The sequence below is a fragment of the Drosophila montana genome, unplaced genomic scaffold (genome assembly GCF_035044405.1).
Source record: "Drosophila montana isolate Dmon_TW-CO22-7 unplaced genomic scaffold, ASM3504440v1 contig_1624_1, whole genome shotgun sequence".
In the NCBI taxonomy this organism is placed as follows: domain Eukaryota; kingdom Metazoa; phylum Arthropoda; class Insecta; order Diptera; family Drosophilidae; genus Drosophila; species Drosophila montana.
In genome coordinates, this window is record NW_026996559.1 from 1,580,314 (window position 1) to 1,866,476 (window position 286,163).

Genomic DNA, 286,163 nt, shown 5'->3' on the forward strand with positions numbered 1-286,163 from the left:
AAAGGCCATTATGTTAACATAATTAATAAGTGTAAAATAATTTGGTTTATTTTTTAAGCTATCTGTTATAAATATACACAAAGCAAATGCTTAAGAAAAATAATAAAATAAATTGGATTTAATAATCTTTGTATGACTAGGCGACATGAAAATGTGAACCTTTTTTATTTTCTCATTACTCACACTGATGTTGATAATGAGTATAATAGAAAACATTTAATTTTAATTGTTTAGTTGAAAAAGTTGTAAAATTAATGAAAGAGAATATAAAAAACTTTTATGAGTTATATTCTTTGCAAAAGGGTGAAAGCAACTTGTTCGTGGTTTTTCATAATAAATTTTTTCGCAATTCTGAGAACAATTTTCACTGCATATTTTTCATTCGCATAATGCTTAATCTTAATTCAGTTGGTTTGCTTTTCGCGTCCCGTGTTTCAGGCGAAAATTTCACTCAGGACATTCGAGTGGGCGGCCGCTGCGAAAGCGCTCAGAGTAAAATGGCAAAATAACTCATACGCCGTGTCGGCCGACGTTGGATACGTGTTCGGGTTTCAGTTCGTTGATTCTTTGGCTGTGGCGATACGGCTACGGGGCACTTGGATTGTGATTTGAATTGTAGAAAGCGCGCAGTTCGCATGCGAATGTCCTGACCGACGGTTGTGTAGCCGGCCCAGCATCCGAGCAACCGCATCATTTAAAAAACTCTTCGAAAACTGTTTTTGAAAATGTAAAGTAGCCACGAGTACTGGAAATAATATAATATAATATTCCTAAATACATACTTGTATCGTGAATGTTTTTCTTAACTATTTTTTTCTGTGCTGTAAAAAACGATCAACAAAAAACGGCGACAAAATCCAAAGTGTAGAAAGAAAGAAAAGAAAATTACAATAAATGTTATTAAATTTTATTAAATAATCTTGAGCGTGACAAATTGCTTGCGTCTAGTAGCTGTCACATCAGGGGCTGATTTTGGGCTCTGCGTATATATTCAAATCTAAACAGGTGAGTGCACCGCATAATTACCGCAAATTTCATTTTGGGGTGAGGCGTCGACTTTGCAAACGGTAATTGCATTACCTCGCCAACCGCGCTACCGCTTCTCAGCCCGAAAATATAAACAAGTAATAAAAAATGTTGCAGTCAGAAACTCATTACTTCCATTTACAGGTGGGAAGAAAAGGCTGATTAAAAAACAGAGTCTGCTTTAAAAAAAAAAACAACTCAACAATTTATAAAAAAGTTTGGAGTTTCGATTTTGAAAAGTGTCCATGCACAAAAATAATATTCATCTCTTTTTACTTTGATTACACAGCGAAATAATACCCTTCGAGTTCTCACATTACATTCATTCGTCGTTAGTTCGATTCAAATTAAATTTTGCGGTTACCCCAATCAGAGGCGATTTGTAACCAACTCAAAAGGTTGAGGAATGTTTTATTTGTTTTTTTTTTGTCAACCTAATTCAATTAGGTGCCCACCAATTTGTACCGCTTACATTTTACTTAGGGGCAAGGGAGCTGCCAGACCTCTCTCGGGACGGAAAGCTTCACGCCGTGGGTGTAGACAATATCTAAGACAGGAGCAGAGCTATTTAAATTCGCAGACGGAATTAAGCTCATTAGCATATTGTCGCCGGTCGGTCATCAAGTTCACGGGCAGATGTTCCAATTTCCCATTTTCCAGTTGCTAAGTTTTCCACTTGATTGATGAGTCCAGTTACAACCCAAAACTGCCGCCTCATACTCGGCGACAAGTCTCCAAATTTACCTGCTTCCGCTGCAGAGCTAGAGAAATGAAACGCATTTAACAAGTAGATGAGTTTGCCGTTTGTCCAGCGCCAATCAACATCCGCTTAAATCTTATGTACTATATTTCCTTTGTTCCTTCTATTTCGGTTCTCAGAGCATTCTAAAGCAAAACATTTGTGACTAAATACAAATTTGTAATGTATTTATTGTGAGGAAGACTTAGCCTTAGAAGATCCAACTAGAATTTGTAGATGTCAATACTGGGTAGAGATTAAAAATTTAGCCAGCAACTTCTACATGAAAATATGAACGCATTTTCACTTAAATCGTCAAATTAAAATAAAAAGTTGAATTGTATGATTAAAATATTAAATATATAAGACAAGCCAAGGCTTAAGCCAAAACCAGGGTTGAACAATGTGTATAGCTGGGATAATGAAACGAACCTTAAGGCTGGGAGCTGGTTCGAACCATAAACCAAATCCGTTTATTTGGGGCTACAGACCTGTTAAATAATGTGAAACTGGATCAAAAATTTTTGTCCCAACTGACTGATTGCTGATCAAAAGTCAGTAAATACACTTAAGTTTTTGAAATTTGTTAACAATTATACCTTGCGATTTTTATTATGAATATATCAAAAGTCTACGTTTTGCCGATAACTTACGGCCCACTTTAACGTCTCGCCAAAAACTTATTTTGTTTTCAATTATTTCTTTAAAATGTTGAGCATATGTATTTCAAATTTCCGACTGATACCGCATCCAGTTCAAAAGTTACCGATTTTTGCCAGAAACTTTAGCCAATCGAATCACTGTGCATAGCTGGACAGCTTCTTTGTGGCAAAGTCTTTGCCTCATGTGGTGTTAGAAAGGATTTTTGATATGTTCCAACCGCAAGTGCGGAAAATGATGGAAAAAGGTTCCAGCATCGGGCTCATCGGACTCATTTTCAATGGGGATCAAAGTAGTAAATTAAAGTTTTTCCTCGGGCGGAAAATTGATTGCAATGTGATGGGAACTGGCAAATACTCGCTAGCATAATAAACTTCGTAAAATTATAATTTATGATTTCACGGCTTATAAGAATAGATTAATTTTTGTGAAATGCTTGAAAATCAACCTGACGTCGGCTTGATTATACAGGTAAGCTTGTGAATTTGAAAACTAGAACACCAAAGTAGTTATCCAAGGTTTCGTTTCAAAGCAAGCTAAAGAAATTTCAGAGAATATGAACTCGAGTTAAACTGATTCTTGGAAAAAACTTGAAGCATTCTCCCTTTCTTATTCACTTAGCGTACAACTAGCGTACACTTAGCGTAACAACGTAAAATATTTCAGTAGTTATTATAAAATATGAGTAAGCGACTTGTTTCTACGCATTTTGCAATCTTTGAAACTAAATACATTAATAATGTATAAAATGTGCATAATAAATATCCATTTTTATTATTATTATCTCATTCTTATGAGATAATTTTGTGCAATCAGTATTTTTTTTCGAAGGAATCCGATCTTATAATATGCATTGTTTCTTTTGTTTCAGTTGAATTCGTTTATTATTTAATTTCAATATGCACCTGTTAACGAGCTTTAAGTTTTGGGAACGTGTCGCAGGTACTTAAGTGAATTTTAATTGGGTGAGGCTTGTTTATGGGAGGGGAGGGGTTAGGGGGATAGGGTAAATCAACCTTGAATATTTTTTGAACAAATTTCTCACTTACTCCTTTGACACGCGATTTCGTTTCATATAATGAAGAAAAGCTGAGAAGCATGTGATATGCATTTAATTTGAATTCCTAATTAATTTGCATTTAATGTGAGGACTTTTCGTCGAAATTTAATTGGCCTAATTAGGTACGACATGGCCGTAAATGTAACGTGAACATTCACGCATTAAGTGATTAAATGAAGACTTTGACCCATAGAGCGAAGCAAGTGAAACGAACTGAAGTGAAGTGAAACAAATGCGAGATATGAGAATTGCGCATTGAGTTAATGAGGCAAATGTCAAATTTGAATGGGTTAAAAAATGTCTTACAAGCGCGACAACAAAGGGAAAGTTGCTGCAAGGGAGCAGGGGGTATCCTGAATAAAGATACTCTTACTGGTTAAATGATTGAGCTGGCCGCAGTCTTTAAAGTTCATTCGAACGCTATGGAAGAATGAAATTTTTATAAACTTTTCCATAATGTCTTAACAAGAATTTAACGCTTCAGGCAAGGAAAAGCCAGCATACCCCCATCAAAAAAAACCCAAAAAAAACACAACCAACCTTCTACACTAAGGCAAACAGACCAAGATAAGGCATTAAAAACGAACAGCATTGGGTTGTTCGGCCTGCTGATGCCCTGTAGCTTGGCATGCCGAAATATTTCTTATGACTGTGGGCGTGACTCAAGTCTCATGCCGTTTCATAGCTAATACACCTGTCTTTGGCAGCCATATAGGGTATGCGTATGAAAAAGCGTCGCAAAGCGTTGACTTCTCTTGAGTCTTGCATCACTTTGGAAATAGGAACAGAACCGTAAAAATGCCATAACGCACAGTCAAAGCCAGCTGGAGCATGGGCACAGGTGGGCGTGGCATGAGGCTGACCGAAAAAAAAAACACACACACACTCGGCTCATCTGCTGGCTGCCGAGCAAGCCACAACCCGTTCCCACCCATTGTCTATCTCTTCCGCCTCGGCCTTCCTGTGAGCCCAGGCATTCACAATGTTTTGCTTATTGTCCTGCTGTTAGTTGGCATCGCAAGTGGTGTCCTCCCAGCAATTGCAGTTAGATAAGCGTATCCAGGCCCTCCACCCTTCCCCATCACCCTTCTCTACACCCTGCGACCCCTTTGTGGGATTTTTGTTCTCAGCTAAGCAGCTCAGCCAAGAAGATGCTGCATACACTGTGGCGCCAGTTAAAACAAATTTATATGTACGATATATATCTCAAATGTACGAGCACAAAGAATTCCTGCGATTGCACTGAAACTTTGCACTGACATGTGGCTTGGTCAAGAATCTGCAGCATGGCAATTTAAGGAAAAAAAAAAGGTATCTTAATTTTGGTGCATAATAAGCTACATGTTTTATGTCCTCGAAGTAGTTCAGACTTCGTACAAAAGTTTCCTTTTGCCTTCACTTTGAGCTGCGATGCTAAGAATTTTTTCACAAATGAAAAAGTTATATCTTTACAGTTTCTTTGAGGTCAACAAGTTCGCAAGCATCTTAGCCAATAATCAGTTTTTAAATTATCCTCATTGACCAGTTTGCAACAAATTTAAGTTGACTAAAGACTATAAAGAGACTATTTAATCCGATATCAAAGAAAACATAGTTGAATTCGAATTTTCCTTGAATATGTAAATATCATAAATTGTCTAGACGTTATATATATTTTGTTGTAAAGGCTTCCATATCCTAAAATCTTTTTAACAACAAGAATATAATATAAAGAAAAGAAGGCACAGGAATTAGGCCAAGAAATCGAATAGCGGTAATACGGGGGCGTAATAAAAGCATACATAGTATATACAAAATTATACTAACCAGATTTGATCACGCAAGACATGTTACGTAACGTGGCATAAATTGAAGAGCATAAAAGGAAACTAAATATTATATTGAAATGACAACATTATTTATTTAAAGCTCTCTCTTGCATTTAAGATTCTTTGCGTTTATAGACACAGATGAAAATAGTAAAAGTCACATAACGTCATGTAACGTGTAACTATTTGCTTGCAAATATCTTGGAGCCAAACTCTGTTAAAACAAAATAACTTAATATTTGAATTTTCTTTTGTGTTTTCCATGAACACCAGACGTACGATTCCAGCATGCATAGTCCAGAAAATACTTAGATATATTATTAAAACCCAGATAAAGTGTTTTATTTTTTAATGAATAAAACAAAAATGTTATTTTGTGGCAAACAGAATCCAAACATCAACTGGCAAAAAATATGTCAAGATTATGTACAGGCTTTCGATCTCTAAACTTCGTGTTCAGTAGATCGATCTATAATAAGTGATAACAAGTGATGCCATAAAAATTATTGTCCTTTGCTGACTGCTCAGATAAAAATCAACTGCAGCATATTTTATGCAGGCTGTGTCCAGTGCAAGTGAGAACGTCGCGTCTTACTGACTTCCTGATACTCTGCTCACAATGTAAAAGAGTTCGAATAGAGTCTGTTTAGTTGTCCAACCAAGAGAGTGTTTCTTGACCTGTGACTGTAGAAAGACTTAAGGCGTGGCAAATAATATTATTAATATTATTATATTTATCATTATATAGGATATACTTAGCTACCAACTGTCAACCTGATTTCTTTGACAAGCACTGGCCACAATAGCTTTCGTCCATTTAAGTTTCAAATCTTTAGCTGCAAAATCATTTATTGGAACAGACGGACATTGCCCAAAGCAAATATGCCTATTTCCCTTTTTAACCAGAGTATATATGTACATTTGTATAAAATAACATGAAATAAAAAACACAAGGTAAACACGTTTAAAATTTGTATGCGCTACCCTCGCACCAACACACACACACACACCTAGTCAAAGCTTATGCATATCATGAAAAATTTATAACATTTTGCCAGCGGGCGGTTTTCAGGCCTGCTGTGACTCTAATGTGTGTGTGTGTGTGTGTAAATATAATTGATTGACATTATTTAAGCGTAAAGACAAAAAATTTGCTAGTAAAAAAAGGATATGTAAATTGTTTTTGCACACACAGCGTGCCTGACATGTGTTCCCAAAAACAAAAACTCCAAATTGTTTTTGCCTGGAAGCGGCTCAGTTTCGATATTTGACATACCAAATTGTGACTTTTATTGAAATTCGTAGCGGTTTCTAACAAACATGTCATTCAAATGCATTCATAAAATATTCGCCAATTATATTATACATTTTATACAAATTTATGAACTTTATATATCAGGAGCCGGCTGAAATAAATTCTAGCTGCATATTACCTTAAGGTCAAAGTATTTTATTTTTTAATGACTTTAAATAAAGCAAGAATAGTGTCAAATAATCGAACCAAATGGTTTTGTACTAAGTATATTAAGAAGATTCTCGCACTCGCGAAATTGTTAAGAATCGGCCGCTGGGACTGGCATACGTTTATGTTGATGTTCATTTCAATTGTTCAAGCGCTTATTGCTGTTGTTATGGTTGTTCTTTATGGGTAAATTAAATATGAATTGTCCTTTTTGCAGCCTACAGAACGCCTCTGCTCTCGCTTGCCTCACAATTAGTTAATTGACTTAAAATTGTTCATTTCGTTGTTGTTGCCGGTGGTGTTGCTGCTGCTTGTCGAGATGAAAGTAAAGTTCCATTCCTCAGAAGCAACACGCACAAACAGATAAACAAGCAAAGAGACGTCTCGAGAGAGAGAGAGGGAAAGAGAGAGAGGCAGAGAATAGTGAGAGAGGTAGAGACAGAGAGTGTATGAGAAACAAATGTGGTGCAAAGTCACTTTGAAGTTCCCCTCACCCGCTCCAACCACAAGTCGTTGTGAGGTATGGCGGAGTGGTGGGGCAGCGGGTGACGAGCTGGGTACTGGGGGCACGTTGGGGTTTCCCTGCCTGTGGCAATTGCTGCTGCATGCTAATCGAGTCAAAATGTGCCCAGGAGCTGCTTCCGTCTACATTACAAGATGTGCGGTTGTTCTTTTCGTCGTGGCTTTTGTGAATAACTTACGAAGAAATTAAACTGTTTTTGGTTTTAATATCACACACACACACACACACACACACACTAAAGCTGACTGTGTTAATTATTTGCTGTGCTGTAAAAAATGGCGATGAACTAGTTAATTGAGGCGCAAATGTAACAAAAATTTGCTGCTGCTCTGAGGCTAACTCACTTTGGCCCTTAGCCATTTGTAAAATGTCAAAAATGAAAACTGTTTGTGGCTAAACACGCACACTTATACCAGCACACCCAGTCACACGCCCCCCCCCCCCCCCTCCCACCCCACACACACACACAGACAGACAGCGCTAAGCAGAGTTATGAGCAAAATTGTATTGCCTGCGACTCGGAGGACAGTCAAAAGTCCGCTCAGGCATGTTCCAAATTTGTCTTGGCTCATGAGGGCGACTCAAAGCGCACTGTTGGTCGTAAAGGGGGCAAGTGGTAGGAAGGATAGGGGGGGGGGGGGGGCTGGGTGTGTGGCTGCAAATAACAAGGGAGGTCGACCACAGCTTGTTGCTTTCGACTGGGGCCCATCAAGGCCAAAACGGTTTGTCCGCCAGAATAGTTTGCTCTGCATTTTAGCCTCACGAAATTGCGCACATTCATTTCCCTTCCAGGAACACGGATACAGTCAAATGAACAACGCTTCTCCAGCATAGCCCCTGCTGCGTAAGACCCACTGGGCCTGGTCTTAAGAGAGTAGGTTAATTGCGAATTTATCAGCTGTTGGGGGTTTTTTCTGGCCTTGTTTTAAGTCCTCAATATATCTTCGTTGCAAGCCACTAATTCTTTCTAAAATTAAACGGTGCTTGCATGTCTTTTCACATATGTATATATAGATATATATATTCTTGAAGTAAATCCTATGTGAGAAATCTGGCTGGTGTTACCCGGCGTTGCCAAGTGTGTCTCTAAATGTAGCTTTTTTTTAAATTTAATTAAATAAGTGCCAAAAAGAATTTATTAATGGGTTCAGAATGTTTTATAACGCGCATAGCAGCTATGTTATGTATCGCCAGGCTTGTAGAGTAATTTGTAAATTTGGGACAAACAGTATTATTTTCACTTTTACAACTGGTCGGAAGTATATTTAAGCTATCCAGTTATTTCACCCTTTCTATAATTTAAGGTGAGTTTTAAGTCAATCGATTAAAAGGGTAAAAATTACAACCAACAGTTTCCGCTCGTTTTATAATAAAGAATATTGCAAAATAAGTTGAAAGCCGTTCGAACGATAATTAAAACTTCGCCCATGTAACCTTTGTCCTAAGTTTTTCACCGGAGGACGGTGCCCTTTCCGAAAAGAACAAAGAATGGTCTTTCGAATTAAAAAAAAATCTCTGAAAATGAGCTCAAATCGTATCGAATAAAGTTAAAAAAAAAACACAATTTTCCACACTTACGGCATTAATTTTTCACAACTTTGTCTTTATATGTCCCCACATTTGAGTAAACAAAGTAAACAATTACTACAATATGAACTGGATCGCAGCATAAATACAAAGGTTCCGAGTATATAAAAGAAAATAAATGTATTCAAGAATAAAAGAGAGGCAGCAATGGAAAAGTATTGATTGCAACCAGATTTTCCATATAGATTTATCTTCACTTTTAGAATTTATTGATGCCAATTGAATAATTAAATGAACTGGTTCAGTGAGCTCTCTAGCTGCCTCAAACACTGGTTCTTATAGCCACATATTAAGATATTGAGAAAACGTTTGGGAATTTTTTATTAAGGGAAGCTACTGCAATTTTTCTTTGATTTTGTTAGAATCTAGATCATGCGATTGTGAATCAGTTCAGCTATGTATTCTTCAGACACTAAATTTTAGACAGAAGTTCAATATTATGTCGTTCAACTCTCGTTTAACCTTAAAAACAGCTTCGCAAACTAGTTTAAAACTTAGATTAAGTTGTCGCTAGCATGGGCCAAAGCAACAATTGTCATAGATTCGCCAGGATTTGCGCCCAAGTCATCTCGTCTCACACGATTAAGCCTAATTCAAGCTCAACATCAACGTGCGACTCGTTTGCTTATTAAAATTTATGATTTCCTTCTCTGCGCCCGTGTGTGGGTGCCTTTGTTTGGGCTTGGGGCGGAGCGTTGTATGATGTGTTGGAAAAGTTTTACAACTTTTACCAAATTGTAAAGTACGCCCCTCAAGTACTAAAACTTTTACGCCTCCAAAAAGTATGCAATGTGCATGTTACAGTCGTCAATTGTACTCATGATCTGCATGTGTGCGTGTGCGTGTGTGTGTGTGTGTGTGTGTGTGTGTGTGTGTGTGTGCGTGCATGTGTGTGCGTCAAGTCAAATGTCACAAAGGAGCATGCTGCTCAAGCAACGGGAGCAGCATAAAAAATTCAACAAAAGAAATGTGAAAATATGTCAGCGGGTTAAGCAGCAGCTGAAAAACAACGTGCTGGCGCATGCCGTTTGCCCATGGAGCAAGGGGCGTGGTCGTGGCATTAAATTATGAACTCTACAGTGAATGTGCCATGTGGCAGACGAGGGAATTCTGGGGCAAGGCAGGGCGTTCAGAGTTTAGGGGCGTGGACAGACACAGAGCACATATAGTTGCAGTGCGACAAGCAACGAAACGTGAAAGTCACAAGTTGGCAAATCTCTTTTACAATTCGCAACAATTTCACCAACTATTCGCCAACTATATAACTCAGCTTAAACTCGACAAAAGCTGGGTAAATAAATTTCGCGATTCAATGTTGTCGTTTATGTTCTTAAAGCAAACTTCAGTTTTTGGACTATTTTGGAAACACTTTTGCGTGTTGAAGCGCTGTTGCATGTTCATGTTTAGTCTAGAACATAACTTGTGCTTAAATGCTGAGTAGTTCCATACACCCGCACATGCATACACACAGACACACACACACACACACGTACACGCATACACAGTCACCCTGAGGGAACAGCCAAAGGCTAATTTGATTTTATTAATGAAATCATTAGTAGAAATGACAAAACGTAGCCCCGAAGGTAAGGCTGAAGTCAGGACACGGCTGCAACCCGGTCAGCAGTCGACCTGACGAAATGAATTTAATGTAGCATGTGAGTGGTCGTAACCGCTATTCCTTTTTTTATACCCTGTACTCATCAAATGCACTGAGTGGGGTATCATACCATTTTGAATCCTATCCATCTAATATGAAAAGTATTATATTAAATGTGATTCACAATTGTAGCGATTTAATAATATACTGTAAATTCGACTTATATCATAATGAGTTAGATAGTTAGTGATTGTTTAAATGTTCTTCGATATTTGCCTATTCCCAGTATATAGATTTTTATTATTATTATTAATAAATGTATAGGATATACTTGTAAATATCAAGCTAACATTTCAAACAATAAACGGTCTACTAGAGGCTTGGGGTAAGACAAATACCGTATTCAAACAATAGCCCGGAATTCGAGCCCGCATCCACGTTGTTCATTTGACGAAAATTCTGGGTCACTTAAACAATTCATTTGCCGTGAAATACATTGTCAATGCGACTAAATGTTTGTAAAAAAAGTCAATCTCCTAATACAAAGCATCCTGGATTAATTGCCATTAAATTTGATAGATATTTATCGAAAAAGGGAAGTAATTCCGGGCAGAGCACCATTGTCTGGCATATTCTTCCTTCTATCTATGCAGAGGGTATTTTAGTTTTGTGACAAAAAGTGTAATGCATTGAGGGAAATATCTTGGACTTGAAGTATATATATTCTTGATCAGTATGCTAACTTCAAACTTTGTTCTCCAAAGAGAATTTATTATGTATCTACTATTGAGTTGATTCGGAATATTAAATATCTATACATCATATGACGACCAAATGTTCTATCGGTCGAAAGTTGAGTTATTGTATTACAAACCATATTTGCTTCTCAATATATCGTAATAACAGTTAAAGGTTGCGTGTTTTAGCATGCGAACGACTGAGATGAAAACTCCCGTCTACATGGAAGTACTATATATATCAAATAGCTCCTATAGAAGTAGTTGGTCTCAATAATTGGTTTCACAGCGGACGGGTATATAGGAACAAGTCGTACATCGGATATTTGTCTGCCAGGGTATATCAACTTCGAAGCTCCGAAGAGAACTGTACTTGTTCCCATCTTTTTTTGTTTGTGGACATTGTCATTGCTTTGTCCTGTAGCAGGACTCCTGGTGCGACTCTTTGTCATGTCAGTGGCTCATTTCATGCGTACCCTTTGTGGGCAAACTCCCACCCATCAGGCACGGAGCGGTGTATGCCGTTGAAAGCTGAATGGTAAATACGTAGTGCGATATAACGGTAACGGATGTGGTCATTCACACAAATTAAATATTTGCTTTTCGCTATTGTAAGCGGAACGTCATGGTCCGATGCGGGAAATTTTATGCATTTCCCAACGCCATGTTAAATTAATTGAGGCAAATTTTCATGGTAGACCAAAAAACATGAGCTCCTGGCAACCGGGTAAAACAGCTGTAAATACAAAATACGAAATACCAATTTACGCATTTCATTTGCGCGCTTTGTTCATTTTTTGGATCGTCGCAAGGTTTCGGCGTTCAACAAAGTTGAACAACAGAAGCTTTAAAACTCGCCACTGTTGAACACTTTACTGGCACTTTTATAGTAGTTAAGTCTTTTAAACTGATTGCAATGCAGGAAAACGAAATTTTCTGCTTAAATCAACTCGCTTTAAGTTGCTTTATAACTTTCTGATTGCTCTATAGCATTATAAGTACTTGGAGCTAAAAGATAAGTGCTATCTCTATATATAAAACTGTTTGTCCTGACTGACTGACTGACTGACTGACTGACTGACTGACTGACTGACTGACTGTCTGACTGACTGACTGTCTGACTGACTGACTGATTGGTGATCAACGCACAACCCAAACCGTAATAGCTAGGAAGCTGAAATTTTCACTGTAGTTACCTTCTGTGATGTAGGTGCACGTTAAGACGGGGAAATTTCGGGAAATTCTTTGTTGTTTGTAACTTGTTTGTTTACCATCCGATCGGCACCAAACTTATTTTCAAAGATCTTTGTTCAAATTCATTTGAGGGGTGTTTCGCACTTTTCGGAAAACCCATTCCTCCTTTGTGAAAATGGGGGTCAAAGATTTGGTGGGTGACGTTTCGCGCTCAAATTCATTTCCAGTGATCTATATGAAAAATCATTTGAGACGTGTTTCTCACTTTTCGCAGAATTCAAACTTCTTCGGGGGGAATGCGATTTAAAGTTTTTTTGGGCGGCGTTTTAAGTTGTGTCCGATTTGCTTCAAACTTATTTTAGAAGCTCTTCATAAGAACTTAATAAGTACGTATTTCAGCGATTGGGAAAATTCCACCCGCAACAGTTTTAAATTGGCGGAAAACGGTTGTATGAAAGTTTTTTGTTTACCATCCGATCGGCCCCAAACTCATTTTCAAAGATCTATGTTCAAATTCATTTGAGGGGTGTTTCACACTTTTTGAAAAATCCATCCCTCCTTGGTGCACCGAAGATTTGGTGGATGACGTTTTTTGTTCAAATTTATTTGCAAAGATCTATAAGAAAAACCATTAGAGACGTGTTTCACATTTCTCGCAAAATCTAAACTCCTTCGGGGAAAAATGCATTTTTAAGATTTTTTGGTGAATTTTAAGAGTTTTCCGATTTGCATAAAAGTTGTTTGATTACCGTCCGATCAGTTTCAAAATCATTTTCAAAGCTTTTTTGATTTTATAACATACGTGCCACGGGCAAGGCCGGGTTATTCCCGCTAGTCTATAATAAACTAGTTTTGTACAATCCAAGTCTTTCCATACTTACATACTTTAAAAGCAATGCGAAAGTAAATTGGAGATAATCAACTGTACTACTAGATATAGTAAGCACAATCTGATTAAGTCATACATACATACAATATTTATTATTGTATGTTTTTTCACTTCTTTTGATATTAAAAAAAACTAGTTATACAAGTGTTTGATAGTTGGGGCTATTTAAAAAAAAAAATATGCACAATTATCTGAACTAGCTTTTTAAATTAACACTTCATAAATTCCAGCAGTTTGGGTTGGGATCTTAATTAAAGCATTTCGAAGCAAGGCTGCAAAGTGTTTTTTGATCGAACCGGCTTGCACCCAGATTTCCAATTTTTAAAAGCCAGTCAAACCTTAACCAGAACTGAACTACTTATATTTTGTGAAAAGGTGGTTTGGCTGAGAACAATTATTTTGTTTAAATAATTGAAAATTTGTTTATTTCTCAGTTCTGTGCATAAGAAAAATGACCACGCAAATTTGATTTATATTAAATTTAATTGTTCTACTAAAACTTGTACAAAGTTGTACTTTGTAAAAAACGGTATCACATGCTCGTTAAACATGATTAAATTGAGTCGAGCAACGACGGGTTCTTTGCTGCATGAAATGAAAGAGAGTACTTGGAACTGTTCAAAAATATTACCATTGCATCATAACATCGTATATCTGAACCTTTCTCTGCTGATATTTTTGGTTATATATTTATTAAATTGAACTCTGTTTTCACACTTTTCACATTTGTTACGCTTTCACAGATGATTGTTCAAAGGTTTTAAACAGACCCTGCAAATGTGCTATATAATTTTTAATGTTCGACTCTTTGTGCATTTTCAAGGCTTTTGTTCCTTCGATTTAACTTTGGTTGAAGCCAAGTTTCCTTGAATGGAATGGCTAACAATAAGCCACTTGCATTCGCCTGGATCTATTCAAATGGATTTCCTAGAAGTGCCGCCAGACTAGAGACTATTTCCTTTTTCGCATTATTATTTGCATCTTGGTATGCTGGACATTGTCAGATGAACAGCTTTAATAATCATCTCACACACAGCAACAATCAAAGTCCCGCCCATTGAGATGCTAATGTGGCCCTGTGCGTGCCTCTAGGCTTAGCACTTGCCGTTATGTCTACCCTACACCTACTTACATATGCATATACACATTCTGGCTACTCAGCTAGTCAATTTGTATATCCTTGTAGGGGGTGTTATAATTATGTCACAAAGTGTGTAACGCACAGAAGGAGAAGTATCCGACCACAAACACTATATAAATACATATTCTTGATGATGTAGCCGTATCTTTTATCTGTTTTAAAGTTAACTTGGTTTTTTATTGAATTGGCATTCTCGAGCTTAATTGTGAGTTTAAAGCTCAGCAATTTCCAGCTCCACTATTTTATTTAACATATCCGCCAAAAAAAATGGGAAAAAATGGTAAAAAAATAAAGCTTATTTATAAAAGCTTTACTCAGTCGTAGTATTCAAGTGTATTTAAGATTCGGCGTCTCGTTCTTGTATGTTTTTCTGTTTCGTTTTTGACAGACATTTTCTTTTATCCTATACTTCACCAAGATGTGGGTGTATTCAGTTGGTCAATATGTTATTAAAAACTATCTACTTGGGTCTTATGATACTCTTCCTATCACTGAAACATTATTAAAATGATGAATTTTAATTGATATGAGTCTTATAAGTATATGCAGTCGAAACTAGAAGGTACAATAATATATACATTCTAGATTCTATTATATTTATAGATTTCTGTTATTAACAAAGATTGGATAGTGCCAGAAAAGTTTTATTAAAAGAGATTCATAATTATTTGGTTTTTCCGACCTAGATGGTTGTTTATTTAATAACTGTTATATGAATAGTATTATAAATTAACTCAATTTCTGCATTAGATGGCAGATATATATATATGTATATGCTTATATGCATAAAACAACGTAACCAAATTTCTATATTACAATAAGTATTCGCTGCATTCAACTGGTTAAATTATTTTCTATTGAAATTTTCCATTATTTATTTTATTTCAATCAACCTTATGATTGCTTGAGCAGCTTGGTGGTTAAGGGATTTAACCCTTGCGATGACGACTTGAGTCTTAAGTTACAAAGTGTTCGCTAAAGATACTAATATACGCAAGCACAAAAATTTTCCATACTTGAGGTAACCGAAAAAGGAATCTAGAAAATACAGTTTTCAATACGAGGATAATATTTCTTTTAATGTTTCTTAGCTGATTCCGTTTTACTCTCTTCACAGATATACTATGTATAATGATATGTAAAATTACCTTAAGTCTTACTCAGCATTGCTTAATACTGTACCTAAAATTGATTCCCTTTTGTTAGTATGGGAGATTTCACAGTCAGGCATTTCTTATAGTCTTAGTTATTTTTTAAGATGTTAAGACGAAAAATGGATTATAGAGCATGTTTGTGTAAGAACGTCTGCCAGTGACACTGGCTCCTGGCTCAGACTGCGACTTAGTACAACGGTAGCATGTGTACACACACACACACACACACACACACACACACATACACACACACGCGCACACACACACCATAGGTAAGCATGCATATCTATGTGGACGTGCCCCATTGAAGCGCACCTAAGCACAACAAACAAATCAAATGTGGCAAGGATGCGTTGCGTATACGCACTGAGGCGCTAAACGTGCTGGCTAAATGTTTGAGTTGGCTAGATAAAGACTAGAACGTACCGGCAGCATCAGCGGCAACGGTAGCGATAAACGGGTCGTTCTCTTATCGGGTCTGCACTGCGCCCAGCCACGCCCCGTTTGGAGTACGAGTGCCTTCGACACGGCCACATCGCTTCCGCTAAGACAATAACCGATGCTAATGTATTATACGTGTCAATTTTGAATCCCGTTTGACTGATATGTGTGCTCACATCACTGAGTCACACTGCCTGCCTGTGCGTGTGTCCGTGTGGGCGTCATAATACTTTGCCAGCCTGTGCCACGCCCAGACGCCCACTGTTATGCCCACAGAGTCTGCCTCTCTAGTCTAGGCAGCGGGTAGTCGTGGTCTCTTGATAGAAATGTCGCTGTCAATTTGTGACAAATACCTTTATCACACAATGCAATTGATAAGCCAACAAGTTGTGCGGCCAGCCGAGAGCAGAGGCAGGGGAAGTGGAAGGGGAAGGGGAAGGCTGTCGATTGATAACCGATAACACAGCATTGTGGAAAAGCTATCGATCATAAGAAACTAGGCAGCAGGATTAAATGTTAAATAGATTTTTGCGCAAATGTTATTTATGAAAATTGTGAAGGCAATGGAAATCTGGTTAAACCTTAAGCCGCACAAATCTGTGCTAATCAGTAACTATATATATATATTCGTGGTCAGCATTGCCAACCGACTCGATCTTGGGAGCACGTTTTCACAAAATCGATTGTTAACCTAAGGTTCCTTAAGGTACCTTAAGGTAGCTGTTAGCAGTGGTTAAAATATAAAAACTTATCCTTTTTTTTTTGGAAAAATATTAGCCTATGGCTTTTTGTTCATATCTGTGAGATAATAAGCAAACGATCTTTTTGTATTGTACATACGGACCATGCATTTCTTACTTTTAAGATAACTCTTCCCGTTCCCCGCAAAATTAAAGAGCAACTTATTTTAACAGGTCAAACGCTGAATATTTTCCATAGATCTGACTACATATAAACATCGAGGGCATTCAAGAATGCAGTTCACATACCGTGGGCAGCCCGAAGTTGTGCATAGGGTATTTGCTGGTCGAACACTCTCCACAATGATATCTAATATGTTTTGAATTCAATTGCCATTGTTAGAATGCATGTACTATTACCTAAATCACAGATTAAATAGGTTGGTGGAGCAGTGCTGCGGTATTTGGCGCTGTCGAGCGGTTCGCTACGCGACGGCCTCAAATTCTGACTGAGAGCTGTGGTTTTATACTCTATACGAACAGAATATAGATCTGTGGCTTCGACCTTAATACGAACTGCCACATATCTCCTAGATTTTATGGTCGTAGAACAATCATCGGCACAGCACACTGTGGGCCAGAAATATCGATTTTTGGCCTCTCTTCAACCAAATCAAGCACTTGTAAAATGCAAAAATTGCATTTGTGTGTTCTTTTAATAAAGAACTCTACTGTTTCAATATGAATTTGAATTGAATGAATTTCTGTTAAACTTGAAAAACTTGAACTTGCACTTGTGTGTTCTTTTAATAAAGAACTCTACTGTTTCAATATGAATTTGAATTAAATGAATTTCTGTTAAACTTGAAAAGAAGAAAAATTTGACCACTAAATTAAAAGAAAAAAAATTGAAGAAGTTATTCAGTTATAAGCATCAACTTTTACTTATTCTCAGTGCACAGCATGTAAAGATTTTTCAGTCCAAGACTTTTGCCGTCTTTCTTGAATTCTGTACATGCAGCGTATCTTCTATTCGAGCACGCTTGACTCTAGCTCTCTAGTTTGTTTGCTTTGTGAGTTTGTGTGTGAGTTTTGATGTGTTTTATGCATCAAATGAGTTAGCGTCGAGCCTATATAAGAGCTAAACACTCGTGCAAGTACACACACACAGACACACACACACACACAACCGCCCACAGATACATTTGCAGATACAGTTGGCGGCAGCTACGTGAGCTGGCAACATTTATGGGCCTACAAAGGCAAATATATGCACGTATATGTATATGCATGCTGGCTTTTACTCCCTCCGAGCTGTGTGTTTTTTTTAAGTAAGACATTTGCGTAAACTGTGAACATTTAAATTGAATCAAGTTCTGGCCAAGCCGAAAGGCTTCCGGTCTAACACTGAGAGTCGGATGCGTTGGTAATGAAACCCTTGTGGATTTTCAGCGTTTGGCCAACTTAAGTGACATTCTTTTCTTCTCTTTTATTTTTCTGCGCAACTTTTATGATGTTGGGGCAAAGTCTTGCGACAATAATTTAACTTGTCTGCTTTTTTATGCGACTTTCATACGCTGCTTGCCAACTGGGATAAAACGCAAAAAGTTTAAACAGTTTACAGCTGCCCTCAAGCGTCGCAGTCGCAGTTGCCGTCTCCGTCGCCGTCGCCGCCGTCGTCACCGTCGCCATCGCCATCGATACGCTTTCAGCGCCACGTTTTCATTCACAAATTCAAGCTTATCGGGCTGGGGAGGGGTTGAAAGCCACAAGGCGACAGTTGGGTTACAAAACGTCTGGAACTGGTTCTGTTTTCCTGTGCTACAAGCGAAAGTTTAACGCTTGGCAGCGCAGCACATTAAGCATACGCACTGTTGCATGCCCCAAGAATTGTCTGATGGCTGTCGACTGTTGCTGCGGCTGCTGCTGCGGCTCCGGCTGTTCTTGCGGGAAGTACTGTGACTGGCCAGCTAACCCTTCAGCCGCCGCCCCGGGCTTAGCAAAAATTAAACGAAGCAATAAATTATGCGTCTGCCAATGGGCGCCAGCCAGGCATAAAAAAAAAAAAAAGAAAACAAATTTTTATATACATATATACGAATTTCTATATAAAAAATGTTGTGTTTGTGTGCGTGTGTGTGTGTGCTTAAACATCCCATTTTGTATGCAGATTTGCCTAATCTTAGGGTTTTACTCTGTGTATGTGTGTGTGTGTGTGTGTGTGTGTGTGTGTGTGTGCGTGTGCGTGTGCGTGCAACTGGCAGCAGTTTAGCGACTATTACAAACCGGAAATTTTACCCAACACAGCTTCGTATTCCGGTCTTTGGATCTTTTTGGGGCGCCCCAGCATATGACAGTGACAAGGCCGAAATACCATCTTAAATTCATGAATGCTTCATTTGTGATTTTTAAAGATTTCTTGCCAATTCGCTCAGTTACATGAAAATGCGCGGTCGGGCTTGCAACCTGTTGGGCTAACAGATTTATCGACTGCGTGGCAATAAACCATATTATTTGGTTATTATTTATTTATGGGCTTAGCGTTATTATATTTTTTTGTAGACTTTATACCCAGCTTTGCCCTTCTAACAACTTTTATTTCATTCGTCTTATTCTGTTCCCTTGCATGTGCAGAATCGAACACTTTTAAATGATCTGGGCGTGTCTCCAGTCTGTGCCAACCCATGCCAACCATCTAGCCTCTGAGCTGACCAGCAAAGTGCGCCGACGAATATTGAATCATCTAGATTCTAGCAACACCTGGGGTTTTGAGAGGCAAGCTTTGGCGCGTCTTATCAATATCCCATAGTTCGGGTTCGATTCATCAAGACGAAAACTAAACACTTAATGTAATTACTATTTTGTAAAAAGATTAAGTTCTATATAGAATGATTGACAATATATGCACAACAAGCCACACAGATGAGCAAGTGTCTGTGTGTACGAGAGTCTACATAACAAATTCATTGTCTCTAGCTCTTATAAGCTGTGAAACAGGTTCAAAAACAATTTTTAGATATCGATTCGTATCGGTTTTGAACTGATCAGGCGCGTGGCCAGATCGACTCGGCAGTTCATACTGACCAACTCATTTGACACATTCCTATACTAATGAGCAAATCATAATAATGCATACTTAATCTAATAATAAATAGGGTAGTCGTTGGTGAATTAAGTCCAACTTTAAGCCATGAATTGGTTAAAAAAAGTTTGCCAAAATGTTTTTCAATTTCTGTGGCAAACTCTGGCGAGCCCTTTCAACTCAAACTGCGCCCCTCCCAATTCCCTTCAGTGACTCAATTGCAGAAAACTTATCTAATCGCCCAGAGATTACATGGAAAAAAGGCTGCAAAATGTCGTGCGTAAATCTTTTGACAGATTTCCATAAATTCATATATACAGACAATTTTTGTAAAAATATATGTTAATATATGCGTACATTCGTGTCTATTTCTAAAAGGGCTGTGTCATTAGCTGGGTCTAATAGGAACGCCCTAAGCCTCAAGGGCTCACAGGAGGTGGGTTGGTGAAGAGAGAGAGAGAGAGAGAGAGAGAGAGAGAGAGAGTGAGAGAAAGAGAGGGGGGGGGGGCTGGTTTGGTGGGCGGAAAAGCTTGTATATTTTGCGAGCTTGTCTATCTGTTGTGGGCTAATGTCTTCATTACGCACAGCGCTGCCACGCCCCCAAGTGTACGCCTACCGTAAACTGTATTTAATGCGCATATTTATTTTATTTAAATATTTATGTATTTTTTGCCCTGCCTTCGGATTCTGTTTTTGAGTCACATTTTATTTGGTTGTGAATTAAGTTAATTAATGCGTCGCATAAGCTGCCGCTTAGGCATTAGCAGACGTTCTCGTCCTTGTTGTCCTTCATCAAGTCAATCACAACAGCGGCAAGAACAACAAAAATAACAACAACAACAACAACAATAGCCTGTTATAACATTTCAAATGTTGCTTTGGCAGGTTTTTGTTTAGTCGCATTTTTAATTAATTTTGCAGAGGATTTTTGCGGCTTATGAACTTTAAATATTCCCAACCCCCTACGCCCAACCCACGCGCCCTACTTGCCCAAAGCAAACATAAATTGACAATTCAGGGACATATATACATATACATATACATGTGTATATACGTATATATCTATATATATAGGTACAACACGTATGAAACAAACAAAAAAAACATCGACCTAAATTAAGCGACACGCCTACATTAGGTGTGCCTGTGTGTGTGTGCTTGATATTTATTTATGTAGTTGCTGTTGTGTTTGACATGTCACACACAAAAACACACACACACACACACACACACACACACACACATACACACACTAACAGCAACAACCACTGACGACGCAGGGCACGTAACTCATACGCCATGCAGTACGCGCGTCCACTGGCCAACAATATTTGGTATGGTATGGAATAGTAGAAATCGTATACGGCTTAACTTATGCTGATTCTTATCCGATTTGCATTTATATATCACAGACATATCTTAAAATGAAATTAAATCGAGCCGGCTAAGGCTCAGCCCAATCGGTTGGCAAGAGACTAATACGCATACTAAATACTCATATGTATTAATATAATTTTTACCTCTACAAACTCAGGTTTTGATTCGACACTTTAGTTCGTCACGCATTTTTGCATACTTTTAATGGAACAACATAATTTTATTTAAATTCATTAAAGTAAATACACATACGTATATTTATCTGTTAAAATTAGTTAAGTTTTCGTATTTGGAATACTGAAACCTTCGTTGGCACAATACCAGAAACTCGGTTAAGGTTCAGCTATATTTTACCCAAAGTGGAATTTCGGATTCAAGCCGGTTCGGTCCAAGACCGGAGTATATCCGCGTCGTTTATACATCGAACTAAGATTTTTTGACTACGCTCCCGCAAATTGCAAATTTAATATCTAACAAAGTTTTAAAGTCACATTTTAGAAGTACTTTCGTAGGTAAATAGTTTTTGAGTCACTTAATGTAAATCGATATTAAAAGAAGCTATCAAAAAAAGATAAACAGCTTTTACATAATACAAATGAGATGTTCAAAAAAAAGAACGGACGGATCTACCAAATGAGGTCAAAGATTTGAAACAGGGTATAAAAAACTGGTTGAGCTATCGAACTATAGACAGGCTCCCTTGTTGTATGGTTTTTATTACTCGCTAATATATGTTTGTGAAAATAGGGAAAGATTTGGCCACTTTCAGTTTTGCCGCACAAATAAAAGGCAATTAAATGCAAACTGGTGTTAATCGACTATAAGAATATATGTAAATAAATATGTGTAATTTATAATATTTTTAGATTTAGTGTATTTTGAATTTGACCTCTCCAGTATTTGTTGAGGTCAAGCGTATCAATTACAGCTACCCGAATGAACGAGAACCAAGCAGGTTCGGTACAAGGTGTCTTCTTGGATGTGAGGTGCCTAGACAAAGGTCTAGGGCAAACCAAACCAAACGCCAACGCATGTAAAAGATTAATATTAAAGGCCCGGCCAAGTGCCCGGCGGAGATGCCCACGCAGCAATGTCTTTCATGGCATCCTCTTCGAATGCCTGCCCTACTCCTCCCGCTGATTCTTTCTCTCCTGGCAGTCTGTCGGCTGCAATGTGTACTCGTACTTTGTTATTTATGATGGCAAACTCTCTGTGTGAGTACATCATACTGGCACACGCATACACACACACACACACACACACACACAGACGTATACACATGTATGCTGAGTCTGTCCAGAGAGCAACAACAAACAAGTCTAATGCGACAACACATGGCAGGCGCGAGAGCTTCAATAAAAATGCATAAATTATTGTTTATACGTATTGAATTAGGCGACGCAAACACTAACACGCCCAAAAAATTACGCGTGCCACGCCCCCCACACACACGCACTAGCACACACACACGCAGAAATTTGAAATGCATGCAAAAAATGTTTCGCCTCTGTCAATAAAATAGAATTTTTCTATCCACGCCCACAAAATGCCAGGCGCAGGCATTATAAACAATGAGGCTGTGGCAGTCGACAATATTTGTTATTTATTGAGATTTGTTTACATTATATTGTATGCGGAATTTGAAATGCCAGCCCCAGAGTGCCACGCCCAAGTCCCCATTCCACCTTCACGGCCAGACCATGCTCCGATATCCTGTGCCGGCCACCGGAAGCCGTTTTCCTCTGCCCTCAACATTGTTGCTCTACATATTTCCCACTCTTCCACTTCCTCCTTCAGCTGAGTGGAGGCATTTTAATATATGTTCACTTCACAGCCTGTGTCTCAGTGTGTGGGCGTGGCATGTCAACAGGGAAATTCGAAACTGGAAAAGCTAAGCGAGTTGTTGGACGTGGACGCGCTATGTTTCCCGGCTATACTTGAGCAGATGTAGTTGATGTCCATTATAATCTTGGCGTAAAACTTAAAGTAATATATATACTTATAAAAATAATAGCAATAAATTCAAATAAATAAATAATATTCAACAGAAATAATCGATATTAATATAATAGAGAGATGCCGTGATGCCCCTATTTCCATTGAGTGCAACTAATTTAGTTTGTGTTTAATTTGTTATTTCCTGCACATACCTAATTAATGTTATCTCAAATAGAAATCTTTAGTATATGCGGCGATGAAAATATGAGTCTTTTATTTCTGTACAATATAATTGTTTTGTATATTGTACTAACAGGAACTATTTTGGTTTTATATATATATATATATATATACTAAATGTAAATGAAGAAAATGGGTTTTTGAATGGTACACTTCTTGCCGAATATTTTACGCACGTACATCGTTAATTGTATGTAGATTGAGTTGAATATTAATAAGTACTATCAAATATATGGAAATCTATTCTTCTTCCTTTAGTTCCATGACACCAAATGTACACTCACTGTGCCAATCAAACAATTTGAATGATATTTGATCTTATAAGACATATAAACAGACATTTGAATACCAAGCATAAGTCAGCAGAATTCATGAGCCATAAAATCTTAATATTCATTTAAATTGCTTCAGTTGCCATGGAAATGCGGGCTAAATAACCCAAAAATGTACATGTAGGTATATATATTTGTATATAGTATATAGTCTGTGTATATAGTCACTTGAGGGATTGTCAAGTTTACAACTTGTGATTGGGCTGGGGTGAATCTTTCCTATAGATCTGAGCAACTTAATCAAAGCCGCAACTGCCATAAAATTAGAAAGCATGCGATGAGGTCGACCAAGCGATGACAATAGGGGTCACGGTCAGCCTAAGACTTGAGGCTAGGGGCAGGACGAGCCGGCACGTAAATCCTTCAGGCTTGCAGGCGTCGTACAGTTGATTAATTCGTCGATTTTATTTGGCGTTTTTATGAGCAACTGCAGCCGTGAATCGTGTGGCCCCTCGTATGTCAGTTCGGAGTCAGGGCTGTTGGCAACTTTTGTTTGCCTGACATCGCCTTCGAGTTACGCGAAACTTGGCCAAAAATAACTGCGCCTGTGGAGCCACGTGGCTATCAAATTTCCATTTCCAAGGCCAAGCAGCACAAGTAACTCACATGGCCCCAAAACGAAACCACATCGAAAACCGAACCTAACCGAATCAGAAGCCGGAACCGATCCGAAACCAAACATTGTTGAACCAAGCCTGTGCTGGTGCGTCAAAGCGTCAAATCGGCCCAACATGGAGAAAAGGCGATACTTTATTTTACCATTAATCGTAAAAATTACTCATTTTATAGCTTTCAAAGTGTTTTCTGGGTGCCAGTCGCTGAGAAAGTTTGCATGTGCCACCGCGTGGCATAAGGACTCAGACTCTGTGAGTGTCATCGAGTTGCGAAGCGCTCCGGCGTGAAGACAAGCGATGCGTGAAGCAGTCGAGAAAAAAAAAACCAACAAAGCCTGACACCAAATGCCACACAGCGACCAGGTGGCCTCCAACAATGCCTCAAATATCGATGTTAAGCGTTATGCATAAATCAGCGTATTGTCTTAGATATGTCTTCTTTTCGTCCTGCGGGATGTGACGGCAGAGAGGACATGTGTAACTGCTCAAACGCATGTCGGAAGGGTGTGTGTACATACAGGTGCGCAAGGTATTCGATTAATATTGAGGGAGCTTAGGATTGATATCCTTAGAATCGTTCTAATTATAAGGAAATCTATTATATTCGTTGATCCGAAAATAATTAATTTAGCTACTGCTGCAGCATATCGATTATGAGCTGCTTGTGCCTCTAAAGTACTCAATTAATTGACATACTTAAGAATTTAGATGTGTAATAATTCAGTTTAAGCAATATTTCTAAATGGATTTTTCCCATTAAAACAAGAGTCTTCTTTATGATTTTCATTTATCAAAAACCAAACCTTACACCGCATTAATTGGATAGAGAATCCAATCCGAAACAAATGTTTTAGAAAAATTTATATATTTATAGCATTTGAAAACATTTGTTTATATATTTATAGCATTTGAAAACATTTGATCCCTGAATTTGAAAACTTATTTTTTTGAATAAATTAAAATGTTTCTATTGAAAAATGACAAACAAATATCGTGTCAAAGTTCACACCAAGACAGTGGAAAACTAGGTTCACGAACCGAACTTTTGGCGAAGAATTAATTCGAACCACCAAAAATTTGTATTGGGTTTGCAGACGTAATTTTCACTATAACAAAACATTAAATATCTTTAGATCTGGGATCGAACATATCAAATGCTAGTCTCAAATACGCTTGTCTATTAAACGTTGTATTCAACATTGAAGGCTTGCCCTGACCAAAAGGCTTGGCTAACATTCTTATTGGTTATTTATAATTGAATCAATATAAGGGCATTGTCTTTGGATTGAAGCAAAATATTTAAAAATTGGACACCTTTATCTAGGAGATATAACATGTGCCTCTTATGGAGAAGCGCAATATTTGCACTGCTGAAAAGCACAAACAGCTGCAGAATTTTTATTATATACATATTAATAATTTTTTATGAATATGTTTTTGTTATTTTGTGTTTCTTTGATTTTATTGAAGGGGCACTTAAAAAGAAACAACTTCGAAAATAAAAAGGCGACTCAACCTAAACAAATTTCGCGTTGTGTCCTTCCATGGAACTGAGCATCCAGTCGACGTTCATCCGCCTTCAATTTGCCTGCTCCTACGCCCGCACCCATGCCCAGCCGCAGTTATTACTCATTTACAGACATTTACTTAAAGCAGGGTCTGGGTAGAGCAGGAAAGAGGGTTGGGGACTAGCGGGGCACCTTCTGTTATTTGCATTGGACAACAAAATGAGCAGCGCCGAAAAAGTTTCAAATCTTTTGAATGAATTTAATATTCACAAAGTATGAAAAATACTCGCAAGCAAACTTTGCACAGAGCAGCGAGAGTTAGGCTGGGGTGGGACATCATCCTCCAAAGTTCAAACTCCTTACTCTATTCCCATAATTACCATCGCCATCATCATCCACGTCATCATCAACATCATCCTTACCCTGGTTAGTATCATCAGCATCGTCAGTATCATGTGCTCGTATATGATTTGTCGATTTGGTTTTTGAATATGTTTCATGCAAGATTTTATCCCCATCCCTTGCAACCAGCCAGGCAGCCACTTGCTTGCAAAAGGTTTAGCTTGGCTGGCCATGAATGCCATCTGGCAGGTGGCGGGTGGCGGGTGGCGCTTGGCAAGTGGCAAGTACTGGTGGCAGGTAAAAGTGACAAGTATATCGACATCCGGACAGTTGCAATTTGTGCTACGTTCTACCGAAATGCTTGGCTGGCTTTTCTTACATAACGTTTTAATTGCCCCTGCAGTAGAAAAAATAAACCAAAAGAGAAGAATTGAATTTTTTGCTATTAGTCATCATAAGGACCTCAAGCCAGTGCGAAAAAGTTTAGATGAATTCTGAATGCAGCCGAGTGTGGAGCAGATTACGAGAAAATTAACGACTTTTTAATTGTTTGTTAGGGTTTGTTTTGCGTTATATTTTGGTTGTTTTTATCCTTGATGCTAATTGGATTGCCAATTTCTAAGTTGCATTCGCCTTATGTCAAGTTTGGGCATAAATTGTTAATTTCGAAATAAAACGTAAAATACTTTATTTCTAATTTAATTTAAAAGTCCTAAGCCATATTAAGGCAGTTAGAGGTTGTTCCTCAATAAATTAAACGCCACGAAGGCGCTGCTCATCAAATCAGTTTCTTCAGCAGCCGCTACGCTGACAGTCTGCTACGGCACTCGAAAGCGGGTCAGGGTCCAGGGTCCTGGATACACCCCCGCGATCTACCAACAAGGCGAATTCTCTTTTATTTTAATTTAATATCTTATCAGTGTACAAAACCTTGTCATTGTATAAAACCTATAAGCTACACAGCCTAGAAACTACAATCTACACTCTGAGTCTTTCGCTTGGTAGAGATTAAAATGTTCTGATCGATTCCAGCTTACAATAAAAGTTAAGCTATAATATTTTTTGGATTATCATATTGAAACAACGCGTGTGCTAAGTTCCCAATCAAAAGTGATGCCATTTCGATCTTGACTTAGTTTTGAAAGCAAGACATAGACAAGTTAGAGTTAAATATTACTACTGGCGGGTATTTCCCGGCCTTGCCCGTGGCAAGTTTTGGGTTTCAAATTTAAGATTTAACTCAGCCAATTCGCGGCCGTAGATAATTTAAATCTGTACGTACTATCTTGAACGCCACGTCTAAAGTTATATTTAACATATAAAGTATCTTTGATATAAGCTTTAAATCCATCGAATTAATAAGTAAAAGCCCATGTTTGTTATGTGTTTTGCGAAAAGTATGAAACACGTATCAGATGAATTTCCACAAAGATATTTGAAAATTATTTTGAAGCTGGCCGGATGGTATACAATAAACTTTCGCACAGCCGTCTTCCGGCAATTTACCACAGGTGCGGGTGGAATTTCTAAAATCGCTTCAGCACGTATTCATTAAGTTCTTATGTAGAACATTAAAAATAAGTTTGTAGCCAATGAGACGAAATTTTAAACTTCTCCCCAAAAATCTGTTAATCGCATTTTCGCTGAGGAATCTTGGATTTTACGTAACATGAGGGAAACGTCCCAAATGAATTTTCATAAAGATCCTAGTATATGAATTTGAGCCCGTAACAAGAACGCCCACCGAATCTTTAGCAGCCATTTCCACCGCCATTTCAGTCAGTAAGGATAAAAAGTTTTATATATAGAGGTAACTATATACGTGTAGTTACGTACTTACCTGTAAATTCACACGCAAAATTACTTTATCGTCATCTATCAGTGGGCGAGGAACGAAACTTAACAGATCACTGAAAGAACAGAAAAGCAGAGATAAGGTTTTTTAGCTTAAAGGCGCAGCTTACTTGCTGAACCTTGCTTGAACTAGTGAGAATAGAGCAGAAGAGCAATATTAATGTATACGTTTCTTGTCAATTTTCAGCTCAGCTTAGCATACATTCATATTTATTATAAATTCATGCATACATGTATGTATTGAAATACATACAAACCAACATGCATACATACGATTGTTATAGTTGTTATTTTTATTTTAAATATAATAAGACAGAGTTATGTTTATAAAACGTACCAGATTTTTCAATTGACACTGCCACTTTATTGTTCAGGCCACCGTTGTTCCTGCTTAACTGAAACTGCCGCCACCTCCATAGTTGAAGCCGCCTTCTCTAATATTAAAGCCGCTTCCTCCAATATTAAAGCCGCCGTCTCCTCCATAGTGAAATCCGTCTTCTCCTTTGCTCAAGCTGCCGTCTCCTCCATAGTAGAGGCCGCCTCCTCCTCCAATATAAAAGAGGAGGCCTTCTTCACTTTAAGTGAAGTCTATGAGACTTACTTGAATTCTTGGGAATCGCTTAGTAGATAGAATAGAATATGTTTTTTTTTAATTTACAGCGCAGCTAAAGGTAAACTTGGTCATGCATATAAACATACAAAGTATATTAACAAGCATACAAACATTAAAAAATTTTTATATAGCTTCATACCAACATATACACATACTCGCATTCATACATAATACACACACAAATACACACACAAATGCATACCCACATGCATACATATATACAAATACATATGCATACTCACATACCCAAACACACATACATGCATACATACGTAGATATATACATACAAACATATACATACACATATTCTTACATACATTCATACATACATACATACATTCTTACATACATTCATACATACATTCATACATACATACATACATACATACACACATACATACATACATACACACACACATAAATACATGCATGCATACATACATACGTACGTACATACGCATACATACATACATACATACATACTTAATGAAGCCACTCATACGAATATGAATAATGATCTTTGAAAATTAGTTGTAAGCCGATCGGATGGTAAACAAAATAGATTCATACAAACGTTTTTTGCGATTGTTTCACACTTGCGGGTGGAATATCCCAAAAACCCATAAGGTTTGGACTGAGCATTGATCACCAATTAGTCAGTCAGGAGAAACAGTTTTATATAAAGAGTTGAAATGAGTGTAATTTGCAATTTCACTATTTTACTTAGGCTTCTTATACGCCACTTAAAAATAGATTTGTTAAACCTCAAAAACGCAAAAATTGTGCACGTTTTCTCATTGCAAGTCTAACGTTCTACGTAACATGCTGTGGCACTTCATGGCATTTTCTTATGTAATTGTCATTGAATTCGCTTTGCATAATTTACATAACACTTCATCTGTTGTTGTCTAATGGATTTGTTGCCTTGCAAAAAGAAAATTCACAGATGAAAATATGGCAGCCTGCTGCAGTTTGTAAACAAAAAAAGCAACTGACTGCTGTTAAATAAGAATTTTCTATGCAAACAATAAAATGAATTTCAATAAAGTAAAAATGTATTTTTATCAATAAATTTCCAACTTATATCTATCCCTTTGTGTAATTGTATACACTATATTTCTCTGCAATATTGATGAATAAAAGGGATTATATAATTTTTAAGCTCTTGACAACAGTCATAAATGACAATAGTACATTACAGACTAGCTTGATGAAGAACTTTCACCCTGAATAGTAATAGAAAATAACAAAATTAGAACTCCGTTTGATTCCAATTGTAAATGTGCTAACATTTGCTCTGTAAATATACATATGTTAACTACTTAAAAGACGACTAACATTTGCATGTTGCAATTATGGCAATTATATGATTATCAACTGAAATAATTAAACAACAAGTTTAAATTCCACTTGATTCCACTTAAAATTGTCCACAAGTTTGTTTTTGATCATGAAGAGCTGTAAATATATAAGTTAATCAGTTAACAGACGGTTAACAGCATGTTAAAGTGGTTAAATCAAACCACTTAACCTTTTAACATACGAATAACATTATGTTCAAGGTTAATTTAAAGATCTACTTCGTTTGATCAGCTCAAAGAGAAGCTAAAAGCGTAAGCCCAAGCCCAATCTAAAAAGCCACTTGCAAAATGGTTTGCCAGGAACGTTGACAGTTCATCTGACCATGATGCGCAGTCCGGGCCGTCCGGACAGTGAAAATCACTTTGAAGCCAACTCATAGGGAATTCGCACGCACAGGATCAAATAGTGCAGTGTGCGGCAAGTGTTTGAGCGACGAGCGCTGAGCGTTGAGTAATGGCTTTAATGATGGCCCAAGCACATCATCGACTGTTTAACGGGACTTTAGCCTTTGAACCGACACGCACACAGTGAACGAGCAGCGGGGGCATTAAAAGAGCATTAAAGCATATCAGGATGCGAAACGCATCCGCTCGATCTTATTGCCAAACATATATGTACATGCATATATATACATTTATATATGCATATATATATATGTATATAAATGTGTGTGTGTGCGCTGGTAAATGCGAAAATGTGAAATGGCAAATTCAATGAAATATTTATTAACCTTTAATCAGCGAACACAGGCAGACAGCAGACAACAGACAGTTGGCCAATAGACAGAGCAGAGCGTCGCTCTAAGCATATTTTATTACACATTTCATTGGACAACGCTGCGTATGTGTGATGCGATTCGTTGTGATGTGATATATTTGCTTGATTTATTTCTGCTGCTGCAATAATCAGAATTATTTGGTACCAGGTCAGTGTCTGAATGTTAATTGCCATGCCAGACTAGGCCAGCTAAAGTGGAATGAGATTATGGTCGGAAATTGCTAGGGTATATTTGGGGTATAATGTGACTTCTGGCAGGAAGCATAAAAATTGTGAGAGAAATTGCATTGGCTTTGTTGCTTTTTGTGATTTTATGGCTTTGCATATTTGAGCGACCCTTAATTCGATTTGTTCAGCCAGCATGAAAATCTGATTAAATACACAATTTGATCAATTTTGATTGTTATTGTGAGCAAACCAAGGGAATTGTAATTAAGTTATGCAGAGCATAAAATAACTAGAACGATTGCTTACCCAATTTAATACAAAGCGTTTCCACATATCCTTTCATGAAATTTAATCTCCAAGCGCTTTCCTTCAGTTCATTGTGTGCTGGCCATTTTGGGCCTTAGGTCAACTATTGGATCAATTTCTTGAACCGCACCGCCATTTGACATTGTGTGTGAATGTCTCATGTTTCAGCTGCGCAGCGATGTCCAGCACAATAGTTGTCAGCTGCACAATGCTAGAGCAATGGCCTGGGCTTCCACGCTGGCCAGACAATAAAGCCTCAAATCTATGCTGCCATACATACTATAGGGATTTAAATAAAGTACTTGAATATGCCGACCGTTTTCGTTAGCAAGAGAACTCTAGGGAATAGGTCTACAAGTCGAACCGGTTTGAACGAAGCCGAGCCTTAAACCAAACCATGTGTTGGGCTTAAAAAAAAGAATTAAACACAGCCCCAAAGTACAAAAAACTTGAGCCAAAACCATTAAATGTCATCTCAGCTTGAACATTGCATACAGTATGTAGATCGGGCAGTAAAGAAAAATATGTATGTATGCGTAGGGGATGAAATTTAATAATACATGTTTCATTATTAGAATAAACGACAACTGCCTAAATAACTTATTGACAAGGCCAAGGCCAAACAAATGATCAGAATAAATAAATAAATAAGTTGGGAATCAGTTTTGTGCTAGGAGCTGATTTTCCTAGTCTGGCTTGCATTACTTCAATTCAGTTTTTCGCTTTGATTTCAGACAACTCAGTTGTCTAAGTTTTCCATTCATTTGTGTTAGGTTTTCAGCATGACATTAGATACCTTAAATAGATTATAGTTATATTTAGTATAAAAAGAATTTGCTCCTAACACAATAAAAAGATTATCTTATGTTTACGTTCCGATGATTCTATCAGCTTATCCTCAAAACAGCTAAGCCCAATTATCAGCATAATTTGCCAGATTTTGGAGCCGCACTTAAAAACAGATTTCGAAAAGTATTGAGAATTTGTGAAAGCATTCAAGGAATTAATCGGAACGTTTGCCTATTGACTCCCTCTCTCTCTCTCTCTCTCTCTCTCTCTCTCTCTGTCTGGATTTAGTGTTTTCTTTTGCGAGCAAAGAGGATTCAGCAGAGGATGGATGGGGGGGTGTCTGTGTTAGTTCATCTTATGCTGCTCTTTGAATTTTTCGTGTTTTTCCAAGTAGCTTTCATTTGGGGGGGAGGGTTGAACTTGGCCAAGACAAAACGCGTGGCGTGCCAAAGCTTCAGCTACAGCTCGATGCTGTTGTTGTTGTTGTTGTTGTCATTGTCGTTGTTGTTATTGTTGTTGTCAGCCTAATGTGCTTGTATTTACTTAAACGCACAAAACGGCACAATTCATTGGCGTTGGGGGCCAAAGGCATTGTCCTGGTCCTGGTCCTGGTCCCGGCTCTGTGCACCACATTAGCGCCCACTTTACTTTTGCTCAACCACTGATGAGCAGCAAATTGAATTTTATTGACTTGATTTGCGCCCCGTTGGCCGCATTTCATTTTGTTTGTTGTTGCTTTATTTATTTGCCTGACATTTCTGACCATTTGGCTGGCCTTAGACATCGAAGCATCCTAGCCAGCTCCTGTGTACACAATAAATTGATTTCTGATTATCATTGCATAATAAAATGACTAAATCCGCTCGCGCGTCCGCTGCCTAACAGACACACTGAAGGCCAGGCAACCCCAACAGAAGTTTTAATGAAGCGTATTAAAATTTAATTAAATAACAATTTGCACAAATGTAAATAAACACGACGCTGCTTATGCAAAGCGTGAAAGAGCAGGACTACGAGAAGGCTCCAGGAGGACGCTAGAGGCTGGAGGCTTGAGGCTGGATGCTGGCGATTGAACACGGGGGCGTATCCCGGCTGCCATGCCAACGCTCAGTGCCGCGAACTTTGGTCATTAAATTAAGTGCACAAGACGAGCACGACGACGACGAGAACGCGGACCACGATGTGACGAACAAAAGACGAAGATGATGTTGGCGCCGACTTCGACGGCGACTCAAACGATTGTTGTGGTCCCTGTGGCTACGAGCAGCCCACATAGGCCACGAGCGGGCGTCTATCAAATTTAAATCACACGAACGCTGACATAAAGCCGCGTTTTATATATCCACGCCCCAGCCTGGCATTTGAAAAACATCTTATTTTTAAACACTTTTATGCTCTGCAACAATTTAAATAATAGGCAGAAGATGGCATCTTCAAGTCTATAAAAAATATACATTGAATATATAATAATTTTAAAACTGCCAAAATTGTTAAATTTTAAATTTAAAAACATTTTTTTCGGTTTGAATCACGTCTTTTTATACCCTTGCAGAGGGTATTATAATTTGTAGTGAAATGTGTAACGCATAGAAGGAGACATGTCCGTATATACATTCTTGATCAGTATCAACAGCCGAGTCGATATAGCCATGTCGCCTGTCCGTCTGTCTGTTTCTATGCGAACTAGTCCCTCAATTTAAAAGCTTTCTTTATGAAACTTTGCAGAAGTGCCTCTTTCTATTTCACGCAGTACATATGTCGGAGCCAGCTGGATCGGACCACTATATCATACAACTGCCATAGAAACGATCGGTTGAAAATTAAATGTTGTGGAATTTTTTTTTGTTTTTCAAGATATATTGACCAAACTCAGCATTTATTAGTTTTACTATGTTCTCTCCATTTATGCAAGATCTTATTTACATCGGACCACTATATATTGTTGTATGGAAAACTTCTTTGTTTAATCTTGTTAACATCACAAAAGGTAATAATCAATCAGTAAGCCAGCCGATCAGTCCGTCTGTCAGTCAGTTAGTCGGAACAAACAATTATATATAGATACAAACTAGTATGGCCCGTGCTCAATATGCCAATGCTTGGTCATCTTCGCTACTTAATCGAATGATTGGGACCTGTCTGAAAAGTACATAGGACATCAATTTACTTGACAAAACAATTATAGCTCCCATTCATTACTCAATTTTTGAAAAAAATTGACAATTGCTGCTGGAGATGAGACAGCGAGCTCTCGCTTGCTAGTTCGATGCTTAGACACTTCATCTATACAAGCTTATGACGTCACGCTTAGGGTCGAATTTTCCAAAATCCAGACTTAGTGTCTAAACTTCAGCTTCATAGCCCGCAAGAGGCATTCAGGACAAGCTCTTTTATATATAAAGTTAAATGCCATGCCAATAAATTGCGCAACTATTAAACCTCGCAATAATTTATTTATTCTCGTATTGATTTCTCCTCTCAGCATATTTTATATCGATCAATTCTTACAGCTGTAATAACTAAACTTGGCCTAGCCTCTAGCAGTTAATGTGATTTTTAATTTTCTATACAATTCTATTCTATACACACACAGACTCAGATTCATCAGCATACACGCGATTTGAGTTTATTATTTTCATTTTTGGAGGTGGTCTGTGTCTAAAGGGTCGTGTCTTCGGGCTGTGCTGACTTTTATGAGCGCATCGCTCATACGCCGCGTGGGCGGTGGCGCGGCAATTTCTCGCGTGTGGCAGGTAAAGTCTTAATTGAATTTGCTTTCCGAGCGTTGGCTGGGAAACACGAGTCGCTCCCAGCTCCCAGCATTCATAAATGTATATGAATATGCATAAATATATATATTACACATACGTCACGTATTTCTAAATGAAATTGTGTACATTTTTATTAAATTTTTGAGCGAATATTTACAAAAGGGCAGCCACTTTAAGGGGCGGCAAGAAATGAGGGAAGTTAAAAGCCAGAGCATAATTTTCATTTATTGATAGCTGGAAAAATATGACATTTTGGCGTACCTGGCGTGGGACTTAAGTCCGCCCACTTTGAGCAGCAAACTGTCCACTCAGCTATAAACAAGATTTGCTATGAATGGGAAAGCTCAACGCATCGTAAATGTCAGAAAAAGGTATCGTGTCCAGCACCAGAATAGAAGAGCACCTAAGCGGCTTGAGTTTGCCTTCTATATTGCCAACGAATTGGTCATCTTTTGGAGATGGTGGCTCCCTTCCTATCAGCATCTAGTTGTGTCGCATCTATAGGGACATTGTATTTGCATTTTAGAATTGTCTCAGCGATTTTCAGTTTATGACTCAAGGCAATAAAAAAGCTACCATTCATTTTCATCCTTATTTGACAAGAGCACATTGCGTGCTTTCCGGCAATTCATCATATCGCTGTGGGCTCTAAGCTGCGTGCTCAACGTTCGCCTGGGTTTTGTCAGTTGTCTCAAAATTAACTCTAATAAACTATATATATGCAATTTTTTCACAGCCCAACCGTCACTCAGTGTGTGCTTTGATTAATAGTTTGGGCCATGTTTTAGCATGTCAAAATGTAAAAGTTATGCTGGGTTTTCACCGAAAAAGTTGCGGTTGAACTACAAGAGAAATATTAATACGCATATATAAATATATATACACATATACCCTGTAACTAGCAAAAAGAAAGCATCTCCGACCCCATTAAGTTTAAATATTTTCTCTCTGTCTGTCTGCCTGTAAGAATGTTTAGATCTCAGAGCCCATTTTTTTTCCATCACTTATGAGTATGATAATAATACTATATACAAGATTTTGTGTTAGAATGTGTATAAACAAATAGTAAAAATAATATTAATGTAGTTAAATACAATAACATAATATGTGTTTATATTTTTATTGTCATATATAATTTTCTATTAGTTTTTATTATGTCACCCTCGACGCTCCCTACAAAATAGGTCATCAAATGAAGCAAAAAGTTTAATAATTCAGTAGTCATACCAAATTAAAATGTTCATTTTTACAACTTAATTTAATTACGATTTCATTTGCTTGTTTATTGTTGTCGTTGTTGTTCTTGTTGTTTTTGTGTTGTTGGCCAACTTGCTGTGCACACATACTTGCTTGTTTGTTTTTCTTTTGGCTCTTTCAGCCAATTTAATGCCAAGTTAATTTTTCAATTTACACGCAAAGTGTCAGAGCAGTTTTTCGAGAAGAAGGAGGGGCTGGCCACTAGGGGCAGGCTAGGAGCAACAGCAACACGCATACAAGAATCATATGAAATTGCAAAGTGGAGTTGGAAGGAAAAACTTTGCCCGATTATAGCAAAAATAAAATAAATAATAATAATAAATATAAAATTATTAAAAAGTGAAAAAAGAATATACATATTAAAAAACAACAACAACAATGGGGCAATTATGCCAATTAAGCTCTAGCTGCTGCATTATTTGTTAACAAAAAACCAGAGCAACAGAAAGTTGAAGATTTTGCGGCAAATAGGAGCACGACCGACAAAAAATAAAAAAAATATGAAATAAAAATGCAAATTTATTTTAATTTATCCCAACCGCCGCCGACGGCGCCGACGACGCTGCACGTTGAAAGTAAGTGGGGGGCTGTCTGCGTGTTCGCTATTTGCATTTATTTGAAATGCATTTTGTGTAGGGCCAACAAGTTGACTACAACTTTGCTGCCACTTGCCACTTGCCACCTGCCACCTGCCATGCTGCGCCGTAACGCGTCGTTGCCCAAACGCACGCAAAACTTTGGCTCGTCTACGTCTTGGACTTTGTCTGCGACTCCTCTTGTTCTTGCAACTTGTAGGGCTAGTTTAGGTCCTTAGCGGCACTGCGCCTGGCGCTGGCAGGACCTCCTATCCACTCGAATCAGCACAAAATTGCGCTCACTTAAATAAATTTATGAAAATATGCAAGCACGCACCGAGCTCGAGTTAAGTGCAACCAATTGTCGGTACAAGATTTAGGTCTGTGGCAGGACTCGGTCTGCAGTTCGGTGGTGGCTTCAAGCCACATTGAATTAAAGTAGGACGGATAGGAAAAAGGATCAGGGGCTAGAGTTCGAGTAGCAGAGAAAGAGCATGATAATGAGCAAAAAAGGAGCTACGTTGAAAGAGACAGAGGGAGAGGGAGCGAGAATGTGAGAAGGCAAGAGTTATTAGAGTGGGTCTATAAGAAGCGGCAAAGTTTATTGGATTTCCGAAACAACTTGCTTATATCAAGTCTGCGAACCGGGTTTGAACCGAACCGGTATGAGTTCGAGTTTGTCTTGCTTACATTAACGAATAAGCGTACCTTGTCCAAATTAATGGTTATACACACACACACATTCATCACACTAGATAGTACGAGTACGGTATTGATCTTCACTTCTGACATCTGTAGTCCTTTTTATACCCTGAACCCATTAAAAATGGGTAAAAGGGGTATAATGTATCTGTGCAAATGTACGTATGTAACAGGCAGAAGGAAGTATCTCCGACCCCATATAGTATATATATTCTTTATCAGCCATGTTCGTCTGTCTGTAAGTCTGTCCGTCTGTCCGTCCGTATGTAGGAACATATCATAGGTAAATACATAAATATGCACATATATACATGGATGTTTTTCTGCAATCGAAGAAACATGCCTTAAATAAGTTTTCAATTTCCAAATATTTTTAGAAATGAGTATGAAGTCGGTCGGACGTTCCAAAATGAAAAGCTGACTTTTCCATAAGTTTCCCACACTTGGGGGTTGAATTTTCGAAACCCCAGTCTTAGTGTGTATTCTTATTACATAGGGTAATTATGGTAAGGTATTCACCTTCCTAAATACTACTTTTTGGATTTTGCGTTGATCATCAATCAATCAGTCAGACAGTCAGTTATATATAAGTATAAATACACATATGTATGTATCTATATAACGTTAAACGCTAGCTCCTTAGAAATAAATTAGCTTCTGCTCTGCATACTATTTTCCGGTGTATATCTTTATTGCATTAGTTCGTTTACTTTTGCAGCCCATTACCTATCCCCCCATCGTTGACACCAAACCCAACTATTATTTAGCATCTAGTTGGAACGTCAAAACGTTTTGCAATGCAAATTCTACTGTCAACAGTCGGAGGCTGAAACGCAAACAGTTTCACTTATAAACCTGCACTTTACTGGATGTTGCTTGCATATTATTTTAATTAGCAACTGTCGCTCAAAGAAAATACCAAAAGCAACAACAACTTATGACGACAGCAGCGGCAGCAACAACAACAACAACAACAAAACAGCTGGAAAAAAGTGCCGTCTGCTTGTCTAGCCTTTGGGGAGGGGTTTGGGGTAGGGTATGGGGCAGCCCTCTCGTTAGTTGAGAGCAACAGCAGCTGCTGCTGCTGTTGGCATGCATTAAAACTTGTGCTGGACAAGTATCTCGCACCAGCCCTGCCAGATACACACACACACACACACACACACACACGCAAGCACTCAGGGCATGACTCGCGAAATGAGCGCTTAACGGGAAGCAACGTTTTTACTTATAATATCCTACTCCCAAAGGAAAATGGGGTATGCTGATTTCTGTTGACGCTAGACGCACCAAAGTCTACAATATATATTTGTGTATACTCGCTTCCGTATTGGGTTTGTTGGCTTATTGATGATCTGTTAAAGATCAAGTAAACCAAGCATTTTTGGGGACAATTACCGGGTGAATACAAACTTCGATATCTCTTACAGTTTGTTGTAAAGAATATAAGAAAACATCTACGACCCCACTAAATATGTTTATTCCTTATGGATGAGGTTGAGTCGATCTACAAACTCTTCGATCTCGGAAACTACAAAAGCTAGAGACTTGACATTTAAAATAACAAATGTATATCTCGTATATCATACGCATACGTGGTTTCCTCATTTAGTATACATATTCAAAGAATCACTTTGAGATACATCCATATTATAATTTAAAAAAAACTTATTTTAAAAGGTTAAAATTTGTCTCAAATTTTTATAAAACTCGTACTGTGTACAGGGTATCTTCTAGTCTAGGGCATCCCCCACTACTTGCTTTATACGCTCTTGCTTTTACCTATCGCCTCATTTGGCTTGGTGTTTTTGCATGTCACTTAAACAGCACTACGCACATTTCCCCGTCGCACACCCTCGCTTATCCCCCTGCCACTACGCCGCTCTCTTGATAGAAAGGCATGTCGAGGCATTGCGTGTTGTGGGAGCAGCGTGAATCCGGTCCTTAATTTAATTTACGAAAAAAACAACTCGCTTCCAAATACGAAATTGGTGTTTAAGATTAAACGCTTAATACATACTTTCGACAGTAAATTAAAGAAACTGAAGCGATTTTGATTGCATATAATTATTTTAAAGTGTTTGACTAGAAGCTACCCTGTTCACTGGGAATTGGCAGCAACTGAACGTGTCTTAGCTGCGCATAAAAGAAGGTTGTTGAAATTGTGCCTAAACTCTTAAGTTTTCTTATTCAAATATATAATTTTACATCATAGCTCAATGTCATTTAACATGTTTGCAAAGATTCGAAATTTATGTTATGAGAATTATAGTTCGGAACTTTCCGCTGGTTCTAAAGTCTATTATTGGGAGGCATGTGGATATCGCTCCTGATATTGAGATATTTAAGACGTCTTTATTGCTATCCAAATTACATTATTATACAACCGACATACTAAATAGCTATGACTATTACTATTATTATTATTATTATTCATTGATAAAGTAGTAAGCAAGCTGTCTATAATTTAAACCAACAGTGATCAACTTTTGTTTAGCAAGACTACAAATTTGAAAAAAAAATTATGTTCATTATTATATGCAAGCCTAGACAGACAATTGCATACGGAAAACATAAGCACTAACCTGAAGATTCAGACTTTTGCCAACAACAAACTACAAAAGCAAGACAGACCCATGCAAAGCGTCTTGACGGAAGCCTTAAATCTGAGGGACTAGTTTGCAAAGAAACAGACAAGGCTGTTCATAATGATCAAGAACACATATTTTATAGGAGATGTCTCTTTCCTTATCGCTTTAAACATTTAATGACAAAACTATTGTACACTCAAGGGTATAAAGAAGTTGAATAGTAAATCGAAGGACTTTGACGGAGCCTTGAGGCGAGGCATTGGTTTGAAGCGGGTTTGAAAACCTGATTATAATATCTGAGAAAATTTCCAGCCTCTCCGTCATCTAATTGGCCAAAAAACTACACTGGCACCATGTTGGACATCTGGTTGATCTCTAACCTGGGCATAGGCTAAGCCTAAAAAAAGGCGCTTGTAACAAAATTACAGAGGAAACAGAAAAAAAAAACAATAGAATTTAAGAGGGGGATTCGCTTTTATAATACTTAACACTGACCCAAGACGGGTTCATGTTGGCCTTGCCACATTAATTGGTAAACTTTGCCCAAGATCTAAACAACTCTTAAGGCTAGGCAATTATTGGTAAAATGCCCAGTGCGGACAGTTTTGGGATTGGACTGTGGCATTGCAGATTGTGGGGTATCATTTTGTATGGCTGCCAAATTTAGCTAACAATTTGTGGGCCAGGGTCGGCCACAAGGCAAATTGGCCACACACCGGTGTTAACCAAGTATGATTAGATTTTGCTTTTAAGCGTTTTAGAAGCAGCTGTTGGGCTTGCGGGCCAGGCAACGGTGCTCTGTCATGGAGAATCCAATCAGGTGGCTGTTGACAAATGGCTTATGGCACGTGCCTATGCCGCTGCTGTCACGCACCCCCCCCCCCCCCCCCCCCCCCCAGCAGCCCCTTACCGTAACAATAGGTGAGTGAAAACTGGAGTTTGCGAAACCATTTGCCACTTAAGCAAAAGTTTCAAATACAATTTTAACTAGAACAACAAGAGACAGCGCGCACGAAACTTTCCGCGGGCCAAATGCAAAAAGTAAGCTGAGCTCATGGAATGGGTGGCGGGAACGGAGGGAGGTGCCTTCAAGCTAGCGCTGGAGTTGGAGAGGCAGCCGCGGAAAACAAATGAAAAATGTGCAACAAAAACAAAGAAAATATGAGTTTCTGTGTATGCGAAGAGTATAAATTAAGTTGATAAAGTTCACTTGACCCAAGTAACGATCCCAAGACAGGCCCGAGACCTCCTGCTAGCCCTGGAGTCCACAACGTCTTTAATTTTTTTTTTTGCTAAAAAAGCAGCAACAATAAACAATACATTGTACAATGTAATTTTTCGCAAGGCCAGAACAAAGCCAAATGAATAAAATAAATAAGAAAACTGTCAGGTGCCAAGGCAGCGTTCAAGGTGGGCGTACCCACAGCGCCCCACTGCCACAGCTGAGCTGAATTAAAAGTTTTTAACACATATTTACGAGCAAGTGACAACAAAAAAACAAAAATACAAAAAACGAGAAAACAAAACAACGAGCCAAATGCCACTAAAACTCTGAAAAACAAAAAACGTCGCGACGTCTAGTCAAATTGCAAATGATTTGGCTGAAACCCAATCAGCGGGTGGCCAGTCGAGCAGCGCACGGATGGGGGCTAGCTGGGTGTGTGGGTTGTCAGTGTTAGTCTGACTCTGATGGGGGCCATTGACACATGCCACGTGCCATGACACCGCTTGCCACCAACACGACTAAAAGGATCATTCGCTTTTTACACTTTTGGGAATCTGTGCCGTATTGAAGTAGTTCCCAAACGCTTAGTTTTAAAATAGAAGTATCAGAACGAGTTAAGTGAACAGCTTTCAATTCGTTAATCAAGAACGATGCTTCGCAAACACAGAACATGCCGCAGGGATTAGCACACAAGAGTAGGCTTTGGTTTTGTTAGCTTTGCCGCCTTTTTACTGCTTATAATTCTCAAATGGTTTCAGCATCGAGCTGAGTAAAAGTCCTTGCAAATCTAGAGTTAATAGCAAAGTCTGCTGAGGATAGAACAGGGAGGTTTTAAAAATAGTTATACAGATAACCTACTCAATCTTGTTGTTGGTTATTATGATTAACATTGACCTCGAGCCGGTCGGCTAAAGACTTGACAAATGGAAAACATTGTAAATAAATAACTGGGCTGCTCACGGTCCCTAAATTAGCACATTAACTACTTAGAATGTCAAGATAACATTTATTTAATAAGAAAACGTATAATTAAAAAAGAACACGTATTTTTCAATATTCTTCCCAGAGTAAAGGAGAGTATATATTATGTATATATGACGGCAAGTACGTCTTTATGTCCTTCGGACACTTGTTATATAGATAAAAACCTGGTAGAAATCTATATCATATACAACTTTTATGTATCAGTCACGGCCTGCAATTCAAGTGTAACGTTCAAGAAGGCTTTGTATACCTTTGCAGAGGGTATTATAACTCTGTTACAATCAGTATTACGCAGAAATGGATAAGTCTGCGATTGCAAAAGTATATATAGGGATATATATAAATTGTTGACCAGTTTCAAGAGCCGAGTCGTTGTAGCCATGCCTGTTTGTCTGTTTCTATGTAGGCATTCAATCATAAAATGTTTATCAGGATATCTTCACCAAATTTAGCATTAACTAGATCAACCATGCTACTCACATGCAAGAAACATCTTATTAACATCGGGTTGCTCAATAGAAAGAGTCAGTCGAAAAACGGAATATTGGAAACATTTTTGATTTTGCAGATATGTTAACCACAACAGCATATCTGCAATCCGTTTCCGTTTCAAATCGGGCTTCTTTATCATTTTACCTAAGGGTTTGGGTATTTTATGTCATATGAGTATAAAAGTTACTATTATTATTAAGTTATTATAATTATTATTACATTTTTTATAAATATTATGATTAGTATTATTCTGATTATTATTAGTAATTTTTTTATTATTATTATAAGCATAGGAGTACAGCAAATAAACTATAATCCTCCGGAAAGGACAAAACTATATACATAGACTGGCCTGACATGCGAACCAAGAACATCGTTGCACAGTATATACCGTATTATTCGGCAATATACAGTTGAAATTACTTTGTGGAACACGTTTTCAGAACGCACCCAGAAACTATTTGCTGATGTCCGGTGCTTGGCAACACGGCTAGTTTTACATTCGACGAGTGGTCGGCTTTTGTTAGTGAAAGTCATCCTGTGCGCGGTGGCGTATGCGTAATGCGTTTAGAGTTAATTAAATTTGGTAATGTTTGCGTGTGTGTGGTATTGGTGGAGAGGCATGCGAGTGAGAATGGGAACGGGAGGTTGGCAAGTGTCCAAGCGGAAAGCCAATTCATCATGGCACGCAGCTAAAGTCGTAATCTACTTTAACAACTAATTGCCATTACTAAAATTATCATGATTATGATTAAGATTATGATTATTAAGTATGGACATCCTTTTGAGCTGGCAAAAACTTTTGGCTAATGACCTGCCTCAGTGTAAACTTATTCCTGTTGCCATTTCGCTGAGGCCTAGATTTTGGCTTTCGCTTTCGCTTTGGCAAACCAAAGCACTTTCCCTACAATATTTTACAACTAATTAGGGATAATTACCAGCCATTACACAAAAGGCTTCGCAGGACGGTGGCAAGTTGAAAGTTGAAGACAACTGACTGACTGACTGACTGGCTGACACATTTTTGGGGCGTGGCTGTGTCTTTCGTTCAGCCTCTGTAATTTGGGCCACCTTAGTTATTATTACTGAGCCGTTGGCACACAAGGCGTCAAACGTCCCCCAAAAAGCCTTTGACTAACTCCATTGAGAGGCGTTAAGACATTGAGTACTTCTCATTTGTCTGTTGATACAGGAGCAAATGTCAGAAAGTGTCAGCCATCACGTCCTGTTCAAAAATAGTTAGTTGGAAACAAGCATCAAGGGTTGTCATTTATTTATGTCTGCATTTCCTTATTATACTCAAAAGGTCGAATAGATATCATACTTCAGTTTATATATGAAAATCTCAAAAGTTTGCGACTTGAATTTCTTAATTTTAGGTTAAAAAATTGTATTAAACTTTTAAAATACAATTTGTAACCATACTCTGTGCCCAAGAGAAACAGAGTATATTGCTTGTAGGCAACGTCCATCTTGGAGGCCAGTTATCTCTCCGTCTAATTATGTGAACAACTTTTATAAATAAAGACGATTGCATACTGCGAAGTTAGGAAGCAGGGAATCTGTTTGTCGAACACTCCCAAGCTAGAAGCGATCACCCTGACTTTCTAAATAGCACTAGCCATCTTCTGGTAAGACAATGCCACATCCTTTCATTAATCAGGCATGCGAGCTCACATTAGCTAACAAGAAGACTATGTCTTTCTAATAAGATACAATTTTTTCGCTATAACTACATATACCATCAGACTAGATAAAGTGTTGCAGCATTATGTGATTTTCACACAAAGGATTATGGCATGTCGCATGTCCTTCTCGGGAGGTGATCAAATCCGATTTACAGTGACACAAAAAGCTGCAATATCTAAGCAAAATAACAATAGCAATAATAATAGTACATGTGCATTGGCGCACTCGCAGCTTGGAGCTCGGAACTTGACTGTCCTAAAGCGGTGAAATGCACTTCCCTTCAGTTTTTCGCATGCTCAGACACTAAGACGCAAATAAGTTAGTGTGTGGGCGTGTCAGTGTGTATGTGTGTGTAGCTGCCATGTTTTTAATCCACTTGAAGGCACTTATGTAAGCTTTTCTACAGAGCTGCTTGGTGTGTGGGCTTGTGCCTGTTTGCGTGTGTACCAAGTGATTTCAGCTTGCTTAAAATTCATAGTGCTTATGGGTAAATACAAGAGTGCTCGAATAGAAGATACTCTGTACTTAACTGCAGCCCTCTGTATAGAATAACTTCTGAGGGCTTGCTTTTTAAATTTTATGCTTCAATTAAGAAGGGAATATATTTCGCTCACCACAAATCTAGTTTTCATACCCTTGTGTAGGGTATTACAACTTTCCATGAAATGTGTGACGCTTGGAAGAAGACATCTCCGAACACAAAGTATATAAATTCGTGATTATTATCGACAGTCGATATACCTGTGTTTGAGTGTCCGTCTGCCTATCTGTTTATGTGCAAACTAGCCTTGGAAACAATCAGTGAAAATTAAGTTATTGAACCACCTTTTTTTCATTTTTAGATAACGTAACGAAATCAAATTTTTTTTCTGTGCTTTTATAGGTAAGCTATATCTTATAGTAACTATTTGATAGCGCTATGGAAACGATCGGTGGAAATAAGAATTTTTATGTGGAATAAATAGCTTAGCCAAACTCATCATATCAGCATAACCGTAATCCAAAATTCTACAAGGCTGTTTGACTGTCATTCTTTGGACATATGATCCCCCTGTCTATACACAATATTTAAAACTGTTTGTGTTGACTGAAAGCTAAATTTAAAACACTAGTTGTCTTTCTGATTCAATTTAAGATAGGGAAATAAGAAAGGCATTTTGTGAAATGAGAGTGGATATACTTGCTACTTCATATATTAATTGAAATTGTTTGACATGTTTTACTGTTTTTTGATTATCCACTCCTTTATATCTAAGGTTGTGGCTGTTGTGCTTTCCGGCTAATTCACTGCAAACTAATTTAGAAGCGGTCTTGAGGAAACATTTCATATTCTTCTTTCTTCTTTCTTTTCCAGACAGAACATATTTATGTTGAAAACGGTCAAATCGAATCACTATATTGTATAGCCGCCATCCGAGTAAAATCAAACTCATTTGAGTTGTACGAAGAACACAGTAGACACCTCTGCATTAACCTGTTGATGGAATGTGAGATTTAGCCAGATTGTGAAAAAAAAGTGCTTGGTATGTAAGAAATTGAATTATATTTGGAAATTTGTATATGTTATCAAAATCTGACCGAATCGATTCATTTATTTATTGCAACGCAAGAGTACAGAAAATAAAGAAGAGATTGTAAGAAAAATAATTATAATATAATTGAAAGTAATAAGTTGTTTTTTGGTCTAAGCGGGAAAATGCCCTTTTCATCTCACACTGCCAATAATAATAATACAAAAATAATAATTATGATAATAATAATAATAATAATCATAATAATAATAATAATAATTATAATAATAGTAATAATAATAATTAATTAATGTCTTTTATATAATAATAATATAACAAGTCTTCATATGACCATAATACTTTACTCCTATAGCTATAATATGATAAAATTTATATATTGTATTGTTGAAACTGTTACTCTCATAATAATTAATGGAATATGAGAAATGATCCAATTTAATTATAAATAACATCTGAATTTTAACAATTATATAATAATCACAAACTTTTTGCAAATGTTAAACTTTTTGCTTACCTTATGTGGTTTTATTATTATTAAATTAGGTTAACTCAGAAAGCGTGCGGGCTTCAACCCTTCGCATTTAAGAATCTGTTTTGCAGTTGTTGGGAAGAAGTTCAGAAACTTTTGTTAACATTCACACTTGATGGAAATCATTCACGCCTTCAACTTGGTTCGCTTGCATGCCCAAGGAAAATCTTTTGAATACATTTTAGTCGTAAGTGCGTGTGCGAAAACTATAACAACAATAATAACAACAATGAGTTCGCATCTTCTTCATTACAACCCGCCATCCCCTGCAATGCCCTGCAGCAACGTACATTGCATAGATTAGGCAGGCAGCCAATTGCTGACTAAGCGAAAAACTTCTAACAGCGACACACGTCTAAGATTACACACTCATCCGTCATACACACACACACACCCACACACACAAACACACACACCCACACACACACACACACACACACACACACACACACACACACATACGCACATACATACCATTTGGCAGCTGCTGTTTCGATCAGAACGTGTAATTCTATTGGGCAGGGGGTGTGCCCGGCTAGGGTATGGTACGGAGATGGAAGCCAAAAGGAAAATGGCGGCGCACGTTTGACGCTTCACTTAATTAAGCGCCTTTTTGTCTGCTGTAAGTTGATAATTGAGCTTTTTGCCGGTTTCCAGTAAAAGTTCATGCCCCTAGAACCCAAATGGGAAAAGTGGCACAACAAAGGCGCCCACGGCTATGCTGCGGTCCCGATTGGGGCGAGGTGAAGTCGGGCAATGCCGAATTAAAAGGTTCCTCAACCCAAATGCAAAAAAAATAAAGAAAACAACTTAGAATTCTCTAATCGGAAGTGCCCGACTAGGAGATACCCTGAACCCCGTGACCAGCTACCTTTACAAACATTCTTGCATGTAAACACACGAGCATGGAGATCGTAAGGCTTTATCCAAATATTAATTTAGTTATAGTTTTAAGGAATGGAAAAGATATCCCAGTGGTGAAATCTTTAAAATGCTTCACCAATAATTTTTGAGTTATGCTTAAAAAATCATGTCTCAAAATCGATTTTTAAAGATATTTTGAAAAAAAAGTGACAACAATTTGTCTAGTATAGCAGAATAAAAGTACAAGTCGTTGATTTTGTAGTCTCCGAAATTGACGGGCTCACAGAAACAGACGGCCAAATGGACCGACATGGCTAGTTCGACTCAGTTCGTTGTGCTGATCGCGAATATATAAGTTTGGCGGGTTCGGAGATGCTTTCTTCAGCCTGTTATTATACCTTTTCGCCCCTTTTTAATTGGTTTAGGGTATGAAAAAATACCCCAACTTAGTCAAAAGTCGAAATACTCTAGCACAAAAACAAGTAAGAGGCTCTAGTCGGGAGTTATCGACTAGAGAATACCCTGAACCCCTTTCAACCAAAACCAAATGGAGCTCGCGCTACGCGCTCGCTTGCTTTAACAGTAATAAAAATAAATTAAAAAAAAAACAGTTCCCTCAATAGGACTCGGACTCGTCACATACCACACTACTCTTCACCGTTTATACACAACAGCCATATCAACCATTTAAAGCTTATAGCTATAAAATGAAAGATACTTGATATATACATACTATTCAAGAAGCTACATGTCAAGTTTGGTGACTCTTGCTCTAAAAACAAGAGATATGCTCAAAACCTGGATTTCGATAATGATTTTTATTGATTGCTCGGAAACGGGGCAAGTTATCGATTATCGGAAACAAACTGTGCAGACACTAGGAGAACCTACATTCAAAATTTAAAGTCTCTAGCTCTTATAGGTTCTGAGATCCTTGCGTTCATACATAAGGACGGACGGACGGACGGACGGACGGACAGACAGACGGACATGGCTAGATCGACTCGGCTGTTGATGCCGATCATAAATATATATACTTCCTTCTGCCTGTTACATACATTTACATAACATACATGCACCAATACATTTTACCCTTTTACCCATTTTAATGGGTTCAGGGTATAATAACAGACAAGCTGTAATTAGAATTTTGATGCATTTACTGATGGTTGTTTGGATATTCTGAAACCTGTGAGATATTGTACTGCATTAATTTATATAGATTTTAATTGAACCAGTTCCACAATTTTCCAGCCCTTTAAAATTAACTTTTTAGATCATGTAGATGTTTAGCATCAAGGAAAACGGGAAAAGTTCTCAGTAATTTAAAAGCAACTTGATTTGCGTTTGCTACAGAAGAAGCTATGGTCAAAAGGTGGCTGAAAGTGCAATCAAAAATCCATATTTCTAATTGCAAATGGAAGAGAATTATATAGGATATAAGATCAACTGAATCTTCGAATAGTATTTAAGGATCTACTTATAGCCTCTGGGAACAATCTACATTTTCAGACAACCGGAGGCATATGGTTCCACTTTAGATGCTGATCAATAATAAATATGCTTTGTACGGTCAAACTTACGAAACACATTTGCAACAAATAAAAAGGCCCCTTTGATTAATTTTTAATAGGTACAAAGTATCAAAAACTGAAAAAGTTGCGGCAAGCATGGATTTGAATAAAGAAAGAGAAACACTTTTAAGCTAACGGCGTAAACGAAACAAAGAATTTCAATGAGAGATAAAGTCAAATGGCAATAAATGAGCTTGAGGGAATCAGATTTGGAAGATGCACAATGAGGAATACCACTTGCCATAGAATATTTTATATGAATTTATCTATTCATATTCATATATCTAGATTTTCTATAGCTTGTGCCAATGCTGGATGCTATGTTTTATTTAAATTATTTACGCAAATGCGAAGTGTAATCAGCTTTTTTAAAATACTTCACATTCCCCCGTCAACTCATCAAGAACTTAAAGATGTGGAAAATTGTTATGTAAACTCTACTCAAATGGGCGAAATGAGGATTAAATAGTGAAAAATTTATTTAGAATGTATTTTATTTTGAATGCAGTACCAAATATCATACGCATCAAATTGATACATCAAAAACATATGTTTTTGTTTCAATATTATTTTCAGTTTATTTTTAAAATGACGGACTCAATCATATCGCTGACTAACAAAATCCGAGGTAGACTGATGCGATTCCCTCACAGATGGCTTAACTTTGTCTGAAATATTAAAAGCTACGTTTTGCCAGAAAATGTGCGAGCAAATCAGTGAAAGTTGGCAGTGGTGCAATTTATTTTCGTCGAGCCACATAAACCCATTGCACAAATTAAACCACATCAACTGTGATTTCTGAAGAAATTGACCGAAAATATTAATATCAAATTTAAACAAGCTGTCCATGCTATGTTAAAGCTTGTCAAATTTCATTACGATATATGTTTGGTGAATACTGTGCTCTTCTGTTCCAGTAATTTGGGTGTACAACCTACAATCTCTTTTTTTTTAATATTATCCAGTTCGATAGTCATTTGAATCAGTCAACATATTTACCTTTAGCCTTTTACCAGCATCAGGCAAGCAGCCTGTATCAACTTTGGTGGTCATGGAAATCCATTTTTATTATCGTTATAGATAAAAGGAAGTTAACCAAAACGGTAAATATATTTATTCTCAGTCGAATTTGATGCAGAATGTGCATATGTATTTTATTTATGGGATCGAAGATGTTTTCTTTTGCCAACACTTTCTTAACAATTATTTTTTGCTCCCAACCTATTGAAAATGGGTAAAATGTGCATAACATTTTGGTGGAAATGTATAATTAAGTATTTATTTATAATTATTTTTCTTAATCATGTCGGCGAGCTGTCGAACTGTCGATAACTAAGAGCTAGAGACTTGGAAATGAAGTTTTGAAAAAATAACTCTATTTTTTAGTAAGGGCCTTGCGATTTGATATATACACAAAATTTATAAAGGTTCGGACTATGAACTCCAAGCAAAAGCATTTCTCATACGCGGTGTGGACAACGTGAAGCCGAAGCAAAAGTGCTATCGTGTATATTTATAGGATGCTAGCTTAGGGTATCTCTTAGTTGAACACTCCCTGCAAGAGCAATCTTACAAAGAGCTGCATTTCGGGCATGCCTGGGGTTGAAATATTAAAAGCATGTCTGACATTATTATCATATTGCAGTTAAACTATCAGCTGCTGGCCAATTTGGGCTAACGGGAATTTTGTTGGCTAACCAGTTGGCTGGACGCGTTCATAAATAAGGCTTGGTAAAGAAGCAACAAAATGGTTTCATTGTAAGGTCGGCGGAGAATTAAGCACAAAAAAAACTGATTTAAGTCTCGGGCTAAGCTGAACCGACGCGGTCAGCAAATGCCGGGTAACTACTTATATGCGGATACATATGTATTTAGAATTCGCTGTTTACGAAGACCAAGCGACTCTATTGCTGTGGCAGGCGCCATAAAAACATAATCCACATAAAGCTTTTAACACACACTCACACACCCATACACTCGCAGTGGGAATTGCTGTGTGTTTTTTTATGGTATCAAAATTGCTGGCTCTTAAGCTGCCGTATCATTGCGTATCCGCCGAGTTGCCCACTGACCGACAGTAGCCGCAGCAGCAGCCTTTGACCTGGTCAACTGTTTGAGCATTGTTTGCCCGGCAGCCAGTGGCTTATGCAATTTTAACAAGCTTTAACGACCTGTCTTAAGCATTCACTGCAAATGAAATCTATAAAAACAAGGTTTCAAATAAAATAAAGTGGAAACTTAAGACTGAAACTTTGTGGCGTCGGAACCAGACAAAATAGCTTCCTCTTCGGTGTTCGTGTTTTCTAAGCCGCAACCAACAACATACCTATATTTTCCTAATTCTAAATGATTAAATGCTGATTACATACGCAATTAGTTTGTATAACAAAAAATAATTAATTTAACTCAAATATTGACCCAATGTTCGAATGGTCACTGCATGAATGTGTATATAAATACTATTTGGCCAGATCCGGCATACAGCATTTGTACCTGATAACCTTGCAGCAATAACGCGCTTGGTCAGGATTAGAAACCTTGGAATACATTCTTGCATCAAAAATCACTCCTGAAATCTCTAGTTTCCTTATGGAATTCATTGTTGTGCGTTTATTCCAAAATAAAACCACAAGATAACTAAATATACATGCTGGAATACTTTAAGTTAAATTGGATCTGAATTTTAATATGCATACTTTGATTTACTGTCATCAGCTTTGAAAGTATCTCAGGCGTAATAAATGCTCCGATTTTCAATTTATAAAATATTTACATAGTAGAACATAAGAGAAGGCCATGCCATGTATTACCTTAACTATTTGTAAGAGAAATAAAATGAGAGAAGACAGGGAATTGCCAACACAGCTCACTTTTAAACAAAGCATGAACACCTGCCGGACTCACTTGATTTCTTGAGAATCGCAGAGTAGGGCGTTTTAGGTTTTGTTTAATTTGCAGCGCAACGGGTAGAGTAATTAAGTTCAAGCTATAAATTAAACTTATTTTTCGGTTGGCATAAGAGAACACACACATATACATACATACATACATACATATGTACATACATACATACAAATAAAAAGTGAAGCACAATTTGTCTTTCAGTTAAGTTAAAAAGCCCCCATTAAAAAAATCCTATTTCCCTTCTATATTGAGACCATCGCTGTTGATTTCAGCAATTGGAAATATTTAACATAGATGTTTGGAGATGTTTTTTAAAGTCTATTGGTAGAAAATCATATTTGCAATCAACAGTTGTGCAGTAATTTTTCGCTTATAAGGGCATTTTAAAATCTTCGTTATATGTATAAATAACGACCTAAAGTGAATTTTGGTGAATTTTCGCGCAATTCAGCTAGAAGCTAATCAGAGAATAGGGCAACAAGTTTCAAGAACAAATTTGCGATTGATTTTTTAATGGTTTCGGTAGTGCGTTTATCACCAATCAGTCAATCAATCAGCCAAGACAAACAGATGATTATTGAGAAAAAAACTAATTCTTAATTGGATCGAAGTTGTCTCACTAGTAACTTACCTAAACCTTAAGCTCTTGTTTACTATATCTGGCTTTAATCACTGAAAATATCAGAAAAATCATGTAGTTTCCGAGAGACTCAATTGTCCAATCCCCAATAACGAAAAAAAAAAATGAAAAACAAAAACTCGAAACTTTGAGTTCAATTTATTTTTAATCCAATAAAAATCAGCAAAGTGCGAGGCGTGTTGGAGCGAGAAGGTTTCGCATGGGCGAATTTGGGTTGTGGGCTGAATGGCAGCATGCAGGGAGAGGGTGAGGAATCGTTGGGCAAGCCAGAACAGGGCAGACAGATTACTGGGCGCCGGAGGCTTTGATTGAGCTACATGTATATGGGATGCCAGCTGGCAAGCTGGAAAGGTGTTTGGCGTCCACTCTTCGGCATTGTATGTTGTGCGTCAATGATAAAATGCGCAATTTTTCGAAACAAATATTTGCAAGACACTTTAATTTACCACACACCTAGCCGATACATACTCACACATGCGCGTGCCCACACATGAGTGTTAAAAAATGTGCCTTGAAACTGTTGACAACTAAATAATTTTTTGGTTCAACTTGGGTTTTATTTTTGCTAGCCATGGTCTGAAGTATAGCATGAGCTTTTCATGCTTCGTGCGCCGTGAAACGAGATACGAAAACACACACACACACACACACACACACACACACACACACACACACACAAATAAGCATGTACACACACTTGTGTGTTACCCATGCCAAACATGTGGAAAATGAAAAACTTAGATGCGGAAGAGTGGGAAGGTGAGGGCAAAGACGACGCATCGATGCCAAAGTTACTACTCGGATAACACAAAACAAAACTGTCATTAAATATGCGAGACCTACATTCAACACAAACCAGAGAACCTGACACGGGACACACACCCACACAGAACACACTCACGCTGAGGCACCTTGTTGATTGTAAGAACCGCAAATATCACTCATGTGTGTCCACACAATACGAGCTAACACCCTGTGCAGGGACAGGGCTGTGGGCATTTAGTGTGTTGGCATACGATTTGTAAATGCTGTTTTTATTCCCTAACGCCCCCCTCCCCATCCCACATACAATCACACCAACATTTCTCCTCTCTCCCCGCGTTCACTTAGTTTTGTTCCTACGATTTCACGAAGCGACAGTTTTTCTTTTGATTTGCCCGCGGTTGCTCTGCCGTCGAGCAATGAACATATATGAATATATATATATATATATATATATATATGTGCATATGGCATTGTCTGTTTTCTGCCTTGGTTTTAAATTGAGTTTATGGTGAACTTCATGCGTTCAATAAATAATGAAAAAGACTTCGTATTTTTAACGACAATCGCCAATTGACATTCATTGAATGCGAAAAAAGCTTTTAAAATATTGCACACACACCCTTCGACTGTCTTAGGGTGGCAGCTTTAACCCTGCACTCACCCGTTTTGGCATAGCAATAGTCCGCCGAGTGAATTTAAGTGACATCTGTCTGTGTAGCAAAAGTGGCAAGTGCCCGGGTCCTAGCTGTCGCGAAGGCTTTACACGGCAGCCAGGTAACTAGTCAGGTGTCTTTGGCTTCCGGATGCCGTGTGCCTTTTGCTTTTTGCCTTGTGCCATTTGCCGCACGCAGTACGTCCTTGGTGTGCTTGCTCCTGTGCAGGGTTCTGGCGCGTGTGCAAGTCAAATTATGTGGAAATAAATTATGGCCCGCACGCTGCGATGAAAATGGGAGCAAAGCAAGAGAAAAGGCATGAAGCGAAACCCTTCGCCAGGCAAGGCAACAGGCAGCGCACAGCAGGACTCGCAGAGGACCCTCGCACTTTCACTCATTAGCTGGCATCAGCTAAAAACAAAAGCCAAATGCGGCACATTATTAATATTTTTGCGCATTTCGCTTTCGCCTTTCCCGCCAATTTGTTATGGATTAGCTTTAAATAACTTTTCCCTCACACACACCCACATACCCACACCCATACACGCACACACAAGCACACACATAATGTGCAGTATATACTTCATCCGCCATTTTGAAGCCCATTCACATTGTGTATACGCCGTGTGGCACTGTGATTTATATGCTCAATTAACAGCTCGATTTGCAGGCGGTTAAATGGCCAAATAATTTTGATGGCCCACCCCTTAAAACGTATCAAATTAAGCGCCTTCACAATCAGGCTAGTTTTGGGTTTCACAAGCAATTCGCATGCACAACCAATGCAAAATTTCAGAACTTCATGTTCATGCATGCACAAATTGAAAATTATTTAGATTTTTTTGCAGTTTTTTGTGCAATTTTGCTGTTAACCTGCCACTAACAAACTTAGTATTGGGGAGAGAGGCAAGAGGAGAGCAAGAGAGAGAAATGCCAACTTGTTGGCCAAAACTACATATTCGCATAAGTTCTTCGAAGCATCGATTTATGGATGCTCTTACATACACCGATGTGTCTTACAAATAAGGAATAAAAGGAAAGCTCTATTATATTTAATCTTTCATCCTAAGCCCCAAGCTTTGTGAAATGCATTCATCAATAACTGCATAGTAAACAATCCTAATTTTATGAAATTTGTAGGGCTTGAACGTGGCACCGAAATGTGTGTATATACCAATGCTCAAGGCTATGCATTTCAAATTTCGGGAATGAGGGAGGTATCAAAAGTGGAAAATATCCTTAAGAATACTCAACGAGAGCCTACGTTCCGAGTTTGGTGTGCCTAGGCCTTGTAAGATATGCTTAAGCACACAATATTTCAATATCGATATTTATCAATATAATGATAGAGAGCATATGTATTATAAATTTCATCAAGTCCCTAGCATTCGTTGTTTCCGAGATCAACGCGATCATACAGACAGACAGATAAACAGACGGTCGGTCAGGCACTCGGACATGGCAAGATTGGGCTCTATGGGGTCTGAGCTGCTTTCTTTTGCCTTCATAAAACCATTTTACCCTTTTTAACCATTATCAATGGGTTCAGGGTATAAATAATTCGAAATGAGCTGAAAACTTTTTTGTGCTTAGTGAAATGGGAGAAAAATTCTGGTTGGTAATAAATTGTACAAAGTACGCGTGCAGAACCTTTCTATTGTTTTCACTGAAGTCATTTAAAATGGGGGAAATAAAGTCATAATAAAGTAGTGCAAATGTTTGTAAGCGTTCGTTTTTGTGTTGGTAAGATTTTAATAAATATATATTATACCATTGTATATATCAATATTATTGTATCCGCCGGGCGAAATGAGGTCCTATCTGCCAGACGTGAGCAAGATTTCCTTATTTGCTTATTACGAGCAATTGAAAAAATAAATTGATAACTCATGCAATATAATTCACATTTAACTTGATAATACATATTTGATTGTCAATAATAATAAATGCATTTGGGCAATTTATGTATGTACTTTATTTTTTACTATGAACTAAACCATAACCTCGCTTAACTATGTTTATTTTTTCACTAATGATTTGGTTCCAAATTAAAAAAATGTTGGTGGAGATCCAGCTGCACAGTTCAGATAGATTTGGCCATAACAAAAGTATTTTGGTTAGATTATATAAAGACCAAATTCAGCCCATATTTCTATGAAAATGTCTACGGCTTGCAATGTTTTTAGTACATAGTCGATTATAAATTGAGTTTTTTTTTATATATTTATGCATATTATGACAATCATAGGTTGGAATCAAGCTTTTGTTCAGGGGGCTTGTAGGATTTTAGCTTAACGAACCGAACGGCTGAGATTTGGCTTGAACCGTGATTCGTTCAACCGACAATACAGCTATTTAATTTATCATCTTCAACTATATGCTCAGGTAGCTATTAATTAGTTTCCTAACTGTGAATAAGAGCATGGTCCTATTATATTAAGAACACTGCTTAGGACGGGCTTGACTCTTACCTTACAGCTACTTAGAGACCGATTAAAGTGTTTTTATTACACTTGATTGCTAACTTAGTTACTTTTGCCTTTAGCTCAGACTTTGCCATTCTTTTCTCTGTTTCTTTTCCTGTTGCTTTGCATTAAGCCTGTGTTCTGTAATGCAGAAAAGATAGAAAGCATTAGGTACTTTTGCCATTCATGGTATCATTTGGTTCTTGTTGCGCTATGCATGAAGCTTGTATAAATCTCATAGCCCAATTTCAAAACTTTTCTTTTACATGCCGTCGAATCTCGATTCACTCCATTGCCGCTGCCGATAGAACAAGTTAAACCAATAGCAGCGAATACCAAAACGAATACGATATGAGATACGAGTGTATGCATACAAATGTTCCATGCCTGATTTTGTAGCGAACACTCAGTAAAATATACAGTTCCTTTTTATACCCTGAACCCATTAAAAATGGGTAAAAAGGGAATGATGTATTTGTGCAAATGTATGTAACAGGCAGAAGGAAGCATCTCCGACCCCATAAAATATATATATTTTCTTGATCAGCAAGAGTAACCAAACTTGACATGTAGCCTCTTGAATAGTATATATATATATCAAATATCTTTTATTTTATAGCTATTGCCTACACACCATAGCTACATATCAAATAACTTAACCAGTTTGAACTTCCCACCTATTTAGGTCACACATTTAATACAATTGTCTTTTTGATATACCAATATTCTATAGCATAATAAGATATACTGTTGAAAATTTCACCAAGATCGGTTTAGAGACGCAAAAGTTATTAAAGTTTTGGCTGCCCACGTGCTTGCAGCATCTACTGAATCAAGAATTTCTGTATACATGCAAACACACTCATTCACGCGCGTCTTTATTGAATTCTATCAACAGCATTGCAATTGCGATCTGAGCTGCGTGAATGTGTTGCTATTTTAATTCGTTTTTTTCTCACTAAGACTTAATTGTTGGTATGGCTGCTGAGTAGAGGCGGTGGTAAGTAGTGCGGTCTGTTACGGGTTCTTGTCTTATTAAGGGAACTATTTTTTTTTCTCCTGGCGTGAGCTGCATTTGATGTTGGTAGAAGAGGGGTCAGGTTACCGCCTAGTCAGGAACTCCCGACTAGAGCTTTTTCCTTTTTTTTAAAATATTTTTTAAACAATCTCGGCTTAAGCGCTTGAAAATAATAAAAGTCAAAGGAAAGTGCTCTAGTTGAAAGTGCTCGACTGTATGATATCCCTTGAACACTAAAACAATGATATGAATACGTAAAAGAAAACATTCATCGATCGAACACAGTAAAGTTTATAAAATCTGTTTGTGTAGATAATCTGTCTACGAAGGTCCCGTAAGTATTGAAATAACTTAAACACATCAGATATATACTTTTTCTGTCCCAACTACTTTTGGGTCGCTTCGCCAGAAAACAAATGGAGGGCTGGGAGAGAGAGACAGCTCAGAAAACTCAAAGAATCCCGTTGCTAATATATCCAATCTACTCAGCTTTACAAACATTTGCACACTTTATATTTATGTGTATTATAAGTACGTTAATCTGGCTATGGAGAACTTGGATAGCACGCGAACGTATCCAAGATGTCATTTACAGCCCAATATACACTTCTTTTTTTTATCGATTGCATGTAACATATTTTAAACAAACTTGATTTGCGCAGGCAATGGGAAGAGCTACGTTCAAAATGTTCGTAGCTTTTATATGAACTGTGATCGACGCGACGTACATACATAGTTAATGGACATGGCTAGATCGGCTCTGTTGAAATAATACTCATGAATATGTGCCGCTTATAGGATCGGAGATGCTTCCTTCATCCTGTTACATGCATTTGCACAGAACCACTTTACCCTCTTTACAAATTCTGAATGGGTAAGGGTATAAAAATGAAACGAATGCGCTGCGCAAACACAGATTCGGATAAGAATACGACTACAGATGCCGAATACGAAATGCACCCGCACACTCACACCCGCACAAACACTCGCAAATGCACTGCTGATGGCCGCCATTACTGTTAAATGATTTCTGCAGCTGCCGCAGCAGCCATCGTCTTTGTCGTCGTGGCAGAGTCAAAATAGCTGCATTTCCGAGTATATGTTTAAGTATATGTTTGCTTCAAGACAAGAATATATAAAAAGGCTATAGAAGTGGGGCTAACAGCGGAAATGACAACCTTACCGCTAAAGCTGTCAGCCGATTGATGCGCGGAAAAAAAATTCATGACCTGAAAGCTTACAGCAAGGTATAAATAAGTAGCCGCCATCAGGCATAATTGAAATCAGCCCTGGAACAAACACAAATGCCAAAAAAAAACAAGTTTAAGTACTTTATTACAAATATTGGTGGTATTTAGCTATTGAAGCTTAGCAAAGCAAAACATATAACCATTTCTACCCTTTTAAATGGCTACAGAGTTTAAAATCAGAAAAAAAAAACAAAGGTAAACAAAAAATGTTGCAACAAAAGATTAAAAAGATGATAAAAGCCGAATGACCTGCACACTAAGCGATTATGCATTTGCATTGCATTGTTGTAAGTACTCAGCATAAGGTGTGGCAGCCAAATGACACCTGAATCCACCTCAACGCGATGACGATGACAATGTTGATGATCTGGTTGCGTGTTGTTGAATGGCGCACATTCGCCAACTACCATTTACGGGAATAACTAAAAAAAAACATACAAATTAATGCTGTCATATTTCAGCTATTAGAAGAAATCATTTTGAGTGCTCTAGTTGTGAAAACTCTGTAAACAAAATATTTGGGATATAAATGTGATGGATTCTTGTACCTAATACTCAACTTCAGGGTTTCTTCAATAATGGTTTTAAATAGTTTTTAGTCCGAGCCTCTGCTAGCAGAGAAAAAGATCAAAAAGTCAGTCGATGCCAAAATCTCGTAGGCTACGCACGCATAGGTTACTCATCAAAGTTTCACATTCAATTTACACATAAACTACATCTAGCATTATTTACTACATCTACAATTATCCAAATAATATAAATAAACTGTAAGATATTAATACAACGTCGTCTCAGAGTTATTTTAGTCACTACGAAATACTGGAGACCACATATATTCAGGCATAGAAGCAATATAATTTAATGGTCCCAATTTAATAACATTTTGCAGCTGTGCAAAGACAATTTTAAATATGCCAAAATACGTTCTTTTCTAAAAATCCATGACTGGTCGAAAACTAAATTCCTGTATGAAGAATCCTTTTTGCTTTGCAAGTTATGTTGAACAAACTTTGCACTTAGGTTTAAGCAAAGTTTCTATCCTATTCGAAGTCTTTCATGAATAGAATTTCTATTGGGTGCGTATATTACTGCTGAGTCAACTACAGGGTGTCTTCGCGTTGGGTACCCTCGGCGAAAGTACTCTTACATTCTTTAAGTATAAATAAATATATATGTGGAAAAAAGTTTATAAATCATTGGATTAAAATGAGAGAGGGGAACAAGCATTTATTGGCATTAACCCAAGTTTGTCGACTTCGTCGCCGTTGAAGCCGCTGCTCGTTAATCTTAGTTAGCCATTGCCTGGCTACACAAAGAAGTCCTCCAAGTGGCGGCCAAGTGCCACCCATACTAACTGCCATCCCCCCGACCGTTGATTCAACATCACTTGAGATTTTTGCAACTTCTACAATTTTAATTCGTTTTAATTTATAGCGAAGCTCGTTGTTCCTTTTAGTTAGCTGCAAGATCCGTTTGTCATATATATATAATAGCGGGCATAGCCCGGACTCTCTGGGCACAGTTTTTTCTTCAAATTTTGAACATTGTTTCTACAGTTTTATTGATAGGGGAAAATTTATATTTTTCCCTTCTACTCCAAAATCCAATTTCCCGCAGACGGTGAGTCACGTTTTAAATCCATTTAGATAAATGTTTGAGAATGAGTTTAAAGTCCGTCGGAACTAAAAGTTGCAATCACTAACAAAAATACAGCATTTTCAATCAGATTGAAATTTAATGAGAATGCATTACAGTGAAAACGTTCTTTCTATTAGAAGGAGCATTCTCTTGGGCGGACAATTTCTCTCAGACCAATATAAATCAGACACTTTTTCCCCCTTAATAAAGCAAACAAAAATTAGACGAAGGTCGCTGTTCACCGAAGAGAGTGAGAGTATGCGCAGTGGTAAGGTTTATTAGATTGTTAAAAGAACGTGTAATCATAGCACCTATAATAAAAAAAAGAGAACGTGCAAGTCTTGTTTCAATTCATGTGAATCGAATAGTAGGGCGTTTTGAAAGATACTTTCGTTTGTAAAAATGCAGCGCAGCGAAAAATAAACTGCTTCTCCGTTTGGTGTAAAACAGCATTTATGCAAAAACATTCATGTTTTGACCACCAATCAGTCAGTGATGCAGTTTCATAGGTATACTAGTTGGTATTTCCCGGCCTTGCTTGGTTCAATTTTTTTGCTTTAAGTTTTAGACATTATTTTTCACCCATTTCCGTCTAAGGCTATATTTCACATACTGATTTCAAAGTAAATTTGAATTTCATCTAATTAAAAAAAATTTGGAATCAACGTTTTCGCCCATTTAAGTCTCATCGCGAGAAGCTTTTTATCTTATAATAAACTTTAGTTCTTACAACCTTTGCACCGCATTTTCAATCCAAGGGGTGTGGATTTTGCGAGAAATGTAAAACACAAATCAAATAAATTTTCACAAAGAGCTTTTGAAATGAGTTTTAGGTAAACGGAAGGTCAACTTAAAAGTTTCACAAAACCGATTTTTCCACATTTGGAGGTGGAATTTCTCATCCAAAAGAACAAATTTCGCCATCCTAGCTCTTATCTATTGAATTACATTTGTAAAACTTTAATTACAGTAGTATCTTAATTTAAATACATATTTTATTATTTTTGCAATATTCGTGAAGAGCTTACGATTAGTTTAAATGTCACGATGAAGGCCAAATATTTTATAGGATTTTTATATCACAAATACACATGTATTTGCAGACTCGTATGTATCTTTTTCATTTGCTACGCTTTGAATTCACCTACTATGCTGAGTACTGCATTGAGCTTTGATTTTGTTATTTATGCATTTCATTTAATGGATTTCTTTGAATTTCCATGTAGCTCAATGCATTTATACCACTCACTGCCCTAGCCCCTCACCTCTCGAAAACCCAAATGTTCGTTTTGGTTTCCTTTTCGGTTTCGGTTTCGGGACAAGATTTATGTGCAGTCAACTCAAAGCAGCCCCAACCAAAAGATACAATGAACAAGCTGATGGCCAGTCACAATTTGTATCTGTATCTATAGTTTTTTTTTTCTGTGTGTGGGTGTGCGGCGACATATTTGTAAGCGTCAGCATATTTAATTTAATCGCTATTCCGCTAGAGAGTTGGAAAGTTGTTGCCCCATCTTTCCAGCAGTTTTCTTTAGCCTGGCCCATGGGCGTAATGTGGTTGGAAGAGGAATTAGATTCAGTTATATTTCTAAATCTAGTTCCAGTTCAAATTCCAGTCGCAGGCGTTGCCCTATTATGGTGACCAGCAATGTTATTGTTTGTTTTATCATTGAATTGCCTTTGGCACAAATATTATGATTGCTGGAACGAGTTTGGGCCCATTAGCTGGGGCCACGGGTCAGCTGAAACATTTGGCGTGTCCTATATTGTTTACGGTCTGCTTGAATCATTTAGTTATTGTAATGGATGTGGACTCAATTTCAACTCAGTGGTGTTTGTGCTCTTGACAGGCAGTTGCAAGTGGCAGTGGGAACAGCGTCTCGCAAGTGATTGAATAGCTCCACTGCTCCAGGCCTTTGAAATTGGCTACTTGCCACATTGGTCACATTCTGCTTACCACTTACCGCCCAGTGTTGAGCCTGTTGGCTTTTGTTTAGCTTTTAGAAACATCAATTGATTAGTTTCTCACTCGCATTTGATTGATGACACCTTCCGCCAAACACGTGGCAAGCACAAGCAATTATTTCAACTCTCCCTCTCTCGCATTCATGTGAAGCTGTTGATTGGTACTTGTACTCGAGTCAAAGAACTTACATAACTTACACGCACTGGAAAGCATTTTCAGGCATCAGTTTAAACCAGCAAGCACTTTAATTAAGTTTACAATGGACAATCTCATGCTATCTATCTCTCAAGCTGTCAATCCTTATTACATGAAAACATTCTGTCAACCAACTGTGACCTTTTTTTTTGAATACACATGAACATCTCCCAATGAGCACCATCCGTTGGCCTTCTTATAACAGCTGAAGGATAAAAAACTCTCTTCTTCTGCGTTATTTATTAGAGCTGTTTACATGACAGGATTAGCATTTTATAGAATTAATTCAAGATACCCAATTGCTTAGTTTAACATTTAAGCTTCAAACCCTTGTACTCCAGCTTTCTTGCATTAACAAAAATTCTAACAAAATATCTCACTAAAAAAAAACTCCTATGGCAATAAGGTCAAAAATATTTATAAACATTTTTTTTAATTTGGGTTTTTTTTTCTTGCTTGTCTTTTAAGTGAGAAACTCAATTTAAATTGATAAATGGCTATGAATTTTTTGTATATTTATATTTTACTTGTATATTTATATTTTACTGGCGGGTACAACCCGGCCTTGCCCGTGGCACGTATGTTAAAAAATAAATGTACTCAAAAAGCTTTGAAAATGATTTATTTTGTTTTTTTTTTTCCTTTTTATTGTATTGGATCAAAAATAGCATACATTTTTATTACAACACAGTTGGCTTAGTTAATGTTTCGCCAAGCCTGTTTGAGTCCTCAGGCTTTATCGTGGACCAACGTCGAAATCAGCTTTTTTGAATAAGGCTACATCGTCACTTGGGTAGTCGGTGGACTCTGGGGCGTCTCCTGTGTCGTGGTCGCCCTCCCCTGAACCCAAATTGGTGATCAGGAAGGATGGCCATGTGATCTATAAGTCTTGCAAGTCGGGCGACATTCAGTCTTTCCCAGACCTTCGACAAGGAAGGCAGGAGACTGATCGGCCGATATGACTTAGGGTCATATTCCGGCTTGCCCGACTTATGGATCATATGGATTCTCGCTAACTTCCACTGGGCAGGGAAGTGTTGCGTTGAAAACCAACGTTATAAAAAGGAGCGCGCGCATTGGCAGGGCCTTCAGGGCGGTGTGGCCCGGAGCTTTAGTTCTAGGAAGAACTATGACGGCGTTGATTACCTCTTCCACGCGGATGGGACCGATAAGTGGTGACATCTGAATCGGAGTCTCCGACGCTCGGGTAGTCTCATCGAGCTCTTCTGGAGAGGCCGAGTTGAATGTTGAAACCCGTTCCTTTAGGTGGCTGGCGAAAGTGTCAGCTTGTTTTTTAGTTGTATTTTCTGACAGCAGAATTATTCCGATGGCGTGTTTTTGTACTAGGGCCTCCAGCTCTAGTACTTTTCCCGAAATGCCCTTGGCATTCCAGATTAGCACCTTCAGTGGTGTGTTCATTTTGATAACAACGACGGTAAAAGGGTAAGGATTTGCTGTTGCATACCCAAAACCTGCTGTTGCATTTCTGCCACCCTCTCGATAGCTCGGCTCATGTCATTGATGGCCGAGGAGAGTCCTTCCCCGTTTCCAGATGTCTGCTGTTGCTGTTGTTGCGCAGTCAGCCTCTCCTGTTGCTGTTCTTTCAGCAGTCTATGTAGCCTAGCTTGCGCTGGTCCTTCTCGCTGGCTAGAGCCCGGGTCGTTGTTCTCTGTGCTGAATGCAGCTAGTCCTCTTCTGGCGGCAGCGGCGTATGAAAGCCCTTTTACTTGTTCAGTGGGTGCTGTGTAGGGGAAGTCAACAGGTTTAGGCCCATGAACTTTGTTGCTGCGGCTTCGGTTAACTTGAGTCGGTGGGAGATTTTTCATTTTGGCGGGCTTTGGGGCTCCCGCATTTGTGTTGTTTTCTACAGTATGTGGCCGTATGCCCGTACTCCTGGCATCTATGGCATTGCACCACATCCTGGCTTCTTCGAGCAGTCTCAACCTTGACCACCTGCTTGCACAGCTTCCTGATGGTAAGAGCCTCCTTGTTGTTGGCCGCCGGCTGCAAGTTGATGAAGTGGAAGTTCATGGGCTCCTTGGTAGCTTTGCTGCTCGGATTGTGCACGTGGACAACGGTGTGGCCCTGGGTCCGCAGGTCGTCGATGAGTTCTCGGTTGAGTGTTGAGTGGTGGAGGCCTTTGATTACTATGCGGTAGGGCTTCTCCTCCTGCAGCTGGTATGAGTAGAACTCAATTTTGTGTTCAACCAGTATCTGTATGATGGTCCTGTATTTGGGCACATCATTGGCTAGGAGTCGCATAGTCCTACCTAGGTTGGATTTGATGGTCAAGTTATCCGCTACTTCGGATAGTAGGAGCCACACGTCGTTGATGGCTTCTTTCCTCCAGTGGGAGCATTGTTGTTGGCCCTTTTTTCGGGCACGGAGGAGCTGGTGCTGGCATGGGCGTCAGCGTTTGGCTGGGTGCCGCCCCCAACCTGAGGAGTCGCTGAGGCAGGCTAGTTCTCTTCTTGGACTGGGTTTATCTGCTCGGCCTCAGATTCGTCAGTATCCATGTCTTCCACTTTATCGGGTGGGGCCAAGAGTGCATATCTGTTGGAAGCATGAGTGCCAACTGGACTGGTGTCAGTCTTGTTCTGTTTTCGCCGCGCGGCAGGTGGTGACCTGCTGTCTAAGACTTTGCGCTTATCATTTTTATTTCTCGCCTGTGATTGGATCATTCGAGCCGCGGCTGCGGCGTGCGAATTGGGTTTGACGATATCTATTATACGCACTAGGGCGTCAACGGGGTCTCTATTTGCACTAGCACCAGCATGTGGGCTGCTGCCGGGGTCTTCGGATTCCATTAAAGGGTAAGAAGGAGAAACTGAAGTACTTCTTAAAGACATCAGCGCGGAGAATTTGTTGGCAGCTGTTGCTAAGCGGCTGTTAAGCATTGAGGTGGTCGGCGGCGTAGCGGCGTCAGCATTTAGTTGGCCTACCTCTTTAGTTCTAGACGACCCCTTTTTACTCATTGTGAGTATGTTGCTGTTCTCAGCACTTACTGGTTTGGTGGCTCTATTTGCATTGCCACTGACTGAGTGCGTGTCAGCACGGCGGTGCGGACGAATTCCTCAATTTTTTTTGACCACCCTATTTTTCGATTTGGTTCTATTTCACTTAAAACAAACTGCTTTTTCAGCAAGAAGTTTTGTTTTTATTTTTGCCGTTTTCGTGTTTTCCAATATTTTATGCCTTGCAATCTTTGTGCGGGATTGCAAAAGCCACGTTTGGCCGTTTGGGCGTGCACTCGAATTTTGATTTTCAATTTTATTCCGCGAGCACGTCCATTCACTTCGAACACCAAAAAGTGTCTCTGAAAATGATTTTGAAACTGATAGGACGGTTAACAAGCAACTTTCATACAACCGTGTCCCGCCAATTTACCACTGTTGCGGGTGGAATTTCCCAAGTTGCTGAAATACGTATTTATTAAGTTCTTATGTAGAGCTTTGAAAATAAGTTTGAAGCAAATCGGACACAACTAAAACTTCGCCCAAAAAATCTTTAAATCGCATTCCCCTCGAAGAAGTTTGAATTCTGCGAAAAGTGTGAAACACGTCTCAAATGATTTTTCTTATAGATCTCTGGAAATGAATTTGAGTGCGAAACGTCACCCACCAAATCTTTGACCTCCATTTTCACCAAGGAGGAATGGATTTTCCTAAAAGTGTGAGGCACCCCTCAAATGAATTTAAACAAAGATCTTTGAAAACAAGTTTGATGCCGATCGGATGGTAAACAAAAAAGTTACATACAAACGGTTTTCGCGATTTTTCCACACTTGCGGGTGGAATTTCCCGAAACCCCGTCTTAACGTGCGCCTACATCACATAAGGTAACTAAAGTGTAAATTTCAGCTTCCTAGCTCTTACGGTTTGGGCTGTGTGTTGATCACCAATCAGTCAGTCAGTCAGTCAGGACAAACAGTTTTATATATAGAGATTGATTGATCGAAGAGTTTTCGACGAATCTATAATATATAAATTTTGTTTGCCAATTATTTAATGCCAAAATATGCTCTCAATTCAGTAATTCCCATTGCTTCTTATAATAAGCAGCACTCAAAATAAACGGTTGTGTTTTTTTTATATAACTCAATTAATAATTGTTTTAATTTATATTTTGGCTACGTGCAAAGCTTTTGGAAGTTAAGCATTGCAGAAATATTGAAAACTTTAAAAATGTATTTTAAAAAAATCTAATAAACCTATCCGCAATAATGCTTTTATCAAAATCGGTAACAAAAAATGTTCTTATGTTGCAGAGTGTAACTATGCTTTTGAATGCATACTATTTGGTTGTATCCTGTCTTCACCATGTGATTGTCTTCAAATGTTAGCTTTCAGCATAAATTACTGTGCAGGCTCTTGAAAATAGGTGGATCAAAAGAAAATTGAACTTTCAGCCTTGGACACAAATTCTGTAAAGCATATCAGAAGTAAACTTTTATCAAATTCGGTGACAACAAGCTAAAAGATGAATAAGATGTTGCACACTATTCACTACTTTTAAATAATTTGGATGCTATTTATTATTTAAAGCCCTTCGTAGTCAGATAACAATTCAAGGAATATTGCAGAGCACAGATTAGTTTTCAATGATGAAATGATTCCAGATTCGATAACTAAATATGTAGCTGTATTATGAAGCACATTATTTAATTATTCTTATTGGAAGCTCAGTTAATGTAGAGTGAATGCTTTTTTTTATATTTAGCATTTTCAAGAATTTGGGGTTTTCTCTTGTTAAAGATTGCGCATACGCCACGTGGCACACGTCAGGCGCTTTTCACAAGACAATCCCCTGCAAAGCTGGCCATTAAATGTGGCGTTGAATGGTATCAGCAAACTGTTTCTCCCAGCAGCCCTGGCTATTTATTTGCTTATTTATTGTTGTTACCAATTTGGCATAGCTTAGAGCGAAACCGCAGTGTGCAGGACTTATCAGGGATAAGCATCGGCGTCTGCAGAATTGTCCTGGCTGCCAGTTGCAGCTTTTGTAATTACTTGTAAAGAACATCTTCGCATCCTTATCGTCGCTCCCATCCAGGATCAGTTTGAGTCCATGTGTGCGAGTGTTGAGGCCTTGCTGAGTTTATTAATCATAGCTGAAAATCTAAAATACGTTTTTTGGGATTCAATTCAGGGTTCAAGCCAATGCCACGACTAATGGTTCGGTATAGCAACTGTCTTCAAATCAAAACTTTTTTCGGATTCTAATTCCTATTTCTGTCTCTTTACATGCAGATTTGAAGATTTTGTGAGATATGCCGTTGATCAGGCTATTTTATAGTATAGTAATCTTGTAGTTTTGACGCTACATTGATGAAACATGGATTATCTTTATATCAAGTCGGATAATCTTGAATAGAGCATTTTATTATATTTTATTAATCTCAGTATAAATTTTTAATTCTCAAGATATATTAAACTATCTCAGAATTTAGTGACCCTTATTTTCTTTTAAGAATCTGCCAAATCTTCTCAACATCGGATTAGAATATGTACCACGTAAAACTTTAAATTCAGCAACTAAGAGCTTCCATATGTTCCTCCTAAATCATATAACTTCCATAGAGGCTTATTGGCTGTAAATATGAGTTTTTCTTAAAAATATTACGTATTTTACCACACGGCATATCTGCTGTATGTTTGGAATGGTATTGGTTCGCCATTGTTGATATTTCTGCTTGTATTTTGTCGCCTTTAATTTTAGTTGACGAATTTTTTATTGTTTTTCTGGTATTTTATGGCATTGGGACACTCATGGAGAACCGAAGAGATTAGCTTCACTCGGGGCGATTTACATTTGATTTGCGCTAAAATCAGAGCCCTTTGCTTGTAGATTTGTCGTCTTGCGTATTGGGAGGCAGCTGTTAATCCGACAGTGAAATTATATTCAATTGAAGAAGCCATTGGCTTTGGCGTTCATCGATTGGTTTGGTGATTGGGTTTGAGTTTGAGTTTGGGTTTGGGTTTGCTTTGGCGTTGGCGTTGGCGTTCCGATTGGGATTACTCATTTACGGCTGTGGCAACATCAAACGGATTTTCGCACTATCATCAGCAGTGTCACCAGCATCCACATCTATATCTACGAGGAGCAGCTCATTTATTCTCACCCGGACGCCAGTCTGGGCTGCTCAACAGTGCCCTTGAATATATGAGGAGGTTGAGTGCATGTGAAGTGGCAGCTTTCTGTGTGGATGCCACTCGACAGAGACACATGTGTCCGCCCTCTCGCATTATGTTACAATTTTGGCCATTTTGCTGACTGCTGCTGGTTCAGTGCTTGCCTCATCAATGGATATGTTAGAGTTGTTCCTATTATTTGGTTATTCAAATAAATTTGCTGCTGCGCCATTCGAATACACTCGACTCACACTCAATACACCCACACACTACTCTTATGTCTGATGAGAATGTGTGCACATAAAAGATAATGAAAGTGTTGGCCTGCCCCATGGGACCATTGCTGGATCGCTGCGCGCTCGTGCAAGTATGCAATGAAATTTTGTTGCGTGGACAGGTAGATTGCGCTCGTGTGTATGTGGGTGTATGTGCGTGTGTGTGAGTGTGTGTGGCAAGAGCACTCTAATACATGAAGTGGCTTTCACTTCCAACCGGAGGCTAATCTGCCTACATTGACTCACAATCTAGCTGCAGCAAATTAATTCACTTCACCGAAAGTGTATAAGAATATACTACATTTTATGCCTTCCTCGTGAGGACCTCCTTTGTCCGTTCATTCTATTTTAGTTGCAACCTTTAAGAAAATCTATCCCAACAATTGTGAATACTAAACTTATTTTTCAATTCTTTGATATTTCTATTCGCAATCTCTTTTTAAACAAAAATCATCTCTCTTAACTTGAAAACCTGTTCGTTTAAGAGGGCATTTTTGTATACAAGACATATACATATATTTAAACATAGCTGTAATTAAACAGAAGAACAAAATCTTCTCATTTTAAATGCATTTAATTTGATCTCTGATAATACATTAAATTCTTTTAAAATATAATCTAAAACCTTTTACAAAATTTAAACTGTCAGTTTAAGAAAAAAAAAAAACAAATCAAAATCTAAACAACTAACCCTTCTAGCCATATTTTAAAATCAATTGCGCCGGACTGGAGGAGTTTTGATGCGTGAAAAAAACTGAGTTAAATGGGAAGACTTAGATCTTTCAGTTGGAGCCCGAGTATACTGCCTGGTTGGGGAAGGTGATGGTATCCGGGTCCGCCTTATCGGGCTTGTAGTTACCGTTTGTGTGCAATGACTGGTACAGGAAGTGCTCTGTAGAGAGGTCGAGTAGGTAGATGCCTCCTTATAGGATTTCTTTGGAGTGCTCCCGAATGAATACGATTTTTTAACATTGAACTTCGACGAACTCGGCTTACTTAACATATCATTGAATAGGCTATCATATTGCTCGAGATTCTTCTGTAAAGTTCTGGCTGCAAGTAAATTGTCCATGCTCTCTTCGAAGCGTTTCTGATTTAGTTCCTGTTCAAGTAGTATATCGACGCGAAGCTTCTGTAAATTTCCAACTGCTTACATCAATGGACCTTAGCTGTAGCTGGGTAACTACTTACATTCTGGTAACGCTTTATCATTTGTAGGGCAAACATGATTGAGAACGTTAAAATAGTGAGTAAAAGCCACAAAAACTGATGATCATCCAGTCCCACAGCCCGACAACCACCAATCGCCTTTACAAGAAACCAGCACGAAGTCGGCCAGCCCCGACAAGTGGGCGACATCTTAATGGCTGTCTCGGTGCTTATAACCTCCTTGTAAGTCCACATTGTGGCAAATTTCAAACAGTTACAAATTTTTAAAAGTTATGAAAATTTATTCTGAGGAATAAGCAGAAATTTAAAAAAGGATATGTTATCCTATTTCTGGAAATATTAAACAACACATTTGTAATAAAAAAAAAATGCAGGATTATTTGATAGGTAAGCACACAGATATTAAATTTAATTTCAAGGCCTACTGAGAACTGAAATCGTACGAAATATTTACAAAGCTGTGGTTTGTTTATTTGTATTCTCATCGCTGGTTTCGACATAGATTTACTTATCTATTTGTTTATTTATTTAATTTGAAATTTTATTTACATAATGTTTGTTTATGTGAATAACTTATTAATTTGATTACATGGCAATTCTTTCTTAGCTTTAAGCCGACACAAAGTTCTACTTATGATGCGTTGTCTGGTTTTATACCCAAAATTAAGATTTGCATGCTTCCTTCTATACATTACTTATCAGGTTTAAGAATCATTTCGATAAGTTAATATGTATACTTTAAGTAACTTTTTTGATTCATCTTTTTTATAATTAATCGAGTTTTTGCATGTTCTGTATTAAACTGTTAAAAGGCAGAGATAATCATTGGCAATCTCAATACAGCCATCTACTTACTTTGTCTTCCCAGTGAAAGTACACAAAAACATTTTCTGGGTTCTTTGCTCACAGTGCGTCATTTATTGCACAAGTATTTTCCGGCTATTTTTCAAACCAAGCTTTCAATTCCGTCTACTGCTGCTGCATTCGCCCTCTCACTCCCACACTCTATGTGCGTCTTTGTCGTAGACTGCTCAGTTGCAATTCCATTTTGGCGACTTTGGACTGCTCTGATAGCTTTTGCAAGGCAAGGCAAACGCGAATATTTTACTAAATAAATTGAACGCTGCGTGAAAAATTTGTTTTTGCCGCTTGCCACAGGGTAATGGGAGGGGGCAAAGGGGCTGTACTGAGGGGCTGATGAAAGTAGCGCGACAGCCATGAGAAAAATGGCAAAAAACTTTCATTTTAGCAAACAAAGCTGCAATTCTAATAAAGTCATGCTGTGTGACATGCAACGAGCCAAACTATGTTGTTGTCAAGCTAACTGTGAATATGCATATGCCCGATGATATCTAGGTGTGTGTGTGTGTGTGTGTGTGTGTGCGAGCGCGTGTGTGTTCCGCATATTGTGACCATATTTGAAACATCTCTTATCCTGCTGCTGGACTCAGCTTTTTTATTGTACTGTACCGTCCGTACGTGCGCTCATATTTCACAGCTGCCACAGATTCGCCATTTCATTCTCATAACAAGACAACGAAAGAGGCATCATAACATGACTCCAAGTGGCAGCCACTATGAGCCACTTCCTGCCACATTTTTCTATTAGGCCCACTTCCATTGTGGCCACAAACAAGTTTCCGCCATTGTGTGCGGCGCATAAATACTTTTGGAGTGCCACATGAATTTTGTAGGTGCCGTTTGCCAAAATTGAACCAGCTGCCACGCCTACCAAGGCATATTCGGGCCATAAATGCGATTTCATTTGCATCTGACAAATGGCATATTGCGGTTGCACTTACAACTTCTCAATAATCTGCACAAACCTTGTCATATGAACACACAGACACATACGAAGAAGTGAGCTTTGCCCTTACCAGTCCCTTTAACCGAAAACCACAAGGTCGGTAATTTTGCCTTTTACGGCTAGCTTGAAAGTATGCAAAGGTATTCCAACCAAAGGCTTGGCGATTTTTCCAATTTGCCACGCCTCCAGGAAAGGCAAAATGTTATTTAATTGGATAGGAGTTGTAAGAACAGGGGGCGGCGCTCATCAGTCGATGCTCTAAGGCTGTACAGGCAAGAGGTTTTCTCGACTGTCTACGGCTCCATAGTAACTATTTGCTGGTAATACGTATTGCTGATGATTATCATTAAATTAATGTTGCGCCAGGCAAACGAATACGCTGGAATTGCTGATGTACAAATAAATAAAATACCAAGAAATGCACTGACCTGAACGCACGGCATGGTAAATTAATTGAAACTGAAAACCATAGGACACAGCGTATACACTGCATAATTCAAATTCCACTTAGAATACTTAAAAGCTAATGTGGATTTCTACACCCACTTTCAAATATAGCGAGTAAACAATACAATTCTGTACATTCGTGTACTCCGAATCAAACTAAAATATGGAATTTGCATTTACGGCCCACTTTGCAAATTTGGGGAATTCAAAAAACTCAATTTGCTGGGGCCTATTAAAACATAGATTATGCAATGAAAATCATTTTGGCTCAGACAATTATCTATGTTCATTATTAAGCGGTAAGTGGGCAGCTGTTAAGTATATTTATTAATACGGGCGTAATTGATCGATATGCAATATAGACTTTTATTGCAAATATAATGAGAATCCGTGGTATTCAAAATATTTATTGACAATCGGTGTAAGGTATTTTTGATACATTTAGTACTTTTGCTAATACCAGTCGAGGGTGTACAAATAATGCGGATTTGTAAAAAGTTACAGTCCCAAAAAGTCACAAAAAATTTATGCTCAATTATAGACGCATTTGCTCATTTCAATCGTAACGACGGTAATTAAAGGCTATGGGCAGCGCGGCGTATGCGTGATATTTGTCATGCTCTTTTGCTCAATTCATAAAACCGCTAACATTTTTAATTTGGCCATTCAATTTCTGGCTTAAATGATGCTGGTCACGTACACACATATATATATATATATATATATACACATGTATGCATATCTAACATATGCAAGCTTATACATGCAACATGGTGTACTTGCTCGTAAATTTACTGTTCTGTTGCCCCCGTCTCATTAATCATTGAGTTTGCCGTAATTCAGCATAGGACATCATCAATAACAGCTGTAAAAACAATTAAGCCATGGGCAATGCTCGACAAAATGCAATTAAATGCCAAATTCCGAATCATGAAATCCCGAGAGTTTTATAACTAAATTCGATTCGTAAAAGTCTACCCCACAAAGCGCGAAAATGTTTGGGAAAACTATAGCTAGATATATATTTAAATTGATTTAAAACTTAATTAACTCTATATTTTTGCATTTTTTCTTGCAGCTGTCTACTTTGATACTTAACAACTTGTGGGATTAAGGTAAGATCAACAAAAAATTAGTATTTTGTATGAATTGTGTACACGCCTCCTTAGATGATTTGGCCTCTCTGTACACAGGCTTGAACCCATGTCCTGAATCATGACAACTAGTTTGAACTACAGTAAAATATTAAGGATCCCCTGTTATTAGACTTCCAACAATTGCAGACTAGTTTCGATCCTACCCATATACCTTATTAAATATACTAGATAGGAGGTCGGAGGTCCAGACATTCTTTACTTTCTAACAAGGTGAATTCAAATACTCGATATTGGTAGATCGGTCAGTAGTTTCTTCAATTGCGTGGCACTTTTACTCATCGAAAGCTTAAGTCTGTCTAATATATACGAACTCAGATTAGGGCCAGAATCTGTTGCCTTTTGCAACTCCAAACTTCTTTTATCTTTAACAGCTGGATGAGACGCAACGCCTGCGACTTTAATGAAGGTAGATAATTTAAATATGGCCAACTTATCGTGCTGATAATTTAATGCGATATGATATAATACGGTATATACGGTATGATATAATACGATATAAAATATACATATAATCCGATATGCACGCCGTCTGCACACAGTTCATAAACAATTTTGTTGAAATCAGAGCGGCAAAGTAGGCACACGTGTCTTGATTTCACGCGGAATGAGATTAAAACCCGTGTGTTCTCGTCGCCGGTTTGATTTCAAGTGAACGCTTGACGATCGAGTTCGCTTCAGAGGTAGATTTGTTTTCTACGATACGTAATCTGTTAACCATTGCCGATCAAACTAAGGCTTAGGTCTCTGGGGCAGCTTTTCAGCGCTGAAATGAATTCTTGGGATTCCGAGTAATATGGGGCTTGTGCCGCAGATGGCATGCGCCGAGTCTTAATATTCAGCTAAAGATTGTTGACACCAAATCTCATACAGTGGGCGATTGAAATATAGCTTAAGTTTTTGAGACGGATCCCGTGTCCCAATTTAAGATCTTGGTATGAGCCATGTGTTGAAAGCTGAGCATCAAAAGGAGCACGCACAATCGATTCCCTGATCGGCGATACCAAAGCCCAAGCTGGTCCCTGTTTTCCAGCCGATGCTCCTTGTGCCAGCAGTTAATGTTTATATATTTTATTTCCTGATTTCGAAGTCGACGGTGTCTTCCAGGAACTCTGCCATGTCGAAAGACCTATTTAGTATTTGGATAAAAATTAATTATAAATAGACAATCAAAAGTACAATTGTTATAAAGCCTTGATATACATGATGACAGCAGCAAGAGAGTCGATTTGTTACCTTAATGCGAGTTGCCTCGACTACATATTGTCTCTCACGACTGGCGAAAGTTATCGGACGAGAGTTTAGAGATCCTAAAACGATATCATGCTAACAACGATCGACAAATTTTCCAAACTAGCTTCTACTTTTATTACTTTCATGCGACTCCAATTACACCAGAAGGCAGGAAATAAGCGAACCGCATCATTTCCGGGCTTACAGCTCTGGTTTCCTACCTACTTCCTAGGCTCTCTATAGATTGGTTTGTAGGTAGTTCGGTTGGCTTTTGACACTCCGACTATGTATTGAGTTTAGCATTTCGTTCGTGCTTAAGTAGATGGCTTATGAGTTTTTACTTAATAAACGGATTCTCTGTTGACCTACATACTGCAAGCTCCAGTCCCATGCAGCGTGCAAAGATTAGACGGATTCCACTGCTGGTGATGCACTGCAAGTCATTAATTGAAGCGCTTCTGTGTGCTGACTGTTGGCGCTCGGTGTGTGCACGCGGTTAGATTGAGAGATTGTCAGACCAGTCAATGCGACTGCCTTAACGCAAAGTGCCAATCAAAGAACGCTGCATCGCATACAGAGTCGCCTGTACAGGCACACGCATTCAACGGCATGGAGGTACGTACTATCCAGGGTCGAGCGTGTAAGGAGGAGGAAGAGGAGAAGGGGCGGGCTTACCTGTCACTCCAACTCAATCCAGCTCAATCACCTGGGGCCCTCCGACTCGGCATATTGCAATTTTCACTGCCACTTCAGCTCATTTAACGCCAACGACGTCGACGCTGCCTTCTCTGATTGACAGAGCATTGAGGACAAAGCCAGCCAGTGACGGTGTTTGCAAGAAAAGGGGGTAGGGCGTGGCGGGTGGGTGGGCGAAGCTGTGGCATGGTTGCACACAAAGCCTGTGGCATTTCCTTCACAACAGCCCGCAAGCCCTGCTGAAAAGCGTAAAACAAAACTTTCAACATGAAATGACATGCCGATTAAATTAATGCATTGCCTACCGCTATAACGGAGGGTCATGGCGGGTGGGACAGGGGGCTAATAAAGCGCTGATGCCGCTGCCGTTACCAGCATTGGCATCATAAAAACTTTAAGATCGAATCGCTTGAGCCCCACGCTCGTAAGTATCGCAAAATCGGTTGGGCCGACATCGACACCTGCGACCGAAAGCAGCAAACAAATTGGCCCCCGCACGTGGGTAGACCAACAAAGGCATCAACTGTCAGCACCATGTGCACGTAATCATAATAAATGACATTGGATCCCGTAAGCGGATACTTTTATTTAATTATGCACCCATGGTATTGACCCCACACAACGCACACACCAAACAGCCAACCGCCCGCAATCCGGCCAACTCCAACTCCAACTCCAAAATCAAACTCAAATTCATGTTGGGGTCAAGGCCAAATGTGTTAACCAGTGCCCCCAGCACTTAATTTAATCAGAGCCGAAAGCCGTTCATACAACAGCCCCATTGCAAATAACAATTTGCTATTATAAAAGAAAAATTGACGCACAAACAGTTATTATCCGTTAAAAGATTATTGTAAAAATTCGACTTGATTAAATTTCTAGGAACGCACGGACTATCGACCGAAGTGTCTCCTCTTAATTGTACGTCAAGCGCATGGTAAATATACAATGCAGGTTAAATTTACAATGTATGGAATTAATGCGAATGTGAGACCTGATTTATTTAAATGATTTAAGTTAAAGTTTTAGTTAATTCAGTTTAATTTAACAATGCATGTTAAATGTATAGTATTCAACTTGACTGCTTTAAACTGTTAGCTAACAAATAATCTTAAATGAACAAAATGAAGCAAACAGATGTCAACACCTTACATTGTAAATAAACAATATGATAACCCTACAATGCACATTTACCATGCTGCTCATTAACAATGTATATACACTTTGTCCTACTAACTCTCCAGATGGTTTGGAATGACTTTTTGGTCATGGTTTGTCGAAAAAGCATCTACTTTATGAAAATTAAAGTTTTCAGTATTAGGGGATGATCCGCCTAACTTAAAGCCCCAAACACAATTGGAAATTTTATACATATTAGTATTTGTTACAATTTCAAAAGTTTCAAGATCATTGTTAAATCTTAGCATTGGTCCCCTTTTAAATTATCACACTCTTTCAAGAGTGAAACCCAAATAATTTCCATTCGAATGGCCACACACATCGTTGCTAACCCTATGAATTTGTCAAATATTGTCAAACTGGACTAGTAAGCTATTCTTTGACTGTCTAGAAACTGTATCATGAAATAAACTATTTAAGCTCCATAACCCCTTTTTGTTATTATGTGTCATGTGAATGTGTTGTACAATGATTCGGTCGTTTATTTCTGTTCTATAATCTGAGACAGGCACTCTGTCTGGCATGGACTTGGTCTCAGCTCTGGGCCTGAGCCTGGGATTCAATGGAGTTTGCAAGGTGAAAGTTCTCAATGTACAATGTGCTCTTAATGCTTACTTCCCAACTGTTTGTTGTTGTCAACTTAAAGGCTGAGCTTTGTTTGTGTATATTTCTTTATTCGACAGTGCTTGCCAATGTGTGTGGGTGTGTGTAGTTCGAAAAGTTTGTAATTTATTTTTAATACTCTTGGAATTTGTGTTTCTTGCTTTTTGTTATAGTAAACAATCCCCATTTGCACTAGTCTCTCGGCTAGCGATTTTTAATTACACTCATAACAAAAACATTTCCATAGAAATTTCTAACTTTCGACTGCCTTAAGGGCCTCAGCAGAACCAGCAACAGGAACAGCAAACAAAACAAATACAACAAAGCACTTATTTTCACAAATTTATAATTGAAAGTTGCTCCCTGGTTTTTAAATAGTTATGAGTATCTTAAAATTATTCAATGTGCCCAGAAGCTAGCTCAAGAATTACTCAAGTAATTTTGATATTTTTGTGCCCAGCAATGCCAAGTTTCTAAATCCCGCAAATTTAACGCTTTTATTGGGCCTAAATAATTGGTTTAGCACTGACATATCTAAACATTAAATACATGGTTGTTCGAATCTAATGTACCTAGAGACACTTTTAATTTCTTCTTGATATTAAGTTGTCTTGAGAGTACCTCTAGTTGTTTTCCATTTGGGACAAGAACTTAACTATCAGTGCGCTCACAATTGTGATTTAATTTCAGATAAAAAATAATATAAATTGCTTGTAATATATAACGTATGTAAGCGAGCTGATGTCCGTGTAGCGTCAAACGGAGCACGCGCTGGTCCCGGCTCTATGACGTCAGCTGGGGTGGGTTAACTAAAGTAACGCTGTGCTACCTACTCGCAGACGACTATTTCTCTAGGAAAGATCGACAGAGTTAATGAAATGAGACTTGGTTGATATGGGGACAGTAGCTGGTGTTGTTGTTGCTATGCTGGGCTGGGGTCACTGCGACAACTGTTGCCCACCCTACCATGATCACCATGGTCGATGATCCCTTAAACAACACGAAAACAAGGCAAATCAGCACATGATTAAAATCAATTTACAAGTACTTGTATTTGCGAAGAACTTCATAAGGAATTGAGGAATTAAGTTGAATTTTAAGCTAGGCATAATAAAGTCTTAATACTATGAAGAAAACAATGTAGTTTTCTGAAAATTATAAGATATATACATGGATCAAGAAATTTTAAATACTTAATTCTCAATTAAGTCATGACAAAATGACATTCTTTTATTTTTTTTTCTAATCGGTAGACATTAATTAAATCTGGCAAAAATGAGTATTGCAATATTTCTAAAAACAAAAGCAAAAGCATTAGAGCTTAATTGTGCTAGATTGGTCACTTATTCGTTTTCTCTTTAGATAATTTATTTTATTAGGCGATTCTCTTTATATCATAAATTTAAAGTGCGCCAAAAAAATTTAAGAGTCATACTTGACATTCAGTCCATCTTCGAAAGCTCTTCCTGCGATGTAAGGTGCGCTGATCTGCTGTAATCAAAATTGAAACGAGAAAGAAGGGCTATCTTCGGCACGCCGAAAATTGAACACCCTTGCAGACCGAACGTTTTCATAAATAGAAAATAGTAAATGACACTAATAAATGCCGAGTTTGGCCAAAATATCTTAATAAACCACAAAGCTTTTCATACAACAATTTAATTTTCAAGCGATCTTTCCTAAATTAAATATAATAAGATTGTGCATAGATGCAGGGAGCATAGGTGAAACTTTTAAATGCCAAGTTTAGTCAAGATATATTAAACAAGAACCTACATACAAGAACCTACTTTTCGGCTGATTGTTCCTATGGTAGCTATATGATATAGTGCTCCGGTCCAGCCATCATATGTACTGCGTACAACAGAAAGAGGGACGTTTGCAAAGTTTCATAAAGAAAGCTATAAAATTGAGAGACTAGTTCGCATAGAAACAGACAGACGGACAGTCGGACATGGCTATATTGACTCGGATGTTGATACTGATCAAAAATATATATACTTTATGTGGTCGGAAATGTCTCCAACCCTCTGCAAGGGTATAAAAAGAAGACACTGGAAAACTTTTTTTTAACTTTATGTGACTTGCATTCTTTCTCTTTTTTCGTTGCTTTTGGCGATTCGAAGTTCGGAGCATGGAAGGATAATAAAGAAAATAGGCCAATAAAACGAATATGTAGGGCAAAAAAAATATAACGGAGTTAAAGAAAAACTGAGGGAATTCAAATTTGACCATGCGTTTTCTTTCGCCGAGCAAAAAACAAAACTAGCACATAACTACAAGAATATTTAAATTATAAGGTTAAGGCGACTAAACTATTTTTTTGGCTAGAAAAGCTAACTATTAATTTCTTCAGTGATATATAAAATCTAAGAAAATAAAAAAATAAAAATGGACTCTGCTGATTTAGGTACTTGTTTCAAGGCGAATTTGTGATCCACTTAATCCAATTTGTGTCTTTAGTAATCACTCTTCATAAAATTCACTTCAGATCACAAAATAATTTTCAAGTGTAACCAAGGGCCTATTTCAGCCAAAAATAAGATAAAATGCTTTTGAGTTTTGATACCTAATACTATATAATATCTTTAGAGTGTAACCAATGGCTTTCGATAAATGATAATTGCAAAAATTTCATTACTAGATGTTTATTTTGAACTGCAAGTTGATCATCAATTAGTCAGCACTTAAACCAAAGATTTCGACTCGACAATAGGTAATATATTTATCTTTTATCCCAAACATGAAAAAAAGGTGCTGAAGCTTAAAATATACGTAAAGACCTTTTTCAAGCTTTTAATAAGCTAACAAAAATAAAAAAATGTTATAACAAATTTAATTTTTATAATAAGAAACAAAGACTGCCAAATAATTATTAAAGTGCAACTTATATTTTAAAATTCATAACAGATTCTGAAATCTATTCAAAGTTCAGAGTTCAAATCAAATCTTTATCAAACTATTTAAACGAAAGTTGAGAGCTGCGAAGTTGTATGCTCACACATTATACAATTTATTTGTATTAAAATTATTATTATATTTAATAGAAAAGTACAAATTTGATAAGAGTATCATAGAGAAAAAGAGTTATTTATTTATTAAAACTATAGTATATATTTTTCGCTATCCGAGTTTCTTTCTAGTTATTTTTTAAAAATTACCAATTTTTGGTTTAACAAAGAGTTTTCCCCCGTTTATTTTGCTTAGTGAACTATTCTAAAAACTAGCACAAAAACTGTGCGCGTTGCTTTGAATTTCAGTTGTGCTTAATTAAAAACACAATTTGTGGGTGAATGTCTAAATTGGAGTGTCTGTCTGTGTGTGTATGTGTGTGTGTGTGTGTGTATATGTGAATTTTTGTGTGCGAAAATTCCCAGCGCAAAGCAAAGGCTCTCCGTGGATTTCTGATGAAAGAATTTTAGTCCAGCTGCTGTTAACCTAAATCAACATGGTCAGCTTAGTTCCAGTGGGAGATGTGGCTCAGACCACAGGATACAGATACAAGTGCGGATGGATGTAGAGACGTAGGCGCTGAATGGAAGCGCGCAGCAGCTGTTGCAATTTGTGTGTGTGCGCGTGGGTGCATGTGTGTGCGTGTGTTCGTACTTCTTTTAGTCCCGAGTCCTATCCGACGTGCCATTATTTAATGAGAGTGCATAAAAAATTAAATCAAAATGCTCTGCACGTGATATGGGGGTGAGGAGTGTGTAAAGCGGGCAGGGATGCAAAATAAAAGCCATTAGCAGCTGCGGACATGGACATGCAAAAAGAGTTGTGGACACACGCACGCACACACAGTCACAGGCACATGCACAAAGCACAGGACACAGGAACGTGAAGAAGACAGCGTTTAGTGCTTGAGCAAATATTTAGTGCCATCTTGCCACGCCCCTTACCCATTCGCATTTTAAATATGCAAATGGATGCTCGAAACTATTTTATTATTCACACGGGCAAAAGGCAACACGCCCCCCCCACACACACACACACACACACACACACGCACCCAAACACACACACGCATCCTCAAAGTGCCCTGGCCAGAGATCTCACCCAGAGTCCTTGTTGTGTGCCCACATTTGGGTTCTCTGCAAGTAAGCAACAAATTTTCAGCCAGATGCGCTCAGTCCTATGCCACGCCCCTAAAAGGCCCCCCAAAACAAAGCTCTTTAGTATTATGTGCTGTTTACGATGCCATAAAAAAAGCAAAAGCTTCAACAAGAAACAAACAACAAAAGCATTAAAAATTGCACGAGCAACAGATTGCCCAACTAGCAGATACCCTGTAACAAACACAACTTCATTTTAAGTTAATTTATATTTGACTTAACATGATAAATTAAAAAAAAAATATGACGAAAATGGAAAATGGGAATGAGTGCAAAATAAAATGGAGGATTGGTTCTACAATTCTGAGACTTCGAGGGTTGCCCCCATTAATGCTATATATAATTATATCTATCGTAATCGTTCTAATCTACATACGCGGATTCTTTTAAAATGATCAATATTTGAACAGGAATGTTCAATGCTGTCATTATCTATTTCATCATTTCAGACATTGGAAAAGCGCCTGTTGATCCATTCAAATAGTAAAGGGTATGGTAACTGGGCACAATACAAGACCAGTAAACGAAAAACATACCAATGTCTATATATTCATATGAACAAATACAAGATTACGTGTTGGCAGAAGAGTAAATGCTCTACCGAAGCTAAAGCAATGAAAATAATGTTTTTATTTGCGAAATAAGCCTTTTAAGTGTTAATTAAGAGCTTTTCCATTTTATTTGCATAATTTCAGGCTTGCGAACATAATTATTTTTGCTGTGGGCTTGAGTAAAACAAAAAATTCCAAATGCCTTTAAATTAAATTGGTATTGGAATAGTTTTAGAACCTTCTTTAAATATGCATTCGCATTATTAAATACATAAATGTCTAGAGATTAGAACATTTAGCTTTCGATAATTGATCAAGTTGAGTCAGACTTATTGCGTTGTATGATTCTATAACTTTGTTAATTCAGGAATATGTAGATTAGTTGAAATACTTGTTATTGATTTAGGTACTTTAAAGTTTTAAGTTCTTAACTAAATTCCTAACTCAACGGAATTCACCACCTTTTCCGGAACAGCGTAAGCTGTCAAAGAATGCAATAGGCACACGATTCTGAATGAGATTTTCCGTTTTCGGAACGAAAGAGACATTTTTTATTGGACAAGGGGCTAGGCACGTGCGGCGACTTAGTCACAAATGTTCTGGCAGTGTTCAAGATGGGGAGGCGGGGCAGATGACCTCTTAATAGGGGCCTACGCACACAGCGGGCACTACTCAGTAACTGGAAAGTTAGTTTCTATTTACCAGAGCACAAATGTCTGACCAATAAGCCGCCTAGGCGCACACCAGGCACCCACACAAACAGCGAAAGGGAGACAGGCACCGGCACCGGCACCGGCAATGGCACCGACAATGGCAACGGCAACGGCAATGGCAGCAGGCGAGAGACGGGGTCACGACCCGGCTCAAATCATGTCAACTGAGGCACGACCTATGCGGCTTTGGCATTTCGAGAGCGTTGCAACTCTTTGGTCCTTTTTATGGCGCATATTTGCACAGGAAACGGAAAACGGAAGCTGTCTGTAAATGTGACCAGACTTTCGGGGTGCGGGATGGGCAGTGTCTGGATATACGGGAATTCGACTCTATGTATTTTGCGCTGTGTCGCTTTCAAATCGGAAATTATTGCTCTCTTATTTCGTTATTTGCTGGCCAAAGGTCGCGCATTTGGCATTCAATTTTACTTGCCGAAGGTTTCTTTTCAATCCCCCCTCAGTTTTATTTTTATCGTCTGCTTCTCCGTCGCTTTATGTGTATTTTATATATTTTCTTATCTGACATTTTCCTCATTTATAATTTACAATACTCGCTTTTTTAGCAGCTGTTTGGGTAATTGGAAAAAATGTTTGCACACTGATTTATTTGAATACATTTTCAAGCTGCTTGAGAGATATTCAAAGGACATCTCACACAGTTCTCCCCTGTTGCAGTTGCAATAAAAGCTTTGATTTGATTGATGACTAATCAGCAAAAAGGATACTTAAAGGCACTCCCTTGAGGCTTACTGAGCGATATTCCTGTTTACCTTTGAACTAACGCACACATACAAACGCAATTTAGAAGCGAGGCTTGATCTCTGCATTTACAAAGCAAAAATTGTCTTTTTATACATCCATATAATAGGGCTTAATTTTTTGTTACCAACATAAGAATACCCTATCTTTATCCTATTACAAAGTGTACACATTATGCGCTATGTATACAAACAAATGTGGCGGGCAACTATTTGTTTTATAATTCCAAGATCGTGTCCTCGAACTGAGCCTAGCTATGATTATAGAACATTTTAAAAACATTAGCTGACCTCTCTCGGCATAGATTGGAATTTTGAGAGCATCTGAACTGGACTACACTACGAGTAAAACGTAGCACACGTATACAAAACAATCGCCATAAAATTGGAGAAAAACGAACACTAAAATTATTTCCATGAATACAGAACATAATTGCGCTCGGCGCTTGCCGCCACGTTGCATGGCAAATATGTCTGCACTTGTTTTAATAATATATGTGAATATCCATGTTTCCATATTTGTAAACATTTTGTTTTGGGCTCCAATAACTAAAGAGATAAACTTAAATATAGAAGTTGATATTGAACGAATCGAAATGGAGAAGTTATTGAAATAAACTCGATCTGCGAGAAAAATCTACTTGAAAAAATGATACAGTCAGGTAGGTGGATGTTGAAGATGCGTAAACAAGATGGGTATACAGGGTATACAAAAATGTTAATGATATGTAGGTGTTAACCTACATAAAATAAGTATATTGTTATTGATCTCTGTGAATCATAATTGTTTATTATTCATGAATATTTTAAAAACTATTACGATATACTATTACATAAGCAAAGATTGTGCTTATTTGTAGATCTTTTAAATGATTTTCTTAAAGTTCTATATTTGTATTTAGATTTTTACTGTAGCATGGGATGCGGTTACAAGCTAGCAATCTATATTATATACTAAATAGTAATGGCTATCATGTCCATCGGCTAAGGCAATACTGTATGCATTAGCTAAATATGAGTGGCAATCCAACCCAGAACCTCGCTTAACACGCACATATGCATCAGAAGACCCAACCGAGCAGTTGTTATATTAGGAAGAAAATTTGGTTAATATCTCTTTAAAATGTTTTCATTCAAAAAACAAAATAAAATATTGTGGTAAAATTCTTTAGACCTATTTGCATATGAACATAAACTCCAAAAAAAAGTTTATATGAACCTACCAGGACTCAGTTCATTAATCAAATGTTCCAAGCATAAATCAAACTGATAACATCCCTCGCCCATTATATTTTTAAATAAGAGCTTCGGGTATATAGAGCGTAGGTTCTAGGGAATCGCGTCTGCATTTTTGTTATTGTGTACAGGGTATCTTCCAGTCGGGCAGATGTACTTGAAACAGTATTGCAGTTTCTTTGATTTTTATTATGCCTGTCCAAAATGACTCTGGCAAGAAGGAAACGACAGAGAAAATACTGCAAATAAACGGCGCCTATGATTGCTTATGTGTGAGTTCACGTCCTGCCTATTGCCCCGCAGCCCACCCAACAAATGCTCAGTTTGTTATTTTTATTGATGGCACAAATGGGTCGTTCTCTTCATGCGCCCCTCGTGCCGTATTATCTATGTGCGGCCGTGACACGCCCCATGACAGTGGCACCATGATAACACGAACTCACACATGTCCATCCTGGCATCGACACAAAAAAATTCAAGTGTAGTATAAAAAGTAGATGTTGGTAAAACCCCAGAAAAAATATAAGAGACACAAATCCAATTGATTTATAAACGGCAGCCATGTTGAGATTCTCGTCCACCAACAAAGCACACACTTTGGCGGCCACAATTTCGGTCGCTTATTAAAACGCTTTCAACGTGGTCGAAAACAAAGGACCGCCTGGCACGGGGCGCAAGGACGACAAACGCGCGGTGCCTCCGCAATTTCCCAATGAAAGTAAGTGAGAAATTGTGCCATTTTTCATCAGTATACTGTATTGTATATATATATATATATATATATATATATATATATAGTCTTTAGGTACGTGTAGTTGGTTGGTCGCGGTCATTGGCTTTGGCTGTTGCTACTTGAATCTGAGAGTCGTCGCTAGGACGTAATTGTAAAATTGAAATTGTTAAAAAAAAATGCCACGCGGCCACGAACAGTGGGAACAATCGACGGAACTGCTATCTAAAAATTCATTTTCGCAAACAACAACAAACTCATCGACAAGAGGGTTAACTAAAATATATTTTAATCTGTTTCATCGATGGCAATAAGTTTATAAGTTATCCAGGCCTATTATGATAAATTGTGTATTAATATTGATTGACTGACTGACCAATGATTGGTGATCAATGCACAGCCCAAAACGTAAAAGCTGGCAAATTATAATTTTAATTTTAGTTACCTTATGTCAGTAAGCGCAAGACGAGACTTATAAATTCCATTCACAACATTCAAAATGATTTTAGAATATTCAGTTTATATTCTTTATATTTTATACAAGTTCTAATGTGGAATAATTTTTTTGTTTTTTGTGGCGTCGACTGTGATGTCCAGCAGAAACCCATTGCTACTAGTTAGTTTAAAGGTTACCCAGACGTTATATCGATATTTGCTAAATTCATGATACTTATATTTTGACAAACTAATATTTAACTCTAGATTTAATGCCATATTCCAAAAATGTGTGGTAAGGTATCGTAACATATACTTTGTCCATGCTACACACTTTATAAATTCAGAAAACGCCGCTAATGCAGCACTAGAAGATTATCAAATGCTTGCAATCTCTTAAAATAGAATACTATACATAAATAGTACACAACTTTCGTTAATAATTTATTATTGAATACAAATTTTTCTTGGAACAAATAAGAACTGGGCCAACTGTGCGGCAGCAACACGCACATTGATTAGCCAACAGACAAATGACAAGGGCCCAGAGGGGCGCCGGCAAGTAGAGCAGGGAAAACACTTCGTTGCCAGTTGCTAAGAAAATGGCGCTCTCGGCAATGTTTTGACTTGTCCTTTTACAGCTGATCTTTGTGTGTGAGTGTGACTGTGTATGTGTAACTGTGTGTGTGTGTGAGTGCCTGTGTGTGTGCAACCGAGTGTGTACCTCTCTAACCCAAACCTGTGTGTGCACGCGCTGGAAAATTTATGTGCGTTGACAAGTTGTGAACGACACACATACATACATACGTACACACACACACAAATAGCGAGTCAAAAGCTGCCATTGCCTAGGCGAGGACTCCGAGGTGAGCTTTTTTAGAGGAAGCTAGTTGCCTTTCTGTCTGACTGCCGTCTGATTTTTCGATGTGCCGCGCCTAATCATGACAACAAAAATGACACACCCCGGCAAAAGCGACAACAACTGCAACATGGAATGGCAACCGCAAGGACAACAACAAATTCAAACGGAAGTTTCCCGACAAATAGTTTCCCCTACATATATCAAGTAAAGCATGTATCAGTGCTCTAGTGAGGAGTGACCGACTAGAAGGCATCCTCTACCCAGCCACTTCCTTTCATTAGAAATACTGTCTCCCAAGCTATGTGAGATTCATTACTTCGCGAATCGATGATTTTTTTTTTGTTTGTTTGTTTGTTTATTGTATTGAATCAAAAATAGCATACATTTTTATTACAACACAGTTGGCTTAGATGATATTACGCCAAGCCTGGTTGGGTCCTCAGGCTTTTATCGATGATTTAAAAAATGGAGGTATACAAATAATCTCCAGTATTCCAGATCTAAGAATACTATACGACAAGCTTTATCCCTAATTGAATGTTTCTAACTCTGAGATATGCTCTAGAAAGCTTGCTTCAATTATTTGATCGTTATTATGATAATGAAGCTTACTTTTGGGATATAAATATAAACTCTTGCTGCGTGCGCAATAAGAGAATATCATTTTAATTTAAGGTTTGTAGATTTTATAGTTTTGATTCTACCTGTTACATATTTTTCCAAAATAACTATTATTCAATATATCGACGGCTAAATGGAAAAATGTTTAGCATAATATATTCTAACTGGAATACAGTTTACCAGTCTTCGGCACTAGTTGCATATCTTAAATACATACATACATGAGAGATATTCTCTAACCAAATAGCATTTCAAATATTCTAACGTGAAATACAACAGAGGTATTTCATAGGTCTAATACTTTTAAATTTCTAAAAATGTGCGACAAGTTTAAGTTATTCGCTTTGTGCAACGAGCCTTGTGTCAGACATTTATCAATAGTTGAACTTTAAAGGTATTCTTTTAATGCCGCACATTTGAAGTATTCGTCGGTTCTATAAAAGCCAACTATTCGATAGGTCTAGTCACATTTCCATCTCTATAGATCTATATATTATTAGTAAATACAAATTGAGCAAATTATGCGCGAATTAACAACAGGTATGCAACTAAGAAAATTTGTATAATTTGCAAAAAGAGGTTTCCGCCATCCATATTGCGCGGATTAAAGCAGCCGCGGGCTTTATGCTATGTGCGTATTAACTATATGAACCTTCAACAGGTCAACAGCCAAGCCGCTTGGAGTCGGTGTCGTATACGTAATGCTAATGCGATGACTTTCTATCATTTCAATTGAGCTTTGTTCTGCTCGCTCAACCTCATCGTTGTCCCCATCCATGACGCACAAGTGACTGCAGAGCAAACAATGTTCATCAGCTCAGTCGGGATTGGAGCTCGAGGCAAAAGTTTTGTCAGTTATGTGACATCATTGCGGCCACATTGCGTGGCGCCGCAGGCCAACAGCTGCAACTGCAATCGGTGGCAGGGTGTGATTGGGGTGATAGGGTGAGCTGCACGCTTGTTATTTCCGTTAGCCACTTACACGGATATTACAGTTACAGTACTTGCCATACTGGGCCACAGTCTGGAGGGTTAACTGCCTGCAACTGATGGCTGCGCCCAAGTATTCTAGCCAGTTCCTATTGGTGTCCTGTTTGTCATGTTGCCGCTCTGCTGGTCCTTGTGGGCAGTTGCACATGGTGCTGCTCGTTTAGTTGCCATTTGACTTGCAACAAAACGCACAAGTGGCTCACAAACTTTTCCAATATAAACGCACATTGCTTTGCCCACAGTAAATACTCCACCTGCGGCCCCCACGTCCAATTTTTTACTGGCCCAACAGGGCTTGTTGAGCAAGCTGCAGAGCCAGGTAAACGTGGTTAATGTTAAATGTTTTCACACACACACATACACACACAAATTGTTGCAATGTTGTGGTCTTTTTTTCTTTTTCCATAAACTTACGTTCAACAATTTAAGCCACAAATTGTCATTGACCGCAGTTACATTTGATTGACTAAAGTCAAATGGCTTGAGCTCAAATAGGACTGCCTTCTTTGCCCTTCTGTATTTACATAGAAGTTTGCTGCCCGTTTATTGTGAAAGGAAACGTCGTCAAAAATCAATTTGCTGACAATTGCGGCCTGAGTCTCAGTTGGCTTACATACAACATCATTGCTTAAACTCCTAAATGGCCAATTTCGATGGCATTTTAATAGCATTTATCATACATTTCGAACGCAAACTCATTAAAATTAACTGCTTCGTAAGCGAGTTTATAGTACGTATATGTTGTACTTTTAACAATAAAACTTGTTGGCAAAAAACACCTGAATCAGAATCCATTTTTAAAAATTCAAATTAAAAACTTTTAAGTAGGACACAACCAATGTTGGATAGAGATTAAATTTGGCCCGCAACTTCATATGAAAATATGTTCAGTAGAACGGGCAATAATAAATAAAATGATTAAAATATTGAAAAAAAAAATGACCAGCATTGAAACCTAAGACATGGACATGGATGTGTACAACTAGCTATAAGTTGCCTTGAACCGTGAGCTGAGTCAGCGACAATCTTTGTTGGACTTTGTAGAACTATTTACCTCCTCGTTGACAAAATTACTTATTATTTGCGTAATATGATTAATTTCCAGTAAAATATAGTTTTAGTTATACATAAACTTTAAATTAAGTGGCTTATTAAAGAATTCGTTATGCTATATTAAAAGCACGTTTCATGGCAGAGCTAAAATTGTTTTAGTTTAATCTGAGGGTGTCATATGGAGTCAACAAGCAATTAACTGATTACGACAACTGATCAGAGACAAGTGATACGTTATAATATAATTACCAGATTCCATTACCGTCAACACTCGCAATACTCTCGAATTAAGCTTGCTTAATTTGCAATTAGCTATAATAAAAGTTGATGAATTATGAAATGCCAGCGCTTTTAGCTGTCAGTGGTTGAATGACTAATTGACGTTCCATCCATTAGATATGGAACACACCAGAAGTGGACATTGCAACATTGCAACATTGCAACATTGTTAAGCAATTAAATATGCCAATTGGATTTCAGTTGCAGTTGCAATTCCATTCCTGAATGCCTGTCAGAAACAGAAAACTGAAAGAAATCCCTGTGGCAGCTGATGTATGATGGAATCGCAATGAAACGAAACTTTAAATGCATTGCAATGAAAGGACACACATGCACAGACACACACCCTTACACACACACGCACACACGCACACACACAACGAGAAAAACAGAAAGACAAAGAAACAGGCACCCCAGCCTGTCAGACGCCATAAAAATAGTTCTCGGTTATCGGTTTTGTTGCCACGAGTTTTCATACCAAAAGTTTTCTTAAGGGGCGTTGCGACGGGGCTGCGTGTGTGCCAACAACTATTTAACAGCTCTGAAAGATGATTTTTAATAGCTTGTCATTTAAGTTTACAAACACACCCAAAATCCCAGCAAAAGTTTTTCCCTTAAATTGTAAATTGACAACAGCAACCGGGAAATAGAACTACATATTTGCATACCCTTGTCGAGGATATTATAATATTGTCATGAAATGTGAAACTCGTAAAAAGGGAATATATCCGAGCTCATTAAGTAAATATATTAAGTATCAAGTGAAGAATCTATGCGAAGACTTATTTCTCTTTAGTCTATTTCTTGCATATAGGATCGGTCCCAATAATGTTTTTTTTTTTATAAGATCTCGACTAAACTCGCCATTTACTACACTTCACTATGCTTCTTACATATCGGAATAATCTGTCGAAGAATGAGGGTATGAGGGCAAATTTTGTTATTCGAACAACAAATGTGTAAGCCATATGCTTAGAAGGTTAGTTAACCTCCACATTCGGAAAGGTTGTTAATTCCCTGACCAAATTTGACAACTTTATTTCCAATTCTAATCCCAATCCTGTATTCATTTTAACCGACAATAAAAACCAATTTGAACTATTGTCCATGTACATGGATAATTTGTGGACAAGAAACTTTTGCAGCTGCGTCTTTGACAATAGATGATAATTGGTTCAAAGTTGATTTGCTTTGCATTCTCGATGCTCGCATTTAATTTCCAATTGCAAGTCGCTTTTGTTCAGGCATTAGGTAACAGGTTCCATTAAAATCGTATTTTATAATCAAAACACTATGCACGTCCGCTTTTGGTCACATGATTCATGGCACACTGCCAGACGAAATCTCTCATCGAATTCTCATTGTTTGGCTAACAAAAAAAGTCAAAGGCTTAATTAAAATGCATGCCAAATATGAGCTGCATGTGCGGACATGCCAGGGAACACGCTGACCAAGGCGGGCAACTGATTCACAGGTGTGAATTCAGTGTCAAGCACGAGCACGGGGCATGAGGGCAAAAGGTTGAGGAAATGAACACATACATAAATACCGCAGAGCTCGAAATCAAACATGTTTTTCTTTTGCATACAGAAAATGCGACATTCAATAGCCAAAGGTAGTTCATTAGATGTGGTTCAAGTATTTCGGCCTAACCTAAACGATTTTAATGTTTCGGATTCAAAAAAAAAATTGTTTAAATCGCATTTAGCTGAGTTTGGTATTTACCTTCAAATATTTAAATATATTACTCTTCCGTCTTGAATTAAGTAGATAACATATGTGAACTATTTTATTTTTTTTCTTACAATATATTAAAAATAATCACACTTTAATTTACTTCGAACCTATACATTGCATTCAACTGACTAAATAGGACACAATTATTTTAAAGTCTTTTGCTTATTCCATCAAATATCTAGGTATTCAAAAAAAGAATATAGTAAAAAATGAGCATAGTTTTTTTTCGAACTTACTTGTGTATGGAAGTTGCCATGAATGAAATATTATCCAATTCCATTAAAATGGTGTGCATCGATTTGTTTTGTTTGTTCGAGCAATTAGGGAGACCCTACAGATATAAGTATATACTTCAATTTACTTGGATACCAGTGTAAAATAGTACCCAAATATATCAAAACTGTCGGCCTCGGACTAAGCACTCCGGCTTAATTCTTCCGTCTGTTAGATGTTTTCGATTTCGGATTCTTAAAATTGACCACAGTCAAAATCAGTTTTGATCGACCTGTGTTAATGCGATTTGATTTGTTCGGAAAAATCGTAAGACGCGCATGCTTAAATTAACTTCGAATTACCTATATATTGGGGATACCATGAGTTAAATAAAACTCAATCATAAAAAATGTAATTGTTCCACAGACTCTAAGCAACAAAGTAAACAAAATCTACATGAATCAACCAGTCATATAATCCAATAAAATAATCCATAAATCGCCTAAGTAACAACAATATAGTGAAACGCACATAGTTCGTTTTCCTTTGTACTTACCAATTGAAGATACCATGGGTTAAATAGTATCCAATTATATTAATGCCTTGTGATTACTGGCAACGTAGTTAACGAGCTTGTATTAAAAAGATATCGGATAAAATCTACCTGTAAACATGTCATTTGATTTGATAATCAAACGTCTGACGGTTGGAAAAACAATATTGTAAAAGGCGCATACCTCGAACCTAAATAGTAGACAATTGTAATGTAATTGAGGGACAATTTGTATTACTGTCGAAATAAAGATAATCAACGTCTATTATAAATGCTTCAGATAAAGTACAAGACATATGTTGATGTTTGCTCCATCGATCGCCCAAAAAGTGAAAAGTGTGAAAATGGGTATACTTTAATGAACCTTACTTTAACCTGAATTAATTGTATGGCACAAACTAACGAAAGCCGAAACCTGTAATTATAAATCGTGTAATTACAAAGTCCATTAAAATATGTTCGCACAAATAATTAATAGTAAAATGCGCATACTTTCATTTACTGCGTAACTATATATTGGAGATAATATTTAATAAGCGTTTTGATCTGTTTGTTTCATCAATAATCCAAGTATTTACTTTCAACTTACCTATGTCTTGGATTTATCATGCTGGCAATATAAGAAACTAGCTTGTGTTCAAACCGAAATCCAGTAAAACCAAATGAATAATAAATAAAAATAAATCATGTTAAAGTTCATTAAAACGCATGGTTTGACTTGCTGCATTAATCTAAAGTTGCTATGAAACGCGCGAATTTACTTCGAACTTACTTATATATTGGAGAATCAACAAGTTTAACAGAACACAATAAGTAATCGTATAATAGTCTGTTCCATTAATCGTCTAAGTAAAAAATAAAAAAATATGGTAAAAATGTGCAAACTTTAAGTATCTTTGAACTTACCTGTAAGGTGGAAATAACATCACTTAAATAGTACCCAATGAAATGAGAAGCGTCCGACACGAACCATTAGCCATATAATAAACTAGCTTGTGCTAAAACCGAAACCTGTTAAAATAAATAATTTAGAAGACCAATGCTTACACCTAATTTACCCACGAAACTTACTTATATAGTGAAACATTACATAAATCGTAAAAAATCTCATTAAATATGTGATTTGATCTGTTTGTTCCATCAACCGTCTGAGTATCGTAATAGCAATATGGTAAAAATGAGCATTAAATGAATTTCCAACTAACCTGTACATTTGAGATACAACGACTTAAGTAGTACTCAATTGCAAGTGTACAACTGCTGAATATATAATCAACGAGCTTATACTGTAACCCAAACCTAAACTAATAAATCCTGTAAAAGTACATTGGTAATTGTCTATTGGCATTACGTCTTTACTGCTTCTTCTTCCGCCTGTTGGACACGCGAGGAGTTCGATTTCCAGTTTTAGACAGTAAGCCCCTTAACGCTTCTTTATGAATTCCACGTCTGTATCTCTTTTTTTCTTCGGGGATGTGATAACTCTTCAGGGTCTTGTAGAAAACTAGAAGCATCATGACTAGCTTGAATAAAGCCAGCGATTGCCGCCTCATAAAGACGACAATCGTTGGAAACTTGTAATAGATGGTGTAAACAAATCGCGTCGAAAAGACCCAGTGCATTATATTTTCGATTCTAAACCATATCGGATCCCACATGAAGAACACTACGACTTGGCTGAATAGATAGTAGACCGCCACAGCGATCGGAAAAATCCACCGTCGATTGAAAATGCGCAAATAGATGCGGAACTTGTCCAGCATCAAAACTATCCATGCCAAGAACAAGACGCCAGCTAGATCCGACTGGGAATCACCCTCGAATATATTAAAGCCGACGATGAACAAGGTCAAGCAGATCAAAACAGATATTAAAGAAGTTTTAGGTACAGCCATTGTAAAATCACAATTTTTGATAACTAATTTTTAAATTTTTTGGTTGAATGACTTGACTCGACTTGTGAATGTGCGTATACTGAGTTAGTGAGTACGTATAAGTCAAAGGAAAACTAGGTTTTTCTACAAAAATGCAAGTGGCTACTACGTTATATACAAAATCATACTTCCGTGTTGAGGCTGCGTTGATGAAACTTTATACAGATCTTTCTTTCAGCTGCTATCCATAAATATACCCAGCCAGCAGGATCGGACTTATCCAGCTTAGGCCCCAAAAAAATAAACATAAATATCTTACAAGTATCTTAACAAAAGCTGCAAGCATACCAAAAACATCGAATGGTTCGAATCACGGTTCGAACCAATTCCTCGCCTTGAGCTCGGTTCGTAAGCCCTGGTTTCAAGAACCCAATTTCGGACACACAATTTAACCAATTGTCAATATCACAATCTTGTTTGTTATAAACTAGCGGGTATTCCGGCATTGCCCGTTGCAAGTTGTAGCTTCCAATTGTAGATTTATCTTTTTCACCCAATTACCGCCGTAGATAAATTAAATCTACCCGAATTATCTCAAACTACATGTCTAAAGTAATATTTAAAAGAGAACCAGAAGTTGGATATAATATATATCGGAAGTAAAAAAATAATTTTTAACCGTATTTCGCCAATTTACTACAGTTACGGGTGGAATTTTCGAAATCGCTGATAATCGTTTTCATTAAATTCCAATGAAGGGTTTTTTATATATTTATATATAATATTTATAATGTATTTGTGCAAACAGGCAGAAGGAAGTATCTCCGACCCCATAAAGTATATAGAGTTTTGATCAGCATCAATAGCCGTGTCGATCTAGCCATGTCCGTCTGTCTGTCAGTCCGTACGTCCGTCCGTCCGTCTGTCCGTCCGTCCGTATCTATGAACGCAAGGATCTCATAACCTATAGGAGCTAGTGCCCACGCAGAACGAGTTTGTTTCCATTATTCGATAACTTTTCGATTCCAAGTAATCGATAAAAATCGATATCGAAATTATGTTTTTGAGCAATTATGGTAAATAATAAGAGCTAAAGTCACCAAACTTGACATGTAGCTTCTAAAATAGTATATATATATATTTCAAGTATCTTTCCTTTTTTAGCTATCACCACCATTCCGCTACTACCTCATAGATATAAATCAAGTAAAAACACCAATTTATGCTGCCCACCAATATAAGCCACAATTTAAATGCAATTGACTTTTTGATAATATACGAATATTCTGTAGTACAATAAGATGTAGATACTGTTGAAAATTTCATTAAGAGCGGTTAAGAAACACTAATGTTATAAAAGAAAATGTGTTTTGAATGACCTTGCGTTTGCGGCAGCAAGTGCAAATTGCAAGAATTTCTGTATACATGTACACACACACATTCATGCGCGTCTGCTTTGAACTATATCAACAGCATTCCAATTGCGGTTGTATGGTTTTCTGCGCTGCTATTTTAATTCGTTTTTTTCTCATTATGACTGAATTATTGGTATGGATGTTGAGTAGAGGCGGCAACAAGTAATACGGTCTGTTGCAAGTTCGAAGCCTACTAAGGAAACAATTTTTTTTTAAATTAATTTTTATTACTACTAAAGCAATCGAGCGCGTAGCGCTAGCTGCATTTTGTGTCGAAAGAAGAGGGTTCAGGGTATCCCCTATATATATTTATGTATTTTTTTATTAATGGTCGACAAGACGAGTGTCTTCCTAATTATTCAATACATTATACATACATATGAAAATTAAATGCTAAAAGCCTAGTTAGAATACAAAATTTTCTAATAGCATCGCCGACCGACGGAGGTGTTTTATTTGCCCGTCCGGCAAGCTATGCCCACTACCCGAGGCTAGTTTTATGCTTAAAATTATAACTTTCTCATCCAGTTCCCGCCCTTGGCAAAATTAAATCAACGAAATTCCTAGCTCTTACGGTTTGGGCTGTGCGTGGATAATCAACCTCTCAGTTCAGTTCAAACCCCGGTTTGTCTCTACAAGATTTCAGGCTAGCCAGGCTAGCTGGCGCTGCTCGGCGTGAATGTAATAAAAGTCACTCTTAGCAAATGCATAAAAGTCAAATGCACTTTGAATGTGCTGAGGAGACGTGTGAAGGAGAAGTATAAAAGAAATCTCATGGCTGGTCAATCAATATGAGAACGGAAATCATGACCCCGGGCACCGAGCACCGCGCTGAATTACGACTGGCTGGGCAGCATCAGCGACAAAGCGCTGTCTCGGTCAGCTGCACAGCATCATCAGCTGTTCACTTGCACTTTACACACGCGCGCACACTTTCAGGCACACACAAAGGCATGCATCCGACGCACGACTTAGCACACACGCAAACTAGTCTAGCCACACACACACACCCCCTCAAGCCGCTCTTCTTAGCCCTCCCTTCTTAGCCACTTATACAGCAAAAAGGCAACTTGCCGCGCACGTAGCCGACCAACTTTGATTTCTGGGCACCATGTCGAACCCCCGGGTGACCTGGCCGCTGCCTTTGCTGGCCCCGAAATTGACGATAAAGTTATGGCCGCCGTCGTTGGGGCTAAAACTTTTGACTGTTTGCTGGCTAAAATGACTTAGTGGCAACGTTGCGACGTTTTTGGATGCGTTTTTGTGGGTGAGAATCCCGAAAATCTCGCAAATAGTTGCCAACGTCAAATCCTCTCACAATCAATTTAAAAAAAAAAAAGCAAATATTTATGCTCCAATCTAAAAATATTGAAAAAAAATTTATCCAAGCGAATATGTCTGCCGTTTAAATAGCAGCAAATAAAATTGGCAGGTCGGAAACTAGATAACCTCTAAGTGTGCTTTTAAATACAATTTTCTTCAAACTTTGTTTAAACTTAAATTAAAACACATTCATTTTGTATAATATATTTTTTCACTCCATGATGTTCGTTAAACTCCTAAAGATGTCTTAAACAATTCATATTTTTATAGACAGCCCCGGAATTTTTTTACTTTTACTCCGAACCTATCCGAACCATTGGAAACATACTTATGCAAAACATATATTTTCGAAATACCATATTAATTATATCCAAAAATAATTGAAAGAACAAGTGCATCGGCTTTCCAAACGGAAAGAGCTATAGTTTTTAAATAAAAGAAGTCAGCATCGATCGTCTAAACGTTAAAATTTAAAACTCGTAATTCACAACAAATACAAAGATAAAAAAATAGTTTTCATATTTTTTCCAACTCTTCCGAATAAACAGAAAAAATGTCCGCCCAAACAAATTTTTATTTTATTGAAAATAGGGTTAACTGACAAAGATTTAAATTGAGAAATTAATAGTAAATGTAACTTGTATCTGTTGAACGGAGTCTTGTTAGCATACATAATCAATTTAATTTGAAACGGAATGGACAAGCAGCAATTTGAGCTTTAAAGTGCTAACGTCAAATATCACTCAAGACACTTGCCCTTCTCTTGAGCTTGCTAATTAAAAACAACTTGTGCATTCGCACTTCAACTTCAATGCCAAGCAATAAAATAGATTAAACAAAATAGTTAAGTTTATCATGTTGAGGGCATAACAGGTCGGACAACGCTCAAGTATTACGAAATACACTTAATAATCTCGCAAAGCAGAAGTAGCTATCAAGCCGCTCATCTCCAAGCTCCGACTCCAACTTCCAACTCCAGCTCCAACTTACGCTCCAGCGCACCAGCTTTGACATTGCATGCGGGGTAAGTTAAGAGCTTTAACTTTAACGCTTTACTCGTAACGCCACAATTAGCAAAAGTGTTTCGCAAATTTCGTGCACTTTTATTAGATTATCGCCCACAGTGCTCATAAGGCCTTCATTATTGAGCACTCAAACCATTCCGCAGTGTGTGTGGGTGCGTGTGTGTGTACGTGTGTATGTGTGTGTGTGTTTATGCGTGTGTGTGCGTGTCTTTGAGCATTGCTTGAACCAATTAGGAAATTAATTGAGTAAAGTGCTTCATGTATACAGCACAAATATAAATAAAAACTTTTTGCCTTTGTCCTAAAAACTCACACAAAAGCAAATCCAGCTTAAAGTTTAAACAACTGTGCTGCGATCAGTTGCCATGCCGGCCTCTTGCTACGATAGCCCCCACGCCTGACCCGTAAATTAAATGAAAACTACTTTTAACTTTTTCTGCATATACCTCTTAAAGCAAAATGAAAAACAAAAACTTTTGTTTTGGAACAGCTTTATTGTACCCTGCACCCATTGCGAATGATAAAAATAAAAAAGTATTCTCCCAAAAGTATGTAACTGGCAGGACGAAGCATCTGCAACCCATTTACTTATATATATTCTTGTTCTTTTCGTCTGTGTTTACGCACCGAGGACTAAAAAACTTAATTTGGACTTTTTTTTTCAATTTTTATTTATAAACGTTTATTGTATTGGATCAAGAATAGCATACATTTTTATTACAACACAGTTGGCTAAGGTGATGTTTCGCCAGGCCTGGTTGGATCCTCAGGCTTTATTGTGGACAACGGGAGACTCTGGGGCGTCTCCTCTGTCGTAGTAGGAGGCGGTCCTTAAAAGATCTTCTCTTGAGCCTCCTGACTACACATCTCCCAACGAGGTCTTAATTTGGACTTAGTTTTAAACCGAGCCGGTTCCAGCCCGGAATTATCAATCAATCCAGCTGTCCAATAAACCAAACCCCGATTCTATTCAAAATGGTTTGGTCCAAATTAGTATCGTTTAAGGGTGGGCTAGCACAAATAAACGGGCAATTAGAAATTAAAATTAATTTGTTTTATTAAAATATTTAAAAAAATGACAATGCAGGACTTGAACCAAAACTTTGATTCATTTATGTGGAAAACCAAGTTAAGCAAGCGATTGCAGACAGTTGGCTCGCTCTGTAAGCCGAGCCGTCATTTATGTTGGGCCCGGATCTAGCAAAAGTTAAAAGAAAATTAGTAAAAATATTAATAGTTAATAGTAAAAGAGCTTAACATCTAATCAATATTTGCCATACATAATAAAATCTAGAGGAGCCAAATTTACGCCATCTTCCACGGAATATATGTTTAAGCCGGGTTACACATGGGCCGACCACTTAAGGCAAAGGCCTGCAAAACATTGTTAATATCTTTCGCCAAACTGTAATAAAAAGTAAATTTGTATTAATTTCTGCCTGGCGCCCTTAAAGCGATTTCACACCGAGCACATTGGCCCGGTTTTGGGGCTTTGTTAAGATTTTAATCAAATATGTGTCAACGCGGATTTATGAAACTAATTGACTTTAACGCTAGCGCCTACTACCCCCGCCCCCCCCCCCCACCCCCACCCCATCCCACGCAAAGTTCTTAACTCTATACCTCCTCTAGGGCTCCGTAAAAAGTAGTCCAGTCTCAGTTCGGTTTCAGTGCCGCTTCAGAAGGAATTAATTAAAAACTTAATCTGCTTTGGCAGCCCAGCTGTATCGGGAATGTCAGTTTGCGGGGGCTGGCGGCGGGTTTAGTGGCTTGCTGGTTTGGTGGCTTGGTGGTTTGGTGGCTTGCTTGTTTGATGCCTTTTCTAGGTGCCTGGCAGTTTTCAATCCGCTTGCTGACAGCGATTTACCTAAGGTGTACTTAGTATACTGGAATCCTATTAAATGTTTGCCACATTTGACTGAACGGGGGACAACATCAACAAGCAAACAGCTCAACAATGTTTGTTAATCCCAAACTTTAATAGAGGTAAAATAATTAACTTATAATATAGCAATTTTATCGCACGCCTTAGATAGGCCCAAGCTGGAATACATGCATGCGTGGATAAATATACATGCACATGATTTATCAATAATTTAAATACTTTCCCTTATAACTGAACGCCTTTGAATGCTCGCTAAAATAACTGGATTAATTGAGAGAAATTTCTGAATTTTGATACCATTTACCTAATTACAAATGAAATTAGCTCTTTTCCGGATTGAAACCGATTCGGGTTAAAGCCTGAATTTAAACAAAACCATATTAACTTATCCCGCTCATTACACTGAAATGCAAAATCAATATCAGTTAAAGCTATATATTTTGATATATATAGAATGGAATCCTAAACACAGATTTATTTGGGGCACTTTTTCAATTAATTAAGTGTATACAAATAAATTACAAATTGAATTGTCTTTTTAAGTTTTAAGCTTAGCTATTTCTGCTAGCGCTCAAACCAGCTATTTTTCTGTTTGGTATTTTAACTATGAACAATATAATATAAATTGTTTCACTGATTTGCAATTTACACTTCATATTTTATTGAAATGTTTCAACAAATAAATCGCTACCTTTTGGGACGTTTTGATTGAAATGCGATTTATTTGCCTTGTGTTTGTTCAGCACCTTTTTGTGTTGTCCTTTCAAATCCTTCCTTTTCCATTTGTATCCCTCTTCATAATTTGCTGCTGGTCTCTGGTGATTCGTTTGCTCAGTGAATACTTTTTGACCATTTCGGACACAATCTGATGTTCGTTTGACAGGTGAAAAATTGTCGAAATTAAATGAAGCTTACGACAGGTTGCCCACAATAGACTAGCCAACATATTAATTTATTCACAACCACGCACAAACAAAATATTTCCAGCAAAGTTTCATTCTTTGGCATATCAAAATAATTTATTATTATTTTAACTTGTTTATTGTTATTATTTTATGTACCTTTCCTTTGCTTCACATGCCGATCCTGTTCTTGAAAGAAGGAACTAATATAAGTGATTGGCATCTAAGCAATATCAATTTAGAGGGAAAATCTGATTCGATTGAACTCCTTGGGCAGATTGAGGGAGCAGACGCTTTTAACTCAGTTATTGCATGTATTTTCAAGCTAATTAATTATTTATAATTAATGAACAACAGATGTTATTGTTTTTTGGCGTTGCTGCTGCTGTTTATAGCCAGCTCCTCGGATGGCTTGCCTCTCAGCCACTTGCCTGATTTTATAGCGTGGCCATAAAAACGCCAATTAGATTGAACGCGAAGCTCATAAAAGCCGCATGAGCGGCTACACCCATCAAGTCAATTACCTCTCTCTCTCTCTCTCTCCCTCTCTCTCTCTCTCCGCACTCTCTCACTCTGTCTCCGCGCTCTCTCTTAATGTTGACTCCCCGCTTCCTAGCACCAACTGCAGTCCGCACTAATTGAAATAATTGAAATAATTTGCACAGCTTGAATGTGGGCGTGGCACACGTGATTGACTCCCGGCCATGGGCAGCCGGCTTATGCGCCCACACCCAATGCTGCAGATGCACCATTTGTGTTATTACAGCTGTTGTTGTTGTTGATGTTGTTTTTGTTGTTGTTTCTGCAGCCCGTCAGTCGAAGCAATTAAAGAGCCGCTCAGAGTGGCTTAGAATATAAAAGCCCAGTTGCCCACATTATATGTTGCGTATGCGTATTTTACCCGTCTGTTTGCATGAATGGACGCTTGAGCAGCCGAGCTGCTAATGTCCAATGCTGGTTGACTGGTTAGGCTATGGCCCCCATCAATGCCCAACAATGATTGACTTGCTCTAACCAACTCAATTCCAGGAACTTCTTTTCTCGAAATTACTCATACAGTTTTGGAATTCTCATCGATGTTACAGACAATGCAAACAGTCTAAGAGCGTTACGGCTGGGGGCAATCGACTGCACAATGCCCTGTACAAAGTACTATTACAGATAAAGTCAGTCGAAAATGAAGGACATATGCGGATGACATGCTTCATTATCCTTGATCTGAGTGCTGATCACTAGTAGTCTACCTGCCTGCTGACTAAAGCTGTAAAACTATCGTAGGTGTAGGTTTTCCAGTTTTGCCGGACTGACAGACATTGCTTTAAGCCAATATACTCTTTCTCACATTTTGAGCAGAGCATCATAACGTTGTTGCTGAATCGATAACAAATCAGTAGAAACAAATACTATGCAGTTTTTATTCATACACTACATACATACCTTGCTCGCTATATTTGTTAAGCATGGGCAAGGCCATTTTCATAAGAGTTGTATTAATGTTTCAAGTGGGAATTTGCAAACATAAAAGCAGACTGCACAGACTTAATTTTCATCAATTATATAATTCAAACACATTTTTAAAAGTTGATTTCGAAGATTTATGCAATAGGAAGTTTTTTGAAACTTTGATACATTTCAACTCGTTTCTATTGTGATGGTCGTGATTCCGATTGAGTAAGAATGGATTTCGAATAGCTTTCCTTCCATAGCAATTGGTAGCTGTATGCTTTTTCATCAACTTATTGCTTAAAATGCCAAAGGCAATAATTTTTTTGTATTGGCCTAACGCAGCCTTAATTGGGAACAAGGTTGCGCTTTGTTTTTTCAAGCAATTTTTAAATAATAATTTTTCAAAAAAGAAATACTCAGCTAAATAAATAAAAGTTCATCTGTGAAAATTGCAATTGCTTTTCAACAGAAAGAATGAAATGGAATGAACAAATGAAATAACAATTAATTTGCAGACGAGGCAAGACAAAACATATTTTAGTTTATTCTGCAATTTACTTTTCATTCCGACAACTCGCAGGCAAAACTTTTTTTTCAAAATCTAGAACAGCCCCGATAGATATAGAAGTAGTAGATTCTGTCGATTGTAGAACATTTAGCATTGTAGAACAAAAGCTGGTACAAATGAATGGAAACACAATTGCTGGTATATTCCACAGAGAACATCATAAATACTACTTATAATATATTTATAATAATAAAGCCAATAGCACCTTATATCAATACTATTGTCGAGCGTTACTTGGAAATCCGGCCCTGGATATAATAACCATATAAGCAAAAATGTTCAATGCTTTTATAATAAATTCAGAAATGTATACCATGAATAAATTATAAACAAGCAGTTTACAGCTTCATCTTCATAATTGTTGACTAGGAACGCAGTCTTATGGCTGCTATCTAAATCGATTGAGAACGACTGAATGAATGAATGTTGAATACTGAATAGTCGATTTGTGTTGAGCATTTTAAGCTATTTTGATTTATAGCTTCTTGGCCAATTGCTTTGTGGGAAAACTGTTTATGGATTGGCCGGCAAATAAAGGAGCTGTTGCTATGCGACAGGGAACCCAAGATTTAAGCGCAGTGATTGTGGGGCAAGCGTCCATGAAATTGAATTTTCTTTAAATTGTTGGCCATTAGCCAGAGCCAACGCGACGACTTTGCCATCAATCAATTGTACGCCAAACAAGCATTTATACAATCTTTTTACATTAAGCCCTTCCAGCAACAGTTGCCTAGCATTCATATCAGTCGGTGGAATGCATCGGATAACATTAGGCACCACCGTTCAGTCCCTAAATCAGCACTGACTGATGCGCTCCAATTTAGACACTCTCTTCTTGACCAATTACCAGTTATATTATCGATAACACTGATCATGTCTGTATATATAGGCAGCACCGATGTTGGGAGCCGCCCTGACGTCTGTCAAAACATCAAGCGTCGTCCGAACTGAACTATTTTTTCCGATATCTACAACAAATCGTTTCCCTGTGGCTCTCTCATAAATATTTGGGTTGCCTTGCTCCGCCATAAGTTCCATCCTCACAAGTTAGATAACGGCGGAATTGAATATTTGGTTGCCTTTGCCGACTTAACCTGCTTTTACAGCGAAGTTTAGCCAGTACAGCAATTTGATGACCTATTCGATCAGAACAATCTAAAGCACTCCGATGCAACAAATCCATTTAAACTATCCATTGTAAAGGCCGCAATTTATAATGTGCTTCCACTAGCACAAACCAAATCTCCAAATGGACCTTTTTTAAAATTTTATAGTCTTGATTAAAAATTTGTTGTCGACATGATGAGTTTGGTTAAACTCGTCTAAATTATCATTCTGGTCCCTCCAGATTGGGGAATCGGCTGCCTCGGTGTTGCCGTGAAAATAACGTGCAAGTGAAAGCAGGTGTTTGGGTTTGAAAGCCAATCGCGGTGCAAAAAATAAAAAAACATAGTACTTTTTTAATAATATTAATTAATGAACAATTTAAAAAAACAAACGAACCTCACATTTAATATACATACATACGTACTTTAAAGAAGCTTATTCTGATGCTTTCTTTTTTTGGAGCTCAATTTAGAATAAATACATATTAAAATGCCCTTTTCTATAAGGCAATCATAATCGAAAAGTCAAAAGAAACTTTAATGCGCTGCCATACTACAAAGATAAAGAATCCAACTGCTGTTCTTCCCAAGATTCGGAATAAATTTCCATTACTGGAACTCAATAAAAGCAGTCGAACATGGCATATAATCAAAATACTCTCTGCACTTTGTGAATGAGTATAAAAATGATTGTATCTTTTGCAAAAACTCTCACAATATCACAATATCAAAAATGTATTTATAATAAATTTATATAAGAGCTATTGACACGTGTACAGGAAATTATTATTATTGAGAAATCGATTTCCAGAATATTGTGAAACTGGCAGCCAATGAATGTTTCCGCAGAATTTAGTCGTTCTCAATTACGTACGGACGTTGTCGTCGTTTCTCATTGGCCTCTGTCGCATTCCCACTCATGACTCGTGCTTTTTCCCTTAATGCGTCTAGGCCTTATATTATTTAACAGTTAAAGCCAACTGTCAACATATTATGCCTGTCATATGGCATGGCACATACATCCTACTTCACCCGGCTTTGCCAGGCCAAAATCTTATGCCTTAATTTTCCAGCAATTTTCTGAATCGATTAAATATTCATTCGATATTTTTTATAAAAGTACCTTGAAATTTAGGCCGATTGGACCAAAATTAAACTTTTCCCCAAATAAACTTAGACCCCTATTTTTCATATTGGTCATGGGCTTAAAGAAATAATATCTTGACAGATTTTCGATTACCAATGTTTATCTGTATTCATTTTTAAATTTCAAACCCAAATCTCCTTTATGTACTCCGGTTGTTCCAAACTTACTTTCCAGATAAGAGAAATAACTTTAGGGGAATAACTGATGTGGCTAAAAGCGAAGGATAACAGCTTTTTTGACAGACTTGGTTCGTTTGCTTGAATTGAGCATGAGCCTAAACTTATTCGGAGCTTCAAAAATCCATCTCCTTCTCTTCCATGATAGCTTCAAAAACTTATATTTGCACCTTAACAAATATTTTGGCCGTATACAATAAAACAGATTGCAAAAAAACTCTGGCAAGGTTCTCATTTACTTTTAATTTAAATTGTGCGGCTGTAATTTCATTATGTGTGTGGATGTATGTACCATGTCGCAGATTCTTAATTTGCTTTCGTGGCATATTGCATTTTACTGCTCGTAGAATTATTTTCAAGATGGAAAGCCAAAGCCCCATACGCCGCAAATGGAACTGGCACCCATACAAATGCTGGAGACTTGAAATTTAAAGTAAATTGTTTTATATACCACCCGTAGAATAAGATCATGGTATCAATAAATATCGAATTATCGACAAGAGACAGATATACATAATTTTCTATGTAGATTCTCGTACAATATTCACAGATTCGAAATATTTCACTTTTTTAATTCAAAGTCAGCCGCACATGAGCTTATGAGTTATTCATAAATTCATTAATGAGTACCTGCAAAAAATCCTGGAATTCATATTGGACTATGTTTCATGACAAATCCAAAGCGTGTTGCTCCAAAATATTTTATTGAGTGAGGCATACAGAGAATATTGTAGTCGATCAAAGTCAACTACAGCGTTCTCACTTCTTTCGAATATCACTACTTATTACAAAAAACCAGAGTCACAGTTTAGCCACACATGATTTTGGGCTTTGAATACGTCTATCTTTTTGTGATTTACGCAATTTTAATTGTATTAGCTTCTTAATTTCATCCGAAAGTTCATGATATATTTCTTTGTGTCTTTGAGTCTGTGCGAATATCATATAATAAATTGCAAATAACTCATTAAAATTTATTTTATATATTTTTTGTTGATTTTCGCAAAAGGGTGAAACCAGTCACAGGGATCTGTGCAAATCAGTTTGCAGGTCGGAGGAAACGTATGAAGGGTACGTCAATCTGTCAATCAGTCAATCAGACAACTGACCAGTATAATCTAGTTATTTATAGTTAAATGTATTATTATTATTATACCAGAGAACACACACATTTAGATTGGAAGTATATGCATATATAATTACAGCCATTAAAATAAAAATTATGAAACATTCAGTTGATTGCATTTTATTCCGCGAAAACGCGGTCAAGCAGTTTAGCGATGGGCGTGGTTCAGGACGAGTTTTATTCATATGCATACCTAATAAAAATACATCAGCCAATGCTGAATTCATTGAATAACTGAGGCATTAGCATTATGCGTACGGCGCGGGTCACATATTAATTAGCAGTGGAAGGACACACAAATTATAAAATTATTCCCCCATTCATTAAAAAAGAAAGGTGTATCCTGAATGGAGCCAGTTTTTTAGAGAAATATACAAGTTCGATTCACGGTTTGAGCCACATCTATTAAACAGAATTTGATATATATAATACTGTATATGGTGTATATATAAAAATTGGTATAGTTAAATATATTTGTATCTGTGTACCACATATTAAAAATTGCTAACCAAATGCTCTTTAATAACTTTTGCAGGCTATTATTCACGGTCAGCACGCAGACACATACCCAACTTGCCTCCTTGACGGGCCCCATTTGCATTCCGGAACCACTTCAATGCAAATTACACTGCTCATATAAAAGGCGTGGCAGGGCGGGCGTGCTGAAAATGTAAAATCAACACGTACACATAGAAAGTTTTGATCAGAATTGTATGGAAAACAAAGCCAAGCTGCAACAACAATAGCTGTGAGAGCAACGATAACAGCTTGGAGGTAATTAAGAAGTACTTGCGAGCGGTTATAAAAAAGGGCATGGCAATGGGCCTGAGCAGCCATCGGCTGGCAATTGCGCTGGCTCTGACAGTGCTAATTAGCTTTTGGCCGACTGGCAGTCATGGGGCAGCAGCCGTTGAATGTGCCGATTGGGTCAGTCCCAGTGAATGCAGCAATAGCACCGGTAACAACAACAACAACAACAACAACAAAATTAGCAACAATAGCAGCAACGATGCGGCTGGCAGCACCGCGTTGGACCGTTTAAATAGTTCGATGCGGCCAGACAATCTGCTGGAAATGGATTTGGAACAGGACGAAGACAATTGGCCATTGGAGCGTATTGTGTCCATCATTGTGCCGGTATTTTTTGGCATTATTGGCTTCGCCGGACTCCTGGGCAATGCGCTCGTCATATTGGGTAAGTCTCTTTCCCACTTAACTGCCTTCGTTCCGTAATTGCAGCTGCCTAAGTCTGAACCATCCATCGTCCTCATCTTTTTATGGCCCAGAGCCAATAAAACCCTCAGAGGTCGTTACATTAGCCAGCCCCGGTTGATAGCCGAATGGCCGTTGACTTTTGCCAAATTATGCGTAATAATTGCAAATATGTATTGTTGGCAAGCCGTTCATTTCCCGGCCTTAATATGCCATCCATAAACGTGCCACGCACAGCTCCAGAAAGCCAGCCACCGAGCTAATTGATTTTTTATATGCCCCAAATGTGTGTGCAACAGCAAAAGTTGGGGCCGAGGCCAGCGCATTGCAACTTTACGTTCACCACATTCAGTTTGTTGCATTAACAACGTTTATACAACAGATTTTGTTGCACTCTCCGGTTTACGGCCGCATTTTGAGTGCCATTTGATGAGCGAATATGCAAAAGCTTCAGAGACTATGAATTATGCCTTTTGGGAGGCCGATTCCGTGGGCCAACGGCTGTAACAGGCAGTAGGAGCCATCGACAAGCTATACATTTATGTGTGTATAAAATTGATACGGAGTATCTCCTGGTCGGGCACTCTCAACTAAGTCTAGTCGTTATGAAGAGTCCATCTGTCTTTTAAGGATGTTAAAAAATGCATTTTAGTACCATGGAAACGGGTGTCGGTTGGGTTGTGGAATATCATATTGCCTGGGAGATAGTACATAGACTATAGTGTTAAGAATTTGTAAGGGAATAACCACAACACGAAGGAAGACAAACTAATACTTTTTGTCTACCCAGTTCACAACGTGCAAAGGTTAATATTGATTTTAAGCAAGTCCATCTGTTGAACCCAACTTTACAACTTACTGATTTTGTCTAATATAATCATAGTTTAGAAAGCATACAATTTATTATTACTTTATGTATTTTACATTATGAATGTAATATTAACATTAACCGATAATTTAACCGTCAACAGTTGAAACTACACACAACTACTCAACTACAAAGTCAAGGCATGAAATAAAACCTGGATATGGATAATGAATGTGGAAAACCAGGTTCACAAACAGAATTCGAATTGTCAACCGTAGCAACAATTTTTTCTTTACTTGCAGCCTTGTTTTGATTTAGTTAAATATTTGTTAAACAAATTTATGATTTATAAGCATTTAAAGATCGATCGAAATTATTTTTTAGATTCAAGCAGCTGCACATATTTTTACTGTTAAAGCGGGCCTCGATTATTGTATATCAAGCAGCTCCAACATACCCTTCCTATATACTTTACTGGGTATTAAAAAATATAAATAAAAAAAACCATGGGCAAAGCTAAACGGATTTCGTATCCTGGCTGTTGTGCAGTTGGCTATGCCTCAAGCCACGGAAAGGATTATGCCCGTATTGGCCAACAGGCAGCAGAGCAACTGGCAACTGGCAACTGGCAACTGGCAAGTGGGAACCTGAAATCTGAAAACTCTGACCACGTCTATGAGCACGCTTGAGTGGCCAATTACAAAATTTATAACACGATTTTCCATGCGCCAGTTACAAATTTGTTGCTGCCCCACAGCTGTTTCTGGCCAACATCATTTGTGACATGTCTCCATCCCTGTGGTGCTGTGTGTCACAAAGGATGCCAACTTTATCCGACAAAGCCAAATGCAAATTGAAGTGGCAATGAGTCAATGCAGATGTCTCTTTGTTTTTTTTTTTCTGTCTGTTTTTCTTTTTTCAACCCAAAAATGAAACATATATTACAAATAAGCCACAAATATTGCTATGTTTGTTTCTATCCATCATTTTGTTAGCTGCCTTTCGCTTTTCGTGGCTAAAATTTCTTCTTTTTTTTTCTGGCCCAATATTGGTGTTGACAGATGTCAGAATTTAGTGGTTTGCTGTTGGAGATGTCATCCAAGATGTCCCTTTTGGCACATAGATGCTGACGTAAAGTGTACGCTCAGCCAAGAAACTGTTTATTTAAATGGATTACATTGATATTTTATGTATTATTATTCATGTTATTCTATTGCTTTTCTTCAATATAACAATTATTAAAATGACATTAAAACCTCGCTTGTACTCGTTAGCTTTTATAAATTGCCTGTCACATTGCCCACTTCGAACAGTATTTATTAAAATGTTGCATTTTCTGACTGACAGTACGAGTGGCTCGGCAAATGTCACAATATCACATAAGTCCGTTGATTATTATCAACACAAGTTTGTAGCTTTGGTTCAATTTCAGGCATATTTAATATGAAATATATTATGCGATTGTAGAACTTGACGCGTTTCCTTATAATCACATCAAGTATAATGTTATTTAACTTAAGGTTAACTGCAATAAAAAGTTAAGCCAATTGATTTGAAACTTTTGCAGCTGCCACGAAGAAGATTACAAACCATAACTTGTGAGCTTAAATTATTATGAAAGATTTAACTTTCACGCAGACTCGCCTTTTACATATATTTGCATAACTTCAGCTCACTAATACGCTAACACCGATAGACACTGCCTGGAGGCAGCACATTAGAGTCTGTTAATTTGCCATAAAATGCAGAGCACAGACATCCATTTAAGGCTTGAAGATACGAGTCAAAGGCAGACACTGAGGTTGATACTGATGCAGCTGCTTGCTTGGCTGGCACTTTGACAAATTATCTTTCCATAAGCCATAAATACACTTGCACTCACATCCCAACCAGCCAAATCTCTTTCGTTTAAACACCCACCCAATGGCGATTACGTTGCCCAGGGATGAAGAGCGGCAAGAGTGGGCGGAGGCGGTTCTGGCAAGCGAGTCTAATTTTGCTCATAATTTGCAATAAAACTCACACGTTCATTTACAAATCATTTATCAAAATAACGCCCAGTCCTGACAAAGTGGCATTTACCCGAGAGAGCAAGCAGAGAGAAGTTCGCAGTGGGGATGGAAACGGTTAGGTAACAGGTGCCTGGCAACAGAAAAGCTCGCATGCATTTGAATATAACTTTTAACTTTGAAGCCTACAGTAAGAAAAGCTAAAATAAAATTCAAAAAAAGAAACTGCTCTAGTCATGAATCCTCGAAAGGTCGAAACTCTGTGGGCAGGTCGAAGGTAACCTAATAGATCTTCATACGCACATACATTGAAACGTGGATATCACCTCTTGAAATACACGCTTACTGATGACGTCTTTGATTGCCATGCCATGGGAATATCTGTCGCGCTTAGTTACATGTCATCTGATAGACCACGTTAAGGACATGACATGCACAGCGTCTTTTGCTCTATATTCGAATGTTTGTAAGAACAGCTTGGCGCTGGGTACATAGTGTCTCCTAGTCGGGCATGCCGGAACGGGGAATGTTTCTTATTGCACCGCGCTAAGTGCAAATGAAAGCATTTTGACGACTCAATATACCCATCTTACGACTATTCTTTATACGGTTTTTATAATATTAGAATTTCAGAGTCAACTTATTCGTTAATAATGAATCCTTTCAACGGGGCTCAACAGAATTCGAATCTACCAAACTACTATCTCTTACTACTACTTTAGAATCGGTTTAGAAATGGAAATGGAGTGGCAAGGTACTCGATATCTCTGATATATAGGTTTTGTTAGTGTTAAGTGTTAGTTAAATATATATAAGTATTATTTATAGAAGAGTAATCAGTAACCTAACAAACTTGACGATTTAAGCAATTTAATTCTAATTTGAGAATATAGGGTCGATCAAATTGGGTTTCTATTGCTCATACTATCTGTAATGTTAAAAATCAGCGTAAAGTAAACAAGGCAATGATCATAAACGTATTGTATTAAAAAACAGATTATAAAACGTATTCTAAATGGGTGAATCGAGATGAAATACATACGTAAATATAGAATCGCAAGCGTCCAAAAGTGAAATTTATTCAATTTTTAATAGGAATTCGTTTTAATTGTTGTTGACCTCGGCGACAGTCCCTTTTTTTTCAATCTTTCCCATCAATATAAGCAAGATTATAGCATATTTATGCCACAGAAAGTATACATTTTCCCCATAGTGCTGTGGCATGATTATTTTTTTTTATTATCAGCTGCTGCCTTTAACTGGATGGCATTTATTTTTAGCTTCTGTTACTTTTGCTGTTATTTCACTGAAAACAACAATGCAACAGCAGCGCAGCATGTGACACCTTGACGCAATCAACCACACACACACACGCACATTTATGCAGGTGTGGCTGCAAAGGTGGCGACTTGAGCCAAGGTTGCAAAAATTGCATGGAGAACGACTTTGCTGTTGAGATTTTCTCTGCTTGTCCACGATAGAGCAGCTAAGGCACACACACGCATGCACAAGTGTGCACATGCACACACACACACACACACACACACACACACACACCAACACACACGCACCCCTGCTGTGGAATGCCATGGCGTTCAAGTGTCACCTTGCATCAGGTCGCTTTCAGGCCCAGTTGCTGGGCATCCATTGGTTTTTGGGGCGAGCTAAAAACAGTCTTTATAAAAGTTGTTCTTATTGTTCTTGTTTGTGTGTGTGTGCGTGTGTACAGCAGACACCCCACATTTAACTAAGCATCATTGAGTACCATCGATAGTTGTTGGTTTATATGTCGCCACATGCAACTTGAACGAACAGCAAAACGTTTCCCTATTTTTGGGGCAATATTGAGCCTTTTGGGCCACATTTTTAATTTAAAATATAGTTAAGTTGCAATTTTGCTGTTCACAATAAATCAAAAATCAAGATATTTACTCTACTCAAACTGTCTAGACAAAAATCAAAATGATTTTGCCTGCGCAAAAATCCCATGCATGTAAATATACATTGCACTACACAATATAATAAAAAATATCGAGGAATCATCGACTAGTAGCTTCTAACAAAATAGTTTCTTGTCTTTTATCTCTAAGCAGAAAAAATAAATATTTGTGGGCTCGCTTCACAGAGTAAGCCAAATTTTGTTCTCTCTGAAAATCAGACCCAAAAATCGATGATTCCTTGGGTTACAATCGGAAAGTGATTGCTGTATGGTTTCAGATTTAGAGTCAAGCAGCCAGTAATCAAGATGGGTCTTATTAACTAACTTATAATTATAATTATACCCTGTGCAATACACTCGCACAGTCAGATATAGTCGACTACAGCGCTCTCATCTCTTTTAATTTGATGACATGGGAGTATTAAACTTTTAAGATGCCATTTCGTTGCTAAAATTATTTATCGCGGAAGATAAAAATGTCCCCCTTTTAATTACGGCTTTCATTAGCGTAATAGCTTTCTTATCTGTTATCAAAGGGAAATGACTCTTTTCTTGCGACACTTCGGGGGGATAGGAAAGAAGATGAGTAGGAGCCGCTTAGATGTTTTAATTTAATACCACAAGTCGTTTGAAAGAAAGGTACAAATGACTCCTCAAAAAAACTTTTAATTCTCTTCGTATTATTGTTGGATATAAAGAGAAGAATTGGAAACAATTGAGGATAATTACATTGGCAGACATTTAGCAATCATTCTGTATTTATAATACTTAACATTTCCTCCTGTTTGGTTCGAATACAAAAATTAAAGGCTCGACCGATATTTCCTATGTCAGCTATATGATATAGTTATCCAACTCGATACGAGCCTATGCCCGGGACTTAAGAGAGGTTACAGACAATTTTATAGTTTTAATATAAAACAGAAATAATTCTTATACGCCACAATAAATAGATGTATTTTGCAATACACAATGAAAACAATTTGAACTGATTTCAATTTCAAAAAAAATAAAATCGCTTTTTTTTTCCCAACAAGTATTTCTGAGCTTTCCATTCCATATAGAAAATATAGTATATTATCACGGCTGTCAAAAATAGAAAAATGAGTATAGTTCTTGTAATATGTTTATCCAGATTGTTGAGTTGAGTGAGCAATTTATCTCTGGGTTTCATAGTGTTCAGATGCCTCACCATCAGAACGTGTATTATGGTATCCGGGTGGAACTCGCCTCTGGCGCTCAGAAATGTATACAGATGTAGCATGTCCACAATGCATGGTTGAGCAGTCAGATCAATTTCCATACGTCGACCGAGCATAGGCTCAAAGAAATGGGCACTTGAAACCGTTGGAATATATATAGGAATCTCAACTGACCGTCTCCAATCAGTTTGCATTTTCATACAGCTTCCATATTGCCTCTTGGCAGACTTGAGTAACTCTCTTAAATCAAACATTTTCTCAAAGTCGAATGTTCTGCCCGAATCAAATATTGTATAAAGGTTAAGCATATATGACGTCTTAGATACATCTTCTGGCTGATATATTTTATCTGAGTAAAAAACTTCTTTTGTTTCGCATATTTTCACTGGGGTTGATTTTTCTTTCGAGTCATTCTCTTCTCCTGAGCCATATGCTTCTTTTGGTTCATGTTCTTCTGAGCCATATACTCCTTTACGTTCATACTCATAAGAATATGTTTCTTCTGAGTCATAACTTTCATCAGAATCACAGATTTCTTTTAAAGTTAGTGGTAATGTCGACTCGGGCGGATCGCACAGCACAGTTCGGCTAGACATTGTGGTCTTACTGCTCTCACTGCCCTTTCCGCGAGGCAGTCCCCAATATATTGGTCGATCACTTTCTAGTTCATACTCAATCTCCTCTCTGTTTTTAATATACACAACATAATTGTCTTCATCATCAAATCCATCAGTAAGCTCATTATTCTCTTCTTCTTTACCCCACATATCAGACCTATCATTGTCATCAGACCTATCATTGTCATCAGACTTATCATTGTCATCGGACTTGTCATACTTATCAAACCTTTTATGCCCATCAGACTTGTCATCATACTCATCAGACTTAACATACTCATCAGACTTATCATACTTATTCGTCCTATCATACTCATAAGACTTATTATACTCATTAGACCTATCATACGCAACAGACCTATTATACTCATCAGACCTATCATACTTATCAGACTGATGCTTAGACGTAAACTCATCGCACTCAGACGTGTTCTCATTTGCATTACTTCTACGTTGCTCTATATTGTTAGCAAACGTTTTATATGTCGCATAGTCCATATGCTCATTTTTCTTACAGAACTCTATGTATCCAGAATAATCATATTTTATACTATTGCTGGTAAGCCCCCTCTTCTTGCAATACTCTCTGTAATGATTATAGTCACCAAGATGATATCCTACCTTGTATTGTGTTCTATACACATCACCACCATGCTCATTATACTCTTTTCTGTCACTATACTGACCGTAGCTATTCTCAATATTGCCTATATTCTCAATTGTTACACTGCACGAGCTCCTTTTTGTTTTCACAGTACGCAGGGCATTAAAAGGATAATCTGGATCGTAGAGCACAATTTGATAGTCTTTTGACTCGCCAGTGTACTCACTATTCGCTATTTCCTCAATAGATAATGGCTCTATTGGATTGAAGAGGTCAGCTTGACTGTATACACTACTCTCACTGCACTCTCTCACCCAATATATTATATGTCCATCTCTACAGAGATACTCAACTTTCTGGCCTTCTCTAGTGTACACAATGTGTTCGCCATTCTCATTGAATTGAGTTCTGTTGCCATAGTCACTTAGCGTACCATATTCTGTTCTTGTATGAAACTTACTGTTCTTACCATTCTCGCTATTTCCCACACTGCACTTACTGCTTCGACTGCACTCACTTCCCGCACTAATTTCACTTACCTCACTGAATAAAATGCACTCACTATTTTCACTTCCTGCGCTATATTCACATCGCTCACTATATTCAGTAGACCCACTTCTCGCACTGCTATCACTCATCTCGCTGCTCTTACTCTTAGCGCTTCCTCCACTATTCTCACTTTTCTTAATACAGTCAGTTCCCATTTCGCTATTCTTATAATCCTCACTATTTTTAGTATGCTGATATATCTCGCTGTTCTCATTCATTTCACCATACCTACTATAGAAGCTGATATCACTAAACTTACTTCTCAAATGTCTCTTACGCCTTTCACTTTCCTTACTGCTCTCACTGCTGTCGGTAATTCCTCTACTACTTTTCTCACTGCTCTCACTTCCTTCGCTGCCGTCGTTCTCCATTATCGTGCTCAGCCGGTAAACGTAAACTTCCCGCAATTGACGTTGGAATATTATCTGATTCTGGCAGTCTGTATACTCGACCGTCACATCCTTGCCATTTACTTCCATCTGTTTCATCTCTTTCACGGCCATAAAATATTCATGAGGATTCATATATTTCCGTACCATCCCGACCAAATTGGATGTTATGCTTATGACACTGTTCTGCGACAGTACATTCCCTTGCTGGTTATAAACAGCGACATCTTTAGATAGTGTTGCAGACATTTTTAAGCGAATTTACAAAAATATATTTGAATCAATGAAAAATATATAACTTTTGGAAAAGATTTGTGTGCAAGCTAAGCTCAGACTTGAAATACACAGAAATCAGGGCATAGTTCGTTTCTCCGATTTTTTTCATGTTTCCTTATCAGCTTATTCGGTCGAAACAATTTGGAATTTATTGAAAGATATTTGTTTTACATTTTTTCGCAATTTGTTTAATGTATGAGCCCATATATAAAATCGAAAATAAATTATATTAATTTATTAAGAAAAACAGCAGGAAGCAGTTCTGAATTGCTTTAACTTATTTATACTTTTTTATATATTACTATATATATTTAGAATAACAAAGTAGTTAGAATGTGTGGATTACAAAGACCGAGGAATCAAATAAGAGGGAACGGATTAAAAAACAAATAATGTTTTTTGAATTGACAAAGCATCTAATTGAATTCATGAGAATCGCTTAGTAAGCCAATATTTTTAAACAAAATTATATAAATTTCCATTAACATTGCAGCGGGGATAGATCTTATAAAAACTTATGTAAACATGCATACATATCTACATACACTCATACAAACAGATATAACTGCATACATACAAACATACACACATGAAATGGATTATGTGAAGCATGTCTTGAATTCATTTAAGATCTTTGAAGGACAGCTTGAAACAGATCGAATGCAAAACAAAATAGTTTCATACAACAGTTTTTCCGATCATTTACGACCTGCAGTTGTATTTTCCAATATGGTTACAGCACGTATTTATTAATAAAAATAAAAAAAAACATTTCTGAAGTTAACTTGCATCAAGTAAGAAGCCTAAAATGCGCCATTAAGCTAGATGATTCAACATTCAATTGACATTTGAGAACCTGCCGCCTCACTTGTCGATTGATGTAAGCTGCAATCGCACACGCAGACGCACGCACACTCGCACGTGTACACACATGCAGTCGTGCTGAAAAGAATAAATATGCAGAGGCGCAAAAAAGTGTGCTATGAAAAATATTTAAGCAGCATATGGCATTTGTTTATGGGGGTATATGTGTTGTGGGCATGTGTGCATATATGTTGTATTGGCTGGCGTTGTGCAAATTTACACAAATCCACAAGGCGGTACACAAATTTATTTTACTGCGTTGCTAGTGATAAAATTTATAACCAGCAATGAGCACAGCGCCTTAAAGCAGGCGCACACGTGTGCCAAACAATGCCCATGTGGGCACCACACTCGCAGACACACACACACACACACACACAGACGCGCATACGCACACATGCAGGCACACGATATGCACACAATGGTCTGGCAATCGTGCGTAAGCGTGTCCTCCAGCTGCCCCCCCAGCGTCCACCTTACGTCTTTCTCTTTACATTCGTCATATTTATGCTTTTTTATGGGCCATGTACAATTTTATTGTTTTACTTTTCAATGCATTGTCTGTCTGATGGCTGACGACACACCACAACACACGCACACACACACACAAGCATGCCTTGATAACCATAGTGGCAGTGAATATCAGTGCTTCATCCAGTTGCAAAACAGAGTTGAGAGCTCTAAAAGAGCTAAACAATACGAATAACTGATAAGGGAATTGTCCTGCGTTCGCCTGTGTTCCCAAAAAGGCTTTACACCTTTCTCATCAACTCGTTCAGTATTGAGCCCTAAACTAAATACAATGTTGGATGAAGTTCATAATGGTTCATAAAATTGTTTGCTTAATTTTTACCTTATCTTTATCCTAGGACAATAAAACTGTAAATATAACTATATAGACTGAAAACGATCGATCGTTTTGATAGTTGTAAACGATATCTGAAAGTAGCTTGTATGAGGTTAATATACATATTTGTTAGGCTTAGATTGTTTAAGCGATTGTGTTTTGAAAATGTATTCCCAGAGCTTTAATTTGGCAAATTAAAAGCGAATATATTTTTCAGACTCACATTTGCGGATTGTTTTACTTGCTGGCTCCTTGTGCGCTTTGGTAGCCGAACGTATACAGAAGCACATTTTACTCACAAAGATACATATGTATCTTCTAGCCATGCATGTGCCACGACCGTACGCCCTTCGGCGCAGCTTTTGAGAACATATGAGCCCTGATGGTCATATGGCTACCAATGTGCCATTGTGTCAGCTGTAGCTAGGTGTTGGATGGTCTTGCCTTGCCCAAGGCCACGTCCACAGCTGCGCCGGTCCGGTCAAAGCTGATCCATCAGCAATCCAGCAGTGCCTTCCACAAAATTTGCTGGGCAACAGCAATAACTTATGTTCGGCAAAATTCATCTAAACAGTACTTTACGACTGTGCCGAAGGCAAGACTAAAAACTGAGTTTGAATTGGGTCGAACCCAGAATACGAAATTATATATTTCCAAAATCCACCCATTTACACAAACAACGACCCACCCGAAACCCGAACCAGACCACATTTTTCTGTAAAAATGGGAACGCACAGCTCTAAACTACAAAGTTAACTTCGTTATTGAAGGTGGTAAGCTGTAAGCTGTAAGCCAGCTATGAGTTGGAAGCCGATCGGATGGTAAATAAAAAAGTTGCATACAGTAATTTTCCACTATTTTCCCAAGATATTTTGCTTTACTACCCAAAAATGAGTTTCAAGTCCATTAATCTAAAAACCAAATATTGGAGGTAATGCATTCCGCCCACTTTAGTCCTATGGTATGAATCTTTAGTCCACAAAAATAAACCTTGGATCAAACAATCTGTGACCCCCATTTTCCACCCAGGAGGGATAAATTTCCCGAAAACTGTGAAACAACTCTCAACTTAATTTGAACGAAGATCTTTGAAATTGAGTTTAAGCTAGCTACAGTAAAATTTCCTTACGGCTTGAGCTGTGCGCTAATCACCAATCGGTCAGTCAGTCAGGACAAATAAGTAGTCTTATAATTAAGCGATGTAAAAAAAATAAGTTGATCCGTTCCATAAGTTGAACTATCGACAATTTCATACAAAATTCTTTTATTTTGGGTTTGCAGCCCTAGTTTAGAAATTCTTTGCTTTATTTGGTTTTATTCAATTGTTGTATTTATTAATAGCGGATATTTAATATTACCTTTCCACTAAGTAAACGCCCGTGGAAAATTAAAATCTACCCGTACCATCTTGATCTCTCAGAGGTTTCCGTCTTGTGGTAAGAATTTTGAGGAAGAATAATATTCTAGCGTTTAAAGACCCGCATTTTCGATCCAAAAGCGGTGAACTTTGTGAAGGCGTGTCAAATAAAATCTGATAAAGATCTTTGAAAATGAGTTTGAAACCGATAATAAACCAAAAAGTTAAGATAAGTTTTTTTCGCCAAATTTCCACAGTTGCGGGTGGAATTTTCAAATGCGCTGAAACACGTATTCATTATGTTTTAATGTAGAAAATGTAGAAAATAGGTTTGATGCAAATCGAACAAAACTTAAAACTTCGCCCAAAAAATCTTTGATAAGCTTGGATTCTGCGTAAGTCGTGACACACGTCTCAAATGATTATTCTTATAGATCTTTGGAAATAAATTTGAACTCGAAAAGTCAACCACCAAATCTTTGAACACAATTTCCACCAAGAAGGAATGATTTTTTCGAAAAGTATGAAACACTCTTTGAAAATAAGTTTTAGGCCGGTCGGTTGGTAAACAAAAAAGTTTCATACAAACGTTTTTTGCGATTTTTCCACACTTGGGAGCGGAATTTCCTGACACCCCGCCCTAACGTGCACCTTCATAACATAAGGTATCTAAAGTGTAAATTTCAGCTTCCTAGCTCTTACGGTATGGGCTGTGCGCTGATCACCAATCGGTCAGTCAGTCAGTCAGTCAGTGAGGACAAACAGTTTTATATATAGAGATATTCTTTCCTATTTCCTTGTGCTGGGAATGCCTCAGGGAATTCGGCAAATTCTAAAGTCTTATTGATTGATTGAAATTGTATGTTTGCTGATGGTGGCGATTATGTGAATGTAAACATGTGTATAATAGTAATGATCATGATAATATGTAAGTTGGATACGGATGTAGGAATCAAAGATAAAAGTGCCACTATTTGGGCCTTTGTTGCGGGTGAAGCACAGAAAGGTATCCCAAGCAGACAAAGAGAAAGCTTGCATAAAAAATGTTTATTTTATTTTTTCTAATTCAAGTGTCAGCCCAATAGTTTATAAAATTAACATACTTTTTATACCCTTGCAGAGGGTATTATAATTTTTTCGTGAAATGTGTAACGCATAGAAGGAGATATCTCCGACCCCATTAAGTATATATATTCTTGATTAGAATCAACAGCAGAGTCGATATAGCCATGTCCGTCAGTCCGTTTGTCCGTCTGTCTGTTTCTATGCGAAATAGTCTCTCAGTTTTGAAGCTATCTTTATGAAACTTTGCAGAAGTCCCTCTTTCTGTTGCACGCAGTACATATGTCGGAACCAGCTGGATCGGACCACTATATCATATAGCTGCCATAGGAACGATCGGTCGAATATTAGGTTCTTATATGAAAAACGTTTTTTCTATCAAGATATCTTGACCAAGCTCAGCATTTATTAGTTTTACTATGCTCCTCATCTATATGCGAAATCCTAACAGCATCGGACCACTATATCATATAGCTTCCATAGGAGCGAACGGTCCAAAATTAAGTTGTATGAAAAACTTTTTGTTTTTTAAGATATCATAGTCGGCATTACCTATTTTCCCTGTGCTTCTTTGATACGGGCAAAGCAAAATGAGCATTATGAATAGGTTGGGTCTGCAAGGGTATTAAATCTTCGGCGTGCCGAAGATAGCCCTTCTTTCTCGTTTTTGTTATTTTTCTGCACTTGTAGGCTTGTGTAGCAAAACAAATACCTGTGAAGAAATGACAAATAAAAAACGTCAAGTGTAATTCACATAAAGTACAATCAAGCAACACAAACAAAGTTTTAAAAAAAAAAACCTTTATGCAGATTTGAGTTTATTATAGCTTGATTGATGCGTGGGCGAGTATCCAGCAACTTATTTAAATCTTTTACTGCCCCCTCAATCGGACCTACCCATCTGATGTTTATTTGCTTAGGTTGTGTTGTGTGACAGCCGGCGGCAGATACTGACCAGATATTCAACGGGACCGTTCGATATTGCCCCATTGTAGCTGACAACAACTCAGGCAGATATCTATTAAATCGAGCAGTCGGCCGAGTGGGAAGCAAAACTTGTGTTTCGTCTTTGGTTGGGCTGTTTGCATATCCGTCGTATTATGTGCAACCGGATGTCCATGTAGCATAGACACACACACACACACACATGCATAGGGCAGGATGTGGTCGCTCATCAGAAACATGCACAAAATTTGCGAAAATTTAAATTAATCGTCCTGAGTTTGCTGAGCAGAGGGTCCAGTACATATGTGTCCGGCATTGTTTGGCTGTCAAACAAAAGGTCCTTGCTATTATCTACCAGCGTTTATACATGCTATATGGACATGTATCTGTTACTATAGCTATGTAGTTGTGCGTATGTGTGTGCGTGTGACTGCGCCTTGAGCTTCCAGCGTAATTATTTATGCATTTGGAAGACATGGCTTAGCCTTGTTCTGGCAGCACACTTCAATTGCCTCATAAAGCAATGCCAGGGACAGCTGTTAACAACAATTAGACAGCTCTGTCTCAATGCCATAGTTAAATTTAAATTGAATTTAATTTATGTCTCATTTAAATGTGCCGTTCCGAATGAATGCAGAGCTAGTCTTTATGTGCTGCCCATCAAAATATATTTGAAGCTCATTTTCTCTCTGATTTCAGAACATGACTTAATTGCCCGAGTCTTCATGATAGTAAAAACTCAATGACATAGGCTGAAAATAAAACTGCAAGAAGTATATCGAAATGATGTAAAGCAAATTGTCCGTTGCGACCAATTATTGGCTTTTAAACTATGTTTAAGCTGATTTTAATTACTAATTATATTAAAGCTCGCATAAAGTATTATTTTATGATACTTAAAACCGTAACCGATCTTATTAATTAACTATACATAATTTTTTCTCGAAGTCGGCTACAGTTATAGTCACGAAATGTTGCAAGTAGACTACTGATGTCATTTCCAAAAGATCGAGCAAATAAAATGCGGTCCACCCAGCTGTTCCCAAGTCACAGTTAATAATTAACTACTTTTGACTGTTAGATATAACAGACCAATAAGAAAGAAAACTCTTGTCATTTATCTACAGCTGTTATTCATTATGAAGAGTATTTCGCAGTCGATTGCATCCAAATGTAACATCAGACTTGTTGTTACCCAATTTATTATGGCAGTTAAGGTCCCAAAGCTTTACAGATTTTAATTATGGAACAGAATTTCGGGCAAGAGGAAATTGCAAATTGCAGTCAGTTGAGTAAGCTTCTAGCTCTTTAAACTGTCTGTAATATTTATGAACGCCTTAAAACCCGCATGAAGCTGACTTTTATGAGTCTTGATAGCTTTACAGATTCCACAGCTAGGATCCCATTGAAACTGGGTAATGTAGGGTATCATGTTTTTCGGCAAATGTATGTAACTAGCAGAAGTAAGCATCTCCGACCCTTTAAGTTATATATATAAATTATATATGTATTTGGTCAGACGATAAGCTTTGTCTATCTAGCTATGTCAGTCTGTCCGTCTGCAAATGCATCTGGCAGATATTAGAATTTTAGAGGTAGTGCCTTGCTCCTTGGTATATAGATAATCTTCTATATCATAAGTTATAAGTTAATCAAGAATGCATTTATCATAATATCGAGGTAAGCCAAGAAGAAGCATAGCAGTAATCCATTCCTGTGTGGGTGTTTATGTGTACGTTTGTATAGAGAAGGCAGCTGAAATGTTTGTGGTGGCGGCTTGGAGCTGCACGGACAGTATCTCCTAGTCGAGCACTCCCGACTAGAGCATTCCATGTTGTTTTTAAAGTTGTTCATAGATAAATTCAAGGATTAAAGGATTGGTGCGAATATGTGGATATAGCTTTATATAGCTCTCTCGTTTCAGTTTTACAATTGTTGATGCAGATCGAAACGAAAGCAACAAAACAACAACGACAACATTTAAGGGTCGCACGCACTTGAAATGCATCAATATTTTGCCTAATGTATGACATTAAAGTAACATAAAAGAAAATTTATATGGCAAGCTGTAAATATGGCCCTGCCGACATCCGTTGTGCGCGTGTGTATACAACAAAGACACACTCACACACATACATGCTTGAGCGACGCCTGATTATTTGTTTATTTGATCCTAGTTTGCTTCAGTGTGTGTGTGTGTGTGTGTAACGTGGCATTAAATAACAGCGTTTTTTGCGCTTGAAGAACTTTTTTAGCTTTGCTTTTTTCCCCTATTCTATTTCTATTATATAAGTATATTTTTTTCAGCCGCCGGCGCCATAAATTATGCTACACTTTATTATTTTGTAAAGCAAGCAACATAAAACTTTACCTTCAGCTCAGCGTCAGTTAATGGTCCAGCATACTCATAGATACTTTTAACCTGACCCTTTTTTTACACCACAAAATATCAGTCATAATGGCTTACTTGTTATCGGCAACAGTAGCAGTGTGTGCGAGTGTGTGTGAGTGTGTGTTTGTGTGGGTATACGTATTAATTGGTACTGCCTGCAAATGACTGACAGCTAGCCAGAAGCGGAACTCAACAGAAAAAAAATGAAAACTTTTTGTGACCAGCGGGAACTATTATGAATTTATCACTGTATTTATTACGAAATGTGCAACACAGCTCGGATTCGGAAAATTGTATGGCATACATAACCATGGTAATTGATATAGTCATGTCCTGATGCCCGTCTCTCTATCTGTTTCTATTCAATATGTGTATCCCCTTTTAAAATTTATATGAAATCTCTATGGTATGGACAATTTTTCTTGCTGCAGGCGACATGCTTAATTTCCATGGGAACAATCGGTGGAAAAAGGTGTTTTATTTTTCTATGTTTTATATAATAAGACAAGTGATATGCTACGTAATGTTGGCAGCTTAAACTAGTTATATTAATAATATATATGTATATTGAAAGGGGTATTATAGTGCTGTGGCACAGCAGTCTGGGATAACATTTGAGCGTGCATTATATTTAAACAAACAAAAACATCGCGAATGTTTTATATCATAAAGGAATCCTCATGGGGATATTCCTAGAAGCATAAGAGATTTAACTGATTCTCTCGTGCTGCGCACCTCATATTTAACCATATGTTGCTCAGTAGACATTTCTATATGCTTGTTGCGACTAAGAACACAATAATTTGTTAATTATGTGCACTAGTTCAAGCTACTATCTTCCGCGTCACTTCTGTCACAGCAAGATTTCAAATCTTGGCTAGAGAGTATGGATGTTGAGTTTAGGTATATGTATATGCATATGCATAAGTAAAAGGTTTGGTTAACAGTTTAAATTGACTACCTGCCACTAGGTTTTGGTTCAGGAACCAAGATTTCCAACTTCTTGAACTCCGATCTTGGCTTAAACCATATATATTCAAGATTTTAATAAAACGGTTCAATATATAATTTACAATTGTGTGTTCTATTAAAATTATTGCGAGCATTACATATTCGGAGCTTCTAAGGATTTAACTTTTCCAAGTTCAGTTTCCGAAACAGCATTTAAATACATATTTAATACGAGCTCACTGGAGAATTAAAGCATGTGCAGGTTCCAACATTGAATTTTCATTCCTTGATCAATTCAATAAAACAACATCTTTATGGTCAGATTATTTTGAAGGCTTTTGGTAACCAATAGTTAACTAGAGTTTTTGTAAAATACAATATTATTAAGTAAACTAAAATGAAAAGCTTAAAACGGAAATTGCAGAATGCTCACAAAATCCACATAGTTTACATTCCATTCATTGGCTTTATATAATCAATTTTCTTCGGGGGTGTTTTTGACCAAATCTCTTGACAAAATACTTGAGGTCTGAAACCAACAAAAAAAATTGCTGTCACAGAGAATTGGACTTGGGTTGGAAGAGATTTCAGTGTCACCCCTGGATATAACGATAAAAAAATATAAGAGCATGCTTTTCACTGGACATGCCACCTGTTTTGGTATAAGAAACTGTCTACACAACATTCTGATTATATATTATCTTGTTATGCTAATCCAAGCCAATTTGGCTGCTTACCAGACAATGATATTATTAAATGATGTCCTTTATAGGTTGATTAATCTTTTGAAATGTATTTTGTACTCTGGGAAACATATTCCGAACAGCACAATCATTTTTCAGCTACCTTGATTGATATCACGCTACCAAATTAGAGAAGCCTCTTTCTGCAATAAGCATATAAGAAAAATTGAAAAAAACAGCACCTGCAAAGTGGCAAGCATTCAAAATGAGTACTGCATATGCTCACCCACACAATAATAACCAATAGTAATAAAAGAAAAAAATAGCGCATGTGGCACACTTGGCCCCAAGACAAACCGAGGCAACTTATATTTATTGTTCAAATTTTGTGACTTCTCTGTTGCTGTTATTGCCACTTTTTGTTGTTTGCTGTTGCTGTTGCTGTCATTTTTTATTTATTTTTCCCCTACTCCCACCACCTGCCGCTCGACATCCTGGGCTAAATATGTTTCAAAGGAAATTGATTTGCGGCAACAGCAACAAAAGCAGCAGCAACACGAACAACAGCAGAAAACAACAAACAACAAGTCAAACATCAGCAACAAATACGTATAACAAGTAAATGTTCTCGCTGCGAGAGTGCACGACTTGGAGTTACCTTGTAGTAAATGTGTTTTTTTTTTATTTTTTGAATTTCTTCCGTTTATTTTGCGCTGGAATCGATCAGTGCCTTCTGATCTCTACCAAGCGAATAATTAATACTGGTTTATAGTTACTATAATGTAACTTATGTAATAGTAAATGGTAGACTGCGGCTATATTAGATTTGTTATAAATTATTTATGTTATGGTGTTTTATTTGTTCTATCTCTTGAATTACATACTGTGAATGATATAATTTGTATTCAATTAAAAAATTGTTATTTAAATTTAAACTAACCGGATGAAATTTTAAAAATGAAATATGAAAATGGTGTCCGATAGTTGAATAGTAAGAGAATTAAGTTTCATGCTAATCTTATGCTTAACTGCAAAGCGCTTAATTAGTTCTATAATGTCGCCTTCGTCACATTCGTCACCCTGATGAATCACGAATTTCATGATAGAATTCAATCAGATAGGAATTCCAGATCGGAACAATTGATTGATTGAAATAAACCAAGTTTAGAAGATGGGCGCAATAACTAGAGTTATGACTTCTTCTCTGCCTTAAGAGAACGCTGTACTACCTTCAGATCCATTTTCAAGGTTCAGTCTAAAGTAAGTCCAAGGTAAGTGTGACGCATTTTAAAGAGCTGCCATAGTAAGCAAATTCATCATTTTTGGCTCTTCCACACTCTGAGGCAGCTGCACGTAATTATAGAGCATTATAGTACTGCAAACCAACTATAACTACCGATAGCAACGATGATGCGTTTTTCTATTTTCAACCTTTTTTGCCAATTCTGACATTTTTAGACCTACTTTCACACATCTTAGCCCACTTTGAGCGATAAATTTTTTTTCACCGTTCCATGACATATATCTTATAAGCCATCTGAAGCCAACGCCTCTTGAAACTATCGATAGAAAAGCTGTGCCATAATATCGCCTATTCACTGCGACCACTAGTACAAAAAAGTACAGGGTATAAGCCGCTTCATTTTCTATATGTATAAAGCTCCGCGTGGCGAAAATTTCCTTTTACCAAAAATTTCTTGCCGCGCTGCACTTTTAGTGACCTACAGTCCCTTCACACACACACACAGAGGCACACACACACACATAGACACACACCATCGTTTGCTATTTTGTTGGCAGCGTGCCCCATCAATCCATTGAAGCGTTCACATCATGCATGTGCCCCCACACTTGCACGCGACTAGAGGCGACTTTTGTTACAGTGACAATACAACGCAACCGCCACCAACCCACCATCGCACAACATCACCCCCCCCCCCCCACCACCCTCCACTGAACGCTCTATAGAATTCACCCGCTGCGCTACTTTTGAACAGAGAAACATAAATTGTTTGGCTAATTGCAAGTGGCTTTCGTCTGTCGCCGCTGCCGCTCAAGCAAATTGTGGAGCAACAACAGCAACAAAGAAGCATCGAGAAGCAAAGGAAGAGCAACAACAAAGAAGTTAACAAGGACCTGCTTGGAAACAATGCGGGAGCCTGCTCCAGCTCTGGGTCCAGCTACAGTCGCTTTGAGTTTCATCTTTCCGCGCGTAATTGGCAGGAAAACTTGGGCGTTGGGCGGCGAGGATACAGTTCTTTCAGCCAAGAAAGTTGTCTGGGGTCACAGATCAGCTCAGAATTGGCTTGTGTCGCTGCAGAGAGTGTTGCCCTGTGTACAGCTATTAAAAGTAAAGTTAAAATAGTTGTGAGTTATTTAATATTATGTCGTTTAAAGTTGGAGCTGAGATAAGAAAGTTCAAGAGGTACAGTTGCTGAACGGCCCATAAAATAGAAGACACATTATCCCATTCAAATAATCCACAAGCCCATACTCAGATCTGTTTGTGTTATCTAACTGATTAAGATTATCTAGCATTAAGTGCAGCAAAACTATCGAATATTTGATTAGTTAAGTGTTGAGGCAATGCAAAGGATCCACATCGACAGCGATAACGATAACAATATCGATTTTTTTTTAGGTGCTATAACGTGATAATTTAGTAGTCTAATCTGATACGGTTTCCAAATATGTTAGCTTCGTTAAGATATCTTAAAAAACAGAAAAGTTTTCCAAACAATACGAGATAGTAATCCGATGATGATAAGATTTTGCTAATAGTAAAACTGGTAAATGACATTTCATATAAGAACTTGTTTTTTGTCCAATCCTTCCCTTGACAGCTATTTGATATAAGCGTCCGATTCGACATATGTACTGCTTGCAACAGAAGGACGCAACTATGAATAGTTTTCAAAGAGGGAGAAATTTTCAAAGTAACAAATAGACGGGCAGACGAACCTGATACTCTCTGCCATAGTTGTAAAAATACTTTAAAAATTTATTGAGATTCAAATATTAATGTTTGAAAATATAAAAGAGCATTTGCATCGTCATTTTTATCTGTCAAGTTTTTCATGAAATATAATATCCAAATGACTTTTTTTATGCACACATTTAATAGTCCAGTCAATAATTAAATTCTGTGTGTTTTGCCTTCGGATATTTGGATATGATTTGAGGCTTCGATTCACTGTTTTTCACACAATTTCCAAATTTGAACAGCATATTTGTAAGCTTTGTTACATTTTTCTTCATTTTCATATTAATATTTTATTGCAAAAGCGAAATATTTGCACACGTGTTTAATAACTGAGCATATAGTTAATTTGCCTTACTAAGTGAGCATATAGTTGATTTGCCGTACTAAGCACCTGCTGTTCGTAGCTGACATTTATCGAAAGACGCAAATTCACCTTTTTGAATCGCAGCAAAACTTATATTTATTACGAAACTTTCTAAGCCAGCTTAGCATTGAAATTGATTTGATTTTTATCCACAGACAAAGAGTAAACTTTTATTAAACCTATAGCCACACAGCACGATGGAAATTCCTTGGTGATATGACGTAGAGCTTAGGAATTTCTCAACTTGTGAGCAAGAGAATTTTCTGGCTTGGTCTATTGGGAATTTGAAGTTTAATGCAAATATAATTAAAGGCTCAGCGTTCATGGGTATGCAAACAAAGGAGGTGCTAATTGCTAAACACATATTAATGTATAACAACCCAGAGTATTATAATAATAGCAAATAAAGGAAGCCAATCAGGGCTGAAGCAAACTAACCTAATATCATAATGAAAGGCTTACGGGCTATGCAAACAAAGAACCTGATGCTATTATGTAACAAGGCCGTCAACTCTAATGTGCTGGACGTGAAAAACCCTTTAGAACATCCGCGCATAGTAGCTTGATGATAAAGTTAAACTCAATCAAACAGTTTAGAGCAGTGCGAGGGATTGCCTTCTAAATATTTATTTTGCCTCGGAGGCAAGCAGATATCAGATGTGGGGGTTATTTCTATGTTCTATATTTTCTAATCATAACAAATATAAAACTGTAATTAACCAAAAAATCAAATTAAATTAAGTTTATTTATAACTTTCAAACTGAGAGCCCATATATATAAATATACGAGTGGCTTCTGGTCAAAATGAATCAGAGTCCAAAATACCCCGCTTAATATACGTAAATCCTCAGCTAGGGTATCATTATATTATCGAAGTAATAATTAATCCTATACATATTGGAACATGGAAATACCGAATATCAAACTAATGAACTTTTCACCTCAATCCCTTACCTTACCCTTACCCCCCACACCCACCCAATCTTGTTTCATTGTTTCTATATTTCCCTCTGCATACATTTCCTTACATGTCGTTTAGTGGTGGTCGTTAACCAACAAATGCGCTCAACCACAAACCTATTGATTATAAACCTGGCCGTCTCGGACATACTCTTCGTCATCTTCTGCGTGCCGTTCACAGCTACCGACTATGTGCTGCCGGAGTGGCCATTTGGCAATGTGTGGTGCAAATTTGTGCAGTACATGATTGTGGTCACATGCCACTGCAGGTGAGTTGGCTGAAAGCGTAATATGGCCAGTGTAACATTGTGCTGCGTTACAGTGTCTACACCCTCGTCCTGATGTCCTTCGATCGCTTCCTGGCCGTCGTGCATCCCGTCACAAGTATGTCCCTCCGCACCGAGCGCAACGCCACTCTGTAAGTAACAACATACTACACTTGCTCTGATAGTGCCTGTAATTACGTCAATTAGTTTGTGTTTGGCCAATGGCTTAGTTAGGCCCCAGAGTTGGCCCGAGTTGCTTTGGGTGGTATTCGGCTTAGCACACGGCCGTAGTTTAATATGGCGTAGTTTAATAAATCTTAATATCGACACAGGGACTCGACTCAACTTAATCCAAAAAAAACACACATTTGAATGTATTTGAAAGATATATGAGCGTCAACTTAAGCAACTATACTTAAACTACGAAGCATATTCAAAGTTTGGATTAAATTTTTATTTTAAATTGATTGTAGCTTGAAATCAATTTATCTCTTTTTGCAATGCATTTTTAGTTCTTTGGTCAAATTTAAACACTCTTTTTAATATCTTTAACAAATAGACTTTAAATAAATAATAATAAATTATTATTATAATTATTATTATTATTATTAATTATTATTATCCTTACTAATTTTATATATTTTTTTATATTTTAATATTTTGTATTATTACGTTTATTTTTTTATTCAACGAGCCAAGGCTAATAAATTTCGTGTTTAACTATAAATTAGTGCTGTCTGCCATAAGTATTATATTTTCATGTACAATAGATTAACCGCCAGGTTAATAAACAGCTTCGTTTAACATGACAGAATAAAATCGAATTTATTAACATTTAATTGAAGTAAAAAATAAAAATTAAAGTGACAGGAACGTGCAAATAAAAAACAAACGTTTAAATGGCTGCCAATTATCTAACCCATTTTATTTTTTCTTTTTTTCTGCTGTTTTTTGTTTTTTTTTTTTTTGCACGCAGCGCTATTATGTGCGCCTGGATAACAATTGTGACGACTGCTATACCCGTAGCCCTGGCCCACTCTGTACGGATCTATCAGTATCATGGACGTGCGGGCACCGCCTGCGTTTTCTCCACCGAGGAGGAGGTCTGGAGCCTGGTTGGCTTTCAGGTAAGTCAAGCAATTGATTGCACGCTTTGTGGCCTCTAATCTGGGTGCGGCTCCCACTACGTCGCGCTTACACCCCTCCTCCACTCCTCCACTCTTTGATTAATGTGTGAGCATTATTCATGCCTCGCCGCCAAATTTGTCACTAGCTCGCGGCTCTACACACGGAAATTGCGTGAAATTGCAGAATGGCGACATAAGTGACGTCTACTCCAAAAGCAGACACAATTTCCATACAATACATCGTGTATACATGCATATATATTGCTTATTGTTGGCGTAAACTCATATTTTCCAGTGCTTGAAAGTAGCTTGCAATATATTTGCTACTAACCACACTCACTGCACACACAAGCACATACGCACACACACAGTACGCAGCCCGGAGTGACAAACACGACAAGGACAACGACGTCGCGCTGACAGCGTTCCGCCAGGATTGGAGCCATGTCAGAGTCACAGAAGCATGTAACCAACCCGCTGCACTGTGCAACTGGCATTCTTAATCAGCCGCATTTCATCTGATGACATTAGCCCAAATGCTAAATTATTTTATTAAAAGTATAGACTTAAAGTTTTAAGCAATAATAATAACTTACTTTAATAGCAGTAGGTAATATGGCCTTTAGGTAAGACAGTACTACATACAGACACTAGCCTGGACTTGGAATCCGGATCCTCGTTGGGCGATTGTCACAGCTCAGTCCAACTTGTGCTTTACCTGTACTGTGTTACTCGCTTGAGATACAAAAATGAAAATATTTGAGTGAATTTCTTTAGAAGATTGGTAGTTACCTTTATAAATGTACTCGGTTACTCGGCTCATGGTTCAAACCAGCTCCCGCCTTTCGGTTCGGTTCGTGAATCTGCTTTTCGACATTCTTGAACTTGGGTTATGACTCCAACCTTGGTTTGCCATCATAGGCTTATCTTAAGTTCTGCCTAATCGCATTAACCAAATATGGTTAGATTCAAATAATAGTTAAAACAAAACCTAGAATTCCGGTTTTAAGCCGGTTTGCGGTTTAAATATTAGAATGTGATATTTAAAAGCGTTTCTATCTAAAAAAAAAAAAAAAACTAACTGCAATTCCTAAGCAGATATCAAATTTCAGCATTTGTGACAATTTTGTGAAATGCTTTGATTGAAACTCGAGCCACTGTGCAAACACAGCCAAGAACACATTGTTGTTGTTTAGCAACAGACACTCAGACAGCCAGACCAGACAGCCGTCCCAGTCCTTATACATACATTCAGTATGAGCTAGCAGCTGGCATCCAAAGCCGGCGCTAGAGACAGACAATGGCGTCGAAGCCAATGTACAACTTAATAATGCTGGCATTCCCTCCAAGGGAGAGCCAAATTGTAGTGTATATTTTGCAATTAAGTTGCATTTCACCAGTACCAAGGGAAAACAAACTGTGTACAAAGCAATCTTTGTGCATCAAGAGAAGCGCTTTTTCACATCGCAGGAAAGTTTCCCCAAATGATGATTTTGTTAAAGAACAATTTTCCTGCTCATCTACTAAATTTGAATGAATTTAATACGAATGGCGTTCAAGAGATCTGACGCAGACTTTTCGACACAATTGTCTGTTAATTTGATTGTAAACTAAATTAAGAAGTACTTATTTTAAACAAGTTCATGCTCCAGAAACTGACATCTATAGTCAATTGCAATGCAATTCACATAAACTTAGTATTATAATGTGTCCAATAATTAAGCTCAATTCGATAAGTTTGTTATTCAACTCCAGTCTGCTGTAGGTCGAAAATAAAACCCGAAATTGCCCATATACTTATGAAGATATATATTTATTATTATTATTTTATATTTTCTTCATTAGGTCAGTTCCAAAAATATGATGCGATCTATATTGTTTCTATACGATTTTAAATTCTGGTGTTCTTCTGCGTGCTTCCAAATTGTTTTCTATCCCTATTTACGTTTATAACATATTTTTATACTTTTATTTCTCATATATTTCGCATACTGCTCTAAAAGAATCAATACCCAATTTAGCTTTAAGAGCTACTTCTCCAGTTAAAATGTCTGCTTTGACAAACTACATCCATGCTTTGGAGGGCGCATTCAGGCAGGCACGGAGAGCTCTTAGCACCTTGGCCCAACAAGCAACAAGGAGTGCAAATCGTGGAGTGCGACATCTAACGTGGTCTAGAACAACAGCATGGCGTGTCAGAGCAATTTCATGCCGGAAGGATGTGGCACAGCAACCCGCACTTGTGGCCAATGTTGTCATTCAACACAAACATCATCACAACAACAATGATAACCCACTAACTGCAGTTGTTCGCCTATTTGCCTGAGTGTGCGTGTGTGTGTGTGTGTGTGTGTGCATGTGTGACCATGTGCCTATATGCGAACACCCTGTGCTAATATATGCACTTGTGGAGCTCGCGTCTAATGCTACTCATAGAGCAATTTACACAGCTCCATTCGCTGACATTGGCAAGCACAGGCACGGGCCTAGGGAAAGGAAATGGGGAGCCGGGTCGATATGTTGTGCCGTCTAGCATAGCATATAAATCACAATTACTTTGGCGACAAGTAGGATATTTTGACTATGGGATACCCTGTAAGCAGATATCGGCAAAACAGCAATCGGTTCGCCTCTTGTTGCTGAACAGGAATTTATAATGTCAAAGTTATTTCGATTTATAAATTCTTTGATCGGAAAATGTGAATGAGATACTCTGTAAGTCGACAAGCACGTTCCAAACGGGAACATGATAGCGAAATATAAAGGGTATTACAAGTGCGACTCCACATATCCGCTGTGCGCCTGATATGGCCGCCAAACTTGTGCCATGGTTGGGTCTTTTATTTGGTTTTGCTGTTTATTTGGCCTGGACCCCCAAATGTCATTGCCATGTTTCAATTCTTTGTTTTTGTTTTCTGTTGACAAACAGTTGAGCATTTCGCTGGCAAATTTGGCGTTTCAATTTATTGCTCGCCCGCACATAAAAATGGATCAAACTTTTGACGCCTAAACGCATCACAAAAAAAATAAACAAAAACAAAAAAGAATAGAAAAACACAACAAAAATATACGAGCAACATTCAACTAGCACTTCACATGTACAGAAAAACAAAAGCAAGAGTGTCCTAGTCGAGAGTGCCCGACTATGAAGTGCCCTAAAGAAAGTACCAAGCTGCGGAGTGAAATATACCCAATCTGAGTAGCCTTTATAGTAGCATACATATGTACTTATATTTATAAAATTCTTCTTTAGTCAGGAGCTGGCAATAGATATTTATAGATTCCAGGGGAGCAAGGAAAGTTCCGTGGATGTAGATCCATATCGAAAAGTACTTAAACTTTCTGAAATCAACGTATACCCTTTTTAGCTATTTTATGGGTACAGGGGAAACTGTTGTCATCGTAAATAAATAATAAAATAAAACAACAAGGCTAAAACAAAAGCAAAAACACGCCTCGAATCTGCCCCGTGTGGCATGCGGCACCACAGAGCTCGGTGGCTCTACTTTATTCCAAGTTTAGTTTATTTCAGCTCTTAAAGTTATTCGTTCTTGAAGTTGCGGTTATGTGTCGGTCAAGGCTTAAGTGCTTTTCATTTATTGCAAACACTATTTGTTACGCATTTTCCAGCACACTCAATTGAATTTAAAAGTTTGCATTTAAGAGAATTAACATAAAATAAATCCTTGAAGCTTGGTTTTAGGTGAAACAGACTCATTAACGGTCTTAAATTCTTGTAAAATAGGCAACGACAGCTTATGAAATTTTTTTTTATTTCATCTCTATTTTAAACTAAATATTCTTCCGTTGTTTCAAGTAAAGTCATAGCTTTTTTAAAACTGAAATTTGTATGTAATTTACGCTGCCCGCATAAATTAAAAGCAATATTTCTGCATTTGATGAGCTGAAAAATAAATAGAAAACTTTGCGGAAAAAGTTCTCAGCTGCCTTAGCTGGTTCGTCGATGAATCGATATGAAACTAATTGCCTGGCCAAATAATAAGCGCACATTTAAAGATGTTGCCCTACATTCCTTTTAGGAATTTATGATGCTGAACACTTCAGATGATAGACCATATAACATGCATATAGCACAATGCATATATGTACAATGCCATAACTATCTATAAAGTTTGAAACGGCATAAAACTTCGGCTCCTCCATTTTTTAGCCATAGCTACAAAAGCTACAGATACAATTGCCTCAGATAGAGATACATGCTATGAAATTTAACTACATTGTGAAATGGAATGGCCTAAGGTTTGTCCCTGTGATGGGAGTGGTTGATTGGAGGAGATATATTCCGGATGTTTCTGGCATAGACACAAGTTGACAGTAGACCAGAAAACTTGTAGGCTAAACTTTTTCTACGCGCCTTTAAACTTTATGAGCCGCCTAATAAAAAGCTATAAACTGAAGTGTATGCCATATGACATACGAGGACCAACCAGACGATGTAGGGGGAGTGTGCAGGGTGTGCAGGGTGTGCAGAGTGTGTGGCATTGGGGACCGGACCGACTCGTTAATATTTGGCGTGCTCAAATTGCGCCTGGGATTTAGCCATATAGCAACACCATAGAAACTGTCGCGCCTGCTGTCACTCAGCCAAATTAATCAACTTGAGTTCGCGATCCCCTCACGCACATTATTCGCCCAGTTTTTCCGGGACACGCATTCCACATTGACATTAAAGCTCTAATAGTTTTCTCATATTTGGCTGAAGTTTATGAGAGAGTAAAGTCTTTATAGCAAGAACTACGGGTGCTAAACCTTAACAGAGCTGAGTAAGGTCTCATGAAAATATTACTATATTTTCGATATTTATCGGTTGCGAAGCTTGGTTTTCGCCTATTGCTGAATTTATATATTGCGATCTTGATTAAGTCACTATCACTATAAAAATTAAGAAATAAAATGGTACATTATAATTCTGTATTTACAAACATTTGGAATTGTCAGCAGGAAGCAATTCCGACATTTTGAATGTTAATATATTCCTTATTGCTACCTATTCAGCCAATTTATATCCATGCGTCCTTCCGTCTGATAGTCCTACTGTATGAAAGTCTAGACATTAAAGACCTAGAAAGCTGAATTTGGAAAATTTAGAATATAAGTACTCGTATATCTTACAAAAGTAAGATTGATTAAGAGTTGTCGATACCAACCCCGTTTCCCGGAAATCGTTCCCCATTGATATCCATCTCTCAATTAAGGTTTAGCATACGCATAATAAGAATATTTTACACTTTAGAAACCTTTCCCTGCTGGGCATATAGCATTACTCTTTGGTATATGCACAAATCGAGTTTAATAATAATAATAATAAAGACTTGGAAATTCAGTAATGATCGGCACTGAATTGTGTATTAATATAAAGCAAATGAGAGCTGCGAACAGGGTATCTCTTGGTGGCAATAGCGTACTCTTTTCTCTTTTAAGCCGTACTTAATTATATTTCATCAATAATTTAAGTCGACACTTTATTTTGATATCAAAAAAGTAATTTAGGGTAATTTTGATGCATAACAAATATTGAATCTAATATTTTATATTATACTAGCGGGTATAGCCCGGCCTTCCCGTGGCAAATAAATGTAAAAAGTAAAAATTAAATGTTCTCAAAAAGCTTTGAAAATGATTTTGAAACTGATCGGATGGTCAACAAACAACTTTCATACAAACTATTTCCGCCAATTTACCACTGCTGCGGGTGGAATTTTCCAAATCGCTGAAATACGTATTCATTAAATTCTTATGCAGAGCTTTGAAAATAAGTTTGAAGCAAATCGGACACAATTTAAAACTTCATCCCCATTTCCAGCAAGAAGGGGTGGATTTTCCAAAATGTGCGAAACACCTATCAGATGAATTTTGACAAAGATCTTTAAAAATGTTTTTGTTTCATACCAACATTTTCGCGATTTTTCCACACTTGGGAGCGGAATTTCCCGAAACCCCGCCTTACGTGCACCTTCATCACATAAGGTAACTAAGTGAAAATTTCAACTTCCTAGATCTTACGGTTTGGGCTGTGCGTTGATCACCAATCAATCAGTCAGTCAGTCAGTCAGTGAGGACAAACAATTTTATATATAGAGATTTTGATTAAAAACTGCAAATTTGATCAGTCTTTTGTTGCTCTTAACGACATTTTCACCCACTTTCGCCTCAAACTAGCTTTTGTTGCTTCTTTTTCTCAAACGCTGGCAATACTGCTCCCCTATAATATAAAATCCTTTGCTAAATGTACAACTCCAGTTTAATATTGTGTAAGAGGGGAAAGATCAAATAACGAGTTATACAACGTGTCACGGGTTCGGATATGTGATACGTGTTATTCAATGTGTCAATATTTTCTAAACAACAAATTAAAAACAGCAAATTTAATCAGGCTTTTTTCGCTCTTTCACCTGGAACCAGCTTTTGTTGCTTCTTTTTCTCAAACGCTGGCAATACTGCTCCCCTATAATATAAAATCCTTTGCTAAATGTACAACTCCAGTTTAATATTGTGTAAGAAGGGGAAGATCAAATAACGAGTTATACAACGTGTCACGGGTTCGGATATGTGATACGTGTTATTCATTGTGTGCGCAATAGGTCGTAAATAACATCATTTGGCTACTATCATTAACTTGGTCATCATTGTCATCGTTATCGTAATCGTCATCGGGCCGTCTGACATTGCCCTTGCAAATAATGTCCTTTGCAATTTATTCTTTAATTAATACGTCAGGAATGCAAAACAATCGCAATATTCGCAACATTTTGCTCATTTTCTTTCCTCACAATAACTCTGTTAGATCGACGGCGTGGCGCTCGGGGTCGCGGATGGGTTGGCACCCGCTTCATATCAGCATCATATCAACCTGGCTGCTCCTTACAGGCGCAAATGTCAGTGCAGATTACGTCGACGACGACGACTGTCGCCGTTAGCGCGGGACATGTTCATTGGCCATGGCGCGTAATACAACCAAAGTGATTTCAATTCCGGCGCTGTCGGCCATTTTGCCATATGAATGAATGGGATGGTCCCCCACCGCCACCCCCATCCACAGAAGCGGGCTGCCTTGTGGGTTGTTGGTTGGGTCGTGTCTGCGATTATTAACAATTGTGCCATGCGCGATTTCCTTTAGCCTCGTTTCATCTGGTTTTTCCGTTTTCCGTTTCATTACATTTGCCCACCTTTGTGCATTTTTGTATTGGTTAAGCATTTCATTGAGATTTACAATTTGCCGCCTACGCGAATCAAGCTCCAGTCCCGGATCCGCACCCACACCCGCCCCGGACCCTTAACCAAAACCAAAAGTAGAACGTAGTTTCTCCAACCTTCTCTTCAGTGTGTTTTATTGTTTTCCATATAACCGACCACGGCCCCTCCACCCTTTTAATCATTTACACTTGGCTAGCGGCTTTATGGAAGCCTCGAAGCCACTTGAAACTTATCGCGCCTCAAATGAGTTATATTATGCCCGATTCAACGATTGCCGGCCACCAGCGAAGACCTGCCACAGTTTGGCCATGGCTTACCACATGCAACAACACATGTACGCTGAATGCAGCAATGGTTATAGTTCTGAGGTTGCAAAGCAGTTCAATCAAGAATATTTATCAATACCGAATCCGTGCAATATCGGTTATCTATATGTATGCATAGCTGATTGTTATTTTCTGTGCAGATGTTTGGATATTTTGATTTCACTGTAGTTGAATATTGCCAGATGATTCTTACATATTTATTATATTTATTTATAAGTAAATGGGCTTAAGATAATTCTTGTTGTTTTATTCCCTTATAGAACTCTATTGTATTAAGAAAACACATATGTGGCTGTGCTTCTTCTTCCCGCATTCCCACTTTAAGCATCGGAAATTTCTTCATAATTAACTTCGGCGTTAATAGTTCGAACCTTATGAAATCCTTTTGAATTCAGGACTTAAATGTGGCATACAATAGTATGCATTAGTAACGCTATACCCCTAAAAAACAACTAGTTCCTTTTCATTTTTGTAGGAAAGAGCGAACAAATTTAAATATTCAAGATCTGTATATACCCAAAGAGAACGTACATAAGCTCCAAGATATTGTCAATACACCTTAAGCGAAATGGAAAATGATGTGACCTACCGATAATCTGGAATTATCTTATAATACCTGAGATCGACTCGGCTGTTGATACAAATCAAAAGAAATACAGAGTATTTATATATATATATAAAATATATATATATATATATATATATATATATATAAAGAAGTCTTCATCTATGCATTACACATTTCGGCACAATATTATATGACCCTCTTATATAGATAGATACAGTGACAGCCTTCACATATTGGACAGCAAGTACAAACGTATAAATTTCGTAATCTTAATTTCTTCCATAATGCATACAAAATGCATTCCCATAGCCGGATGCTCCAAAATTGAACACTAATATTGAAAAATTGTAATCAAAGCCTCTCACATAAGCGGAAAGATGATATGAATTGTATTAAATCTAAAGTGTATATGTGTTGATGCGAATGAAATTGTCTTTTAAATTAATTAATAACATACAAGACAAGCTGCCTCCAAGCAATAAAATGGCACCAAGAAAATATGGTTTATCTATTAAAGAAAAATATGAGATAATTTATTTGCGTTGAAAAAGAGAAATTGTCGGTGCGTGAAATTGCGAAGAGTTGAAGTTGGTTTTCCTTTAATAAATTCCATTGGCTATAATTTTTTTATTTTTGTTAAGTTATATATTGCATTGAAACAAAAAATCAGTTGCCTTAATGGCAACTCATCTACCGGAAAATAATCAATATTGGGAAATCATTGGCTGCAGAATTAAATTAAGAAAAATAGATTTTTTCTATATGTTAAGCTCAAATGGAGAACTAAATCTCTCATAACCGGATTTATCCCATAACCGGACAAAAACACAACCACAATGAGCGTCCGGCTATGGGAACTTTCACTCCAAATGTGTAATTTTAGTATTTGCTTTTACTAAATAAATTGTTGTAAAATACTCTTGAATTAACAGAATTTGCTTAATAGAATAATTTAATGCCATTTGCACAGGTTGAGCCGACATCTTGTCAAACTAATATCTAGAACTCATTTGTATTACAAAATACAACCCATTTTTCGGTTTATCCTCTATGTAATTCTACTTATTGCAAATGATTTGAGGGCCATATAAAGCACGAATTTGAAAACAGCTGAAGTAGGAACAGAATATTTTGAGCGATATTAGTGTCGACTGGGATTAGAATGAAATGTCAGCAGCTAGAGGGGACCATGTTGGGCCCAGTCGCAAGCATTCACAGCGTGGTGTCTGGCATCCGGTATATACTAGTATCTGGCCAGCATTACGGGTCAGTGCTTTTGGCAATTTCCAATGCAAAAACAAAAGCCGCTGACATGGCAGCAGATGGCACAGCACTTGAGGACAACAGCAGGATGCACGGATGGGGAGGAGCATTTGAGGTTGAGCGTCGCCGTTGCTTGTGTCCAACTGTCGCCAGCTGCTTATTCTCGGAATTGTCCATTTAAATTTATTATATTAAGCTATTATTCGAGTGATTCCCCGTTGAAAATTAACATTCGAAGGAGTGTTTATTTTGTTTTCGGCAAGACGCACACACAAAGAGGAAAGGAAGCAGCAAATGAAAACAACGAAGTGCTCGACTCGGACGATACTCTGTACCCTGCAAGCTGCAGCATCTATGCTTCTCCGTTTCTATTCACTGTGGAAAATTTACTTATAAAGAGCTTTTTAAGAACAAATGGCATTTAAATGCTTTTGTGTTTTAACTCTGAATTGCAACTTTTGTGGGAAAAAGTTAAAAACAAGGACTCACTGCCTTAAATTTCTATTGCCTAGTTGGTGTTATCGATATCTACGACTTCTGGGAAAATGGGGAATTTTATCGAGAAAGGATAAACTTGTTTTGCGTGAAAATTAGAGCAGCCACAGTCTAAATTTAATGTATATATCCTTTAATGGTCCTTTTGGACAGAGACAGACTACACGAACGAGTTAACGCGCGTCTTATTTGAAATGTATAATATGATATGATTCAGAGTGCACATTTATAGTTTAGGTAGATAAAGTAAATTTACAATATTTCGTAAAATAAATATTATGTGCTCCTTACTCGAGCAACCATAGCACTCATATGCATGCATGTATATAGGATTCGAAAATAAAACCAGGAGTTGTCGTATTTGTACTCAGTTAAAATAAGCTGACGAGTATAATGTAGCCACTCGTTTGGTAATAATATACTCATTTATCACAAATGTGACCCTACTTTGGATAATTAACCCACGACATGTTGATAGAACACACAAGAGAAGAAGATTCGAGTGTGAACTGGAAGGTCAGTGTGGAATATGTGTATTCACTGCTGCTTGGTGCATTCATTAATTTCATTAAATAAACTATTTATACAAAAACAATGCAAGTGCTTATTGCAGCCTTCGCTTGGCCGTCCCTACATGTTCATATGCCAGCGTTGTAGTTGAATTTTTTCGCACAAATCTTGAACCTATTTTGTGCCCATTTTGTAGTTTGCCAACACAATTTGTTAACGTAATGTGTATATTCACACATTTGTGTATATTATAATCGTAAGATTTGCATAATAGGGCGATATTTAAGAATCAATTTTATTCAACTGGCATCTGCGTTTAGTATGAGAGAACACATATGCATACATACACACATACATATATACATGCATGCATATATGCAGACATACCTGCATATATACATGCAAACATGAATTAATTAATGCATGCATATATAAATGCATATATACAATCCTACATACATGCATACATACATGCATATATGCATACATACATACATACATACATGCGTACTTATACATAGAAGCATACATACATGCATAGCACATGCATACATGCATACTTACATGCATTCATACATGCATACATTCACAAGTAAAAACTTACAATCATAAAAAAATTAATTATGTATTTTGAAAGCAATATGCTCAATAAACGGTTATGCTATGACTAATGTAACAATTTTTTAAATTGCGTATAGATTACGATATCATGCATATAAAATTCATATTCATTCTTTTCCGACATTTTCCGGTCATGCCATATGTTTATATGCATCCAAATGTTTTGCACGCCGTAATTATAGACTCATTTGCAAGGCAGATGAAGAGCTTTGCAACTTTTTTTATGCTAATGTATGTAAAATGTGTAAAAAAAAAAACAGAAAACAATTTCTGTGGTAACTCATTTTTGTGGGCCAGCTTTGAACCAAACGCGTTTTTTTAAATCAAAAGAACTCAACTGGAATTCCAAGTTTTATTTAACTGTAAGCCAAAAGGCAGCCAAACTAAGTCCAAACGGACCCAATTTTCGAAGAGATATGTTTCGCTAAAAACACATCTATTGGATATTTGAACAATATATTACAACATAATTTGGTTTACGAAGAAGCGATTGCAATGTAAGCTAGGCTAACTAGCCGAATCTATGAACAGACCATTTTAACAATCTTCATAAAAATCTGAACATTAGAATAACTACCTTTAAGCAAAATTTGCACCTCAGGCATTAAAACAAGCTGCACATAAGCCTATGCATGTCCAAACATTTCTATTCTCAAAAACAATTACGCAAGTATTTCCACCTCAACTTGTTTCCAACTCCCAGGTACTTTTATTAACTATTTTACAGCCACATCAACTGCTCGCATTTGCCGTTAACGAGTAAAATACTTTGCAAATGTGTAACAGCCCCTTCCGTCGCCAGCTCTTGCTAGCCCATCCATTAAAACAGACATGAAAGAGCGTACGCTGTGTTAAACATAGTTTTAAGAGTTTTATTGAAGCATTGTTTGATTATTGTCCACTGACTCATTTCCTTTTGCTTTTCTTTACAGGTTTCATTCTTCCTGTCATCGTATGTGGCCCCATTGACACTGATTTGCTTTCTCTATATGGGCATGCTGGCACGATTGTGGAAAAGTGCGCCCGGCTGCAAGCCGTCGGCCGAGTCGCGGTGAGTTAAGATATGCATACAAATATTACGCATACGCCACGTGTCGCGGAATTGAAATAAAGAGCCTGCAGGCACGTTGTTTTGTTTGTTGTTTACTTCACACCCACATTCACGCACACGCGAAAGGAACACACGTGGCGGTGGCTGCACCTGCCCCATTCGTCATGATGAATGCTCTTGTATTACGCTTTGGCATTCCACCGAGTAGACACCGAATAGAATTTCGTGGGCGTTGCTCATGCATTTTTAAGTACTCTCCCTCTCTCTCTCTCTCTTGATTATTATATACCTTGCCAACTCTCACGCCGTGCCGTTGCCATTCACTCATGTAATTTGCCTTATACACTTGCAATTACAAATACAATGTAGTTAGACACTGTAAAAACTGTAGTTGTAAATAATTAACTTAAGCTTGAGCACCCGAATTATAAGCCTTTATTGTCTTTATTACCCTTAAAGCTTTGTGAATAGCATTTCTCACTAATTTATGAGTTTTGATCTCGCAGCGAAAAACTCTCATAAAAACCTTTTTTCAATCTCAGCGCTGGCAGATGTGCGGAGGAAAAAAAGTTTATATCAGAGCAACTTTTTGCTCGAACGTTGACACAAAAATGTCATAAAAACGCTTATTTGAAATGTTGTAGGTAAAAAGTCATATCTAAACAAGAAGCATACCCTGTAGCCACAATAAAAGGTTAAATGGGGTGTAAGTAAACTTATATCACTGAACGAAGGATAGAAACTCTACCCGTTGCTTTCTTTCGATTGTAGTATAATCAAAATACAATATGTTTCGGTAAACTCGACGTATATCGCTCATTTCGAATTATACCCTTGTCACGATATAAATCTAAGCTCTGAAACCGTAAAGTATACGAATACGTTGTCTATATTGAGGTATACTTGTTGGGCTAGAGACATAAAAAGAGTGTCCCAGCATTTCCATCTAAAATGCGACAGATACAGCAAAATCTAGATAACCATCTGCACAAGAGCACCTACTTTCTGATCATAAAAGCTTAGCATATAAAATTCGATATAGCGGATATTTCGACATACATTTATTTCATATTTTTATTATATGTAGCTTCCATTTATTTTGGACAGCCTGACTAGGGTATTGCGCCTGCCGTAACATAATGTTTACATGCTTACATACATACATAGATACACAAAAACGCGCATACACATGCACAGAGAAACACAGAAACTACAAGTTGTTCACTTAGACGGCAGCTTCTGTGCCTCTTCTTCGTCTCTGCACTGTGAAAAATTCGGTATTGCATAACTTCAGCATTTATTGTCCTATCGTTATGAAATTTTAAGGGCATAAAGATGGAATATAAATATATGCATAAACATAAAATAAGCATTGAAAACATGCGTAAGATGAGAAAAAAGGGGTAGCCAAAATGTAAAAAGTCCTTGATTTCTCATATGCTTAAAGAGATTTATCGGGTAAAGAGAAATGTGCGCACATATCGAACACAATAAAATAATAGCCAACATTTGTTTTGATTTAAATTACCCAACTAAACGCTTTTTAACATTTACTATTCATTTAGTTATCACAACTTTAACATGCCCTCATTATTTACTCATTTTTAATGGGCAGATGGCGTAATACAAACGATCCAGTGCCAATATAAGGCTAATTGGTCTAACCAAAAATGCATTTACCGCTAATGTACACAAACAGGGTTCAATTTTCAACTTACCCTCAATCAAAGAGTTATTTAACCCAAAATAATAATTGACAGCCAGGAAGTTAAAAAAGTGGCTGGCTGAAAATAAAAGGAACGATACCATTAAAAAAGAATAAACAAAATAATGGGTGTTGTGTTAACAAATATGTGGACTTTGCGAGTCGCGTTACATAAATCAAATTGCGTTTTGATATGCTGTACCCATTGAAATTGGCTAAAAGGGTATAATGGTTAAGTGCAAACGTAGGTAGCAGGCAGAAGGAGGCGTCTCCGACCCCATAAAGTGTACAAGCCCTAACCACAATTAAGTTTTTTTTTATTATAACTGTTTACCGGGCTTGCCCATGGCATATTTAATGCTTCAAATTTAAAATATTACTTTTCACCCAAAAACAAAAGTGAGAATCAACAGTTTGGTCTAGTGGTGAGAATCTTATAGCCGAAAAATAAATTTTCGTTCATGAAACCTTTCACACTCATTTCACATCCAAGAGCGGTGTAATTTGCGAAAAACATATTATATACATTTTAACAAAGATCTCTGAAAGTGTGTTTAAGGCTTATCCGATGGTAAGATAAAAAAATTGCAAGCTACCCGCTAAATTTTCGAAGTTTCAGCGACGTATTCATTTAGTTTTTATTAAGAACTTAATATAAAGGTTCGCCCTTATAAACTTACCCCCATTTATAATCCAAGAGGCGCGAATTTGGCGAAAGTGTGAAACACGTCTTTAATTAATTTTCACAAGGATATTTAAAAAATGATTTTGAAGCCGATTGGATGGTAAACAAATAACGTCTGTTTTACGCCAATTTACCTCAGATGTTGATGGAATTTTCAAAATCGCTGAAACCTTAAATAACGCCCAAAATATGTTTGGCATGCATTTTCCACTGAGAAAGCTTGGATTCTAGAAAAAGTGTGAAATACGTCTGAAATGAATTTCTTGAAATATCCTTGGATTTGACCAGGAAACTTGAGGAGGAATGGTTTTTCCCGAAAGTGTGAAACACACAAAGATCTTTGATATTGAGTTTGAGGCCGATCAGATCGTTAACAAAAAAGTTTCATACATCCGATTTTTCCACACCTGCATGTGGAATCGGCCAAAACCTTAGCGTGCACCTCAGGACAAACAGTTTGATAAGTATATGAATATATAAATAGATATATAATTTTGATCATGGTGAGAAGCAGAGTTAATCTAGTCTTGTCTGTCTCTCCACAGTCTCAACACATCGTTAACTCGCCTTTTTTCTAAGATATCTATCAAAATCGACCTTCAGATTACTTTTTTGAGTTCATTAGTAGCTATTTAGCACTAAAAACACCAAATTGTTCAAGCTTTCTCTCCTTTAGTGCACACCTTCCTTCACTGCATATATGTATATCGAGTGTTTCCTTTTACTGATTAATTTCCTTAAAATAACACTTGCATTAACAAGATTTACTTGATAGAATAATTTAATGTCACTTGTTTTATAAAGATAAAACAAAAACCAACGATGTTTGTGAATAGCTGTAAATAAGATTCTTGTATTTTAGAGACGGCATTTCAGCGCTGAGTGCGCGGCCTAGTCGGGCCCCTTCCAACAAGAGAACTCTTACTTGTTGTTTTGGCTTTCAACTTTAAAGCGTGCCACACGCTGCGTATGCGTGATGTGACACTTTGTTGCAGGCAAATCAAAAATCCAATTCCGCATTATGCCTGCATTGCTTCCACACACCCAACATTTGATTGTACATTTGTACGTGGGTGTGCGTTTCTAAATGAGTATTTGTACATACCTACTCGCACGCACACGTACACGCACACGCACACACACATACACACTCACGCGCCCAATAAATCGTATGCATATGCAAATTGCGCATACGCCGCGTGACGCGTTTGTGCATTTGGCGTTGGCAATTGACGCAAAAGGCTGGAGCTTGCAATGCCTGAGTTCATAAATCAGATTGCGTATACCAACTCAACTGCAGCAATATTTATTTTATTTAACTTATTTATTTTTTTTCAAAATGGACCTATGCGGACTTTTATATATACTTTTCTCTTTCATATCCTTACACTTGCAGCAAAGGCAAGCGCCGCGTTACACGTATGGTTGTTGTTGTGGTTTTGGCCTTTGCCATCTGTTGGCTGCCCATACACGTAAGTAACTCTATTAAACCTTTTATACCATCTGCTTCATATATGCAATCACTTTGAGTTTATCACTTAAAACGGAAAACCATTTAACAGATTGAGTTAAAATTATTTCACCAATGACACTGGCTGCAAGAAGCATTAAAGATTAGCTGAAAGCCTTACAACCGTTTTCATACAAATATTTTCAAATTTCAAGTGCACTCAACTTAAATTAATGCTTACAGCTACTACTTACTGCTTACGTTATTAAAGGACAGCTTAAAAAAAAAATCAATACTCTTGTTAAAAGCTTTAATGTGCTTAATAGCAACAGGGGAACAGCCTGAAGCTTTGGGCGAGCTTTTAAAAATATACACAACACATACATCTAATGTTGCTTAAATCTACTTGTGACCTAGAAAGCTTTTACAATTTTATATAATATACATAGTTTAAATACATTTTTTCATACATAAATATTAATCAAATATAAACTATTTACACTTTTCTTTTAAGTTAGATGCTTTTGAAACTTATAGATGCTTGATTATATAGTGTCGGGGTTTTGGCTTAATAAAGCTTTATTTAATATTTGTAATATCACATGTATTTGTTAAAAGCTTTTATATATGGAAAAGCCGGCGTTTAGCATAAAACTTAGCTTAAAAGCATTTCCTTTCAAATGTTGTATATTTCCAAATAAAAGCTTGAAGCTTCATCTGAATGTTGGTGCTTTAAAAGCTTTAATATTTCATATTCATCTATAGCTTTAATGAGTGCAAATAGCCACAAATGTGCTTGGCTGAAAAGCTCACAATCAAACGAGTAGTACATTTAGCCCAGCTTTCAACTTTAAGCTTTTGTCAGGCAAGTTTATTCTCTCAACACATAGCCGCTTTCAGAGGTTAACGTAAAGTATTAACGCGCTTCTGAAGCTACATATATTCCGTTAATGCAGCCTTCAAAAAATAAATTAATTTTATAATTAAAAGCCAGCTCAATTTACAATGCAAAATATGACAAAACAGCATAATTTGAATTACATATTTAAAATAAAAACAAGAATGACAGCAAATGTCATTGACATTTAAAGTCGCACACTTCAAAATTAAAGCTGCAGTTAATGAGGCTGTGGGACAAACAGAAATAGATGACCGGAACGAAAGACAAGAACTGAGTAAATAGTCGATACAAAATGCGAAAACTCGAACATACTCGGCGAAGTTGTAGACGTCATTAGGCAGCAAATTGACATTTCCGCTTAGTAAATGGTTGCGATTATTTGCTCGAATGTTGAATAAGCCAAGACGCAGCTGACATTTTTGTTTGCATAAAATCAATGCGCTTACAAATTGCAAATGCAATATACAAATTACAAATCACACTGAAACTGAATAAAACACACACGCACAAACGCACACGGACAGACACACACATGCACACGGGCAGAGATGGAGTCGGAAACGGAAACAGCAGCGACTGTGATTGATATGGAGAACTGAAACTAATGACATGCACATATTGCCATATGTGTAATACATTGATTGCCACAAATTGGGGCATGTTGCAGGTTATACTGGTGCTGAAGGCTCTCAACATGTACGGCGGCACACATCTAACTGTCATCATACAAATAATATCCCATGTGCTGGCCTATACGAACTCCTGCATCAATCCCATACTCTACGCTTTTTTGTCCGACAACTTTCGCAAGGCGTTCCGCAAGGTAAGGCAGCATTTTATTATATTATTGTTGCAACAATCTTGTTATTAGTATTATTTATAGTATATAGGTAAAGAGTATAAGGGTATAGTTCAAGAATTTATAATGCTGCAATCGGGTGCATTCGACTGCGCAATACTTCATTGCAGTCCAATAATCCATCAGATTTTTTAATAACTAGAAGAGATACTCAAGTCGGGAGTGCCCGACTAGGAGATACCCAGAAGCACATAATGTATGTATTCTTTGAGTCTTGATTCCTCGATTTGTATTGTCCAATCTTTACGAAATTTTCACAGTTTAAATGTGCCATACAAAAGTATATACATGTACGAAATGGGAAGGAACTACCTTAAATAAAAAATGCGATGATTTAATATGTGTACGAGAATCTACTTACCAAAATTAATGAATATAGTTTTTATAAATTTCGAGTTATGCTTAACGAAACATGTCTGAAAATCGATATATATCGATAATATGAAATTAGGAGAAGCTAACAAAGTATTGTAAAAATTTAAAATTTCGAGATTCTAGTCTTGTATTTTCCGAATTTGGTGCGTTCACAAAAAATGTACAAGCAGAGGGACAAACGGACATGGCTCGATGGAGTCAGTTTGTCGTCCTGATCAAAAACTCAGCCACACTCTCTGCAATATTCATCAGCAAAGAAATCCCCTTTATTTCGCAGCATGTAATATTATCTTAGCTGTAGGCTTTTGTTGTGAGTGCTGTTTAAATAGTTGGGTCGATAGCTTGCAACTAGGTATATTCTATGCCTGGAATAATTGTTAATTAAATAAAATCAACATTCTGTGCACATCTCCCCCCCTCACAGGTTGTCTGGTGCGGCAGCCCACCTCCAATTGTGACCAACCAGCAGATGACAAAGACCACAAGAACTGCGACCGGCAACGGCACGTCCAACATAGAAATGCTCTAAGCTGGTAAGTTAATTTTCCTAAACCTATTGACAGCTTTTCACTAATACTCTCTCTCTCTCTCTCTCTCTCTCTTTCTCAGTGTCTGCACTTGGTAATTCTGGAAAATAAATGGTTTATTTGTGCGCATTGCGACCACAGAATGCCATTAGACAGTTTTTAACTAAAATTATTGCAGTTATTTAATGCAAATATTACAAACAATGTAACTACATATGAATACATGCCCGCTATATTATTTCACACACTATTTTTTCGGTGTTGCCTAACTAGATAATAAAGCGTGTTTTTTTTTTCGAATAAGTAGTTTAATCCGCGACCCGAAAAATCTGTTGGTCGAATTCGGGATAGTGCTTGCCCCGTGCGAATGGCGTCAATTTGTTAAATATTTGTTCAGATGTATTTTTTTTAACAAATATTTACATTAAAAAAATAGGTATAGTACAGCTTATGGATGATAAGCAAGGGATATTGGAAAAAAAAAAAAAACAAAAATTGTTTTGGTGCAACAAAAAATTGTTCTATATAATCGGAATTATATTTTCACAGAAAATATGTATGCTTGATCAAAGGAAGCTTTCAACAATTTTAATTAAATTTGATTGTTTTGAGATATAAAAAACCTACTTTATCTGATTAGAGAAATGATATTTGTTATAAACAAGGTACAGGATATTTTTAGGTGGCCTGAGCTTAATGAATCCGTGTTCCTTGAAGAGGTGCATACATACGAAAATAGTTTATGTTTTGTTATATTTCGATGAGGGTTTATAAACCGCCATTAAAAGCATTAATTCCATTGATTATGTTGAAATATAATTGTTTACATTGGAGTATTAATATTATAAATTGCATATATGTCGTTGATATAGAGCCTCTGTCAGAAACGAGCAGCTCGCAAGAAGTGAACGACAGGCTAGCAACATGGTCAAAGTTTGGGTCATCTTAGACTTGGTAGAGATCAGAAGGAACTGCGATCAGTTTCCAGCGCATAATAAGACAAATTGAATCTTTTTAAAAAAATACTTAATTATACACAACTTGTTAATTATTATCGAGTTGATCAAGCCAAACCTGCGTAGAAGCAAGATTTTCTGCCAGCTTTAGCTTTTTTCCATTATCATTCTATGAATTTACCCATATTCCTTGTTTTATTTTTATTAATAAAAGAATTAAAGATATATTTACTATTATCTACAAACTCTCTGCTTCTCCCAAACGGAAGCAAAATACATTTTTTTGTTTATGGTAGACCAAGCCTAACCAATTAACATAGATTGTGCTCGGATTTCGTAATCGGTGCATTTAACAGGTTAAGTCATGTATTGCGATCAGAATTCCCGACACAGTTATAACTTATTTTGATTAGTTTATGCTGCATTCTGATTTATCTCATTTTTGTATTAATAAATATATTTTTCATTTCAAGAGAATTTCGTTCGCTTTTCGCGAGATAAAGCGTATAACGAGAAAAATGAATTACTGCGTACTCAAAGCGCAATTGAAGTTCATCAAGATGAAAATTCAATTAAAATAAATAATTTTAATATCAAGTACATTTAAATGGATATATATATATATATGTGTGTGTGTCTGTATAATGGTGAAAAGCAAGCTTATTGAAATAATTGAAATATGTCGCATTAAATTCCACAATTGAACTGTCCCAATTAAATATATACACAAAAAAGTCACAAAGGTATTTGCCAATAAAAGCAGGTAAATAAATTAAATACAAATGCGGTAAATTGGTTGACAGGTTTAAGTAATAATTGACATGCCATTCAAACGGAATTAAAATAATCAAACAATGTTAATTATTAAATTCATGAATGTCTAGAAAATAGTTTACATATATATATATATATATATCATAATATACATATATGTATATCATAAATGTATGCATATGTTTGCTTAAAATGGGGAAAGCAATGTGATTTATGAAAAGGGAAAGAAAGAGAGAGGGAGAGAGAGAGAGAGAGAGAGAGACATATAATAGAAAAGGAGCACCTGGCAAAGGATCATATTGCAGATCACGGTTACGATAAATGTTGTCAGTAATTAAAACTAAAACTAAAACTCATATTCAAAGTGTGCACAATTGTTGTAAGTTCCAATATATTTAGGTTCCTAAAAACAGAACCAAAAAAAGCTTAAACATTTCTAGCAACAGTGTGCTGGCAATAAAAGAAACAAAAGAATATATAGTCCAGCTAGTTGTAACATTAAAAAAAAAAGAAACAGTAAATGTACAAGCAGTTTGTAATTGCTAAGATCCATAATATGTTGTTAAATGCAATTACGACTCAAAATATATTATTACCAGCAAGAACAACCTGGCATTCGAATAAAGCTCCAGCTGATATTCGACACCTGAGTATTAATTCCAACACGAATTTCAATTAGTCCAATCCGCTCAACCATATACATTATAGAAATTTGATGGCACTTTATGTTAAACCCTTGCAGTTTGTTGTTACAAAAGCATGTTGTATACAAAATATATAATAAAATAAAATATATATATATATTATCGATCTATAATGCTGCTATATATTTAAAAGCAACTCTTCCGAGCCGAGCTGTTTGTCAAAAGATATTTTTGTTTCTAATTAACTGTAATTTCTGCTAGTATTATTTACATAAAAATAAAATGTCTGCTCTAAGGAGTCGCTTCTCAAAATTGGTTTAATTTCATAAATTTATATAGTTGAATTGTCCAAATTGTCCAATAATTCAAGCTACATGTATTTACCTCTGTTGTTTGCCCTTCTGGATATCAATTTTTAATAAGCTAATAATCAAAAACCTTTGAACTTTAAATATACTATATAAATATACATAGATGCTTATATATATCGGGTATCATTATATAAAAAATGCTTACACAAATTATATAATTAATGCTTTTCAAATCTGCAAGGGTATTTCATATTCGGCCGACGAAAAACATTTCATTTAACAGTTTTTTGTTAGACTTTTGAACCATAAAATAAATTCATAAATATTTTGTAAGGAAATGTGAAATTGTTTTATTAAAATTAAAACAAATATATACAGTATATATATAAATTTATAATTAATATCAAACAAATGCAGACCATTCGAATGTAAAATGAATTAATTAATATAATATAAAGATTATAATTATTATGCGTTTATTAAAACTATTTAAATTATATTTATATTGATAAGTGTTTTTTTATCTCTGAGTTTTTTGTCATTGTTTATTATTACGAATTTGTTTATTTTGCTTCGGCATTGCCGAACTAAAATGTAGCCTAAGTAAACTATAAAATGTTTAAAAAAAAAGTAGAAGAAGTAGTAAGCAACTTGTGGATTTCGTGTGTTATTTGCATATATTTTATATTTGTAAATGTTACCTACTGCATTCCTAGCACAGTTGTGGAATTGAACAATATTTGAATTGAAACTTTTGCAAACCAACAATAAACAAATACAAATTGAAATATTGTAGAGCTAAGCAAAACTTAACCAAAAACACAAAAAAACCCAAAACAACTCTAAATTATTAGCAACTAAATGATTGTAAAAATATTAAATAAATACAATTTTTTTTTAATCAGCAACTCATTTAGATGTTTGTATGTACGTATTTATAGGGTATTCAGCAGCTGCATAAATGCAAGCATGAAAAAAAAAATAATTACATAAAAAAGTTAAATAAAAAAAAATTGGCATGCAATTTTCAAAGCAAAAACAAAAACTGAATAACACAAAAAGAAGTGAATTATTGTATTTAAATATGAATGTTTGTACCATGAATTTGATTCTTGTGTTAATAAAACGTATACTATATGTACAAGTTGCGTATAAATGGACTTGAATTCGTTTCACTTGTTTGGCATTCGACAGACACTTCCTCTTTTGCATGGCCACAACCTGATTAGCTGACTGATTGACTGACTGACCGTTAGAGCTGGCAAATTATATTTACCTGGAAAATTGCTACAGCTGTCAAAAATTCTTGGAAACGAGTGCATACAATTTTGTTGTTTACTATCTGATCGTTATTTTCAAATTGAAATTCATTGGAAACTTGTTTCACACTTCTCGGTAAATCCATCAACATGGGTGCAAAAGTTTTGCCCGATCGCCCTCACAACGTGTTTTAAAAAAAAAAAAAAAATTAAACTAACTGAATACCGAAACACAGAGATTTTGAGAATCCCACGCACATGGAAAATTTGTGAAACAAGGTTGTGTAAGCTCTTTTTGTTATTTATTGTTATTTATCAAATTCGTGTACGCAAAATATATCAGAAATCATTGAAGCCCTATTCGGCACTTTTCTGGAATTTACAGAGGCCAAACTTAATTTTAAACCTCAACAAAAACATATGTGATTCGGTTTTTTTGGGAAGTTCTACCCACGGCAAAAACGGTTGACTGCGTTTGACTATTTTTTCTTGTCCAATTAAATTATTTTCATTTAAAGGCGATATCGATGCTGATTGTAAATGGAGGCTCAAGATAATATGGAAAAGTTAAGCATTTTCAATGGGCGAGAAATAGAAATGCGATATCTACGATTAAATAAAATAGCTAGGCCCGTCCAAGCACGTCTAATACCCGCCAGTTTCATTTAAATGCTTTGATATTTAGTATAGTTATAGTATTAAAAATATATATTATAACCAAAAGCACAAAACTTTCACTTATGCAATCAGTTGTCAACCCTTAAAAAGATCTTTTAGGGTATTACCCATTGTTTCCCTTCCCTTACTCTTGCTTTAACTATCTTACTCGAAAGCAATAAAGCAACAGATTATGTGCTTTAATAAAAGCTATCTCTAAGAAATTGGATTGGGATTTATCTGATATATATATATAACAATATATATCAGCGAAGGCTTTGTGTAGCTTAAATCAGACTATAAAGTCGGGTATTCAATCTTTGTCACACTTTAAACAACTACTCCATGTTATTTTGCTCAAAGCTCTAAGGAATTAGATATACGTATTTCACCTCTTCAAATTTCACTGGCACTCACACAAAACAAAAGACAAAACTCAACTGCTTGAGCGACAGATAGGCGGTGCCTCGGTATTTCAGGTGCACCATCTTGAAGAGGTCCCAATGCAGCACTGAGCCGGGACCAGCGACAATACCAATTGGCAAACAGAGCTCCACTCGACTTTCGACCTGCGCAGATTTTAGCCATGTAAATTGGCAACTCGTGTAAACAGGTACATTATTTAGTTAAGCAATTGCGTTTCTGTGGCCAGCCGCCCCACTGGACTCCACCGCAGCTGAACTGTGAACTGTGGCCCAAAAGCTATGACTATGCGAGCAAAAACTTTCCCTATATAGAACGTATAGCAAAACTGTAAGAAAGCTATGGCTTATGATTAAATAAATGCCGAGGAGTAAAATCACTTGCAGATTTGCGTTATAATTTAATATTCTATGTTTTATAGGTCCACTTCCATACAGCCTTCAATCCGTTTGCATAGAAACAGACAGACAGGCGGCGCAGCTTGTCGTCTTGATCAAGTATGTAGTATATAGTTTATGAGGTTTGAGGTGCATTCTGCAACGCGTTAAACTATTTCGCACATGTCACTCCTTTTAATAAAGTCTCCTTGGAATAAAGTCTGGAGGACCCAAACAGGCTTCAGCAGCTAAATGTTTTGTAATAAAATGTATGCTATATTTGATCCAATATAATAAACATTAAGAACTCTATTTGTATTTAGCAGAAATAATATAACTGTCAAGAGAAGATAGGAGAAAAGATTCATTCATGATCCTGAATATATATATTGTTATAGATTAAAATATGTCTCCTGATTGGTATAACAAGTATATGCATATTTAACAATCTTTTGCGACGACTTAAACTATGAGAATAATATGATAGCCGATTTCGAAAATCCAATTGGTTTTTTACTGCGTACCGAAGCTTTAATCAAAGCAAGTGTACATATAACATTCGAACATGAAACCGTACATATAACATTCGAACCGATCCATTGACTTTTCATAAATTATTAAATTTAAATATATAAAACTTTTTAGGAGCTGTCTCCCTCCAAAGCACAAACCCGCAACTTGTCTACGACTTGCAAGTATTTCAGTAGAACGGGCAGTTAAACATTTTAAATTAAATGATTCGATTAAAATGTTTAATATATATGACAAGTGGTTTGGCATGACAGCCCTGCTTATGAATTCGTAACTTTCTTAAAATGTATTAATGCATTTTATAGATCAGATATTGAGATGGTTGGATGGATAATAAGATGGATGTAGTTCAAGAACAATATATTTCATGTATCTTGTATTTCATCGCATAAGCTTTGTATTTCTTTTTTATCAAATTTACATGTACACTCTGACTTTCTTACTTACTCCGTTTTTTGTAAGGCACAACTATCGTGTATTTTTCATCGCATAAACTTTATAATTTTTAATTTGAAATTTAAGTACACTCTGACTTTCTTACTCTCTCAATGCAATAATAGTAACTGCACACTAGAGTTTTATAACGATATCGAACATAGTCATAGTTTTTATATTTTCATAAAATACAACTCCTTTAAAAAGTAACAAAATATATGAGACTTCACCATGGCTCAGGTAAGTGTGAATGGGTTTCCCTGGTAAACAAGCTTGATGTCTTCTGTGTCTCATGTGCCGTGCCAGCGACCAAAGTTCAAGGTGCCCAACTACGGCATGGGGCGCAGGTCCTCGGTTATAGCCGTACTACAAAAACTTAAACCATGCATCTATGACAAGTACGCTTCTTTTTTGGGTGACAAAAAGGACGACGAGAACTCGACGGAGGCGGAAAAGTTCACCCTAAGCGGAAACGCAGCTGAGAACCAGAAGCAGCAGCCAGAGACAAATCCCAAGCGGATGACAGCTAAGTTTGACCCAGCTAGGAGCATTTGGCAGAGTAGAGTAAAACAAGGTTCACCGCAACGTCTGCCGACTATACCCGAGGTTAAGGAGGTCCCCAAAGAGTTCAAAGAAACTTGCAACCAGGTAAATATTAACCCGACTCTCAAGGTGACAGTTAACCTCTCTCCAAGCTGCCCAAGAAAAATCGATCTATATTCACGGATGAAGAGCTGAAGCTTCTCTTACCGATAAGCCGCTATATAGACGACAAGCTGCGGCATCTTGGGGGTGCCATAAAGGCCAATGGGATTGGGGAAAATGTAATTGTTATCGAGAATCAGAACATAAGGCCACAATTTGTTGTAGCCTTGCCCGAGCCGCGGTTCGCTTGGCGCATTGAAATCGATCTGGTTACCAATCCCACGGCCATTTATCTTATAAGCTCCGGCATCTTTTGGAAGGAAACAATGCAACATGCCAATCCCAATACCGTAATGATGAGAGCCATTGAGCAGACGCTCTACCCCATGGACGACAATCTCAATGACAAGAAACTAACCAATACCTACGAAGGCATTTCAAATACCGTGACTTCCTATGTGACGGATATTCAAACGTTCTGGAAACGCGATCCGAACCAATTCATGAAAATTGTTGTAACTTATTTCGTTATACTTTGTTTAGTTGGATTTCTGTTTACCATATATATTTAGCTGAACATCCCGAAATTACCTTTATTGTTAAATACGTTAGTCAAGAAATTATTTTGTTATTATGTTATAAGTTATTAAAATTAGAATCCGAAAGAAATATATGTGCCTCATTTCAACTGCAATTTAAAACTCTCTGTATAGTCTTTGATAATATCTCTCGCAGCTAAATAATACAAAATAAAGAATCTATGCCGAACATCAAAGATTATGGAAAAAGTGAAAGAAATTGGGTGATCCATGAAAAATTCTCTCTTACAAACCCTTAAAATGATGACATTTGTAATCTGCGCAGACTGGGATGAATTCTTGTAATGGGAACTAATAAACATCAGAACGTGTTTTATGCTAGTTCCCTGCCATCGGTTGACGCAAATTTATAACTATAAAGAGAAAGATACAAACAAATATAGCTAAACATATTTCTTTCAAGTTTAGGCAGAGTAGCGTCAAGCGAGACACAGCTTCGATTCATTTCCAAACATACCAGAAATTTCTGTTGGGCTTACATTTAGCCGAAGGAAATTACTTTAAAAATAAGCTAAAAGTTCAGTCAGGTATTTTGAGTAAAAACTCGAAGGTTTGCACCACTGTGGCTGCAAAATTTATGCGAATTTGTTAATGAATATCCGTGAACGCCACGGCCGGGACAGAAGACAACAAGTGGGACTGCAGCTGGAGAGATGGAGGATACGGAGCTGAATTTTACGATGCAAACAAAAAATAATCGTAACGTGGTCAAGTTTATGCTGTTTGTTTGTTAGCAGGTAAGCAGCAGCAGCAGCAGCAGCAGCAGGTTGGAGCAGCAATTGGGGTCCAGAGTTGCGGGCAGAGCACACACAGAGCACAGGATACGGGCAGATAAACAAGGCAATAAGCGTCAGGCAGGCAGGACACTTGTTGCCATTGCTCCTCATTAGCCGGCGCCCAACTTGCATATGAGTGGGCGTCTGCTTGGCTTTTGCACCACTCTGGCTCATTAGTTCAAATATAAGGCCAAAGGGCGTTTCATTTAATTATGCAGACGCCGCCAGTTGGGCCCCACGCGGTTATATTTCAAAACCGGCCAGCGCAACCAGCAAGCCGTTCAGTCAACCAGTGTCCACCGTGTTAACCACAACCGTCGCAAGCGCAAGAGCTCCCAGCCAACCAGCCAATCAGCCAGCCAGTGAGCCAACTAGTCCCAAGAGAACACAACTCAAGCCATGAGCCAGATCGGCGGAGTTGCCGCAGGGCCACGCAACTGGACTCTGCGCGGCGCTGTTCTGCTCCTGGCCCTGCAGCTACTCCAGACACCAAATGCACTGCAGCACACCGAGGAGGGACTCGAGTTGCTCTTTCGCGAGCGGTAAGTCCTCAGATCATTTCGATAATTCACGGTTCGGTTCATGAATATGGATTTGGTTCGAACTTGCAAAATAAATTGGGTATTTACATTTATTTTTTTTTATTTATGCTTGACGGTTAAAAATTGTGCCACAATATTTTCTATTAGCAAAAAACGAATATTATTTCAAACCCACCCAATTTGTGTGTAAAATTTAGGTTAGTTTCCAACTTATCCGATAAAATGTGTTTTTCAAGTTATGCAAAGATCGCATTACATTATAAAATTGAGCTTTCAGGCTAAGAACAGCTAGGAGACTAGGAGGGTACAAACTGTTATACGGATTTAACTTTTTTTAAGGTGCCGAAAAGTATGCTATAAAATTGATTCGATTGTGCTAAACTTAATAATAGTATGAAAACAATATTATATTTGATTTATCAAATGGAGATATTATAAACTAAAACGAGAACAATAAATAGTATCTCATTTTAGCTGCAGATTAATAACATATTTTTTATGGCGTATAATATGTTTAAAAGTGTACATGCTTAGACTATAAAAACACTTTTTGTTTTTTGTCAAGCAATCAATATTATCCACCAACAATTTCTACGATTGATTATATGATTGAATGCTGCCGAATATTGTACATTTTTAAAGAAAAAAAGTAGCGAAGTGCTTTTTAAGTGGAGTTTCACAATGCATAAGAAAAAATTTTTTTAACGATTTTAAGCATCGTTTTTTTTTTTTAATACTAAAAACTATTTCAGCTAATAATACAAGATCGAGAACATAATCGCAAAGCCTAAAAAATTGACCCCAAAAATAGTCAGTTTAAAAAAAAATAATAGAACCTGCTTCCTCTGTCTGTTTCAAATATTAAAAAAAATACATTCGTTTTAGAATAGATGAGGGTTTATATCATCACATATTCAATACGAAAAAAAAATTAATAATATCTACAAAAAACACAAGATTTTTAAGTAAAGAAGAAGAAGGAAGGTGGAAATATTTGTTAATGCAAAGATTTTTTTTTAAATAATAGTAATAATCGAGTAATAAATAAAGAATGAAAAGAATCAATAAGAAAAATTAATTGTCCCAAAGCTGTTAACTTTATAAGTGAAATTAATTAATTAATTAATTAATCAAAAATTTGCACAGCTCACAATCCGATTGGGAGAACGTGTGGCATCAGGAAACGCATTCCCGATGCCGGGACAAGCTGGTCCGCCAGCTCTACTGGGCCTGCGAGAAGGACATTTACAGACTAACCCGGCGCAACCGCAAGAGGGGCGGAAGTGAGGTCTGGACCAAGACCAGCTACAATCGTGAGTAAACGTGAACTTCATATTCAATTGTGTGCACATTTGTTGTACTTTGAATAAGCATTTTTACCTCAGGTCAAGAATTTTTCTACATATTTTGGTGAAATTCTTGTACAAATCGTAATTGAAATTATTTCCCATCCTATTTTCTGCACAGCCGCTGCTGGTTCCGCTGCCTCCACCTGGCTGCATGTGAACTATGCCAACATGTTGCTGCGCAGCAGACGCTCCGATGCGCCCTCCATTACCAACGAGTGCTGCACCAAGACCGGCTGCACCTGGGAGGAGTACGCCGAGTACTGCCCCTCCAACAAGCGCCGCAATCACTACTGAGTCCCTTCAATTGCCGTGGCTGTTCTCATAAGCCCATAATATTGCCTATATAAGTATATACACGATATAACTCCATTCTTTTTTTTTTGTGTCTGTTGCGTCACGTTTGCAGTTAAATAAAATTGTAGCCACAGAAATACATTGTTTCATTTAACATTAGTCTTAAAAAAACTAAAGAAAAACAAGTTAATTAGCAGTTTTCGGGAACGCCCGACTTGAAGTTGCCCTGACCCTAACGTCAAGCTGTCACTGCGCCAAATATGGGAGTAGGTATACAAAAATGAAATATTCCCTATCTGCGTTCACCATATGAAAACCTACATACCATTTGATGGATCTAGCTCTTATAGTCTTCGAGTAATGCCTAAAAAACATTTTTTTGAATCGATATTTATCGATATTATGAAAATTGAAAAGGATATCGAAAGGAGATAGCTTTTCTGCGTATGGTATATATCATAAAGCTCTCAGATCTATCGAAAACTTTTCTGCTTCTTAACCAAGTAAGAAATAAGAAGCTACACTATTTTCATAACAACATCGTACTGCTTATCATATAGAACAAGGGGTTGGAAATACACCGAAACACTCCTAAACCATAAGTCCGAATAAGAGTATTCAATCTTCGGCGTGCCGAAGATATTATTACTTAAGTGGGGTTAACACAAGTTTTATTCAATTAAACTAAGCACACACAACAAAGGAATACATATGAACACGTTTTCACCAACTTGTCGGATACTTCTATGTATCACAGATGCATTATTAAATAATTACATAATTAAAATGGATAAGATGCAAGTAAAGCCAACTTAAATAGGTAAGTGAAAAAAACAAACAAAAAAGTCGTTGCATAAATTCAAATCTAATTTGGTTTTTACTATTTCGTTCGAAATTCGCAAACTGATGCAGAAGCGTCCAAATTAAAAGCATAAACAACTTTTTTTATAACTAAAACTTAGTAACAATTTTGTGTATAAATATATATGGGTCTACAAACAAACTAGTTATAAGATCCTGTATACTATATATAGATTATCCCATAAGTAATTACAAATTGTGTATTAACTTCAACAACTACAGCTGTGTCATATTAAACTACACTTAAAAGAGAGACAACCTACTAAAATCTGAGTGTGAATATATAGGCCAAGCCCTACAGACATATATCTATATATATATATATATATATATATATATCTATTGAAGACTCTATATGTAGATAAACTCTAGTTGATTACAAATCTATGCCTTACTGCAGATACCATATGTGGAACACACCACACCAAAGCAATAGCAGTCGCACCGAAGCGAAAGAGATGGCAACAGAGTGCAACTGTGAGATTTAGCTATATAGCATACAGGGATATCGGGGAGGGACTAATTCCGGCAATTGTTGCCGCTGCTCGCATCGCCATCCTTGCAGTCCTTACGCGCTTTGCCGCACTTGTCCGCATTTGTTGACTGATGCTGCCGCTTGGAGCCGTTGGCCTGTCCCTGATCGTAGTGCCGGTCCAGCATTTCGAGCAGCGTCTGCTGACGCTTACCGCCGGCATGGGCTGGTGAACTGGCAGCACCAGCGACTGCAGCTGCAATTGTGTTGTTGCTGTTGTTGGTAGTGGTGGTGGTGTTGGTGGTGTTGGTGTTGGTGGTGGTGGTGGAGGTGGTGCTGCTGCTGCTGCTACTACCGCCGCTCTCAAGACTTGCAGCCAGCATCATGGCATTGGCCTGCTCCTGTTCGGCATCATCATCCGGCACTAAAACGCCATTGTTTTGCGAGCAGTCCGAGTCGGCAAATAGATCTGGACTCTGCTGCGTTGTTGCGTTTGTAACTGGAGCTGGAGCTGGAGCTGGAGATGGAGATGGAGCTGGAGGTGCAGCTGGAGCTGGAGTTGGAGTTGCTGCTGCAGCTGTTTCCTTTGGTCGAGCGCCTGGCTGTTCGTGTATTCTCTTCAGCTCCTCGAGCACAAATGCATACAAGGACTTACTGCCGCCTTCTTTCTTGAAGCGACGCAGCACGGAGTAGAGCTGCTGCACAGTGGTGCCATGTGCTCGGAACAGCTGCCAGAGCACGTGCAGATCGTCGCGCAGATGGCGATTACCAAATGTGTAGTAGGCCAAGGGGCGGCAATGGTGCGCGCAGACCATCATTTGAATGAGCGCCTTGAGGTGCGGATCACCGCCAAAGGCGCCACAGCCCCAGTTGCCGGTGGCTACGCCCGGCGGCGGAGTAGACAGCCAGTGCCTAAATCCAATGGAAGCCTTGTTCAACTCACGCAACATAAGCTCCTCGCGATACTGATGTGATTGCAGCTCCTGGCCAAAACTTAGTGCATCAATGGCCACAATAGCCGTATGACGACGTCGCGAGCAGTCGTAGGGTGTGCGGTCATCGTGGTTGCCAGCCCAGACAAAGCTGCTTGCATAGCCCGTGTAGTTGCTGTAACGCTCGCTGCCTACCATCAGCAGCGCCTCCGTGGGCAGCAGACACTCCGTGAAGAGCTTTGACACCAGCAGCTCCGGGCAGATAACAAAGCGTATTTCCTCCTGTACACAGCCCTGGCCCAGGACACCACCGCCCAGAAATTTATTGGCAAAGTCGACCTGCAGCAGACCAATGCCCTGATCCTCAATGGTGCCTCCAGCATTAATATGCATGGGTATGCTGGCCAGAACCGCGCTGCTTGAATACCAGTTGACCTCATCCTCCGGCCTGCCACTGAGCCTCACAAACGTCAGGCATCCTGGGGGCACGTTGCTGGCGTCCCGTTCCGTGGGACAGACGCGACGAAAGTAATGAAAAATACATTTGAGTTTCTCCAGCACTGCCGCACCGCCCGACTGATAGAGTCTGTAAAATAAACATACGTATATATATATATTTGTGTAAATGGCAAATAGTTTGTTCTCACTGCCCAAACCTAATTCGGTTACCTATTGAAGTTAATGTCGGGAAAGTTGCTGTACTCGGATTTGCGCTTGAGAGTATTACGACGAGGATATGTGCAAAGGAATGCGTTTGCCAGCAGGCACGAGATCTGCTCCTGGCTCAGCGACAGGGCAACTGATTGGTTTTGCTTAAGCAACGGAATCGGTGCCTTGATTAGCTCCGGCAAGCGCAGGGCTAGGCGGATAATGCGCGGTAGCAGATCCTCAAAGAAGACGCGCGACTCGCTCTCGTCCAGCTCCTCGTTGAAGAGCTTGTGCAGCGCACGAAAGCTCCATTGGCCCTTGTACGTGGTGTTATACGACAGAATGGCCGCCTGCAGCTGTTTGCTATTGCTTATCGGACGCAGTAGGGCGCGCTCTATCATGCCCCAGCGCGATTCAATGTTGGATGTGCCGTCCTCCGCCTCGACTGGATATTTGCTCTCTGCGGCACAGGGGAGACGTACATGCTCGGCATCCCAACGATGTGGGGCCCGAAACGGACGCGGCGGCTCACTAGCCGGCCCGCGTATTGGATGTCGATAGAGCACCTTGTGCTGGCCGCTAGGATGCACGGCGCTCAAGTGATCTAGTTCGAACGGATGCAAGCCACGATGCACGGACTCAATAGGCAAACAGCGCCAGTGCCATTGCGGCTCCGACTCGCCGTCGCTGTCTGTGAATAAGGGCGGAAATAAAAATTAAAAAATTGGCGGACGCTCATTTGCTGAACTCACCAGCTGAGCGTTGCGACACTGGCGGCGAGACTCTTCCGGCGACTATATCCTGCCTATCCGCATCTATTTCCATGCTTTTATTGCTTTCACTGTCCATTTGATTACCACCGCTGCGCGTATTCTTGAAATCGGCAAGTTGTTTAACAAATTGAAAACGCGATAGCGTTGCCCAATGGAAACGTAGTGCTGGTAAACGTTTACTGAATTTTAACATACCCACAATGATTTTGTAGTATGTGCAATTTTTAATGCGCACACTTGTTAGTTTCAAATTGTAAATATTATGTTAATAACATCTCACAGGAAAAAGTATAAGTTCATTTTGTTTAACATATTAAGTATGTGAATAAATTATTTGTATCGATGAGGCAAACGCGCGTTCGCAGTCAACTTTAAGTGAGTCCAAAATTGCGCGCAGCCAACTTCACGTATGTTCGAATTTGCGCGCGCTCAATCTTACGTGTGTGTTTCTTTATGGCATTTGATTTAATGACACTATATAAAATTAGAAAAAGATCAGAAAAATAAAGTTTGCTTATGTATTTTGATCAAAGAAATATTATTGCATGTCGACCATGTCATAAAACTGGTCAGCGTTAATACGTAAATATACACATTTGTTTATTTGATTGAACCATGCGAATTTCACGAAAGCAATGAGACATGGATAAAGAGAGAAAGAGAACGAACTTGTTAGGTACTTATTTTTGCTACCTGCACTTAAATTTACCGTTTGTTTGTGCCTAATATTTTGCTGTTTAGCGTCTACCCGCACACATGTATACAAAAATGTTCGCGTGTATGTGCATATTAAGTACTTTCGTAGAGTTCAACACACCTTTATCGGTGCCTAATCAGCCGCACTAGGCGAGCTGCGCAGTTGCTGGATTTTATTTGGAACTCTTTTGCGTTAGCTTCGTGCGAAGCATCGCGTCGCGTCACATGGCGGTTAAATGCGTAAACAAATGAAAAAAGCAAAGGAAAGCAGCAACAAAATTATCACTGAAATTTTGTCGATCCGCTAAACTCAATTAGTTTTCTGGTGTGTGTGTGTGTGCGTGTGTTTATGTGCGTTGGGTATGTATGTTTTACTGTGTGTGTAGCCTTCAAGTCTACGCCGCAGTCGCCTTGACCATAACCTAGAAATATACATACGCGTTGTGGCGCTCTCAGAGATTGCCCACATGCATATGTATGTGTATGTGTATATACTATAAGGTGTATTTGTGTTTGCGTCAGCTGCGCAGCTGCAAACAGGTACGCAGGCAGCGGCAGTGACGGCGGCGTCCAATCAGGTGCCAAAAACAAACGACAACAGTGAAAGCAACAGCAACAAAGCGGCAGCATAAGGAGACACACAAACAGGCAATGAAAGCGCCGCCGGCCACAAATACATGTGCATGTACATATGTACATACATTTAGAGAATGCGAAATGTTACTAAACTTTTTCAAGGTCATCTCAAGTATGAACTACAAATCGCAATCACAATTAACGCCGACGTCGACGTCAGCGCAGTCAACTGCAGGCAGCGTAAGATGCGAACTGCAAATGTTGTTGTTGCTTAGTTTATGCATAAGAAAATAATTATAAATGACTGTGTCTGGAATACTCTCTTCAATGGATCACGAGACCCAAGCTTAACTCTTCGAGAAGGCAGTTATTTCTCTGCTATATAAAGTATTACAAAATCTTGCATAATAAAGAAAATTTTAAAAATACATTTTTATAAGAATTTTTTTCTGACAAACAACAAAACATTTTGGAATTTTCTCTTATCGATGCGCTTAAGTAATCATGTTTTTCATTATCTTAACATCTCGTTTACAGTACATCCATATCAATTTACTCTGATGCAAGTGACGTAATACTGTACGGTATAGTTGACATGATAAGCATAGATTTACCTAAAATCATAAACTTGTGTTATTACATTTATGTTTTGAATTCTCTTCGAGTTTTTAGCTTTCAATTGTTCAGTACAAATTTCACTTTTATTGCTTATCTCATGCAGTGCGAATGATCACCCTGTCCTTGCGGACTGGCACCCTGTAGGCAACACTCATTGCACTTTGCTCTGATGTTTTCAAAAGCGAAACACAAGCTTTTAGGTGCGCTTCTGTAAGCTTAAAAGCCAAGCCGCATTTGTTTTGATTTTCTGCTTCTTTTATTTTTGTCGTTTTCTACGGTGGCAATAACAAAAACGTTAATAAAATGCGCCAAGTCGCACGTTTGCCAATTTATTGTTGCTGCTGCTGCTGCTGCTGTCGTTCTTTTTGTTGTCAGCGCCGCGTCGCAGCAACAAACACAAAAGCCGAGTAACAAAGAGGTGCGATAATCGAAGCAATCGAATATTATTTTTGATTTGCATTGTTTGCACTTCGTGTTTCTCTCTGTTTTCGCCTTGCCAAACGGTCGATTGCGCTGCGGAGTGGGCAATCGGGTGGGTTTTTGGGGCGTGGAGCACAAAGCAGCACAATGCAATTTACACACACATAAACACACACACACACACACACACGCACGCCTGCATACATATATGCATATGTACGGGCAGACGTTGCTGCCATCTATAAATAGAAGCAAACTGGATGTGCGAGAGCTGTTAGTGGGGTGTGGGGGGCTTGCGGTGCTCTTAGTGCACGGGGCGTGGCTAACCACGTGTTGCTAGGCGGGTCGCTCAACCCAGCTGCGCTGTCCATTTCTTCTTCTTTCTGCTGCACTTGCTATCAATTTTTTTTTTTTTTTTTTTTGTTACTTAACTTTGGCACACACAGTCATACAGACACTCATGTTTGCGTGCATGTGTGTGTGTGTTCCTCTGCTAAATTTTCGCATCGCATGACCTTGAAAATTCTATAGCCATATCTAAAAACGGCTGTGCGCTGTCGACGTCGTCGTCGGCGTTGACGTTGACGTTGACGTCGACGATGACAAGTCAACAAACAGCGATAGAGACGCAGGCAAAACAAATTTTTCTTTATTCTTGTTTGTTGCCCGAAATACAAAATCACAAATTGTTACCGACACTTGCACCCATACATATATACATACATATGTATGTGCATACATACGTAGATACATTCATAAATATGTTCTGTATGTATTTACACACATTTTTTTAAGAAAAGGTTCACTAATAAACACATTGGTTCAATTGGGAAGTTTTGACCGATTTCACTGAAAAAAAAGATCATCAACTTGTCTAAAGCGGAACGATTCGAAAATATTAGGGCTACTCCCGAAAAGAAATATCTGCATTCCTTGGCTACGCACTTTACAGTCGTACGTATTAATATGAAGAAAAAGTCAAGAAAGAAAGCTATTTATATTTGACTTTTTTAATGCAGTGTAATTTGTGTAAAGCTGAAACCATAAAATACGTTTTCACTTGCATCTGCGAAAAATCGGTGAATAGCGCAAAATTTCGCAAATATGCAATTTAATTTAATATAGTATTTGGTTTTATCAAAAAACTGACTTCGTTTTTTTACTGGCTCTTCCACCAGATAGACATAATTCCAATATTATACACCTGTATTGGTGTATACAATAAATTAACCTTTAAATATCGAAGGCTCACCTAACCTAACCATAAAACAATTATATATGTGTACTAGCCCGCGGCTCGTATAAAATAAATTCTGTCAAAGATCTTTGAAAATGATTTTGAAACCGATCGGACGGTGAAAGTAAAAACTTTCATAGAACAGTTTTCCGCCAATTTACCACTGTTGCGGGTGATATTTCCCAAATCGCTGAAACACGTATTCATTAAATTCTTATGCAGATCTTTGAAAATAAGTTGGAAGCAAATCGGAAAAAAATTGAAAACTTCACCAAAAAAAACTTTGAATTGCACTTTCCACCGAAGAATTTTGGGTTTTGCAAAAAATGTGAAGCACGTCTCAATTGATTTTTTATGTAGAACCTTGGAAATGAATTTTTTGGCGAAACGTCACCCACCAAATCTTTGACCCCCATTTCCACCATTTTGACAAAGATCTTTTTAGCCGATCGGATGGTAAACAAAAAACTTTCATACAACAAAGCCAATTTACCATTTTAAGATTTTAAGATTTTTTTGGTGAATGTTAAGAGTTTTCCGATTTGCATAAAAGTTGTTTGATTCCCGTCCGATCAGTTTTAAAATCATTTTCAAAGCTTTTTTGATTTTATAACATACGTGCCACGGGCAAGGCCGGGTTATACCCGCTAGTACTTTATATATACATATATATATATATATATAAATATTGAATACTGTAGGGTATTTAAATGATTTGATAGAGGTGCGTTTGCTTAACTAATATGAAAACAAACTAAACAAATTATTTTTGACTTCATTTATGAAGATAAACATAATTTGTTCCCGGTCTTAACCACTGCAAAGCTAGATAACACAAGCTAGTCAATAAGCACTAACTGACCACATGGCTAACGCTTTAATATGCCTCTATTTACACACCCAACACTCACACAAAGGTTATAATCAGATATTCATAAAGAAAACTTAATATTTAGCAAGACAAAGTGGTACGAGCCCTTAAGCAAAAAAAAACATGCATTTATAGTTAGGTTTATTTTAATTACGTCTCCCAAAACAGAAGAAGCAGATTGGATCAGATAGAAATAGGCCGTCTTTCTCAGGGCACACAAACCGAACTCAGAAACACCTACTCGATTCCACTGTATCAAAAAACTGATCTAAATGCTTAGAATCGAAATATTCAAACATGCAGGTCTGATTAATGTATTTGCAAATCCAAACAATGTATATATATTTAAGGTTCTCGATTTTCTAAAGAAAACTCAATCGTAAAACAAAATTTTAAATATACATTTAAGCGCACAATTATAATTAATAATTCAAACAATTAATAAATAAAAACACAATTTTAAGATATATATCTTAATACATACATACACACATAACATATTATTATAAATAAAGCAAAAAGAGTATATAGTGAAAAGAATATATTTTTTGAATACTGTTAGAAGGAAAAAGGGAAAGTTTTTTTGTGATAGAAATAAGAACAAGCAGTTACAGGACTACCCCTAATGTTAATTTAAAAATAATTAATTATATAAGTACGTGGATTGCGCTCATTTATAAATAGGTGTGAACTATGTATATGACCATTTGCCAGCTTTCAAATGAAAATTATTGTAGTTTATTTTTTATTTTTATTTTATTGGTAACGGGTAAACACTTAATTATTGTTGGCTTTTATTTTTTTATTTTCTCTTTATTTTCGTTCGGAAATTGTTTAACGCCTACACGAAAATGTCATTTGGTGCAAAAGTGACAACAATAAAGACGTAGTAAAGCAAAAACAACAACAAATTATTGCAAACGAAAGAAAAAACAACAAAAGCAACAACAAAATATTTGGAAAAAGAGAAATCATTTCGCATTTCGCACGTTTTCAAAATAAAGCGCCAGCAAATACAAATGTACGTACGGGTATTTATATATATATACATATATATATATATATATAACTGAATAATATCTGCGCTTTGAGCAAATAATAATAAATATGCAAAAACAACAACATTGATGGCAAAGTCAAGAAGGCCTTAACCCCAATAAATTTGTAAAACAATTAACAAAATACACGCGGGCCGAGCTAAAAATACAAAATTTACACACACCAAAATTAAATAAAGTAAAAACAAGACGAAAAATTATGTGGATCGTACGCGTACTTCAAATTGTTTTTGTGTTTATATTCCTTGAATGTTGTGGGCGGCTTAATTTCGACTGGGGGCGTGACAGTTTCAAGCGAAAGTGTTTCCATCAAAAACAAATCAAACAGAGAACAGATGGCGCCACATACAAGGCGCTTACGATTAACTGTCCATGATGTGATATCTGATATAATCGCATCGGAAATGGGAACTTTGCTCGGTTAGCCGGAACCCTATTTTCCGGGAGCTTCTGTTAACCGAGATGCTGAAGGATTGATTTAAGATTTACCTTCATTATCCGCAAGCTTTCTCTTTAGCCTGCGGATAATCACAGTTAACAGATATATAAAATCATTCACAGAGTACCTAAGTACCTTGAAGGAATTTTTAAAATACGTGTATTCCTTGAAATACAGTTAAATATCTTTATAAATAAGATTGTTAAATAAAAATAATAAATAATCAAGGATAATCGAGGTTTAACTGTACTTAACTTGCATATTCAATTTTCCTTGCATATAGTATCCATCTAATTGCATGCTTATGAATATGGCATAGCGCCTGTAAAAGCTAGGGCCCCATTTTTTACTGCACCTTATGCCGCGGCTGAGCTTTTTCCCCTAACCACAAGGACCGGAGAGAGGTGTCTAAGGAAGGCAATTTTCATGGTATGAATATACTCTCGTATACGAGAGTTCTCTAGCACTTATAGCTCCTAGATATGCTTAGAAATAGAATGCTTATATCGATTTTGCATCGATTTCTTAGAAACGGGTCAAGTTATCGATAATTTGAAGCTAGCTCGTAATACAGAGGACCTACGTTCCAGAGTTAGGCCATAGGCGGACCCTATCGCCTACCCTCAAAACTTAAAGAAACTGTCTTACGGACAGACGAATGTCCCAATCGACTCGCTGTTGATGCTGATCATCAATATGCATATATACTTTTTGAGATTGGAAATGCTTTTTACTGCCTGTTTCATACCACAAAACAAATTTACCGTTTAACCCATTTTCAACAGGTTAGAGTTCGAAAAATACGTGGGAAACTATTGTATAAAACGTTAATACTTTTTTTTCGATCCGATTCTAACTTCTATTATCAGCTATTCTGTGGACTATACAACATTTTTCATCCGATTGACTTCAAACTAAGCAAAACGAGGTGATTTTTAAGAAATGCTATTTTAATATAATAGAGGTAGAATAGAATAGCAGAAGACACAATAAACATCCGATTACAGTAAAGAAACCGAGGTTTCTTTCAATTTCAAGGGGAACGGGGAGGCATCCATAAAGTGAAATAATCTGGGTATGTATTTGATATATAAAGTAATAACTAATTGTAATTCCCTAAAACCTCAAATTCATCAACAGTTATGTTTTGGAATTTCTCGTACCGCACCGCTTGTCAGCTGACATGAACTTTGACTGGAACTTGATAAAGCCAGCTGCCGTTTATACCAGGCACACAAATACAAACACATGTGCGTATAGCAAATATGCACATGTGCTCTCTTAATGCACTTGCCGTGTGCAAAGCCCAGAACGCAAGAGAGAGACAGACAGAGCGAAAGAGAGAGAGCTTTTAAGCGCGAGAACACAGACAGGTGCTGCCTTGCATTGTTCTTGTTGTTGCAATTGCTGCATAAAGTCATTGTACGACCTTTAAATGCCGTTGGCTAAATGCAATTTGCCAATGGCTAGATTTTGTCTGGCTGAGACGCTTGGCCCAACTCCAATCCGGGGACTTGCGTTAATCGCGTGGGCTGCAGACAGGCAAGGGTGTTGATCGCAGGGGGGGAGGGTAGCGGAGGGTTCGGTATGCTTAGCATTAGTCAGCTGTCATTGGGCTTATCAGTGTGCTAGTTGGGGACAACAACAACTAGAACATGCGAAGCGCACCTCAAGACAAACGACACAAATGCCGTTTAGTCTGTGCCAGTGCCTGGTGACTAATCTTCCCCCCCCCCCCTCACACACACACACACACACACACACACGCGCGCGCATATGTTGTTGATGATGTGTACTGTAACTAGCTCGGTCAGGGTCGTCGGCAGCGACTTTGCCGTTAGTTGAACGCATGATGAAATTCAAAGGCAAAAGCCAAATGCGATTCCAAAGGAGAACCGCAAGAAATATCAACGCGAACCATGTCAAAAAGCGATAAGCGATTATCAAGTGTAAAGGGTGTTGCGCGGAGGCGAAAGGTAAGCCGTTTGCAGGAGGTTTTGGCAAAAAGAAAAGCTGAATGATTCAAATGACGCAGACGACTCTTCAAACGAATGTGGATTAAAAACCGTATTGATATTTGGGATTCCCATATGAAAAAAATGCTTGAGAAATTGGAACTTGCTTAAATTAAACTATAGAAAAAAATAGTGCTCTATTGAATTGAGCGACTAGAGCATACCCTATATCCAGCGCCGTCACAAACATTCGAGCTTTTTTAACATCAAATTGCAAAATGAGCATACGATTTCTTATATGGATTTCTTATCGATTTTGGAAAAACATGAGTAATAAGCTCGATGCTCGTGCTAAAGAAGAACATATGTTTTAAAAATGAAATCTCTGCCTTTTAAAGTCTCTTAGAACGACCGTTCAGGAACATATTAACTATATGTAAGGAGTCAAAATTTCATAAAAATATCGTGTGTAAATCGAAATCAACTAGGATATCTCTCGACATTTACAGTTACTAGTGAAAATCCTGGGGAAAAACTTATCCAAAGCATATTTGTATTATCGCAACTATGTGGGCAAAGAAATGGAAATGAGCACGAAACACACACATTTATGAAATGTTTATTTTGTCAACAAAAAAAAAATTATGAAAAGGAAATTTGTAGGTGTCACAAGTATATTTTCAATGTCAACGCTTTAATAATTTTGCCAGTCAGAGCAAGAAAATGTTTATTGGGGGAAATGCCACAAGCGCTCCTTATATATATGTATGTATTGCCATTTTAATGACATTTTCAATTTATTTTCCCATATATCTCAATTTTTGACAAACTCAAATATGATTATTTTCAGCATTTGTTGTTGTTTTGATTTTGTTTTTGCATTTGCATTTGCGTCAGAATGAACATCAAAAAGGGCTAGAAAAATGCAAAAACAAAGGCAAATTTGTTGCACAGAATAATATTAATTGTGTAATGGGCGGCTGGGCGTAGCTGGACGTTAATTTTGCATTTTGTTAACTGTGGAACTCACACACACACCCACACACACACACACACTGCCATACGTAATAAAAATTGTTGTTTGCAGTTTATGGTCTTTTCAATTATTATACAATTTTCGGTGAGTTTTTTTATCGCTCACTTTTTTAATTTCATTTCACGCGTTGCACATTTGCTATTGCCTAGCGTTCCATCATCGTACATACATAGTCACATACATATGCAAACATCATGCTTACATACACATATACATGTGTACATCGCACATGGCGGCAACTCTGTCCATGTATTTGTGTGTTTTTGTGCCTGCCTATGTGTGTAAGTGTTTATATATATATATATATAAATATATATATATATATATGTATATGTGTATCTGACATCAGCGACAACAATAACAAAGCAACGTGCGCGTCGCGCAAAAACAAAGCAAAAAACTTAAACCAAAACCAGTAAACACGTCAGCGGCATCCAAAAGAGACCAGAAAACTAGAGAGCGAGAGAGAGAGAGAGAGCGAAGGCAGTCAGAAAAAACCGGCTGATAGTTTTCCCAAGACTGAGAAACTGACACGTGAGCTTCGTTATATGAAAGAGAGCGCGTAGAGCGTGCGTAGACAAAAACAAGTTTTGCATACCAATACTAATGAAAATGAGCATCTTTTTCGTGTTTTGTTTTGGCTGTTTAGCAGAGAGTAAGGCAACCGCTTCAGCACTTGCATTCGCATTGCCAACGACAACACACCCTGACACATATACACAAAAACAGACATACATATGCCCATATTTGTATGTGTACACCCCCACTCGCACGCATTTGTTAAGTTGTAAACAAGTTTGAACGTTTTTACGTACATTTTTGTCGCGTGATTTTTTAGGCACACAAAAACAAGGCGTTGTTCGTGTGAATGCGCTCAAAAGCAAAACACACATCTCCATCGATCATAAAAAATTTTGTTCTCTCTTCTGCTGTCTTTGTTTTTATATGTGTGGGTGTCACGCCTGGTCTATTGCCATCTCGCTTTCGCGCTTTGCTCGCCACTTTATTATTGTAGGTCATAAATGCATTCACATGACTGCATTTGTTTGTATTAAAACACCTCTGTCTGTGTGGGTGAGCAAACTCAAAAAAGAGAGGAAGAGCATGTAGCTCAGTTGGAATACATACATATTTAGTTGTGTGTGTTTGCGCCTCTGTACATAAGTTTGTATACATGTATGTATGTTTAAATTACGTGTACAATTTGAGTACGCTACTCTACAGGGCATGTGAGCGGGTTCTATTTAGTGGGCCAATATAAATGACTTATAATGCATTTTGAAAACTTAATCAGTCAAATAACCGTTAAACCTTATAAAATAAACATTTTTGTGCTTACAGCGCCCCCCACCTGCAATGAGAGATTTGCTTTATGGCTGCGGGCTCACTAAACGTCTCGTCATACACGTAGCAACCAACGGTATGTTTGACTTAAGAGGGCGTTGTGTTGGCACATAAGCAACTGAGAGCATAGACCAGTCGTCGTAACCTATCGTAGTATGCAAGGCCCAATGTTATTGTTGTTGTTAATAGTCGCTGTCTCGTGGTTATAATCAAAGCTGACGCATTGCAATTAACACACAGATACTTACACGCACATTGTACGAGCGAATGAGAGAGCTACACAACAGAGAGAGCGAGCAAATTTTAAAGAGCGCGCTATGCATGCAGTTGTTTTCCCCCATCTGTTTGCTTTATTTTCTTTGTTTGCGTTGACTTTGCATGTTTGTTATTGCTCATTTACTCATTTGCGTTTGTGTGTGTGTGCGAGTGAAGGCTCTCAGTTTCTCTCTTTGCTTTGTTTGCTGTTATTATTTTTGCTGCTGCGGTTGATGCTGCGCTTAAGAGCGCTCCAATCATTTGTATTTTCGCTTTGCGACAATAACAACAACACCAAAACAATCCGCCAACCTGACAAATAAAAAAAAAACACAAACAAAACAAAAGAAAATCACTTAAAAATTTTAAAGCGAATTTTAAGTGTGACATAAACTAAGTTATAATGTATGAATATGTCTGATTTCTCTCCACATAAATGTGCATACATATGAACATATGTACATGCATATGCGTGTATAATAACAATTTCTGCACTTATTTACACACTGACACTTGCATGTATGTATGTATGTATGGCTGTGCATACGTTGCAGACTTGGCCAGTGTGGGCTGTGTGAAGTGCCGCAAACACTTAACGTGCAACGTGACGTATGCGCATTGCAGTCGTCTTTGGCGGTACCAATAATGCAGCCTGTAGCTTTATTTTGGCTGACTTTTTGCCGATTTTGTAGGAGCAAAGTAAAACTAGTGAATGCTAATTATTATTATTATTTTTATCTTGTTTTTTATGTGTAAGCGACGTGAGAGAATATAAAAAGCTATTAGAAGACTTAGTTGCGTTTGAATTTAAAAAGTTTTTTTTTTAAGTTTTACGCTCGATCATTGCCAATGGCAATGTTTGTATGTGTGTATGTATGTATGTATGGTTTGCTGTTGTCACAGTCTGATACGATTAACAGTTTTGCTTCACTGCAATTATTGTCTATTTTGCCTATTAACGTTTCGTTCTTTTGCCTCCAGATTCAAGAGTCGCCGCGTCCGTCTCCGTCTCCTTCGCCGTCTTCGTCTCCCTCTCACTCTTCGTGTATCATTTTGCCATTTGCCAGCGAATACCGTTGCATTCAATTTGACGGAAATTGGTTCTCTATACTGTACGTAATATGTCACATAAAAATACATACATACGTATGTTTGTGTGTGTGTGTGTATGTGGATACTTTATGTATGTGTGAGTGCATGATCGTATCTAAGTTCTCATTGCTGGTGCATTCCTCAAACAAAGAGCGTTTCGAACAAAACTAGAAAATCCATTTCCTGTACACTTGGCCAACTCAACTGATAATAAATAAATACGAAACATCTACATATGTATGTATGTATATGAATGAGCACTATATATACTATACTATATATGTAAATACATATTGTGTGTATGTATTTACAATATGTATTTGAAATGTGAAATGATAATGTTAGTGTCAATGTGCTAAGGTCTAAAGAAAATCTAGGGAAAATACCAAAAATACACTTCCCAAGTGCTTAGAGATTTCTGATATAAAATATTGATGTTTCTTTTGGTATATATGCATATGGTATGCGCTAGCTGGTAATTTCCGTCTCAGACCGGTCTAAGTTTTTAGTTTCACATTTTAGACACCAAATTTCCACCCATTTTCCGCCGGTTAAATTTTCTACTATTTATCTTTAACCATTTATCTTGATTTCATTCTATCTTGACATAGATATTTGAAAATATAAAACAGTCCTCATAAGCGGACAACCACCGTTTTAGTTTTTCTGTACTGCTTCTTGAGATATCCGCTGAAAAGAAATTAAAAAAGAACTTAAGAAAACAATTGCATTACATTCTAGCAAAAGTTATGAAATATATCCTTTAAGATCTTTACTTTATGAATAACTCTCATCCCGTCTAGCTTGAGAGGATTTTTTGGTCGTCCTGTGATGACTATTCATAAAGTATTGTTAGATAATAATCTGAATAAAATATAAAATTATAATAAAATAAATATAAGTTATTAAACTAATTTCTGGTATATCATTTTCAGGGAAAATATGTATATATACCAGTTTCTTAGTTTTTGTTTTATTTCTATATCCTGAACCCATTCAGAATGGTTAAGAAAGGGTATAATATAGCTACGTAGCATAAAAAGATCAAATATGTGTGTCACGTGTTGCACAACATATATATATATATATATATATATATATATATATATATATATATATATATATACTATATCTGACATAGCTGTAATTAAAAATATCGATCGAAAACTAAACGATTAAAATATCAAGAATATTTATACTAAAAACCATGACGGCAAGAGTATTCAATGTTCGGCGCCCCAAAGCTTTGCGAACTTTGAAGAACATTTTAGCATGATGAATGGAAATATTATATTTCAAATCTCTAAATGTGCCACTTAATTAGAAGCCATAAAGGTCCATCAAGCTCCAATTAAAAGTTAATTTGTTGTGTATGTGTTGTATTTTCCAACTAATAGAACGTGCCAAATTCCAATTAGAAGTTGCCGAGTTGCTGTAAAACTTTGTCGTGTAATTTTCTACTTTTTTGCATATGCAAAACCAACTGATTGCAACAACAACAACAACAACAACTGGCAGCAACTGACCGTGAAACTTGCAACAAGAACAGCTTTGACAAGTTGCAAGCAACTCACTTCCAGTTGCAATTTCAGCTCCATTTGCCACTCGCCACTTGCGACTTGCAGCTCAAGTGCTGGCTTTTCACTTGCAAGTTGCAACACAAACGCAGCATTGACGTCTTATCAACGGCAGCAGCAGCAGCAGCGGCAACAACAACAACAATAACAGCTGCATGCAGCTCTTGTTGGCTGCTGATTATGCTTCTGCCGCTGCTACTAGCGCCCTGCCCCGTCCAACTGCGCTGATAAGTGTTTGCATTTTCCTCTTCTTCTTTTTTATAAACATGTACATGCCTAAGTCTTGAATCCACAAGGGCGAGAAGGCGGCAGAGGCGAGCAGACAGTGTATGTGATAAATGACAGTGTGTGCGCGTGGGTGTGTAAATATTGCATAGGACCGAAAGGCAAATAACAAACGCTGCAATTACAAAATACAAGCATGACTCTCAAATGCACAGAAATCACGTTTGTCGCGAATCCAGATACCCTATATTCAGAACAGCTAGACATATTATCAGACATCTACAAGAAACGGGTATATTGGTTATGTACATTTGGCCGGCTTTCTGCTACGTTCGCTCAGTTCGTTTGCACCAAGGCGAACCGGTTATGTGACGAACTGGTTCAATATCGGAACGTTAGCCTGAACTAAGCCAAATTTATCAAAAAGATGGTTTGGCTAACAAACATGTTTTTTATATTTAAAAATATACCTCCCATAACATATTTAAATTCCGAAAATAATAATCGATGTTCATGAAAGTGAAACCCCAGTTTTAGGAACCGAACCTCAACCCGAGGCATAAGTTCGAACCGTGAACCACCAACATTCGGTTTATCAGGTATCAGATAAAAGGTTAGTGTATTTTATTGCGAACATCTTTATTTGCCACATTTTGATTTACCGATGAATTTCAAATGCAACAACTCAGCTATTCTGCTATGTGTACACGCATAGCTAATATGCCCACTGTAAAAGACCTTATTCTTGTAGGGTAGCAGAGCACAGAATTTCGAAAGTGAAAAGCTTGAACAGCACAGAACGAAATACGCCTCCGCCCAGAGTGTGGTCCCTGTTTTTTTTTTAAATATTTTTTTTTGATTTTGTGCCTGCTAATTAGAGTGTCATACTTTGATTATACACAGAGGCACACACGTCTAAAGGTCTGCATGTGTGTGTGTGTGTGTGTGTGGGTGCGTGTGTGTGTGGGTGCGTGTGTGCATGGAGATTTGAGTTTGACAGGCAGCCGTGCAGGCGACGCTGTCGCATTGATAATAATGTTAGCACACGTCTCTTCAGTTGAGGCACTTCAGCTTTCCAATGACTCATGCGACATACGAAATTTAAATGGAAATGTTCCCTATTCGGAATGCCTCCGATGCTTCGTTAGATTTTTCATACTCACTGATAAACGTATCCATGCTTCTACCACGAATTCGAATATTAATTCTTATATTTTAAGTTTAAGTCGTAATTCTGTCAACACAGGTCCAGATAAGTATTTCAAAATCCGGGATCAAATACCAGGCTAATGAAAAGGTGTGGTATATTCTTAGGTCATTGCAGTTGGCGCTATTTGAAGAAGACAGGTTGATATTAGTAACTGTTTACTTTTTACTATGAATAATTAATGAATAATAAAAGTAAAAAGGATAATGAAAATAATAAATAATAATAATCATAAAATTTATATTAATTTTAATATCTCCTATTATAATGATTATTTAATAATGATATTAATAAGAAAAATAGAGATAATGATAATGATAATGATAATGATAATGATAATGATAATGATATTGATAATGATAATGATAATGATAATGATAATGATAATGATAATGATAATGATACTGACAATGATAATGATAATGATAATGATAATGATAATGATAATGATAATGATAATGATAATGATAATGATAATGATAATGATAATGATAATGATAATGATAATGATAATGATAATGATAATGATAATGATAATGATAATGATAATGATAATGATAATGACAATGATAATGATAATGATAATGATAATGATAATGATAATGATAATGATAATGATAATGATAATGATAATGATAATGATAATGATAATGATAATGACAATGACAATGACAATGACAATGACAATGATAATAAATAACAATAATGATAATGACCATGGCAATGATAATAAATAATAATAATAATAATAATAATAATCATAATAATAATAATAATAATAATAATAATAATAATAATAATAATAATAATAATAATAATAATAATAATAATAATAATAATAATAATAATAATAATAATAATAATGATAATGATAATGATAATGATAATGATAATGATAATGATAATGATAATGATAATGATAATGATAATGATAATGATAATGATAATGATAATGATAATGATAATGATAATGATAATGATAATGATAATGATAATGATAATGATAATGATAATGATAATGATAATGATAATGATAATGATAATGATAATGATAATGATAATGATAATGATAATGATAATGATAATGATAATGATAATGATAATGATAATGATAATGATAATGATAATGATAATGATAATGATAATGATAATGATAATGATAATGATAATGATAATGATAATGATAATGATAATGATAATGATAATGATAATGATAATGATAATGATAATGATAATGATAATGATAAATAATAATAATAATAATTATTATAATAATGATAATAATAATAATAATAATAACAAAAAAAAAGAAGAAGTGGAGGCGAAAAAAAAAAACAAAATAATAAATAAATCGTTCTCTAGTAAGAATCTGTTTTTTTTAAAATACCTATTAAAAAACCTATCAAATTTACACTGTGTTTTTATACTATATTCACGGCCAACACTTTGTTATGCTACAACTTTTTGTATGTATTAAATTCGAAATCCCACCAAATCTATAATAATGAGTTATTTTTAAGGTGACCAATGTCCACTTTAAAGTGCCAACAAACTTTCAAAATAAAACAAAATCTTGATTTAAATCTTGTTTGTTTGGCGATTTATGCAACTGGAATTTGGGTTATAATATTTTTAAGTTTCTGTATCGCATTTGCGATATTTTATTTCGTAAACATAACATTCAAACCGAAAAAACGTTTTTTTTTTGCCTTTTACTTAGATGCATTAAAATTTAAGCGTATTATAAATTTCGTTGCATGTTTATTGCTCCTCGAAAAACATATATACATATATTTTGTTTGTTGTTGTTGTTATTGTTGTTGTTGTTTTTGTTACCCTTGTTTAACAGCGTCATCAAAACTCGACAGCATTTTGTTTGCCATTGTCGTCATCGCCGACGCACAGTGGAGCTAAATCCAAAGAATACACTAAATTGCATATGTCCGTCAAATTCGAAAGGGTTGAATAGGGTTGAAATTGCAATAAACAAATAAATACGTAACCATCGTGATTTTTAATTAATTATCGTCTTTATATACATCTTTTATAGTAGGTAATTTTATTACTGACATCATTTTCATTGATTCGATATCCCGATAACTTTATTGATATTCTCTCCTATGTTGCCCCATATTTTAATAGGACTTATAACAAAGTATTCAACTTTCTTGAAACTCCATGGATGTATTGGAACACATTAAACGCAATATTGGAACGAATTTATAAACACACTTTCAACAACGGAATATCCTTCTTTATCCAGGCATAACCTTTTTTATCGTCGAGTCTAAAGATCTGGATTCTGATGCTCGTGCGAATTACACAATTATGTCCTGGATTTTCAAAACATTTGCCCCACTGTGCGTTGCGCCCAAAGCGTGCGATGCATTTAACACTTGAAAGCATTAACGCCCTTTCACCAAAATACCCAAAGGGCATATTTGGATAATTGAACTTCAAAATGACACACGATGGTGAGCTCTAGATGTCATATAACTAAATCATTTTATATCTAAATTTTAATTAGAAAGAAACGTTTGAATTGTGTGTTTTATGTGTATACCTCAATCGATAAGATTCTTTAAAATAATATACAAAATCAATATAAATTTGATTCTGGTTTTCAAGCCTGAAAGTGCATGCAAAGATGAAATCCCTTTTGATCCTAGCCACATACATAAAACTTTGTGCACTACATTTTAGAAAATAACAATAATGAAAACAAATTTGTGAATTTCAAGACATTTTTGTTTAAAAATATAAAACGAAAAAATTGCTCTATTTAAAATATAATTTGTTAAAATTATTCTAAAAAACTTGATCGAAAAATGATAAAATATATTGAAATTATAAAATTGATTAAATTTTCTCGATTTATGTTTTTGTGTGTAACAGAAATATAGGAGCTCTTGATATGCATATGAATATGTTGTGCTCTTCGCGGGGTATTGTGCAGTCGAGCATTATTTGTAGCTTGACCTTAAGTACTTGTAAAACTGAAAAGATATATATACAAAAATATGCATAATGTCTGTGCGAGGAGTTTTTTGTTGTTGTTGTTGTTGTTGTTGTGTCTAGCCCTATATCGGTATGAGTTATATTTTTGCTCCCTTTTCATATGCGCAAACACTCTGCTTGATTGATTTATGCATGCAAACAGTTGAGAAAACAGCACACCTACCTCCCCCTCCCCCTCCCCTTTCACTGCACCCCCCGCGCAAGCTCTGCCGTGTTCAGAATCAGCAGCTGTAGCAAAACCAAAACGAATTTCGCCCCTATGTTATGGACTTGGCACTTGATGCACTCCATGCAAGAGATGGACATGCTTTTGGGCATATGGAGCACGAAACAGGCACGATGTGCTCGGGCCTGTCCGCAAAAGCACGAAATATAAAGGCACGTTGAAGGCCGGCAAACACGTATGTCACCTATTCGACAATAAATAAATATATCGAATTGTTGCTACAAATATTTGAAAGAAATGTCTCATTTGCATTATATAAATAAAAATGCCTCGACAGATGTCGAAAAGATCCAGAAAAATAATTTCTTTTTAATTGAATTGAAATTTTTAAAAAATTATCCATGCGAGCCTGTGCTTCGTTTCAAGTCCATGATAGGTGCTCGTGCCGGGCCGGGCCTCCAATATAGAACTTGTGCCCATCTCTATTTACGTTTGCCCACGTGTTAATTACCACTATACGTCGGCTTAAGTTCCTATAATGATTAACCTGCTAATTCTTTCAGCTGTTGTCCACCTTTTGTGTTTAAAATGATGTTTCATTAGCATCTTTCAGATACTAAGTCAAGGCCCTGCTTTATTAAAATAACTTCAAATCAACTACACATATTAGGCCGTTCTATATACAAATATACATATATCAAGATATCTTAACCAAACATTGTAGCCCTAATAAAGCTCTCTAGGGATACTCGGTTTAAATTTGAGTTTTGGCTTGAAAAATTGTTATGTTTTTAGAGATATTTTGCCTAAATTTAGCAATTGCAATCTTCTCAGCTCACCTCACGTATACGCAAAATCATTAGGTATTTAATTAATTTTTTGTCTCTTCATCAAATGCAATGTCTTGTTATCATCATCTTCAACATCATTATCATAAATGGCATCATTAACATCACCAACATCATCATCATCTTTTTCAACATCTTCATCATCATTGTCCCCATCATCTGTCGTTAATGTTTCGCTAATTATTTGACTGGACTGGAAGTCTGTTGCATGCCTCTAATTGGTTATTTTGTTGCCTGAGCGAGCTCCTCCAAGCACACACCATCATCATATATATCTATGCCTGCATTTGATGGCAATCCTTTTAGAGATCCGGAGCACAAATGGTCCATTACATTTGCCGTTGGTCGTGCCTTGCGTTAATTTGAATTTATGTGTAGCCAAAGCTGAAGAGCAAGTTCTCCAGCTCAGTACGGAAAGAACTCGGAAAATTTGTCGCCTTTAATTAAGAAGTGTCTCAAGTGTCTGCTCGTATTGTGTGCATGGAATAAAGCGAATAAGAATACTGGCGTAGGCTAACGTAATATTTCAATAGAGCATTTCTTCACTCAAACAGGAGGCATCACTGCATTCGTGTATGCAGTTAACGTGCAAGTTGATGGAAGCCTTGCTTAAGCTTAAGCAAAGATAGAACTTCATACCGAAGCTTAAATACCCTTGCAATCCTATAATATAGAAGTTCCAGGCTGATGATATTTTGCTCTGTTGTTAGGTGAAAAGTAAAGCTCTTTTATTATTTATTATTATTATTTTTTGACAGATCATTTCTATATCAGCTATATGATATTGTAGTCTCATCCAGCCGGTTCCTAAATATTAACTGCCTTCACAGTTTCATGCTGATAGCTTTAAGACTTAAACACTAATTTCTATAGAAACAGAGCGAATATATCAGTCAGGAAAATAAGTATATACTTTATAGGGTCGGTATCCCACCATTTGTTATACAGTGCGTGATAAAAATATAATACCCTCTGCTAGGAAATAAAACTGAACACAGTTCTTGACATACTCGGTCGATAACTTGTCATTTCTACAGAACAGATAAGTTACATTTCGATAAATGTAAATTATAATATTATATAATCTTGGTGCAGCTTTTAACTAATAACAAAAAATACAAATCGACAGTTGGTAATCGGGCGGCATTTTTAATGTATCGCAATAGCTGTGTTGAACATTCCTTAGCTATCGATATCTATCGATAATATTTAACAACATGGCAGAGAGAATACAAATTCTGAATCTTCAATTGAGCTTTTAGTATTTTTTCTTTTAAAGATCCCTGTTATCGATAGCCTGCGATTCTTATCGATAACTTAGTAAGATTTCTTAGCATATAAACAGTTATCGGAATAACTATAACATACAAGTTTTACCTAAAAGTAAATCGTTTTTCCATTTCGCATTTCGGACAGTATTTCATCTTGCCACCGATGCCACTGCATTCTCCCCCTTCATCGTCTCCACCCACGCACCATCGGAACCCCCCTCCAGCCGCTGTCTATGGCGCGTGCTGATTGCATTTATGTCAACGTACGTTTTCAATGTTAAAAAATGTTGGGTCTCCCAGGGGGAATAGATGGAATTGAAGGAAAAGCGAAATGCAACGCATTATGCATGAAAAGAGGCACAAAAATCGACTACATATGTGTGCATCTGTGTGTATGTATATTCATATATAAGTATGTACATGCACATAAGCAACAAACATGCCCAAACACATACTCAGATACACACTGGCACAGGCACAGACTCAGATACAAATGCGGATACAGATACGAATATAGAGGCCGTGTGTGTGTGTGTTTGTGTGTGTGTATGTGTAATTGCAATTGCAATGCAAATGCAGTCGAAAATGGAAAACGCAACAATGGAAATGTTTACCCCACGTATCGCGCCTCTATCTGCATTCATATCACTAACCAGGGCCCCGCATAAATTCCAACACCAACAACAACAACAGCAACCTATAATCAAAGACCAGAGTCAGGGACTCGGCGCATTGCAATCAGTTGGTCAGTCAGTCTGTCAATTGTAATACCCTGTTCATTCGTTAAATATGCAAAAGGGTATAATGAGCCTGGGAAAGCGTCCTGAGTCCATATAGACATGCCCGTCTATCAGTTTGTCTTTGTCAGGATGATGGGAACTTAAAAACAAACGATCAAAAAACTCTACCCAAATTACCATAGAAACATATATTGAATCTTAAAATACAAAATTTGGTATATAGAAAAGCTTTATGCGATACTAAAACAGCTTAAGAATTTTATTTTTTTTTTCTTACGACCTACCCGAATTTCCCATGAAATTGAGAATTCTTCGGAGAGTTATATCCTTCATTTTTGGAATGTACACACATCTGAATGCTATATTTATGCCCTACAAATTGTATGCCAATCGATCAACAAGTACAAGAGTTATCTAAGAATGTTTTCCAACATATGTAAAGATATAGATATGTTAGGGTAATTTAGAGGATATCTTCCAGTCGGGCCCTCTCGACCAAGCTTACAGAAATATAGTATATATTAGTATATATGTACATATGTGTGCATTATACACCCATTAAGCGCGCCTCTATATATCGCACATCTAGGGAGGCTGCGGGAACTGTAGGGTGGACAAGTGCGAGCGATGACCGAGCGTTCAAGTTCAATGTAATACGGAATATGCGCATACCTTTCGAATCGGGTGCCGCAACTCAATTGTAGATGTGATGTGATATGATGGGGCGCGCTTTTAGTCTATAAATTAACAATGTTTTAAATAGGATATATACTAAAATCAGCAATTGAACTAAACAAAACTAAATAGTTTACAAATGTGAATAGAACTCTAGAAGAAAATATTTTGTTGGAAAAAAAATATAATTATTTGCATAACTCAAGGAAAACTTGCTACAAATTGAACATATTCTTTTTGGTTTTATGCTGCAATATATAGAAAACAATTTGTTGGAATAAAAGAATTATTTTCATGAAAACTTGCTTAATTTTTAACATTTTTTTTGCTTAATCAGAAAAAAATAAGATTTGGTACTCCTAGGTTTTATACAAATTGTATTTTCCATATGCAGAACATTTTCTTCTGCAAATGGAGCTTGAATCAGCTGAAAAGCGCATCATGTTAATTCTGCTTGGACTCTTAAAGCAAAGGCTTTCATAGTGTCGAATATGAAAACCTATATTTCAAATTGCTTAACGCAAATATTACTCATAACTTTAGATTAAATTCAAATTGCGGACAGGCGGACGGACAGCAAGACGGATATTGCCCAAAAATAATATACTCTTATGTATATAATAACTAAGACTTCCTGTTAAATTAAAAAATGACTACAAATTATTAATTGCTAACTCTTGTGCACAGAACACATACTCGATAAATTGACTCATAAATGACTTTCATAATAATATACTTATACATGCATATATCGATCTGAGTGACCCAATCTTTAAACCATTGAAACACTTAAGTCTTAATCCTTGGGTCAAGCATTGTCTTGGCTGCTCAAAAGCAAAGTTACATTGATGGATTCTAAATATATCCTTTTGCCATAATCATTATGCATTTCTATGGAAATCCAGCACACAATTTTTCTGAGAATTCGAGCGATTGGCCAGCGGAGGCACGAATGGGTTAAGTAACCGGTAAACGGTACACGTGAGCGATACTCCTAATAAGCCACATGCGTCTAGTCAGACATGTGGTTGATGGCACTCGTGCAACCCCCGTGCTTGTGATTCGCTTGAGTTGTGCAACCCCACAGTGTGTCTGCCACTGGCCACGTTACCGTTCCATGAGACATATGGGCAACAAAGCGCAATGCGTGCAGGCGCGCGCGTCGCACAACGTGGCGTATGAGTAACATGGCCCTGCGAAACAAAACCTGACAAATGCAGCGCAAATTGCAACAACAACAACAACGGCAACAACAACAGCATTAAACGGGTGCAAAGTTACGCCAAGTGCTTTAACTGCTGCCATTCCATGGAATTTTAATTAAAAACTTAACCAGCTCAAAAAGAAAGAAATAAATAAAAGATAAACAAAAACAATAGAATCAAGAATTTTATCTTCAGGCTGCCAAAGATGAAATACCCTGGCAGACAGGTACATTAGCTTTCCTGATTAAGCTGTTCCTAATTAAACTAATTAATTAAATGAGAAGTTCATTCAATATATATATAATCAAAAAAATATATTATATATAAATATTTTAGTTTTATGGAAATCTAGAAAACAATTTCAAAGGATTTTTATGCCAACATTTGATGCTTCATGTTTGGATGATTGATTGTTTGATAGATTGATGATAAACGTATAGCTCTATTCTTAAAAGCTAGGCTGCCATATTCATATCAGAGATCCCTGTAAAAATATATTTGGGGCAGGTTTCACTCTTTTTGGGAAAGTCCACCAATGGTTGAAAAACGGGGGTCAAAGGTTGAGCAAGTTTTATTCTGATAGACAAAATATATCGATCAAAAAAACTTAAGCTAATGAAAGAATGAATATGGATTAAACGAAATTTCGAAAATACCACTACACAACAAAAATATGAACCGAAAAATGTTGATTGCAACAACTGATTCCACGATTTGTCGTGGTTGTCCGAAATCCGCTGCGCCAAGTGAAAATGCGGACTAAAGCTATAATGGAAAAATGGTAATTGCCTACAGTCGGAAAATGGGTGAAATTGTGATATTGAAAATGAGAATAATAGTAAAAAAAAAAAAAATGACCCAGACGAGGTTGTTTAATCGCATTGTCATACCCGCCGCAACGTTGTGGGTGAACAAATGAATAGAGACAGCAATACGCAGCCAGGAGTGCTCATAGACTAGATAGACACAGGAAAGGGGCTGGAGTGGGTATGGCAATTTGAATGTGGGCACATAAAATAATTATATAACAAGACCAAGAACAATAATATCGGTCGCAATTCGACAGCTGACAGCTGTGGTAAAAATTGCTTTGGGATTGGTTGAGCACTTTTTATTAGATTCCCAGCTCAAAGGAATAAAGTTGAATGAAATAATTGAATTATCCTTTGAATAAACTTGTCCAATCATCCAAGCATTTAACTCGCCTGACATTGAACTGCCACATGGTAAAGTTGCCATTAAGAAGCTCTAGTTGGAAGTGCCATGACTAAGAAATACCCTGTACACAGCAACAAGATTGTTTGATCTTTATTTTCCAATATTCTTAATCTGTTTAATATGGCATACGGTCCACCCAATTTGTTTCTAGCTTCTAGACAGACGGCTAAAGATCGACTCGAATTATAATCAATTTTCAATACGTTTACCACTTAACTTGTTGCTTTCATTATTAGATTAAAATCTGCATTGTAGAATGGATTCTGGTATTTAACATTAGTTAACAGCAAAGTCTGCTGATGATAGAACCGGCGAGTTCTAACATATCTTAAAATACAAAAAAGCAAGATGCAGAGTTAAGCACACAAGATTAGCCGTTGGTTTTGCTATCTTGGTCGCGTTTTCGTTGCTTATAATTCTAAAGTGGTTATAGCTTCGTACTGGGGTGAAGGCTTTGCAAATCTAGATGCGATAACAAACTTTGCTGATGATATACATATATAGTAGAACCTGAGGGTTCTTGAAACAGCAATACAGACTATTTGCTCACCCTTGATGTGTTGTTGCTGGTCGTTGTGACCAACATTGACCTCAAACTGATCAGCTTATACATTAACCGTTAAATCAGATTTTCAAAAGTATAAAGTGACTGCCCAAGGTGCCAGTGTACTTGTAAAAGTAAAAGTTTCAAATTAACCTATTATCAAAATATTTAAAGATCTGAGCATTTACCTAAACGAACAAACTATTATACATATATCCTTGCTATGGCAATGCATACAACTAATCTAACAGATGAGATACCACTAAAATGTCAACTTTATTTATAATTCCAGATCCTATGAAAACTGCATAAGGATTAAGACGTACGAGAAATCACTCTAAAGGAATATTGCTCTATAAATATTATGAATAATTGTAAATTATTTGAACAATAAATTTATGATATAGAAGGTGTCTGTGCATGGTGAACGCAAAACTCTAAAATAAATCGAGATATACTCAAAAACAGATACAGGATAACGATATTTATCGATATATCGATCTCAATCAAAAAGAAGCTTTTACAACCTGCGAGATGGAAGCATTCATACAGATAGACAAATGGAAGAAAGTACTCAGTTTTCAGTTGTGATCAAGATGGGGCTCTAGATGAATCACAATTTATATCAGATAAATGAAAACCTTTTGCTAAACATAATTACCCACTATTTAAATATTTAATTATTGCATAGGTGAGAGGTTTCGAAAAGTATGTTATTGTATCGGTTTGAATCCGAAATTCCAATTTATTTTTAACCATCACCCACATCTTAAACCAAATAAATTGTACCAACAGCTAAAAATCGAACTTTATATATATATAAAAATATGTATGTTTTTTTCTAATCTAGCCCGCAGCTTCTATATAAACATCTACGACTTGCAATATTTTTAGTAGAACGGGTAAATATAATTTGAAAACTGAGTTGTTTGATTACAATTTGAATATAAATGAGAAACCGAAGCATGGACCTGGGTTCATGGATGTGAAAAACCAGGCAGGGAATTGTTTCGAGCCCCAAGCCGAGCCAGCGGCAATTTGTCGTGGGGTTTGCAGCTAGGGCCCTATATGCTTGCTGCAAGTCGAATATATGGACATACATATATAACCAAAGGTTCCTTGAGCGGAATGGCTACATTAATACATAATTCAAATGGGGGGGGGCCTGCACTTCCGGCTTTGGGCCCCGTTAATGTCAACGTCTGCGTCGCCGGGCTCGACTGCGAGTCCGGATACAGGCCTGGGCTCGAGTCCAGAAACTGGGCATGGCCTGGACATTTTATAAATAGTTAAGCGCAGGAGAGTTGCGCGCGCGAACCTGGAGCAAAAGTCTGCAGCTGGAACTGGACGACGGCAATAGCAAGTCCCCAGGATATTGCAGCCAACCGAAGGAGGCCAAAAGTCGTGTGAGCGATGGCAGCGCTGTCGACGCAGGGGCTTGCGTCATGTCTGATGGGGCGGCGCGACGTTGACAATTTGCTGCCTTCATTGCACAATTTAACAGTTATTGTTGTTGCTATTGCACCCTCTCTCTCTCTCTATATATATCTCTCTCTTTCGCTCACACCCTCTAATGGCTGGCTTTCTCGCTTATTGGTTTGGTGCGCTCTCCGAGCATGTTATGGCAACAAATTGTTGCACAGTCAGCTTCGGAGTTGACGCCAACGCAAACGCAATCGCTGACGCTGGCGTTTCGCTGTTTTCATTCACATTTAACGGCGTGGCAAATTCGTTTTCTCTCTATCTCTCCCTCAGCCTCTGTCGCTTTTACGCTGCCACGCATGTTCCTGTCTATCGCTCTCTTTCTCTCTCTCTCTCTATATACTCTTCTCTGTGTTGGCTACGCACGTTGCACGTTGTTGTTATTGTTGGCGTTTCTGTTGTGTGCTTGTTGTCGACTTCTTTAATTTGTTTTCCGGTTTTTATATTTTTCTTCAACTTTTTACTCTCTACTTGCTTCCACATGTCATTAAAGTTTAAGAGACGCTGGGACATAAAACTGTATTGGTCTTCCCACTCACTTTGCTTGGCTTTTGCCTCTCGTCCTGCCGGCCGCCATGACTTGCACTCTGCGCACCTGCGCTGTGTTTTTGCGACGCATTTTCTTGGCTGCTGCTTCACATTGTCTTTCGTCATTCTCTCTCAATTTCTTTGCTCGCTCTCTGTATTGAACGTTTGTTTTTGTTTTCGCACCATGCTCCTTACTCACCCGGTTTTCTGCAGGCTCTCGCTCTCGCTCCCCAACCCCCACTCGCGCTCTCTGAGTACACAAACATATCAACAATGAACCATTTACGCTCTCACGCCTTTTTCGTCGCGCTCTGCTGTCTGTTTGTGTTTGGGTTTGTTGTTGTTTGCCTCGTAATAAACTCCAATTAGAGCACGCGCTCCCGTTGGACTTCCTAGCCGTGCTCTCCACCGTTGCATCGGCGACGGCTGCTGCTGCGACAGCTGCTGCGGCTTCTTCTTCTTCTGCTCTCAGATCTCTGCTGGCAGAGACACAGCTTATAAGCTAGCTTTTTACCAATTGAGCACTGCTTCCGCTTCTGTTTATGGCATCTGCACTTTGAACTTTTAGCATTGGCCGCAAACTTTTTGACTGTATATTATTTCCTCACATTTACGGCTTCTCCTTTTAGATACCCTGTACCCACTGAAAGTGGGTAAAAGGAGGTATATTGCAGTTGTCAAAATGCATAAAATAGCCAAAAGAAGACATCTGCGTACACCTTCAATCAAATGTATGGTTATAATCATTCCATCTTCAGCTCAATGCTAAATCGATATTTACCTATAATTTGAAATTCATTTAATCTGCATTACGCTTACTCGTAGCGCTCTGCGCTGATCACGAATATGGAATGAGTTATGCCTTCCTATGCCTGTTGCATATACCCTTTTACCCTAGGATATAAAAAACATTCAACATTTTTACAAACATAAAAAAATATATATTAAATCGAAAATTAATCAGTCATAACTAAAACATGAACTAAACAAATAAATTGACAATCAACAATCATCATTCAAGCTCGCAATCGAGGGGTGGAGGTGCTTATCGGTCGGTCACAATACTGGGTCCATCTGCTTCTTACGGCATCAAGTAATCCTTCTGACAACAGACGCGATCAGCTCCTTGCAGAGCTGTCCTTGTTGTGGACATCCGTCACAGGGTCCATGTGTCGTAGTTGTTCTTGGTGTTGTTGGACATGGTCTTGTTGTTGTTCTCTTTCTCGTTGTCGTTGTTGGTGTAGTATTTGTTCTTGTTCTGGTTGTTGTTGTTGGGCATGGTGTCGTTGTTGTTGTTGGTGCTGTTGTTGGGCATGGTGTCGTTGTCGTTGTTGTTGTTGTTGCTGTCGGGCATGGTGTCGTAGTTTTTGTCGTGGTTGGGCATGGTGTCGTTGTTATTGTTTGCCTTGGAGTTGTTGTTGATTGACATGGTGTTGTTGTTCTCACTGTTGTTCGCTTTGTTGTAGCGGGTGGTTTTGATGCTGGTGGGCACTTGGTGGTTGTTTTAATATTCGAGCATTTTGTTGGGAGCCTTGTGAAGTGTGGGCCTTTGGGGGTGGCTATTCTAGTGGGCGTACGTTCCGTTGTTGCTTTTTTGTTGGCCGCACACTGATCGACCAGGTTTAAGAGCAGAAAGCTCGCTAAATTTATAAAATATGATCTAGTATGTGACTGACAAACCCAAAGTTCTCAATAGCAAACAGATTAGAATGGCAATGGTCAGCTTCATGATAATGCTCCCGTTAAGAACAATGCTTGGATCCCTTCACTCTTTAGAAGTGTTGAGAACTGATTATTTTAACGGCCCATCTCTCCCGTTTTATAGGGCAAGTCGTGTTATTGTCGTCGCAAGCGCAGCATAACTTTGGAATCGAGCAATTGCCTAAACAATGCATCAATAAAAATAAATGCAACTTATTTGTTGACATATGTATGTTAATAGTTGCTTAATCAGGTTTTTTACCGATATTCCAGCTTGCCGTTCAATAAATATGCAAATTATCGATCGTGTCCAAGTTCAAGGCTACAGTTAGTATTGATTATCTCATGTGCCACAAGTAACTAGATCATTGACAGCTATAAAACATAATTTTAAAATGTCAACATATGTTAAATAAACTCAGTTTGCTAAGCAGCGTGGCTCGTTGTTCAACTAAACGTGAACGTGGGAGAATCAAGAAACGCAGCTGTTCATTTTCGCTTTCCTTAAAAATAAAAAAACTGTCTGAGGTAGATCAGAACAAATGCAATTATAACTTGATGCTCAACCTTTTGAATTTATCTAACCATTTCATTTGGGAGAGATCAAATTCAGCCCGCAACTAGTCAGGAGTGCCCGACTAGGAGATACCCTGAACCCAGCAAACATTCTAGCTTCCTTCCATACATACAAACATAAAAGCACACATACACGCAGAGCCTGTGCTTCATAACTTTGCTACACAACACGGAAAATGTATTCCTGAAGAGAATCGGTGCTTACAGTCCGATCCTTATGAAATTTTCAGGGCACAAATAAATACCAAGACAGTAGCTTTAACGAAGAATTTTTTCAATTTGGTAGAGAATGGAAATAAGCTAAAAGTGAGCTATTTTTCGTCTGCATATACCAAACGAGCAGGTTAACGAGCCTACCTTAAGCCTACCAAATGACCATTTTTTCGGCCCTGGTGTATACTTTTGCAGAGAACATTATTATCCATTATTTAATCTCCAAGATATGCTCAAAAGCCTGGCTCAAGAAAACGGAACGATAACTCAAAAATTAATTTATCGATCGAAGAGTCCATTTACATGGATATTCGGACTAACGTGCATCGATTTTTTTTTTTTATTGGCGATTACTGTAAATCGATTAGTAATCGATAACATATTCACAGTACGCTTTGTGGATGTTGTAATCTTAGAAATTTGCTAAGGAATTTCATTGTCTAAGCCTTAGCTTAAAACTGGATTCCCTTTAATCCGATTTTCTTATCATCTCAGCTACAAGTCGTGACAGATACAACGCTTCAACTTAATGCAACAAAATATATTTAAAAATATATAAAAAAAAAAGTAACAATCATAAAATTTATAATCAACGAATACGAATGGCAATCCGTAGATATCATTCAAATTGTAGTCAACGGGTGGCGGTACTTATCGGTCTCAAAACTGGGTCCATCTGCTTCTTACCGCAACAACCAAACATTTTGACCACAGACGCACCTCCTAATCTTTCGTTCAATCGCGTCCAATTGAGCGATCAGCTCCATGCAGAGCTGTCCTCGTCGTGGACATCCCACACAAGGCTTACCGCCAGGTCCGCATGGCTTCCATGGACACCAAGGCTTCTCGGTTGTTGGCTTAGGTGGTGCCCTTGTTGTTGTTGTTGTTGTTCGAGTCGTGGTTGTTGGTGTCGTAGTTGTTCGTGTTGTTGTTGTTCGCGTCGTGGTTGTTGGTGTTGTGGTTGTTCTTTTCGTGGTTGGACGTGTTGTTGTTGTCGGGCAGGGTGTCGTTGTCGGTGTAGTAGTCGTTCGTGTTGTGGTTGTTCGGGTTGTTGTTGTCGTCGTTGGGCATGGTGTCGTTGTTGTTGTCGTTCTCGTTGTCGTTGTTGGTGTTGTCGTCGTTCTCGTTGTTGTTGTTGGTGTTGTCGTCGTTCTCGTTGTTGTTGTTGGTGTTGTTGTTGGGCATGGTGTTGTTGTCGTTGTTGTTGGGCATGGAGTTGTTGTCGTTGTTGTTGTTGTTGTTGGGCATGGCGTCGTTGTTGTTGTTGTGGTTGTTGTTGGGCATGGCGTCGTTGTTGTTTCGCAAGGTTCTGGTGTTGGTTCTGGTGTTGTTTCTTCACAGCCGCAATTAGCTAAACAGAGATCGGCACTGCTTAAGAGCGCGATGCTCGCTGAAATTATGAATTATGCTGCTAAGCGATTCTCAAGACCTTTTGCAATACGATTTTACCAATAAGACAGGCAACAGCTAGTTTCATTTCGATGTATTCTCTGAGAGCCCTGTTCGATCCCTTCACTCCTAGAAGTGAAAGTGGAAACTGATAATTTAACAGACCAACCTACGCCTTATATAGGGCTCATCGTTCTACTGTCGCTGTACACGTGCCATTCATTTTGGAATCGAACAATTGCGCAAATAAATGCAACTAAATTTTTAAGCAAATAATTGTTTAATCAGGTTTTTGGCAGGTTGCATGTTAAATATAGACAGAAAAATGTAAAAATTGTGGAATATTCGATGGATACGGTTACAAGATGTTAATATTTTTGTGATACGAATATCATTTGATTATTCGTAATGGAATGGGAAAGGCTTAGAAGTTATTTCGTTCAAAGTATTTCCTTTGCTATGACCTGAACCCATTGAAAATGGTTAAAAAGGGAATTCAAGTGCTCCGCAAATGTATGTGCAGGCCAAAGGAAGCATCTTGGACGCCATGAAGTCTATAAATCAATCTTGCCATGTCCGTCTATCTGCCCGTCTGTCCGTCCGTATATATAAACGCATCCAACTCCGGCAATAAAGAAGCTAGGGAATTGAATTTGTGTACGTAAGTCAGCGATAACTTGTACCGCTTCAATGTAATCGATTAGAATCGCAATTTAAAACCTGTTTTATGAGCAAATCTCTAATCTTTTAAGAACTGGAGACAACAAATTTGGCAATATATATAGCCTCTCGAATAGTATACACAGATCCAGAGTATTTCACTTTTTGGATACCTAAGTAAGCGAGGCAAGCTATCGATGAATTGATAAAAAATTGATCTACTTTAGCAATAGAAGGAGCTACATTTCAAATTTCAAGTCTCTAGCTATTTTGAGATCTAGTCTCTGAGATCGACTCAATCAGCCATTCTCTCTCTCTCTCTCTCTTACTCTTGACTAATGCAATCCTGTTTATTTTACAATGTGGCTCTCAGCCCTTTCTTAAATTACTTTTGACCAAAAATATATGGTTACTTTAAAATACTATACATATATATATTTATATATATATATATATATTCCCAGCTTATATATATATATTTTTTTTATACCCTGAACCCATTAAAAATGGGTAAAAAGGGTATAATGTTTTTGTGGAAATGTATGTAACAGGCAGAAGGAAGCATTTCCGACCCCATAAATTATATATATTCTTGATCAGCATCAATAGCCGATTCGATCTAGCCATGTCCGTCTGTCTGTCCGACCGTCCGTATGTATGATCGCAAGGATCTCAGAACCTATTAGAGCTAGAGAAATTTTAGCTGTAGGTACCCGCGCAGATCGAGTTTGTTTCCGATATTCGATAACTTGTCCCGTTTCCAAGTAATCGATAAAAATCAATATCGAAATCCTATTTTTCGAGCAATTTCGGCAAATAATATGAGGTAGAGTCACCAAACTTGACATGTAGCTTCTAGAATAGTATATTTTTCTCAAGTATCTTTCATTTTATACCTATCGCCACCTCCCCGCTACCACCACAAAGCTATAAATCAAGTTAATTATCCATCTTGCATTGCCCATCAATTTAAGCCACAATTTATATGCAATTGACTTTTTGAGAATACACAAATATTCTATATTATATTCTACAATAAGATGTACTGTCGAAAATTTCATTAAGATCGGCTAAGAAACACAAAAGTTAGCAGCAGCTAGAGCAAATTCCAAGAATTTTTATATACATGTACAGTCACACAACCATGCACGTCTGCTTTGAATTCTATCAACAGCATTGCAATTGCGATTGTATTGTTTGAGGTGCTGCAATTTTAATTGGTTGTTTTCTCATTAAAACTTAATTATTCGTGTGGCTCTTGAGTAGAGGCGGCGGCAAGTGGTGGTAAGTTGCGAGTTCGAACCCTGCCAAGGGAACAATTTTTTTTTTTAATTTTTTTTTAATTACTACTTAAGCAAACGAGCGCGTAGCTCGAGCTGCATTTAGTGTTGGTAGAAGAGGGTTCAGGGTATCCCCTAGCCGGGAGGTCCCGACTAGAACCTCTTACTTGTTTTTTTTTTGTGGTTAGCTGTGATTCTGTAACACGGTTGTATCCAACTTTTTTGTTTACCATCCGATCGCAATCAAACTCATTTCAATAGATTATTATTAACGTTTATTGTACACTTGTTTCACTCTTTTCGCAAAATCCGCCATTTTTAATGAAAGTTTTTAATTTTCATCGATCGGCTTCAAAATTATATTCTTACTAGCGGGTCTTACCCGGCCTTGCCCAAAGAGTAATACACGTCTTAAATGATTTGTTATGCAGATACATGGAAACAAATTTGAGGGCGAAACGCCAATTTACCACTGTTGCGGGTGGAATTTTTTCAAATCGATGAAACACGGTTTCATTAAGTTTTTATGTAGAGCTTTGAAAATAAGTTTGAATCAAATCGGACACAACTTAAACTTCGCCCAACAAATCTTTGAATCGCATTTCTACCGAAGAAGTTTGGATTCTGCGAAAAGTGTGAAACACTTCTTAAATGATTTATCATATAGATCTTTGGAAATAAATTTGTGCGCAAAATGTCACCCACCAAATCTTTGACCCCCATTTTCACAAAGGAGGATTGCAGTTTTTCGAAAAGTGTGAAACACTGATCACCAATCAGTCGGTCAATAAGTCATTCAGTCAGTTAGGACATACAGTTTTATATATAGAGATTAAGGAATACGTATTTCAGCTATTTTCGTAAATCCACCACCAAGTTCGGAAAATCAGCGAAAAACTGTAGTATGCAACTGTTTTGTTTTTTTATCCCATCGACTCAAACTCAGTTTCCATAATCTATGTAAAATGCTACTTGAAACGTGATGTACCGATTGCGGGGAGCTACTCAGCCAGTACTTAATAAATGTACTTAAGTACTTAAATAAATAAAATGAAAATCCAACATTCAAAATCTACTAAATCGATTATTAAGCTAATCATTTGAATGCAGTCAATATTAATTTTATTTTATTTTTTTTAATAAAAAAAGGTTTTTAAATAACTAGTCAACGAATTTAGATGGCAGTCAACAGCCATCGTTCAAGATTGTAGACATCGAGAAGGTAGCTGATGGTCTGATTACCTGTTCCATTTTGTGCTCATAGCGACAACCAAGGATCTTGGGCACAGACACACCTCCTTATCTTCCGCTTAACCGATTCCAATTGGGCCAAGAGGTCCTTGCAGAGCGGTCCTTTCGGTGGACACGCGAAACAAGGCCTACCGCCAGGTCCACATGGCTTGCATGGGCACCCTGGCTTCCGAGTTGTTGTTGGTATCGTTTTAGGTGTTGTTGTTGGTATCGTTTTTGGTGTGGTTGTTGGTATCGTTTTGGGTGTTGTTGTTGGTATCGTTTTAGGTGTTGTTGTTGGTATCGTTTTAGGTGTGGTTGTTGGTATCGTTTTAGGTGTGGTTGTTGGTATCGTTTTTGGTGTGGTTGTTGGTATCGTTTTTGGTGTGGTTGTTGGTATCGTTTTAGGTGTTGTTGTTGGTATCGTTTTTGGTGTGGTTGTTGGTATCGTTTTAGGTGTGGTTGTTGGTATCGTTTTTGGTGTGGTTGTTGGTATCGTTTTGGGTGTTGTTGTTGGTATCGTTTTAGGTGTTGTTGTTGGTATCGTTTTAGGTGTGGTTGTTGGTATCGTTTTAGGTGTGGTTGTTGGTATCGTTTTTGGTGTGGTTGTTGGTATCGTTTTTGGTGTGGTTGTTGGTATCGTTTTAGGTGTGGTTGTTGGTATCGTTTTTGGTGTGGTTGTTGGTATCGTTTTAGGTGTGGTTGTTGGTATCGTTTTTGGTGTTGTCGGTTCCGTTGTCTTTCGTGTTGTTGTTGGCTTTGTCCTTCGTGTTGTTGTTGTCTTTGTCCTTCGTGTTGTTGTTGGCTTTGTCCTTCGTGTTGTTGTTGGCTTTGTCCTTCGTGTTGTCGTTGTCTTTGTCTTTCGTGTTGTTGTTGTCTTTGTCCTTCGTGTTGTTGTTGGCTTTGTCCTTCGTGATGTTGTTGGCTTTGTCCTTCGTGTTGTCGTTGGCTTTGTCCTTCGTGTTGTTGTTGTCTTTGTCCTTCGTGTTGTTGTTGGCTTTGTCCTTCGTGTTGTTGTTGTCTTTGTCCTTCGTGTTGTTGTTGGCTTTGTCCTTCGTGTTTTCGTTGGCTTTGTCCTTCGTGTTGTCGTTGTCTTTGTCCTTCGTGTTGTCGTTGGCTTGGTTGGCTTGGTTGGCTTAATTGTTTTTGTTGAGCAACGTGGAGTTGTTACTGGAGGACAAGCGGGTGTCGTTTCAGGTGTGCATGCCTCTGTTGTAGTTGTTACTGGACTTGGTTTCGTTTCTGAGCACTCGCATTCAGCTGAACAGAGCTTTGAACTGTTTAAAAGCACGATGCTAGCTAGAGAAAGTATGTATAATTTTCGTTTGTAATCGGTTAGCCCTCATACAATTCGATATTACCAATAAGACAGCCAATAACTAGCTTCATGGCGAAGTATTCAGCAGAAACCCTGTTTGATCCCTTTACTCCTAGAAGTGAAAGTGCAAACTGACAACTTATTGGGCCAACTTACCCGTTATATAGAGCTCACCAGGCTACTCACGTTGTACACGCGCAATTAATTTTAGAATTTAACAATTGCGCAAATAATTCATTTATAAATAAATGCAACTACATTTTTAAGCAAATACCGTTGAACCTCGATTAATCGCAATGGTCGGGAACGAGCTCGGATACTCGAAAATCCCGGTTAAAAGAACTCGAATATAAATATTCAAAATTTTTAAAGTTTTCATTATATTTGACAAGAACATTCGAATATGCATCTATGAACGGTTATGAGAGATTCCTCTCATCAGCCATTTGGCATTCCGGATAATAGATGTGCCTGGATAATAGAGATGCGGATAATCGAGATGGAATTGTAGTTGTTTGAACAAACTTTAGGCAGGGTAAATGTTAAATATAGCCCATATTTGCTCAGTGTCCTTTACTATGTACATATGTATATACACATGTATGTCAAAGTGGATCAGCGAAAGTTTATTATTAGTTTAAACTATGATTTTTAGTAATCTCTTATCAACGCAAGGCAAATGAAAAAGAATTCGCATGACTAACAGGACTTGAGAACTTACATATATGCAGGTGCATGTGTACATGTAGTATATGTATTGACATGTATCCCTGTAGGGAATAAATCAAGTATGTGTTCTCGATAGGGCTCCCAGAATGTGAGGAGCTATCAGATCATATTTGAGCCTGTTTTCGTTGTGTTCTATTGAGGTTGGCTTTAGTGTGTTTTCCTGTTTTGCTGTGCACTTCACAACTTCTTTCGCCAGTTGGACGTACATACATACATACATATGTACATGCTTACATCTTTACCAATGTATGTACATATAGTATGTGCATGTACAAATTTATGTACAAACATCTCGCGCAAAGAGCATATAGGAATGTTAAACAACAATAGCCAAATAACTACGCATTTCAAATTGTACATTTTGACCCATATGATGCACACACGCACACACACACACACGCACACATATGGGTGAACGCGCGACAGAGCATAACAAAAAAAAAATCGGTAAGATGTTTAGAAGAAGCGCAACAAAGAGGCGAAGACGAGACCCAAAAAAGTACAATGAACCTTCTTAAAACTTCGCTGCGCTGAAGCTGCCCCTTCATATACATACATATGTAGTATGTACATCGATAAATACATAAATGTTTACGCATATATGTATGTATGAATGTACAAGTATATAAAGGGAAACGCACAACAAAGTAAAATGCAAGAGGAATTGTAAAAACAAACAATTTGCTGTTGCTGCTGCTGTTGTTGTTGGGGCTGCAAGTTTGCGGCCGCTGCCGCTGTCGCAGCCGCTGCAACTATTACTTGCGACGGTGGCAGCGCTGCCGCTACGACGAGCCCATGCATATCAAAACAAGTTCCGTTCCACACAAATGCCAGCACGTTTCGAAATTGCCGACGACGACGCATCACAACAATAACAAAAGCCCGGCCAACAAAACATTTTGGAAAACGAAACAGTGCATAAAAAGCGGCTGCAGCACACCAGCAACAGCAACATCAGCAACAATAACTTACAACTGTTGACGCTCCGAACGCAGCAATAATGCTGCATAAAGAAGCTGCTGCTGCAGCCGCTGCCGCTGCCGCTATCGCAGTTACAGTCAGCTTTGAAGACGTTGCGACTCAGCATAAGCGCAGGGCAATCGCAGCATCTTAGGGTGGTCCCAACACCATTTTGAGGCCTATCAAGAAAGAGCTTCTTGTAAATATATTTATGATACGAACTTATTAGAATAAAAGGAGTTTTTTAATATAAAAAAATAAAATCAACGCGCGTAACTTTGCTTGTATATTTGTATGCAATGTTGTAAAGTATCTGCCGAAAAATGTAGTCTAAAACAAAAGATACAACTGTCAGGCATGAAACGTAAGTCTTTTACAAGTGTCGTAATTGTAACCCAATTCCCAATTAGCAATAGCAACGACAGCCCCTCTGAAGCGCCCCCACTGATTATTAGCAATGCGCCTTAAAGTTCATTAAAAATAAAACATGCTCTCGAATTTCCAGTACAATCGGGCTTACAACCGTATTCGGTGCCACCCTAATGTTCTTGCCGTCGCTGCTATTTACAATTACAGAGCTCTGCCGCGACCGCTGCTGCTGCTGTTGTTGTTTTTGTTTTCTTCTTCCTGTTTCGCGCTCACACAAACACAAACAAATACACACACATTTTAACGGCACCACGTCACGTGCGCTCGCGCTCTCTGCTCTCGCGTATTGCGGCTGCACTGTGCGTTTGCTTTTGTTGTTTTTGCAAATGCTTTTGCTGTTGTTGCCGCTGCTGCTGCTGCTGTTGGCGCAACGCTTGCGACTGCGACGGCGGCTATGCCAGTCAAAGTTAAAGCCAGCCACAGCGCCAGCATTTAGTTTGCTTTTGCTTGTGTCATTGCAGTGTGTGCGGGTAGTAGCAGAAGCTGAGTAACATAAGCGAACGATCAAAAATAATTCAAAATACAAAACAAAGCAGCAGCTAGCAAAAACCTTTGTTAATTTTTGCAGTTTTATCGTTTATTTTTTTCAAGTGTATGTACATATGTATATAAGTTTGTTTCGACGCGCTAGTGTGTGTGTGTGCGTGTGTGTGTGGAAAATAACAACAAATAAAAACTGTTCATAATATCAACGGTAAATAAAAACAACAAATACATCCATATGTGCAATGTATGTACATACATGCATTTCCACATATCCACATACACATATGTGTGTATGTTTAATAACTACACGTATACATGATTATGTATGTATGTACATAAGTGCATACATACTTACATATTTATGTGTGTAAGAGCAATTTCGGTTCAAAGTGCAGGGCGCAGCAGCAGCGAAGTCGATTTTTGCTGCTACTGCGGACCAGTTCGTCAGCTTTTGGCTTTGTTTTTAGCATGTGCCCTTTTCAGTGTACAATACAAACATTCGGTTGTATATATGTACATTCATATATGTACATGCACACATACATATGTATATCAGTGTGTGAGTGTGCCAGTGTCGTTTACTTGCACGGGGTGGGGCGGGGCGCTGCCAGCATGCACAACAGACACATTTTGTACATGGCGCGCGTGCTTTTAGTTTCCTCTTATATTTGCGCTTCTCCCTGTTTCACCTACACACACGCACACACATAGAAAAAAAAACAGTACAAGCACGCGCAAGCTCCAAGCAGCACTCACTTAAGCGCTTTTGCTCTCTCACTCCCTCTCTTGCTCTCTCCCACCCCCTTTCGTTAGCTCTCTTTGGTTGGCGCTGTTGGCAGTTTGTCAACGTTGGCGTTGCCGCCTGCCGTTTTCATTATACGTTGTTTAGCCGTGCCGTGCGCGTCGTCGTCGCAGTCGCAGCAAGCAGCAGACGACGTCAGTCCGTTGCGTCAGTAATAACAAATTACTATTTTTTTCCAATTCCCGTTTGCCAACAAATGAGATAAAGAAGTAGGTGCAAAACATACAAAATACAACATCTTTTCTGAAAAAACCTAAATGTGTATTAAAGAAAATTAAATAAAAAGAAAAAAAACAACCAAATAGAGCAATTTTCGGATTCGTGGTTCAGCTTTTTTTCGCTGTTCTCACCCGTGTGTGTGTGTGTGCGTAAGCTTTTTTTCTCGAGCTCATGCCACAAAGCGCGTGCCTTGGCTCATGCAGCTGTCGTCTTTGTCGTTGTGTGTGTGTTTATTGTTTTTAATAAATTGTATAAATACAAGCATGACAAAAACTCAAAGGTGTATTTGTGTATGTTATGTATGTGGTTAACTATCGGCAACAACATTAGCAAAGCAGCGCTGCCAACGTCGCCAGAATTCTGACTTGGACTCTCTTACTCTCTCGCCCTCTCTCTGGCAATGTCCTTTATGCGACTCCTACACCCACACACACAGACGGACACGTAATAAACACAAACATCTCTCTCGCGCTACTTGCTCTTTCGACCGTCAGACAATCATTTTGCTATTTTTATATGCAGTAATAGTATCAACGGGAACAACAACTGAGAAAGCAACTGATTGCTCTCTTCTTGCACGCTGCAAACCCTTTTTTTTTTTTTTTTTTGAAATTAGCAACAATAATAAAACGACGTCAAAACGAAATGCAAAGAAAGTGCGTGGCTATGTGTGTGTAGCTCTCTTGGGCTGCCTGCTGTGTGTACGTGTGTGTTGGCTCCATCTCTGGTTCTCACGTTGACTTCGTGTCTCTTTGTGTGCGAAACTGAACCTGAAAGCATTCAGCAAGAAAACCCTCGCATCACCAGAATTTTTTTTATTTGTTTCTCTGTTTGCTTTCTTCACTTTGCGTTTTGTGCTTTTATGCTTTAGCCGCTCTTTTGTTTTTATAAGCTCTTCAATCGCTGAATGCTGTTGTTTTGAAATTCACTTTCTTCATTCCGTTTTAAGTCGCTTTACTGCTTTTAACGTCAGATTTCAATGTTTCTTATATATAAACTGATATAAAATAAAATAAAAACAATTGTGCGTAGAAAGTATCAATGCAAACACATGCATACAAATGCATGTACATATATACGTACATATGTGCATGTTTTTATTTTTGTACATAAATGTTAAAGTTTACGAATGACTTTGAAAGCAAAGAGCGACAGCAACTGGCGCCGTGGCTTGCATTTATGTATGTATGTATGTGTCACTTAACACAGAATTACTTGCAAACATACAGCCGTTCATATACATACATACTGCATACATACATACATATATACATTTTGCATCTGTTGCGATAACAAGCTTGAAACTAGAGATGGCCACGTGTCAGCATAACGTGCACGTACGATCACGCACGACTGACAATAATATTGATATGGTAAAAACAAATTTAGATTGCTCGACTAGCATATACCCAACTGGAGCCAAACATGTTACAAAACATACAGACAGTATGCAGTACATAGAAATGTCTGAGTATTTCCCATTCTTTTTGAATTTAGTGAAGTGTTGGAAAGTGAATAAACGTAATATTACTCATATGCGAGGAATTTTCTGTCACGTTTGTTGACTCTAGCTGTTTTGATCTGCGAGATCAGCGCATTTCGTTCGCTAAAATTACTAATTTTTGGAGATCGTTTAATTTACCATTTCAAAGAACAAAGATGAACATTAAGTATATATATATATTTAATACAATCGCCATGATTATACTATTTATCTTACTTCTTTTAAGGGGTAGCTTTGAAGAAACCTGTATATATTGTTCGGATTGTAAAACGGTACTTCCCCGTAAAGTAAGCATAAAGCTTTTGAAATCTTTATGGGAAAACTTCATTAGGTTTATTAAAAGCTTATGAAAAAGAGATTTTCTTTGCTGCTTCTCAGATAAATCGTGTTATGAACTGTGAATCATCATCTGTCGATTATGAGACGCATTTGCCCTTTATTCAATACACATACGCATATATGTATGTATGTGCAGGTATGCATGCACATAATTAGGGCACACTCACACAAGCGCAGTTTACTCATTTTTTGTTTGTTGCTTTATGTACTTAAAAATATTAAGTTTCAAGTGTGATATGTATCGAATGACAACATACAACGGCGATCTACAGCTTTGTTGATTAAAGCACACATACTTTGTTTATATGTATGTATATAAATATTATGTATATTTGCACATACACATACATACATTCAATAAAGTTGGTCCTTTGATTATCTTTAGTAGATATTCAGCCTCGAGGTGAATGCTGATTTTAGACAAACACATTTACATATATATTCGCATTTTCTTCTTTTGACTGTGGCTTAATCCACCACAATGTTAAATAATTTGTGTCCTATTAATTTTTCCAAAAAGCCGAATAGAGTTTTTGCCTTTTGACTTTTAGGTTCTCAGGCGCTGCAGGAATGGATCCGGTTTAAGGGATTCTTAAGTGCTTAGTGCTAGGAATAAATTTGACTGCGTTCAGAATGGCAACAACCCCTCTGCCCCCTCCTGCTAAGCTACGGGCTGTTCTCGAAAGGTTTCTTTCACACGATGCTCTCACCCGAAAAGAAAGATGGAAAGAAAGCCCGACGACGACAATGGGCCGTAAAGTATTGGGAAATATGACGAGGTGCGACACCGACCCTTGGCCCATGGGGTTGCTTGATATGCTATTGTTGTTGCCGATGTTGTAGTTCCTGGCACACAGGGTCGATTTCTGGTTAAGGTACGAAGAGAGCTGATAAGGCAGCCGTCGCGTCATCGCGTTGAGTTTAAGATTCGCTGTCGAAAGTCACGTTTCCAAATAGTGACCGCAGCACGGCCCTTGGATGCGGGTTGTGGGCGGGTGGGGAGGGCGGATAATTGCCAGCTTTGGCTTGTTCTTGTTAACTTTGGTAATTATTGCGAATTGTGTTCTATTTAAAGCGAATTGCATTTGTATATTTAATAGAATTTGGCCACTCGCAAGTTTGTCAACCTTTAACACGCACGCTGGCTCTCTTACAACTTCTTCCTCTCTTTTCTCTTACTCTCTTTTCAATTTGCAAAAAGGAAATGTCAACGTCGCACCCCGTCACAAAATAACATATGTATATGTATATGTGCATATGTATTCGTGAACATTTACAAAGGCGGCAAAGCTCTGCTCCTGTGAACCCTGAGGCGACCATCAAATTGCGTTTAATGTCAAGGCAAAGCACACGTACTACAGACCTATGGAGAGGAAGAGAGAGAGAGAGAGAGAGAGACGACTGACAACTGACTGACAACAACAGCGCCCACGCTAAATAATAAATAAAGCTCCTGCGCGCCAGAAAGCTTGCGCTCCCTGTAACAGCAGCATAAGACCCTCGCTGCTTCTCGCTCTCTCAGTTACGTTCTGTAGCGTTTTGTATGCGGCAGCCGGCTGCAATGTCCTTCTGTTGTCGCCAGGTGCCGACTGTCGAATGCCTCGACCCTTGACCTTTTTATGAATTATGAACGGGGCTACTTATGACAAAAATACAATGCAGCATTAGTTGTCAATGGTCTGACACACACACACATGCATTTAATATGAGCAGCAGCTGACGTTGCCGACATCGAATTCGCGCACGCGTCAATGTAATTTTCATTGATAGGCGACCGCTGCGTCGGTATCGGCGTCGCGGCTCTGCAACTTGTTGGGGCGGCCGCTCTTTTGTGTGTGTCTTTGCGTTTGTTGTTTGTGTTTGTGTTTTTGCCGCCACGCAGCTGGCTGTGCACAAGTACCATGAACACAACAGCTGCCCATGATCGCTGCGACGCCACTGCGCTGCTGCCTTTAGCTGCGCATACAGGCGACAAATATTTTAGTTTCGCTATCCCCAAGTACCAATAAACAGCAGAGCAGAGAATTAATATTTTTTATATTTTATTTAAATGCTTAAATCTTGCATGTGCAATAAAATACAAGTTAACGGTATAGCTATTATTGTAATTGTTTGTTATAAACAATCTACAGTTACAGTTTAAGCACTGAAATCGATTTAGATAGATTTCGATTTTAAAATATAGTATTTTCCAGTCAATAAATATATTTACTATGTGAAAAACAATTTAACAGCAATGTTTAATTTTAACATTATATACAAATATGCCAATCACTTTTAAATCGTATAAATTATTTTTGTTGGCTGTATGAGCTATTTGCTGATTAAATTTGTTCTTAGTCATACTGAATACTAATCGTAGCTTTAATTGCGATTTACTCTCATTTCAGCACACATATGTACATACATACAAACATACAAATTTAATCAAAAGTAACGGGGCCTATTGCTACTGCAATAACCACCAACAGCAACAAGAACTACAAAAAACTGCATCCTACGCCAAAAGCAAAAACAACAATAAGAAGAAGAAGAAGACGAAGCCAAACAACAACAAAACCAACCGAATTTCAACTGTAAACGTGTCGACCCAAATTTGAGTGACTCCCTTTCTCTCTCTCTTCTACGCTCGATCGCTCTCTTCGTCTGCGCTGTGTGTGTGTGTGTGCGCGAGTGTGTGTGTGTGGTGTGTGTGTGTGCGTGTGTGTGTTTGTGTGTGTAGGCGGCTGTGTGAGACGCGGCTATGTCACAGGACGGCATAACAGAGCTACTGCACGCTGCTCAATACATTGAGCAGCAGGAAAACCTCAAGCGATTACAGCTAACGGTGAGCAACGGGGACGACGTTGCCATCACTCTTGGCGGGCATTTCATCAATGGCAATGGCTACTGCAGCAAAAGCACTGCTCACAACAACAACAACAGCGCAAGCCAACTCAACAGAAACAACACGCCAACAGCAGCAGCAGCAGCAATAACAACAACACCCGCCATCGTAAACAGCCATAATGGACTGACTAACGGCACCGCTGCAGCAGCAGCGGTGGAAGCAGCAGTCGGTCTCAGCATTGGCCATAGCAGTCCACGCAGTCAATTAATTGTTACTCACGAATATGAGTACGCTGGCAGCGGCAGCAGCAACGCCGCCGTCGTCGTCAATGGCAGCAATGGGCAATTGGTGGCAACGGCAGCGGTAACGGGGCGCAGCAGCGAAGGTCGCAGCATCGTTTCGGGTGAGTGTCGAACATTTAACACTAAGCTACAAGTCTCTAACGCAAATATCATGCATCACCATGCAACATTCCAAAATCAAATAAGGTCCCAGTTTATGACTTCGATTTGCTCTCTTTCTCCCTCTGCTGTTGCATTTAAACTTGCTTTGACCTTGTTTGCGTTGTAAAAGCAGTGCACTTTGCGTGGGCGCGCACTGTTCAGCCACACTGGCAGCCAAAAAATTAAGCTGCCAGGCGCGATATCTCTTCTCTCTTCTCTCTCTCTCTCTCTCTCTCTTGCCCATACGCTGCTCTCTTGTGGCCAGATTGCAAGTGCGGCGGCAACAGCCGCAGCAGGTACTGTTATATTTTTAGCGCTTTTGCTGCTTTCTGTTTGCTCAGCTCAAGCCAGCCAAATTTGCATGTGCTAAATTTGCTGCCTACTTTAGCTGCTGTTGTTATTGTTGCTCTCATTGCCTTGGCTAATGGCTGGAAAGAGGGGTGTGTGGTGGAAGCCAAGAGGCAATAATGTTTTCATATTTCTTACATACATACGTTTTATTCGTTTGCGTAGCTTTTGCTGTACTCATTTGGGTGCCACATACAAAACAGCCTATACATACATATATGTACATATGAACGTATGCGTACGTATACAAACCCATGCACATGTACATACATACATACATGTGTATGCTATTACCATTTTGTCTTTGGCTTTTTGCACGTACGCTCGTACTTGTTGCTGTTGTTGTTTGGGGTCACGTCATGTCGCCGCTCGCTCGCTTGTTTGTGCGCTCTCTTTTTCTCTTGCCTGTCGCCAGCCAAGCGCAACCATGAAAAACAACCAGACAAATTAGTCATAGACCTACATGGCAGCATTCATACACAACACACATACATATATAGAAAGAGGCGCGCGAACGCACGCATATAAGCAGCCCCCATTGTTGTTTATGCGAGCGCTGCCAGCAGCCCCACGTGAGCGGCGCTCCAGAGAGCGTGTGAGAGAGAGAGAGAGGCGGAGCGCGTAGCTCTCTCTTTGCTTTGCTGCTGTTGTTGCTGCTTTTGTGTGTTTGTTTTTTGTCATTGCAAACACAATGTTCAAACTGCGAGAGGCGCTCTCAGCGCTCTTTTTCCCTCTTTCTCTCTCTATGTCTTTTGCACGCCGCGGCACTGTAAAGCAAAGTCAATGAACTTTGTACGCATTTTTTTTTTTTTTTGGTTTGTTGTCTTTTTTGGACAGAGCTCGTTCATATTTTTATTAGCGTCTGCCTTTCTTTTTATGTTATTTTTTTGTTTTATGTTTATTTTCTTAACACTTACAATTTGTGTTGCTGGTGTTGCTGTTGTTGCATGCCCGTTATTTGGCGCTTGTAATATTTGGACAGCTGTCTTAACTTGCCGCTGCTGCTGGTGCGCCCCCTGTTGTTTTTGTGTTTAGGTACATGTGCATGTGTGTTTGTATTAGTTTTTAGCCATCCTGCGCTCAGCTGAGCTCGGCAGAAACAACAACAAATAACAAACTGACGGAAAGCAACTGCAAATGTTATGCAACCCAGAGCAGCTTATGGGTGCAACATGCATATACACATGCATATATGTTAGTATGTGTATGTGTGTTTAAGAGTAAATGGAAGAGAGTATGGGTTGAGTGCATGAGTGGGTGGCTCTTGAATCTGCCATTACTCTTGCTGACTAGTTTCTATGGAACCATGTCATAAATGATTAAAAATCCGCGACGATATGAAATTAGTAATTGCACGTAAATTGTAAATGCAATCGCATTTGGGATGTTTCTATGTCATAATTTAAATACCGATATCAATAAATCGAAATGATAGCGATATATTAAAGGAAATGAGTAAGAATGTACACACTTACTTCTTTATGTACTTACATACATACATCGCATACGCGAGAATGTGTAATCATCAACGGTAGCTGAATCGTTACTTTTCACTCAGCCTCATATGTACTCAATGCAATTCCACTTCTGCTCTCTCACGCAATCATGAGTATGTGTGCGGAGAGGCAATGTACTAAGCGCTCTCCCACCCCTCCCCCTTTTTTCACTTGTCGCCTAAAAGCACGCAATAGAAATTGACAGCTCTTTCCTGTTGATCGATGACATATGCAATTGTTGTTATTGTTGTTGTTGTAACTGTAATATGCTAACGTATGCGTGTGTTGTTTTTGTTTCCAATTTGCATTATTATGCATTTCGTTGTCAGCTTTGGCAGCGCGCGCAGTTAGAACCACATTTGCCGTTTAGTCGCGCGCTAGGGCTGCCGGCCATTGGGCTCTACCTCTCGCAATTGGTTTATTCGTTCGGTACATGTAAACAGTAATATGTCGCAACAACAGAAACCACGGCAATTAGACATTGATTACCTGTCAGCCCAGCGCGAGCTGCTCGCAGAGTTGCTGAGCCGTCTCAGCGCACTTCAAGCCTTGCTGTTAGCGCAACAGTCGCAGTTGCAGTGGCCGTCAACGTCAGCGCTGGCTGCGGCGCCGCCCAAAAAGAAATGGATATATCGTCATTATCGTCTTGGTATGTGTGTAAAGTGTACACACGCGTGCGCGCACGAGTGTGTGAGTGCATGTGTGTGGTGTGTGTGGGAGACCACGTGATGAAAGCGCACGTGGCGATCGATTGCGCCGCAGCAGCAGCGGCATTTACTTTACTCACTCAGTTAGGAGAGAGAGCGAGAGAGAGTGAGAGTGGGAGAGCATGTGTTAGTGTGCGTGCCAAAAATGTGCAGCTTTAAAAATTGTTTCTTTATGTGTTTGCTTTTGTTTTTGGATTTTTCTTCTTTTTTTGAAAAGGGAGTAAAAAATTATGCTTGTAGGTGGACCTGTTCTGCTATCTGCTTGACTTGTATCTATGTATACACATATGTAATATTACATTCAATCATGATAGCTTGCGTGTGCTCATATACATATCTCATGTTTGTGGCTTACCTTATTTTCTTTGGAAAGACCAAACATCTGTATCTGTATAAGAATTATCGTCTGTCAGATACATTAAATTTGAGATCTTTTGGGAAGCCTGCGGAAGACAGAAAATACGATCTTTATTATTACTAACAATTTGTATACTTGATGTGATACGAAAGTTACGATTTTCGTAAATCAACTTCTGTTATTATATTGTTTGCAATCTTGTAACTTAAAATGAATACTTTTTGAGGGCCCGTCAAATCAAAAGCAATCAAAAAGTTTTCATTTTAAACCCATTTATCTCAGATAAATATTTGGCTATCGGATTTGAACAGGTGAACTTCGCTAAATAACGCTCAAAAATAATGACATTTTAAAAGAGAACTATAGATATACTATAACTAAATTGTACTATTAAGGTTTACCTACAGAAAATTGCATATTATTACTAAGGGCAAAATGTTTCAATTTTCTTCTGCTGCTGACATAGTTTCAAGTCTTTGGGGTTGCAACCTGTTCATGGGGCATACAAGTTCTATTGTTGGTTTAGAGTTGATGCTGTTTGTTAGTAAACTATACGACAATCTATGTACCAAGTTTGGTGTATAATTTCCGAGTTAAGACCCAAGTCTTAAAATCGATATTTTTCTATATTAAGCGAATGGCAAAAGATATCGAAATAATGATAAACTTGTGCCGCGTTTGATGTACGAGAGTATGTCCCTTTCAAAGTTCAAGTCTCTAGCTTTTGTAGTATCCGAGATCGATATCAACGGGTTTGGGCTATAAAAATAACAGCTTTGTATAAAAATTATATACGCACATGTCAAAGCACGTGAACAGCATAAAATATTGATTGACAAATTGTCGTTGGCTGTGGGAAAATATTTGATTGTTCGCAAAATAATTAGATTGCAACATATTCATTAAATGTATGCATGTGTGCAGTTAAATATATATGTATATATATGTACATACATATATATATGCATAGCACATAGCTAATTTGTTGATTTTGGAGTGAGATTAATCCGATTCGCTTGATTCATTAATATTCACACATAAAATTAGCATTCGCTGATTATATTATTCATTTTAACATAATTATATATTTTCAAATTCATTATAAGTTATTTATTTGCTTGTTGTTGTTGTTCTTGCTTATTATTTAACAACTTAATTTGTATTTTTGCATTGTTTTTAGCTCATAATATGCCCTGTATTCAACTGAAAAGGTTTTCAGAGCGAGTTTATTGTTTGTTTTCAATTCAACATCATTCTCAATACCCATAATATAGATAAATATCTGTTTGGAAACTAGGTATTTAAGGTTTAACTCATACAGTGTAACAGATCGAGACACTAGCTCGTATAGTATAACAGATCGAGATAGTAGCTCATAAAGTTTACACAGGCTAAGATCATTTTCCTTTTTGGGTACCATTTAAAAATTGAACAGAAAAAACTCATAATATCAGAGCCTTGTGCCTTTGTTCGAGTGCCATATTTAAGCCCAACAGCATGTACAAATATAGGACTATAAACCTCGAAGTTATTGTAGAGCGCATTCTCCCTGATATGGGGGCTAAGGGAAGATGAAGATGGGCATCATCTAGTTTGGTTGCGTTTGCATTTAACTTTGGTTTAAAAGCAGGTTACCTTTTTTTTAAGGTATTTCTTTGCACTTAAACATTTCATTTATCAGTCTATAAACAGACACACACACACACACCTACACACACACACACACACAGACACAGACGCACGTAGAATATATTATAATATCAGATTTGTTGGCCTTGAATTTCTTTGAAAGTGTTTTTCTTATACTAATTTTAGTTAGCTTTCTTTTATAATTCGCCGTTGGCCTATTGGCATATTTCTTATATTTATTTATTTTGTTTTTATTTCTTTTTATTATTTTTTTTAGAGGATGAAAATTCCTCCACAAACTTCAACTCCAAATCCAACTCCTACCCCCAACCACAACAACAACAACAAGTCGCGACAGGCAGAGCAACAACAATAACAACAGCTGCAAATGCAACAAGTGCAACAAAATTAACTGGCGCTGGCCGCTTCGATGGCTCCACCTTTGTGTTGGTGGCGTCAAGCTCGTCGCCGTTGCAGGTTCAGGTGCCGGTCACGGCCACGGCCACGGTCACGGCTACGGCTACTGCTACGACCGCGCCCCAGCTGAAGCACAAGCTGCCAGCCGGCGTTGCCAGCGCTGCCTCCGAGTTACCGTGCAAGTATTTCGTGTTGGCGGACGCCAAAGGCGCCTGTCCAACGCAAGCGTCGGCCGGACTCGTAGCCGGATCCGCAGCCACAGTTGGAGCTGGCATCTCAGCGGCCGCAACGAGCGCCAATAAAATCTCTGGCGATGGCGCATTGGCCGCCTTCCAGGCGCTGTCACGAGAAATGCCCAAATCGCAATTAACGCTTACCCCGCCCCCGGTGGCCACTCGGCGAGTGTTTGAGCCGCATGCCAGAATCCGCTCGCATTCAATGTCCTCCCATAAATTTTCAGCGCAATCCCATGGCGCACTCATCGGCTCGGAGGATGCGCACATGAGCTACGGGGGCGCAGGACGAGCCGTAAACGCCACAGCCGTCACTTCATATCGACAGATTCTCAATGCCCAGCAGCAGCAGCATCACCATCATCAGCAGCATCAGGCATCGGCCGTATCCGTCTCGAGCTCGGCGCCAGTGACGGGATCTCAGCTGACCGGTCATGGCGGTCGCAGGCGTACCATCAGCTCTAATAGCAATGGGTAAGTGAACCCAGCCCAACTAAATTATAAATTATCTATCTATCTGCGACCCAAAGACTGTCCGGAATGCTCATAGAACACATAGGTGCCAGCAAATCAAAAGCAACTGTAGATACCTATTCGTAATATTGTATGTACTCATGTGTTCTTTGAGAATATACTCATACGTAATCAATAAGTTCTCTGATTCAACTACGAATTGCGTAATAAAAAGAATGCAATCAATCGAGATCTCAGATAACTTCAATGTATAATTGAAGTAAATCTATGTCTCTATCGTTAAGTCGATACCTACGATATGATCTTCAATACATTTATGTATATTCACAACTATCGGTACATTGAATACCACGATACGTCTATCAATATCGTTGAACATTTTAAAGAACTTTATCCATACATAGTATTCCGAATTCCTTTAATTATCCAATTAAAAAACTTAGAAATCCACAAAATGACTATCGATACATTTATCAATCGATATATTGATACCCACAATACGTCTATCGATACATTAATACCTACGATACGTCTTTAGATATCGTTTAACTACAGCCTTTCAAGGCAAATTATTGTATTCTCATTTTACAGATCCTTTTCTGTATTATTTTAAAAATTCAATTAAAAAAAAATTAATATGGCCAGAATATGTCTACCGATATATTGATTCCTACAATACGTCTATCGATCATTGATACCCACAATTCGTCTATCGATATCGTTTTAAAATCCAATTAAGAACTTCTGCACATGATAACAGGGATAACCCGCAGATATTGATAGTCTTGTTGGCATTTTGTATAGAATCCTTCAACCTGAACTATGTTTTTGAAATGTTTTCTTCGTTTTTTCTTTTAAGGGCTGGAACGCGCGAGGTGCACAACAAGCTGGAGAAGAATCGGCGGGCCCATCTCAAGGGCTGTTACGAGGTGCTTAAGAACGAGCTGCCGCTCAAGGAGGAGGATCGCAAAAAGACATCCAATTTGATAATACTCGACAAGGCCCACAAATATGTCTTGGTATGTACATATAGCCGTCTCTACCTCGCGCTCTCTCTCTCTCTCTCTCTCTGTCTCACTGCATCTGCCTCTGTCTGACATGTGTGGTCTCTTGTTATAGCAACTGTCAAAATACGAACGGGATCAGGAGGTAGAGATGGAGCACTTGGCCAAACAAAAGTTTGAGCTGCAGAAACGGCTCAACAGCCTGAAACGCCCCACGGATCAGAGCATTCCACTCAGCGACAAAGGTAATGTGGAACCTTAAAATATGAAGGCGTTTGTGGAGGGGTGGGGCGAGGTGTGGCAGTGTGGGAGTGTGGAAGTGTGCACAGCCGGCTACATGGGCAGCCATGAAAACGAATGCAACTAAAAACACTTGAGACTTGCGACAAATTGTCGACATTTGCATTTGCGCTCAGCGCAAGTTACAAAAAGTAGCTCAAGTTTTGCATATCATTTGAAACCGAACACACGCCAGCCCCTGCCAAACCCGCAAACCCCCGCCACGACCTTCAGCTTATGCAATAGAAATCTTTCGATTCGCATCGAATCGAATCGAATCGGATCGGATCGCATTGATCTTCAGTTGCGTTTGCCTCGAATATCTATTCAAAATTGCCCAAATACATTTAACTAAAGCTCTCTCTCGTTTGCTGCCATTTCAGATGTCAATGAAGCCGTTTGCCTGGCAACCACATCGTCATCATCATCCTCAGCATCGTTGTCGTCGTTATCTCCATCATCAGTAGTCGGAGCAGCCCCACCCATTCTGTTTGATGGCACCACCGCGCCCGTCTGTGCCGCTGTTGTAAGTTGCATTGAAAACTATTGATGCCAAGTCTAGAACATTTCATTAAAGTTCATCAGCATGTTTGCAAAAAAGAGAAGCATGTTCACAATAAGCTTATCAAGTTGAACCAGTCTATCGAGCCAGTCTACTGAACCAGTTGTGAATGCAACAATGATCAGTTTATCTTTCACTAGTTTGCAGCACTTTCGACTCTCTGCACATTTTAGTTGTTCCAATATGTAGTTCATTTCAGTTCAGTTCATTTCTTGAAGCAGTTGTTTGTTTGGAGTTTTAAGAATTTATTTAAATTTAATTCATTTACTTCTTCGAGTGCTTTCAAAAACAATTTAGCAATTTCCTATCCAAAAATGTTAATTTCTATATAATTCATAATTGTGAACAATTAATTCAACCATAAGGAACTAGTTCGCCAGCTTACTTAACCAGTTTTGGACCTCCCGATTCGGCGCATACAAGAATCTGGGAGCAGAGCAAAGACATATGTGAATTTCCTGTGCAAAAAGTTTATTTTTTAAATTAAGATCTGAGCTGAATGCCAACTTGACGTCAATCTTTAAGTATTTTCTAAAACAATTTTTAGATTTTCCAATATAATATGTTGTATCTTTCTGTCTGAGAAGCTACACGCGGTTGCCACTTGCCACTCTTAGCAAAAATTTCCAGCAAATGAATGAAATTCCATGAAATATCACCAATATTATAATATCTCTATATATAAAACTGTTTGTCCTGACTGACTGACAGACTGACTGACTGACTGACTGATTGGTGATCAACGCACAGCCCAAACCGTAAGAGCTAGAAAGCTGAAATTTTCACTGTAGTTACCTTATGTGATGTAGGTGCACGTTAAGAAGGGGTTTCGGGAAATTCCACCCGCAAGTGTGGGAAAATCGCGAAAAACGTTTGTATGTAACTCTTTTGTTTACCATCCGATCGGCCTCAAACTTATTTTCAAAGGTCTTGTTCAAATTCATTTGAGGGGTGTTTCGCACTTTTTGGAAAATGCATCCCTCATTGGTGGAAATGGGGGTCAAAAATTTGGTGGGTGATGTTTCGCCCTCAAATTAATTTACAAGTATCTATATGAAAATTCATTTGAGACGTGTTTTTCACTTTTCGCAGAATTCAAAGATTTTTTGGGCGAAGTTTTAAGTTGTGTCCGATTTGCTTCAAACTTATTTTCAAAGCTCTACATAAGAACTTAATGGATACGTATTTCAGCGATGAAATTCCACCCGCAACAGTGGTAAATTGGCGGAAAACGGTTGTATGAAAGTTTTTTGTTTACTATCCGATCGGCCCCAAACTCATGTTCAAAGATCTATGTTCAAATTCATTTGAGGGGTGTTTCACACTTTTTGAAAAATCCATCCGTCCTTGGTGCAAATGGGGGTCGAAGATTTGGTGGATGACGTTTTGTGTTCAAATTTATTTCCAAAGATCTATAAGAAAAATCATTTGAGACGTGTTTCACATTTTTCGCAAAATCGAAACTCCTTCGGTGGAAAATGCATTTCAAAGTTTTTCTTGGTGAATTTTAAGTTTGTTGATTTTATAATATACGTGCCACGGGCAAGGCCGGGTTATACCCGCTAGTATATAAATATAAATATATATTATATGTATTTCTGCTGTACCTCTTCCCTTTGAATGCTTGCCTGAATTACTTAGGTGTTCATTGTCCGATGCTTAAGAAGTTTTCATGGAATCCAACTGGGAATAAATAACAAAGCCCAAGTGTATAGCTTCAAAAACAAAGGTTGCTTAGAATTTCGGGTAGAACCGGAAAAGGCAATAATCCGAAAAATTACATATTCTCAATCTGAACCAAACAAACAGGATATCAATATCGATTTCGATCGATTGCATTGAAACGGGGCAAGTTATCAATTGCTTGAGTCAAATGCGTACTGCTAAATTTACATTTCTCTTGTTCTTTTGGTTATCGAGATCAACGACAGACGGACCAACGGACGGACGGACAGACATGGCTCAATCGATTCGGCTGTTGATGCTAGTCAAAGAAATATGTGCTTTAAGTGGTCGCAAATGTTTCCTTTTGTCTGCATTTTTATATATTTTAAGTACACCCAATTGTGTTAAAAAACCCAAGCAAACATATAGAATATCAAGAGCGCCAAGTGTGCCATTGAAAGAATAAAGTGCCAGTTTTGATTAGATTTGTGCCACTTGTGGCACACGTGGAGAGGCATATGTGTAGGGTTTCCAGGAATGAGAGTCAGTTTAACTATTTCCATAAATCGGCCTGTCGATTGTCCATCTATCATATCTGAATGAACATTGAGAACAGTTAAACATTAAAAAATGTCATGCTAACCTCCGTCTCTTTCTCTCCCTCTTTCGCTGTCTCTCTCTCTCTTTTTCACGCTCTCTCACCATCTATGCAGTTGCAAACGGCTGTGGCAACAACGGCCATGTCACCTGTGATAAGCAAGAGCAACGCGAACAGCAGCAAACACAACAACAACAACAGCAACAGCAACAACAATGTTACCTCTGCCGCTGCAGTCAACTATGCACAGAATCCGAATCAGCATCAGAGTCCATTACTGAATCCCGAGGCCGCTGCAGCTGCTGTTGCCATGAACCTGCTCAAGCACAGCAGCAGCATTAACAACAACAACAACAACCGCTCACCAACAACAGCATTGTCCACGTCGCAGCAGAGTAGCCCGGCGGGCAGTCCAAATTTGGCTGGGGCAACGCTAACGACACGCGGTTCCCCAACGCCGTCAACGCCATCGCCGTCGCCGAGCTCCTCGTCGAGCGGCGTCTCGTCGTCGGCCTCGTTTATTGGCTCCTCTTCGTCATCGTCGTCCTCATCCTCGTCGTCATCATCGTCCTCGTCCAGCTCATCATCATCGTCGGCGGGGTCATCCTCCTCATCGGCCAGCTCCTCGCCTCCGATGCCGACGCAGACGCAGGCGACGACGCATTTGCTGAGCGCCAAGCGCCATGTCGGCGCTGGTGGCGCCACCATTGTGGCAACAACGCCCAACGCGGCCGCAGCAGCAAACGGTAAACAATACCCAAAACAAGAACCCTATTTATTTTAATATTAATGTATTTTCCGACAATTTGCAGGCCATTCCGCTGGCTTTCATCAGGCGGAAAAGGATCGCAATTACAATTTCTTGATGCGCAGCGGCACTGCGGCGCAGTAGATTGCAACAACTAACACCATGAGGCAACAACAACAATTAATAAATTTTAAAAAAATCAACTAAAACAACAACAACAACTGAATTGTGTGCAACAGCTCCCACCTTACTAAAAAAAAAACACAACAACAACAACAACAACGAACAAACGTCTCGTTCTCAACTCTCTGTTTCTTCGATTTCTGTTATACAAACAACAATCGCACACAGCAGCAGCAGCAACAACAACAACAACAAAACATAACAGTTCCGCCCAACATTTAAGCATCGATTTTGAAAATCAAAACAAAAATGAAACACAAAGAAAAATACATATTTAAACAAAAGAGAAAATTATTTTTAATAAATAATTTTATACACAACAAAAGTTATATAAAAAACAACAGCAACAACAACAACAACAAATCGCAGACAACAAAAACATTTAGTGGGCTACAACAGCAACATATACAAACACTCACACTCACACTCTCACACACACACACACACACACATTTTAAACAAACACACATTTTAAACAAACACATATTAAGTAAGATCTATTATATAAAGCAAATATTTAGCCACATACCATGTATTTATGCAAATATAGTTTATATAGCAAGCCTAGCAAAAACTAAAACAATATAAACTAAACAAAATTTGTATATTAGCCAACAACAAATCACATAGCACACACACACACGCACACACACACACACATGAACAGCAATTAATAGTAACTTTAAAAAAAAACAACAACAAAATATTGACAACAAAAAAATGCGCTGTTGTAACAGAAACCACCAAATGGGTAACGCTTTATAAAACCGCATGCATATCTATGTATATATATATTTATATATATAGATATATGTAGTATGTACACATTAAGTATGTACATATGTAAGCACATAAATATGTACATATATATAAGTGTGTATGCATGTATGTGTTTAACTAGCACTTGATGAGAAAGTTGAACAAAAAAACAAATCAAAAATAGCAAACAATTTTTTTTTTTGCAAAAATTTGATGTGTGACAAAAAACGAATCTAAGACATATTAATTACATACACTGTGCAAAATCAATTAGCAATATGTATGCACGTGTGTGCGTGCGTGTGTCCGTGCGTGAGTGCGTGTTAGTTTATAGCAGCGTATTCTATGACCAAACGAAACCATCTAATGTAAACGAAAACACCAAACAAAACTAAGAAAAACTAGAGAACATTTTTTAAGAACCCACGCAAACCGTTAGATCATATTCTAGATCTTATATATACACACACACGATAAAGAAGAACAAACTCTGCTTTTGAGTAAACACATTTTATAGAAACAGCTGCTAAAATACATATATATCTATATATATGTACATATAGCCACATGTCGATAGTTTTGACCAACTGTCACTGGCCGAACCACCAAAAAAAAAAACAAAAAACCGAATCAACTTTTACATTCTGTTGACATATATATTATAATGTGCGCATGTGTGTGCGTTTGTGTGTGTGCGTGTGTGTGTGTGTGTGTGTGTGTGTTAGAGACATACGTTTATATAGACATGATGTATTCGATGTATGGTCAATGCATATGTGTAGTTGTTGTAGTTGATGTAGTGATTACATACTCGTACATACATATATGTTGAATGTGTCGTAAAAGCGCGTAGCTGCAGAAAATGTTAAAAAAAAAAAACAAAAACAAAAGAAAATAGTGCAATAAGCAACACACAACACAAAGCAAGTAAACAATAAAAATACAAACAATAGACTTATAACACACAGTCAAGTAAAACTTCACATGGCATAGTATGAAAACTGTCATTTGTGAATAAACGAACATTTTTTGGCCAATTAAACACAATTCAGCTAAGTCTCCCAGTTCAGTTCTCTTGTTGTTATTGTTTGCCAAATAACAAACAGTTATTAAATAATTTTTGACCCTACCCAGGTCGTTTTATGTCCATGTTATAAATAAATAGCAAAAATTAAGGTTATTTTTACTCTCCATGTTCACTTTTCTTTTCGCGTTCCCTCCTTGAAGAGCGCAAGCCAGGGTCACTTTATGCGAAATAAACACCACTTAAGGGCTCTGTTGCATCCATGGTCACATTTTTGACTAGGATTTTTGTTAAATTCAAACATTTTAAGTCCACTTTTGCCTTGCATTCACTGTTTGTACACACGCAAGCGTGTGGGAGACCTCAATAGTCAGTTTTGTTTCTGTTAATATGAGCAATATCTCAATTGGGCACATCCATGGTCAATTAGTTTACAAGAGTTACCCAAAAAGTACAGAGACAATACATACATATATAACATTAACCACATTAGTCAACTATTAACTATAATGTTTTATATTCACTTTTATAATGCTTAGTTCTTTTGTTGTTGTGGCTGAAATTCATATTGCAGCATCCGATTGTGTTGTGCATACCTTTGGTAGCCAGAATCATATATATATATATATATTTTCTATATCTACTTTCAATTTATTTTCTTTAACTCTTGACTTAGTTGTAAATGTTGGAAAAATGTGTGTTGAACGGCCAAATCGACATTTTCTTTAATATTAATTGTTTTATTATATTTTTTTTTGTATAACGAGTAGAAATCTGAACAAACGCCTTAAGAGCTCTACTTTAATCACTGATCCAAAATCTAATGTAATTTTTTTAGTCACAGCTACTATATATACATATAAAAATGAAGATCTTGTATGAAATATTTATATACACAACTTTTTGAAATTTAAGCAGAAGACAAAAACTAAACTAAATATTATATTTTGGAGCATTTTTTCAATGTGTATTTGTATGTGTGTGCGCGAGTGTTAAAGAAAAAGTATTAAACATAAACAAAAACAAAAAACAAAACAAAAAAAAAAAGGATTAGGTGTATATCTTTTGAACAATAATGATTGCTAGAGAATCATAATTGATAAAGAAAATGCAAAAAACAAAAAAACAAACAAAACGAAACATTTTTATTTTTAGAATCTTTGATGCTGGGAATAAAAAAAAAAAACAAAAAAAAAAATCAAACCAAAATAAAAAAACAATCAGCTTTCAATATGCTAAAACATGCAAATATATATTTCAATTATATGTTTTTGCCATTTGTAAATACTAAATTAAAAAACTTATAAAAAAACGTATGTGTCCGGACATTTAAAAGGCAAGTTTCTATTTTTGGCACGGTTTAAAATAGTTAAAAAGGAAAAAAAAGCTTAAACAAACTTAAATCGTGTTGAGAAATAATGATAAATGTAAAATATGCTTGCTTATGGAAAACAATAAATAATTTTAGTTTCAGGCAAAGTTAAGGAGAAAAAAGTTTAGAGTTGAGAATTGAAAGCGAAATGAAAGAATGAAAAAGAAATCAAAGTTTATTTTCACACCAGAAACATTTTAAAAAGCAAATGCAACGCAGTTGGTATCTATTTTCAAAAGAATTAGAAAAACACTAAACTTAACAAAAAAAGAAAATTAAATAAAATAAAGAACAACAAGAACTTAGTGTTAGAGCATAAATGTTTGTGTAAATGTTTAAATGTAAATGTAAAATGCTTAGTTGTAAGTTCTAAAAAGAAAAAACCGAAAAACCACATAAAAATATATGTAAAAATATAATAACAAAATCTAAAAAAAATTATTTAAAATGTATTTAGTTTGTTCGTTTTGAAGATCTGCATATTTATATGTTTTGCTTATTAAGTAATTAATTTAGTATGTGTTTCTAATTTCTTTTTTTTTTGTATAATTAATTAATTACCTTTGTAAGTAGCCAAGTAATGAACATAATACTTTATTCTTATAATTACTAAACAATTTCATTTTAGAAATGCTATTATTCGATTTACTTAATTTAAAGTTGAAAACAAATCGGGAGTATTGCAAATTATAAACGTAAATTAAATAAATACAAACACGAAAAAGTTATAAAGCAATGCAGAAAGCAGTCAAAAAAACAAAACAAAAAATTAAAAACAAAATAAAAATAAATAAATACAAAAAACGAACATCTTTTAGCTGTTAATGTAATATGTAAAATTAATTTTAAAAGCATAAAAAAACCACAAAAAAAAACAAAAACAAAGCAACACAAAAAATGAGTAACAAAATATATGAGAAAAAAAAAATATAATATATATATATATATATATATATGTATATATATATTCTATAAATGTGTAAAGAAAACAAAAATGCAAGAAAAAAATAAAAAAGTGATTTCAAAGCAATGTAAATTTGTGTAATTTATCATTGAGTATCCGAGCAAATATTCTTTTTCCAGTACACAACTTCTCAGATTTATATAGCTGATTCATGTGCTCCAAACATGTTCATAATAGAGAAAATTGCCCGGCGTTGGGCCGCTTTGTGCATACATGGAGTACAATATAAACAACACGACATTGCACCCAATGACTGCCACAAATCTGGAACTTCAGTGCCGCATTTTTTCGACAGTGAAGAAAAAAAGGCTTTCAATATTAATATTTCTTAATAATTTCAGCTTTTGTGTTTGGAATTTGTAAGTACAAATAATTTTTTTTTTAATAATTAAGTATGATATTTGGCATTCACATATTCATATCCTTAGTAAATGTTTTTCTAATGTACAAGACTTTAGGACAATATCGATTTATCGATTTCGAGTTTTCTGATACATCGCAGTAGTTTTTTCAAATCGATTTTCTAATCCAAAGTAAAAAACGGCTGCTCATCGGGGATCTACGTAACAACTGCAGAGTTTCACTAGTCCTAGAGTCGAATCTTTTCTTATAATGAAATAAATGGGAATAGTTCGGGTATATAAGGAAGGATTTTGCGATGATACACCTTATTCACGTATGTACTTAATTAATTAAATATACGTATTAAAAACAATAAAACACGTTTTGTATTTGATTTCTCATAGTTTTGTTTTATTTGCAAGCTAAACATATTTTGAATCCAGTTTTACTCATAATCATTATAATAGTTCATAAAAAAAATGCTTTGCTATTGCAGCTAAAAAACTGTTTACTCTTATTTAAATTCTGATGTATATATATATAGTGTTGTATTGTATTTATAAGTATGGGACTGTGTATTGTGTTTATAGATAAGTGAGAGCAAAAAAGAAGTGTGTGCGAAAGAAGAACGCTAAAAAAATTGGTGTTCGGCTGCTTCGGATTGTCCAGTTCCCTCTAGGCCCCTTATCATAATATAATCTATATATTTATGTATACATAGCAACATTTTTCGCATTTCTGTTCTCGATTTATCATACACAAAACAAAAAAAAATTAACGAAATAATAGAAGACGAATGCTTAGCAAATTGAATAGCAAAATGCAAAGTGGAAATCAAGTAAATTGCATAACTTATATATTTAATAATAATTAGATGTAGGCATTTCCATTATAATAATAATATTTATAATCATAATAATAATCATAATAATAGCTTAAACACTAAAATACAGAATGCAGTTCACAAGAAACAAAAAAAAAAAAAAAAAAAATGTTGAAAATTTGCAATTCTTAATATTTTTAAAACAAGTTTATAATCTGCTGCAGTTCAAGCAAAAAAAAAAAAAGAAGACGATTATTAATAAACAATTTCTTGAAACAAACAGTTACAAATGTTATTTGACATTATTCGTATTTGTAATTTAACATTAAGATTTTTGTTTTGTTTTTTTTTTTTTGCATTTGTGGCTGGTTAGAAAATTACAAAAATCGCATAAAAGTTTGCTTTAATTAGAGTACTCTCATTAATTAGTTGTATTAATATCATGATTAGAGATGGAGTTGTTGAGTTTTTGTTTTGTTTTATTTTTGTTTTTTTTTTCTTTTCAACCTGCAGCTGCATTTTACAATTGTATATTTTTAACTATATTTATGTATATATATATGAATTGTGTGTATATATATTTATAAAAAGCTTTTCTGTAAGTGTGGGTGTATTTGTTTTTAATTAATTGTTTGACATTTTGCTATTACTTTATACACAACAAATAAAAACGATATTAAATCAAATTGAATATAATAAAGTGCAAATGTTTATAAATTTGCATTATTTGTTGTTGTTTTAGCTCGCTAAATTGATAACATATGTGTGTATTTATATATATATATATATATATGTGTGTGTGTGTGTGTATTTCATTTGATAGTTAAGCAAAGTAAATTGTTAAAATTATTAATTTAAAAGCTGGCGGCGGCTGTGCTTTGAAACATCTTTTCTATTTTTAAATTAATTTTATTGATGTTGTTGTTGCCTAAACAATGGATTTCGTTTTACTTTAGTTTATATATTTAGAGTTTTATTTAATTATGTATATTACATATAATTCATAATTTATTTAGTTTTTAATCATCGTTGACATGTTGCAAAAAATTTTGATACGATTTTTGTTGTTAGCTTGTTATTAAATATTATTAACACAATAACACAATTATTATTTTTCTTGTTGTTATTTCTTTTCTGATTTGTTGTTGTTGCTTGTTTCCGTTACCGTTGCTGTTGCTGTTGCTTTTGCTGTATATCAGTGTGGCCTTTGTTGTTGTTGTTTTGGTTGTTGTTGTTGTTGTCGTGTTGCTGTTGGTCTAGTCGCAGTTGAGTGTTCACAACAATTGGCAGCAAGGAGAAGGCTTCGCCGGCTCTTTTACGTCCATCTGACGTTGTTTTTTGCGTGATGAAATATCCCTGATTAGATCGAAAAATACCTAAACAATAGGAAACAATATTAATCGAATGCATTTAATTATATTGTTTTTTATGTTAATATAGGTTATTCTAGAATTACATATAATTTTGAAAGTGGCTAAAAACCGAAAGCAAAAAGTTTCATACACCATAAAACGAAATTTGAAAAAGTCAAGAAAACAAAACCAAAAAAACCAAAGATGTAATTAAATCAAATAAAATACAAACAAAAATAATAAACTTTCCAAACTAATATTGCGGCATATTTTTATTGCTTTAAATATGCCCATACGAAAATTACATATTTCTAATAAAAATCAATTGTGCTAAATTCATCCAAAATCAATAAAACTACTTAAATATGTGTGTGTGTATGTGTCGATCTGTGTGTGTATGTACATATGAATGTTGTAGTGTGTGTCTTTCTTATAATATACAATAACATAAATTATTGCCAGTGTATTTTTAAATAAGTTATATGGCTGTCGTCCAGAATGAATGTTGTTCATTTTGTACAATACGTCCGCATCTAACTGCATGTATTAATACAAAGTTTTACTGTCCGCATAAAAAACTCAACTTTAGTGTTGACAAATGTGTTTTCTAACTTGTTAGTGCAGCAAAGTGTTATAGAAGTGACTGTTAGAAATACAGATGAGAACAATTATATATTTTTCCTGCGCTGCACTTTATAATCGATATATTAAACGTCGATAGGTATCGATTATCAATCTAGTAATTTATATTTAATAGTTGAGCTTTCTGATGGCAACTAAAAAAAAAAGAGTTTGATGATATTGTGAAGTGTTTTAAGGCTGAAGATGAAAAAAATCTATGTTTATATTTTTTATCGCTATAATGAATTAATCTAACATGGTTGGCTGCTTTTCAGTTAAAATACAACAAAGTAAAGAATAGAATCAAAATTAGTTTATAAGACTTCAGTATCACTTCTTCTTTTTTATTATTCTTTGAAAAATTGAACTAGCGAAAAATATAGATTACCATCACAAGATTGATTATGAACATGCTGGACTCATTGGGCAGATCACTGAGCTTATGGTTAGTAAACATCTAAGTTAATCGATATGCAACAGGTTTTCAAGTTGTATTACTTTTTAGTGTTATTGTTGTGTGTGGTGTGTGTTTGCCAAGTTGGAACTCAAGGTTAAAAAGTTAAAGAAAAGTTAATAAACTCAAAAACAAGCGGTACTCAAATCGAAATCAAAACAAGATAAAATAAGGGGTAAAAATTGTTAAAACTAAAATCGATTTTAGTGTTGCAAAAAGCCAAAAGCGAAAGAAGGTAAGCTACGCAAGTACTTAAGGGCAATATAATAGGGGTATTTACTTTAAGCATAACTAGTGTGTGCTTTTATATAATTGTTGTTGTTGTTGTTGTTGCTGTTTGTTTACGTTTTTTTTTTGTTTTTTTTTTTTCAAATAATTTTTGTATGCACCTAATGCCTAAAGTAGGGTACACTTAAGTCTCCGCTTCTTGCATCTATCTTTAGCACGCCCGCTCGTGGCTTTCGAATCTTCGGTTTTTCGTGATCTTATTTCGCGCATCAAATCAAAAAATACCTGCAATTGTGATGGGAATAAAATATACATGTACACATAGATATATATGTATATATTATATATATGTAATATAAAGATAGAAAACGCAAATAAGTACTTTTCATACGATTGTTAAGGATAGAGCTAAAATGTGAGTGTGAAAAAGAGGTTATGTATATATGTATATGTGTGTGTGTGTATGTGTGGGTTCGTGCTATGCTTAAACACAGAGTTGCTGAATGTGAGAAATACATAGACGCGCTGGCAATACGAAAATAAAATAAAATTAAAATAAAAATATGTTAACATTCTTGCTGTTTGCGTTAACAACATCAATAAACGATGACGATAGCGATAACAGTGTTGTAAAGTATGATACGATGATCTGTGCGTGCTGTCAGGGGCGCATTGTAACGTTATCGATTTCGATGAGTTTGGGAAAAAATACCCAACTGATTACAATCAGGACAATATTTAACTGGAAATGATGTGGGACGTGATCTGTTTTTTGCCCAATTTTAGTTTTCAGACATCGCTTGGTTCTTGTTAATTTAAAGATATTCTTTATGTATGCCTTGATCTTGTTTTATATATTTAATATGAGTTGTTGGGGCATCGCTCGCAAATTGAAACACTAAGAAAGGTTTCTTGCTCTTAAAAATGTCAGTTATTGATTATATTAATTTCTATGTTGCCTATAAAACAATTACAAATTAAGGAATATGGTTAACTTTATTTTCAATTGAATTTAATTAATAACATTTGGTGAATGTTACGTATTTTTTTTTTAATATTTTCTATTCAAGAGTGCCGAAAAAAATCTGGTCAATCTTGAAACGACAACTGTACTTGTATGTGTGCTGGGATGAAAGAAATTATCGATGAATTCATTTATGCATTGGTTGACTGAAAACTTGCTTAACTTAAACACAAATAAGTCTGCATTAAGACAATGGATTTAATGGATTTGAACTAAACGTTTGCCGGACTTAAATGAAGCTACGGTTTCTTAGAAACAATAGTTTAAAGTTTTGTTTAGCTATTTGTCTGCAAAAATAATCGATTGTCACTCAGATATATTATTTTGGCTACAACAAAGACCTGCGTCCACTAATCGAATTTAAGGCAATTCACGTACTGTACATGGCATAAACGTAGTATTAAGTGAAAAAGAAAACTTAAATTCATCTAAATAAGTTTGAGCTGTACTGTGTTAGACAAAAACAGGAGTGACTATTAAATATTTGAAAAAAGATTTGCATTGGGCAGTCGCTTTGATAACAATATTGAATGTGAGTCGTGATAGAACAAATTAAGTTAGTCAACTTTTTTTTTTAGCTATTGTTGTGAGTAGTTGTATTTGTTGTGGTTGTTGTTGCTGCAGCTGATTACTGTGTGCGGTAATCACAAAATACAAAAACACACATAATCATAAATATGTATACATATATATATATACATATATTTGTTATATAGTATATATGTATATAAAAATAAAAATAAAAACTTAAAACGAAACAAAAAGTGTGTGCAATAAATTTTTGCATTTCGTTTTTCTGATATTCTGCTCATAATTGTCATAATTATGTTAATCATGATATTTGAATATTTCTTTGGGTTTTGCTTGCTTTAGCCAATTGATGAAGAGCCTTCAAAAATGTCTCTGCAAATGTTTACATTAAATTGTATATATATTTGATCTACATATATCGCGCATTCAAAGAGAGCGAGAGAGTTGGAGAAAATATTATATGTATCTTTTCCACTCCCCCAGCTAAAACTACCATTCCCCTCCCCGCACTTACCTTGTCCACATTCTCGCGCGTCTTGGCTGAGGTCTCCACATAGGGCACGGACCACTGCTGCGCCCTCACCTGGCACTCGTTGAGAGGCACCTTGCGTTTGTCATTCAGATCGCATTTGTTGCCCACCAGCAGGAACGGTATGCTCTCATCGTTTTTCACCCGCAATATTTGTTCTCTGTGGGAGGGAGTAAATGAGTTAGATGGTTAAATAATTGCCGACGCAGCCGATAAGCAGCTTATCAAATGGTGCCGTGACTCACAATCGCTGTCAACACAACCCAACACGCCAGACGCTTCAGTCCACCTGTGGGGCCTATCGACACTCTTGAGCCACACCCAGGCACACTTCACGGCTGACATATGTCAGCTACAGGCGCCATGCTCCCTCTGTTGCTGGTAGTGCTAAGCATTTGTATGCTCTCAAGGCCTATGTTTCCCCACTCCGAATGGGGTCAAAGGGGACATTAAAACCGTTAACTAACCCAAACAAGTCACGCCTAAATCATAAACATGCACGTTTATACTGTACCAACAGCAGTGAACCGGGAAAAAGAACTGACAACTATCGAGATATAATCGAAAACGACCGAGATTTTATTTTTATTAAAGAATTAATGAGGTCAAATACAACGTCACTTTACAAGTAAAATCTAAAACATCAATCGAGTTATGAGGTCAAAGGGTACATAAATGAAGCGACCTCAGTCTACAAATCACGTCTAAAACATTAACATTAATGCATACACTGCTTAAATATGGAACCGGAAAAATAGCAGAAGACTATCAAACTATTATGATTTGGGAAAAACTATCGATAATTTTATTGGCAAGTACACGTCTGAAAATAGTTTTAACAAGTAAGAGGTTCTAGTCGGGAGCTCCCGACTAGGGGATACCCTGAACCCTCTTCTTCCAACAGGCGATAGGTATAAAATGAAAGATACTTGATATATATATACTATTCTAGAAGCTACATGTCAAGTTTGGTGACTAGCTCATATTATGTGCCGAAATTGCTTAAAAAACAGGATTTCGATATCGATTTTTATAGATTACTTGAAACCGGGACAAGTTATCCAATATCGGAAACAAACTCGACCTGCGCGGGGACTAGGAGGACCTTCAGCTAAAATTTCAAGTCTCAAGCTCTTATAGGTCTGAGATTCTGGCGTTCATAATTACGGACAGACGGACGGACGGACAGACATACGGAAATGGCTAGATCGACTCGGCTATTGATGCTGATCAAGAATATATATATACTTTATGGGGTCGGAGATGCTTCCTTCTGCCTGTTACATACATTTGCACAAATACAGTTCAGGCTATAAAAATGGGACAACAAATTTTGTTTATGGCAGTTTTATGGCTACCTTCTATGAAGGCCGCATAGGTACCAAGCAAATTTTCGATGGCTCGGTTCACGGTCTGAGACAAGTTCCTGCCTTTTGACTTGGTTCGAAGAGCTGGGTTTATATCCAAATAAGTTTGGATTTTAATTCAAACCTTAGTTTGTCATATATCGAAATCCGTTCTTCTGTACAACACACGGGCTTTGATCTTAAGGTTCGATTTATAGCAAAAGCAAAAAAGCTTGGAGTTCCAATTTCGAATCTTTTCAAACGGTTCAAACCCTATTCGTAGCCTTGATTAAAACCAATTATTTTCAAAATGTTTTCCAGCAACTCGAACATATTTAGCAAATTCTGAATAGGTTATAGATTATAGCATAGATTGCGATAAAAAATATATATGTAAATGGCTGCAAGAAAGGGATGGATTGACAGTTTTTTTGATCGATACGTCTGTCCGTCCGTCCGAAGAGGGCCTAAATTGGCAACAGGCTGGCTGGCTGGCTACTCGGCTTTAGATTATATCTCAAAAAAAAGTCGGTAAGGGTTGTCTTTCCTGTGATGACATAATATAATAAGGTAACATTCTCCATACCATTTATTAAACTCTTCCAGATTTATAGTTGCCGAGCTGCACAGCTTTCGTTGCGTTCGAAATTTGATACTGATTAGGGTTTTTTTCTTTTGTAGCAAAGCATGTTGAATGCATTTGCACAACTTTGACGCTGTCGTGAGAAGCACCGCATAATTACAATAGAAATTGTTTGAGCTTTAATTTCAACAGCTTTTCTGCGGCAACAATGCGCACTTTGTCGTAAAGCCGCCAGCGGCCAACTGTGGGCGTCTAATTAGAAGGTGTTGCAGTGTCCAAATAAGCACTTGGCAAGCTAGAAGAGGAGCCTGCCGCTGGCAGATGTAGATATAGATACAGCCACAATTGCAGGGAGACAGCGTTGACGCACTTGGGGTTGACTGACGCCCACTTGACACACTCGAGGCACACGCACTCACCTGAATTCCTGGGTGGCCTGGAAGCTTTCATCGTCTGTGATTGAGAAGACACAGAGAAAACCCTCGCCGCTGCGAAAATAATTATCTCTGATGGCTGCGTAATCCTCCTGGCCGGCTGTGTCTAGTATATCTATTTGTACTTCCTCGCCATCGAGCACAACCTTTGGGGTAGAGGAGAATCGTTTCATTGTGGGACTTCGTCCTCAGCTGGAGTTTGGTATTACCTTTTTCCTATAGCTATCGGCCTTGGTGGGCTCATAGTCCTCGACGAACTCATCGTACATGAACTGCAAGGTGAGGGCCGATTTGCCAACGCCTCCGCTGCCCACCATGATGACCTTGTGGAGCGCCGGGCCGGCAGTCGGTTTCTTGCTCATTTCGATGAAACGTGTTGGGGGTCTGGCTGGGCAGGATGATGATGCACACTGCACGCTGCACACAGGTTCGCTCTTTTGCTGTAGCTCAGTAGCTCTCTCGCTCTATCTCTCTGCCCTGCACACTCCTCTCGCACACACGCTCGCGCTCTCTTTCGCTCTCTTTGAGAGTCTTTTAACTGCAAGTAAGAGAGCAAAAAATAGGGTTGAACATTTTGTTAGCTATTTTCGACTGGGCTTCCTGTTTTTGGACATGGCTAAAATAGCCGGAGACAGGCAGTTGTTGCCGTCATTGTCGTTGACTCTTAAGTCATTCAACCGTTCAACAATTGAACCATATAAGGCCAGTGCCCAGTCAGGCTATTGACTTGCCCGCTGGGTTGCACTGTGTTTCATAACTAAAAAAAAAACGAAACATATGCGTCTTATATAAGTGAGGTAACACAGTGACACCTGCCTTTAGCGGCTACAGTGCAACCAATTTCCACTGACTTCCTCTATAGCAATTCATAAACGCACTTTAGTTGTCGTTCACTCTGCCCCTTTTCGCTTCGCTGCCATTTTCAAAATACCCTAGACGGAGCTCAATTTACTTTGGCCCGAGCTTATATTTATTTAAGAGTAGCCAAACCAGTTTCCAAAAAACGGCCAAGTCGGTTCACGAGCCATACATTTTTTAAAAATGGTTTGGTTCTATATACAACACGTTTTTAGTAGAACGTGAAACCAGTTTCAAAAACCGAACCCAGGCTAGGGAGTTGAATTAGGTTTGGGTTAACTACCCTGAATTGAAACACCTGAGCACCAATTGTTAGAGCCTTTTCTTAGGCGATTGTCAGATAGTTCTATTTCTAACTCGATCAAATGTTTATAAAATAACAAAAGTATTCTGGTTCTACTAATCGCAAAGAATGACCCAATCCCCTCCATCGACTATCATAATAATAATAATATAATTTCCATGTAGAGGGTATTAAAATACTGCCATGGAATGAGTAACGCATAGGAGACGTCTACGACCCCATTAAGTATATATGTATATTCCAGATCAGCATCAGCAGCCTAGTTAATATATCCATGTCCGACTGTCCGTCCGTCCGTCCGTCCGTATTTTTGTATGCGAACTATTCTCCCAGTTTTATAGATATCGTCTTGATACTTTCTATATCATAAAGCTGCCATGGAAATACTCGGGTGAAAAGTAGATTCTTGTACGGAATACATTTTTGATTCTTAAGATATCTACACCAAACTCGTCATTTTTAAGTTTCATTATGCTCCTTCCATATATGCAAAATCCTCCAAATATCGGACCACTTTATGACATAGTTGCTCGAAAACTAGGTTATCGTATGGCAATATATTCTGATTCCAAGATATTTTCATCAAACTCGGCATTCACGAGCTTCACTACTTTTGCATATCTGCAAAACCATACGGCAAAAGCGTCTAAAAGGGTATTAAATCTTCACCTTGACTAATTGTTAAATAATTCTGTAAGCTCTAAGTAATATGATACCTCCTGTCGATGCCATATGTATATCGTGGTAGACAATCGAACGTAAATTTTTACGCCTATTTTCTATTATTTTTTCGTTTACTGTAAACAACCTAAATAGAGCTCGTACTTATAAACGCCAAAGCTTTCCTCCAATGGAAAAGGTAAATCGCACCTGCTGACAAAAAGTGTTGCACACTAAAAACAGCCTAAAATCAGCCTTCCGACAATTTGTTAACATTTGCTGGTTTTTCTCTTTACGGTCGCTTCATTCGGTTAAGTGAGTACAACTTATGTTGGCTAAAGTAAAAACTCAATGCCCAAATTAAGTCAAATATTTTTTGCACACGACTCTTAGCTGTGACTTCTTAATATTTCGACTTTTTCACACATCGATTTTATATGAAATTCCTTATCTGGCGTCTGTCCATATAAAGTTTCACTGTATTTAACTTGAAAAATAAGCTTATGCTTCTCATAAAGATCTCCACCCGACTTTTTGCTAGGGGTTTGTCATGGTACAAATATGTCTTGTGTGTAGGGTATTTGAATAGTGAATAGGCAACACACAACAAATACACTATACATACATATGTGTGTACATGCATTCATTTATTGTAAGTACTTGTTGTTGTTGCTCACTTTGTTGCTCATGCTACAGGCAATAGTTAAACGATTGTTGTTTTTTGATGTTGTTGCTGTTGCTGCTGTTGTCCGTTTTTAATGCATAAAAACTTTGCTTTTTCTTTGGCTTTCTTTGCGCAAATCGACAAATGAAGCATTAAAAATAATAAGAGTTCTCTAGTCGAGACTATAAGATACCCTATTGTCTAGCGCCGAGCTGCTGTTTTGGGGCTGTGCTTTGATTCATATATACACAATAAAACATACCGTTACACTACACTACACACTCACAGTGCTTCTTCTACTCTCAGCCCTATACTATGAGAAATTCAGACTTTAATAATTGTGGCATTTACATTCAGATCTTGTAATTAGAGAAGATGTCAGCTCTAAACCACTAACCCACATAGCAAATGTTGTCTTTCTAGTTCGTTTAGTCTTCGAGTCATGCTCAAATAGATACTCTTTTTAATTCGATATTTATCGATAAATACGATACACGATTATGAGAGAGCGAGGAGAAAGCAGCAAAAGGCGATTTCGAATCTCTAGCTCATAGATTTCAAGATTGACGCGTTGATATAGACCTGGCCTCCACAATGTGGACCTCTTACAGGGTAAAGAGGGGGCATCCGTGACTTCCGTGGGCTGTATACGCAATAAGATTGAGATATAGACGGCCAGATGAATATAGCTAGATAGCCTCAGCCCATCGACCTGGTCAGGAATAAACATTTCATCGGCTCGAAGCAGCCTCGTTCTGCCGCTCCACATACATTTGCACATAATCATCATACCCTTTCTTTTTAACCCATTTTTAATGGATACAGGGTAGAAGGAAAAAAAAAGGTTGAATGAACTTTTTACACACGACAAAACAAAACGGGCAGAAAGCATGCGAATAGCATAATGCAGAGCTGGCCAAAACAGACTCTATGGCCCGGCGAATTGTTGTTGTTGTTGTTGTTTCTGTTTGCGGCCGCCATTCGCAATTAGCCTTTTGCGACCGACGCGTCGCCGTCATCGATTGCAATAAATTAAGGCGTGAAATTACGTATGGCCAGCTGCATTGGCATGGAAGAGAAACAGCAAAAAGGTTGACACACTCACAAACACACGCACAACACAGTTAGCCAAACGGTCCGGCTGACTGACTGGCTGACTGACTGACTGGCCACGTGGCCACTTGGCTAGCTGCCCATTCAGCAATGGGCCGAGACGAGATCTCGAAGTTTGTTATAAAGCGAACGCAGAGGATGGCCAAACGAAATAATTACATCGATCTTCCAGCCGATGGCTGATGTCATACAGAGATTTTCTGATATTAAACAGATGCCAAAGGGGTTATTTACTACTAACGGTCCATTCATTCCGTTCGTATCTCAGAGATAGAAGACAAGAAATTGCTTAGTGCGTGTTTAATAATTTTGAACGGCAGAGCCGTTTGTGAAATCTAATCAGCACAATCTTAAAAATGTATACCTAAAATATCGCAGCTGCATATATAAACTAGTTTTCAAGAGAGTATAAAAAAAAATCTAAGCTCGAAAATTAGAAATTTCTGTAATGAGAACCGACCTCTTTCATCTTTATCGTTTATCTAGAGTACTAACTTTCATAAATTTGTTCTAGTTATTGAAACTTTCCCTTATAAATATCCATATTTAATAAATCTATCTTTTATCTAGAATCTCTAGTTTTCAAAATTTCTTCTCGTTTTTTTTAGTTTAAATCCCCATTTTTATAAACATATTTCATCTAGAATCCCAACCATAATAAATTTCTTTATGTTTTTGTAGTTAATATCTTTCATCTGGTATCATTCATTTAAAAATATTTTCTTGTTTTTGTTGTTTATCCTTTTGAATTGCCATTTTAATTAATCTATATGTTTCATCTAAAATCCTAACTTTTCAATATTTCTTCATATTTTTGGTGTTCCTTGTAAAACCATTTTGAAAATATAATTCTTGAGTCCTTATAAGATTGGCCTATCAACATTTTTAAGTATATAATATATATGCTTAACGCTAATAATTCTCAGCAAGTTTAAGCTTCGACATAGGGATAAGGAGTTTGCAAGCCTGGAGTCGGCATAAGATTCTGATGATATTAAAACCGGGAGGAGCTTAGAATAATTATACAGATACCCTGTTGTTTCTGTGTTCTTATTTTTAGAAAAAAACTAATAATTAATGTTATAATAGTATGTAACACTAGTCACTAGTCAGATGAAAAGTTTATTATTTTTGAGTAAAGAACTCTAATATAATTGTGTCACAGTTTCGACATACTATATGCATTATGACAGTCTGTACACAGCGTTCAACGCGGAAAGGCAACTAGAAGAAATGCTTACGAAGAAAATGATTTATGTATCCATAGGTATATGTGATATTTGGCTTGAATATTAGGCTGTCAGCTGGCGTGAATCAGTTATGAATGTTGCTCCGCACTTGGATCACAGCTAACCAAATGTGACATTTGTTTTGACCGAAAGACGAAAAACTCATTTTAAATATGAGACGCCAAGGCAGAGGCGCATTTGTATTGGTAACCGCAGTTGACCCACAAAATGAACAAATGCAATGTGCGCTGCTCAACTGAACTTGAATTGTTTGTGTTTGGTCTCGTTGCTGCTGTTGGCTAATAAGATGAGTTTCATTTTGGGTTTTCCAATGGCGACGCCTGGGAATTGAAAACAAAAGCAGCAGCTGTCAAATAAACATGCGCAACAAGTACAACAAGCAACAGCAACAGCAACAACAAACAACTCGACGAGTGCCACGCGGCGTATGAGTAATCGCTAGCAGCAAACGAGCGCCTCAATCAATAGACTTGAAACGGAAAAGCTAAAACAAAACAAAAACAAAAGAAAAAGAGAACAAAAAATCGGCAACAAAAACTCCCACGCCCAACTGAGCTGGCGGCGCTCAAGCGAGTTACCAGTCACATGGAAGAATAAAGATTCTAACACTTCATGTGAAAACTGAAATGCTCTAACCACAAAAAAAAAAAACAAAAGGCAATATTTGAATGAAGGCAACCTCTGAATGAGAAATTAAATGCTCGTCAGTTAAGCTTGTGCTCCAACACGGAATACTCGGAATATAGAAGCAACAACTAAAAAAATATCGAATTTCCCGATTTGCTAGCTAGGCAGGTTACATAGTTATGGATTGATATTTAGAAGAAGCGCTTCAGTAGTCTTCATTTTAAATTTGTTCACCAAGAAAAACATAGGTTCATTCCAAGTTTCAAGTCTCTTTGAATTAATTTAATTAATTCCTTCCCCCTCTTTCGACAAAACAACTAAACAAACTTTGTAGCCGGATCCTTGGCAAAAGCACAGCATTTATTGAACAAGGCGAAACGCTCCTCTATCCGCTCGAAGTATCGCTTAAAGGAAGCCCTTTTCTCATGATGACAGTTCGACAATGTCTATAGGGCTTGTGATATGCGAGGCCTAGTGAAGGACGCACGTTGTCATCCTTTGCGATTAACGTTTTGCAGATATGTAAGAAAAGTGAAGCCCGTTAATGCTGAGTTGGTGATGAAAATATCTTGGAAAATACAATATTTTGCCACACAGGAATATATGATATAGTTGTCCGATCCGGTCGGTTCAGACGGCTGTAGTGCCTGGATCAGAAAACCAGACCTCTGGACAGTTTCACGACGATAGCTTTAAAACTGGGAGACTATCTTGTATAGAAAGAGACGGAAGGACATGGCTTTATCAACTCGGCTGTTGATCGGTCGGAAATGTCTACTTCTATGCGTTGCATGACAAAATTATAATGTATACAAATTGCAATGTATTATATAACATCAAATCAGAAGCTAATCAAAATGATAAATTATCAACCCGATAAGGATATACAGACACATTTGGGGTTTGTTTGCTTATTTATAATTCACACCTCGTCTCATACTGTCTGAAAACTGATTTTGCATAGAATCTTTTAACAGCCCATTTGTACAGAATTTGTTGATTGCAGTGTATTTAAAGTGCTTACTTTGGCAACTCTTCACTTTCAAGTGATTGATATGATACTTTTACGTAATTGCATTTGCTGCTGCCGACAACTCTAAACAACAACAATAACAAATCTACAACATTGGCTAATATTGCAATGTTACTCATACGCAACGTAATCAGCAGCAAAATTAATTGAAAACTTGCACAGTTAACACGAGGCGCCGCACACTCATTGACTCATCACACACACGCAGGCACACACACACACACACACACACACACACACCTACACACACTTGCTACAACAAATTAAATTACGCGCTAATGCAGTCAATTTTTGATTATCTTTCTTTTGCACAACGTGATACGTTTCTTTAATTTTTTTTCTTCTATTCATTCATCGCATTGTATCGTATATATTATACGATACTTAATCTATGTGCACGCATATGTATGTATAACATATGTTGCCTTCTCTGCGCTTCTCAAAAATGTTGTGTATTTTACATAGGCTTAGCATTTGTATATATTTGTTGAGCTTTAGGCAATTTTTTTAATTGATTTCTACGAAATGTTAAATGTTTATTAAGGTTGATTTTTGTTTTTTCTTTTGTATACCCAGTACACATGGGGATAAAAGGTATATATATATATATATATATATATATATATGTGTATGTACATATACTTATCAGCTTTAACAGGTGGCTATTTTCGCTCCTAAGGAACGACTAAATAGTAAAATAACATTGATTAGCACTGTGCCTATTTATTTTATAGCAAGAGAATCTTACAAGCGATCAGCCGTGATTCAAGCATTCTTGTAGTTTTCCTCTTGAGCGTTTTCAGCATTTGTGACGCATGAAATGAAATAACTAAAAATGCTTCAACTTTCTCACTTGAAATTGCCGACTAGTTGAATTTAGTTTTTGTTTTAGTTTCTATTTTTTGTGTAGGCCAAGGCTAAACTTTTGATTGCTTTTCAATTTTAAATGGATTTCTAAGCAATTTTCAGTTTTACTTTTAACTTTGCATTTTGCAAGTTTTGATTAAGCTAAGTATGCGTGATAAATACTAGTTTGTATTCCCCGGCCTTGCCCGTGGCAATTTTTGTGCCAGTTTTCGATCGTGGAGAATGTAAATCCACCCGTGCTCTTTCTCTCACTCTCTTAAACTCCACTTCTATTTGAAAATATGCTTAAAGTGCATCGAATAAAGAACCAAATGTTCTTCTTGCGTTGAGAATCTTGAAGCCAAAAAATAAACTTACGTTCATCGCATTTTTTTTTGTAAATTGACGTAAATTAGTAAATGTAATATGAACAGCGCATTTGAATGGAATATAAAATATTCTGTCATCTAACAAAAACGTCTTCTTAGGAAAAAAAAACGATATTGAAGTCTTGGTTGGAGTAACTTTGTTTAACGAAAAGTTAATCAGCAGAATATCAAGTACATTTTAAACAGATGAGCCGCATCAAACAAAATATGCAAATTTTTCGCCAATTTACCGCAATTGCAGGTGGAGTTTCCAAAAGCGCAGAAATGAGTATTCATTAAGTTCTTTTGTAGGGCTTGCAAAATATGTTTGAAGCCAATGGGACAAAACATAAAAGTTTGCCCAAAAAAAACCTTTGAATCGGATTTTCCACCGAGGAAGCTTGGATTTAGGCAAAGATCTTTGCAAATGACTTTGAGCCCGATCGGATGGTAGACATAAAAGTTTCATGCATTCGTTATTCGTGATTTTTCTCTACTTGCAAGTGGAAGTTCCCAAGACTCCGTCCCATCACATGAGGTAACTACAGCTCTTGGTTTCCTAGCTTGATCACCAATCAGTCAGTCAATCAGTCATTCAGTAAGTAAGGAGAAACAGTTTCATATAACTCTGGCAACGCAACATTATTTATGTTTTTTTTTTGTATGTACTTGTGTATTTTGACATTCCTCAACTATTGTCAACTGATTGACTGAACTTGTTTGACGGAAATTGGGAATAACTCAGCTATTTATAAGCTCATATAAATATACTACATAGTACAACAACCAACAATGACAGACGCAGGCGTTGAACATATTTTGTGATATGCAATTTTATGTGTTTTTTAATTTAAATAAAAATTTCAAAATAAATAATAATAGGCATAATAAAGCCAGAAATTCATTATAAAATTTACTAGCCAATGTCAAAAAAAAAAAAATTGTATAAAAACAACAAATTGAAACCGCGCTGCAAATTTGTTTGTGGGGGCCCATTTTTAAACAAAAAATAAAGTTCAAAAATCCTAAACGAAACAAAAAATTATTGAAATAGAGAAGAAGAAGAAAAATAAAGCCAACAACAAAGATGAAATATACAAAAGAAAAACAGTAATTTCTAAACAAAAGAAAAACATTTTCCCAACGTTGCGTTCGCTTTTCAAACGCAGAAAACAGAATCGAAAAAAGCGAACAACTGAACTGGTCTGAAAAGAACTCTATTTTTGCCATTTGTTTGTTTGCGGAAATTAATTTTTACTGTACGCAGGAAAACTATTTCACACGCGATGACGTCATCGCGAATTGCTGACAGACAAGCGACCAAGCACAGACTGACCCAAGTAATTCCCATTGGAAGCTGCACAATTACGACAACCAAATGCTTAAATGGAAAGACAGAAAAAATTAATAGAAATGTTTATATACGTTGAAGGGCTTTGCGAGGGGTCTAAAATGCCCTGAACCTGGTCAAAATGTATAGCCTAGAGGAATAATCAGTAAAGTTTGAATAGAAATAGAATTTTGTAAATGTGGAGAACAGAGTTGAAAATGATGCGATTACTATATAAAATCTTTGAGCATCTGTTTTAATCTGTAAATGTGAACCCGTGCATTGCTGCCTTGCTAAAACGTTTACGAATAAGAAGCATAAAGCAAATTGCAAACAGCAGACGCTCTCTCAAGAGAGTAAAGCTGAGCACCCTTCCTTAAACCACAATTGTATATTCCTCTGATTCAAATTGATTGAATCAAAACATGACCTTTTTAAATCCGATTGAAAGCGTATTCAAAGTTCGATCTGATCTGCTTCTAGCCACTGCTATTCTATGTGTGGGGGGTGCCGACTTGTGTTTGCCATAATATTGGAAACGACTAGCCAAATATCGAGCAGACCAAATGATATTTATTTGCTTGAAATTGATTTTAAACAGACTTTGGCTAACCAACCATTTTAATTCTCGTTTTCCTTTGCAGTGTTTTGATTTGGCAATTTATGAAGTTGTTTCCCCCCCCCCCCCCCCCCCCTTTTTTTTAAATGTTCGCAATGCTCTTCAAGTGTATGGGCAATTGATTATATATATAGACTATGCACATGGGACTCTTGCCTTGCCGGGGTTTATATTCATTGGGTGCCCGCTTATTTATTACTCATAATTTCGAATGCTCACTAGTTTTGTGTGTGTTTTTGGTTTATTTTGCTTTTGCGGCTGCTGCTGCTGCTTCTTAAATGTTTCTTCTGGTGGTTGCACGAATTACGTCACCGAAACTGCGGCTCGCTCAAGCGTTAAGTGGCGGGGTCGCCAGCTCATAAAAGGTGTTCGGGCGCATGCAACCCCCTTCAAGGCACAGTTGAACGCGATAGAAGAATAAGTAAGCGTATGCTGGCAGATGTGTGTGTGTGTGTTTGTGTGTGTGTTTGTGTGTGTGCGCTTGTGTGTTTATGCCCTAAAGTGCAGTCAACTTTTAACGCGCAACAAATTTCTCAGCCAAGTTAAGAGAGGGTAGAGGGGAGTCGCCACAGCCAAGTCTCTAAGACAGTTGTCAGAGTTCTCTGGCGGCCGTTTTGCTTGCGCTCTTTTGGCCTGGTTTTGATAATCAACTAACAGTTACATCTTCAGAGCAACCATCCGCCCCGCCCCGCCCCGCACCGCATCAACGTTTGCTTGCGTGTTGTACGAGTCGCTTGGGCTGTTGGCTATTTTCATTTGCCGACTCTTTTTGGCCGCCATTCGGTCGGCATTTGCTTTTTGTGAGTTGCGTTTTAGCTAACTGTTAAAATTAATGTTTTTGTTTTTATACCAGACACCCATTAAAAATGGCTACAATATATGGGTATTTTGATTTGATATGTAACTGGCATTATATCTATCGATCTACCCAAGCTAATCCCTTTATCCTTCATCGAAGGCAAAAACTATGTAAAACTTAATATATCTTCTCGAATAACTTTCCTTTCAACTTCTCCGCACATATTCATATTAGCAATAAATAAAAATTTTAAAACGTTTTTTTTTAAGTTTAACCGAGATTATACGAGCTTAAGACAACAAATTGTTATGTAGCTTGTTTTATGGTCTTAAAGTTAAAGCCTAGCTCTTTAGTATATAAACGCAATTTTATGCCATCTTTAGGTCCAGAAAATTTCACAAGGATCGGAGTAGAAACCCCAGAGTTATGTAAGCATGCATAAGGCGAAGCAAATCAGTTGCATAAAGCGTTATATGTAACTATGAATATGTATAAAGATGTATATGTATAGCCATGTGTACATATGTGCGTGTTTATGCATAAAAGATACATCAAAAGCGACATCTCCACACTGAGTCCAGGGTATATGCTAGTCGTGCATTTCGCAAAATACCGCTCTTGCTGTTAGTTACTTTTTAAGCTAACTGTTTAATAAATGTATTTAGTTGAGTTCGTTTGAAGCTCGTGGTTGCCTGTCGTTGTTGTTGTTATTGTTGTGTTGTTGTAGTTGTTTGTGTTGTTGCAACTTGTGGTTTGCTCCCTTGTTGACTGTAACCTTGACGCGATTCCGTGGTTACCTAGCTACAGTCAGCGCCGCAATTCTGTATGCATTAAATGTAACCCAAATCGGAGCACGTGTCAATTCAATTTCAATTGATTGGCATATCGATTCATCAAAGTTTAACGCCGATTAACTATACAACTCATACATTAAACATTCAAAACAAAACCGAAAATAAAAAGCCTGCAAATTAGTTCTTTTCCTTAAATGATTCAATTTCTTATAAAATAAATGAGATTTCTTTTGCCAATTACTTCACTAAAAATTTGAATGTCTTTCGGTTTTTGGAAAACAAAATGCATCCAATACCAATGTGCAATTATTTTTAAACAAGTTTTAATTTAAATATAGACAAAAAAATAAATGAAAATCACCTTTTTTCACAAATAACTCTTAAGTGTCAATGTGTTTTCCATTTCCTTTTCACAGATCTTGAAACTCGTTTCATCACACGTCAATTGTGAATGCGTTTAGTTTGGGTTATTTAGCGAGTGCCACGCCCACAACATTTAAGTCGAGCACAACAAATGGGCGCAGAGCTGAACAGCAAAAGGCCATTTGAGTTTTCTTTTTTCTTTTTTAACACCCTGCACCCATTGAAAATGCGCAAAAAAGGGTATAATGATTTTGTGCAGATGTATGCCACAGGCAGAAGAAAACATCTCCGAGCCCATAAAAAATACATATGTATATATGTTCTTAATAAGGCTAAGAGCTAAGTCGATTAGTCTGTCTATCGCTCTGTATCATATCGACAACTATAAGAGCTACAGATTTTAAATATGTGTATATTCTCGTATAACGTACTTAGAGGAACATTTTTTTTTTTTAATATTTCCTTTTGTTTTCATAGCTTTGATATAGCCATATACATTCGGGTGTCATATTTAAGCCTTGAAGTAGCTATTTAAGAACTCATTTCCCATAGTTTGGGCCTGAGGGAAGGGCACAGCTGCTGCATAAAGTGTGCTGCTCGACGCTAGGTAGAGTAGGGTATCACCCAGTCGGACACTACCCACTAGCGTACTCTCATGTGATTTTCCTTACTTTTCTTTGACAGTTGCCAGTGTTGGTCGCGTCTGGAGTCGCTTTGCTCAACGTCGTCGGCTCTTTGGAGCTGCATTTTATTTTGCTGCGCCATTTGCGACTTTTACAACAACAACAACAACAACGTAAGCAACAAATTGAGAAACAACATCGCACTACACATGCCAAGCGAGAGGGAAAAAAAGATTTTGTTTGACTTCCGCCAAGATTAAGTTCAATAAACCGCATTATGTTGATATAGGGGTAGTCCAAGAGCCGCAGATGTCAGTGCGAGTACGTGGAAGAGGAAGGGGAATTATCCGTTGACAAGCAGCATTAATAAAGACATTATACACATGGATGCATATATCCACACATTGCAAAAAACTACTCCATAAATTATACACACATATGAATATTTTATGCTTTTTTTGAATTCCAGAAGCTATACGTTTATTAGCCTAGACTGAAATATCCATGAATCGCTTACAAGCTCAACAATGTAGAATTCTCATATGGATAGTTCAGGATATAAGTACTTATGTCCATAGAGATCCATATTCTATGTGCGAGTTGGGGCAATCGATTGCAGCTCAGTGTGAATGAATTTTGAGGTACATACCAAATTGAGTATTATTTGCTCTTCGGCTGATCAAGGGTTGACGGTTCTTCTATATATTATAGAATGAGTAAAGGGTATACAAATGCGGCTGCCGAAAGTAAATACTACTGAATTTTCACAGACGCACAAAGCTTTGCCTGCCTTTTGTCAAGTTGTCGTCAAGTCATGTTGTTGCTATCCCTTTCGCGCTTTAACTGTGTGAATTTATCAGAATTCGTAGATGCGGCGAAATACATACGTCGATTAGTTAAATGCAGAGGCGGGCAACAGCTGCATCTACCCTCCCCCCTCCCTCTCCCCCCCCCCCCCCTGCATACACCGCCTGAGAGTGAGAATGCGTCTGTCGTCCATTAGGGGCCAAGCCACGCCCACCTGCTGATTATCTTTATGATGTGAACAACTGCACCCAACAACTGTTGGGAAATGTCAAGACAAATTGGAATTTTTTCTTAATTAAAACACATGCATTTCAACTGTTTCTCATGTTATTAGGTTCAGTTTTAATTGGAAATATCTATAAGTCTGATGAATGCATATCTTTTGCGTAGAATATAAATTAAAGACTTTATTTAGCAACTTTTTCAGTTGTTTTTTTTACTCCTTACTTGACCCAAAGACATTAGACATTTAAAACTGGTTAGGCAGCCTAAATATTTTGTTCTTGCCTTTTTTTGCATTCTATAATAAATGTGCGTTTTCCTTCGCTCGGCTGTGCTACCGCTACCCCTGCACCCTGCATTCCCCCACAGATTTCACGTAGCGCATTTGGGACACATTTGACACTAAACAATAAAAAAAAATATAAGCACTACGAAGCACAAAAACTAAGAGAACAACAATTTTTTTTTTCGTGATTTCTGCCGTTTTTCTTAAAGCCTTTGCGTTTTGTTAACTGTTAAGTTTTTGCTGCTGTTCACTCAGTTGTGACAAAAACAAAACAACAACAACAACAACAAAAGAAATGAGAGAAAAAGACGCAGCAACTAGCTGAACGCAACTGCTGATGTTGAGTTTGTGTGTGTGTTTGCCGCGTGACTCACGACAATGGTTCGCGGCGAATTCGCAGCCAGCTGCGCAGTCGCGTGCTGTGATGCGCAGCGGCAGCGTCGGCGTTGCCGTCGGCGCTTTCAATGTCAAGTGGGAGCGACAACAACAAAACAATGCGAATTATGCTGAACAGCTTTTGAAAGCTCTAAGCTTCAATTCATAATAAATTGTTGTCGTGGTTGTTGTTGTTGTTTATGTGCTTTGAGCCACTCGCATTTGCCATTTGCTCATCTTTTACATCATTGTTACTATATATAGAGGCGCGATCTGAGCTGCAAAAACTGGTTTCGATGTCGCCCAACTTTCTACGCACATGATGGCCAAGTTCAAGGCGAGTGGCCAGTCAGTGTGGAGCTGCGTATTGTAAGTGTGGCCAAACAAGTGGAATTTCGACCCAAAGATAACGCGAATTTCACACCATGCACACACACACACAAAGACACACACGCACATAACCAAGGCGTGGGAAGTGTTGCCAGACTAACTAACTAAGGGGGGAAACTATAATTAAAAGCTAGGCAGCAGCTGAGAGAGCGCTGCACGATAAAAAGCCTGATGTGCAGCGGTGAGTTAAGATCTTCAACAGATAAGCTTATATATGTGTGTACATATATGTATTGTGTGTATATATGTATGTATTATGTTGCCTTAGCACGATCTTCAGAAACTATTTTAAAGCTCTGTTCTGACAAGATGTCAGGGGTTTGAAGAGAGGGAAAGAAAAATTAAAGAAGCGATAGCTTCTCTCTTCTATCATAATTTCACGTGATAAGGCATACAAATTGAATGCTAGAAAATTTTAAGTAGTGAAAGACTACGACAAAGCATACATAATACAGTTAGCTTATCCCTCAAGGCCCAGGTTTAAGTTATATTCATGATTTATAGCATTTATTAAAACATAATGCCGTGTTTCATTAGATAGATATTTTATTTTATCAAGTTATCAATATAGTCGCAAAGCTAAGAGTATATTTTCTGTATATATGTACATCGTAAGATCTGCTTAACATTTATTACCAGTTTTTTTTTTCACACACCTAAAAACCTATTTCCCCACGAAATTCTTTGGGTAATGATCGCTTCCAGCTATTCACAACTAATCTAACAAGCATAACTATAATTTAGAAACTTAATCTTATACCACTTCGGGCTTTTAACTCTTAAGGAAACGAACCATTGCCAAGAAAAGTTAGCTAAAAGAACGTTGGTATCTTTTATTTTTCGTTTTAATGGTCTCTTCTGTCAGCCCGATTCGTAGGGCCAAATTAGAAATTGGCACAGATCGCAGCTTGATGGCTATAAATTGGGCTAGTGCTGGTTCGGTGGGCACTTAAATGAAAATGACTTGGAAAGATGCTTGAGGGGCAGAGAGCAGAGATACCGACCAAAAGCAGACGAGAGATCTTTGGAGTCATTTGACAAATAGACAGGCAGAACGGAACGATAAAGTGTAGCTTACTTAAAATAAAACAAAAAGAAAAAGACGTCAAGTAAATTGTGTCATGCTCATCATTATAATTATCATTATTATTGTTGATTTAAGCATTTACATTCATTATCTCGTCATTGAGAGAGAGAGAGATATATATATATATAGAGAGACACTCACAATAGATGCGAAAAAAATCAAGTTTTCAATTGTTGTTGCTGTAGTTAGCATCAAGTTTAGATACTGAGCTAAGGCACCAAAATAAACCGTCATATGCCTTACGAATAGAATAAGTAATACAAAAAAAGAGGAGCGAAAAAATTAGCGGCTATCACGAGACCTAAGATCGAGTATTTGAAACAGGGCAACAAAAAAACGCACTCATCAGCAGAATTTTATTCAAAAATCGATAAATGACTTTTTCGGGCTGCCACTTAATGGTTAAAGACTTTCGGACGGAACAAACTATTTGGCAGAGTTATTATTTTTTCTAACTCTTAATGATACGCCACAGCAAACAAAAAGGAACGCCACGACGAAGATTTAATAACCTTGGCTTAGAAGTGATTTCATACGACCGATTGTTCCTATAGTAGCCATATGCTATAGTATAGTCCGATTTGATATTGTTTTGCAGTTAATTTAGAAGAGTGAAGCTCTTATTTGCTGATGGACAATATATCTTGAAAAAAAAGGGTTTTCACAAGAGAAAATTATTTTTTTACCGATTATTCCTATAGAGCTATATGCTTAGGAGCTGAGTGAAGCTCGTAAAAGGCATGACGGAACTTAGCATAGTTTCACGGCGAAAGCTCTTCAACTAAGACTATATCGAATATATCGACGGCTGTTGATACTGATCGAGAATATATGTATGTATATGCATATACTTTGTCTGCTTCTACATTTGCTGACTCAATTTGAGTACTCCTTTAATGGTATCTGCAAATAATAGACTGATCATTTGTAATAGGTTTGCCTTTATGTACATCAAACCGATAAAATGACTGTAGGTTTTTGTGTGCGTGAGTCAATCACTGAGACATTCCTTAGATAAGCGCCATGAATTGAAAATCCAGTGTACTTGAACTTGTTTTTGGCCGGCAACGGCTGGCAACCGAAGTAAGTGGCTTGCTACTCTGATAAGAACTGTTGTTATTACTAATCAGATTTGACTCTTTGATCACAGGCATATATATGTTTCGTTTTACCAGAAAAGAGAACAGATAATATATATACAATTTACAATTACTTCCAGTTTTAGAAGATTACCATTAAAGATATATTTTTCATGAAATCCTCATTTTATTTCGATTGACTACTGTGAATTGTTGGTCAAATCGTAAGAGCTCGAGAGCTGATATTTCTCTCGTGGAAGCTTTTATAAAGCAAGAGAAGCTATTCTGTAGGATTTTAAGCCCAAAAGTGTGAAAAAGTATGGCCTAAATAGTTTATCTTACGCATTCCATTTGGTGCAAACTTTTATTTTAAAGTTCCACATGAAAATAATATTATTTTCGAAATGTTCCATTGGATTAGACCAATCTACTTTCAATCAAATTGAGTTCTAATGTTTTGAGCAAGTAATAGCTCAATATAAAAAGTAATTCAACTTTAGCTATAAATATCTACATACATATATTAACCCCAAAGTTCAATGTAAACGTGCTAGTTGGAATGTTAAACAAAGACGGGCCGGGCAAGACGGGTTATATCAGCTAAGAGCATACCATTTGGCGACTTTAACAATTCCGGGTGCGAAACTGCATTTCAGATTAAATTTCAAATGCGCAAAGTGCAGATGTCACGTTTTTGCAAGCGCATGAGACTGTATGGCTGTATGACGTGTGAGGGGGCAGAGGTGACATGCATATACATATGTTCATGTACGATCTAAAATTTGCTGCTGATTGGCAGAGAGCAGCAGGAGAAGACGCAGCAGCAGCAGCAGCAGAAGCAAATCACGTTGCGTTGATAGTTGGGAGAGAGCTGTGAGAGTTGCAAATAAGCTGCGTTTTAGGCTCGGTCTTAAATAGCAAAAGCTTAACGAAGAGCGAGTGGGTGGAAAGAGAGAGAGAGAGCGAGCGAGAGAGTAATTTGCTCTCTAGGCGCTTAGAAGAAAAAATGTGAATGCGAATGTGGAATGCGCATTGTGAGAGAATGAGTCAACTTCAGCTCGACAAAAAGAAATGCGTGTGATGGACAGCGAGGACGTCAGCAGGCGGGCGGGCGAGTTGCGGTGCGGTGCATTAAAAGAGAGCAGCCACGCAATGTGTGTGCGGGTGCGTGTGCGTGTGTATGAGAGAGTGAATGAGTGGAATAAGGTCAAGCGGGGTGCGGCAAAATGTTTCCGCTGATAGCGTTGATAAAAAAAAAATAGCTCGCAACAATGTTTGAATGGCAAAAACAGCAGAGAGCAGAGGCGTTGCCAGTGACAGTGACAACAACAACAACAACAACAACAACAACAACAACAGCAACAGCAACAACATCAACAATGCACAAAGAATGGCAAATAACTGGCACAACAAATTTAAATAATAAAGAAATCCAAGTAGAAATTTCACTTTTGCTATGCGCCGCAGCAGCAGCAGCAACAAATAAATACATGAATACATTGGGCTTGGTTTTTTTTTTGCCTTTACTTCGCACACACACACGCAAACAGACGCACACAAACTGGCAGCTAGGCCGCACTTTCTTTGACGCTGACGATGGCTGCAGCTGCTGCCAACTGAGATCGTACGTCTTTTGGCGGCTTTTACAAAATTTGTTTATTAAAGCTAACAATGCGCAGGACTCATATTGCAATTAATCAATTACTACATCTAACTCACACACACACGCACGCACACAGAGCGCACTAAATCAAGCGCAAAATGTGTGCTGTTTTTTTTTTTGGGCATTTTTCATCTAAACGATGACGCGTTAGCAAAACACAATGTAAAAAAATGTAAGAACAATAAAACGAGACAGACAAAGGGCAATTGCACGCGCAGTACACATTTTGCACATCAATATACAAAAATCACAACAACAAAGTATAGCAGCAGCAGCTACACAATAAAAAAACAACAAAAAGTCTTATATGTACTTAGACCAGGCAATAAAAACATACAAATTCGTAATCACTTTGTAGCCGCCTCTTGTTGTTTGTTCTTGTTTTTTGCAGCTAACATATATATATATATGTATATATATATATATATAGGTTGACTGCAGCGCGTCTTTTACTATAAATTAGTTTTTAATTTTTGTCGAACGCCTCGAAATTGATATAAAGGTAACTCCGCTGCGCACAAAAACCGAAAATGAACTGAGTAGCAACTAGGGATGAGCGATATCTACTTGCCTAGCGATGACAAACGTTTGTGGAAATTATCGATGGTTTCGTATAAGTATCGATATTTAAAATATCATGGGCAGCCCTAAGGGACTGTATAAATTCTTATCTGGTAACAAGTTAGAAAAATACTTTCCAGTATTTTAATATATTTTTATTTACTTTTGATTGATCCCAATTACAAAATCCCTCAATTCTGCATAAATTGCTCTTGAAATGTAATATAACTTTGTTTTATGAGTGCAAGTGCACACTATCGATAATATCAGTCGATACACATACAAAGGTGGGCTGCCAGCAGCATACAAGGTGTTTAATGCGCAAGTCACTCGCATTGCTTATCAGAGTGACGTCATGAGCCCACTGTCATATTACCTAGCTCACAGGATGCAAATTTAAAGTTAAGATTACATATGATTATATATAGTATCACTAACTTTTAACTTTTGCAAAAGATTTTTTGCCAGCATCTTATATGTTATTATTCAAGAATTACGAAAGGGACTCAGGACTTCTTCACAGGGACCGTATGTGATTACTATTTTTTAACCAAAAATCATCCACTTTACCATACACCCTACCATTTTTAGATAATCTGGGCATATATGTACATATGATTTTAAAAATTTGTATACCCTTGCAGAGGGTTTTATAATCTTGTCACGAAATGTGTAACGCATAGAAAGAGACATCTCCGACCCTATAAAGTATATATATTCTTGATCAGTATCAACAGCCGATCGACATAGCCATGTTCGCCTGTCTGTTTCTATGCAAACCTGTCTGTCAGTTTTAAAGCTATCGTCATGAAAAGTCTCTCTTCCTGTTGCATATAGCTGCCATAGGAACGATCGGTCGAAAATTGGATTCTTGTACGAAAAACTTAATGTTTTTCAAGATATCTTAACCTTGCTCGGCATTAACTATTTTCCCTGTGCTTCCTAAATTCGAGCAAAGCATTTTGAAAAGGTTCGGTCTACAAGGGTATTAAAATAAAGAAACCCAACTATAAAGACATATAAAAATCAAAACAAAGGCTACATTTACTGAGCTATGCTAACTAGGACAGTTTTAAGCCGATGCTTTAAACTTGAAAGATCATATTTAATAAATCAACTTAATTTGACCTTTCACATTTTATAACGACTAGTAATTGGTTGCACTTAATAACGAATCAATTTAAAACTACAATTCAACACAGTTATTTTATATAAATCATATTTGATTCGTTTTCGAACAACTTAATGTATAAATTAAATAAGACGCAATTGAGAAGGAATCATTTTAAATACATTAAAGCTAAATCTTTATATCCTTCTGACATTGCATCTGTGCATGCAATCGAATACATTAGAAAGGGGCGCCAGGGTAGTCGATTTAAAAATAAACACAAGAAGTTGCACGCAGTATCATTTTCTCGTTACGTAAAGGATATTCTTGGCCACGTTGCGTAAAGCGTGGCAGAAAACGTGACTGCACTCGGTCGCCGACCGGCTCGCAGTCCCGAGCACGTTGATAACAAACGTGCATTCATAAATATCATCTGTTGAGTTGGTGGTGTTGCTGTTGTGAAACCACAACTGCGATGGCAGCGGACGCGTCGCGACGGACGGACGGAAGGACGGACGGTTCTTATAACTTGGGATGACGTTTCAGCAGTCTCACAAGCTGTTGATGACGATTCGTTGTTGTCGGAAGTGCTCAAAATCATGATAACTAAACCCATGTCCGCTTATGTCAATGTCGCTGTCCGGTTGCCAGCTACTCTGTGTCCTCAGACAGGTAAATGCTCCTAATCTTGTCGCTGCTTGAATTCCCCATGGGTAAATTTTCTTCCTAAGAGTCAACAATCAGGCGATTTCTCGTCGGCTGTAAGATACGTTTATAATATGAGTTTGCACCTAACACCTTGATAATAATTGTAAGCCAAGCGGTGCCGATTGAGCTGCCAAATTCGAAAAACTTAATTAACCGAACATTTTGATGCGTTTTATTTCAATTTTTCCACTTCAGTCAAGTGGATCCCGCCCAAACAGACGCAAGCTTTAACGGTGCCGAGAACATCAGCTGATCGCTGTAAAGTACGATTGTTATCGATCTCCGCTGTAAAATGCAACAATGCGCTCCTATAAACAATCTAGGTGCTACAACAATTCAAAGTTGTTTGTATGAAAATAAAATTTAGTCGAAATATTGCGAAACAAACCTAACAGGTGCTGATTTAGATAATTAACTGGTGGGAGATGCTGATTTTGATTGTATTCATAAAGAAAGTATGAACTCATAAAAAAATAGAGCAAAATCTACATTGATTTAGCTAAGGCAGCTAAACTAAACCCATATTCTAAACAACAGAAGCTGCAATAAGGAGCCAAACAATAAGTACACAATTCAACGGTTATTTTATACAACATGTAATTAGATTTTTTTTCTTTTTTGGCTACTGAAATAACATGCACGAATTAATAAATATTAAAGTTATTAACTAAATTAGGAATGATAGTAAATACATTTAAGTTTGGATATCATGAAATCATTAATTCTTTACATCCAAATTTGAATATCTTTTGTAAGGGACAAACGCATTCAATGCGAAGTCACATGATCTAGAAATAAATACGAAAAATACGACGCAAAGTCAATTTCTCGTTACATAGTGGACATTTTTTGGTCGCACGGACCGCAGCCACGATGCAAGCGTGGCAGAAAACGTGACCGCACTCGGTAGATGCCGGCTCACGGCCGCGGACACTTTCAAAGCAAACCGGGCATCTATAAACATCATCTGTTGAGCTGTTGTTGCTTGACGACGAAGGGGTAGATGCAACAACCGGGCCGGGCGGGGCCATAGGTACCCGCTCTTGATTGTTGCTGCGACGAGCAAAAAGCGCACGACGGCGAGGGTTTTCCGGGGTGCTTAGATCTATAAACGCAACAGGAGTGCGAGGTCTTGGCGGACTCGTATTATCACTGTCCGAAAGATTAATCGAATCCACTGGCCGTCGAGCTAAAAGGATAACATAAGTTTGCGTATCAATTGCGCGTAGACATACGAAAATTTCCTTAAAGTGAACTCACGGTTAGCACCTGGAGCAGGGCTGAAACGCGCTCTTATGATTCTGGGCGGCGAAGCGAAGCGAACCGACTCCCAATCACGTTCTCCTACTCTCCTACCTACACTCACATGTTAATTGCATAGAGAATATTTTAGTAGACCAGATTAGAGCGATGCATGTATTTAAAGTGTTTACTTACCTAGACCATTGGTTCCATTATTACGACCGGTTCTCAAAACTGGAGGAGAATCAGGAGTTCCACCAGCTGCACGCGACGACGAGCCGCTGGTGCTTACATTCACGGTGCTGGTGTTGGGAGTGCTTCCATTCATGTCGCTGTCTTGCTGTGCACTACTCTCATTGTTATCAGAATGGACAATGTTACTGTTCTCGTCACTGCCAAAATTCTCAATGGATGCGTTTCCTTCGGGACTCTCAACGGTTCGGCGATTTCTCGACGTCTGTAAGACATTTTTACAATTTGAGCATGCTGTCTACAGTGTGGCAGTAATTGTTAGCTAACCGGTGTCGAGGAGGCTGCTAAATTCCAAAAATTAAATAAACCGAACATTTTGATGAGTCTAATTTATATTTATTTCGCTCGAATCAAATGTATCCCGCCCTAACAGACGCATATGTCTAAATCTTTAACGGTGTGTTGTGCGCAACAGCTGCTCGCTATCATCTACGATTGTTATCGATTTCTAATGTAAAATACAAACGTACGCTGTTAAATACAATCTAGCTGTTACAACACATTTGAATTGTGTGTATAAACATGTGAATAAACGAAATATTGTCAAGCAACCCGTATGGAGGCTATATAAAATTAGGTGTGTAATTCTTGCATCTAAAATTTGAATGCTTATCAGGATATCTTGATTACTCTGATCCTTACATATAAATGCCGTAGAAGCGATACGTTGCAAGTTAGTTTCTTGTATGTACAACGTTGCTTTTCAAGATATCTTAATTTGCATACTTTTTTTGCCTTATATGGCAACCGTGATGGTGACATAGTTCTCTTTGGTAAAGCATTTTATTATTTCAGCAGCAATTAATCTGCAGAAATTGTATTATTTTTAAAATTTTCTAAATCTAAACTGATAGCACTTTTTGAATGTGCTCGTTAACTGTATTTCGTTAAGTGAGTAAATCTCTCTTAGCAATCCACAGAGTAACGAGTTCATAACATAGCGATAATGAGCGCGATATATATCGATACATTTGGCCTGCGCTTGCGACAGCTGAGCGCATTTTTTAGCACATTTTTGCAACGCGACGCGTTTGTGTAGCTTCTGCTAAAATTTTTTTTACGGTGACAAAAACAACATTAAAGCCAAACGCAAAAAGCCATTTTGTTGTGTGCGTGTGCATCCTGTGCAACACAAATCGTTGCTAATAGGATACTTTTTTTTTGTTTGTTTTTGTTGTTAGCCAAATAAGCTGCCTCTCCAGCACTAACGGATTGCAGCTGCAAAGCAAAAAGACAAACTTAACCTCGCAGCGTTTGCAAAAAAAGAAGAAAAGAAAGAAAAACGCAAAGCAAAGTGGCTAAGAAAGAAGAGAGAGAGCGAGCTACTTGTGTAAAGAAAAGTGTTTGTTACAGTACCTATTTTTCCATCCCCCTGCCCATTCATCCGATTGTTTGACATCAAAATTCCAACAACAACAAAATATAAGTAAAATAAACGGCAAGTGAAACAAAAACGAAATAAAAAAAACACCAAACACCGGCAAGCAAAGCAAAAAGTCACACATACATATGCACATATGTGTGTATGTCTGTATGTATGCATTAATGTTACTTTGGAATGTTTTTGTATAAAGGATATTGCGATTTGTATGTAAACATTGCTATTTAGCCGGCTTTGCTAAGAGAGCGTCAAATTCGTGGAACATTCGATGTTTTTGCATTTCTATGGACTGCGATAATTTAACCCTAGATAGCCTGTCTCTCAAAGTTTCCAATTGGATTTCCCAGTTTGCTAATTGGCAACAGCTGTGCAACATGCAAATCTTGATAAAAGCCAACTTTGGTTTTACATTGAAAACGTAAGATTTTTTGCATACGTATTGTCTGGATATACGTACACATACATACGTACGTACATACAAATACACATACATAACCTAAAATAGAATTAGAGATGCGCGCTGGTCGTGACCTACGCCAACAACACGATCAAGTTAAGTTGCCCGACAGAATATTTAGAAAAGAGGAAAAGCATTAATATAACTAAAAATTGTTAATATACAATATATAGTTTTGTTTACTTTTCTTTTTATCTCAATGGGAATATTAGCATACTTTTCATTTATTTATTATAACAGAAAATAAAAGATTAAATTAAAAGTAGTTTTTAGAGCATGATAAAAAATTCATAACATAATATTACTTAAATTATTTGAACCAATATTCCGATTAATAGATCAAACTGAATGAAGTAGTTAATTTATATATATTAATTTATAGCTTATTTAAAAGAGTTAATCTAATTATTTGTATATTTTGTTTTTTAATTTCATTTAGATTTTTGAAAAAAATAATAATAATAATAATAGATTATAATTTATTTGTATGATAATAAAAAATAATTAATTTAATACATTAGGTAATTAATTTTCACAAGAACTGGAATATCTTATTATATTATATAATATATTATATTTCATATTAAATTTAATAAATTTATTTGGAAGATTGCGTTCGATTATCATTCAGTTGAAAATGAATCGAATAACCGTTATGTGCGGTGCCAGGTAAACAAGATTTGATAGTTTCTTGTTTATATAACATGTGCAATTATAATTCCAATAAACAAATGCAATTCGACATTAGGATTTTTTTTATTATTATTATTATTGGAACGTAATTGGAATTTGTTATCTTTAAATGTGTAAATGTAATTATTTATTTAGTTTTTGTTCTGTCTTGCACTTTGCTTGTTTATACCATAAAAAAAAAACAATCGTATTTATTTTTTCATTAAGCAATTTTGGCTTTTTCTCAGTGCAGCTCAAATCTTATCTTAAATGCTGTTCCCATACGATTATTCATGGGCAATAGGGGTATATTGGCTTTGTGCTGGCGTATGTAAAAGGCAGCAGGAGGCATGTCCGACCTCTTATGGTATATAGGTTCTTGATTAGCATTAACAGCCGAGTCGTAAAAGCCATCCCCTGCCTGTACAAATCGAACTCAGAGACTATAAGAGCCTCCTAATGGTTGCGCAGACAGGGTTTCTTTTAATTCATCGATAACTTTCTTCGTTTTTGAACAAAAAATCGATAAATGAACTTTGTCGAAATCAAATTTTGAGCATATCTCAGGTCTTATAAGAGCTAAAGACAACAGACTTGGTATGTGCACGAATCCTGGTATGATCACTTTTTAGAAACCAGCCCGCCTTTCCCCTCAAAACGATGTTTCTGTGTATATAGAGAAGGAGGGAAGGTCACAGCAGCTTTGTGCTGCTTTCAGGGTATCTGCTAGTCGGGCAAGCCCAACTAGAGCACACTTTCTTATAGTTTTAGTGTTAATATATCAATGCTAGATACACGTATAATAAAATATCAACATTCCTGATTATGTTTGTTTATGTTTTATTAGCTAAAAGACTTTGAAATTGAGAAGATCATGAATACACACTTATATAGTATGTCATAAAGTTAGTCAAATGGGAATAGCAAGAAATTAAATTAACTAATAATAATATATCATAATAATATCATTTCAATAATGATACTAATGAGCACATAACTGTAAAAATTTCAGCTTATTTGCCACACGATCGTCATGGCGTTGACAATTGTTGTTATTGCGGTTGCCTCTCGACTCAGGCGATTCGATTGCAAACAGTACAATATTAATAACATTATTAATTGATAAAAACAAGTCAAAAAAAAAAACAAATCAAAAAACAAATTTCGGGCAGACACACAAAAACAAAAATTTATAAAAACGTAAACAATCAAAAACTCAAACAAATCGGAAAACTTGAACGAAGGAATAAAATGGATCATTTTCAAACCTCGCTGAATCCGCGCAAACAGGAGCTGCTCGAAGCACGTTTTATTGGCGTCAGGGTAAGTTTTCATATATTTTGCTACAACATTAAAAATGACCAGGAAAGGCTTTTCGAACCCCCAACTTCGTGCTCAGTTAGAAACTTTTCATTTTCCATTTATTTATATATTTTTTTTTTAATTTATTATTTTTGCTTAACTTAAACAAACAAATGTAAGATTTAGAAATTGAACCGGCGACCTGCAAAGAACACTTTTTGTGCAAATTTTAGCATAAAAATTCCCCACTTGGAGTTCGATTTTAACAAAAACCCATCTTAGCGTTCAATTTTGACCCTAAAGATTTTGTAATTTAAATTTACAACATTAATTTTCATCCTATTGTTCTTATAATAGAGTATATAAATTTTGACATAATTTTTCTTGCAAATTTTTTTCATTAATATACAAAAATTGTATATAAGCTCCATTTGAAAAGTTTTGGGTAACTAGGCGCACATGGGCTAACGTGGGTTAAGGCCCAAGCAGGCCAAACGGTTATTGCACTTTGGAATTGTCAGCAGCTACACAAGTTTAACTTTGTGCATCTTGTTGTTGTTTCTGTTGTTGGGTTGGAAACGGGCGCAGGGGTAGGCCAGTGGCATATAGAAGGGGTACGGGGGTTAGGGGGTTTGCTTGTGCAGAAAATGAAGATGGAAGATGAAGATGCTTTTCCCATAGTTTGGTGGGCCCTTTGCTGCTGCTTCTTCTTCATTTCTTTAGCTTGTTGTTCGCGTAGGGAAAAGAGTTTAACAAAGCGAATAAAATGAAAAGAAATGCACAAGCATAAGCAAATAAATTAACGTACAAAGGATGTGCGGCAAAAGAAAGCGGGTAGAGCATAAATATGTAGGTATTTACATATATGCATATGTATATGCATATACATTATGTATGGGCATATGTTTGCATGTGTGTTTTTGCAAGAATGAATCGCGCCATTTACACACACACACACGCGCACGCACGCTACAGCGGCTCAATTGCTGGGCACTGTTATTGCTGTTGTTGTTGTTGTCACCATATTGTGTCGTGGCGGACCATGGTAAACATCACATCCATGGATACATATGCATGTGTATGTATGTATGTATGTACTTATATTCTTATGTTTATATTGCAAATACATACATATTATTTCACTGTGCATTGGGTACATGATTAAGTATATACATTCACCCATATACATACATACATGAATTCACATACATACATACATATCTTTTTGCACTTGCCCTCCCAACCCACACACGCCCCCCTCCCTGGCAACTGTATGCCGTAAGCAAAACCAAACTAACTAGCCCCCCCTCTTTCCCAACTACACAAACAAACACATCCCCTATATTTCAGCTTCCCTACACCCATATCAACCAAACTCTGCACGCTAGCCCCACCCTAGTCCCACAAATACATACATATATGTATATCCCTTCTTCCCCCCTTCTCACTTCGTATTCATACGGCTCTTGCGCTTAGCTAGGCTGGTCGGTGGCTTCTGGGTCTGCCACGTCTCTGGGCGTTTGGTGTTTGAAGAAATGAAAGCAAAAGAACAGCTGATAAGCGCGGCGCTGCCGTCGCCAACGACGACGACATCAACATTTGCTCTGCGCTGTTAACAGTGCAACGCTAATGTAAGTGACTGTGTGAGCTGTTAATGCTTGTGTTGGATTGGGCGAATGTGGTGAATAGTAAATTCAACTCGTTGTGAACAGCAAGTTAAGTATTAACTGATGATCAGAGCGAACAAATAGCTTTCACAGTGGAACGCAAAATTAAGTTTCTCTTGATTTCAATTTTAGTTTTAACCTTAGAGTGCAGTTCCAGTTAAAATTAAAATTGAATATGAAAAAAAATGACAGAAAAAAAGTACGTAACGCTTGTGTCGCTAAAATGTTAGCTTATATTGTTCCTTACGCGATATACGCTGTAATTTTGGATGCATTAAACCTAGAAAAGAAATTGTTTACTACTTAATCACAAGAAATTGAATCGTATGTTCACTGCTGTTGCACCACTGTGCACAAGTAAGCAGTGCACTGTTAACTAGCATTGCACTGTTTTAAACAATTGCTGTTACTGTTGTTGCTGGGTGCTGCTGCTGCTGCATTTCTGTGCGCCTCATACAGGCGTTTAAAAATTGTTTCACTCCATTTGCAAATTAACGCAAATTGCACCGTAAATGTTAATAATAATACGCTGTCGGCAGCATCCCGAACAGACCAAGACCCCCTAACAACAGAAATCGTCAAATATGATGTACATTTAAACAGGCATACATATGTAGATATGTATGTGTACATACATAACATAGTATTTAATTGGCCTGCGCCTGTCAACACACATACCACGGCAAAAGCAGCGTCAATCGACGGCGTCTGCGGCAGCGGCTTCCGCATGTTATTAACAGTGACGTTGCCGCCGTCGCCGTTTGCCGGCATATGCGCAACACACAACAAAAAATGCGAAAAGCAAAAAAAAAAAAACTACTACAACAATGTGTGTAGTGCGCGCTGCTTTCTGTTGTAGTCGTAGGTCGCTGCTGGCAGTCATTTTAACAGCGACGCTGTCGCTGCTTTGCTGTTGTTTTTGCTGTTGATACTCTCGACTGCAAATGCTCTCGCTCTTTTACTCACCATGGCGGTTGTATGTATGGCTGTGTGTGTGTGTGCGTATGTTGGGGCCGGCTTGTTAACGGCTGTTTTGGCTTTTGTTACGCATTCGGTCTTTGTGGTTAATCAGTTTATTTTTGTACAGTATGTTGTTGCTGTTGTTGCTATGGCAACCCGTACGGACGCTTTTGTTTTATGTTTCCTCTTATTTTTATGAGCTTTTCATTGAGTGTGTCTTTGATATCATCTACTTTTTTATGAAATTTATTGGTGTCGTTTTAACGCTCATTCAGTTTGTATGCCCTTATCAGTCTTATCAGTTAAGCTTTACGGGGCGCGCCTTTGCTTCGGCTACGGCTGCGGCTACGGCTCGCTCGTTATCCCGTTTACCCGAAGCCCAAAAACTAACCACCAAAAATGATTTAGCAATTCGCCGCCAACGCCAACGCTAGCGTCGCCGCCATCGCAGCTCACGAAGATCGGGCTAAAAGGCAGAGCCCGGCAAGTGGCAAAACGGAAAATGGTAAACGCAAAACGAAGCTGCGCCCGGCAGTTGTAAAACGGTCGTTTGGCTTTGCTGGTTGCTGGGGCGCTCTCTTGCTCCTTTGCGTCCTGTATGTGTGTGTGTGTGTGTGTTACATGCGATTTTCCAAGTTGCAACAGCAGCAACAACAACAACGCCAACTCATTGCTGCAGCAGCGTCGCAGTGCTCGCAGTCAGCGTCAACGTCGCAGCCGCGGCGCCGGCATTTTTTTCTTTTTGTTTTTTACATTTTTTCTTAGTCCAACTGCATGCTGTTTTTCACTGTTTTCTCAGTTGATTGCCACGCTTCAATGGAGTTTCAGTTCGACTTCGAGTTGTTGTCCATTGTTGTTGTGCTTGTGGTTGTTGTTTTTGTTGTCGTTGACATCGCTGCCTAGCGCACGCGTCTGTATGTATGTGTGTGACATTGTGTGTAAGTGAGCGAGAGCTTTATGTGAGAGTTGAAACTGTAGAAAACGGTGCAAATATTTAATTTTTTTTTCTGTGTATGTGTCTGTGTGTGTTTTTGCATTGCTGCTGCATATTGAACTAGAAAAATAGCGACAGTGGCAACTGAAAATAAAGAGCAGGTACAAAGAAAACAGAAAACAAGTGCAAAAGCAATCACAATAACAAAGTGTTTAAGTAGAAGACATTAACAGAAACTTAGCGAAGACACAAACCGCGCGCAGCATGCCTGTTATAAAGCAACGGAAAATGAGTCGCTTTAAGGTTAGTACAAAACGTAATGTAACGCAGCGCATGAAGAAAGAGGATACGCCAGAATAAGAAAGAGAGAAACAAACGTAACAATCAGTTCTTTATTGTTTGGCTGCATTTCTGATTTGCCGTTTAATTCTGTGTACATGTACGTAGATTTTCGCACTTCCGGTAAAATGAAGTGCATGAGTAGCAGGATAATAAGCAATAAAGCAAAAAGACAGAAGGGAGAGAAAGTGAAAGAGATGGAGAGTGTGGCGCAAATAAAGGCAACGGATAGGGGAGAGACAGAGAAAGTGATATGTGAGAGAAGCTATGAAGAAGCTAAAGCAAATCAGCTAGCGAAATGCACCGATAATGGGTGAATACCCTACAACTGAGTGGGTGTTGGGGAGGACTCAAGCTTTCGAGTAGGCGCAAACCGGATCACCGAAGTGATATTTTCAGACAGAAGGAAATGGGTGACGATTTTTTGACTTACAGACATACATAGATACATGTATGTATGAATGTATGTATATGTGTATGTTTGTATGAATTCGCAAATGAAACCGAAAAGATCTAAACTTCCATAAAAGTTATATGCATACATATGTATATGAATTAAGTAAATTATATTTGAATGCAAATAATTAATTTGCGTGGCATGTAAATAAATAATGTTACTTTAAATTTATAAATATGTCATAAATATATAACACATATCTATAGTTTTTTTTTTTTAATTTGTTTATATGTGTACATATGTATATACATACAATAATATTCGTTTTCTGACATTTATTTGTCAATAATTAACGCGAGACTCGTTTGGATCATGAGATTTGCTCGCATTGCATTTTGTCTCCACGTTAAATGTGGAGTTGTCAATCTTTCATCGATATTATCCTTTACTATATTTTTTAGCCTTAAATACACTATGTTATAGCTCAATCGAGTGCGCCCGACTGCACCTTTATAACATATTAGCGATTGTTGACTGTAAAAATAATAAATATCTAAATCTTTTTTCTTGAAAATGAACTAAAATTGTTAGTAATGCTCTTTGAAATGTCAAAATTAGTATTGTAAATACTCAACAGTTTTATTTATTTATTTTTATTCTTATTGTTTTTATTTTTTATTTGGTCAGCATATAAGAATTGCTACGCAGCTTTAATTTACCAATATTACCATAAGTTCTGCGACATCATAAATATATTTTGATCCTTGATCTTTGAAAACAAGTTTTGCTATTTTTATATATATTTAGATGCTTATGTACATAAATTTTGAATTTCTTCATAGCTATCCCCAAGTATAAAACTGTGTATAAACCTCTTAAGTCTTAAGCTTCATTGCCATTATTCAATTCTTTAAACTCTAGTTAACTATTAAGATTCTATTCGACTCCTGCAGATCGTAAAAATGGTAAAAAAAAAAAGAGAAAATATATTTATTATATGCCAAGCTAATAACATTTGTAATTCCATGAAACCTCCTAGTCCCACATTATGCTACCAAAAGTTAGGGTAACTTATTTGTTGCCATTGTAAAATGTACATACGTGTTAAGTGCTAATAATTAAAAATATTACTATCAATATGTTATCCTTACAGCTGCAGGGTATCTTTGAGTCGGGCAATATAGATTGATATATTGGTTTGTTGCAACATGATTTGGAACTGACGTATGTTTGTATGTCTGCATGTATTAGCCAAAAGCAAACGTGATACATACATACAGAGTATGTATGTATGTAAGTATATGTACATACATATATATAAAACCTGTAATGCAGAAGTAGTCGAAGCAGTAGACGAAGAATAGGCAGAAGCAGCAGCAGTAGCACAATACATACATAGCTAAACATCAACAAGAAAACCTAATTTCTCTTTTTCTCGCGTTCGTCTTGCTCGTGTAATACAAAATACAAATACAACAACAATAGCAGCAAAAAAATAGGAGGAAAAAAATTCGCAAGTTCATTGAACTTGCCATGAAAATTATACGCTGCGAGCGAACGTAGAAAAAATGAAGGCATGGGCTGCAGCAGCAGCAGCAGCAAGAGCAACAAAAACTAGTCATGCGTCGCTGCCGACGTCAGCATAGACGTCGACTGCGCTGCATAGATTTGCGACCTGACCTAAAATGCAAAAATCTGCGCTGCCCTCGGACGGTCGTCACACTGCTGTCTTTAACAGAGGCCGTCACTGTTATGTGGAGCATAACAGAGCAGAGCTTCAACTGCAGCAGCTGAAAGAGCGAGCGAACGAGCGAGGCAACTGAGCGAGGCAACTGAGCTCAGCTGTTTAACTTTGCGGCCGCTCATTTGTTCGCTCTCTCTCGCGCTCTGTCTCTCACATTTCGACGTAATTGACAAACCAGGCAAACAACGAGCCACAAATCCGAAATGAAAATTAATTATATATTTGTACCATTCAGCACAAGGCAAGCAAATTTTTGCTGCTCTTTTTTATTTTTTTATTGATGATTGACATAATTAAGAATTAAATCTAAATAAAATTTAAACATTTGGCATCAGTTGGGAAGTATTTACTCAATCGATTCGTATGCGATATTTAAATGCCAACAAACATACAAATATGGGTCAGCATTTGTAACAGTTTTCAAATCAAATAAGTCACTTTAAAATAAATAAATTACACATATGTTTGTACTTAGATATTATTTACTTAAGTTATGTTTGCTTCGTAAAAACCAACGCGTTGCTATTTTTAATATGTCATGTGATGTAAGAAAAAATCATGTAAATTTTTAAACATTTGATTTTCTTAAAAGCTATAGTTATAAATATAAAAATAGATACACACTTCTGCCGTCGCTTTGTTTTATTGCATATAGTTATACAATTGGAATGTTAAAGGAAAAACTTATATTATTTAAAAATAGTAGTTTTTGAAAATTAGTAGTTTTTTTCCAGCCAATTCGGCATGGGAGAAATACTTTTTATAGAACTTATGCCCGAACTAAAGCCTATCTGCCGGTGAAATTCGTTGTGTATATCAATCATCATTAATTATGCTCTTGTACAACGCTGCGTATGTGTTTTCTGTAAAAATCACGTATACGCTGCATTGTTTTGGTTCGTATCATTTTACAACACCATGATTTATTTACCGCGACACATTTGATTACTTTAATAATATTTTTCATATTTCATAGCACTGCACAGTCGCTCACGCATCATCTAGTGTTGCAAAACAGCAAAAGCAAGAGCAGCAAAAAAACTTTGAATGAGCTGTGCTTGTGTTGTATGGGAGGGGGAGGGGTGGAGTTGCACGAAGTGGTAGGTAGGCTGGGCTTCTCGGATTGTTGGTCGAAAAGGCGCACGGCAGCGGCCACAGTGGCGCCCCCTAGAGACCGATGAATTTTTGTTGTTGATGCCAACCTGCTTTTTTTTTCCGTTCTTAGCTGAAGCTAAAGTGTTGGTTGTTAAGTTGGGGGTTGGCGTGTGAGGGGTTGCGAGGGGTTGTGTGTTGGGTTCATGTTCACCAGCTGCTGTCGATTTTCCATACCTTGTAGCCGTTTATATTGGCTATAATGAAGCTGTGCTGAGTGGATATATGGAGTAGAAATTTGCAATATAATTTCGTATGTATTATGTTTTTTATAATTTCATCTGAATATCCGTGTTCAGGCGATGTTAGGGCCAACTTGTATGTTTATTTTTTGGCCTAATGCTGTTGTCGTGTGAGTTGACATCAAAACGGATATGGAATTTTAAAATTTACTGTTGCTGTTGTGGTTTATTGTATGCAGCTCGCACACATACACACAGGCAGGCGCACATATCCTTGTGTGGATGAGTGTGGATGAGGAGAGGTGTAAGGGGGATTGCCTGCGCCATAGTTAGCGCCCAGTTGAGCCCACTGTACACGCTGGTTATGTAAGCATTTTCAGCATGTTTCCGCTTTTATATACTCGTAGAATTCACCAGAGAATGTTCGTGTGGGCGGGCATGGATAGGGTTTTGCGGTGGTAGTGGGAGGGGTGAAAGTGGGTTCACATAAGCAACCAGCCACAGTTCTCTTGTTCACTCATTCACGCTCTCCCCCTCGCTATCTGTCTCTCTCTCTCTCTCCCTCGCTCTCTCTCTCTCTCTAGCTGTCTGTCTGTCTTTCTACGTTTCACTCCCACTTTGTATAATTCATTTAACGGTTTTCGCACGCAAAACTGCATTTGGCACACAATTCGAAACGAACACTAGATGGCGCTGCTCTAATTTAAACAGGTTGACAGTTTCCAAAATGGCCTTGGGCCACACAACAAACTGCTCTGATTGTCATGCTGCACAGATTTTATTATAAACTTAATATTAATATTAATATAAGTCTGACCTAATAAAAGTCTTAGACTGTAGGCAAAAAAAAAAACAGGATTGTCGGAGGTTCGTTTTTTTTTTAAATTTCAATTCAATTTGTACAAGTGCCCGTTGTACTAAAAATATTGCAAGCTCTACATATTTACATTGTTCTCCACCCAAAACTAACATCTATCAAATATGGTTAAAGGCTATAATTGGGGCTAAGGTTGTCTTTACTTCGGCGCAGGGTCTTCTTCAAAAGTTTTTTGAACCAAATCACATTTTTTTTTAATGGTTCAGTTCGGCTTTCGATTTGACTATATGATAAATTAAAAGCTTTTATGAATAACTTTTTACTGTAGAGGGTATTTCAATTTCGTCATGATATGTGTAACGCATAGAGTATATATATTCTAGATCAAAATCAACAGCCGAGTTGATATAGTCATGTTCGTCCATCCGCCTGTCTGTTTCCATGCGAACTAGTCTCTTCGCTTTAAAGCTTTCGTCTTGAAACTTTGCATAGGTCCGTCTTTCTATTGCAGGCAGTAACATATGCCGGAACTGGCCGGATCGGAGCACCATATCATATAGCTGTCATAGGAACGATTGGCCCAAAAGAAGGTAGTCGGCGTTTATAAGTTATACTTTGCCCCATAAATGTATGCAAAATCTTTTTAACTCTATCATATAGCTGCTATAGGAAAGATTGGTGGAATAGTTGGATCTTATATGGCAAATGTGTTCAAAGATATTTTCAAGAACTCAGTATTTTTCACTGTTCTCACTTATCCGCAAAAGAGAAATTTCTATATATCCTTACCTTCTTCTGTACTCTTTACGATATCCTGATTAAACCTACCATTAACTTGTTTTGCTATTTTCTTAACACATGAGCGAAAGCTTATCAAAATCGGAGGCCTCGTTCTGCGTATGATTATCCCCGTTGTTATCCATTTCAATACCCCTGTTCCGCTAGTTTGGCAGAGCATATTATTTCGCAATTTATTTCGACCGTGAAACCCGTGAAAATCTACATAAATATATGTATGTTTAATGTATGTATGTATATCCAGATCTTTAAAGCTGGATCCAACTAAATTGGCGAGTAGACTCAGCTTCACTTAAGATCGAGCCACGCCCATTTCTGCCACAACATATAAGAAAAGTCTATGTCCTCATGTGTTTGTTTTGGGCTTAAAGCTTCAAAGTCAACAAACCAATGATTATTAAACAATTATTACGCTGCAAACAGAGTTCCACCCGACTGCAACGTTTTCACAGACTAATAAGGAATATTAAAAGTCAACATAAGACAAAGTAAAGGACTACAACTCAAAGGAATATTCATTAGCGAAATTAAATAATTGCCATTCTTCTATAATTGTTATGTATTTGCATCTAAATACAAGATACAACACACACACACGCACCCACACAACAATAGAATACACACACACATCAAAAAACACACGCACGCCAATTTCGATTGGCTAATTTGACAGTCAACTGTTGCGATTTGCTAATGCAGATTTGAATGTGATTAGACAAATGTGCATTAAGTACGTGGCACATGAATAAATATATCTATATATACGTACATATACATACATATATAAATATATGCATGCACACACAATATAATCATATCTTAATAATTTATGTATTATGACAGCTTCAAACACACATTTAAGTACATAATTGCATTGGTGTGTGTGTGTGCTTGTGTTTGTCTAACAACACTCTCTTATATATGTACATATTAACGATACAGAGGACGCTCGCTAAAACTAACTGCGTTGAATGAGAACTTTACGGTCATTTTAACCTTTTTTTTTTTTCTTAACTAATTTATTGATACTATTCCTGACCTAGCTTTACAATAATGGGATTAACATACTTAACATTACCTGTTAAGTTTTAAATTATTCGATTTATATTTTCTTTATCTAAGTACCAGGTTTGGGAGGTCGATGGGGTGGATCCTCCGTAGTCTCCGTCGCTTTCGTCTGTAAAGCCTTCTTGCCAATATATTGTGTAATTTTAACCGAAATATATTCATATCCTTGTATCTGTTATTATGGTAACTAGTCCCTCAGTTATAAAGCTATCGTCATCAAATTTAGCATAGCTCCAATTTTTCTTTTATACAGGCTGGATCGGGACAGTTTATCATATGACACATCTTGGACGAACTTTGCTTAAAGGTGCTTAACTACGCTTCTATGCAAATAATCGCTCGAACAAATTGGTTTTTATATAGACAACTTTGCTGTTTAAGAAATCTTGTTAAAACTACGCAATCTGAAAAACTGTATCAACTCGGACTACTAGATATACGACATAAGATAATGTCTTCTATATTAATAACCGTTCGTATCCACAGGGATATTTAATCTTCAGCATTGTAAAAAGCTTGCATATGGAATTTTCTTTTAAATCAAAGCATGATGTTAATGTATAGTATATATACACATTTATTAGTTAGATGCAATAACTAAGAGTGTGTTTAATTTTTAGTACAGCTTTAACTCGATCATCCGTAATGCTTTAAGCCGAGATCATTTCGGATAGTCCAGAATAAATTATACTATTTCATGAAATACATTAATTAAGAAAATTTTCTATGTTTAATTTTAAGCTTCTGTTAACGTAGATTTACCTTTGTTATCCGTTAGCTAAAGAAATAGCTTACGGATAATAGAGGAATGCGGTGTGGATGATTTTATACCTATGTTAAGTGTGGTCTACCTCTCTTATCCGTTAGCTAAAGAAAACCCTCACGGATAATACAAGCAAATCCCGGTTAACAGAGAAATAACATTAAACACAGACCATCCCGGTTAACATATGTTCCCCTTTCACAGAGATGCGGATAACAAGGCTTAACTGTAGTTCATAAGCAGCATGTAGTTTGCTAAATTGGATAAACATTTTATTTCTTCTTTTTTTAAAGAAATATAATTTACCGAAATTTTGTCGCAACTTGGAACGCAACTTGAAATATTTGAGCATCTGGTGACTTTCAGTTTCCATTTGTCTGTTGGGCTTAAGCCAAGTTTTTTGCGCATACGGCGAGGCTACACTGTAGCTGTCGCTATAGTTTGATTTGACTGACTCCCGGCTGTTACCTTGCCAACTGTTATACATATTTATACGGCAACTGGTATACATGAGCGCGAGACGCTGGCAACAGCCAACTGGGTAAATATCGAAGCAGCAGCCCCTAGAATACAGCTGCCCCACCTGTCCCTCCGCCCATCCTCTTGGAGTGGGAGCTTACCCTCGAAGCTATTCTATCCCCCAACTCCCCTCCCAAAAGTAGTGAGCACCAGAATTCTCGAGCTCTCTTTGTGTTGCCCTGATGCTTGCTATCGCCCCCCTCCCGCACCCCTCCATGTGCGCCCCGTCACTGGACGCGTTGCGTTGTGTGTTGCATCAATGCGTGGCGCGACTCTGCAGCCCAGCAGCATCTGCTGTGTACTGTGAAACATTATCAAGGAGTTGCAGGCAGAGGCAGGGACGCGCCGAGTTGTGTACAGACTGAAATTCAATATGAACACTGCTTCAGGCTTGACGGAACAAAGTACATTAAATTTGTATGCATTAAATTGAAGTATTTTTTTTTATTTTGTTTATCGAGTTCTTTGATTATATTCGCAGTTAACCAAAGCGAATATTAATAAAAATATTTATGTCCATATATGCATATATGTATGTTCCGGATCAGATCAGTGCAAGTGCTTGGGATTTGATTTTCGAACAGGCAAATCTCAAAGTTCAGTTTAGTTAATAAAGGGCGAAGCTCTTAGATTAGCCCAGTTGTTGCCAAAGGCAAAACACACAGAAAATGCACTTGACGCTTCAATTCTCAACTAGTTAAAGATCCGAAATAAAGAAAACGCGTTTGCAGTTAAAGAATTTACTGATGATAGAAGCGAAAGATGCTCCTTCAAAGGTAAATACAGGCAATCTGCTCGTTTCTTTTATCTTGATATCCTGTTGCTTGTTGGTTTTTATTTGTAAAAGAAATATCCAACTTTGACCAGCAGCCAACCAGCTTCATATTAGTAGCTCCTTAATATATATAAAGTTCCAAATTTTTGTTATATGTACTATAATACATTTGTTATATGTGCTATAATACATCGTAATTGTCAGATGTGCCTACCTTTATTTCGTTCCGTTACTTCAGGGTTTTTAAATATATGTATCTTGTGCCGAAAAATACACACAAGCTTTAAAAACATCAAGGTTGTAAATTCACGAAAGGTTTTTAATGCTTCGGTTCACGGTTCAGGGTTCAAGCCAAAGCCTCGTCTTTGGTTTATGAGCGTGGCTTTGTAAAAGAAGCATTCGGTTTATTGTAAATTGAGTAAATTATTGATATATACATTTTTTTTATTAATTAATCGGGCTTTCTTTTTAAAACTCTTCAAAGTCAAATGGTAAGAGAAAGATTCAGCTGTTCTTTAATCCAACTACTACGGCTTAAGTTTCGGTTCAAGTTGCATTCTGGGCTGAATCCGGTTCGGTTTGCAGAGCTGTTAAACATAGGTATTTTTATGAACCGGGTAGCACTAGATAACATGTAAAGTGATCCTAAGTATTCCGCCTTAAGCGGAAAAAGACATTTCATGAATCGATCGAAGATAACGAATATTAATGTAAATTCAAATATTCAATTCGAGAAATTATTCTTGAAATTACCGAATGCCAATGAGTAAAAATCAAAATATGAAGCATGTCAGATATAATTATTTCATATTATATTGTTATTATTAATATTAATATAAATATTATTATTAGTATTATTATTATTATCAATGTATCTATAGATGAAAAACAAAAGTGTTTTTTTTTTAAAGAAACAACAGAGAGAGTCGACATTTTTATATAATTAATTCTTTGTTTTTTAATACTCATAATATTTTTTCTTCACTTCAAGTGAAGGGTGACAAATTGTGATATATTTTCGGTGTACATTGAACCACTGTGCTCGGTTAGGTAATAGTGTCCATGGTTATAGGGAGCGACGGGTGGTGCTTTGTGAGAGAGAGAGAGAGAGAGAGAGGGGGGGGGGGAGGTGCAGGCAAAGGATTGTTGGGTTTGGGTGTGCTAGTCGGTTAGGCGCTTTGTCAACCTTTTTTGGCCGTTCGACTTGCATTTGGTGCAGATTGTCGGGCCGCGCTTTGGATCCAAAGTTGACTTGGATTTGTCGCTGGGCTGTCGTCAGGCGTCGCTAATGTGCGCACGTGTGTGTGTGTGTGTGTGTGTGTGTGTGTGTGTGTGTGTACTGGTGTGTGCATGGCAACGCATTTTCGTTGGTAGTTTCCCAGGGATATATATATATATACATATATTTATATATGTATATATATATATAGATGTGTATCTGTGCGTGGCTGAGTGTGTATTTGTGGGTGGCGAGTGCAGCAGGTCGTGGAATTGCAGAGTTGTAGACGGACAGACAGACAGACAGACAGACGGACGGACGGACATATCAGCATTGCCCCAACATCACCCCGGCATCGCACTTTGCGCATTGCTTTTTCCAGTTACCCTGCCTCAGATACAGATGCAGATGCACAGGCACAGATACTTTTATATATACATGCATGCTATATAGCTACATAGCTGTACATAGGCATCTTTCTATATGTGTGTGTGTGTGTGTGTGTGTGTATGTATGTCCATGTACTCATATGTAAGCCATATATCAAATGAAGAGCTCAACTGCTGCCCGTATTTTTTTCTTTTAATGGGCCACAATTTTCCATTTTCCTTTGAGCTGCGTTTTGGCTTGGCTTCCATTTGTTGCGTTTATATAGGCGCTAACACAGGCAAATATTGCGTATACGCAATGTACTCACTTTGCAAATGGATACCAAAATCGTTGGTGAGAGATTAATGCTACCTTTCTCCAGATTCGGTATATACATATATTAACATAGATACTGGCTGAGATTGTCCGGCTTTGTCAGGGGCAAGACTTGTTTATATATATTCCTGCAACCGCTTCACAATTCGAACGTTTTGACTCCGGGATAAATATAATTCGCTAAAGCTTTGAATTTCTGCAATTCTTAAAGCAAATGGCTGCTAAATACCCTATGTCTTCGAAGTGCTTTTGTACAAACGCTTTTTTTCTGCCAATTATTTCCAGAGGAGAAGAAAGATTCTCCAACTTTATAAAGTTTATATACTCTTGGTCAGCATCAATTGTCGAGTCGATCTAGCCCTGTCCGTCTGTCCGTGCGTCCGTCCGTCCGTATCTATGTGTCAATTCAAGTCTATATACTTGTATCTTATAAGTAGGTCTTCTTAGTGCCCGAGCAGTAATTTAACTTGCCTCGTTTTCAAGCAAGCGATTAAAGTCGAAATCGAAATTAGGTTTTTGTACATATCTCTCAGGTTTTAAGAGCTAGAGTCACCGAATTGGACATGTACTTTCTCTTATAATATGCATAGATGATGCATTATTCCTATCGGAATCACACAACGATGCATAGCCCCAATTGTAAGACTGTTGTCTTCTTGTAAACTGACGATTATTCTGTGGCTCAAAAGGATTTACTCTAGAAAACTTCATCAAGATTGGTTAAGAAATGCAGAAGTTATTAAAAAAAAACGTCAGCGAGCCACCAAATGTGCTAACCCTATTTATGTTAATATCGTGAGATTTATGCAATCAGAGACAGAAATACGCTAGGAATTGATCAATTTAACAGTTCATGAGGGTGCCAAATATTTACTCTGAAGACAATTGAATCTAGAGTATGATGACTTGTACGCCTGATCTGCAATGGAATATAGAAATACGTATAGATCAAATCTTAACCATATTTTTTGGGATCTTTTAAGGAGATGTTAAAATTTCTTTTTGATTGCAATGCCATTTCTGCAAATCAAAGTTAATGTAAGCTTTTACTTCAAATACGTTCTCTCATGATTTGCTTATATGATCCTTTAAGTTATATTGTGTAAGATCGTGGGTTCAAGGAGTACCTGCAAAAATAAGCAATAGCTACATTGATGGCAATGCATTTTATTATGTTCTTGAATTATCAGATGTGCGGTCTACAATGCTGATTTTTTTAACGTGGTCTTTTTTTCGTCCTTGGATAACGTTTGCACAGGCTTGATCTTCTTCTTTTGTTTAGGGTCAACGGTGACACTTTTGTTTGTTTCGGATGTTTTCATTGGAACATTGGATGGGTTAGTTTCGTGGTTAAGCATGGTCACTTTAGAGCTAGACTTTGGTTTGGGTATTTTAGATGCGAGCTGTGGACGGGGCAATATCTCTGCATCAACTTTATTGCTATTAAATAAAGTAAATAGTTTGTGATCTATGTCTATTAAATGAAAAATGTTTCAACGTACATTATCCGATCTTTGTTGTTCTTCATATACTTTTTAGTTAGTTCCGTCAGTTTGGTATTTGCCATTTCCAGCCGTTCGTGTTCCATTTTCCATTCCTCGCTGATTTCTTCAGTTCTCTTTCCTATTTTCATTGTACGTTCCCACAATTTGTTTAACTAATTGCAGGTATTTCGTCATCATAGATCTGTGCAAGATTATAAACCGAATCGATTCTCGAACTACTTGCCTGGCGCCTGTAATGCTTCAGCCTACAACGGTTGTCACGACTCTTATCCTCATCCGTATCTATATCACTATCCTCGTCAGAGTCCCTATCGCTATCATCGCTTTCCGGCAGAGGCTTGACGATCATATTCCCTTCCTGTGTATTCTTTTCCATGTTGATAGACCTTATTATGTTTTATATTTTGCTTCCAGCTTACAGTTTGAACATTAAGACTCAAAAAATATACTTTGACTGATAATTTCCACGATCTAACAAAAATATTGGCTATGTTTCCTATACTTGCCTGCTGGGTTCAAATTTTTTTCTTCAAAAAGAAACGCTTACTGAAAAACAAATTGAAAAATACCAGAAATCGATATGAATCGATTTTGGGGAAAGCAGACAGGTAACAATCCGTTAATAGCATCTCTTTTTAAGTTGGCACCTCCGATCTAATAAAGAACACATTATATATGTCATATAATACATATGTTATATATATAACTTTTTTGTTTACCATGGGATCGGCCTCAAACTTATTTTCAAAGATCTTTGTTCAAATTCATTTGAGGGGTGTTTCACACTTTTAGGAAAATGCATTCCTCCTTGGTGGAAATAGAGGTCAAAGATTTGGTGGGTGACGTTTCGCAGCTCAAATTCATTTCCAGAGATCTATTAGAAAAATCATTTGAGACGTGTTTCACACTTTTCGCAGAATTCAAACTTCTTCGGGAGGAATGCGATTTAAAGATTTTTTGGGCGAAGTTTTAGGTTGTGTCCGATTTGCTTCAAACTTATTTTCAAAGCTCTCAATAAGAACGTAATGAATACGTATTTGGACGATTTGGAAAATTCCACCCGCAACAGTGGTAAATTGGCGGAAAACGGTTGTATGAAAGTTTTTTGTTTACCATCCGATCGGCTCCAAACTCATTTTGAAAGATCTATGTTCAAATTCATTTGAGGGGTGTTTCACACTTTTTGAAAAATCCATCCCTCCTTGGTGCAAATGGGGGTCGAAGATTTGTTGGATGACGTTTTGTGTTCAAATTTATTTACAAAGATCTATAAGAAAAATCATTAGAGACGTGTTTCACATTTCTCGCAAAATCTAACTCCTTCGGTGGAAAATGCATTTTTAAGATTTTTTTGGTGAATTTTAAGAGTTTTCCGATTTGCATAAAAGTTGTTTGATTCCCGTCCGATCAGTTTCAAAATCATTTTCAAAGCTTTTTTGATTTTATAACATACGTGCCAAGGGCAAGGCCGGGCTACACCCGCTAATATATATATATATATGTCTACTGACTGACTGACTGACTGACTGACTGACTGACTGACTGACTGACTGACTGACTGACTGATTGGTGATCAACGTACAGCCCAAACCGTAAGAGCTAGGAAGCTGAAATTTTCACTGTAGCTACCTTATGTGATGTAGGTGCACGTTAAGACGGGGTTTCGGGAAATTCAACCCGCAAGTGTGGAAAAATCGCGAAAAACGTTTGTATGTAACTTTTTTGTTTACCATCCGATCGGCCCCAAACTTATTTTCAAAGATCTTTGTTCAAATTCATTTGAGGGGTGTTTCACACTTTTAGGAAAATGCATTCCTCCTTGCTGGAAATGGAGGTCAAAGATTTGGTGGGTGACGTTTCGCGCTCAAATTCATTTCCAGAGATCTATAAGAAAAATCATTTGAGACGTGTTTCACACTTTTCGTAGAATTCAAACTTCTTCAGGGGGAATGCGATTTAAAGATTTTTTGGGCGGCGTTTTAAGTTGTGTCCGATTTGCTTCAAACTTATTTTCAAAGCTCTCAATAAGAACTTAATGAATACGTATTTCGACGATTTGGAAAATTCCACCCGCAATAGTGGTATATTGGCGGAAAACGTTTCTATGAAAATTGTTTGTTTACCGTCCGATAAGTTTCCAAATCATTTTCAAAGCTTTTTGAGAACGTTGATTTTTAACATACGTTCCACGGGCAAGGCCGGGTTATACCCGCTAGTATGTACATATATATGTATATATATATACATATATGTATATACATATATATATACATATATATATACATATACATATATGGAAGAACACATGTATATTACTCGGAGCTACATTTTATTTCGCTTTCATTAATTTCATCGTTTTTCGGAAATCGATAATTATCGATGTTTTGTTTTTGAGCTTGTTTGGTCGGTTTTAGATGCTTACAGATAACACATCTGGTATGCGGATTCTCGTTTGGGATTAAGGATATTTCACATTTTTGGAAATTATTAATTATCGATTTTAAGCTTAAGAATTTGACCTGATTGAGATGGTTTAATAAGCATATAAACAACAAATTCAGTATACGGGCCATAAGAGATTGAGAATATTTAAGTTTTTCGACACAAAATTAAAAAGTAAACGTGTTTTTTAGAGCTATTTATCATTTGGAGGTCAATTTGTGAACATTTTATAAAGAGCGGACTATAAAATATTGGGAAAAGACGCACGAAGGCATATTTAATGCAATATACAGGGTATCTCAGGTGCGCACGCTCAACTCGATATCGTGTACTCTATACATATATAGAGTTTTTCAAGTCGTCTATATAAAATTGAAGAATATGTTTAAAATAAATTTCGATAAATTTGAATGTTATTATTATTATTGTTTTTTCTTATTATTTTAATCAATATAACTTTTGATACAACAAGATGTTCGGCTTGGCCAGCTCTAGGTCTTAGATTTTGGTCCTTTATATCCAGGTGATGAGCTAGATAAATTGTGTTTTATTTAATTTTAAACCTACGAGAAAAAAGAATATATTCGGCACGCCGAAGATTTAATAGGCTCGTGATTGATGAGTTTGATGAAAATATCTTAGCATCGATCGTTCCTTGGCAGCAATATGATATTGTGGTCCGATCAGACCGGTTTCGACATATGTATGTACTGCCTGGAAAGAAAGTCGGACCTGTGCAAAGTTTCAAGACGAAAGCTTATAAACTGAGAGACTAGTTCGCATAGAAACAGACAGATGTATAGACGGACTATGGCTTTATCAACTCGACTGTTGATGCTGATCTAGAATATATACATATGCTTTAAAATTAAAATACCCTCTGCAAATGTATAAAAATCCAAGACCCAGAGTCTGCCCGACAACCAAAAATCTTCTAAAACTAAGAAATAGGTCACCAAATCCCAACAATAGTTAGTTATTAATACTGTTAACAATATATTTATCATTTTATTTATGATTTTTCTTGTTTTAATTATTAAATAAATTTATAACATTTTGCAATAGCAACAAATCGTTAAGAGTAGGCGTGGCCTCACACATATGAGCCACATGCAAAAAGGCAGCAGGTGCCACTTTGGCGCTGCGGGGGATGGTGTAATGGACTGTCTGTGGATGGAGATGAGGACGTGTGGGGGGGGGGGGCTGAATATAAGGACAGAATGCAGAAGTAGGTAGGAGGCCTTTCTAATAACATATCGCTAACATGCACGCAATGTGAGTAAGCGCAAAGGGGAAGAAGCACAGTAGAAGAAAAGCCAATGGAGTTGTGAAGGGGGAGGTGGGCGGGGCATGGAATGGGCATTGGGACGCTGCGTTGCGTTGTGTTGTTGTTGGCGTGTGTAAAGTCGGCTGAGGGCTGGTTGGTGGGGCTGGTGTTTGGGGGTTAAGTGCAAAAGTTGCACAACACAAAAATTGAATTTTTAATTTGCTCGCATAGCGCACAGCAACAAGAAACGCAGCACAAAGCGGAAACGAAAGAGGCGAACAGAGAGACACGAGAACTAACGGAGGGAAAGAGAAAGCTAGACATGGAGAGCTGATGCAAAACGATGAAAAGTTGACTTCTACGAATAAAGCGAAGAACAGAAACAAGAACAACAACAACAACAACAACAACAACAACAACAATTGCACACGACGAATATGAAGGGAAACGCAAGCCAGAAATAAACTTTTTACATTGAAGCACACACACACGCACGCAAATTAGTGTACGTGTGTGTGTGTGAGTATGTGTGAATCTACTTTAACGTTTTCATATATATGTTTGTACATACTAACATATTTATGTACTCCCATCGCATGTTACCACCCCCTCCAGCTCCCCCTTCCCCTCCACCCTCCTAAAAAAGAAAAGTTGAGTTTCCCAGTTCCGAGTTGAGTTTCATTTTTACGTTCGATTTCGTATGGCGTGCAGTTCAGCCTGTAAAACAAAATGTATTCGCAAATACCCAAAACACAGTTTCGGATTGCCCGACTACGGATACCCTACACATTGTTTTGAATTGCCCGATTACGAGATACCCTACACATAGCTTTGAATAGCCCGACTACGAGCTTAACTACACACAATTTCGAATCACCGGACTATGGGATACCCAACACGCAGTTACGAATTGTCTGGCTACGTTACCCTACACATAGTTTTAAATTGCCCGACTCCGAACTTAACTACACACAGTTTCGGATTGCCTGACTACGAGATACACTACACATAGTTTCGGATTGCCTGACTACGAGATATCCTACACACAGTTTCGGATTGCCCTAATATGAGATACCCCGTGCATTCAGCACTTCTAAGCAACATATTTACGAAATCATAGTATGTAAACTTAAAATTTTGTAAAACTTTTTTTGAACAACTTCATTTATTCGTTTTTTTATACCCTGGAAATGTTGGAAATGGGTAAAAATGGTACAATGTTGTTGTCTAAATGTATGTAACAGGCAGAAAGAAGCGCCTCCGATACCATAAAGTATATATATTCTTGAACAGCATCAATAGCCGAATCGATCAAGCCATGTTCGTGTGTCCGTATGTATTAACGCAAGGATCTCAGAGCCTGTAAGAGCTAGAGACTTGAAATTGAACGGAGGTCCTGCTAGGGCCCGCGCAGTGCGGGTTTATTTCCGATAATCGATAACTTGCCTCGTTTGCAAGCAATCGATAAAAATAGATATCGAAATCGTGTTTTTTTGGTTTTAGCCTCTAAAATAGTATATATACGTGAAGTATCTATCTAGAAGAGCTTTCTTCAAGCTATCCCCTATCGACCTGATCCTTTTACTTGTTTTCTGTTACCCTTTCTTTGACTAACCTATGTTAATATTAATACTTATAATTTTTTTCAATGAATTTTTATGTATATTATTGTATTATCCTTTGGCCAGTTTTCTGGGATGTATTTTGGGTTCTCAAATACATTCAGACAAAAATATGGCATTCGTATGTGTGTAAATCCATTTTTTGGAAACGGGAAGAGGTTTCCAAAGCGTCATCTGTATAAAATACAATAGGAACATGCTTAATTTCAAGTCTTTTTCCTATAAGCTCTATGCTATGTATGACCAATAACATTGTTAAAAAATCGATATTTATCGATTAAGTCTATAGCTCTCATTGTTGACGATATTGAGGTCTTTATAGAAACGGACAGGTGGACGCGTGGCTAGATGCCTCAGCTCGTCGTCCCTATTTTGTAACCGTTTTCAATTATTACTTATTTAAGAGATACGAATTTTTCATTTATTATTTTCCAAAAACTAAATACTGACAAGAAAATGTAAAACCCTTAAATAATGTTTCGATTCCATGTGATAAAGTGGACCCATTTGATATGTTTTAGCAGATATAAATAGCTGCAAATTGCTTAGATTGATCAAGAAATTGTTGTATACAAATAGGGTAATTAATGAAAGTAATTCTCTGCTATGTGTAACAAAGCTGTCTACCCATAATTGAGATCACTCTTCTTCTTCTTTGAAGTTTGCCACATTTTGAACAAGTTTTATGCCACATGGCAAATACGAAGCTCAGCGAAATTCCAGTTGCAAGTTCCTTAAAAATCCATCTTAAGTAGCTGTGTCCTTGAACTGTGCCAAACGATTGAAGCCGATCCGATTGGATCGCATCTGATCGCAACTCGCCATAACAATTTCTATGTATGTGTGCGTGTGTGTGTGTGTTTGTGTGTGTGTGTGTGTGGGAGCGGGCAGCGGGCGGAGCGGAGGGTCTCTGGTTGCTGTTGTTTTTGTTTTTGTTTTGTCTACCTGCCTGCAATCGCAACGTATTGCTGTTGTTTTTGTTGGTCAGTTTTAATCGCAGCAACTGGCTGTATGTATACAATTGAGATACGCCCGACCAGGCCCCGCTGCCCCGCTGCCCCTCCCTTCACTCGCTGCACGTTGCCTATGTATGCCAGGCAAGCGCACAACCTTCCCGCCTCCTACCCCCGCAGCCCCATGTTGTTTGTTTCCACTGTCGCTGCTTTTGACTTTTGCATTCGTTTGTTTTGTGCTCGCTGTTTTGTCGCGTCTCGTTGCTGGTCAGTTTGTTGTTGTTGTTGTTGTTATTGTTGAGTTGCCTCATAGCGAATACAACAGCAACAACAGCAACAACAACAACAACAGCTTCAATTGCGCACTTTGCGTTGCGATTTTCAACATCTCAGTGGCTGCTGGCTGGCTGCTGTTGCCTAGGTTCACATTCTCATTACAGTTCATTCACCCAAAAGATACGGCTTTATGTATCTATTAGTTATGTATGTGCTGCTGCTGCGGCTGCTGCTGGCCATGTGTAGAGGCTGCGAGTGGCAGCAACAGAGCCAACGGCAACCAACAACAAAATGCTGCACCAGCAGCAGCAGCAGCAGCTTCGGCCTGCACTTTCAGCCAAGTTTTGATTTGTGAGTTATGTTGTAGACACACACACGCACACACACACACACACACACACACACACGTACACACTTACTCACGCACACAGCTTCAACTCAACGTAGGGTCAACTGTGTGTATTACATCGTCTCTGCTTCTTCCTAGGCTGCAATTGTTTTTCTCACATGTCTTAAAGCTACCGCTGAAAACTCTTTTTATAACTTTTGTCAGCCAACTAATCGCATTTGCATTTCTTTCTCACTCACTCTCACTTATATACTCTCTCTATTTCTCACTCCCTCTCTCTCTCTCTCTCTCTCTCTCTCTTTCTCTTTCTTTCATTGCAGGTGAGTTTCTCTTGCAACTAGAACCAATTTCCAGCTGAAATCCAGCCATCCAATGAATCGGGCCTACGCAAAAAAAAAAAAAGAAAAGAAAAGAAACAAATCAACAAGCTGTTGCATTGTCTGGCGGCACTGCAAACGTGGCAGGCATATGGATTTGGTGAGCGTGTTTGTAACAGTTACGAAATAAGCGTTAAAAGCTTGACCCTACTTTGGTATACATTCATTTTGTTTTGTATTCAGTTGTATCGATATCGAAAATGTCGACTTGACCGAGATCTGAACTGAAAATCAGCCCCAACGCGCCCAAGAAGTGTACAAGTTTTTTCGGCGTTGGCAAGGCTGCTTGGCAAAGCCTCTTACCTGATGCCTTGCCGCATTTGGTCACACTTCCCACTACGCGGGCAAAAGTAGTTACAACCTGGGCAACCCCAAGATGGGCTTGGCTAGATCTAAGCCCATTTTTCACTTTAGTTAACATTTCTATTAAAAAATCTTCTGTTGGCATGGGCGAATATCTTAGGAAAAGAATATGTGGAACATGGTTATTTATAAAGAGTCCTATTTCAAAGGCGAGAAAATTGTATACCAAGAGTATACCAAAAACTTCCAAACGGTTTTTCTAATGGGCAACAAATTTAAGGGCTGGGGTTTTTTTTATAATTATTTTTTTGTTTGTACTCCGAATGAAATTTGTCCATTTTAAAATATTGAGCCAAACTTTACAGGGTATTTCCGAAACCAACTAAAATATCTATTGGAACTTTTGTTAATTTTTGTTCTTTGTAGCTTTTGTTCCTTTGGTCAGTGCAGGCAGCATAACAATAGATAGAAACAAGAATGACACCATTCGAATCAGGTGGATGTCAGTTTGGGCTTCACCCCCCCCCCCCCCCCCCTCCCTCCGTCTCACTCTCTCTCTCTCTCTCTCTAGCTCACCATACCCCTCAACTGCTTAACTCCTGCTGCAGCCTTTGAAACTCGCCAAACGCAAAAAATGTTCGTTTCGTTTGCAATTTATGGTTTTTTTCTTTCCTTTTTTTTTTGTACGGCGCTTCGCTTAGTTTTATGTTACGTGGGCGAGAAACAGAAGGAGGTAGGGAAGCGAAAACAGGAAAACAGATATACACACACATACATACACATATACATATATATATTTATGTATATATATATATGTATGTATATCGCGCAGCAGCCGTAACAACGACTGCGACGTTGACGTTGACGGCGACAGCGACGGCAACGGCGACGGCGACGGTGACGGTGACGGTGACGGTGACGGTGACGGTGACGGTGACGGTGACCACCGTGGTCGACAACGCGGCATCGCCCGCTGAAATCGGTTCGGTTTAGTTTTCCAATGCACAAACAGGGTGCCTAGTCAAAAAGGGGCGATGCGATGCGATGCGGGCGGGCCCAGCCAATTCCAGTGTGTATTTAGCAAATGTTGTTGTAGCTTAGTTTCCACTTCCAACAACAGAAACAACAACAACAACAACAACAACAAGAACAACAGCTAAGGCTCTGAAACTACAGAGCCGGCTCGCTTCGTTTTTGTGTCTATTATCACACACACACACACACACACACACACACACAGACATACACTGCCAACAAACACACACACAGCCTCGGCAACAGCAGCCTCAAATGCATTGGCCTAAAACCCGCTTGCCCCATGCCCTGCTACCCCCTCCCCCTCACTGCGCTCCCGTTTTAGCGTTTTGGTTTTGTGCTACCTTCCCTAATATTCATGCTCTGCCCTCTCTCTACCTTATTGCTACCCCTGCCCCCCTCTTGCCCCCTGCACCCATCCACTCCCATTCCAGCTTAGTTTTAGTTTTGGGTATACATAAATCAGCAGCTACCATTCGATTAGCATTTCGCCAGCGATTTGTTGGCCAAGCGAATGGCTTTAATGGTAGCTGACAGCAGCCGGCAAATGGCAGCACCGCACAATTACTACTAGCCATATGCGCCTGTCTGGCAACGCCACGAAATTTATGCAAATAGTTTAGTACAAAGAGTTCACCTATTGCCATGTCTAGTGCATAATAATAATTTCTAGTTATTCGGCATGCACGAACTTAAATACCCTTTAGGCTTAAAAGTAGTTTTTTTTTTACAAACATTTCCGACTGTTCCTTTGGTACCTTATGATAAAGTAGTCCGATGTTAATACAACTTCGGTTATATGTTAGGAGCACAGGGACTGGACGGTACCTTTATTTATAAGAAAGAGATAAAAATAAAGAATCAAATTAGTTGGTGCATTCCAAAGGCAATAAGAAGATTGTTGGTGCATTCCAAAGGCAATAAGAAGATTGTTAAGTCAAATGGAAGCAAGGAATATATATTAACTTTTAAAAACGAAACTAACTCCGATCAAGAAATACCTTTAAATTCAATTGCATTTTAGTTACCCCATATTCTTTAATACTAGCGGTATATTTACCCTCGTTAATTTAAATTATCATAAATTAATTCGAGACTCTTAACATGTTAATATATTGCACAATATTCTCATTAGTATTCAGATTGTCAAGTGCCTTAAGGTTAAATACATTATTTTTTTAATTTTTATTCGTAACTTGTCATTCGTTCCTTTTTACTCGTTACTTGTTACTCGCTGAAATAACTTGAATATGCTGCCTCAACTTCCATGCAAAGCATTCAATTTCTCTCTATTTTTGACTTATTCACGCTCTATGTACACACATCTATATACATATATATATATATATATCTATGCACACACACCTGCATTTGTATATATACAGTTAATTTATATGCGTGTGTTGGTTCAGTTATCTATATAGCTGTCGCTGTCTCTGTCTGCAACAACTCTCAACCCCCGGGCCAAAAAAAAATTTGGATGCCGAAAATGCAGTTGGAGCGCCATCTGTCGATGCAAAATGCAAGCAATTGCGTCGTGTCTTTGTGTATGCGTGTGCTCTGTGTGCTCTGTGTGTTTGTGTGCGTGTGTGTGCGCGCGCGTGTGTGTGTGTGTGTGTGAACAATAAGCCAAAAACCAGGAAGCATATACCGAACCCCGGCATTTTGGTATTAACAAGCTCGACAACGACAACAACAACAAGAGAACACGAGAATCCAGATTGTCGTCGCCATCGCCATCGCCATCGCCATCGCCATTGCCATTGCCAGCGTCAGCGTCGTCGTCGTCGTCGTCGTCATCGTCGTCGGAGGTGGCTGCCGAAAATTTTCCACGATTTGGCAACATCCGTGGCAACAGCGAGTGCTGATTGAATGGCAGCGCCGACCGTTGCCCGTTGCCAGTTGCCAGTTGCCAGTTGCCCGTTTCCCGTTAGTTGCGTTAGCCATTGCCGAAGCCTTATTCCCATTGTCCTCGTCGTTGGCACTTTGCAATGTTATTCATGTGCAGCGCGCGCGCATAATGCATCACATGCAAGTCACACACACACACACGCACGCACACCCATACACACACACACGCACACACACATGCAGCTCAATGAACCTATCACACAGCCGCACACACACAAGCCTGGACTTGTCGCTGCTCATAAGACAAATGCTGCATTCACACAGAATGTGCCGAACAGGTGCCACGCCCCACAGCCCAGCCATAAAACAATTATAGATACTTATGTATTAGCTTATTTTCCCAGTGTCCTTCGCACCAACTCGCTTCCAATCGACAGCATGTGGGCGCCCGGGCAGGGACTTCACTTCGTTAAGTTTGCCCCAAATAAACTATAAATATAAACAATTATTTTGCGAGGGCATCCCACTTGCGTCCTTGCGCATCCAGCTCGCTTTCAACCCATAACGTTGGGGCAGGGACCCGAGCAGAGACCTGAGCGGGGCCCTGATTCCATTACGTAGAAAGCAGCACCCCTCAAAAATGTCATATGCTTTGACCTTTGGTATGGATTGACGTCAATTATCCTATAACTCTTAAACAAAAGCTTAAGCAACATTAACCCAAACAACGTGATGCCATTCGATACTCTGCATACGACATGCAACATAATCAACGCAGTTGAACGCGCTTACGTAGTTCTTGCATCAATCAGGTATCACATAACTCAAGACATTTTTAAAAACAAAAATACAATTAATAACAAAATAATTCAATTATTCTCCATCTGACGTAACTTATTGCACCCTCGGTGCAAACTGCGCAACTGATTGAAGTTACGTAAAGCTTATTGGCATTATAAATTAATTTCTACATTTTGAGATTTATTACCAATCAAATATGGGATAGTATTTCATGTTACGTCGCGCTCTCATCTTATTAACTTAAACATTGCTTTACATAACATAACTTAAGATAATTCTTAGCTTGTTTACTTACATATATAATCTGCAACTTAAGCATGTACTAACAAATTCTTATAAGCCCCCAAGTGCTGAACTTTTTTACACATTGATGTAACGTAACCTTTTCTTGTTCACACTTAACTTTAAACAGTTGAAGCTAATTACTTAGCTAAAGGGCTAACATATGCGATGGTGACTTTACGGAATTTAACGTACCGCAACGTTAATATACGTAAAATAATTGGGTTAATCTGAAATCCAAAAGATTTCTCTATGCACTGAGATATCTCCCTAATCCATTCATCAATATATATTAATGCTGCGTACGGGGTTTAACGTCTTCGGTTATGTTTCTTACGTGCTCATATCGTAACGTTTATTTTAAATTATACGTAGCGGATTGCTACGACTCTAAGCTAATGTGATACGGCATTTTGTGTAACATAGTGTAGTGTAGACTTTTCCTTATATAAATCGTTTAACGTTTCGTAACGCAGCTTTTATGTACGTAATATAAATAAGTTCATTTGAGCTAATTCGTTATTTGTTTCTCCTATACGCATAGATCTTACGTAAGTCATCATATTTGGTTATGTTCTAGTCTTACGTATTCAAGTTATACGTTTCAGAATTCTACATTACTATTTGGGTAGTTGCTCTATGGGTTCATTTTTCCACATTTTCTGGAACGTAACTCGTTTTACGCAACTTGCACGTATTAATTCGACATAAATCTTTTTTTAACGTGTATGCTAAGGTCTATTACCTATTTAATCACGTATTAAAATTCTACGTTACTATTTGACAGATTTGCTGTAATCTCTGCCTTTCCCTCTCTCTCTCTCTCTCTCTCTCTATCTATTCCGATGTCCATCTCCATATCTATCTTTAACGTAATTCTTCTTACGTAGCGTTACGCACGTTCTTGGAACTAATGGCATTTGGTTAGCATTTACCCAACAGCTCTTCATTCTTGCCATTTCAGAGACTTGAGTGATTTTCTTTGGGTTCACATGGCATCACCTGCCACAAATCCAAACTAAAAGTTCAATTGTTGACAACTGGTCGAGAGGGGGCGGTAAAGGGACAGGGTTGTGGGCAGTCTGGGTGGTGGGTTGCCAGCTATTTAGCAGCTTTAAACTGCGAGACATAACCCAAAACCACAAGCAAATCCGTAGAGGCCCACGGCCCCGGTTCCGGCTCCGGCACCGGCTGGCCCCTATTCCGGCCGCCTGCCCCTCAACAGCCACAGATTCCAGTTGCTTGGCCTATTCCTGTCTCGCTTTGGCGCTCATAAATCTGGAGCTGCTCCTGCTGCTGCTGCGGCTGTTGCAGTTTTTTTTTTTTGGCTTCGTCTGCCTGTCGTTGAATGTTGCAACAAGAGCAGCGCCTGTGTTGGGATTCGCCTAGTTGCATAAATTTGCAGCTTAGCAACCCTTTCTACACTTCATTAGCCTTTGCTCTGTGCTCTTGAGGTTCTGTTGCTTTGTTGTTGTTGTTGTTGTTGTTGCTGCTGCTGCTGTTGCGTGTCCTGCTGATTGTTTTGGTTGTCCCAACAAATGTTTTCTCTTCTTTTTTTAAGCTCGTTCACCAAGTGCAAAGGCGTATATTGCCATTTAAGATAGACTCTTGCATTTTGCTGTACAGACTCGTGCATACCCGCCTCAAAGTGTGAAAATTGTTGCGCCGAATTGCTAGCTATCAAGTCATCCGATTGATTGCCCACTGATGGATCCCCCTACAAAGATTGAACCAAAAACGTGTTCCCTCAAACGGCGATTATTGACATATATCGGTGACAGCTTAAGAGTAAAGCTGAAGGAACCGAATGCGTAATGGGCCAGACAACTGATGAGATGCTCCTAATTGATAGCGCTCTTCAATTGACAGTTAGCCGGCTGAGCGGGCATTAAGCAGTCGTTAGTAGCCGATTGCAAAACTGTTGCTTGTTTCTTTTCTCATATTGTTATTCTGCATAGTCGTTGGCTGTCTCGGTCTCTCTCTCTCTCTCTCTCTCTCTCTCTGGCTCGCTCTCTCTGTCTCACACACTCTCTTCCTCCTTGCAGCTCCCGGTGCAATCCATTTCCATCTCTCTCTCACCCACTCCCACTCTCACTCTCTCTCGCTCTCTCCTTGTCTGGGCCGCCTATCTCGCTTTGGCCTCAACTTACCAACTGCAACTTGCAGCGTGTGTAAGCCAATAACATCATTATCATGTTGAACATCATCAGTTCCTGTTGCAGGCAGCCTACTTCCGGACTGAAGGTCTACGTTGTTGTATTTTTCTTTGTCTTTTTTTTCTCGTAGTTTTTTTGGTCCAGGCGTGTCCTGGCCAGGCAAGTACGCAACGTCGTCGTTGTTGTCTTTGTCGCAGCTCGGTTGCTCGGTAGCTCGGTAGCTCGGTTGCACGTAGCTCGGCTGCATGTTGCACGTTTGCTCTCAACACGAAGCTGCAACTTCCAATATTCCTGTCGCCCGTGTGTGCATCTGTGTGTGAGTGTGCGTGTATTTTATTAAAGGTACATCACCAAAAATTCAACTAGCCCGAGTTCAAACCTCATCCCCAACCCAGACATACGCAATGTCGCGCCATGCGCTTCGGCTTTGGCCAGCTCGTCTCGTTGCACGACCAAAATTTTCTCTGTTGCTATTTAGACCATAACTCAGGCAGAGCCCACGCACAGGCGACCAGCCAACCGACCAACCGACCGACCAATGCCGACCCTCATATATGCTGTCAGCCGCCATTTAGCCCGGCTTATGCCCCTTCTACATGGCACACACACAAACACACGCTCACATACATATATTTCCAGGCCACATCGCGTCGCGTCGCATCGCATCGCATCGCCTTTTGCTGTGTGTAGTGTTTACCCTTTTGTATCGGCTGCATGAACGTTGCCATTGCCACTTAAAGGCTCGTCGTGCCTCGTTCCACGCGCAGTTCACACTCCGCTTCCGTATTAATAAAGTTGTGCGCGTCGAGCAACAGTCCAGCATAGCCCAGACCGGCCCGGCCCGGACCGTACACGTACCCGATACCCGTTACCCGTTACCCGTACCCGTACCCATACCCATACCCGTTACCCGTGTCCGAACCCGAACATCCACGGCCTAGACCCTGGCTAGACCCCTAGGCAATCTGTGCCGCCGTCGACCCCATTGGAGCGTCCAGCCGAACCAGACGTATTTTAGACTTTGTCCAGTCACCTTAGTAACTCTCTCTCTCTGTCTCTCTCTGTCTCTCTCCCACTCACTCTCCCACTCACTCTCCCACTCACTCTCCCACTCACTCTCCCACTCACTCTCACTCTCATTCTCACTCATACACACACTCTCTCTCTCTCGTTCTCTCTCGCTATCTCTCTCGGGAGACAAACGCGCGCGTTCTTGCTATACAGCCACCTACAGACTTGTTATCGTTCTTATCATTATTATCAACCAGCTTGCAGTTCGTCTCTTGCCGTTCCACTTGATAGTCTCACGCGTTCGGTTCGTTTTGTGGCTCCACTTGGGAGCATGATACTAAGAAATCTACTGGTAAATATTAATTACCAAGCACAAATTTTCTTTGTTTTTCGTGTGTCGCTGCGTGTTTGCAAGTGTGTATGTGTATAAAGGATTTTGTGCATGCTGTCAACCAGCAGCAACAAGTGGCTAATCCCAAATATTTTGAAATCTGCACGCTCTACTAAGTCCCTTTTATTTTTATG

General features: G+C 37.6%; 9 protein-coding genes and 2 long non-coding RNA genes across 29 annotated transcripts; 5 read left to right on the plus strand and 6 right to left on the minus strand.

The window, feature by feature from the left end:
* Positions 1 to 871: 871 nt before the first annotated feature.
* AstA-R1 (allatostatin A receptor 1) lies at positions 872 to 148,997 on the plus strand. The gene is made up of 12 exons (XM_064698877.1): positions 872 to 1,005; positions 45,645 to 45,813; positions 73,192 to 73,228; positions 106,347 to 107,006; positions 128,905 to 129,094; positions 129,148 to 129,243; positions 130,068 to 130,218; positions 142,149 to 142,267; positions 146,054 to 146,129; positions 147,676 to 147,831; positions 148,667 to 148,775; positions 148,852 to 148,997. Exons 4-11 carry the CDS (start codon positions 106,625 to 106,627, stop codon positions 148,769 to 148,771), a joined length of 1,275 nt encoding a protein of 424 aa, XP_064554947.1. The 5' UTR covers positions 872 to 1,005; positions 45,645 to 45,813; positions 73,192 to 73,228; positions 106,347 to 106,624; the 3' UTR covers positions 148,772 to 148,775; positions 148,852 to 148,997.
* saturn lies at positions 69,357 to 70,221 on the minus strand. The gene is made up of 3 exons (XM_064699744.1): positions 69,881 to 70,221; positions 69,686 to 69,821; positions 69,357 to 69,623 (listed from the first exon to the last, which is right to left on the minus strand). Exons 1-3 carry the CDS (start codon positions 70,091 to 70,093, stop codon positions 69,613 to 69,615), a joined length of 360 nt encoding a protein of 119 aa, XP_064555814.1. The 5' UTR covers positions 70,094 to 70,221; the 3' UTR covers positions 69,357 to 69,612.
* Positions 90,539 to 93,787, minus strand: LOC135440654 (uncharacterized). 13 transcript variants are annotated; one of them, XR_010438341.1, is made up of 13 exons: positions 93,170 to 93,787; positions 93,024 to 93,117; positions 92,890 to 92,966; positions 92,725 to 92,829; positions 92,591 to 92,663; positions 92,408 to 92,539; positions 92,003 to 92,233; positions 91,822 to 91,929; positions 91,438 to 91,627; positions 91,289 to 91,383; positions 91,041 to 91,230; positions 90,857 to 90,968; positions 90,670 to 90,684 (listed from the first exon to the last, which is right to left on the minus strand). It is a non-coding gene; the product is annotated as an uncharacterized LOC135440654 (long non-coding RNA). The 13 variants fall into 13 exon arrangements; XR_010438333.1 differs by having other exon boundaries at positions 90,539 to 90,684; positions 92,003 to 92,327; positions 93,024 to 93,787; XR_010438336.1 differs by having other exon boundaries at positions 92,408 to 92,444; positions 93,024 to 93,787.
* A 6,227-nt stretch (positions 148,998 to 155,224) lies between the features above and the next one.
* On the plus strand, positions 155,225 to 156,406 carry LOC135440482 (uncharacterized). Of its 4 annotated transcripts, none has more exons than XM_064699675.1 (3): positions 155,225 to 155,376; positions 155,563 to 155,784; positions 155,832 to 156,400. In XM_064699675.1, the coding sequence occupies exons 1-3, from the start codon at positions 155,368 to 155,370 to the stop codon at positions 156,351 to 156,353; spliced, it is 753 nt and encodes a 250-aa protein (XP_064555745.1). In that variant the 5' UTR covers positions 155,225 to 155,367; the 3' UTR covers positions 156,354 to 156,400. The 4 variants fall into 4 exon arrangements, with proteins under 4 accessions (XP_064555745.1, XP_064555746.1, XP_064555744.1 ...); XM_064699676.1 differs by having other exon boundaries at positions 155,228 to 155,376; positions 155,443 to 155,784; positions 156,007 to 156,145; XM_064699674.1 differs by having other exon boundaries at positions 155,229 to 155,376; positions 155,443 to 155,784; positions 155,841 to 156,406.
* A 1,040-nt stretch (positions 156,407 to 157,446) lies between these two features.
* On the plus strand, positions 157,447 to 159,402 carry Ilp7 (Insulin-like peptide 7). Its single transcript, XM_064699812.1, has 3 exons — positions 157,447 to 157,698; positions 158,845 to 159,011; positions 159,166 to 159,402. The coding sequence occupies exons 1-3, from the start codon at positions 157,556 to 157,558 to the stop codon at positions 159,339 to 159,341; spliced, it is 486 nt and encodes a 161-aa protein (XP_064555882.1). The 5' UTR covers positions 157,447 to 157,555; the 3' UTR covers positions 159,342 to 159,402.
* A 797-nt stretch (positions 159,403 to 160,199) lies between these two features.
* Parg (Poly(ADP-ribose) glycohydrolase) lies at positions 160,200 to 163,412 on the minus strand. The gene is made up of 3 exons (XM_064699737.1): positions 163,007 to 163,412; positions 162,276 to 162,945; positions 160,200 to 162,192 (listed from the first exon to the last, which is right to left on the minus strand). The coding sequence occupies exons 1-3, from the start codon at positions 163,218 to 163,220 to the stop codon at positions 160,722 to 160,724; spliced, it is 2,355 nt and encodes a 784-aa protein (XP_064555807.1). The 5' UTR covers positions 163,221 to 163,412; the 3' UTR covers positions 160,200 to 160,721.
* Positions 163,413 to 200,259: 36,847 nt separating this feature from the next.
* Positions 200,260 to 218,802, plus strand: Mnt. 2 transcript variants are annotated; one of them, XM_064699564.1, is made up of 8 exons: positions 200,260 to 200,507; positions 205,554 to 206,396; positions 211,252 to 212,098; positions 212,958 to 213,117; positions 213,218 to 213,347; positions 213,765 to 213,907; positions 216,322 to 216,952; positions 217,019 to 218,802. In XM_064699564.1, exons 2-8 carry the CDS (start codon positions 205,907 to 205,909, stop codon positions 217,096 to 217,098), a joined length of 2,481 nt encoding a protein of 826 aa, XP_064555634.1. In that variant the 5' UTR covers positions 200,260 to 200,507; positions 205,554 to 205,906; the 3' UTR covers positions 217,099 to 218,802. The 2 variants fall into 2 exon arrangements, with proteins under 2 accessions (XP_064555634.1, XP_064555636.1); XM_064699566.1 differs by lacking the exon at positions 200,260 to 200,507 and adding an exon at positions 201,166 to 201,310.
* Positions 218,803 to 222,753: 3,951 nt separating this feature from the next.
* On the minus strand, positions 222,754 to 248,203 carry Rala (Ras-like protein A). Of its 3 annotated transcripts, none has more exons than XR_010438346.1 (6): positions 248,021 to 248,203; positions 229,733 to 230,061; positions 229,509 to 229,669; positions 227,146 to 227,320; positions 225,129 to 225,361; positions 222,754 to 223,797 (listed from the first exon to the last, which is right to left on the minus strand). XR_010438346.1 is itself a non-coding variant. In XM_064699981.1 (6 exons), exons 2-5 carry the CDS (start codon positions 229,883 to 229,885, stop codon positions 225,245 to 225,247), a joined length of 606 nt encoding a protein of 201 aa, XP_064556051.1. In that variant the 5' UTR covers positions 229,886 to 230,061; positions 248,021 to 248,201; the 3' UTR covers positions 222,754 to 223,797; positions 225,238 to 225,244. The 3 variants fall into 3 exon arrangements, 2 of the variants coding, with proteins under 2 accessions (XP_064556051.1, XP_064556052.1); XM_064699981.1 differs by having other exon boundaries at positions 225,238 to 225,361; positions 248,021 to 248,201; XM_064699982.1 differs by lacking the exon at positions 225,129 to 225,361 and having other exon boundaries at positions 248,021 to 248,202.
* Positions 248,204 to 250,705: 2,502 nt separating this feature from the next.
* LOC135440518 (E3 ubiquitin-protein ligase COP1-like) lies at positions 250,706 to 251,978 on the minus strand. Its single transcript, XM_064699731.1, has 4 exons — positions 251,825 to 251,978; positions 251,501 to 251,762; positions 251,324 to 251,419; positions 250,706 to 251,252 (listed from the first exon to the last, which is right to left on the minus strand). Exons 1-4 carry the CDS (start codon positions 251,870 to 251,872, stop codon positions 250,852 to 250,854), a joined length of 807 nt encoding a protein of 268 aa, XP_064555801.1. The 5' UTR covers positions 251,873 to 251,978; the 3' UTR covers positions 250,706 to 250,851.
* A 581-nt stretch (positions 251,979 to 252,559) lies between these two features.
* On the plus strand, positions 252,560 to 278,242 carry LOC135440683 (uncharacterized). Its single transcript, XR_010438347.1, has 3 exons — positions 252,560 to 253,356; positions 255,080 to 255,390; positions 278,143 to 278,242. It is a non-coding gene; the product is annotated as an uncharacterized LOC135440683 (long non-coding RNA).
* On the minus strand, positions 270,560 to 271,399 carry LOC135440681 (uncharacterized). The gene is made up of 3 exons (XM_064699983.1): positions 271,137 to 271,399; positions 270,911 to 271,065; positions 270,560 to 270,848 (listed from the first exon to the last, which is right to left on the minus strand). Exons 1-3 carry the CDS (start codon positions 271,287 to 271,289, stop codon positions 270,608 to 270,610), a joined length of 549 nt encoding a protein of 182 aa, XP_064556053.1. The 5' UTR covers positions 271,290 to 271,399; the 3' UTR covers positions 270,560 to 270,607.
* Positions 278,243 to 286,163: the final 7,921 nt, after the last annotated feature.

Excerpts from the sequence above, each read along its gene's own strand:
- Rala (XM_064699981.1), bottom strand. The coding sequence starts at position 229,885 with ATGAGCAAGAAACCGACTGCCGGCCCGGCGCTCCACAAGGTCATCATG. Across the intron at positions 229,670-229,732 it reads CCGATAGCTATAGGAAAAAG|GTTGTGCTCGATGGCGAGGA; the intron begins GTAATACCAAAC and ends TCTACCCCAAAG. Across the intron at positions 227,321-229,508 it reads CAGGCCACCCAGGAATTCAG|AGAACAAATATTGCGGGTGA; the intron begins GTGAGTGCGTGT and ends TCCCTCCCACAG.
- LOC135440482 (XM_064699673.1), top strand. Across the intron at positions 155,785-155,831 it reads TCAAAGAAACTTGCAACCAG|CTGCCCAAGAAAAATCGATC; the intron begins GTAAATATTAAC and ends CCTCTCTCCAAG.
- AstA-R1 (XM_064698877.1), top strand. The coding sequence starts at position 106,625 with ATGGCAATGGGCCTGAGCAGCCATCGGCTGGCAATTGCGCTGGCTCTG. Across the intron at positions 130,219-142,148 it reads GGAGCCTGGTTGGCTTTCAG|GTTTCATTCTTCCTGTCATC; the intron begins GTAAGTCAAGCA and ends TTTTCTTTACAG. Across the intron at positions 146,130-147,675 it reads TCTGTTGGCTGCCCATACAC|GTTATACTGGTGCTGAAGGC; the intron begins GTAAGTAACTCT and ends GGCATGTTGCAG.
- LOC135440518 (XM_064699731.1), bottom strand. The coding sequence starts at position 251,872 with ATGTTCGGTTTATTTAATTTTTGGAATTTAGCAGCCTCCTCGACACCG. Across the intron at positions 251,763-251,824 it reads TAGCAGCCTCCTCGACACCG|ACGTCGAGAAATCGCCGAAC; the intron begins GTTAGCTAACAA and ends AATGTCTTACAG. Across the intron at positions 251,420-251,500 it reads TAATGGAACCAATGGTCTAG|GTAGGAGAGTAGGAGAACGT; the intron begins GTAAGTAAACAC and ends ATGTGAGTGTAG.
- saturn (XM_064699744.1), bottom strand. The coding sequence starts at position 70,093 with ATGTGGACTTACAAGGAGGTTATAAGCACCGAGACAGCCATTAAGATG. Across the intron at positions 69,822-69,880 it reads TGATAAAGCGTTACCAGAAT|AAGCTTCGCGTCGATATACT; the intron begins GTAAGTAGTTAC and ends GGAAATTTACAG.
- Mnt (XM_064699564.1), top strand. The coding sequence starts at position 205,907 with ATGTCACAGGACGGCATAACAGAGCTACTGCACGCTGCTCAATACATT. Across the intron at positions 213,118-213,217 it reads AGGCCCACAAATATGTCTTG|CAACTGTCAAAATACGAACG; the intron begins GTATGTACATAT and ends CTCTTGTTATAG. Across the intron at positions 213,348-213,764 it reads CATTCCACTCAGCGACAAAG|ATGTCAATGAAGCCGTTTGC; the intron begins GTAATGTGGAAC and ends CTGCCATTTCAG.
- LOC135440681 (XM_064699983.1), bottom strand. The coding sequence starts at position 271,289 with ATGGAAAAGAATACACAGGAAGGGAATATGATCGTCAAGCCTCTGCCG. Across the intron at positions 271,066-271,136 it reads TGAAGCATTACAGGCGCCAG|TTAAACAAATTGTGGGAACG; the intron begins GCAAGTAGTTCG and ends ACCTGCAATTAG. Across the intron at positions 270,849-270,910 it reads AACAACAAAGATCGGATAAT|CAATAAAGTTGATGCAGAGA; the intron begins GTACGTTGAAAC and ends TTTATTTAATAG.
- Parg (XM_064699737.1), bottom strand. The coding sequence starts at position 163,220 with ATGTTAAAATTCAGTAAACGTTTACCAGCACTACGTTTCCATTGGGCA. Across the intron at positions 162,946-163,006 it reads AGTGTCGCAACGCTCAGCTG|ACAGCGACGGCGAGTCGGAG; the intron begins GTGAGTTCAGCA and ends CCTTATTCACAG. Across the intron at positions 162,193-162,275 it reads CCCGACATTAACTTCAATAG|ACTCTATCAGTCGGGCGGTG; the intron begins GTAACCGAATTA and ends TTTATTTTACAG.
- Ilp7 (XM_064699812.1), top strand. The coding sequence starts at position 157,556 with ATGAGCCAGATCGGCGGAGTTGCCGCAGGGCCACGCAACTGGACTCTG. Across the intron at positions 157,699-158,844 it reads GAGTTGCTCTTTCGCGAGCG|CTCACAATCCGATTGGGAGA; the intron begins GTAAGTCCTCAG and ends AAATTTGCACAG. Across the intron at positions 159,012-159,165 it reads GACCAAGACCAGCTACAATC|CCGCTGCTGGTTCCGCTGCC; the intron begins GTGAGTAAACGT and ends TTTTCTGCACAG.